The 231,086-nt window shown below is 43.0% G+C and overlaps 1 protein-coding gene, 1 long non-coding RNA gene and 1 pseudogene across 3 annotated transcripts; 2 read left to right on the top strand and 1 right to left on the bottom strand.

Moving 5' to 3' along the window:
* Positions 1 to 17,856: 17,856 nt before the first annotated feature.
* Positions 17,857 to 28,282, bottom strand: LOC118388253 (protein phosphatase 1H-like; annotated as a pseudogene).
* Positions 28,283 to 28,504: 222 nt separating this feature from the next.
* Positions 28,505 to 35,888, top strand: LOC127932130 (uncharacterized). The gene is made up of 4 exons (XR_008144168.1): positions 28,505 to 28,676; positions 30,544 to 31,355; positions 31,458 to 31,600; positions 32,170 to 35,888. It is a non-coding gene; the product is annotated as an uncharacterized LOC127932130 (long non-coding RNA).
* Positions 35,889 to 51,228: 15,340 nt separating this feature from the next.
* Positions 51,229 to 222,625, top strand: LOC127932128 (chemokine-like protein TAFA-2). 2 transcript variants are annotated; one of them, XM_052526534.1, is made up of 5 exons: positions 51,229 to 51,749; positions 154,239 to 154,351; positions 179,267 to 179,416; positions 196,730 to 196,854; positions 221,694 to 222,625. In XM_052526534.1, the coding sequence occupies exons 2-5, from the start codon at positions 154,240 to 154,242 to the stop codon at positions 221,703 to 221,705; spliced, it is 399 nt and encodes a 132-aa protein (XP_052382494.1). In that variant the 5' UTR covers positions 51,229 to 51,749; position 154,239; the 3' UTR covers positions 221,706 to 222,625. The 2 variants fall into 2 exon arrangements, with proteins under 2 accessions (XP_052382494.1, XP_052382493.1); XM_052526533.1 differs by having other exon boundaries at positions 196,730 to 196,867.
* Positions 222,626 to 231,086: the final 8,461 nt, after the last annotated feature.

Genomic DNA, 231,086 nt, shown 5'->3' with positions numbered 1-231,086 from the left:
AACTTTATACCAAAATATAAACTTTATACCAACAAGTATTGCAATTAAATAAATAGGCAAGAACTGCACTTTCAAACATTTTGGGATGGGTTGAAAGTTGCCTTGATGGGTGACTAAAACCCTTGCTCAGTAGAAAGTGGATGAAATCTTCAGCCTGACCAGTTCACCGTTTGGTAATCTGAAATGTCCCACTGACAAGTGACCAATAAAAACAAGCATATAATTCAAAGGGCTCCTCAGAGCGTATGATGGAAGAGAGTTTCATCAACTCTTTTATATTCACAATACATTTGATATTTTCTGTTTTTGTCGATGTCTTTTTAAACCTCCACTGTATTTTTAGTATGCTGACAATTGAATCACTACATTTTAGATGCAGTAGTATGATGACTACTGGATCAGTGTCACCTGGTCTAACGTCATTACATCATGTTTTAGTCCTTTATCCACAATAGATGCTATCCATCTCTCAGGAATCTGTAACCATGCGTGTTCAAGTCGCACTACTATGTCCCGAACTGAAGCAGTGGCTGCTAAACTGGAAAACAAGCAATACATGTGTAAAATAGTCTGTGTAAAATGGAAAAACTGAGGCTGTGGAAGGCTGTGTATAATTGTTTCTCAAAAATAATTTATTAACATTGATTTAAAGTGAACACAAACAAACATTCACTACAACACTTTCCTTTTACAAAGCATTATTACAATGTTCTTTCATATAAACCTGTATAATCAATTGAAATACCTCCAGAAAGAGGAGAGTTAGACACTGAGCAGATAGAAGCTGTTTCCATAGTCAAGCCATAGTGTCCTGTAGAGACCATGGAGATACTGACATGATAAAGCCATTCATAGTTTAGTAGCAGTGTTATCTTTAGCTTACACAAAACATCAGAATACATGCTTCTCTTGGTGATATGTGGTTTGCCTTCTGCTTTGTGGGTGCGGGTTGGTTTTAACATTATGTTGTGCTGTTAGTATTATGTTGGACTTTTACAGTCTTACAAATGCCTTCATCTAGCTCAGTGTTTCCCAACTCCAGTACCCCCAACAGCATACATTTGTTGCTGTAACCCCAGACAAGCACACCTGATTCAACATGTCAACTAATCATCAAGCCCTCAATGAGTTGAATCATGTGAGTTTGTCTGGGACGACAAAACATTTGTTCTGTTGGGGGTACTAGAGGACTGGAGTTGGGAAGCACTGAGATAGATGTCCCAGAATTCCTTGGAATTTAGGTTGGCGTAAAGGTCTGACATCTTAAACGTTTCTATCCTTGGTGTCCTTATCATGGCAACACCGTTTACACATACACCCATACAAAAATGTAATATGGTAACTAAATCACACATTTTATTAATATGTTCTATGTTGTGTAGACAAACATACTCCTGAAGGAGCAAACTCATATTTCCTCTCAGCTTCACAGTACTGGGCGATACTGGGCGCTAGTAACACAGCCCAGATTCTGTCTGCTTGAACATTAAGTCATTTTCCTACCACAGTAGAATCTCTGTTAACATGGATGCGTGGCCAGCAGAGGGCTCTGTTCAGCCCTGTTACATGACAGCCAATTAGATCAAAACGACTCAAAATCGCAATCAAACCGTCCAATATGCTTCCGTTGGCATTGTGGAACACTGGCAGGTATGTTTTAATTGACCTAGCATAGCATTGAGACATATCCAGCTAGATATAAAGGGATTTGTATACCTCCACTAATATATATTACATGGCCAAAAGTATGTAAACACTGCTTGTCGAACATCTCATTCCAAATTTGTGGTCATTAATATGGAGTTGGACCCCCCTTTGTCGCTACAACAGCCTCCACTCTTCTGGGAAGGCTTTCCACTAGATGTTGGAACATTGCTGCGGGGACTTGCTTCCATTCTGCCACAAAAACATTATTGAGTTCGGGCACTGATGTTGGGAGATTAGGCCTGGCTCACAGTCGTTGTTCCAATTCATCCCAAAGGTGTTCAATGGGGTTAAGGTCAAGCCAGTTAAGCTATTCCACACCGATCTCAACAAACCATTTCTGTATGGACCTTCTTTGTGCACGGGGGCATTGTCATGCTAAAACACGAAAGGGCCTTCTCCAAACTTTTGCCACAAAGTTGGAAGTACTGAATCGTCTATAATTTCATTGTATGCTGTAGAATTAAGATTTCCCTTCACTGGAACTAAGGGGCCTAGCACGAACCATGAAAAACAGCCCCAGACCATTATTCCTCCACCAAACTTCACAGTCAGTTGGCACTATATGCATTCGGGCAGGTAGTGTTCTCCTGACATCCGCCAAACCCAAATTCGTCCGTCAGACTGCCAGATGGTGAAGTGTGATTCATCACTCCAGAAAATGCATTTCCACTGCTCCAGAATCCAATGGCGGAGAGCTTTACATCACTCCGGCAGATGCTTGACATTGCGCATGGTGATCTTAGGCCTGTGTAAAATTGCCCGGCCATAGAAACCCATTTCAAGAAGCTCCTGACGACCAGTTATTGTGCTGATGCTGCTTCCAAAGGCAGTTTGGAACTCGGTAGTGAGTGTTGCAACCACTCTGCCATCCTGTTCTGTGAGCTTGTGTGATCTACCACTTCACGGCTGAGCCGTTGTTGCTCCTAGACGTTTCAACTTCACAATAACAGCACTTACCGTGCCTATCAGCACAATGGACAGAGCCCCACACACTAAAGCAAGGCAGTTTTGGTGATACTTATACATGTAGGCTACAAGATAGATAGGGTAATTGGCCTATTACAAACAGCATACAGTATGTGAATGCAATCTGTTAGCTGTCTTACCAGAATTATGCAAACTAAATGCTGATAGTAGTAGCCTAGTTATTTATTCATGCAAACAATAGCAGTTTGGCTTAGAATACTGATGCAAATGCAAACAAATGAATGTGAACAGAACAAAACAGTGATACCAGGTAGGCCTATAAAAATATCATGACACCACTGGCTATACCACCAAGATTTGGATAAAAACCAACCAGCAGATTGTTTCTTACCTTTTCAGAAGTCACAGCCTCCTTTATGCTTTGTGGAACTTCCTGAGTAATCGGTCATTCCATTTTGCCTGAAATTCTCTTGTAAGATCACACTCAACTGCAGGGTGGATTAGTTGAGCTTCCCTCAGCTGTACAGTAGCATGCTTCTTCAAAGTGGAAAATTAGTTCTCACATGTCGCTGTTGTTACGAATCCCTTTTGGCCCGACAGTCTAGGGGAGGATGGTAATGAGACCCGTAACATAACTCATACAAATTCTAATGGTGACAAAGTAAAAGTGAGAACGAAATAACTACGACAACTGAAATCTATCGTCAAACTCAAGGTTTATTAATAAACACACGGTAATGGGGAGAGCAGGAAAAGGGGCTGAGCTGGACCCAAGGAAAGAAACAAGTATTCAAAAACACCCCTAAGCTAGACTAGCCTACTTTAACAACAGCTAACTAACTAACCAAAAATACAGTGGGTGGTCCGCCCAGTTCTAACTAGTGTATTTAACAAAGTTTACCTACGGGTGGTTTATGCCCATGGGCAACTTGTCTTGTTTCCCCCTTTTCCCACCAGCAAACAAACAAACACCATAACCAAAAACAATACTCACAGGTGAGGACAAAGTGATATGGAGGTGCTCAAACAAAAGATAGCTCAATACATAAAGAGAGATCTACAGACATGGCATTTACAGAGAGATTCAGCTCTACAGCAAACAACTAACAGGGTTTTTAAACAAAGGGAAAGGAACGGTGATTGGTGATTAGAAAGTCATTGCTCTCTGGGTCAAGGGCACACGGGGCCTCCACCAGTTGGCTGTTGCGCTCGCTGAATCGTTCTGACATTTCATCATTGACAGCATCCAAAAACAGTCTTCTACACTCAGTCTCTTCTCCTCTGTCCTGCTGGCCTACTGTACGTATTTCTGGAGATTTGTACTTACATAACATCATCGTTTGCTTGGAACTGGCGGTGCGTCAGTGCCACTGGCACTGAAATGTGCCCAAAAGGCTTTGAACTCGCAGTCACACACCAGCTTTTCGAAGCACTCCAGACCAGTGTAAAGATACGCTACTTTTGCCTGGAGTTATTAGTTTGGAGGATGGAGAAGACTGAGGATTCTGTGCACCATGGTGACTGTAAACTTAAAGCTGGGGTCCTTCACCGCCGTCCGCAGCCCTGTATCTTCCAGTCATCTGTTGTACATGTCAGAGAGGAACTTCACAATGCTCACAACTTAATTTTTACCCCCCTTTCTCCCCAATTTCGTGGTATCCAATTGGCAGTTACAGTCTTGTATCATTGCTGCAACTCCTGTACGGACTTGGGGAGAGGCGAAGGTCGAGAGCCGTGTGTCCTCCGAAACACAACCCAACCAAACCGCACTGCTTCTTGACACAATGCCCACTTAACCCGGAAGCTAGCCGCACCAATGTTTCGGAGGAAGCACCGTACACCTGGTGACAGTGTCAAAGTGCACTGCACCCGGTCCGCCACAGGAGTCGCTAGTGCGTGATGGGACAATGACATCCCTGCCGGCCAAACCCTCCCCTAACGCGGACGACCATGGGCTAATTGTGCGTAGCCCCATGGGTCTCCCGGTTGGTTGCGATAGAGCCTGGACATGAACCCAGAATCTCTAGTGGCACAGCCAGCACTGCGATGCAATGCCTTAGACCACTCGGGAGGCACCTCAATGCTCACTAGGCAGGGTAGCCTAGTGGTTAGAGCGTTGGACTAGTAACCGGAAGGTTCCAAGTTCAAACCCCGAGCTGACAAGGTACAAATCTCTCGTTCTGCCCCTTGAACAGGCAGTCAACCCATTATTCCTAGGCCGTCATTGAAAATAAGAATTTGTTCTTAACTGACTTTGCCTGGTTAAATAAAGGTAAAATAAATTCAGGTTCTTCTCCTTTGGTATTGTTTGGGTACTTTGGCAAAGACCATTTCTGGTATCCATCGTGGCAATGATAGATTAGCTGGTTTTGAGCATGCTGAATCGGCTGATAACACTGACGCTTTTTACAGATAGCCTACAAGCAAACTAAACTCTGTAGTGGTAGCTTGTGAGGCAGAGTTGAGTGAAGCAGCTTCAACCATAAACTCAACCCCACCCCTAATAAAAATCTAATATTACAACCCCAAGGAGTCATACCTAACTGCCTCAGTGGCTTTCCATAGCCCCCCTACACACACCACGGCGCGCACTGTCCTTTGTGCTGGCACAGCACAGATACAGATTTTGCGCCAACCTGTCACTCAACAATTTTAACTTTTTTGCTTATGTAGGAACATAAAAAAACTGAGGGGGCCCCTCGTGGAACCAGGCCTGCCTATAGTTCCCATGGCTGCCATAGATTAGGCTGTTTCATTTTATAGAACAGTTTCTCAGTGTAAATGGTATTTCTTCCCATGGGCCTGATGGCCACACACACCGACACAGGTTACAGAGATGAATCCTGGCACCATGTGAAATTAGCATAATACTGTGTGTGGACTGGAAATGCTGCATAGTTTCATTCTCGGTCAGTGTATGGATCTTACACAATATCACAATATAAATGATGTTCTTTCTCCTCTATGTGAATAACGTTTAAGCCTATTTCCCTTACTGGAACCTTGGATGTAAGAATCCAATCACCCACTTCTAGAAATCCAAAGACAAAAACCTTCCTGTCCTTATAATGTACTTCCCTTTCAATAATCAATGTTTATTAGAGCAATGAAGGACATATTTGATACTTTTAAGAGGAATGCACTCTGTGCCATGTCCAAAAAGAGAAAACAAACAGTGGATTTGTCAGTGTGTGTGGCCAGTAGAAATCCAAATAGGGCCTCCTGAGTGGCACAGTGGTCTAAAGGCACTGCATCGTAGTGCTTGAGGCGTCACTACAGAAGGATGTGTCGCAGCCTGCCGCGATCGGGAGACGGCGCACAATTGGCCCAGCGTCGTCTGGTTTAGAGGAGGGTTTTGCCGGTCAGGATATCCTTGTCCCATCGCGCTCTAGCGACTCCTTGTGGCGGGACGGGCGCATGCACGGTGTTTCCTCCTACACATTAGTGTTGCTGATGTAACGGATGTGAAACGGCTAGCTTAGTTAGCGGTGTGCGCTAAATAGCGTTTCAATCGGTTACGTCACTTGCTCTGAGACCTTGAAGTAGTAGTTCCCCTTGCTCTGCAAGGGCCGTGGCTTTTGTGGAGCGATGGGTAACGATGCTTCGAGGGTGACTGTTGTCGTTGTGTGCAGAAGGTCCCTGGTTCGCACCCGGGTATGTGCGAGGGGACGGACGTAAAGTTGTACTGTTACATTGATGCTGTTGACCCGGATTACTGGTTGCTGCGGAAAAAGGAGGAAGGTCAAAAGGGGGGTGAGTGTAACAGATGTGAAACGGCTAGCTTAGTTAGCGGTGTGCGCTAAATAGCATTTCAATCGGTTACGTCACTTGCTCTGAGACCTTGAAGTAGTAGTTCCCCTTGCTCTGCAAGGGCCGTGGTTTTTGTGGAGCGATGGGTAACGATGCTTCGAGGGTGACTGTTGTCGTTGTGTGCACAAGGTCCCTGGTTCGCGCCCGGGTATGGGCGAGGGGACGGACGTAAAAGTTATACTGTTACACTGACTTCCGGATTAAGCGGCCAATGTGTCAAGAAGCAGTGGCAGGGTCGTGTTTCAGGGGACGCTTGCCTCTCCCGAGTCCGTACAGGAGTTACAGCGATGGGACAAGACTGTAATTACTTATTTGGATATCACGAACTTGGTGAGAATAACAGAAATCCAATTGATGAAATAGTAGGCTACAACAGATGACGTACACTCTGCTTTACCATTGAAAATGTTTAGCATTAGGCTCAGGGATAGTGAAATGCTAATGTTTAGCATTAGGCTCAGGGATAGTGAAATGCTAATGTTTAGCATTAGGCTCAGGGATAGTGAAACAGACAAGATAAAAATTGTGTTGTCTGACATGGTGACCCTGAAAGGTGTGCCATTGGCAATCCCTCATGTGGAGATGTAGAAGGCTGATATCTCATCATGGGAGACCCAGACTAAACTCAAGTGGATAATGGAATATTTAGAATGTTGTTATTGTCATTTTATTTACATGGCAATTTCCTACCTTCCACTATGGGCAATGCAAGCACCAATTACTATCTAGTAGGCTTGTGACGAGCTAGGGCATTGTGGTTGGGGTTAAATTGACTGAGGATCGCAGGTTCAATCCCAGTGATAGGCACTTGTTTTGTTGATTCTGTTACTTTAACCATTCGGAATTAATACTTAAACTTAACTATCAAGGTTAGTTTCCGTTTGACTGACAGCTAACATATGTCAAAAATAAACGGCAAAAAGAAACGCTCCCTATAAACGGCAAACGGCAAAATAAACGGCAACTCCATAATCTACAGACGGCATCACACACCATAATTAAAACGTACAGACATGCCATATCTCTGTTGCTGAAGTTATGGCGAGGTATGGTGTTTTCTTTAGAGCTTGTGTTGCGGAGACCAGACACTTCATGACTCAATGTCACTTTTACTCAACAACTCAGGCAAAGCAGCCCTAACAGGGCCGGATGGCTGACAGGTCGGCTCTGCAAGCTTTCCATTACAGCGCTCTTCAGGAAGGGGCCCTGCGCTCTTCAGGAAGGGGCACTGGCACACCGCCTACATTCCTTTCCAAATCACAGAACAGCACTTAGCCCTTCGCCATGACCGATTTTTGTTTTAAAGTTCGGGATTTGTTTTAGCTATTCAATTTAAAGTTGAACAATGTCTGTTCACAAATGACTAGGCTAGTAGGCTTTTTAGACCACCAGCAAATTACTGTTTCGTTTTCTGACACTTATTATTTGGAAATCCCTCTGTCATATTTTCTTCCAGGATCAGGCTGAAACAGTGCCCCTCGCTTGAGTTTAGGCTACATAATTCAATTCATAAGCCAAAGAAGCTTGACAAGGCCTGCAAATTGACCGCTTAAAAAAAATAGCTAGGCCTATTGAAAAACTTTCAAATGAACATCAATCGTTATACGACTTGTCAGTGCAGTATGGAAAAACTAAGGCAACAGAAAACATGTTGTTGCTTTGTCGAGGCACATTAAAAAATATATAGAATTATCTTTCATGCCGTTTTGGGATTTCTGTGTTTGGCCTGGTATGGTTCTCAATCAGAGGCAGCTGTTTATCGTTGTCCCTGATTGAGAACCATATTTAGGTAGCCTGGTTTCACTTTTGAGTTGTGGGTGAATATTTTCCGTGTTAGTGTTTGTTACCACACGGGACCGCTTCATTTGTTTCACTTGGTTATTTTGCATTTTTGTAGTGTTCAGTTTGTCTTATTAAAATGGACTCCTCATCAGAGGAAGACGACGAACGTTATATTAAGGGGAAATTTGTGACTGTTGTTTAGGTAATCAGTGGCTGTATTGGAGCGTGACTGATTTCACCTCTCCTAGGCAATCAGAAAGTAGTACCGGAATGTTTGGGGCGGCAGCGTAGCCTAGTGGTTAGAGCGTTGGACTAGTAACCGGAAGGTTGCAAGTTCAAACCCCATAGCTGACAAGGTACAAATCTGTCGTTCTGCCCCTGAACAGGCAGTTAACCCACTGTTCCTAGGCTGTCATTGAAAATAAGAATTTGTTCTTAACTGACTTGCCTGGTTAAATAAAGGTTAAAAAAAAATGTGTGCCCTTCACTTCTGCAATGCAATTGCAACTAGTATTAGTACTTTCTCAGCGGTGGTCGTGTCAGTCTCATTGCAAAACTAAGACCATCGCCGAAACAAAGATGTTTCTACCGAGTTGTTCTGCGGAGGTATTGAAGGAAGGAAAGAGAAGAAGGCCACTCTCTCACTTAAGTATCTTACCTAGTTATTTTCAGATCTCATTTTGCTCTTCTGTAGCTTTGCATGTTTTCTAAACCTGTTCGCTCCTCTCCCTGTATGCTTTACAGACGCTCCCTATACTTTGGCTGCAACCCTTTTAATTTAGTGTACCCTGCGTGCACAACATGTGGAATTCCTGGTCTTTGCAATGTTTGGAACTGCCGTTCTGTGGTCCAGAATGGTGAGTTCTCAGCCTATGCTGCCTTTCAGTCCCCTGATGTTTTCGCCCCGATGGAGACATGGTTCACCTCAGAACAGTGCTACTCCAGCTGCTCTCTCTTCAACGGACTACGTTTTCTCTCATAGTTCAAGAGCATCTGGTCGTCGCGGTTGTGGCATAGGGTTACTCATTTCTCCTAAGTGGAGATTTTCTCTTTTCTCCCTCTCTCACCTGTCCATCTCCTCATTTGAATTCCATGCTGTCACTGTCACTTGTCCACCCAAGCTTCACATTGTCATCTCACCCACCAAGTGCCCTTAGAGTTCCTCAAAGAGCTTAACACCTTGATAAACTAATTTCCCGACGATGGCTCACCACTCTTCGTACTTACGACTTCAACCTCCCGACGTCTGCCTTCAATTCCTTTCTTTCCAACTCTAGGCACACAAGGGCATTTTTTCCCCACGCTGCCTGGCAAGAGCAAACATAATGTGTGCCGTTGATGAGATTATGTCCTGAGACGAGATGATGAGAACGCTGATGCTGAGTAACCTGTACATTTGCTGCATTTGGAAATAAAGCTTTTGTAAATTGGGTATTTTACTGTGCAGGGACTCTTCCTTACATGTTTTGTCAGTGTAACATTTCAAAACAGCATATACAGTAGTATTCCCTTATCCACTAATGTAAGAAGTATTTATTACTGTTTTCAAGTTCTCATCAGGGTGTTCCTGAAAGGGTTATCTGGATAGTCAGTGCTGTGATTTTACAAAGTTCCAAATTATTTCTCTAAAAACCTATTCTAAACATTTTGGTAGTGTTTTGAATGAATCCCTCCAGTGTGTAACAGTCATGTAGCCTGTGCGTTTGACAGCTTGTGTGTGTCTGAGGGCAAAGTTTGAATTGGGACCCAGAAGTTAGATGTTTGTACCATTGGGTGTGAGTTTTTAAAATTGTGTGTGAAGATTTGAGAAAATTGTGAATTGTCTAAGCAATTGAGAATCTAAAGTAATCTCTGCATTGCCTAAACAGCTGACCAGCAAAGAACTGTATCTGTTCTGAGAAAGGTGCGCAGGCTGCCATCTGCACTCTAAACGATTGTACTAAAGCAAGCCAACCAATAAACTAAACAGCCAACAGCCGGGATTGGAATGATTAGACTTGAACATTTATGGGCTTCAGCTACCCTGCCATACCAAACTGATGCCCCTGCTATGGTCACGAGCCACCACCTACTTTTCCACCCGACGCAAAGTAACCTATTCACTTATTACCAAATGGACAATCCTAGTCCACACCAGAAACTGTAACACTTGAAGATATTTAAACATAATTAACATTTTCTGGTTACTGTTCAGATTTGACTCCTGTCTTGTTCATTCCCTCTGAATCGTGCCATCCTTTCTGCAGTATTCGGTAAATTAGTCCATTGTTTCTTAAACCTCTCCTCAGGGACCCCCAGCCGTTCCAGATATTTGATCTATTCCAGAGAGAGCACATCTGATTAAACTTGTCAACTAATCATCAAGGCCTTGAATATGTGAATCAGGTGAGCTAGTTCAGAGATACAACAAAACTGTGAAATGTCTAGGGGCCAAATCAAATCAAATCCAATTTTATTTGTCACATACATATGGTTAGCAGATGTTAATGCGAGTGTAGCGAAATGCTTGTGCTTCTAGTTCCGACAATGCAGTAATAACCAACAAGTAATCTAACTAACAATTCCCAAACTACTGTCTTATACAGTGTAAGGGGATAAAGAATATGTACATAAGGATATATGAATGAGTGATGGTACGGAGCAGCATAGGCAAGATACAGTAGATGGTATCGAGTACAGTATATACATATGAGATGAGTATGTAAACAAAGTGGCATAGGTAAAGTGGCTAGTGATACATGTATTACATAAGGATGCAGTCGATGATATAGAGTACAGTATATACGTATGCATATGAGATGAATAATGTAGGGTAAGTAACATTATATAAGGTAGCATTGTTTAAAGTGGCTAGTGATATATTTACATAATTTCCCATCAGTTCCCATTATTAAAGTGGCTGGAGTTGAGTCAGTGTCAGTGTCGGTGTGTTGGCAGCAGCCACTCAATGTTAGTGGTGGCTGTTTATCAGTCTGATGGCCTTGAGATAGAAGCTGTTTTTCAGTCTCTCGGTCCCAACTTTGATGCACCTGTACTGACCTCGCCTTCTGGATGATAGCGGGGTGAACAGACAGTGGCTCGGGTGGTTGATGACCTTGATGATCTTTATGGCCTTCCTGTAACATCGGGTGGTGTAGGTGTCCTGGAGGGCAGGTAGTTTGCCCCCGGTGATGCGTTGTGCAGACCTCACTACCCTCTGGAGAGCCTTACGGTTGTGGGCGGAGCAGTTGCCGTACCAGGCGGTGATACAGCCCGCCAGGATTGTGCATCTGTAGAAGTTTGTGAGTGCTTTTGGTGACAAGCCAAATTTCTTCAGCCTCCTGAGGTTGAAGAGGCGCTGCTGCGCCTTCGTCACGATGCTGTCTGTGTGAGTGGACCAATTCAGTTTGTCTGTGATGTGTATGCCGAGGAACTTAAAACTTGCTACCCTCTCCACTACTGTTCCATCGATGTGGATAGGGGGGTGTTCCCTCTGATGTTTCCTGAAGTCCACAATCATCTCCTTAGTTTTGTTGACGTTGAGTGTGAGGTTATTTTCCTGACACCACACTCCGAGGGCCCTCACCTCCTCCCTGTAGGCCGTCTCGTCGTTGTTGGTGATCAAGCCTACCACTGTTGTGTCGTCCGCAAACTTGATGATTGAGTTGGAGGCGTGCGTGGCTACGCAGTCGTGGGTGAACAGGGAGTACAGGAGAGGGCTCAGAACACACCCTTGTGGGGCCCCAGTGTTGAGGATCAGCGGGGTGGAGATGTTGTTGCCTACCCTCACCACCTGGGGGCGGCCCGTCAGGAAGTCCAGTACCCAGTTGCACAGGGCGGGGTCGAGACCCAGGGTCTCGAGCTTGATGACGAGCTTGGAGGGTACTATGGTGTTGAAGGCCGAGCTGTAGTCGATGAACAGCATTCTCACATAGGTATTCCTCTTGTCCAGATGGGTTAGGGCAGTGTGGTTGGTTGAGATTGCATCGTCTGTGGACCTATTTGGGCGGTAAGCAAATTGGAGTGGGTCTAGGGTGTCAGGTAGGGTTGAGGTGATATGGTCCTTGACGAGTCTCTCAAAGCACTTCATGATGACGGAAGTGAGTGCTACGGGGCGGTAGTCGTTTAGCTCAGTTACCTTAGCTTTCTTGGGAACAGGAACAATGGTGGCCCTCTTGAAGCATGTGGGAACAGCAGACTGGTATAGGGATTGATTGAATATGTCCGTAAACACACCGGCCAGCTGGTCTGCGCATGCTCTGAGGGCGTGGCTGGGGATGCCGTCTGGGCCTGCAGCCTTGCGAGGGTTAACACGTTTAAATGTCTTACTCACCTCGGCTGCAGTGAAGGAGAGTCCGCATGTTTTCGTTGCAGGCTGTGTCAGTGGCACTGTATTGTCCTCAAAGCGGGCAAAAAAGTTATTTAGTTTGCCTGGGAGCAAGACATCCTGGTCCGTGACTGGGCTGGATTTCTTCTTGTAGTCCCTGATTGACTGTAGACCAGGGGTGTCAAACTCAAATACCCAGTGGGCCAAAATGTAAAACCTGAACAAAGTCACGGGCCAACATTGAACAAATTAACCTTTTAATATGGACCCAAACAAGTTTTGCTTTAACATTGAATATGGAACAAGCATCGCTTATTACCATACAATATATAATATAATAGTGGAGACATGCAAAATCGAATTTCAAATGAAAAAACACATCAATGGCATTCATTTATTAAATAAATAAAATTTAAATAAAAATTGTATGCCTCTTTTCTATTTGCAGCCTTCTGATTTAAATACCAAAATCAACTTTTTCCACTGGCTAATAATTTTACAAAAAAATGATAATAAATCAATCAACCATTCAAGCCCATGCCTTGTAGCAAGAAAAAGTGCATAAAGAAAACGTTAATTATTGCACACTGGTCTAATCTGATGTGCCCAAGCCAGATACCTGGCATCTCTTCTTGGATGCTAGTTCATCAATGTCTGGGCTCAAGCTCTGAGCTGAAGAAATCCTCAGTATCGAGCGAAGATGTTCATCAGTCAGACGTCTCCTGTGAGTTGTTTTGGTCATCTTCATCGAGGAGAAAAGTTGCTCGCATAGATAAGTGCTGCCGAACATGGAGAGCATCTGAGCAGCTTGGGTGCGGAGCTGAGGCATTGTGTCAGGGATGAACCGTGGAAACTGTGCGGCGCCCACAGCATCATACTTTGACTTCAGCGTGTCGTTGCACTGGAGTTCAATCAGCTCCATTTGGATGTTGGTTGGTGCATTTTCCACATCAACTGCGAAGGGATTACTAAGCAGTTCAAACTTGCATTTCTGGGCATCGAAGTCGGCAAATCGCCGGCTAAACTCAGCTGCGAGAGTTTTTTCAGCAAACTGTGCGCATGGGAACACGGCGGTAGAGATCTGCGCTTTTATGGATTGGCAGCAGGGAAAATGGCAAGGGTTTCCTTGCAGCATCTGATTCTCCCACAGGCACAGTTTAGTTTTGAAGGCCCTCACTGCAGCGTACATGTCTGTGATGATGCGCCCCCGCCCCTGAAGCTGCAGGTTCAGCGCATCGAGATGGCTCGAGATGTCACAGAGAAAGGCCAGCTCACACAGGAACTTTTGCTCCCGGAGCTCTGCTGTATCCTTCCCTTTGGTTTCCAGGAATTGACATATTTCCTCACGCAGCTCGAAACATCTGTTCAGTACTTTTCCTCTGCTTAGCCATCTCACCTCTGTGTGATACGGCACGTCTACGTATTCCGAACCACACTCCTCCAGAAAAGATTTAAACTGGCGGTGATTTAGACCTTTGGCTCTTATAAAGTTAACTACCTGTGTTACTGTGGTCATAACATGTTCCATCTTTAGGGCTTTGGCACACAGTGCTTCCTGATGTATGAAGCAGTGGTAAACAGTTAGCTCACCTGCACAGTTCTCTTCCCGCATCTTCTCCCGAACCATGCCCACCAGTCCACTCTTTTTACCGCACATTGCTGGCGCACCATCTGTCGTTAATCCAACGAGTTTATCCCACGGCAGCTTTATTTCAGTTACACATTTGGAAACCTCCTCAAAGATTTCCTTTCCTGTGGTTGTGCCATGCATTGATTTGAATCCTAATAGCTCCTCCGTAACACACAGATTTGAGTCCACTCCACGGATGAAGACTGACAGCTGAGCAGTATCAGATGCGTCGCAGCTCTCATCCACAGCGAGGGAGAACGCAACAAAATCTTTTCCCTTTTCCATCAGCTGGTCATACAGATTGGTGGCAAGATCACATGTGCGATCAGCTACTGTGTTCCTGCTCAGGCTCACGTTTGAAAATGCTTGTTTTTTCTCTGGGCATACGAGGTCACAAACCTTCATCATGCACTTTTTCATGAACTCTCCCTCATTAAAGGGCTGGGCTGATTTTGCGATCTCTGCTGCCACTATATAACTAGCCTTTACAGCAGCCTCGCTTTGTGATGTGGCTTTTTTAAACATATTCTGTTGTGAAACCAAACTTCTTTTCATCTCCTCTACTTTCTGGCTCCTTTGAGTCATGTCCAGGTCCTTGTATTTGTCATGGTGTTTCGTTTCATAGTGTCGTCTAATGTTGTACTCCTTACTTACAGCCACGTTGACTCCACAAACAAGACAAACAGGTTTGTCTTTTACATATGTAAACAGATATTCTGCCTCCCACTTGTCCAGAAAGCTCCTGTTTTCTGCCTTTCTTTTCGCCATTTTTGGGAAGGGTTAGCTCGCTGACAGTTGTAGCGTCTATGTTGCTATGACTACTGTCACAGAGGAGAGAGCGTTTCTGGGTCCTGTCCTGATTGGCGCGCGAAAACAGCAGAGCATTATGGGATTCGTAGTATTAGTGGTGAATGCGCTGTATAATACCGGCGGGCCAGCTCTAGTAGTAATTTGGTATTGTCTCGCGGGCCAAATATAATTACCCCGCGGGCCAAATTTGGCCCACGGGCCAGAGTTTGACACCCATGCTGTAGACCCTGCCACATGCCTCTTGTGTCTGAGCCGTTGAATTGAGATTCTACTTTGTCTCTGTACTGACGCTTAGCTTGTTTGATAGCCTTGCGGAGGGAATAGCTGCACTGTTTGTATTCGGTCATGTTACCAGTCACCTTGCCCTGATTAAAAGCAGTGGTTCACGCTTTCAGTTTCACGCGAATGCTGCCATCAATCCACGGTTTCTGGTTAGGGAATGTTTTAATCGTTGCTATGGCAACGACATCTTCAACGCACGTTCTAATGAACTCGCACACCGAATCAGCGTATTCGTCAATATTGTTATCTGACGCAATACGGAACATATCCCAGTCCACGTGATGGAAGCAGTCTTGGAGTGTGGAGTCAGCTCGGACCAGCGTTGGACAGACCTCAGCGTGGGAGCCTCTTGTTTTAGTTTCTGTCTGTAGGCAGGGATCAACAAAATGGAGTCGTGGTCAGCTTTTCCGAAAGGAGGGCGGGGCAGGGCCTTATATGCGTCGCGGAAGTTAGAGTAACAATGATCCAAGGTTTTTCCAGTGAGGAGAGGTTTGAGAACCACTGAATTACTAGCCTACATAGAGGGTTCTAAGAAACAGGCCAGACGAGGTGCAGCCGTTGGAATCGGTCAGGTCCCCTCAATTTCCACGGTCAAAAATAATGGAAGTACACTTCCTTTCTAGGGAGTTCCTAGCTACCGTGATTCTACAACGGCATTGCTTGCTGTTTGGGGTTTTAAACTGGGTTTCTCTATAAGCACTTTGTGACATCTGCTGATGTAAAAAGGGCTATATAAATAATTTGATTTGATTTGATACACTAGTAGGGTGTGGATAAAATGGTAACCTAAACAGTTCTTATTTAACAGCATCCTTTAACAGCTATTACTGCCCTATAAAATATATTATATATGTGGCTTACTGTGTTGCAGGATTTGTATTTAGGGTAGTCATTTCATTTTCCATAGCCCATAGTTACAGTACTGCAAAATATTCCTTCTTTTTGTCATCTGGATTAAACATCTTAGTAATGATTATAATTAGCAACCCATCAAAATGAACATAAACTAGTCACCTAGTCATTTATTTAATAAGTCAAAATGGTTTTCCTCTATCTTCCCTTTCCAGATTTAGAGGCCAGAGATCTCTGTATAATTGTAATGGATTGCACATATTTCTGAAAGATTAACAGGGTTTATTCCTGGACTGAATGGACATTATCTAACTGCATTAGGCATAATTCCATAATTTACCAACTTATTAGTTCAACATACGGTTCAGAATTACTGGGAGTATGTTCAAAGGATATGGGGAAATGGGTAAGGAACATAGTGTACTTCTTATTTTGGTATTATTAAAGGATACACTATTCTCTATCTCTTTATTATAAATAAAGCAATAATGTATGATACCGTTTTTTAACCAAAGTTCTCAAAAGCTCTGGATAACGTACCTAGTGGCTACAGAGAGAAGTAAGACATTTGAGGGCATACATTTTTCTTCTAAACTTTTAACATGAGTGAAATGAAGTATTTGATATGAATGAGTTAACATATTAACATACAGGCCCTGGCTCACAATGTCCCTCGAGTGTTAGTAAGGCAGTCAAGTGAAATTGATCACATACCGACAAACAGATTCTCTACTACAAGTTGTCACTCCAGAAAATAAAGTAGAAGATTTCTCATCCAGTGCATGATTTAATTGGAGCATAAAAGTGTGGATCTTTTAAATCTGGGATAGAATACTCAAACGGATACATTAAATAGGATCACTTTGAGAGGAAAGAAAGCTTTGTTTCATTCAAATTCAAAACGACATTGCGCCTATATGCCAAAAGACCCTTTGATATTTGAGTTGGATCAAATTACATTACAACAGACTAATGTCATGAACATCTTATTCCAACTTAGTCATTTCTGACACAAAAAAATCCAATCTACTTTCTTGGTGACAACACTAGCAAAATAAGAAACAAAAAGAGATCTCTAAACAGACATCATTTAAGAAAAGCCATTGAATTCATAACCACTAAACAAACAGATTGTCTTAAAGTTCTTCAGGTTTCACATCTTGATAATCATTCACTGCTGCTTTGACATTGGACATTGAAACACTGGCACGGGACGGGTCACAGACTTTCCCCTCTTCATTCTCTGTGTCTTCCTCATCCCCATCCATGTTTCAGACGCATCTCCCGACCTTTGACATGGGGCTTATATAGATATTTTCTCACAGAGCTCCAATGCCTTCTGAGAAGTGGCGTCATTCCTACTTGAGGCTAGTCCCTCAACTGCTACCAGAGTCACGCTATCTGCGTTAAACAATATGCATGGCCATCTACCTCCACCTGTCATACTGTGCTCTACACAAGCCATAAATGTGATTATTTTACCAATTTAGCATGACATAAATCACATGTGGGGGTCATAAGCTAATAAGGATATTTTACTCAGAAGGGCGAACCAAGCACTGCTATAAGATGATGGCCAAACCAACCCTGATGAAATGATCAGCCGTTCAATTAGAGATTCAAATGTGAAACTACAGGGGCAGATGTCTGGTTAAGTAGCGATCATAAAGAGCAGGTTTCAGACATGGACATGTGTCAGTCGGTAATGTTATTGAACACCGGTTGCAGGAGTACCAAATATAAACAAATGTTTTATTTATTTTACCTTTATTTAACCAGGCAAGTCAGTTAAGAACATATTCTTATTTTCAATGACGGCCTGGGAACAGTGGGTTAACTGCCTGTTCAGGGGCAGAACGACAGATTTGTACCTTGTCAGCTCGGGGGTTTGAACTCACAACCTTCCGGTTACTAGTCCAACACTCGGCTACGCTGCCGCCCCGATATATAAATATAAACAATAAGGAGAACCCGGTGGGTGAGTGTGTTGTTGTAGAAGCCAGGGGAATGGGCCGGTCAACATGTGTTAGCGCCGGCTCTCCAACCTGAGGCTTCCCTACAAGAGAGGTGTTTTCTTTCCACCTCCCCCAGACTAGGGTAGGGGGAACGGAGTGACACTGGTCGGTCCTAGGGAACTAGTCCTCTCCTGGCGGGGTGGTGGGACAGGGCCTGTCATGTCTCTGTCTCGGGCCCCTCCGGTCCCACAGGCCCCGCCGGTCCCGCCAAGGGGATCACATAACAAGTGATGTCGTCTCCTGAACCCAGCCTCTCATTGGGTAACCGCCAGCCCCTCTCTTTCAGGACCCCTCGCGACCGCATCAACAGGTCCTGGGCAGCCAGCGTGTATCTGGATGAGAAGAGTTGGGGTCAAAACATCGAAAAGTGCAATTTATTTGAAATTAGTATTTTTTTATGTTCATGAATTGAATTTGCAATGCACCCCAAATATGTGTTATGTGAAGGTGTTTGTCAAAAAGGTATTGCCATTTCAAAAGTACCATAGTCATTTGTACAGGCTAGATACTGGCCTCTAGTGGAGATATCATTTAAATACTCCTCCTTTACTGACCAGTAGGTTTTTTTCAAGGCTACCTGATTATTAAATATTTACCAGTGGAGGCTGCTGAGAGGAGGGCTCATAATAATGTCTGGAACGAAGCCAATGGCATCAAACACCTGGAAACCATGTGTGTTTATACCATTCCACCTATTACCACGAGCCAGTCCTCCTCAATTAAGGTGCCACCAACCCCTTGTGATATCTACACCGTTTTAATTGGTAGCAACTGTAATAGTATGAATCACATCCTTCCATGACAAGGCAACCAGCCATTTTCTGCCTCAGGTCTGTCTCCCTGGCACCGCCGCCTTGGGCGTCAGGTGAGTTTACAAAATAAGAAGGGAAATGGGCATTCGGTAACGCAAGTAGTAGAGACGGCCTAGTCGTAGTTTGAGTAGTGAGTATTATTCATACAATGTTGACTGTGCTTACATAGTTATGCTACTGCTGAACTTCACGCATGGCTCTTACCTATATGACCACATGTCCTGGTATCGTTTCGCACTACCGCAATAGTTTATTAGATTATAGTTTATAAATAAGGCATTGCCATATTTACGTCAAGCCATTTATTGAAGCACTCATAGTTCTGCCTACCAAGCATGTTGTTATATGTGTCTCTTTGCTTGGTTAGTTTCTGAATGTGGCCCATCCATTCTTATGTTGACCTAGTCCAGATATGACTCAGTACTCATTTTCAGGATTTAGCTGGCCTTTATAGGCCTATAGCTGTGGCATATTCTTAATTGAATTGGCCATTCATTCAGAGCCATTCATTGGCTCTGTTCTTGCCTGGCATCCCTGTGGTCCTTCAGACATCTCTGAATCAGTGCATAGTTCAATGCCTCTCAAAAGTGAAGTACATTGCAAGGATATTAATATTTATCTTACAAATGCAATGCAGCAATGTTTTGTCCTAGCTTTGCGTGTTTCCTTTACTACTCATCTGGGGCAGCACCTGTCCGTTTTTAGGGACTCATTAGCTGACAACAGACAGGTGTGAACCACAGACAGGTATGAACCACAGACGGGTGTGAACCACAGACGGGTGTGAACCACAGACGGGTGTGAACCACAGACGGGTATGAACCGCAGACAGGTATGAACCGCAGACAGGTATGAACCGCAGACAGGTATGAACCGCAGACAGGTGTGAACCGCAGACAGGTAATAATAATAATATAATAATATATGCCATTTAGCTGATTTTATCCAAAGCGACTTACAGTCATGTGTGCATACATTCTACGTATGGGTGGTCCCGAAACCCACTACCCTGGCGTTACAAGCGCCATGCTCTACCAACTGAGCCACAGAAGGACCACAGACAGGTGTGCGGGCAAAGAGAAATGAAAACATTGGCATTCATATTATATTTTGATTTGGAGAGGGGGCAGCATCTACAAACTGGATTGAATAGTTTATTGTTCACTGCTCGGCGACGCAAACAGCGATCTTTCAATCAGAACCGTTTACCGATTATGGATGTAGCTTCGAACGTGAGACACATGCTGCTAGCAGGTACAGTCTTTGACCCGATACTTATCTCGAACGCAGTCGCTATGGAATACCCTTAGACCTCATCTTGTTAATGAATTCAATAATTAATCAAAGGTCTAATATTGTGTAGATTACAGACTAGAGATTACAGCACCTCACAGGATCAGTTGGTTCGCAGTAGGACAGGAAGCCTGAAACTGTGTCTGCTACCTCCCTGTCCGTGGTCACGTCCCACAGCCCATCTGTACCCATCACCAGCACGTCGTCAGGGCCGTGCTCGTACTCAGACATGTCGTACACTATCACCTGGAGGAGAAACGGGAGGGAAGGAGTGCAGGTCGAGTGTTAAACACGGCTGTAATAATAAGATAAATCATAGAGGCTTCCCATCTATCAATGAATTTGGATCAGATATCTTTGCTTTTCAGGATAATAAATAAAATACTGGACAATACATAGATTGATGAGCCAAAATAAAGTAAACCTAGGTCATTAGATGTCGGCCAAGATTTGGAACACACTAGGATGCTCCGAGACAAGTCTTGATCTTGCAGACGGTGGGCGATAAATGGTCCTAGACACAAACAGCATACCATCTCTCATTCACCTCTGGGCAGCAGGAGAGAAAGGGCTTGATGTTGGAGTTGTACACCTTCAGGTCATGATCCCCTAGGCCACGTGTTACCCCAATGGTGGCCATGACACGGGCCCACACACACACACACACACACACTGAATAATGTGGGTTAGTGCCTGTGGATATGCTTACATTTGAGAAAAATCCACTTATGAAGGATTAGTGACTCAGGAGCATTTATCTTTAACCACACAGCTAAAGACTGGGAGAGTTCAGTAACAACCATGAAATCCTCCCACACATACAGTGGAATGAACAACTAAAAATGATATCTTGCTATGTCCGTCCTGCAGGTGAACTGTCCTGCAGCGTAAACAAGGCAACAGTAAACATGTCGTCCCCTACGAATGATGCCGCCCCCCTTGGGCCAAATTAGATGTCACGTGTGACTAACACATTTCAGTACTTCAGTTAATTACTGTAGCTCCCGCCTTGGGCCAATCTGTGTAATTTTGTAAATGCTAGAACTTTATGGCAAGACGCATCATTCACCCAAGGTTAGTCAAAATTGGACCATTGCTGTCTGACACATCGTGTGTGACGAACATACGAACGAACAGAGACAGATTTACAGTTCCCTTCCCGATTTCATCGCGGGGGACAATTAAGCTAAGCAGCTAAGCATTATTCCTGTCAGGGAAACATGACGAGGGCGGGAGGATAACCTCAACTCTACATGTGGTTTGAAGACCCAGCTATACGTTAATGTACAGCCAATCCAATGTCCCATGACTTGGTTAGGAAAAATAATGTGGCTCTACCTACAGTAAGGTAGACCTTACAGCACCATATACCTACTGTCTCCTACCCATGGTAGACCTAACAGCACCATATACCTACTGTCTCCTACCCATGGTAGACCTTACAGCACCATATACCTACTGTCTCCTACCCATGGTAGACCTTACAGCACCATATACCTACTGTCTCCTACCCATGGTAGACCTTACAGCACCATATACCTACTGTCTCCTACCCATGGTAGACTCAGCACCATACCTACTGTCTCCTATGGTAGACCTTACAGCACCATATACCTACTGTCTCCTACCCATGGTAGACCTTACAGCACCATATACCTTGTCTCCTACCCATGGTAGACCTTACCACCATATACCTACTGTCTCCTACCCATGGTAGACCTTACAGCACCATATACCTACTGTCTCCTACCCATGGTAGACCTTACAGCACCATATACCTACTGTCTCCTACCCATGGTAGACCTTACAGCACCATATACCTACTGTCTCCTACCCATGGTAGACCTTACAGCACCATATACCTACTGTCTCCTACCCATGGTAGACCTTACAGCACCATATACCTACTGTCTCCTACCCATGGTAGACCTTACAGCACCATATACCTACTGTCTCCTACCCATGGTAGACCTTACAGCACCGTATACCTACTGTCTCCTACCCATGGTAGACCTTACAGCACCATATACCTACTGTCTCCTACCCATGGTAGACCTTACTGCACAATATACCTACTGTCTCCTACCCATGGTAGATCTTACAGCACCATATATCTAATGTAAACCTACCCATGGTAGACCTTACTGCACCATATATCTAATGTAAACCTACCCATGGTAGACCTTACAGCACCATATATCTAATGTAAACCTACCCATGATAGACCTTACTGCACCATATATCTAATGTAAACCTACCCATGGTAGACCTTACTGCACCATATATCTAATGTAAACCTACCCATGGTAGACCTTACAGCACCATATATCTAATGTAAACCTACCCATGGTAGACCTTACAGCACCATACATCTGATGTCCACCAGTACCCAGTACCCAGTACCCAGTACCCAGTGCCCAGTACCCAGTGCCCAGTACACAGTTTCACCTTTTTGCCCTCTCCATATATGAGTGGGAACTTGAGGTCGTCTTCTACGATGGTTTTGTAAGCCCTGTAACAAATAGGATTACAGGTTAGGGATTAGCGATTCTATTCTTTCAACAAGTAGATTATTTTCCTGGTCAGGTTATGTGGTCTGTAAAAACTCCTGGCTCTAATCATAAAAAATACAATGGCCTGAAAAGTAACACACATGTTCGACAACAGCTGCCATTTACCAGCCGTTCATTGTGTGGTCCCTGAAGAGCATCTTCCTGCCCAGCTCCCTGTACTGGATCCTGTGAGGGAACTCCATGGGTGTGAACTCATTCCCAAGCAGCTCCGGTCTCAGGAAGCCCTGCAGGGACACACAGAGCAGAGAAAACAGTGACAAAACTTTACATGACAAACTGTCATGTCAAATTGACTTGTCTTGTGACAAAATGGCTCATTGATTTAATATATTTTTAAGATGTGAATAGAGCAATAATCATCCGAGTTGTGGTAAATTCCAGTCAATTCAGAAAGTCAACCAAATTCCAATTCCACATTTTCCACATTGGATAACAATGAAGAGAATTGGAGTTGGAATTGGAATTTCAGTTTACTTCCTGAATTGTCTGGATTTTAAATGGAATAGACCCCAACCCTGATAAACGTATCGTCAAGGAAGTGTCATGGCAGTAAGAAAAGTGAGGGTGGAACTATATATAGCTGTGATGCACAATCAACACACAGTGCCATTCATCTCTCACCCTGAGGGTTCCACCTCTCTCCCACACAGCCAGCCACCCACCAAGCTGACAATAAATTAATAAAGATGCAGTTTGAATCAGACATTAAATAACATCACCCTCCCTTTCCCCTGCATCTTCCTTTTTGTCCAGGGCACCATTGGAAAAGAGATTCATATCCCGTGGTGATGGGACTCACATGGTTAAAGGGACATTACACTTTAAAATCAAAGTTTCTCAGATGTTTTCAGACTTCTAAAGTCTGAAAACATCTGACAATCTTGAATTCATGAGTGAATCTCCCTTTTAAATAAGTAATAAATAAATACATGTATTAACCCCGTCCTCACCAGATACTGCAGGCGCTGCCTCTCAGACTCTGGCGTGAACTCGTTGGACATGGGGGGATGACCTCACCGTTACGGATGATGATGGCTCTGTAGAGACAGAGGAAGAACCAAAGTAGAATGAATAATGATTATATTTCTGTGGGAGGGACAATGACATACTGTATGATGACAAAGACAGACACCATAATGTGACCCCAAGGACCCTCAAGACAGATAATGTGGTGTTAAGAGGGATGACACAGCATGAAGTCCAGGGATGTTACTGGATGATTATTGCCCCTAGACACTGATCTAAAGTCGGTTTAGATTAAGATTGACAAACAGTATACTGATCCTAGATCTGTGCCTATGGGCAAGTTCTACCAGGAGCTTACGGTTCATGATGAATGGTGTTGCAGTACAAAGAGTGGCCAACAGAGGTCGAAAGAACTGCTGTGTGACATTATTATGAGCATGACCAAAGGAAACCTCTTCGAATCAATGGCTATGGGCATCATGTTATCACTTCCTTTAAACTCTGTTTCAGTCATTCAACTCTGCATTGAGTGACTGAAATCAAATACATTGAGTTGAATGTGTACAACAAGCAGGCCTGTAATACATCAGTCATTAGCCATTAGGGCATTAATCAGTCCTGCTGCTATCAGTTTGATCTGTTGACATACCTGCTGTCTCCTGCATTGGCAACGTAGAGCTTCCCCATCAAATGAATGGCAGCCAAGGCACAACAACCACCAGAGATGGTATAGGACATCTTCTCTTTCTCTATCAGTTCATCCTGTAATCAACAGAACAGGAGCAGAAAACAAAAGGTCATTCATTCAATGGCTTGCAGAATGAAGTCAGTAGCACTTATTGCATTAAAGAGGTTATACTTAACTTGAGAGATAACGACTACCAAAAGATAAATAATCAGTGCATTCTGTGAAACCCATTTTGCTCACTAGCTACTGTATCCCGTCTCTAATGTGGTAAAACGCTAGCCTCAGATGCCCAGGCTTCGTGAGAGGAGATTTGGAAGAATGGTCTCGCGAGACTAGTAGAGCGCTATTTCACAAAGTAGGGTGATATGCTGTGAGCGTACACCTGTGTCTTACCATCTGTTTGAAGGCGTTTTCTATGACACCCATGATCAGACTCTCCAGACTGACAGCCTTCTCCATGTGGAAGCGGATGGAGGGATCAGAGATGGCGTCAGGTTTCTCTGGGTCCTGGGTGGCATTCGCCCCCTTCTTCATCGCCCCCTGGTAGGGGCTGCCATTCTTGGCCAGGCAGATAGGGAGCGCCGCAGAGGGGTTCTCCAGCAGGTGGGCAATGTCCTCCAGTCTGTCTCTGATAAGGCGATGGAGGAGTTTGGACGCCATGATGGCACACCCTGAGCCGGCGTGGCCGTCGAACATGCCCCAATACTGCAGAGGGATTCCTGTCCCATCCTGGAAAAAGTTGAAGTAAAATAAAGATCAAATCATATCAAACATGCATTTAGATATATCAATACAATTAGTCTGACAGTAAGAAAGGAGATAAATAGCCTGAAAAATAAAATTGGCCACATGGGTCTCTCTAACAAGTCTCTTGCAAGATTTTAACTCAATGAGAATTACAAGCTCAGTGAATGCCTAAAGGATTTCCAGTGTGGACATTTCTGTCAGAAAATGTATGGGAATAATTCTAACTTCATGACACCACATCATAGTAAATATGTTCACAATGACAGCAGTTACTGTGCCACAGAAAAACCTCCTAAAGACAGCGAATATTAAGACAGTGAATATCCCACTTGATTATATTCCCTTCCACAGGATTTCTTTATGCTGGTAAATCCCACAAACTAGATTTCCACCAAACCAGTGAATCTTACTTCTCACCATCTTCTTTTGCGCTAAGTATAGTGTAGTAGTGCATGTTCAGACGGTTAGGACATATCTAAGAGCCCAGTGCACAGAATGGACAGCAGCATGGAACTCTGTTAACCTCTTACTGGACTAGAGGAGGAGGGGCACACGAAGCAATGATGTAATTAATTAATGGGAGGGACAGAGGGTGAACAAGGAGAATAGAGGAGGGGGTTGGGAGGCCAGCAGAAGGACGGGAGCGATTGACTCGACATGACACAACCCTTTGAACAGCACTGTATCGACTGCTATAGACTCTGCTGTGTAAATACATTTGAGAGATTATGGAGCCATCTCTTAGTGAGTGGGTTTTTGGCTTTGTGTGCTAGGGGCGGTTAGCTGCTCTACGGACCCACACAAAGCTGTTTCTAAATACAGCAGCATACATCGGTCAGTCTTAAGGAGATTGTCTTTGCTTTGCCAGGAAAAAAAAACGAATCCCCAGCCACCCAATGACGTCTGGTTCTTCAAAGTTTGGACTGGAGACATTTAAACAGATATGCTTGTTTTAGAGAGAAAACTGGGTGAACATTGCTGTAGTATGTCACCAAGGGTCCAACCTTCACTATAGAGGCAGTAGTACATAGAATGCAGACATTTGACCAGGATGCGTGCATGCTTTGCCTACTCTCCTATTGTAGTGCTGTAGGCCTAGTTTATGGGCCGTCTACTAATATAATCATATTTACTAGAACTAATGCTCAACATTCTATGATTTCAGGTAGTCTCACCCCATCGTCGTCCAGCAGTGTGGAGTTGCTCTGTTTTTTGTAGCTCAGCTTCTTCACGTAGAGCAGCTCACAGGACGCTTGGTCCTCATTTAGCATGCTCTTCCCAGCATTGATGGTCAAGGGGAGGGTGGGATGGTGGTAAAGAAGGTATGGGGATATTATAAATCCATGAGAAAATATATACACGTCTCCTTGGTTCAGGAGCTAGACGGGCAAATCACCCAACCAAGGTGCATCTCAGATAAATCACTAATGAGAGCCTATCAGCGTGGCATGGTGGCATTTGTCATGGTGAGATAGTAATGTTATGATCTATGTAAAAACATAAAGTGGAACAGATAGTGCTGTAGGACTGGGATTAAGTGTTTTCATTACTGCCCTATGCTGCTTAACGATAATGACTTTGTGCAGTATGACTTCATATTCTGACCATCTCAGCAGATTGGGGCTCAGTGGGCATGTGACTGTGCTTGCAGTATGTGGGAGTAGACATTGCAGTAGTCTTAGCAGAGGTGGAGTGTTTTTTTCTCATACTTGTATACTACTACCATAGTTAATATCATACTATCCATTCACATTTATTAGATACAGTATAGCCCCTTTAAGAATATTTGGCCACAGAGGACAGTTTCCAGCTCTCTCCCTTCACCTCAGATCACTGCAATGTTTACACTTTTCAGGACACTGAAATGGAATGAAGTCATGCATTACATTACAAAGCCATTATCCTTAGGGCTTTGTGATTCAGGAGAGGGGCTGCCAAAAGGTTTCACCCCTGTTGTACCGTTAAAGCTGAGAAACGATGAATCTCTGCCACTTCGGTGCGAGGATCCAACAGGGTCAAGCCACTTTTATAGCCTTTTCAGATTCAATTAGCGGTATTTAGAACAATGGGATTTAGCCGGATCGTATTGTGAAAATGTATTGCACAAATTGGAGTATAATCCTTAAAGTGTCCCTAACTATTACAGAGGTGGCCTAGCAGATACACCATTGGGCCAGTAACTGAAAGGTCGCTAGTTCAAATCCCTGAGCCGACAAGGTGAAAACTCTGTCGATGGTTGCTATTGATAATGGCAGATCCTGGCCGTGACTCCACTCTCAGTGGGTGTCTCGGGGAGAGTTAGATTACACAAAAAACACATTTCCAATACACATTTGTACATCTGTGAAATAGGACAAATATAAGCACCCACCAAATTATTATTAATGATGGACTAGGAGTAGTGTGAAGAAAGAGAGAGTCGTTTATACAGCTGTGCCCTTATCCCAGTCATACAGAGGAGAGATATTTCTGATCACCTGAGAGGATGGGTGATATCTAACCAACAGGTTTACAAGCTGGTCCATCATGTACATTAGCCACCTGTCTAGGATCATGATGATGGTGGGCAGAGTCAAGATACTGACTTTCACCTTTTCACAATGGTCTTGCACTAAACAAGTTATAACTTTAAACGCTTAGTTAAGCCTATACATCATATCCTTCAGAAATCATTCTTAAAGCTGAAATATGTCACTTTTTGGGTGACCTGACCAAATTCACATACCGTAATTTTCGGACTATAAACCGCTACTTTATTCCCACACTTTGAACCTCTCGGTTTATACAATGACGCGGCTAATTTATGGATTTTTCCCGCTTTCACAAGATTCATGCCGCCAAAAAAACTGAGCACCATCACATAATGTGACGTAAATTGAGCGCGCTCAAACTTCCCATCATTCTGATTACGGGAGTCATTTTGTCACCCTCATCATGGCAAAGACACGGAGAAATGCATATGATGCAGCTTTCAAGTTGAAGGCGATCGATCTGGCTGTTGGAAAAGGAAATAGAGCTGCTGCATGGGAGCTTGGCCTTAATGAGTCGATTATAAGACTTTGTAAACAGTAGCGTGAGGAACTGTGCAAAAAGACAACAAACCTTTCAGAGGGAAGAAAAGCAGATGGCCCAAAGTATTTGCAGCCACTCGACATCAGTGTAAATCGTGCATTTAAGGTGGCGCTCCGTGTTCAGTGGGAGGCTTGGATGACAAGTGGGGAGAAATCCTTCACTAAAACGGGCCGCATGCGAAGAGCAACTTATGGTCAAGTCTGCCAGTGGGTCCTGACAGCGTGGAGCATTGTCAAAAAATCCACTTTCATCAACGGGTTTCGAGAGGCTGGACTGCTGCGTGTTGAAGGGGCAGCATGAGCTCAGCGGGGTATTTGCCTCCGGATGAAAGTGAGGAGAGCGACAATGAAAACGATCCAACATCGGATGAAGGAGGAGGAAGATGGTGACCAATGACTTTACTGGTAGGCTACTGTTTAATTTTTGTTTCAAGCCGTGTTTCGTTAAAGCCTATTTATTTTTGTTACAAGCCGTGTTTCGTTTAAAGGCTGTGTAAAGTTCATTTGTTTCAATGTACCGGTAGGCACCTGCGGCTTATAGACATGTGCGGCTTATTTATGTACAAAATACATATTTTTTTATAATTCAGTGGGTGCGGTTTATATTCGGGTGCGCTTAATAGTCCAGCAATTACGGTAGTAATGTTTGTTATATCTCTGCCATTCTCATTGAAAGCAAGTCTAAGAAGCGGTAAATCTGTTCTATGTGCGCTATTTCTATGCTTCCTGTTCTTAAGTTTAGTTTTTGCGTCTTTTACTTTCGGTTTTGTACACTAGGTTTCAACAGCTGAAACTCCAATATTTTTGGTTATGGAAAATATACTTGCTTGTTTTGTCAAATAAACTGAAATTATGCAAATTATTCGAATTTTAGCAATCAGGAAATGGCAGATTGATTTTTGCATAGTACACCTTTAAGCAAATGTCTTGCTATATAAAGGTGGCAAAAGGGCTATGTCAAATTTGGCAAAATAAATGCTATTTCAACAGGTAGAGGGAAATGATCCTTATTTGGTTTGATGTTCTGATATCAGTGTTCTAATATGAGGTAGAAACAGCAATGGCTGCCCAAATCATGATTATAAAAAGCCATCCAGTTTGTAATCAGTAAGCTGGCACCGTAGAGTAGTGGCCAGGGGAGCATTAGTCCTGATGACAGGGACATGAATTACAAGTCATCGGGGTCATGTCAACTTTGAGGCCAGGTCATGTTGTTCCATGTTTTACAACCAATGATGTATATAAACCCTGGATTGATGATGCTACGTATTGGACATTGAGAGGCTTTGAAGTCACCAGTCAGACATAGACACTTTTATTTAACTAGGCAAGTCAGTTAAGAACAAATTCTTATTTACAATGGCGGCCTACCCCGGCCAAACCCAGACAAACCTGGGCCAATTGTGCACCGCCCTATGTGACTCCCAATCACAGCCGGATGTGATACAGCCTGGATTTGAACCAGGGATCCTGCAATGCAGTGCCTTAGACCGCTGCGCCACTCGGGAACAGTCCTCCATAGGAATTAATGAAATTCTTCAGTATTTCATTTACATGTTTCAAAAGTATTTTTTTGTTGTAGTGGGGACAGTAACATTAGCAAACTTAAAATATCTCAAACAATTATACTTTAAGGATGTTTTAATATTTTACATTTATTAAATGTTTATGTTTAGCTCAGATAATATAAAGTATGCACTGAAGTGTCTGTAGTAGAGTAAATGTGGCCAAAAAACGACATGAATAAATGCATTTCTGTATTTTTTACAATGTTGGAGGAGTGCCGATATATTCACGGTGGCTTCAACACAGCACCCCCTCAGTCATCTAGTGCATTATATAAATCATTGTTTACAACACATCTGCAACTGGTTTGTCAATATCATACATTGGGTTAGAGAGGCCTTGGTTTTTTTGCTTGCTGGATGCCAAAGTCCAGTCCTTTGTTTTGAGCTTCAGCTTTTACAAAATGTTCACAAACATTTTACATCTCACAATTCATGGGATTTATTTTGTATGTGTCACATATGCAATATCTATTTCATTATAACTAATCTGGCAACCAAGGAATGTACTGTATGCCTACGAGTAAATAGACATTAATTTCAGTGAGTCCATTAAAGTGCAAGCCAGTCATTCCCTGGTCTTCATGATGTACGAAAACAAAACAATGAAGATCACGTTCTACTCAATTTGTGACATATTTTCCCATCAAGGCACAGTTTCAGTCATTGTAAACATGTGACTGAAATACTTTGTCTGCGTTAAACAGAAGAACATCTGTTTGCTAACTCACGTAGGAGACGTTCAAAAGAGGAAGCCTCCAGTTCTACCAACTTCCTCATCAGTTGGGTAAGTTATTTTGTTGCTGATGAAAATCGTTCATTCTTTTTTAATGATGAGATACTGTAGAGAACCATCTGCATTTTGGGCTCAAATTTGTTGTATAATTCATCCTCTTGAGAGGTTTTTGCATACATCACAAACCACAGTGATGATGATTAAAATTCATTGAATCGAATCAAATCAAATGTTATTGGTTGCGTACACATATTTGCAGATGTTAGACGCAGGTGCGGCAAAATGCTTGTGTTTCTAGCTCCAACAGTGCAGTAATACCTAACAATACAAAACAATACACACGAAACCGGAATATAAATATACATGTGTATGATGGTGTGTTTAGACAGTATTGACAGTATATGAATAGAAAAGGTGTGTACAGCAGTAGTTATATTGGATGATCCTTGACTAGAATACAGTATATACATATGAAGTGGGTAAAACAGTATATATGAACATCATTAAAGTGACCAGTGTTCAATGATTATGTACAGTATATAGGGCATGTCACGAATCCCGTTTCCTGAGTCTGTTTTTTGCCTGTGTTCTGTCCTGGAGTGTTTTTTCCGGCGTCCTGGAACGCACCCTGTCTGGTTGCCGGGCAATGTAGCCAGTTGGGAGTTCTGATTACCCGCACCTGTATCCCATCAGCTATCTGCACACCTGGTCCTGATCATCATCTCTCCTTTTCATAAGCCCGGACCTGACATCCATTCCCTGCCGGATCGTTAGCCATGAACAGTATGTTGTGCCATAGTATCAGCCTCAAGTTGGATAGAATTTGTTTTGTTGTTTTTTACGTATTGCTTGCCTTAAACTTACCTCCGTTTGTTCTGTCTTCAGTTACTCACCCGGATCATTTACCCCATTCCCGCCTGGTCGTCGGAGGATTCCGCTACCCCATTGGATCCACCTATTTACTCCCATCAACTCACCACCGCTTCCCGCTACGCCACCTGACTATATCTACCCATTCACATTCACTTGTAAATAAATACTCACCTTCTTCCTACTCTCCTTGTCCTGGTCTGCTTCTGGGTTCGATTTTGAAAGAACGTGACAGGGCAACAGTCTCTTAGGTGCAGCAGGCTTGAGTACGGGTGGTAGCCAGCTAGTAATAGTGACTTAGGTGCAGCAGGATGGAGTATGGGTGGTAGCCAGCTAGTAACAGTGACTTAGGTGCAGCAGGGTGGAGTACGGGTGGTAGCCAGCTAGTAACAGTGACTTAGGTGCAGCAGGATGGAGTACGGGTGGTAGCCAGCTAGTAACAGTGACTTAGGTGCAGCAGGATGGAGTATGGGTGGTAGCCAGCTAGTAACAGTGACTTAGGTGCAGCAGGATGGAGTACGGGTGGTAGCCAGCTAGTAACAGTGACTTAGGTGCATCAGGATGGAGTACTGTTACAGCTAGTAACAGTGACTGAAGTTAAGGGCAGGGTACTGTGCAGAAGCCAGCTAGTGGTGACTATTTAACAGTCAGATGGCCTGGAGATAGAAGCTGTTTTTCAGTCTCTCGGTCCAAGCTTTGATAAAACTGCACTCTCTACTCCTTCTAGATGGTAGTGTGGTGAACAAGTCATGGCTTGGGTGGCTGATGTCCTTGATCTTCTTGGCCTTCCTGTGACACCGGGTACTGTAGATGTCCTGGAGGGCAGGCAGTGTGCCCCGGTGATGCGTTGGGCTGACCGCACCACCCTCTGGAGAGCCCTGCGGCTGTGGACGTTGCAATTTCTGTACTAGGCGGTGATACAGCCCGACAGGATACTCTCAGTTGTGCATCTGTAGAAGTTTGTGGGAGTCTTAGGGGCCAAGCCAAATTTCTTCAGCCTCCTAAGGCTGAAGAGGCACAGTTGCGCCTTCTTCACCACACTGGGTGTGTATGGACCATTTCAGGTCGTCAGTGATGTGCATGCTGAGGAACTTAAAGCTTTTCACCAGCTCCACTGCGGCCAGGTCGATGTGGATGGGAGAATGCTCTCTCTGCTACTTCCTGAAGTTCACGATCAGCTCCTTCATTTTGTTACATTGAGAGAGAGGTTATTAACCATTGCACTGCCTCATGTTTGACTTCATCCCATGACAAAAATCACAGAGTCACATTTCATTAACAAAGTGAACTTGGTGGTCAAAATAACTCTGATTCTAACTTAATTCATAATCAGTTTTCTAAGAAAGCCATACAAGTTTATCACCAGAAGTCAAGATGATCTCTTCCTGCCTGAGGTGCCTGTGGTTTCCTGTCACAGTTTCTCAAGCATGCAGTGAGTTGTTGTAGTGTAGGAGGACCTGAATGACAATGGCCTCCAAACTTCTCAAACTATTCAAGTTCTCAGAAGAAAGTATACTAGTAAAACAGTTTATTCAAGTTCATGTATTATCTTATGAACACATGATAGTTGATCTGATATTACATTTGGAGGTGGTAAACTGTTCGCTCTATTACACTGAGAGTGCGATGAGGAGGGTGGTACAAAATATATTGAGGGGAAATATGGTAATAGAATAGTCAAAACCTTGTACTTACAAGGTTCTATAATTATATACTGAACAAAAACATACATGCAACATGAAACAATGTCAAAGATGTTACTGAGTTACAATTCATATAAGGAAATCAGTCAATTTAAATAAATAAATTAGGCCCTAATCTATGTATTTTACATGACTGGGCAGGGGCGCAGTCAGGGGTGGGCCTGGGAGGGCATAGCCGAATGTGGAGGTCCTGGGCTGGCGTGGTTACACGGTTTCTGTGGTTGTGAAGCACTGTCAAATTCTCTAATACGACGTTGGAGGCAGCTTATGGTAGAGAAATTAACATGACATTCTCTGGCAACAGCTCTGGTGGACATTCCTGCAGTCAGCATGCCAATTGCACACTCCCTCAAAACTTGAGCCATCTGTGGCATTGTGTTGTGTGACAAAACTGCACATTTTAAATTGTCCCCAGCACAAGGTGAACCTGTGTATTGATCATGATATTTAATCAGCATCTTGATGGATTATATTGGAAAAGTTTAAATGCTCACATACAGGGACATAAAGATATTCATGCACAGAATTTGAGAGAAATAAGCTTTGCGTATGGAACATTTCTGGGATTATTTATTTCAGCTAATAAAACATGAGACCAACATTTTACATGTTGCGTTTATATTTTTGTTCAGTATATATAACAATTGCACTTTCAAAAGTAGTTTATAGGTAGAAACATCTGAAAAGTAAACACACAAACGTTTAGACTTTGAGGTCTTGTTTAGGCAGTGTTCACAGCCTTTTTGTTTTAGGCAGTGTTCACAGCCTTTTTGTTTTAGGCAGTGTTCACAGACTTTTTGGGCGATTTGTAAATGGTGCTTCTGTAACGATATTCGTCATCGCAAGATGAGGAATCATTGGACCAAAGCGCAGCGTGGTAAGTGTTCATGCTTTCTTTATTAAAACTGAACACTATAACAAAATTAACAAGAGCATAACCAAAACAGTCCTGTAAGGTGCAAACACTAAACAGAAATTATCCACAAAAACCCTGTGGGAAAAGCTACCTAAGTATGGTTCCCAATCAGAGACAATGATAGACAGCTGTCCCTGATTGAGAACCATACCCGGCCAAAACAAAGAAATACAAAAACATAGAAAAAGGAACATAGAATGCCCACCCAAATCACACCCTGACCAAACCAAAATAGAGACATAAAAAGCTCAGGGCATGACAGCTTCTAATATAATTTGACTGAAGGCTTTTAAAGTGGAATGTAATGGAAGGTAGTTCCGGGTTACAGATAATTGATGCCAGGCTCATTGAGATGGATTGCTACTGTATGAGTAATTCAAAAGGCTTCTGAGCTCCAGCATGCCAACTTTGAAAAAAGCTAGAGCCGTCCTTTGAATTCCTGTATAGTAAGCCTTACTGTGACTCTGTTCCCACCTAAAAGCTTTCACAGACAGATCACAGATCTGTTGTTTGCTAATTGTTTATACTGTGAGGCAACTGCTTTGAGGAAGTGTTGTGTGTGAATGCACTCTGGGTATGCACCCAATGTGAAAATATTGACACAGTATGCAGTATAATGGCTCCAAACAATTCCAAGGCTGGAAAAGCATTGGTAGCTGTCTGGTTTGCCATAGGTGTCACAATTTAACAATATAATCAACTGTAGTGCAATGATGAACATCAGCACACTGGCCACACTGGCTGCTTAACATTTATCTCAGCCTCACTCAGTGAATTAGTGAAGGATCTGTCAACTGATGCCACGAGGAGATTACATTGACATTATCATTTAGCAAACGCTCTTATCCAGAGCCACTTACAATAAGTGCATTCAAATGAGGGGCCATGAACAATTGCATAACATGCATCAACTCCAAAGGCAGAAACCACAGTTGTGTGTGTGACATGGTTAAGTGCCATTCCATAAGGGATATAGGTAAGACAAAGATATAGTAAGTGTCAGGAGCCAGAGGAGATGGGAGGGGAGGGACTCTCTGGAGTCTAAAGTTTGCTGGAGGCCAGAATGCTTTCAGTCTGAAGAGACCGTTCTTTAGTCTGCTGTCCTGACCGTAGTGAAGACGAGGTCATTAATGTAGAGGACAGAAAAGAGTTGTGACTGGGATAGGTGACTGCATACAAATTCTGATATCAAAATGACCACATCTGAACTTACATTGTTAAGTTTGACCAGCTGGAGCGTCCAGAGTCCATCTTCACTGTGTGCTCATTGTTCCCACCCTGTACTGACTATAGTGATTTGGACTGCACTTTAAAAAACAGCATGGAGGTTATATATGGACTTATTAATGATCGTCGGTAGAGAGGGAGCAGCTAAATTATTCTCCATTCTAAAATGGCTGTGCCAAACTAAATACCCACTTTTAATGCCACTAATTTAGCTGTTGCAGTTTGATGAAATAATACATCCAATCTATGTGCAGTTCAGTCAGAAGTCAGAAGTTTACATACACCTTAGCCAAATACATTAAAACTCAGTTTTTCACAATTCCTGACATTTAATCTAAATAAAAATTCCCTGTCTTAGGTGAGTTAGGTCCACCACTTTATTTTAAGAATGTGAAATGTCAGAATAATAGTAGAGGACTGATTTATTTCAGCTTGAATTTCTTTCATCACATTCCCAGTGGGTCAGAAGTTTACATACACTCAATCAGTATTTGGTAGTATTGTCTTTAAATTGTTTAACTTGGGTCAAACGTTTCGGGTAGCATTCTACAAGCTTCCCACAATAAATTGGGTGAATTTTGGCCCATTCCTCCTGACAGAGCTGGTGTAACTGAGTCAGGTTTGTAGGCCTCCTTGCTCGCACATGCTTTTTCAGTTCTGCCCACACATTTTCTATAGGATTGAGGTCAGGGCTTTGTGATGGCCAGTCCAATACCTTGACTCTGTTGTCCTTAAGCCATTTTGCCACAACTTTGGAAGTATGCTTGGGGTCATTGTCCATTTGGAAGATCAATTTGCGACCAAGCTTTAACTTCCTGACTGATGTCATGAGATGTTGCTTCAAAATATCCACATAATTTTGCTTGCTCATGTTGCCATCTATGTTGGAAAGTGCAGCAGTCCCTCCTGCAGCAAAGCACCCCGACAACATGAAGCTGCCAACCCCGTGCTTCACAGTTGGGATGGTGTTATTCAGTGTTATTCAGCTTGTAAGCCTCCCCATTTTTCCTCCAAATATAACGATGGTCATTATGGCCAAACAGTTCTATTTTTGTTTCATCAGACCAGAGGACATTTCTCCAAAAAGTACAATCTTAGTCCCCATGTGCAGTTGCAAACCGTAGTCTGGCTTTTTTGGGGCGGGTTTGGAGCAGTGGCTTCTTCCTTGCTGAGCGGCCTTTCAGGTTATGTCGATATAGGACTTGTTTTACTGTGGACATATACTTTTGTACCTGTTTCCTCCAGCATCTTCACAAGGTCCTTTGCTGTTGTTGTGGGATTGATTTGCACTTTTTTCGCTCCACAGTATGTTCATCTCTAGGAGACAGAACACGTCTCCTTCCTGAGCGGTATGACGGCTGCATGATCCCATGGTGTTTCAACTTGCGTACTATTTGTACAGATGGACATGGTACCTTCAGGCGTTTGGAAATTTCTCCCAAGGATGAACCAGGCTTGTGGAGGTCTACAATTATTTTTCTGAGGTCTTGGTTGATTTCTTTTGACTTTCCCATGATGTCAAGCAAAGAGGCACTGAGTTTGAAGGTAGGCCTTGAATTACATCCACAGGTACACCTCCAATTGATTTGATTTGATTTGAAATGATGTCAATTAGCCTATCAGAAGCTTCTAAAGCCATGACATCATTTTCTGGAATTTTCCAAGCTGTTTAAAGGCACCGTCAACTTAGTGTATGTAAACTTCTGACCCACTGGAATTGTGATACAGTGAATTATAAGTGAAATAATCTGTTAGTAAACAATTGTTGGAAAAATGACTTGTGTCATGCACAAAGTAGATGCCCTAACCGACTTGCCAAAACTATAGTTTGTTAACAAGAAATTTGTGGAGTGGTTGAAAAACCTATTGTACTTAATTAACAAAATATTATATTTACATTTTTTTAATGACTATTACTAACAACAACAGATTAGGGCTGGGCAGTAAAACATATTTTACTATATATCGGTGTTGATGCAAGGACCAGTTTTGGATTTAACTTTACCTTCTATAATGGTATTTCAATGTTTGGTTTGTTAAATGTGATATGCCACTCTGTCGCTTGTAATAACCGTTTTTATAGTTTTCTCTGTTTGCTACTTGAGTCATCTCTCTCCCTGCAAACAGCTAGTTTGTCTTTTCTTAGTAAGTTGTGACTAAAATAAAATGTGTTGGCCGATAAATGCTAATCGCTAGTTAGCTGGCTATCAAGCTAGCTAAATGTACAAAGAGTCTGGCCAAAGGTAGCTAGCTAATACAGCCTGGTGTTAGTGCTGGTGTAGGTCTAGATCAGCATGTTGTTTGTGTAACGGTAGATTTTCAATCAGAGAGGAATAGAGCGTGTAGTCCTAAAAGCTGGAAATAAGTTACCTTTGGCTTTTTCAGCCATTCCTATGGGGGGAAATTAATGGGGATAAATGCTGAAAATAAGGTCTGAGGTTAACACAGGTTTAGGAGAGCTTATGCAGTATGTTTTGCTTGTGTGAGATAATATATCAGTTAACATTACCTTAATGAATTATAAAGGTCTATAGTGGAAGCATGAATATGTTAGCTAGCGCTAGCTAGTTTTCATGTTTTATTAGTTATATGTATGGGACACACATGGTATACGCTTCTACTTCTAAATCAAATGTATTTATATAGCCCTTCGTACATCAGCTGATATCTCAAAGTGCTGTACAGAAACCCAGCCTAAAACCCCAAACAGCAAGCAATGCAGGTGTAGAAGCACGGTGGCTAGGAAAAACTCCCTAGAAAGGCCAAAACCTATGAAGAAACCTAGAGAGGAACCAGGCTATGTGGGGTGGCCAGTCCTCTTCTGGCTGTGCCGGGTGGAGATTATAACAGAACATGGCCAAGATGTTCAAATGTTCATAAATGACCAGCATGGTCCAATAATAATAATAAGGCAGAACAGTTGAAACTTGAGCAGCAGCACGGCCAGGTGGACTGGGGACAGCAAGGAGTCATCATGTCAGGTAGTCCTGGGGCATGGTCCTAGGGCTCAGGTCCTCCGAGAGAGAAAGAAAGAGAGAAGAATTAGAGAGAGCACACTTAAATTCACTCAGGACACCGAATAGGACAGTAGAAGTACTCCAGATATAACAAACTGACCCTAGCCTCCCGACACATAAACTACTGCAGCATAAATACTGGATTCTGAGACAGGAGGGGTCAGGAGACACTGTGGACCCATCCGAGGACACCCCTGGACAGGGCCAAACAGGAAGGATATAACCCCACCCAGTTTGCCAAAGCACAGCCCCCACACCACGAGAGGGATCTTCAACCACCAACTTACCATCCTGAGACAAGGCTGAGTATAGCCCACAAAGATCTCCGCCATGGCACAACCCAAGGGGGGGCGCCAACACAGACAGGATGACCACATCAGTGAATCAACCCACTCAGGTAAACTGCATGCTTTCCAGAGTTGAAAATGGATCTGTGGGCCTACAAAATCCCTGGCCTATATCAAGGACAAATTGACACTCACCTGCATTATTTTGTGATGATACATTTCAGTCTGATTTAGATATGAAAGCCTGAGGGGGTCTGGACCTTTATGACATGGCCTGTTTCCCTACAACGCTACACTGGTGGGACAATCCCTCACTCTTTGTTCCCATTGGGGCACAATTACACATGAGAGGGGGAATAGTGTTGCCTCCTTGTATCTAAACATAGGCCTACTACTGTCTCTGTAAAGAGGTCTGGACCTGGCACAAGACAGGTTGTTCAAGTTCCAGAGCTGATGGATCTGTTCCCCTTCAATTGCTACACTACTGTAATGACTTTTGGATGAGGGTCTGCCAATTCCACCATGGTTAGGTTTTTCCAGGTCTAGGATGACGCATATATTTCAAGGTCTTCAGTCTTTGACAGAAGAACATAATTAAAAAAACGTGTTGTGTTCAGTTAATGAAAGTGGTAGTCTAATCACAGTGTCACGTCACCTTTTCTCTGTAATTACTCTAGGGTCGTGTAGTGTAAATATTTTCCCAATAGAGGGACCCAGAGTATAGGAGATGAGAAGCAGTTTGGCTCATCAGCTGATGAACAGATGAAAATGTAATGTGGTAATGGTTATTTAGCAGACACTTGTAAACAAAGTGATTTGCATTTACCACACATTTTAAACTAAGTATCTATGACCCATGCAAGAATCAAATCCACAAATATGTTGTAGCAAACATCATGCTCCAATCAACTGGGCCCTTTGAGCCAAGTGTTTATGAAGGGATACAGGCCATATTTGTATTTACTGTTAATGGCTGATGGGCATTATGTTGCTGAAGAGAATGCATTCAAATTACATTTAATGGATGTTTTTGCTTACCATAACTAATAACTGTTGTTATCTTGCTGCGATCACTGTTGGTGATCTAGATACTCCAAAATACATGCTGCCAACAATGCCAGGAAGCAACCATGGCAAATTATACCAGAAAACTTATTTTAGCCTCAAAGGACAATTTCTTGTTAATTTTCTATTTTGTCTAAAATAGAGTATTCCCAACTTACCAACTGACTGTGGTTGGCATTGAAGATGTAATCTCTGAGCTGATAAAAGGCCCTCTACTTTCCTGTCAGAGGAATGATTTACTGGGCCCAAATGTGTAACCCCAGATCTGAGCTGGATCATATTGGAAAAAGAGAGAATGACACGTGACTTAGTTTCTTTGATCTCCTGTCTCTCGCTCTCTGTGGGGGTGTGTGCTCTGGGAGAGGCAGCCAAGACTGACAGGTCTAAGTTGGGATAGAGGGGGATGGACGGAGCGAGCGAGATAGATAGATAGATGGAAAGCGGGGTAGAAGGAGAGAGAAAGAGAGAGAGGGGAGAGAGAGTATGCCAGGTGGGTGGGAGTGCAGAATAAGGACAGAGAATGAGATGAAAGGCAGTCCTGTGTAAATTATCTGTGGGTCATCTTGGCTAGATTTACAGTACATCATTGAATCATATGTTGGCTGGTTATACTGTAAATCAATCATTACATTTGGTATTGCAATGTATACCATGACATTGTTGAATACTTATTTCTGATTGGCTTGAAAGGCATTCTAGAGTGTGCATTATTTCCCTTTATAAACTGGGTGGTTCAAACCCTGCGTCCTGATTGGCTGAAAGTCGTGGTATATCAACCGTATATCATGGATATGACAAAACATTTATTTTTACTACTCTAATTACGTTGGTAACCAGTTTATAATAGCAATAAGGCACCTCAGGGGTTTGTGATAAATGGCCAGTATATCACGGCTAAGGGCTATATGCAGGCACTCCGAGTTGCATCATGCGAAAGAACAGCCCTTAGCCGTGGTATATTGGCCATATACTACAACCCTTCAGGCCGTATGCCTTAAATAAAGCACAGTATATTTACATGGTAGAATTCAATGACTATAGTCCATTCTTACATGTACTATGTTTGAGCTGCTTCTGAAAGCAAACATAGAATTGAAGACACATTAGCATTGTTGAATTCAAGTTTCATAATGTCAAGCTAAGACTGATGGTGTGAGGACGTTGGTAACATGAAAAAATGCAGTGGGCTCTGCACGTGACGCCCGCTCGATGTCCGCGTCCACCTCCCATACCACCGGTGCCACCAGGCAAGAAGCTGGAATTATGGGAGTAGGCTCTGCGGACCGCTCCTCCGTGTCATACATCCTGGACAGTGCGTCTGCCTTAACATTCTGGGAACCTGGTCTGTAGTAGGATAGAGTGAAAACAAAGCGGGTGAAAAACATGGCCCACCTCGCCTGGCTAGGGTTCAGTCTCCTAGCTGCCCAAATGTACTCCAGATTGCGGTGGTCAGTAAAATGAGGAAAGGGTGTTTAGCCCCCTTAAGCCAATGTCTCCACGCTTTCAGAGCCCTGACAACAGCCAACAGCTCCCGATCCCCCACATCATAGTTTTGGGCTGAGCCTCATTGTAAAGAAAGCGCAGGGGCGGAGCTTTAGTTGCCAGCACTGGAGCCGAGGTAAACAGAGCCTTCAGTTAACAAAAAGCCCTGTCCGCCTCAGCTGACCACTGCAAGCCGATAGGTCCCCCCTTCAGCAAGGAGGTAATGGGAGCCGCTACCTGACCGAAACCCCCGGATAAATCTCAGGTAGTAGTTGGCAAAGAATCGCTGCACCTCCTTTACAGTGGTTGGAGTCGGCCAATTATGCAAGGCTGAAATGCGGTCATTCTCCATCTCCACCCCTGAGGTGGAAAAGCGGTACCCTAGGAAGGAGATGGACTGTTGGAAGAACAGACATTTCTCAGCCTTGACATACAGTTCATGCTCCAACAGTTGACCAAGCACCTTGCACACCAGAGACACATGCTTGGTGCTTGTAGCATAGTATATTAGAATGTCATCTATATACACCACTATATATACACTACCCTTGCAGGTCCCTGAAAATCTCGCCTACAAAGGATTGGAAAACTGATGGAGCATTCATTAACCCGTACGGCATGACGAGATATTCATAGTGCCCAGATGTATTGTCTTCCACTCATCCCCTCCCTTGATACGCACCAGGTTGTAAGCGCTCCTGAGGTCCAATCTTGTGAAGAAGCGCGCCCCGTGCAATGACTCTGTCATACTGGCTATAAGAGTTAGTGGGTAACTGTATTTTATCGTAATCTGATTCAAACCTCGATAGTCAATACACGGGCGCAAACCTCCATCCTTCTTCTTCACAAAAAAGAAACTTGAGGAGACAGGTGAAATGGAAGGCCGAATGTATCCCTGTCCCAGAGATTCGGTGACATATGTTTCCATAGCCACTGTCTCCTCCTGTGACAGAGGATACACGTGACTCCTGGGAAGTGCAGCATCTACCAGGAGATTTATCGCACAATCCCCCTGTCGATGGGGTGGTAATTGAGTTGCCTTCTTTTTACAAAAGGCGAGAGCCAAATCGGCATAGTCGGGGGGAATGTGCATGGTGGATACTTGATTTGGACTTTCCACCGTAGTGGCACCTAAGGAAACACCTACACACCTCCCTGAACACTGACAGGACCATCCCTTGAGAGCCCTCTGTTGCCACGAAATAATAGGACCATGAGAAGCCAACCAGGGAAGGCCCAACACAACAGGAAACGCAGGAGAGTCGATCAGAAAGAGACTAATTCTCTCCTCATGGTTCTCCTGCGTTATCATACGGAGTGGAGCTGTGACCTCCATGATTAGCCCTGACCCTAACGGACGACTATCTAAGGCATGTACATGGAAGGGGACATCAACAGGAACAATAGGAATCCCTAAACTAAGTGCAAATGTAACATCAATAAAGTTCCCAGCTGCTCCTGAATCTACTAGTGCTTTATGCTGGGAATGCTGGGAAAATTCAGGAAAGGCTACATACAACCACATGTGTGCAACAGGGAGCTCTGGGTGAGGTGTGTGCCTACTCACCTGAGATGATCCACCAGTGCTCTGCCTGCCACCTCGATTACCTGGAAAACCTCCCCAGCACCGACCAGCAGTGTGCGCTCTGCGGCCACAGTTGGTGCAGGGAACGGTGCCCCCTCCAGTCCCCCTCATAGCAGCACCTCCCAGCTCCATAGGGGTAGGATCAGAGGCGCTGGGGGATGGAATTGACAGACCCCGATCTGGACGTCCGCGGGATGCCAACAGGTTATCCAGCCGGATGGATAGGTCCACCAGCTGGTACAGATTAAGGGTGGTGTCCCTGCAGGCTAACTCCCTACGAACATCCTCGCGTAAACTACACCTGTAGTGGTCGATCAGGGCCCGCTCATTCAATCCTGCGCCGTCGGCCAGAGTTCTAAAATCCAGAGCGAACTCTTGAGCACTCCTCATCCCTTGTCTTAAATGGAACAAAAGTTCCCCCTGCCGCTCTCCCCTCAGGAGGATGATCGAAAACCGCCCGGAAGCAGCGGGTGAAATCTTCGTAATTGTCCAACGTTTCGGCCTTCTTCTCCCCAGATGGCGTTGGCCCAGACCAGTGCTTTCCAGTCAGTCAAGAGATGAGGGCGCTTACTCTCTCACATCCTGAGAGGGCTGGCTGAACAGCTGCCAGGTAGAGCTCCAGCTGGAGTAGGAACCCCTGGCATCCGGCAGCCGTTCCATCATATGCTCCCGGGAGCGAGGGTCGAATCCCACTGGATTCTGATGAAGGAAGTGTGGATCTCTGGATCAGTTGATGTGGGAGCTGGAAAGGTGCTGATTGGTGAACCGGAAAACCCCCTCTCTCCAATCGGTCCATGGTTTGCAGCACACAATCCATGGCTGTGCTGAGACTCTGTAACATGGTCGGGTGCTGCTGAACACGCTCCTCCATTGGGAGAGGAGGGCTGGCTGTACCTGCTGACTCCATTTGTTGGTGCGTTATTCTGTGAGGACGTAGGTAACATGACAAAATGCAGAGTCAGGCGCAGGACACAGTTCTGAGTAATCATCCAAAATTTACTCCAAAATAAGTAAGATTCCAACTCGGTACAAATACTATAATCCCAAACACGAACAATGAGAACCCACATGACAAACAATAACGCACAAAACAGAGAGGGAAATCAGAGGGTTAAATAAGGAACATAATTAATGGAATAGAAACCAGGTGTGTATGATCAAGACAAAACAAAACGAAAATGAAACATAGATCGGTGGTGTCTAGAAAGCTGGTGATATCAACCGCCGAACACCGCCCGAAGAAGGAGAGGGACCAACTTCGGCTGAAGTCGTGACAGATGGTTTGGTTTGCGAAACTAGCAAGCTGTGGTGGAAAAAGTACCCAATTGTCATACTTGTGTAAAAGTAAAGATACCTTAATAGAAAATGTCTCAAGTAAAAGTGAAAGTCACCCAGTAGAATACTATTTGAGTAAAAGTCTAAAAGTATTTGGTTTTAAATATACATAAATATCAAAAGTAAATGTTACTGCTGAAATATACTTAAGTATCAAAAGTAAAAGTACAAAAGAAAAAAAAGTTTATATTTTTACTTAAGTACTATAGCGACCCGCACAGACATCTGTGTGTTAGGAGTTATACTGTTCTTATGTTGTGTTGTACTTACCAGTACCCAGTGTTCGCAGGGTCCGACATGCCAGCCAACCTGATATCTGCCAACCAGGGGAATGCCTGGAATGTTCCGATGCCAGGCGGGGGGCGGGGGGTTGTAAGGGAGGTGGAGCACTGCAAGTTTAAGACCATGCTTAGCCATTGTTCTCTCTCTTTACCTTCAAGAGATGGGTCACTGTTTTTTAATACTGTTTTACTTGGGTTATTTGGCGTGGGCTATGACCAAACAGTACCCTGTGTTGAGTTTGGTTAATAAACCGGGAATTCGTAAACGCAATCCTCTGCCTGGACATTTGTTCATTTATGACCGAGCTAGGTCATTACATTGGTGTCATAAGTAAACATTTAGATAAAACTTAGCCGGCTAGCTAGCTGACTACCGTGGCTGGCAAACATTACGTGGAGAATGGGGTTGAAAATGCATTGAGGGAATCCGTATGTGAAGGAGGAGGCAGGGGACGATCATGACCAAGGAGATGCGTGTGTATGGATGTTAGAGGATCTGGTAGAGGAGATCGCCAGGGCATCGGAGCACAGAGGCCCTTTGAGGGAGAGCGCTATAAGGATAGTGGCTGAAGTGGGCATGGGTGTTTCTGCGACTGTGCTTCAAGCGGATTCTGGGGGCGGACCGAAGGGCTTTGTGCTACAGGCGGCTGAATGAGGTAACCAGGAAGGACTCAAACCCCATTCCATGTATCAATGAGTCACTGGACCTGGTTAGGGGGTCCTCCTGGTTCTCCTCACTAGACCTCCACAGTGGCTACTGGCAGGTGCCCATCTCCCCAGAGGCCAGAGCCAAAACTGTGTTCTCCACCCACAGAGGACACTGGCAGTTCAAGGTCCTGTGCTTCGGCCTGTGCAACGCTCAAGCTACTTTTGAATTTTTTGCTGGACAGGGTGCTGGATGGCATTCCCTGAACAGGAGTGTCTGATATAATTTGATGAAATTCTGTCCCATTGCAGCTCCTTCCTGTCAGTCCTGGAGACGCTACGGCGTGCGCTGGAGAGGGTGGCTGCCGCAGGCCTGAAGCCCCACCCCGAGAAGTACCACTTCATGAGGAACGAGGTGACCTTCTTGGGCCACCAAGTGGGGGAGGAGGGTATCAGCACCATGGAGGACAAAGTGGGGGCAGTCCCACCTCCACCGACCAGTCAGCCAGGAGCTGCCAGTGCCGCCAGTCAGCCAGGATCTGCCAGAGCCGCCAGTCAGCCAGGATCTGCCAGAGCCGCCAGTCAGCCAGGAGCTGCCAGAGCCCCTCTGTCCCGAGCTGCCCCTCTGTCCCGAGCTGCCCCTCAGTCCAGTGGGTTCATTTAGAAGGGTCGCCGTGGTTAGGAGGCCACGGAAGCGGACAATGGGGCGGACTAAGACTATGGTGAAGTGGGGGCCACGTCCAGCACCAGTGCCGCCACCGCGGACAGATGCCCACCCAGACCCTCCCCAATAGGTTCAGGTTTTGCGTCCGGAGTCCGCACCTTGGGGTTGGGGGGGTACTGTCACACCCTGACCATAGTTTGCTTTGTATGTTCTATGTTTTGTTTGGTCAGGGTGTGATCTGAGTGGGCAGTCTATGTTGGATGTCTTGTTGGTCTGTTTCTGTGTTTGGGCCTGATATGGTTCTCAATCAGAGGCAGGTGTTAGTCATTGTCTCTGATTGGGAACCATATTTAGGTAGCCTGTTTGGTGTTGGGTTTTGTGGGTGATTGTTCCTGTCTTTGTGTTTGTTACACCAGATAGGGCTGTTTTCGTTTTTGCACGTTTCTTGTTTTTGTATATTGTTCATTTATCATCTTCATTAAATATGTATAAAAAATAACCACACTGCGTTTTGGTCCGCCTCTCCTTTGACACAAGAAAACCATTACACCACCGCAACTACTGTAGTTATCTAGTAAACTTGCTAGCTACACATGAACACATTTACTGTATAGCGTTCTCTGGAAAATAATGCAACTCAGTGGAAAAGTCAGTTCCAGTCCGCTAGCATGTCGTGGAACACACCTTGCACGTTGTTAATTATTCCCCATAGAATGCATACCCCCTCATTGATTATCCCTTACATACTTTCATCCAAAAACCACATCATTATAGTTATATTAACAGATAAAGAGAATTTTACTGCAGTCTGATTTGTGGACCATAAAGTTTCTTATTGATATGAAGCATTGAGAGTGGGTGTTGTGGTATTAAATGGTCAAATTAATTTCACAAACCAGGACATATTGGTTTCATATTATTTCAGCACAAGGCATTCTTATTGTTTCAATTTTTCATCCTGTCTTTGGCATTTAGCTATGTTACTTTTGATGAAAAACAGAAAGGGTGGAAAACTCTTGAAATATGATAGCGCAGAGCTCAATGGAGGGGCTTTCTCTTTTATTAGCTTATATGCAACAAATTGCAGCAATATCTTCACTAGTCTTCTATTTTCCATATTCTTGCAGTTGAGAGAATTGCCACTGGGAGCGAAGGTAGTTGAAAAGTGGAAACTACAGTACATTTACAATGCCACTTGATGCAAACCCATTAGTGAAGGCTGCAGCCAGTATTTGGATGGAGTAGATACTTGGAAAGACCTGGTACAAAGACTATTGTAGTAGCCGTAAAGCCTAATGCGTCTCTCTGCCTTTCTCCTGGGTATCTTCTATCTGTGGTCAAAATGACGGAAGACCAAAATAAGTGTCTGTGAGTCTGCGGACCTGTTGAATCAAGGGGCATTAACTGCTGCTGCTGCTGAATAATTGATGGACAGCTACATCCCAGAGGCCATTATGCCTCCTATTTTACCTCCTGCACTTTTTTTGCTGGATGTCACACCGTCTTCATCCCATCCACGGTGAAGACAGGGAGGGGTTCAGGACGAGGACTGCCTGGGGAGGAGGCAAGGAGGTTACTCCACTCACAGGGCCTGTTATTTTAAGCAGAGCCACCACAATAATTTCCCTCCATTGGGCCTGGGAGTGTTTCAGTGTTATTTTCCACCCTGCTGAATTGAGAGAAAGCAGGGACTGACATTGTAGTCTATGCGGGGTCGACACAGAAAACTCATCAGTCCCACTTTGTACTCACTGCTTTCACTATTATTCACTGCTGAGGTCCTTCACGGGAGATGTCAAATGTGCATATGATAGCATCCCCTTATAATTGAATTCCCCCTCATAGATTTAGCTACAGAAGTTGCCCGTTATGTGACCTGGCACATACTAGGTACAGTGTTAAATGGCCATGAGGCTTCATGGCAATCCCTCTATCTGTCTAATGCTGGGACCTTGGTGAAGTATGCCCATAATAAAGATGTGTGGGTATGACTCCAGGGCTGGGATTGCTTTGATTTCTCCTTGTGGAGCCTTACCTCATGGCTGAAGCCATCCAATCACATGACTTAATGAGAGCAGTGTGTCCACAGAAATGTGTCAGTGGAATAAGCTGCTGCTCCCCTTACAATGTAAATACACATTAGCACTGGAGATGAATGAGATAATCTCATTTTAGTATGCAGGTGTGTCCGTGCATGAGTGTACTTGTGCGCACTTATGTTATGTGTGTACGTGTGTGTTTACGTGTGTGTTTATGTTTGTTTGTGGTGGGGAAGTTGTTGACAGGCTTCTAGTGATCCAAAGCTCCCTGTTAAATCTACACATTCTGGTTTGTGTTTTGATAGACACATCAAAACACAAACTGTATGACGGTATAATTTAACGGCATGGATTTGTACAATTACACATTCTGTAAGGAGTGATGTGATGTCTGTAGCCATGACTTCAGTCAGTTCCTTCAATAACGACACAGAATATAATGTCATAAGTCAATTAAAATGGCCAGATGTTTTCCCCCGAACATGAATTATCAGTCATGCAGTGATTTTCATGTCCTGCCCACTGGCTCTGTTCACTGTGTGTGTGTGTGTGTGTGTGTGTGTGTGTGTGTGTGTGTGTGGGTGGGGGGTCAGTGTGTGTGCGAGTGTGCGTACGTGTGTGTGTGTGTTCTCTGAGAGGTAGATAGCTTGAGTTTATGATGATAACACTCCGAGGGTGTCCAAAAGCAATCAAAGTCAAATCCAAATGTTTGCCTCCTCTCTCCGGAGGCGATTTCAAAGCATTATCTTGATTATTCCGCCCATTCCTGTCTTTTGGGGAAGACAAAATACAACGCTTGAGAAATGGAGAGATAATAATGCAATTACTAGAGAGAAACCCTTTTAGACTGAGTGGTAATGCTTTGGGAGGTGAGAGTGAGTCTGAGAACAACAGGAGCGTACTCCCAACCTGAGTATGTCAGGGACATAATGCATATTATAACACATCAGCTGCTCTCTGAAGATTTTTTCATGCAGACAATCAAGGTCAGGGCTTCTCTGAAATTCTAACAATTAGTTATCCTTTTGCTGCTTTGTGCTACAGCCTACCCAAAGCACATCTTTCGACTATCTCCTTGTCGTCAGTTTCCTCCATGTTTCTACTCCATTCAAATCGAATCCAATTTTATTTGTCACATGCGCCGAATACAACAGGTGTAGGTAGACCTTACAGTGAAATGCTTAACCAACAATGCAGTTCTAAGAAAAGACAGAGAGAAAAAAGTAAGAGATAACAAAAACAAATCATTAAAGAGCAGCAGTAAATAACAATAGCGGGGCTAAATACAGGGGGTACCGGTACAGAGTCAATGTGTCAATGTGCGAGGGCACAAACAGGCATTCTCAGACATAGTGACTGTGTCTGAGAATGCCTGTTTGCTACCTTCCTTAGGGCTTCTTGAAGGCTATTGTCAAAATGAGTTATAAATGCATACATTAATACATTTAGTAAGGTACTTTTTTGGATGAGTTTGAACATCTAAAATGAAACATCAGATTTTTTTTTCATTGAATCTGAATTTATGTGCATTAGCGATACCATCATCCCAAATTGACAGTAGGCTAGATCTGGGTCTATTGAGAGTTCAAGTTTCAGCACCACAATGTAAGTTACTCAAGTCTGGCTTATTGTAAGGTCAATAACTCTGATAAATAGGCCTACATCATGGGCAAGAAACATATTGTTTTTAATAAAAAATATATTATAGTAGTAGCAAGCTATCAAAGTTTACCTCCGGTGGTCCTCATCTTCGCCCGCTCCTTCTCAAACTGAACTGAACATAGGCTACAGGCTAGTCCATGCGCAAGACTAAGCCTAATCAAAAATGATTTTCGGAATAAGCCTTTGACTCTCCTCATGAACTGGCACCAATGACCTACACAGCACAGACATTGGTTAGGCAGCACACAAAACCAGTTTTGATCAGCAACAGCATAGCAGACTGGGGCTCAGTGTTGGAATATCCATTGCAGTGTGTAATGCAGCCTAGTTTTATTCATGCCATCCCAACAGCTACCTTAGAAATATTTTTTTTTTGCAATGTGCTTCTCCGAGCATGCAGTTTGTAGCCTATAGCCTATGGATCATTTGATTGAGACCACAGTAAATAGCCTACAGGTACACTTGATATTGCGAGCCCTGCAGAGAATCAGAGATGAGAGGCAGCACTGGGCACACATCGATATTTAGCCTAATAAGCAAGTCATTATAAAACACTGAGAAATATAGAAATTTCATCAATTACAAATGACATTACCCTCCCCTGGACAACATTTTTAATATATAAATTTCTATATTTCTCAGTGTTTTATAATATATATATATACTAAATCCTCCCCTTGACTGAAATTGAAAAAGCATGACCCTCCCCCATTTCCTCCAGGTAGACTTACCCATTATTTCCTCCAGGTAGGCCTACCCATTATTTCCTCCAGGTAGGCCTACCCATCATTTCCTCCAGGTAGGCCTAACCATCATTTCCTCCAGGTAGGCCTAACCATTATTTCCTCCAGGTAGGCCTACCCATCATTTCCTCCAGGTAGGCCTAACCATCATTTCCTCCAGGTAGGCTTACCCATTATTTCCTCCAGGTAGGCCTACCCATTATTTCCTCCAGGTAGGCTTACCCATTATTTCCTCCAGGTAGGCCTACCCATTATATCCTCCAGGTAGGCTTACCCATTATTTCCTCCAGGTAGGCCTACCCATTATTTCCTCCAGGTAGGCCTACCCATCATTTCCTCCAGGTAGACCTAATCATCATTTCCTCCAGGTAGGCTTACCCATTATTTCCTCCAGGTAGGCCTACCCATTATTTCCTCCAGGTAGGCTTACCCATTATTTCCTCCAGGTAGGCCTACCCATTATATCCTCCAGGTAGGCTTACCCATTATTTCCTCCAGGTAGACTTACCCATTATTTCCTCCAGGTTGGCCTACCCATTATTTCCTCCAGGTAGGCTTACCCATTATTTCCTCCAGGTAGGCCTACCCATTATTTCCTCCAGGTAGGCCTACCCATTATTTCCTCCAGGTAGGCCTACCCATTATTTCCTCCAGGTAGGCTTACCCATTATATCCTCCAGGTAGGCTTACCCATTATTTCCTCCAGGTTGGCCTACCCATTATTTCCTCCAGGTAGGCCTACCCATTATTTCCTCCAGGTAGGCCTACCCATTATTTCCTCCAGGTAGGCTTACCCATTATTTCCTCCAGGTAGGCCTACCCATTATTTCGATCCAACTCTAATATGCAATTCATTACAATGTGCATGTGTGACAGGCCACCTCTTTGTACTTGCAATTTCCTTGGCACCATCCAGTATATCAAAGACAAATCAAATCTTCAATAAAGCATCGCATTTAAGAGGATAAATCTCATTTCCTATTATTAGCGCTTTATGAGCCATATTTATTGCACGAGGCCAAGGCCGGAAGTGAAAATGCCACTGAGTGGCGCCAAATCATCGTAGTCCGTATTTTCCCGGGCTCCCTGGTAATGTAGCTTGAAATAATACACTTGTCTCAGGTGCGTGTCCTCCTCTGCCTGCCGTTGCTAACGCTCCGGAGTGGACCCCTCATCTCAAATGCGTCGTCTGGACCGTGAAGAGACAGTCTACACACAACACATGAACGAAACAATACTGGATGAACTGCAATAAGAACAATCTGTTCTGTAGAAACAATGATTGACTATCAGTCGTTGCTTTCAAGCTCTCTTGCTTTTGCGGTTGGGAAGTTGTGAAAAAACGCTAAAGGACCAGGAACTTTAGAAGACTTCAGAGTTGCTATATATGCAGTCGACCGATTAAGCCGGGAGCCCGGTCGAGCTTGAAAGTCTATGCAATAGGCTACATTTTCTTTTGACATCTTTTGACTCAGGGATTTGTCGTTTTGAAAGCTTGATGTCTACACATTTTTCCTAGGTTATGTTTTGTCGTGGTGGGCACATTCACGGGCTAAAGGAAATTGTATTTCTTTAACATTACCCTGTTTTTGTTTTTGAAAATGGAGAGCAAATGAGAGGGGCATTTCCCGGGATTAATTGACAGCACAACGACAGGTAGGTTTAACGATTTTATCAATAGGCTACATAATTTCATCACGTCTAAATCACTTGGTATTTTTATACATCGAAATTATTAACGCTTATTGTGTGAGCATAACACGTCTGTGCACTGTATGGAATAGCCTACATCAATCACATTCTGTGGACTTGATATATGAATTTACAGCGATTTCGACAGACTTAAAAATGTGACTTTTTTACATACTGAACAATCTATCCGATGTTCAAATACCTTTTTGTGGTAATTATTATTTTTGTTTACGAAAACTATAATTTTACATGTGTGCTTCATTTGTGATAGGGATAGATGCATGGAAACCATTATTTTAGATGGAGATGCAAACCAATACAATCCCAATAAATAATGGTTGATGACTAAAGCGTTCACGTGTGTCTAAACATGTTATCTAGAGAGTGTTGGGTATTGGTTTCTTCTCTTTATCATGTGTGTAAAACACCGTGTTCCTTATGGGCAGCTGCATATTAGCCCACAGAATCTGCATCAAAAGTTGGCACAGGAGGTTATGAATGAGATCCATATGAACATAGGCCTAATATTCAATGATGCTGTAAATGAGTTGTGATGGGTTTCATTTCAATAATAAAATGAGAAGAAACATTGAATAATTGTATCCAGTGTATATGGCAGTTCCTGGTGCAGCTCAGATACAGGTCTGTGAGTGGATAACTTCTCTCATAATGTGAATCCCATAACTGAGGGCATTTTGAAGAAATTCTAATAATTAAAGCATGCAATGGTAGACCCCCCCTCTCACACACACACACACACGCACACGCCTACGCACACGCTCAAACGCACACACACACATAGACTGTTTTATGTACCCCTCATTGTAGGCCTATATAATATACTGTATAATATACTGTATATTGCTACATACTCAACTGTAATCACATGGATGTGTGATGTATTGCCTTTAATCTGTCTGTCCTGTTTGGGTGCAGCACCATTTTTCTGGTGCAGTTCAGGGAATATTTCACACTAATGTTTGCTTCAATGAATCAGCTTAACAAAAAATATACATGACTTGTATGACTAATAACTTAGTTTTTTAACATTAAACTCAAAACGAAGTCTTTGATCAATTCACAATCAAGTCTGTTTCTCAGAAGTTATTATCTAAACAATCTGTGTGTTGACAACTAGGAAAAGATGAGCTCCCTATGCTAAGACAATGCGCAGTGGATTTGACTATTCACATTATGGGATCTGTCTTTTAAATGTGACTTTTGCTGTTTACTCTCAATGCTCCAACAAATCAGGTGTATGATGAAGGAGACAGAGAAACAGTGGATTTGTGATTTGGGAAACAAACACTATCTGCCACTGTAGATATTTATGCTTATGCCACACACCACCACATATTCCTTCTTCTGTTCTCTCTCTCTCTCTCTCTCTCTCTCTCTCTCTCTCTCTCTCTCTCTCTCTCTCTCTCTCTCTCTCTCTCTCTCTCTCTCTCTCTCTCTCTCTCTCTCTCTCTCTCTCTCTCTCTCTCTCTCTCTCTCTCTCTCTCTCTCTCTTTCTCCCCCTCGCTCTCCAATCTCTCTCTCTTCCTCCCTCCTTCTTCAACACCCTCAGCTCTTTATCTTCGTCTGACTATATGATCCTTCCTGGTTTTCCTTTCTTTCATCTGTCCTTCATCCCCCTGATATGCATTGTGCGGTCAGCTGTTTTTCTGCAATTAGTGCTATCATCGCATTTCATCCTGCGGAACACTGATGGTAATAACCTTATGGATCTTATTGCGTGGCTGCGATACAGCTCTGCTGTGATTAATTGAAGTCCCTCCAGAGAGTCAGAGGAGGGTTAGATCTTCCCTTTCACACCCGCTGACAGGCAACCCATTACAGTGTTTTATAGATTGCCGTCAGTAGCCCCCGGAGCTGCTTGTTCTGAGGGGGGTTTATTGGGCTGTGTTATTGGTAGGTATTGCTGACAGATGGAGCAAAGGCCACATTGGGATTATTTGGGCGTCAGTGCCTGTGACAGTTAAACTGGATGTAAACGATGGTGGACAATTCATGAGAATGTATTGGGGTGGAGGGTCAGGATGGTGGGTGGAGGGTTGAGGGTTAGGTTGGAGGGTTGAGGGTTAGGTTGGTGGGTTGAGGGTTAGGATGGTGGGTTGTGGGTTAGGATGGTGGGTGGAGGGTTAGGATCGAGGGTTGAGGGTTAGGATGGTGGATGGAGGTTTAGGATGGTTTGTTGAGTTTTAGGATGGTGGGTGGAGGGTTAGGATGGTGGTTGGAGGGTTAGGATGGTGGGTGTGAGGTAAGGTGGTCTATGAAAGGCTTTGATCCAATTCGACCCCCCAATTGTCCTGTAATCATGCTCAAATTAGGACACCTATGTTTGTGCAATTTGTTTCAAATCTGCACTAGCTCGACGTGTGATGAAAGTGTTTGACAGTGGAGATGATTGCACTGCAACTCGGTGCAGTGTTGTAATTGTTAGTGCTTACGTGTAGATCAGAGTTCATCAACTAGGTTCGGCTTCGGGCCAAATTTTCTCTGAGCTAATTGTCGGCGGGCCAGAACATAATTAGCATGTAAAAATAGCACAATTAATATAAATTCAGTGACAATAACATAGTAATTTCTGATCTAATTATGCTCCTAAAATTTCTAATGTCGCTATTCAATTATGACTTTTTCTCTATTTCTCTGTGTGTTGATTGTTTGGGAAAAACAGTTCTGAGTAGCCTACTGTAGTCTACACAACTTTTTTAATGCCAACATTCGTTCAGAACAATTAGCTCGATAGCAAGAGAAAATGTTGCTCTCCAAAACGATCAAAAGAAAAGTAGATGATGAAAATCGAAGTTTCAGGGAATAAAGGACAGGGAGATATGTGTTTATCTCACCATCTTTCTCCAATGCCAATCCAGTGTGTATTATTTGCAATGACAATGTTGCTGTTTGCAAAGAATTCAATCTCAGATGGCATTATGAATCTAAGCATGATACTATCAAAGTGGCCTTCCTGCCCCAGACAGAGGCCTGGCGCAGAAAAATGTAAGCATTGACTGCAAGCAACACACGTGGAAGCAGAATCCTCCTTCGTGGCCTGACCCAAGAACAGAAGGTCACAAGTGCCTTCATAAAAGCATCCTGGGTTATAACCAATCACAACATGTTCATCACAGACGTGGATATATTTAAAAAGTGCATGGTGACAGTTTTGGAGGAATTGGCTACCGACAAGTCTATGGAAAGCATAATTGCGTCTGTCAAACAGGTGCCTCTGTCTGCGTCAATAGCCACCTTTATGCTCTGGCGGATCACCTGCAAAGGATTGTTCTAGAGGGGCTCAGTCATGTTGAGCATTTTTCCCTGGCTATTGATGAGAGTACTTACAACACCGATGTAGCACAGTTGTGTGTGTAATATGTCTGTTATTTTCATGGAAATTACTTTATACAAGAGCTACTGGCACTGATTCCCCTCGAAGGACACATTCACAAATCTGGAAGAATTGTTTACGCAGCATGGCTTGTCAATCAAAAAAGTCCACTTTGTTGTCACCGACGGGGCTCCTGCTATGGTGGGCAGATACAGGGGCCTGGAAATCGCCCCACAAATGAATGGCTTGCATTGTCTCATCCATCAGAGTGTGCTGTGTGCCTGACTAAACAGTGAGCTAAGAGATGTGATGGATAAAGTAATGTGCATAATCAACTTTGTCAGGGGGACGTCAAGCAACACGACACCATCTTTTCTGCAAGCTTGTGACAGAGTCAGAGGAGGCCACCCACGATGATCTCCTGCTTCACAACAATGTGCGCTGGCTGAGTAATGGAAAGCTCTATTTGGCTGACATATTCTGGTTAAATCTGCAGTTACAAGGAAGAGGGACAACAGTAATGGATGTGGTGGAAAAACTTGAGGCCTTTACTTCAGTTGAGTTGTCGGATTTGGACTTGTCATCTGGAAGGCTACTGCACTGCAGCACACTGAAGAAACGCCAGGCAGAGGGACCAGGCCGCAGCATTGTCACAGAGGTGATGGAAGATTTCATCAAGCAGCTGAGGGACAACTTCTCCACCAGATTTGAAGACTACAGCATGTCTGCACAAGGATATCATTGTGTTTGTACATGATCCTTTCACAGTCCGCCCAGGTGGAGAATTCTCCTCCCTTGCTAAGAAAACGATACCCTCGCTGGATGAGGCCGCAATTCAAACTGAACTGATTGAACTCCAGACATCGAGCCCAATCAGGGATGCGCTCAGGAGTGCCGAGTCCTTGTGTGCGTTTTCGGTGGCATGCTCAGAGGAATACAGCACAATAAAGTAACTAGCATTTTATGTTCTAACAAAGTTAGGATCGACTTACACCTGCGAGTCCTCCTTTTCCAACATGACTCACGACAGGAACCAGCTTTCACAAAGGTTAATCGAGGACTATCTGAACATCAAAATCACATCCCTCTCACCACACATCCACAAGATCCTGTCAGAGGGGAAATGCAACTTTTCCCATTAAGTAAGTAACTTAGTATTTAATAAATAGTTAAAGGTTACTAATTCTTATTTTTATTAGTGCTTATCCAGCAATATTTAGGTCTCATGCTGACAGTATTTTCTGTTTGTTTTGTCATTACAGGAGCAGGTTATCCCGAGACTCCCGATACAGACATTCAGACACAAACATCGCCATTTTTTCTTTAAATGATTGTTTTATGTAGGATACTACATTCTTGGCCAGTTGCAGTTGTAAGTAGGTCTAATAAAAAATAAAACACTTCTATTAGGCCATTTTCTTTTCTAGTGAAAGATGCTGTTAAGCCACATAGCCTACCTCAGCAAGTTAAGTTATTTTATACGGGCCTTGGTTCAGAAATAATAAACTCCAATTAAGCCCTCTTGTTGTTTGTAAAGTCAAATAAAAATTAAGATTAATATTGAAATGAATTATTCGACTGGTGTAGCTTTTCTCCATCTGTTGCTTAACAATTTATCTATATTTTCAGCAGCAGGCACTGTTCACCTTCTATTGATTGCTCTGTGGTTGCAGCTTTACGTTTCAGCACCACAAAATGGTCCGCTGCCTGCTTTATTAGTTGACTGCATTCTCTCTCCGATTTTAATTAAGTTAAAATGTAACATCTGCATTATTTAGGTAGGGTTACTTCCTTCTTGGTACATTGCATTTGGGACTTTTTGCATCTCAGGTCCAAAATAATATACAGTTTAACTTCTTAAGGATAGGAGGCGGTATTTTCACGTGTAAGATAATATACAGTTTAACTTCTTAAGGATAGGAGGCGGTATTTTCACGTCTAAGATAATATACAGTTTAACTTCTTAAGGATAGGAGGCGGTATTTTCACGTCTAAGATAATATACAGTTTAAGTCGGAAGTTTACATACACCTTAGCCGAATACATTGAAACTCAGTTTTTCACAATTACTAACATTTAATCCTAGTAAAAATACCCTGTCTTAGGTCAGTTAGGACCTCCACTTTATTTTAAGAATGTGAAATGTCAGAATAATAGTGGAGAGAATTATTTATTTCAGCTTTTATTTCTTTCATCACATTCCCAGTGGGTCAGAAGTTTACATACACTCAATTAGTATTTGGTAGCATTGCCTTTAAATTGTTTAACTTGGGTCAAACGTTTCAGGTAGCCTTCCACAAGCTTCCCACAATAACTTGGGTGAATTTTAACCCATTCCTCCTGACAGAGCTGGTGAAACTGAGTCAGGTTTGTAGGCCTCCTTGCTCGCACATACTTTTTCAGTTCTGCCCACAAATTTTCAATAGGATTGAGGTCAGGACTTTGTGATGGCCACTCCAATACTTTGACTTTGTTGTCCTTAAGCCATTTTTCCACAACTTTGGAAGTATGCTTGTGGTCATTGTCCATTTGGAAGAACCACTTGCGACCAAGCTTTAACTTCCTGACTGATGTCTTGAGACGTTGCTTCAATATATCCACATAATTTTCCTTCCTCATGAAGCCATCTATTTTGTGAAGTGCACCAGACCCTCCTGTAGCAAAGCACTCCCACAACATGATGCTGCCACCCCCGTGCTTCATGGTTAGGAGGGTGGTCTTTGGCTTGCAAGCCTCCCCCTTTATCCTCCAAACATAATGATGGTCATTATGGCCAAACTGTTCTATTTTTGTTTCATCAGACCACAGGACATTTCTCCAAAAAGTACGATCTTTGTCCCAATGTGCAGTTGCAACACGTAGTCTGGCTTTTTATGGAGGTTTTGGAGCAGTGGCTTCTTCCTTGATGAGCGGCCTTTCAGGTTATGTCGATATACGACTAGTTTTACTATGGATATATATAGTTTTGTACTTATTCATACCTCCAGCATCTTCACAAGGTCCTTTGCTGCTGTTCTGGGATTGATTTGCATTTTTCACACCAAAGTACGTTCATCTCTAGGAGACAGAACGCGTCTCCTTCCTGAGTGGTATGACGGCTGCGTGGTGCCATGGTGTTTATACTTGTGTACTGTTGTTTGTACAGATGAATGTGGTACCTTCAGGCATTGTGAAGGGACCAAAATTAGGTTTTGGCTGATTTATTTAGATTTTCCTATGATGTCAAGCAAAGATACACCGAGTTTGAAGGTAGGCTTTGAAATACATCCACAGGTACACCCCCAGTTGACTCAAATGATGTCAATTAGCCTATCAGAAGCTTCTAAAGCCATGACATCATCTTCTGGAATTTGCCAAGCTGCTTAAAGGCACAGGCAACTTAGTTTATGTAAACTTCTGACACACGGTTATTGTGGTACAGTGAATTATAAGTGAAATAATCTGTGTGCAAACAATTGTTGGGAAAATGACTTGTGTCGTGCACAAAGTAGACTTGCCAAAACTATAGTTTGTTAGCAAGAAATTTGTGGAGTGGTTGAAAAACAAGTTTTAATGACTCTAACCTAAGTGCATGTAACCTTCCGACTTCAACTGTATATATATATTTTTTAATCAAACAAATATTCCTAATTCAAATAATACTGCTGGCGGGCCAGATTTAGCCCACATGCCAGCAGTTGGGGAACCTTGCTTTAGAGCGTAGTGACCAAGTCTGTTCTACAATATGAAGCAGCAGTACTAACAGAAGGAAGGAAGGTGGCTCTCACAGACCCATTTCATCTGTGTCTATCCAGTGTGCGACAATAAAACATGTTCTTCTTTGTTTCTCTTTCTCGCTCTCTCATTCTCTGACCTAATATTGTCCTGGTGCTGAAAGAGACATTGTGGTGGAGCGATACACCAGCCAGGATATGTTCAGGGTTTTGTCATTTGAAAATAAAAGCTGTCACATTGGCAACAAATAGAGGAGTCTGAGCGTGGCAGGCCAACAGTGCTGGATCTGTGAACACTTGATATGCATAAGACAGCAGGTGATTTCTAGAAGAAGAGAACATTGGGGATAAGAGGCTTGTGTCTAGTTTTAAGGAGCAACCCCTAGGCAGTATTTGTGCTCTGTGCTACCTCTTGGCTGTCAGATCAATATGAAAAGGTACTGCGCTCAGTTTGCATGGATGAGACAAGCAAAATATGTATTTGACATTTTATTTTAAGTCCAGTTTGAAATTGTACTGTTAGCTTACTCAGGCATACTCGCACATACTCAGGCATACTCGCACATACTCAGGCATACTCGCACATACTCAGGCATACTCGCACATACTCAGGCATACTCGCACATACTCAGGCATACTCACTCATACTCAGGCATACTCACACATACTCAGGCATACTCAATTATACTCAGGCATACTCGCGCGTACTCAGATATACTCGCACATACTCAGACATACTCAGACATACTCAGACATACTTGGGAATACTCATTTATACTCAGCTATACTCAGGCATACTTGGGTATACTCAGTTATACTCTGGTATACTCATACATGCTCATAAATACTCAGACATACTCGCACATACTCAGACGTACTCGAACATACTAGGATATACTCAGCTATACTCGGGTACACTCAGACATACCCAGACATACTGAGACATACTTGGGTATACTCTGTTATACTCATGTATACTCAGACATACTCGCGCATACCCAGACATACTCAGACATACTCTCACATACTCAGACATACTTGGGTATACTCAGTTATACTTGATTATACTCGGACATACTCGGACATCCTTGGGAATACTCAGTCATACCCAGGTATACTCAGACACACATACTCAGACATACTCAGAAATACTTGGGTATACTTGGTAAAACTCAGACATACTCGGACATACGTGGGTATACTCAGTTATACTCGGGTATACTCAGACACACTCAGACATACTCAGGCAGCCAGAAGCAAAGATCTTGTGATTCTTCTTAAAAATGAACCAACTCACCATTTAGTAGATTAACACGTACATGTACAGTACATCAACTGTCCCAACAAACAGCATCTACCGCTTATGTCACTTTTAGGATAGAAAATGAGTACAGTACTACAATGTCCCCTTTAACCAATCACATACCCAAAGCATTGTCAAAGACGCTTTACACTGTCAATATGCCAGTTCATTACCACGACATCTCAAAGGGTAAGAGTGCCTTCAAGTGTTCCTTCAAGTGACAACAATACCATGTACACTAGTGTGATGCAACTATTCAGAAAGCCAAACACAGATCATGGGTATTTTGTTGCTGGGGAGGCTTTAGGTTTGGCATCAGATGTGTAGTACTTTAGTCTTCACAAGGCAGCTGGCCATACACCGGATTGCACCATATTTTAGCAGTTCAAAATACTTTAGTGCAGGGCCTGTTCACGGGTGTTCTTTATGGGCTAATAGGTGTGTCGTATATCACATTATACAGCATGTCCCGCCTCCCCGTGCAACCACTGAGGTGGATCCGAGAGGGTTTCAGAAGAACGTCTAAGCTCCATCATGGCTAGTGAGAGAGCGAGTGGCAGCAGCATCATCGTGCCGCTGTACACTCTGCTCTGTCATGTGAGGAGGTGGTGGAGCAGATCCCATGTTTTATAGATGACATTAAAGAAGCATGCCCAAGCTGGGCTGGCTGCAATCTACTGTAACCATGCCAAAACACCAAGACAATAAACAAACAAATTGGTTGCCTGGGAGCCAGCAGGGTCCTAGTCACTATGGGCTGATGCTGTGTACAGTACGGAGCAGTACGGTGCAGGCTGCTGCTGCTGGCTGCTCCTCAGATTGGACAGTGAAACACAACTCTATCTCATATTTATTTATGATTATTTTGTGTCACTCTACTACTGCAGTGTTTCCCATATATTAATTTGCCAGATGCAAATACAAATAAAACATATTTTTAAATGACCTTAAATGACTAAAAGCATATATTAATTATATAGAAAGATAATGGAGCTGTATATTTTTTTATGAGATCATATTTGAGAACTAACAACCACCAGAATAAAACTACACAGTGAGGGAGAATCTAAAATGCCCAATATTTCATGGCATGAGGCCCCCATTGATTTTGTTATAATGTTTGAGTCACTCAGATAGCATGATAACACATCATACCCCATGGCAAAATGTGTAGAATTGTAGGAAATTAGCTTTATAGTAAAGTATCTAGTGTTTCCAGTTTCCTATGATATATGACCTACAGTGCATCCACATGTTGTTGTGTTACAGCTTGAATTTAAAATTTATTAAAGTTATAATTTGTGTCACTGGCCTACACATAATACCCCATAAGTTCAAAGTGGAATTCATTTTTTGCTAATTGTTTACAAATGAATTAAAAATGAAAAGCTGAAATGTCTTGAGTCAATAAGTATTCAACCCCTTTGTTAAGACAAGCCTAAATAAATTCAGGAATAAAACAGTGCTTAACAAGTCACATAAAAAGTTGCATGGACTCACTCTGTGTTCAATAATAGTGTATAACATGATTTTTGAATGAGTACTTCATCTCTGTACTCACACATACAATTATCTGTAAGGTCCCTCAAAGGAGCAGTCATTGAATATCCCTTTGATCATGGTGAAGTTGTTAACTACACTTTGGCTGGTGTATCAATACACCCAGTAACTACAAATATCCAGGCATCCTTCCTAACTCAGTTGCCAGAGAGGAAGGAAACCGCATAGGTATTTCACCATGAGACCAATGGTGACTTTAAGACAGTTACAGAGTTTAATGGCTGTGATAACTGAGGATGAATCAACATCATTGTAGTTTCTCCACAATACTAACCTAATTGACAGAGTTAAAAGAAGGAAGCCTATAAAGAACACAAATATCCCAAAACATGCATCCTGTTTACAACAAGGCCCCAAAATAATATTGCAAAGAAATGTGGCAAAGCAATTCACTTTCTGTCCTGAATACAAAGTGTAATGTTTGGGGCAAATCCAATACAACACATTACTAAGTACCACTCTCCATATTTTCAAGCATAGCGGTGGCTGCATCATGTTATGGGAATGCTTGAAAAAATAAATGGAAAGCAGCTAAGCACAGGCAAAATCCTGGTACAGTCTGCTTTCCACCAGACACTGGGAGAAGAATTCACTTTTCAGCAGGACAACAACCTAAAACACAAGGCCAAATCTACACTGGCTTTGCTTACCAAGAAGTCAGTGAATATTCCTATGTGGCTGAGTTACAGTTTTGACTTAAATCTGCTTGAATATCTGTGGCAAGACCTGAAAATTGTTGTCTAGCAATGATCAACAACCAATTTGACAGAGCTTGAAGAATTTTGAAAATAATAATGGGCAAATGTTGCACAATCCAGGTGTGGAAAGCTCTTAGAGACTTACCTAGAAAGACTCAAATCAAATCAAATCAAAGTTTATTTGTCACGTGCGCTGAATACAACAAGTGTAGACCTTACAGTGAAATGCTTACTTACAGGCGCTAACCAATAGTGCAAAAAAGGTATTAGGTGAACAAAGGTAGATAAAGAAAAAGAACAACAGTAAAAAGACAGGCTGTATACAGTAGTGAGGCTGTATACAGTAGCGAGTCTGTAAACAGTAGCGAGGCTGTATATAGTAGTGAGTCTGTATACAGTAGTGAGGCTGTATACAGTAGTGAGTCTGTATACAGTAGTGAGGCTGTATACAGTAGCGAGTCTGTAAACAGTAGCGAGGCTGTATATAGTAGTGAGTCTGTATACAGTAGTGAGGCTGTATACAGTAGTGAGTCTGTATACAGTAGCGAGTCTGTATACAGTAGTGAGGCTGTATACAGTAGCGAGTCTGTATATAGTAGTGAGTCTGTATACAGTAGTGAGTCTGTATACAGTAGTGAGTCTGTATACAGTAGTGAGGCTGTATACAGTAGCGAGTCTGTATACAGTAGTGAGGCTGTATACAGTAGCGAGTCTGTATACAGTAGTGAGGCTGTATACAGTAGCGAGTCTGTATACAGTAGTGAGGCTGTATACAGTAGCGAGTCTGTATACAGTAGTGAGGCTGTATACAGTAGCGAGTCTGTATATAGTAGTGAGTCTGTATACAGTAGTGAGTCTGTATACAGTAGTGAGGCTGTATACAGTAGTGAGGCTGTATACAGTAGCGAGTCTGTAAACAGTAGCGAGGCTGTATACAGTAGCGAGTCTGTAAACAGTAGCGAGGCTGTATACAGTAGCGAGTCTGTATACAGTAGTGAGGCTGTATACAGTGAGGCTGTATACAGTAGTGAGGCTGTATACAGTAGCGAGGCTGTATACAGTAGCGAGGCTGTATACAGTAGCGAGTCTGTATACAGTAGCGAGGCTGTATACAGTAGTGAGTCTGTATACAGTAGTGAGGCTGTATACAGTAGTGAGGCTGTATACAGTAGCGAGTCTGTATACAGTAGCGAGGCTGTATACAGTAGTGAGTCTGTATACAGTAGTGAGTCTGTATACAGTAGTGAGTCTGTATACAGTAGTGAGGCTGTATACAGTAGTGAGGCTGTATACAGTAGCGAGTCTGTAAACAGTAGCGAGGCTGTATACAGTAGCGAGGCTGTATACAGTAGCGAGGCTACAAAAGTAGCGAGGTTACATACAGACACCGGTTAGTCAGGCTGATTGAGGTAGTATGTACATGAATGTATAGTTAAAGTGACTATGCATATATGATAAACAGGGAGTAGCAGCAGCGGGAAAAGAGGGGCTGGGGGAGGGGCACACAATGCAAATAGTCCGGGTAGCCATTTGATTCCCTGTTCAGGAGTCTTATGGCTTGGGGGTAAAAACTATTGAGAAGCGTTTTTGTCCTAGACTTGGCACTCCGGTACCGCTTGCCATAGGGTAGTAGAGAGAACAGTCTATGATTGGGGTGGCAGGGGTCTTTGACAATTTTTAGGGCCTTCCTCTGACACCGCCTGGTGTAGAGGTCCTGGATGGCAGGAAGTTTAGCCCCAGTGATGTACTGGGCCGTACGCACTACCCTCTGTAGTGCCTTGCAGTCAGAGGCCGAGCATTTGCCGTTTAAGACAGTGATGCAATGATGTTGCAGCTGTAGAACCTTTTGAGGATCTCAGGACCCATGCCAAATCTTTTTAGTTTCCTGAGGGGGAATAGGCTTTGTCGTGCTCTCTTCACGACTGTCTTGGTGTGTTTGGACCAGTTTGTTGTTAATGTGGACACCGAGGAACTTGAAGCTCTCAACCTGCTCCACTACAGCCCCGCGATGAGAATGGGTGCGTGTGTCACATTCTGACCTTTATTTCCTTTGTTTTGTCTTTATTTAGTATGGTCAGGGTGTGAGTTGGTAATGGGCAGCAGCAACAGCGGCCAAAGACACAGGACTCATGGACTTGAGAGGAAATTCTAGACGGAAGAGGACCCTGGGCACAGCCAGGGGAATATCGCCGCCCCAAAGCAGAGCTGGAGGCAGCAAGGCAGAGAGGCGCTGGTATGAGGAGGCAGCACGGCGGCGTGGTTGGAAGCCCGAGAGTCAGCCCCAAAAATGTATTGGGGGGAAGCACACAGGGAGTGTGGCGAAGCCAGGTAGGAGACCTGCGCCAACTTCCTGTGCTGACCGGAGAGCGAGAGGGACCGGGAAGGCACTGTGTTATGCTGTGGAGCGCACGGTGTCCCTGGTGCGGGTGCATAGCCCGGTGCGGTACATTCCCGCTCCTTGTATCGGCCGGGCTAGAGTGGGCATCGAGCCAGGTGCCAGCCTTACGCATGGTGTCCCCGGTTCGCCAGCACAACCCAGTGCGGGCTATTCCACCTCGCCGCACTGGCCTGGCTACCGGGAGCATTCAACCAGGTTAGGTTGGGTAGGCTCGGTGCTCAAGAGCTCCAGTGCACCTGCATGGTCCGGTCTACCCAGTGCCACCTCCACGCACCAGCCCTCCGGTGGCAGCCCCTCGCACCAGGCTGTCTCTCCGTTTTCTGCCTACAGGGTCTCCCGCCTGTCCAGCGCTGGGGTACACGTCCCGCACCAGAACCGCCACCATGGACAGACGCCCACCCAGACCCTCCCCTATATGTTCAGGTTTTCCGGCCGGAGTCTGCACCTTTGGGGGGGGGTACTGTCACGTTCTGACCTTTATTTCCTTTGTTTTGTCTTTATTTAATATGGTCAGGACGTGAGTTGGGGTGGGCAGTCTATGCTTGTGTTTCTATGTTTTTTCTATTTCTGTGTTTGGCCTGACATGGTTCTCAATCAGAGGCAGCTGTTTATCATTGTCCCTGATTGAGAACCATATTTAGGTAGCCTGGGTTTCACTGTTGGTTTGTGGGTGTTTGTTTCCTGTGTCAGTGTTTGTGCCACACGGGACTGTTTCGTTTATATTCACTTTGTTATTTTGTATTGTGTCATGTTCAATTTATACTATTAAAACATGGACACTTACCACACTGCGTTTTGGTCCGATCCTTGCTACGCCTCTTCAGACGAGGAAGAGGAACTCTGTCGTTACAGCGTGCTCAGTCCTCATTTTCCTGTAGTCCACAATAATTTCCTTAGTCTTGGTTACGTTGAGGGATAGGTTGTTATTCTGGCACCACCCGGCCAGATCTCTGACTTCCTCCCTATTGGCTGTCTCGTCGTTGTCGGTGATCAGACCACTGTTGGGTCGTCTGCAAACTTAATGATGGTGTTGGAGCCATGCCTGGCCATGCAGTCATGGGGTGAACAGGGTGTACAGGAGGGGACTGAGCATACACCCCTGGGGAGCTCCAGTGTTGAGGATCAGCGTGGCAGATTTGTTGCTACCTGCCCTCACCACCTGGGGGGGGGGGGCGTCAGGAAGTCCTGGATCCAGTTGCAGAGGGAGGTGTTTAGTCCCAGGATCCTTAGCTTAGTGATGAGGGCACTATGGTGTTGAACGCTGAGCTGTAGTCAATAAATAGCATTCTCACGTAAATGTTCCTTTTGTCCAGGTGGGAAAGGGCAGTGTGGAGTGGAATAGAGATTGCATCGTCTGTGGATCTGTTTGGGCGGTATGCAAATTGGAGTGAGTCTAGGGTTTCTGGGATAATGGTGTTGATGTGAGTCATGACCAACCATTCAAAGCACTTCATGGCTACAGACGTGAGTGCTATGGGTCTGTAGTCATTTAGGCAGGTTGCCTTTGTGTTCTTGGGTACAGGGACTATGATGGTCTGCTTGAAACATGTTGGCATTACAGACAATCAGGGACATGTTAAAAGTGAAGACACCTGCCAGTTGGTCAGCACATGCCCGGAGCACACGTCCTGGTAATCCGTCTGGCCCTGCAGCCTTGTGTATGTTAACCTGTTTAAAGGTCATACTCATGTCGGCTACGGAGAGCATGATCAAAGGGGATTCTTACATGTATTGACTCTGGGGGTTGAATACTTATCTAATCGAGATATATTAGTGTTTTATTTTTGATGTATTTTTTTTTATTACAAATATTAGAGTTTTTCTTCCACTTTGACATTGTATTTTTTTGTAAATTGTTGACATGAAATGCTAATTCAATCCATTTTACTCCCACTTTGTAACACAACAAAATGTGGAGAAAAGTCAAGGGGTATGAATACTTCCTGAAGGCACTGTATAATTGCTTGATTAGAATAGTTTTCCTTCCAAAAAATTGTATGTAATTGTATGTAAAATGTAATAAAGCAGCTTTTCTGTTTTTGAATGGTGTGGGAGTACAACAACAACAGAATGGTCAGCTATCTGAGCAGCTAACCCATCGCTGCAGCTGTACATAATCTATTGGTAAATAGCCCACCCATTTTCACCTACCTCATCCCCACAGTTTTTATTTATTTACTTTTCTGCTCTTTTGCACACCAATATCTCTACCTGTACATGATCATCTGATCATTTATCACTCCAGTGTTAATCTGCAAAATTGTAATTATTTGCCTACCTCCTCATGCCTTTTGCACACATTGTATATAGACTCCCCTTTTTTTCTACTGTGTTATTGACTTGTTAATTGTTTACTCCATGTGTAACTCTGTGTTGTCTGTTCACACTGCTATGCTTTATCTTGGCCAGGTCGCAGTTGCAAATGAGAACTTGTTCTCAACTAGCCTACCTGGTTAAATAAAGGTGAAATAAAATAAAAAAAATGTAAAAAATGGTATGGGCATATATACGTCATAAAAAATATGAATACGAGTAGACCGCTGATTGGCCAGCTTATCCTCATCTAGAATTCTAATTGGCCAGCTCATCTTCCTCACCCCCCCCCACAACCTCACCCCCCTCCCTGATCCCCCCCACCCCCATGCTAACTTTGCCACCGCTGCTGAAAAAAACATCCTAGAGAAAACAATGTGCTGTGTGTGTGTGTTGGTGTGTGTGTGTGTTGGTGTGTGTGTGTTGGTGTGTGTGTTTTGGTGTGTGTGTGTGAGAGTGGACCAATGTGTTTGCGATGGAGGGGCACCAGCTTGCTTTGGCACCAGCTTGCATTGTTACAGGTTTGTCAAACAGAGCGGATCTCAGCTGCGTCTGTTGTCCAGCCAGTGTACCTGATGTGGCTGCAGATTGGATTCCTGCGGGGGTCTTTCACGTAAAGTTCATATGGCATTGTTGTGAAACGCTGGGAAACAGCTTGCACAGTGCCCGGGGGGCAGGATGCCACATCGCATTCAACAGACTTTTGTTTGAACTATTTTGAACTTGAATTAGATTCCAAGTTATATCATCAAACACTCAATGTGTATACGATTGTAACATTTGTCAACCGACTGTAACTGTATTGCAACCATTTATTTAATGCTGGGCCATAATTCAAGTCAAGCGAAGCAAGAAAAACATGCATAATTATCTGTCATAACTCAATGGCTTCCACCTAGCAGCACATACGCATTTAAGAAACTAAACATTTCAGTCGTTTTACCATATCATTTAATGTCTCTTCCAGCCCATTCCCACCATATGAAGGACTACAGTACAATGAAGGAATTAGGGGAGTGTCCTCTATCCAGGGCCTGGAAGTGAACAGCACAGGAGTCTGAGCCCTGAACACCCAGTAGCTTCAGGAAAGCTCAGGAACTCACACACACTTCTATAGAGGTTCAGCACTGCTAGCTGGCAACCCTTCTCCCCATCCCTCTTCATCCCAATCCCCTCCCTCTCCACCTCGCCCTGTTTGAGAGTGTCGGTGATTGGCAGCCTTCACTCCCAATACTTTGCCATTGCAGTGAATTCCTAATAACTCCCTCTCCACGGCACCAGGCAATGCTCGATAACTCTATGCCTTTACCATCATCACTGTGAAAGGCTTGGATGGGGAATTGAAGCTTTAGAGAGATTCAGTTCTACACTGCGCTCCCTTTGGGAGGAAGAGAGCAGTCATTTTCTCTCAAATAGTTTTTTTTTAAATGCCCAAGGCTCCCTGGCAGAGATGTTTCTTCTTTCTCTTTCTGCTGCTGTTGTCAGGCTCCACCTCATGCCTGTAATCATTAGGCTGCAATTTGGGTAGAAAATTGCAATTACATGGTTTAAAAATGTGCCTGTTGTTTTCTACGCTTGTTATTTTTTTGTGGAGAAAGGCTGGGGGAAAGCAATCCAGCTCTGATTATAATTAAGGGAATACGATGCAATAAAACTGTCGATTATGTCAAAGTTCTCTCCTTTAAGGGCCTGATTCCATACGGTTGTTCACTGCAAGTTAAGCTGAACTGACTCTCCTATAAGTTGGTGTACAATATGGTCTCTCTGACCAGGGGATTGACTCATTCACACCAACCTGCAAAAAATGGAAAGGGGTGTTGATTTCATGACATACACAGACGGTTCAAGTTTCTCATCATCAGATCCCTTTACAGAAGAGCTGAGACATCAAAGAAAAGCCTATCATGAAAATAATGTACCCGTGTCATTAGATATATTGTGCCTTAATCTATATGCAGTACAAGATGGGAAAGACTTTATCTATCTGCAGTACAAGATGGGAAATACTTGATCTATCTGCAATAGAAAGATGGGAAAGACTTGATCTATCTGCAGTAGAAGATGGGCAAGACTTGATCTATATGCAGTACAAGATTGGAAAGACTTGATCTATCTGCAGTACACAATGGGAAAGACTTGATCTATCTGCAGTACAAGATGGGAAATACTTGATCTATCTGCAATAGAAAGATGGGAAAGACTTGATCTATCTGCAGTAGAAGATGGGCAAGACTTGATCTATATGCAGTACAAGATTGGAAAGACTTGATCTATCTGCAGTACACAATGGGAAAGACTTGATCTATCTGCAGTACAAGATGGGAAAGACTTGATCTATCTGCAATAGAAAGATGGGAAAGACTTGATCTATCTGCAGTACAAGATGGGAAAGACTTGATCTATCTGCAATAGAAAGATGGGAAAGACTTGATCTATCTGCAGTACACAATGGGAAAGACTTGATCTATCTGCAGTACAAGATGGGAAATACATGATCTATCTGCAGTACACAATGGGAAAGACTTGATCTATCTGCAGTACAAGATGGGAAATACATGCTCTATCTGCAGTACACAATGGGAAATACTTGATCTATCTGCAGTACAAGATGGGAAATACATGATCTATCTGCAGTACAAGATGGGAAAGACTTGATCTATCTGCAGTAGAAGATTGGAAAGACTTGATCTATCTGCAGTAGAAGATGGGAAAGACTTGATGTATCTGCAGTTCAAGATGGGAAAGACTTGATCTATCTGCAGTACACGATGGGAAAGACTTGATCTATCTGCAATATAAAGATGGGAAAGACTTGATCTATCTGCAGTAGAAGATGGGAAAGACTTTATCTATCTGCAGTACACGATGGGAAGACTTAATCTATCTGCAATATAAAGATGGGAAAGACTTTATCTATCTGATAGAAGATGGGAAACTTGATCTATATGCAGTACAAGATGAGAAAGACTTGATCTATCTGCAGTACAAGATAAGAAAGACTTGATATATCTCCAGTAGAAGATGGGGAAGACTTGATCTATCTGCAGTACACGATGGGAAAGACTTGATCTATCTGCAGTACACGATGGGAAGACTTAATCTATCTGCAATATAAAGATGGGAAAGACTTTATCTATCTGCAGTAGAAGATGGGAGAGACTTGATCTATATGCAGTACAAGATGAGAAAGTCTTGATCTATCTGCAATATAAAGATGGGAAAGACTTTATCTATCTGCAGTAGAAGATGGGAAAGACTTGATCTATCTGCAGTACACGATGGGAAAGACTTGATCTATCTGCAATATAAAGATGGGAAAGACTTGATCTATCTGCAGTAGAAGATGGGAAAGACTTGATCTATCTGCAGTACACGATGGGAAGACTTAATCTATCTGCAATATAAAGATGGGAAAGACTTTATCTATCTGCAGTAGAAGATGGGAGAGACTTGATCTATATGCAGTACAAGATGAGAAAGTCTTGATCTATCTGCAATATAAAGATGGGAAAGACTTTATCTATCTGCAGTAGAAGATGGGAGAGACTTGATCTATATGCAGTACAAGATGAGAAAGACTTGATCTATCTGCAGTACAAGATAAGAAAGACTTGATATATCTCCAGTAGAAGATGGGGAAGACTTGATCTATCTGCAGTACACGATGGGAAAGACTTGATCTATCTGCAGTACACGATGGGAAGACTTAATCTATCTGCAATATAAAGATGGGAAAGACTTTATCTATCTGCAGTAGAAGATGGGAAAGACTTGATCTATCTGCAGTAGAAGATGGGAAAGACTTGATCTATCTGCAGTACACGATGGGAAAGACTTGATCTATCTGCAATATAAAGATGGGAAAGACTTGATCTATCTGCAGTAGAAGATGGGAAAGACTTGATCTATCTGCAGTACACGATGGGAAGACTTAATCTATCTGCAATATAAAGATGGGAAAGACTTTATCTATCTGCAGTAGAAGATGGGAGAGACTTGATCTATATGCAGTACAAGATGAGAAAGTCTTGATCTATCTGCAGTACAAGATAAGAAAGACTTGATATATCTCCAGTAGAAGATGGGGAAGACTTGATCTATCTGCAGTACACGATGGGAAAGACTTGATCTATCTGCAGTACACGATGGGAAGACTTAATCTATCTGCAATATAAAAGATGGGAAAGACTTTATCTATCTGCAGTAGAAGATGGGAAAGACTTGATCTATCTGCAGTACAAGATGAGAAAGACTTGATCTATCTGCAGTAGAAGATGAGAAAGAGAAACTGAAATCAGACATCGTTTTGCTGTTGTCTCCCCTGTTGATGGAATTAGCTGAAGGGCAACATCAGTTCCTCGCTTGGATCAAATTCCAACATTATTTTTTTGTCTTATGTATACTGTATGTGGCAAAATGTACATGACTTGTACTAGATGCTGGGGACCCATCTTTCATCGTTAATTTGAAAGAACTGTCAATTTGATTTGATTCAAATACATGTCATACTTTCTGTATGTTAAGTTTTGGCAGACAAGCATTCCACTTGCCTTTAAATATGTATTTATGGAATGGGAGAGAAAAATGTTGAGATTTATACAACGTTTGGGTCTAATCATGAATGCTGATTTGTTAAATCCGCACTCCAGCCGGTGTCTATTCCACAAGTTACCCACGGCAAAATCAATGACTTTAAAATACCTATTTACTCTTTTGCATCTAAACTTGGTCTCCACTGTAAAAAGCATAAAGACATTATCTCACATTTCTTTTTAATATTTAGTTTTAAACAGCAGAGATCTGTATAAACCTTGCTGTCTGTTTCACCGACATTTGCAACTGTTTCAATATTCAAATTCGATCTCCAGCTGTCTCATAGTAATAAACTTGTCGGGAGTCAGGGCGAGGCAGACAGGCAGGCCGCTTTTCTCAGCCAGTCGAAATCATGAATCAGCATTAGAGGTCGACCGATTAATCGTAATGGCCAATTAATTAGGGCCGATTTCAAGTTTTCATAACAATCGGAAATCGGTATTTTTGGGCGCCGAATTCCGATTTGACATTTTTAATGATTATTTTTATTTTTATACCTTTATTTAACTAGGCAAGTCAGTTAAGAACACATTCTTATTTTCAACGACGGCATAGGAATGGTGGATTAACTGCCTTGTTCAGGGGCAGAACGACAGATTTTCACCTTGTCAGCTGAGGGGATCCAATCTTGCAACCGTACAGTTAACGAGTTCAACGCTCGTAACCTTCAGATTACATTGCACTCCACTGCAGATTGCATATTGGCACATATTACTTTCTTCTCCAACACTTTGTTTTTGCATTATTTAAACCAAATTTAACATGTTTCATTATTTATTTGAGGCTAAATTGATTTTATTGATGTATTATATTAAGTTAAAATAACTGTTCATTCAGTATTGTTGTAATTGTCATTATTACAAATAGATAAAATAAAAATTGACCGATTAATCGGTATCGACTTTTTTGGCCCCCCAATAATCGGTATCGGAGTTGAAAAATCATAATCGGTCGACCTCTAATCAGCATCATTTAAAAACAATCCAATGATATCACATTTTATTTGTCACATGCACGTGTTTATCAGATATTATTGCGGGTGTAGCGAAATGCTTGTGTTTCTAGCTCCAACAGTGCAGTAATATCTAACAGGTGATATCTAACAATACACACAATCTAAATTAAAGGGATGGAATTAATAATATATAAATATTTTGACTAGCAATATCAGAGCGGCATAGACTAACATACAGTAGAATAGAATAGAATACAGTATCTACATATGAGATAAGTAATGCAAAATATGTAAACATTATTAAAGTGACTAGTGTTCCATTATGAAAGTGGCCAGTGATTTCAAGTCTATGTATATAGGGCAACAGCCTCTAATGTGCTAGTGATGGCTATTTAACATTCTGATGGCCTTGTGATAGAAGCTGTTTTTCAGTCTCTCGGTCCCAGCCTTGATGCCCCTGTACTGACGTCACCTTCTAGATGATAGCGGGGTGAACAGGCAGTGGCTCGGGTGGTTGTTGTCCTTGATGATCATTTTGGCCTTCCTGTGACATTGGGTGCTGTAGGTGTCCTGGAGGGCAGGTAGCTTGACCACGCCCCGCTCTTAAGAGCCCTACGTTAGCGGGCGGTGCAGTTGCCGTACCAGGTGGTGATACAGCCCGACAGGATGCTCTCAATTGTGCATCTGTAAAAGTGTGTGAGACTTTTAGGTGCCAAGCCAAATCTTATGGATATATACAATGAAATATCAATAAAAAACAGGTGAAACAAAACAAAATGCAGCTAGTTTGCAGTCTTTCCAGTTTGAAATTATTGTGTTAGCTGTGTCGTTGGCTAGCTCCTCTGAACAACAGTGTCCAGACAAGATAACACACATTTTCTATGCCAGGTGAAATCGCGCCTCATTAGCTCATTGTTATAGATGTATCCAAATAAAAGTCACTAGAAAACGGCTTAAACAAATGCAAATGCTACTGTTGTTATTCTGGCTGTACTGTTTGACGTGACTGTAAAGTAACCATAGCTTGCTAACTAGTAAGCAAGGGATAAGAACGTTGGCAGCCAGTATGGCAATAGAACATTTAGAACAAACGACTGGGTTGCATCCATAGATACAGAACAAAAAGACTTAACAACTGGGTTGCATCTCTGGTAACCGAACCGATAGAACGAACGACCAGCCGGCTTGGGTAGCAACCCTAGATTTGTGTCGCGACGATATCTTGTGGAAGGATGAAATAGTATGAATAAATGAATCAAAATAAAGTTTTTAATGAAAATATGTAAATCATTATTTGAAAGTGTTACCAGACTTCGTCTCGAGCCTAACATCACCCATGCCGATATATCCTCCAAACACCAGCTTCTCGGGCATTATCACTTCATGTCACACCCTGACCATAGTTTGCTTTGTATGTTTCTATGTTTTGGTTGGTCAGGGTGTGATCTGAGTGGGCATTCTATGTTGGATGTCTTGTTTGTCTATTTCTATGTCTGACCTGATATGGTTCTCAATCAGAGGCAGGTGTTAGTCATTGTCTCTGATTGGGAACCATATTTAGGTAGCCTGGGTTTCACTGTGTGTTTGTGGGTGATTGTTCCTGTCTCTGTGTTTTGCACCAGATAGGGCTGTTTTTGGTTTTCCACGTTTATTGTTTTTGTTAGTTTATTCATGTCTAGTGTCTTTATTAAAGAACATGAATAACCACCACGCTGCGTTTTGGTCCGCCTCTACTTCACCTAAGGAAAACCCTTACACTTCAATTGAATATATGGTAGGTACTTGATAGGTTAACAATCAAGGAGGACAGACAAGGCCTTATGCTATAGAAATGTTTATAATAACAATGATGGAAAATATGGATTCTTTCTCCACCGCGTTTCATCTGCCGAAAGATATATATGAAAAACTTGCTAAAGGCTTGATCTCAATAATACATATGCAAATATAGAAATTGGGATTTGCATGATAAAAATACTCATAATTTTCTTTTGTTTTTGTGACTTGTTAATTACATGATAATTACTGAGCTACAGCCTAAAGGGACTTTATCCCGGTCCCGTCTGTAGCTCTTGCCATTTTCCTTTAGAACCAATTCTTTCAACTTCAGCTTTTAAATCTTGTGAGACCCTGATACGTCCTTTTTTAGGGCTTCAGAGACTTTTGACTGGTATCAATTTCCAGATCCAGGGCAGAATTATGAGCCATCCAAGGGAAAACATCTATATTTTAATCTCACTTTCTCTCTCTCTCTCTCTCTCTCTCTCTCTCTCTCTCGCTCCCTCTCTCTCGCTCCCGATCTCTCGCTCCCGATCTCTCGCTCCCTCTCTCTCGCTCCCGATCTCTCGCTCCCGATCTCTCTCTCTCTCTCTCTCTTGCTCCCGATCTCTCGCTCCTGATCTCTCGATCTCTCTCTCTCCCTCGCTCTGTCTCGCTCCCTCTCACTCATTGCCTCAGCTTTCTTTGTACAGTGTGCAGGTGACTAATTTCTCTTGGGCTTTGGACTTTGGAGTGAGAGAAGGGCGGAAGGGAGGAGAAAATGAAGTGGAAAGAGGAGAGGGAGAGCCAGTGCTCGGCTTGGCAGCTTAGAGAAGGCTGCCAACATCATAGAAGCCGGATATCTCCTCTCATCTTCCCCGTAGGTCCTTCTCTCTGTTCTCTCCCCAGCCCTGTGTGAGCCCAGCATGCGAGGCCTGCTTGTATCTTCAGTGTCACTGTGTTCACAGTATGATCAGTGTTTACTCTCAAAGAGTTCAAGGCACTGGATCTATCGTAAGGCAACCGCGAGCCTCTTCTTTCTCTGGAGAAGGACAACGCAGATGTTTTTGCTTCTATGTGGATGTCAGTATAGTGGAAAGCAGCTGTCACTCAAAAGGGCAGTGGGTTCTCCTCTCCGTCTGTTATCAACCTCCTGTCGGAGTTCAGCATGGATTGACAATACAATTTTTGTTACATTTATATCAGAAAGACTCAACTTCAACCACATCTGCATTTGCATACAAGTGCAACAGTGACAGTAATTGATTATCCATCAAGGTGTCTGTTCCCACTAGATAAAATATGGGTAGAAAAGATATCAGATGAAAGTTTTGGCTGTGATAATTCACCAAGCAGGTTCTGATACATCTTTAAAGGAAGCATATGGAAGTGAACTTGTTCACCCCAAAAAGTGAAAACGGCTAATTAAGTGGGTACCAGTACAAGTTGAGTCTCAACCTTTTTTGGGGGGTAGTTATTGAAGTGGAATAGTAAGCTGTTACCACAGTGAGCCCACCACACACCCCACAACACCTCACAGCCCCTCCAACTTCCATAATTACTAACATAATTGAGATGTTTTCTCCCTGCATGTCTTTTAACCCCCCCTTCCCCAGTCCTAATTCATTTAAACTTTTAAAGCAGGGGCTTCAATTATTCATGTCCCCCATGGTGGCCCCCTCCTCCCTGGGTAACACCCGAGCAGAGTGCGTCTGTATGAACGCTGCCAGGCCTCTCATTAATTAATGCCACAGTCGATGCCCCAACTCTCCTTCACTAAAGCACTCTCTTTCTCCTGTTTCCCTCCCTCTGTTACCATGTCCTGTCTCTCTCCCCGACAGAGGGATGAGGGGTTTCAGCAGAGGTGTAATGTCGTGATGTTGTTCTGTAGAGTGTGTTCATCCCTCAAACCTCAAGGGAACCCATGCCTCTCTGTACAATGAGGGGTGAGATTGGAAGAGAGGAATTTCAGCGATGGTAAGACTACAGGAGTGTCAGTGGATAGGTTCTTTCTTTCTTACTTTCTTACTGCCCTCCTTTTGTTCCCCAAGAGCCAGGTCCTACATTCCTCCCCCTGTCAGTCTGGTATGAAGGTGGTTACTGGACCTTGAGGAGGAGGCTAAGGGCCACACTTACTAATTATTTTCCATAGAGATTAAAAGTGAAGGAGGCTGAACGGAAGGTCAAATAAAGACTACAGGAAGGAACTTGGTGAAGTGTGTCAAAAACGTTTCTGGATCACCACAGCAACATTAACTATGTCTTCTCTTAGTAACAGTTGACTTGATTATCGACACAAATTATACTGTTTACAGTAGAGGTTTAGGGTGCATATCTGTAAAACCATTGATCACACCCAAAGAGGTATTTTCTACAAGGGTGTGGGTAACATTGTACGCGTAACGTTGGCCCACCTAATGAGACTGAGAAGAAAGAGGGGCCACTGCCTTTATTCTGAATGGGACTAAGTGTTCTGCTTTTAAAACACAGTAAAGAGACTGTCAGGGATGCTGTGCGTGTGTGCGTGTGTGTGTGTGTGTGTGTGTGTGTGTGTGTGTGTGTGTGTGTGTGTGTGTGTGTGTGTGTGTGTGTGTGTGTGTGTGTGTGTGTGTGTGTGTGTGTGTGTGTGTGTGTGTGTGTGTGTGTGTGTGTGTGTGTGTCCAATGCTTTGAAACACAAAGCCTACGGGAAGAGGGCTGACACGGATCCCTCAGTGCATGCCTGACCACTGTGTTAGAACTGTGCAAGAAAATCAATTCAGGAAATATAGAGGCAATTATTTAGTCCCCCACACATGCTGACAAAACAAGGGCCAATGGAGGCGAAAAGAAAACTCCATCATTAAACAGGGAAATAAGTCTGGGCTGGGTGGGGACTACTGCATGCATGTGGGTGATTGAACTTCTTGCTACTCTTCTTGTGAAGGTAGTCTAATTAATGAAGTGTGTGAACTGATTGTCTCATTAAAACCATCAGTGCTTTTATTATTCAGTCCTATAATAGGAGAGGAGTACCAGGCCTTATGATGCAGGAACCTTATAATGAGAGGGGATTTCGGAATGGATATTGCCATTAATAAATAATGGTACATTTGATGCTATTTTGGTGCTTGAAGCTACTTTTACTGACAACAGGTCAAGATATCATACTGTGTGTTAACTACAGTATCTCTTTCTGTGCTGATTCACATAGCAGAACACAATGACCTGCCAAAATGTAAATGACCATAGCAGTATTTATTTTTGTGGCACACGTAAACATCACAGAACGTTCAGATGGATCTTTAGCCCAGAGATGTTGGCTTCCAGCTCTCTATCTGTTTTTAAGCACTGAGTGTAAATTCTGTCTTTTAGATCTCTAATCTGCTCTCAATGGTTTAATAAAGCCATCCTACACAGGTTTTTGGTACAGAAAGCATCACACTTCATTTTTGATGATGAAATAAGATGTGCAGTGCTCACCACTGTAATCCATGCTGAAGAATGTACACCTTATGCAAAGATGTACAGTTAGTTGATCCTACCTTTATTAACAGTTTGGAAACAGTCCAATTCCAGAATCCTGGGAGATGAATTAAAGGGCCACTATTCCACCGGCTGACAGTCCCATTGTTTTCGAATGGGGAGGTCCAGCTAAGGAGAAATCTGGAGTAGAGTGGTTCATCTCACTGACAGTGTGAATGGACTTTATGGTGCTTGAGGAGGAGCTGTCTTGATCTTGATGGACAGTAGCTAAGTCAGCATTAGGAGGTGTTGGATCCATCTCTGACAGAGCCTGGCCTAAGCCTTTGGAGTGTCGGTGGTGGTGGAACTAGACTGACATGGACACGGTCATGGTGATGGTTCTAATCTGAAGGCATCTTCCCAAACGTCACTAGAGCTTCTGGAAGCTTGATGTGGGAAGGCTTGTTTGCAGTAGTAGCGTGTCCTTTTCAAAGAGCATGTTCTGTTCTGTGATGTAACCGGACGATCCTGACAGGATAGTCTGTGACACTGCAGTGGTCCAGTGTTCCAACCACTAAGGAGAATATTTCCTCCCTGAAAAGAAATATAATAAATATGGTTAATTGCTAATGAACAGTGGTATAGAGCTGGCCATGCTATTTCTGTCTCGGTTACTCTGACGAAAATACTAAAGTTTCATGTGTTTTATGTATTTTCTCTCTTAACAGAGATGTGTGTGTGTATTGGGGTGGATATCATGGTATTTTGGGGCTTTAGATTCAGTTTAAAAGCATGTTGGAAGCATCTTATGTGGTGTCAGACAGAGAGCTCAGACGCACCTATTCATCACCCTCATTAAAATAGCCTCAGCAGTCTCCTCAGAGCCACAGCCGGCCTCCTGGCTCTCTCTCTAACTCAAGTAAGCTGAAATAAAACAGCTTCAGCTCAAGCAAACACACACACTCACAACTATGTGGATACAAACACACACACTCACAACTATGTGGATACAAACACACACACTCACAACTATGTGGATACAAACACACACACTCACAACTATGTGGATACAAACACACGATACACACACACAACTATGTGGATACAAACACACACACTCACAACTATGTGGATACAAACACACACACTCACAACTATGTGGATACAAACACACGATACACACACACAACTATGTGGATACAAACACACACACTCACAACTATGTGGATACAAACACACACACTCACAACTATGTGGATACAAACACACGATACACACACACAGCGAACACTGATCCTGTACTGACTGTAGCACAGCACAAATTGACTGTTTTTTTTCACTAGCTTAAGTGCAATTTTCACAAGTATGTGGTATATTTTCACAGCTCTTAGTACAAAACTCAAAACATTGCTGTACTAAAATTACATTTGGCCAATCCAGTACTGTAATACTGTAATATATAGAAGACAACAGTCCACTTTGGCTATGTGACCCCAGTGGGAATCAAACACATAACGCTGGTGTTGCTAGTGCCATGTTCTTATGAACTGAGCCACAATACATAAATACAGTACAATATAAACAGTACCAGTCAAAGGTTTGGACACACCTACTCATTTCTTTATTTTTACTGTTTTCTACAATGTAGAATAATAGTGAAGACATCAAAACTATGAAAAAACACATGGAATCATGTAGTAATCATGTAGCCACCCTTTGCTTTGATGACAGCTTTGCACACTCTCGGCATTCTCCCAACCAGCTTCACATGGAATGCTTTTCCAGTCTTGAAGGAGTTCCCACATATGCTGAGCACTGTGGAGGTCCTCATGAGATCCAGTTTCATCACAGCACATTTACCACCCCTACCATGTCTCAACACAACTGATTGGCTCAAACACATTAAGAAGGAAGAAATTCCACAAATTAACTTTTAACAAAGCACACCTGTTCATTGAAATGCATTCCAGGTGACTACCTCATGAAGTGGCTACTTTGAAGAATCTAAAATCTATTTGAATTCGTTTAACACTTTTTTGGTTACTAAATGTTTCCATATGTGTTATTTCCTAGTTTTCATTCTACAATGGAGAAAATAGTAAAAAATAAAATAATATACTTGATTGTGTAGGTGTGTCTAAACTTTTGACTGGTACTGTATATTTTATTGTTGTAATTCTTACCCCCTTTTATCCCCAATTTCGTGATCACGATCTTGTCTCATCGCTGCAACTCTCCAACGGGCTTGGGTGTGGCAAAGGTCGAGTCATGCGTCCTCCGAAACAAGACCCTCCAAACCACTCTTCTTAATAACACCCGCTCGCTTAACCCGGAAGCCAGCCGCACCAATGGGTCAGAGGAAACACCATTCAACTGACGACTGAAGTCAGCCTGCAGGCGCTCGGCCCTCCAAAAGAGCACAATGAGCCAAGTAAAGCCCCCTTGGCCAAACCCTCCCCTATCCCAGACGATGCTGGGCCAATTGTGTTCCGCCCTATGGGACTCTCGGTCACGGCCGGTAATGACACAGCCTGGGATCACACCCCAGGCTGTAGTGACGCCACAACACTGCGATGCAGTGCCTTATACCACTGCGCCACTCGGGAGGCCTACAATACAGTACTTTAAAATACAATACACAATTACAATACTTGAGGCCATGGATGAGGCATGCAATGATTTCAATCCAGGCAGTGGATTTGCCAAAAGGTTTTTCCCCTGGTGCATGAACAATGATGGTATTTACTGTGATTTCAATGAGAGTTTATGGCCAAATGCTCAAGACAGGCTTGATGCAAACTAGTGCCTGCTAAACAGGATGTTCCTTTCATTTCTTTCATTTGATTACATTGTGAAAGATGTCTTCAAGGATCACACCTTTGATCAGACATGGGATAGAAATGATATTCGGTCAATTTTATTGGGTAGTGCAAGTGTATTGTCTAATGTGAAAACAGTGTAATGTACTGTACAATACAGTACTTCTGAAACAGGTATTTTACATTTTCTGCTATTGGATTAATTAACTGGTTGTTAAAAGTACTACATTGAGAATATATCATTATGTTGTGTTTTGGTGATTAAACCAACGTACTCATTATATTTCACAGTAAACATAATGTCTACAAGCAAAATGAATGCACAGTGAAAGGTTTTGAATGTAAGACTGGCTGCTTTAAGTGTTTACCAGTTTGGAGTTTTGTACTAAGAGTTTGAAAGATTCACCACATACAGTGTCTTCAGAAAGTATTCATACCTTTGACTTTTTCCACATTTTGTTGTGGAATTACAGCCTGAATTTAACATGGATTTCAATTAGATTCTTTGTCACTAGTTTACACACAATACCCCATAATGTCAACATGGAGTGATGTTATTTTTTGTTATGTAACGTGTGTTTAGATGACTTCAACAGATAGAACTAAATTAGACTATTCTGGAAAGAGAACACATATAGCTGCCATTTATTGAATACATAGATTAGTACACTTCAAGAAAATAATAAACCCTAATACAAAAATAACTTTGCATAAAAATAGAAACCCTAAGGTCAAGCCGAAGAATGTTGGAGATCTCTTAATAAGTCTATCTGTTGTCCGATTGTCCACTTCCGTTTCTCCACAATAACTCCAGATCTGGTACAATATCTCTACTTTTCCTAAAGAACTAGCTTAGGAAACCAACTTCAAGCAAAAATAAATAACTGCAGTCTCACATTGGCATCGGACTACCAAAACGTGGTCACTTACTAGCTCAATGAAGCCAACTGCAACAAAATTCAGTTACAAGCTGTTTTTTTCCTACATCACACATAACAATAGTTATTCTCTGATAGTTCTTTGGGGGTATTAACATAGTATTGACTCGGGTGTGAATACTTATGTAAATGAGATATTTCTCTATTTCATTCTCAATACATTTGCAAACATCTCTAAAAACATGATTTCACTTTTTTCTTTATGGGGTAGTGTGTGTAGATGGGTGAATAAAATAACATCTATTTAATCCATTTTTAATTCAGGCTGTAACACAACAAAATGTGGGGTATGGGGGTATGAATACTTTCTGAAGGCACTGTGCTTGTGAAAATAGTACCAAAGTGATAAAACCCTCCCTATGGATGACCAAAAAGTGGGAAGGGAATGGAGGAGGGGGAGCACCACTGGGATTGGTGTCCGGTTGTCCAGTCAGTGGGCCGAGAGCAGACAGGTGGCCGGAGTCTGTTGGTGATTAATCTGGTGGTCTGCGGTCACCATGGGCCGGGGTTGGTCTGTGAAGCCTTGCGTCATTGACCTCCAGGGATCTCGCAGGCTCCCAGGCCCCAGCCTGCTGTCCAACACCAGCCCTAGACATGTGACTCTCCAAACGCCTTACTGTACCATGACCTGAAAATGAGGTTGGATTGGGCATCAGAGTTTTTTCTACTGTGTGTGTGTCTGTGACTGTATGCATGTGTGTGTGTGTGTGTGTGTGTGTGTGTGTGTGTGTGTGTGTGTGTGTGTGTGTGTGTGTGTGTGTGTGTGTGTGTGTGTGTGTGTGTGTGTGTGTGTGTGTGTGTGTGTGTGTGTGTGTGTGTGTGTGTGTGTGGGTTCTGCAGCGTTTCAGTGTCTGTGGAGGGTGGCACGGAGCAGATGTGGAATTTAAATGGCCTGCTTTTGGGAAGCAGGTGGTTGAGTGTGATAGATCATTCATGTCATCGCCAGCTTGGCTTTGTTCTGTAGCTGTTATACTGAGGTGGATCCTCTGTGAATGGCGCTTTGACAGGCACTGCAGGGAGAACTCAGGGCCAGAGATGATGAAGGAGCATTTTCAGTGGTACCTTTGTGGTGGATCTCTACTATTTTCTTTCATGTTCTGTAAAAACAAACATCCACTAGGTGTGGCAGCACACAGCACACATGAGTTATCATGTGATGCAATGGGAAGAGTTGAGTTTATACAGGGGTTGGAACTTTTCCAATCATTTTGTTCTGAACACAGAACCACTATATTTTTTTGTAGTTAATAAATACAACGCGATAACTAAGCCTATAGGATCCTTAACTAGCATTGAATAAGTTAATCCATTCTTCTCTAGCTAATTAAACAGCTCTCTCCCTGTCTTCTGAATCACACATGTATCATCAGTACTTGCTTTGAAGGGGGAGGGGCAGGTAGTCTAAACACACACAGGAAAAGATGTTCAGTTTGCAAGCAAACACTGGAATAAGTTTCTGAGTGACAGATTGAGGACTTTACATTGGTGCTTTGATGCGTTTTGTTGTAGAACTAGAAAAAATGCAACGTAAAATAACGTTATTAACCGGTTCTGTTCCGGAACAGTATGGATGACTTTCGTTCCAGGTTCCCTTTCTGTTCCTTAAAAAATGTAGTTATTTTCTGGTTTTCGGTCCTGTTCCCTGAATAGGTTCCAACCTCTGATTTATAAACAGAATTACGATAAATGTTCATCCTGAAACACTAAGCCCATTTTATTTCCTTACAATGTCTATTTTTGCAATTTTATCTCTGCGCTGTAAAATGAACTGAACAGATTATAATTATGTTGCATCTGATTGTATAATGGTGTGTGCTCTCCTTGGGGCCTGTTCCATTTCTCTTCTCTTTTTTTCTCTCTCTCTATTCCTAGGGAGGAGAAGGGCGCACGTTCCAACAGCCGCACAGTAAACAGGACTAAAAATAATGACTCTGTGGCTCTGTTTGAGCTTTGCTGCTCTTTGCCTTCCCCTCAGGAATAGCTTTCTAAATACACAGCACAAATCCAGCTCTGCATGCTTTCCCTGCCACTCTCTGTTTCCAAACATCCAGAAGCTGTTTGAACTGGCCCGCCGTCATCCCAGAGTCATGGAAGTTTGTCTGAAATTATTTTTCAACCTGCGTGAGAGTGTGTGTGTGTGTGTGCATAGTGAATGTGTGGTTTGTGTGTAAAATAGAGAGACAGACATACAGACAGCATGATACAGAAAGAATAAAGGAAAAGAGAGTAGAGACAGACAGACAGACAGACAGACAGACAGACAGACAGACAGAGACAGAGAGAGAGAGACAGAGAGAGAGAGAGAGAGAGAGAGAGAGAGAGAGAGAGAGAGAGAGAGAGAGAGAGAGAGAGAGAGAGAGAGAGAGAGAGAGAGAGAGAGAGAGAGAGAGAGAGAGAGAAATACACATCACATTTAAGTGAGACAGGGAAATTGGGTTGAGTTGAACGCTACTGAGAATATAAGGGAGCTTGTTATTTGTTTATAATGACATGATTTCTGTTGGGATTGAGGGTTTTTGAACAATGTTTGGAAATATCTGTAATTCTCTTTTTGCAGCCTGCTCGCTCTGCTCACACTCCCCATGTAATTATGCATAATCAAATGTTTACTATTCTCTAACAGCTTGCCATTCCATGTAATAATACAAAATCATCCCTTGTTTGAAATGATCCCCCAACAAACACTCATTAGCTTATTTAAGAAGGTGAGATCTTCCAGCTCCAATCAGAAGTGGCGGCTGTATCAGCAGGAAATGGGGATAATTGAACCCCTACTGCTCTTAATCGCCCCCTGCCCCCTGCCCCGCAGTCCCATATTCCCCCTGCTCTCAAATCAATTGAAAGGGGATTTATTGGCAAAGCAAATTATGATGCAAAGCAAATGAAAACCAATAAACAAACTTGAAAACAATCAGAAATTAACAGTAAACATTACACTCACAAAAGTTTCAAAGGAATAAGGCCGTTTCCAAATGTTATATTATTAGTTATGTACAGTGTTTTAACAATATGCCAACAGTTGAAGTACTGTATGAATGGCTATCTCTCTCCTCTCTTTCTCTTTCCACCACTCCCCCAGCTCTCCCAGTCCTGTTCATAGAAAGGAAGCTGCTGTAGTCCTAATGTTGTCCACTGATCTGTGGTTAAGACTCAATTCATGGATCAGTGGAACTTGTCTTGAGGAGTGTGACTGTGTCCAATCCCCTTAAGACGGCAGCCTCACTCAGCCTCTCTGGACGGCCAGGGCTGGCTGGACCACTGGATTTTCAGCTGTAGACAGCCAGGGCAGGAGTATACTGCATGGATAGTCTATCAAAGTGTATGGCTGAGTGTTAAGAGATGGTCAAACCCCAAGTATAGTTGGGAGAAAAAAAGGACAAAATGGGCAGATCCATCATTGATTAACAAATGGTGAGATCGGGCTACCTGGCAGTTTGACTAATTGTTCTTTCAGTAAAAGAGACACACTTAGAGCTGTGAAACATCCAGAGCTTCTTGTTGAAAGATGAGGGCAGAAGCTCATTGACAGCTAAGTGTTCTCTGTGAACACGAAATAGAAACATCTCAGCAGGATCCTTCGATGGGGGCATTGTGGAGCTGTCTCCCTGTCAGACGTGCAGTATGCCTAGGTCAATCACTACACCTCAGACTAGATCAAACTCTCAGCTTCTACAGCTCTATGTTCTCTCAAGCAAGGCCAACTCCTTTGACAGTTTCTAACCCTCAGTACTTACTTCATAGTCATGCTACAATGTAAGAATATACTGTATTCACACCCTTGTGTAGCATTTTGTCAAAATATAAAAGCTTTTCTTTATCTCCCTTTGTATCAATTAAGATCACAGTATGATGGCAAGCTCCATTTTGTGTCTTCTTCTGCTGAAATGTTCAGTGTGTCGCTGGTAATGAGCTCCATTTTGTGTCTTGTTCTGCTGAGATGTTCAGTGTGTCGCTGGTAATGAATAGCCTTGAGGTCATTAGGAACACAAAGTAGTGAGGCTGTACATCCAGGGGAAACCGATTGAGAAGAAATTAGGATGAGTAAATGGAAAAGGGAAGGAAACAATAGGAGGATGGGAGAGATGGGCCCCTCCTGGCTGAGAAACAGATGCCTGGGCTATATAGCTGCTGTTTGGCAGAGGACGTGGTGAGACACTGCCAATTCATTAAGCAACTTCTCTGTTCGCGCAACAAGAAGGCTTCACACTATCTCTAGCAGAGCAAACACTGTCTGCTTGTCTTGTCACTTTCTGGATGTCTGTGTGATGGAGGGAGGAGGAGAGGAGGTGGGAGGTAGATTAGATGTCATCACCACCCATCACATGTCTGAACTGAAGTGAACTTTAGATTGCCGGGCGTGTTTGTGATGCATGTGCTGATTGTTTTGGAAGCAGTCCCGTTTCTCTCTGGAAGACAATACGGAGGCAGCACAGACACTGTGTCATGTCGTCCTCTGACTGCCCCCCTCCCCCCAACACATCAACAGAACCACAACACACAACACCACAACACACTACACAACAGCAGTGGAACTAGAATCCATTAAATAGAATCCTTGGAACACCATGTTAACACTGGCTAAATGGTGGTCAGGTCATGGTCAGGTGACATGGTCCTCAAGAGAAACTCGGGGCCCTACTGACCATATCACCATTGTCTCACCATTGTCTCACCATTGTCTCACCATTGTCTCACCATTGTCTCACGTCAGATGGCGTCGCTCCTCCACAACGCTTGTCTCTCAGTCGATCAATCAGTGCAGGCAATGCCATTGACCAGCAGAGGGGGTCAGCTCACAAACCCATTTTGTGCTGCTTCAGTGGACAGTCTCTATTACTGTTTATGTTCTTACCTCTAAAGGCTGTTAAGGGATGTTGACATGAAATACCTTTTAGGAAGAACATTACAGCCGGCCTTGTCCGAGGTATGCAACACAACGGAAATGTCAAAACTCCAGAGTGCTTCTAGTTTGTTTAATCTCAATGTTTACCGTTGGACCTGAGTAATGTGTGACGAGTGTGTGCGCGGCCCGAGCTGTAGAGCTGCCTGTCTGTCTGCCTCGGTGTGGTGGAGGACACATTTCAGCAGTGCCACGCAATGTGACAGGACATGGTTCAATATGACAAGACTCTCAGGTTGCCAGCTGATGTGGATAGCAGATTGCCATTAAACTGCCTCTTCTGAGGGACGACCCAGGGGAACGCGTCTGTACTTCCTGATTGACCGGTGTTGTTGAATTATGTAGTAATAGTTCTAGGTATGGCTTTTAGCTGGGGTATAAGCCACGTTAAGCCCAGTCAAGAACCACTATGAAGATGTTCCACTAGTCACGGAATGTAGCACTTTTGTAAAAAGAATTGCTTTTTCTGTAGGTGCCAGTGGTTCGTTTTCTTTAGATTCTCACTGCCTATGTTATCACATTTGTGTGGCGCGTTTTTTATGTGGTGGTCCACATTTCCAAAGGTAATGTCTTGAAATAGGTGGTGGTCCACATTTCTAAAGGTAATGTCTTGAAATTGGTGGTGGTCCACATTTCTAAAGGTAATGTCTTGAAATAGGTGGTGGTCCACATTTCTAAAGGTAATGTCTTGAAATAGGTGGTGGTCCACATTTCTAAAGGTAATGTCTTGAAATAGGTGGTGGTCCACATTTCTAAAGGTAATGTCTTGAAATAGGTGGTGGTCCACATTTCTAAAGGTAATGTCTTGAAATAGGTGGTGGTCCACATTTCTAAAGGTAATGTCTTGAAATAGGTGCTGGTGTGAAATATTCACAAATGTTCTGTTTTCATGCTCCTACATTGCCTGTGGGAATTTCCTTTTGATTCTGTTACTGAATGTTTAATCATAAAGAAATTGAATAAGTTGAAAGAAAAGCACATTAGAGAAACAGGAGAAAAACATCATATTATCATATCCTAGATTAACAGGAGATGGAAGCTGGATAAAACTAACTAACCCATGGTTCACTCACTATTCTAGCTATAGGAAGAAACATGCTATTTTTCATGTTGTTTTCCATGTTCTACTTCATTTGGTTCTAGACATTTCCTCTACCAGTGACACCTTTTAAAACATGGCCAACCAGAAGATGGGGGTTAGATTTTCAGCCAGAATAAGTAACACATAATCTCCAGTCTGCATACAGTATTTCCTCACTGGTATGTTTGTTGTTAGATTATTCCCTTGATCCATGCTAATGCTGGCTTTCCTCTTGCTTTTTTTCTGTGGAGAAATGAGAAAAGGTCAGTCTCACAATAAACCTTTCTGTGCCTTATCTTTCAACCCTGCTACCAACTAGTAATGAGAAAATAGGCTTAGGTATTTCTCTCAGCTATATGTCCCCTGGTGTAGGTGATTCTGGAACTGAGGCAGACAGACAGACAGACAGACAGACAGACAGACAGACAGACAGACAGACAGACAGACAGACAGACAGACAGACAGACAGACAGACAGACTGCTGGAGAGGAGTGGTGAAAAAAGAGAGGAGAGGCCTGGGAGACAGACAGACAGACAGACAGACAGACAGACAGACAGACAGACAGACAGACAGACAGACAGACAGACAGACAGACTACTGCTGGAGAGGAGAGGTGAAAAAAGAGAGGAGAGGCCTGGGAGACAGCAGTAAGCAGTCCACCACAGCAGTCAAACTGCCCCATGCAGTATACCGCCTTAATATTCCTTCCTTGTACCTTGTTTACAGATTATATCTGATAAATACAAATCTACATACGCTAGATGTCTACACAGAGGAGGGCTGATTGATATTTTATTAGATGTGATGGAATAACAGCAGTGGTCCTAAACTTCAGTCTTCAACGTTATTTTAAGTAATAATCTTGTGTTAGATACCTCCAGATGGTATAGAGACAAGATACAGTCAGCTGAAGAACAGTGCTGTCAACACACACTTCTATTTTCAGTCGTAGTCGCTAAAGTTCATTTACACGCCTCACTACCTTTATCAGTACTGAGCTATAATGTTTCATGATGTGTCATGTTCATCTCAAGTCAAGCTGGTAGGATAATGACAGCTCCTTGTCAGATGTTAAACACTGATAAAAGCACAGCAAATATATTCCATTTTTTCCATTTACTTTCTTTTGACTCTAATGAGGCTATCTTTATTCTCCCTTGAAATGGACCTCATCTCATCTGTCATGTTTGCCTAATTCTTCTGACAGCTTACAGTGATTATTGCTTTTGGGCTAATATATGTTTCAGCCCTCATTTTATGTTTATTTTACATGCACCAATGATTCGGCTGATATTCATTTTAACCCCCCTTTAACCCGCCTACCCAATAATCAACTATTCATAAGTGAATCATGACACATCATACTTCAAAATATTGATCTTATTGTTCAATGTACAGATATTTATTTTAATTCCTGTCATTGCCAGTGAACAGTCATTATCGCTATAGCAACAACCATAGGCCTACACCACCCAGGTTCACTAGCCTTGTTCACATCTCATCTTGTGTAATCAAATGCTACTGGCTATGATCTCCTCTCCCATCCTTTCCACTCCCCTCTTCCCTCCTCTCTCGGCTCCCCTCCACTCTCTCCTCCTCTCCTCTCTCTCCTTCCATCCCTCTCCTCCTCTGTGCTATATACAATGTGCTCCCTGCTGCTGGACTCTGTAAACAATGTCCAAACTGGATTGATTAAAGCTTCTTTCCCTACTAAAACCCATCTGTTGGGCCAATCAGCTCCCCTTCCACTGCATCACCCAATCTGTGTCTCTGAGCTGTGTTTAATCCTGGGGCATTAACAGAGCAGGCAGGGGGTGGAGTTTCACTCGCCACGAGCAGGACAGCACTTATTCGGATCTGTTTTGAAAGCAGTGGTTGGAGCCTCAGCCAGCCACACAAGCCACAGCACCAGCCACCAGCAGCCCTCACTGACTGAACTGTTGAATGAAGTATTTCATAGCCCCAGCCTCCCCATTCCCAACATATGTGCATTACTTGTTTTTGGTGGGCATTAAGCGGCAGTACTTAGTAGAGAAGAATGTTAACTCTTGGAACCACCCATCCCGGATCCGGGATTAATGTCATCAACTACGCTAAATAGCATAGCGCAACGGTCAAATAATCTTACTAGAAAATATTCATATTCATGAAATCACAAGTGAAATATAGCGAAACACAGCTTAACCTTTTGTTAATCACCCTGTCGTCTCAGATTTTGAAATTATGCTTTACAGCGAAAAAACAATACAAGCGTTTGTGTAAATTTATCGATATATTAACCTCTTAAGTCGACCCGACACGCATGCGTCCCATCTAGCCATCTGGAAATGCAAATGCGCTACGCTAAATGCTAATAGCACTTGTTAAAACTCAAACGTTTATTAAAACACACATGCAGGGTACTGAATTAAAGCTGCACTCGTTGTGAATCCAGCTAACAAGTCAGATTTTTTAAATGCTTTTCGGCGAAAGCATGAGAAGCTATTATCTGATAGCATGCAACCCCCCGAAATACCTGAAGGGGACGTAAACAAAATAATTAGCATAGCCGGCTCTACACAAAACGCAGAAATAAAATATAAAGCATTCATTACCTTTGACGATCTTCTTTGTTGGCACTCCTAGATGTCCCATAAACATCACTATTGGGTCTTTTTTTACATTACATTTACATTTAAGTCATTTAGCAGACGCTCTTATCCAGAGCGACTTACAAATTGGTGCATTCACCTTATGACATCCAGTGGAACAGCCACTTTACAATAGTGCATCTAAATCTTTTAAGGGGGGTGAGAAGGATTACTTTATCCCATCCTAGTAATTCCTTAAAGAGGTGGGGTTTCAGGTGTCTCCGGAAGGTGGTGATTGACTCCGCTGTCCTGGCATCGTGAGGGAGTTTGTTCCACCATTGGGGGGCCAGAGCAGCGAACAGTTTTGACTGGGCTGAGCGGGAACTGTACTTCCTCAGTGGTAGGGAGGCGAGCAGGCCAGAGGTGGATGAACGCAGTGCCCTTGTTTGGGTGTAGGGCCTGATCAGAGCCTGGAGGTACTGAGGTGCCGTTCCCCTCACAGCTCCGTAGGCAAGCACCATGGTCTTGTAGCGGATGCGAGCTTCAACTGGAAGCCAGTGGAGAGAGCGGAGGAGCGGGGTGACGTGAGAGAACTTGGGAAGGTTGAACACCAGACGGGCTGCGGCGTTCTGGATGAGTTGTAGGGGTTTAATGGCACAGGCAGGGAGCCCAGCCAACAGCGAGTTGCAGTAATCCAGACGGGAGATGACAAGTGCCTGGATTAGGACCTGCGCCGCTTCCTGTGTGAGGCAGGGTCGTACTCTGCGGATGTTGTAGAGCATGGACCTACAGGAACAGGCCACCGCCTTGATGTTAGTTGAGAACGACAGGGTGTTGTCCAGGATCACGCCAAGGTTCTTAGCGCTCTGGGAGGAGGACACAATGGAGTTGTCAACCGTGATGGCGAGATCATGGAACGGGCAGTCCTTCCCCGGGAGGAAGAGCAACTCCGTCTTGCCGAGGTTCAGCTTGAGGTGGTGATCCGTCATCCACACTGATATGTCTGCCAGACATGCAGAGATGCGATTCGCCACCTGGTCATCAGAAGGGGGAAAGGAGAAGATTAATTGTGTGTCGTCTGCATAGCAATGATAGGAGAGACCATGTGAGGTTATGACAGAGCCAAGTGACTTGGTGTATAGCGAGAATAGGAGAGGGCCTAGAACAGAGCCCTGGGGGACACCAGTGGTGAGAGCGCGTGGTGAGGAGACAGATTCTCACCACGCCACCTGGTAGGAGCGTCAGGTAGGACGCAATCCAAGCGTGGGCCGCGCCGGAGATGCCCAACTCGGAGAGGGTGGAGAGGAGGATCTGATGGTTCACAGTATCGAAGGCAGCCGATAGGTCTAGAAGGATGAGAGCAGAGGAGAGAGAGTTAGCTTTAGCAGTGCGGCGCGCCTCCGTGATACAGAGAAGAGCAGTCTCAGTTGAATGACTAGTCTTGAAACCTGACTGATTTGGATCAAGAAGGTCATTCTGAGAGAGATAGCGGGAGAGCTGGCCAAGGACGGCACGTTCAAGAGTTTTGGAGAGAAAAGAAAGAAGGGATACTGGTCTGTAGTTGTTGACATCGGAGGGATCGAGTGTAGGTTTTTTCAGAAGGGGTGCAACTCTCGCTCTCTTGAAGATGGAAGGGACGTAGCCAGCGGTCAGGGATGAGTTGATGAGCGAGGTGAGGTAAGGGAGAAGGTCTCCGGAAATGGTCTGGAGAAGAGAGGAGGGGATAGGGTCAAGCGGGCAGGTTGTTGGGCGGCCGGCCGTCACAAGACGCGAGATTTCATCTGGAGAGAGAGGGGAGAAAGAGGTCAGAGCACAAGGTAGGGCAGTGTGAGCAGAACCAGCGGTGTCGTTTGACTTAGCAAACGAGGATCGGATGTCGTCGACCTTCTTTTCAAAATGGTTGACGAAGTCATCTGCAGAGAGGGAGGAGGGGGGGGGAGGGGGAGGAGGATTGAGGAGGGAGGAGAAGGTGGCAAAGAGCTTCCTAGGGTTAGAGGCAGATGCTTGGAATTTAGAGTGGTAGAAAGTGGCTTTAGCAGCAGAGACAGAGGAGGAAAATGTAGAGAGGAGGGAGTGAAAGGATGCCAGGTCCGCAGGGAGGCGAGTTTTCCTCCATTTCCGCTCGGCTGCCCGGAGCCCTGTTTTGATTAAATCGGTCCATATATACCCTAAATATCGATCTATGAAGAGTGTGTGTTTTAAAACGCAACGTCATTTTTTAAAATTAAAAAAGTTGACGATAAACTTTCACATAACACTTTGAAATACTTTTGTAATCCAACTTTATGTATTAGTAAACGTTAATAATCTATCAAATTGATCACGGGGCGATGTGTATTCAATAGCTCCACGTCATGGTCGAAAATTTCTCATCCAAAACATCCTGTCGGAGACCGGAAGGAATGAGCTCTCTCTTACTCGTTTGACCAAGAAACAAAGCCCAGGCAATTGACAAGACTGGCGACATTGTGTGGAAGCTGTAGGACTTGCAATCTCAGCCCCATATAATTTGGTTTCCCATAAACAATACATGCAAGTGGCGCATTGATACTTTTTCCAGTTTTCAGTGATCAGTTTTTCTTGCACTGTTCGATGAAACACAGGCTCTGTTATAGTCACAGCCGTGATTGAACCAGTTTTAGAAATGTCAGAGTGTTTTCTATCCACACATACTAATCATATGCATATACTATATTCCTGGCATGAGTAGCAGGACGCTGAAATTGTACGCGATTTTAGGGGGTAGGATTAACAAAACATTATGTACACCTAGCGGCATGTAACTTGGTCACGGAAATCAGAAAAGCAATCAAATTAATTGTTTACCTTTTATGATCTTCGGATGTTTTCACTCACAAGACTCCCAGTTAGACAGCAAATGTTTGTTTTGTTCCAGAAAGATATTTTTTATATCCAAATATCTCCATTAGTTTGATGCGTTTAGCCCAGGAATCCACCGGAAATAGCGGTCACGACAACGCAGACAAAAATTCCAAATGATATCCATAATATCGACAGAAACATGGCAAACGTTTTTTATAATCAATCCTCAAGGTGTTTTTCAAATATCTATTCGATAATATATCAACCGGGACAGTTGGCTTTTCACTAGGACCGGGAGGAAAAATGGCTACCTCTCTGTTTTGCGCAAAAATCACACTGAGAGCCAACAACTGACCACTTACGCAATGTGGACGTTTACACTCATTCTTCAAAATAAAGACCTGAAACTACGTCTAAAAGCTGTAGACATCTTAGGGAAGCCACAGAAAAAGGAATCTGGTTGATATCCCTTCCAATGGTCAATAGGGATGGATAGGAACACAGAGCTTTCAAAATAAGAGTCACTTCCTGATTGGATTTTTCTCAGGCTTTCACCTGCAATATCAGTTCTGTTATACTCACAGACAATATTTTTACAGTTTTGGAAACTTTAGTGTTTTCTATCCCAAGCTGTCAATTATATGCATATTCTAGCATCTGGTCCTGAGAAATAGGCTGTTTACTTTGGGAACATTATTTTTCGAAAAATAAACATAGTGCCCCCTAGCTTCAAGAGGTTTTAAGTATGTTTAAAGTGGATAGGGATAGAGGATACTCCTCTCTCTCTCTCTCTCTCTCTCTCTCTCTCTCTCTCTCTCTCTCTCTCTCTCTCTCTCTCTCTCTCTCTCTCTCTCTCTCTCTCTCTCTCTCTCTCTCAAGACCGTGGAGTAATACTTTAATGAGCACTGGTCACCAGATCACAGTGCTGCTCACTCAACCGAGTTGCCCAGGCTGAGCATACGGCTGCATTGTAGAGACAACTACTCAGGATCCAAATCGCATATGACATGTGGATTCAGTTGAGGAAATGGTGCACGCTGTTAGTGGGTTTTGATGCATCTGGCTCACAGGCATGGGGTTAATTGACACACAGTAATTAGCTACACCTCTCTTGATATCTATCTCACTGCTGCACATTGACAGCACACATGTTACAATGCATATGTACAGTTGAAGTCAGAAGTTTACATACACCGTAGACAAATACATTTTAACTCAGTTTTTCACAATTCCTGACATTTAATCCTAGTAAAAAGTCCCTGTTTTAGGTCAGTTAGCATCACCACTTCATTTTAAGAATGTGAAATGTCAGAATAATAGTGGAGAGAATTATTTATTTATTTATTATTTATTTCTTTCATTACATTTACATTTAAGTCATTTAGCAGACGCTCTTATCCAGCACATTCCTAGTGGGTCAGAAGTTTACACACACTCAATTAGTATTTGATAGCATTGCCTTTTAATTTCTTAACTTGGGTCAAACGTTTTGGGTAGCCTTCCACAAGCTTCCCACAATAAGTTGGTTGAATTTTGGCCCATTCCTCCTGACAGAGCTGGTGTAACTGAGTCAGGTTTGTAGGCCTCCTTGCTCGCACACTCTTTTTCAGTTTTGCCCACAAATGTTGTATAGGTTTGAGGTCAGGGCTTTGTGATGGCCACTCCAATACCTTGACTTTGTTGTCCTTAAGCCATTTTGCCACAACTTTGGAAGTATGCTTGGGGTCATTGTCCATTTGGAAGTCCCATTTGCAAGCTTCAACTTCCTGACTGATGTCTTGAGATGTTGCTTCAATATATCCAACATATGCACTAGTCCCTCCTGCAGCAAAGCACCCCCACACAACGTGATGCTGCTACCCCCATGCTATACGGCTGGGATGATGTTCTTCGGCTTGCAAGCCTCCCCCTTTTTCCTCCAACCATAATGATGGTCATAATGGCCAAACAGTTCTATTTTTGTTTCATCAGACCAGAGGACATTTCTTCAAAAAGTATGATCTTTTTCCCCATTAGCATTTGCAAACCGTAGTCTGGCTTTTTTTTGGCGGTTCTGGAGCAGTGGCTTCTTCCTAGCTGAGCGGCCTTTCAGGTTTTTTCGATGTTGGACTCATTTTTACTGTGGATATATATACTTTTGTACCTGTTTCCTCCAGCATCTTCACAAGGTAACTTGCTGTTGTTCTGGGATTGATTTGCACTTTTTGAACCTATGCACGTTCATCTCTAGGAGACAGAACGTGTCTCCTTCCTGAGCGGTATGACGGCTGTGTGGTCCCATGGTGTTTTTACTTGCGCACTATTGTTTGTACAGATTTGGAAATTCCTCCCAAGGATCAACCAGACTTGTGGAGGTCTACAATTTATTTTCTGAGGTCTGATTTCTTTTCATTTACCCATGATGTCAAGCAAAGAGGCACTGAGTTTGAAGGTCGGCCTTGTAATACATCCACAGGTACACCTCCAATTGACTCCACTGATGTCAATTAGCCTATCAGAAGCTTCTAAAGCCATGACATAATTTTCTGGATTTTTACAAGCTGTTTAAATGCACAGTCAACTTAGTGTATGTAAACTTCTGGCCCACTGGAATTGTGATACAGTGAATTATAAGTGAAATAATCTGTGCGTAAACAATTGTTGGAAAAATGACTTGTGTCATGCACAAAGTAGATGTCTTAACTTCTTGCATCGAGCCATCCCGGATCCGGTATCGTGACTACAGCCTCAAGGTCATTACCATAACGCAACGTTAACTATTCATGAAAATCGCAAATGAAATGAAATTAATCTATTTGCTCTCAAGCTTAGCCTTTTGTTAACAACACTGTCATCTCAGATTTTCAAAATATGCTTCTCAACCATTGCACAACAAGCATTTGTGTAACAGTATTGATTGCTAGCATAGCATTTAGCGTAGCATTTAGCGTTAACATTCAGCAGGCAACATTTTCACAAAAACCAGAAAAGGATTCAAATAAAATAATTTACCTTTGAAGAACTTCAGATGTTTTCAATGAGGAGACTCTCAGTTAGATAGCAAATGTTCCGTTTTTACTAAAAATATTATTTGTGTTGACAAATCGGTTCGTTTTCTGCATCACGTTTAGCTACGAAAAAACCTGTATCCAGGATTGTGTAAATCTATCCGCAAGCTCATTAGCATAACACAACGTTAACTATTCATGAAAATCGCAAATGAAATGAAATGAATCTATTTGCTCTCAATCTTAGCCTTTTGTTAACAACACTGTCATCTCAGATTTTCAAAATATGCTTTTGAACCATAGCTAAACAAGCATTTGTGTAACAGTATTGATAGCCGAGCATAGGATTTATGCCTGGCTTTCAGCATGCAACATTTTCACAAAAACCAGAAAAGGATTCAAATAAAATAATTTACCTTTGAAGAACTTCAGATGTTTTCAATGAGGAGACTCTCAGTTAGATAGCAAATGTTCCGTTTTTACTAAAAATATTATTTGTGTTGACAAATCGGTTCGTTTTCTGCATCACGTTTAGCTACGAAAAAACCTGTATCCAGGATTGTGTAAATCTATCCGCAAGCTCATTAGCATAACACAACGTTAACTATTCATGAAAATCGCAAATGAAATGAAATTAATCTATTTTCTCTCAAGCTTAGCCTTTTGTTAACAACACTGTCATCACAGATTTTCAAAATATGCTTTTGAACCATAGCTAAACAAGCATTTGTGTAAACAGTTTTGATAGCCTAGCATAGGATTTATGCCTGTCTTTCAGCATGCAACATTTTCACAAAAAACAGAAAAGGATTCAAATAAAATCATTTACCTTTGAAGAACTTCAGATGTTTTCAATGAGGAGACTCTCAGTTAGATAGCAAATGTTCCGTTTTTACAAAAAATATTATTTGTGTTGACAAATCGGTCCGTTTTCTTCATCATTCTTCATCACGTTTGGGTTTAGGAAAAAAACGAAAATTAAGTCATTAAAACGCAAACTTTTTTCCAAATTAACTCCATAATATCGACAGAAACATGGCAAACCGATGTTTAGAATCAATGCTCAAGTGGTTTTTCACATATCTATCGACGATAAAATCCTTCGTGGCAGTTGACTTTCTTCTGAAGAAATGGAACGCGCATGGACCTACAGATTACGCAATAATTTCGACACAGGACACCGGGCGGGACACCAGGTCAATGTAGTCTCTTATGGTCAATCTTCCAATGATATGCCTACAAACATGTCACAATGCTGCAGACACCTTGGAGAAACGACACAAAGGCCAGGCTCATTCCTGGCGCATTGACAGCCATATAAGGAGACATTGGAACACAGCACCTTCAGAATCTAGGGCATTTCCTGTATGAAACTTCATCTTGGTTTCGCCTGTCGCATTAGTTCTGGGGCACTCACAGATAATATCTTTGCAGTTTTGGAAACGTCAGAGTTTTGTCTTTCCAAGGCTGTCAATTCCATGCATAGTCGAGGATCTTTTCGTGACAAAATATTGCGCTTAAAACGGGCACGTCTTTTTATCCAATAATGACATAGCGCCCCATAGGTTGAAGAGGTTAACCGACTTGCCAGAACTATAGTTTGTTAACAAGAAATTTAGGGAGTGGTTGAAAAACGACTTTTAATGACTCCAACCTAAGTGTATGTAAACTTCCGACTTCAACTGTATCTAGGACCTATAGCGCCATAAGGTTCTCAGTCTAAACTCCCCCTCTTAGTGCCTGGCTGTACTGGACACGATGTCCTCTCTCTCTCTCTCATGCAGTGCATGCTGGGAGTTTTTTGGAGTTTGAGTGTTTGGTGTGGAGGATTCTGTCCTAACTTATTTTCTTGATTCTGTCCTTGGTCTTTTCTTTGAATTTTTATTTTCTATGGTGGAGGGTTAATGCACTTTGTTTTAGCGGTATCCACAGTTTTTTTCAAAGTTTGGGTGGAAGAGGACCGAGCTTTAGTTTCCTGGGGTTTGGAAGGTGTGGTGTGCGCGATGGCTTCTCAGCCTTGTACGGAGGAAATGTTGTCGATACTGCATGGATTCAGGTGTGTTCCTGAGAATGCAGTTAAAGTAGAGGAGGTTCTGCTCGCAATCGGTGAACAGGTTGGAGCTGAATTTATTCATTCCACTTCCAAAGCTGTGGTTCTGTTCATGAAAAGAGCAAATTTGGTTGGTAGGCTAATTGCTTGTGGAATATTTGCAAGGTGTATGTTCGTGCCAATTTTGCCACTTTCTACCTCTTCGACCAGGGTGGTTGTTGCAAATTTTCCTCCGTTTATTACGGATGATCAAATCAGGAAAGAGCTGAGTCTTTTTGGTAAGTTTGCTAGCGGTTTTCGTATACTGTCAGCAGGTTTTCAGTCAGATGCCGTTAAAGCAAATGTTCATGTTTCTGAATAACAATGAGCAACAGCTAAATGTGCATTTTAATGTGAGGCATGGGGAGGGTTCTTTGCAGGGTTTGCCACCATAGATAGTCTACTGTGTTTTGAGTGTGGGGATTTGGGGCATAAGTGCTTTGCCCACATAAAGGCCGTAGACAAGGTGAGGGTATAAGCGCCCCCAGTGGGGGATATCGAGACTGAGTCTAGTCATGCTATGGATGGGGTGTATATTTTTTTATTTTTTTATTTTTTATTTCACCTTTATTTAACCAGGTAGGCTAGTTGAGAACAAGTTCTCATTTGCAACTGCGACCTGGCCAAGATAAAGCATAGCAGTGTGAACAGACAACACAGAGTTACACATGGAGTAAACAATTAACAAGTCAATAACACAGTAGAAAAAAAGGGGAGTCTATATACAATGTGTGCAAAAGGCATGAGGAGGTAGGCAAATAATTACAATATTGCATATTAACACTGGAGTGATAAATGATCATGTACAGGTAGAGAGATATTGGTGTGCAAAAGAGCAGAAAAGTAAATAAATAAAAACTGTGGGGATGAGGTAGGTGAAAATGGGTGGGCTATTTACCAACAGGTTATGTACAGCTGCAGCGATCGGTTAGCTGCTCAGATAGCTGATGTTTGAAGTTGGTGAGGGAGATAAAAGTCTCCAACTTCAGCGATTTTTGCAATTCGTTCCAGTCACAGGCAGCAGAGTACTGGAACGAAAGGCGGCCGAATGAGGTGTTGGATGAGAGCCAGTCAAGCAGAGGGGTCAAAGTACACGGTGAGAGAACTGACAAGGTTCCTGAATGAGACCAAGGGGAAAAAGTTCATCTTGAGGTGTTTTTTTCAGGGTCCGTGGGAGTGTTAAGGGACATCATTAATCAGTTCAACCTAGTGGATGTTTGGAGAACTAAACATCCTGACACAAACATAAACATCCTACATGCGTGAAGGTTTTGGGTCTAGGGTGAGTGCAGCCCGACTTGATCGTTTTTTACATGTCCAGGAATCAGATCAATAGGCTGTTGTGCGCTACCATTCTCCCTGTGGGTTTTCCAGATCATCATATAACTATGGCTCGGCTGTCTATTTCACCAGGGCCTCGGCATGCATCCTATTGGAAGTTTAATGTAAGCTCTTACGAGATGCTACTTTTCGCTCAGGTTTCCCGATTTTTTTGGGAAAGGTGGAGGCAGCAAAGAGAGGCGTATGAGTCTCTGAGTCAATGGTGGGATGTGGGGTAAGTCCAAATTCTGCTTTTCTGTCAACAGTATACAGCTCTCTCATCCTCAGAGGTTAGGAGAGTATTGGAGAAACTCGAGCGTAGTATTAGTGAGATGGAGGAGGTAGAGATGGTGGGGCAAGGAAAGGCCTCCAGGTTAATTTAGCTGAATTACGCAGGGACCTGGGAAGTTTTTTCCAGGCTAAAGCAAAGGGAGCACTTGTAAGAGCTAGGTTCTCCATGCTCCAGGAGATGGACGCTCCCAGCTCCTTCTTCTTTAGTTTGGAAATACAGAGTGGTGAAGCCAAGTGTATGCATTGTCTATGGCTGTCTGATGGGTGGGTGACTTCTGTGGTGGGAGAGATGCATTAGCAAACTGTGGAGTTTTATACTGAGTTGTATAGGGCAGAAATGTGTGATCGTACGTGTGCTCAGGTCTTGTTCACAGAGCTCCCTAAGCGCTCTCTGGCACAGAGGGATGAAATTGACATTCCTCTGGTGTCCCATGAACTGGCAGAGGCCGTAACACAGATGTCCCCCGGCCGTGCACCGAGGGTTGATTGACTCCCAGTGGAGTTTTATAAAACATTCTGGGGAATAATTGGACTGGACTTCTTTTTTCGTGTTGCGTGCATGCGTCAGAGTAGGAGAGTTGCGATGAGCTGCCGTTGGGCGTCTCTGACTCCTGCACAAAAAGGGGGACTTGTGTGAACTTAAGAACTGGAGGGCTGTGGCATTACTCTGTGCAGACTAAAATATATTTGCTAAGGTCCTCTCTTACAGACTGAAGTCCCATCTGGACTCTACATTACACAATGACAAAACATATTGTGTCCCGGGACGGTCAATCACGGACAACTTGTTAGTAATCGGGGACATGTTGGACTTTTCGAGAGGTTCTAATGTGAACTTTGGAGTGGTCTTTTTAGATCAAGAGAAGGCTTTTGATAGAGTGGACCATGAGTATCTGTTTAATATGATGTCTGTTTTGGGGTTTGGGAAAGTTTTTTTGATCTGTGTGAAGATGTATGCTGGGGAGTCATGTACGGTCAAGGTGGGAGGGGGGCTCAGTAGACCAGTCTGCATGAGACGGGGCATTAGACAAGGATGCCCTCTATCGGGGTAGTTATACACATTAGCCATTGCTCGGGCCATCACTAGCTGAGGGTGGCAATGTTGTACATGACCGTCCATGAAGGAGAACAGTGCCTGGTGGAACTGGAGAGCAGGGTGGCTCCTTTCTGACTAAAGGCGGTGCAGAGACTGCTGTACCATACTGATGTTGGCTGGAGGGAACCAGCATGTGCATTGCTGAGGAGAGCTGGCGGATTAGGGTTGGACCAGCAACTCTACCTGGATTCCTGGAGGAGGTCCAGGAGGCAATGTCTGAGCCGGTGAGGGGAGTGTTTGAGTGGCCGAAGGGCTACCAATGTTTCCACCAATGTTTCCGCCACTGCAGGTGACAGCAGAGACTGGGGACTGGCAAGGGGGTCTGGAGGACTTGTTAGATTTTAACACTCCGAGCCTGGGGGAGTTTGAAGGAGTGGGAGGTAAAGCCCTCTACAACCTCTGTGTTAAGATAAGGAACATTAGGAGCCTAACAGGAGTGAAGGCACATCAACAGCAGGGGTTATGTGGGGTGGAGAGTATGGTGGGCTTTAGATGGAGGGGGCTCTACAAACCCCAGTACAAAAGAGGTCAGGGGACCTCCAGTGGAGGGTTCTACATGGAGCCCTGGCCACTAATAACTGGTTGAACTAGGAATCGGGCAGGGGTGTCCTTTCTGTGTTATACGAGAAACTGTGATTCATGTGTTTTCTGTGTGCACCAGTTTAATGCCATTAATGTCTATGTTGGAATGTCTGTGTAAGAGGTTGGGGGCGGTTTTTACTGTTGGGATTTTTATAATGGGGTACAGGTTTTCAAATAAGGAGAAAGCTAAATGTGTCTTGTTGAATTTTCTGTTTGCTCAGACAAAGTTGGCTATTTGGCTAACAAGGAGGAACAGGGTCAAAGGTGGGGGGATAACATACCCTTCACTATTATTTAATGGGATGGTCTCTGCATGCCCAAGGGTAGGATTTGAGTTCTGTGAACTGATAAAACATGTGGAGGTGTTTCAGGAGATATGGTGTGTTGGGGGGGCTGTCTGTATAGCTGGGGAATATGTTTTGGACATATGGTTGTAGAAGTGGTGAGGTTTTTGGTTATTGTAATGTGTGGTGTTGTATCGTGTGGTAGAGGGCAAGGTGAGTATGGTACATGTATGCAGTACAGGATATATTTTGATGATTTATCTTTAAGGGGGGGTTAATGACATGAGAATGTTTCATTAAAGAAGGACAAAAAGTCAGTCTCTGTTTCTCTCTTTCTTACTCTCTCTCCCTCTATTTTTTGTTCACTCTCTCTCAATCTCATTTTCTCGCCCTCTCTCTCTTTCTGTGTTTCTTTCTCTCTCTCTCTCATTCTCTCTCTTTCTGTGTTTCTCTTTCTTTCTCTCGCTCTCTCTCTCTCTCTCTCTCTCTCTCACTCTACCTCTCTCTCACTCTACCTCTCTCTCACTCTACCTCTATCTTTCGTTCGCTCTCTGTTTCTCTCTCACTCACTATCAATCTATTCAATTTAAGGGGCTTTATTGGCATGGGAAACAAATGTTTACAATGCCAACCAAAGCAAGTGAGTGTCTCTAATATGGTCATACATTTGGCAGGAGGTTTGGAAGTGCAGCTCAGTTTCCATTGCATTTTGTGGGCAATGTGCACATAGCCTGTCTTCTCTTGAGAGCCAGGTCTGCCTTCGGCAGCCTTTCTCAATAGCAAGGCTATGCTCACTGAGTCTGTACATAGTCAAAGATTTCCTTAATTATTCGTCAGTCACGGTGGTTAGGTATTCTGCCACTGTATACTCTCTGTTTAGAGCCAAATATCTGTCTATCTCTCTATCATTTTCATTCTCAATCTTTCTCTCGTTTGATCTTTCTCGATCTCTTTCAATACAATAGACTTTATTGACATGGCAAGTTAAATTACTTACATTGTCAAAGTATACAGTTGAAGTCGGAAGTTTACATACACCTTAGCCAAATACATATAAACTCTGTTTTTCACAATTCCTAACATTTAATCCTAGTAAAAATTCCCTGCCTTAGGTCAGTTAGGATCACCGCTTATTTTAAGAATGTGAAATGTCAGAATAACAGTAGAGAGAATGATTTTTTTCAGCTTTTATTTCTTTCATCACATTCCCAGTGGGTCAGAAGTTTCCATACACTCCATTAGTATTTGGTAGCATTGCCTTTTAATAGCTTAACTTGGGTCAAACGTTTCGGGTAGCCTTCCACAATCTTCCCACAATAAGTTAGGTGAATTTGGTCCAATTCCTCCTGACAGAGCTGGTGTACCTTAGTCAGGTTTGTAGGCCTCCTTGCTCACACACGCTTTTTCAGTTCTGCCCACAAAGTTTGTATAGGATTGAGGTCAGTGCTTTGTGATGGCCACTCCAATACCTTGTTGTCCTTGTTGGCCATTTTGCCACAACTCTGGAAGTATGCTTGCGGTCATTGTCCATTTGGAAGAACCATTTGTGACCAAGTTTTAACTTCCTGACTGATGTCTTGAGATGTTGCTTCAATATATCCACATAATGTTCCTCCCTCTTGATGCCATCTATTTTGTGAAGTGAACCAGCCTCCTGCAGCAAAGCACTCCCACAACATGATGCTGCCACTCCCGTGCTTCACGGTTGGGATGGTGTTCTTTGGCTTGAAAGCCTCCCCCTTTTTCCTCCAAACATAACGATGGTCATTATGGCCAAACAGTTCTATATTTGTTTCATCAGACCAGAGGACATTTCTTCAAAAAGTACAATCTTTGTCCCCGTGTGCAGTTGCAAATCGTAGTCTGGCTTTTTTATGGCGGTTTTGGAGCAGTAGCTTCGTCCTTACTGAGCGGCCTTTCAGGTTATGTCGATATGGGACTTGTTTTATTGTGGATATAGATACTTTTGAACCTGTTTCCTCCAGCATCTTCACAAGGTCCTTTGCTGTTGTTCTGGGATTGATTTGCACTTTTCGCACCAAAGTACCTTCATCTCTAGGAGACAGAACGCGTCTCCTTCCAGAGCGGTATGTCTGCTGCGTGGTCCCATGGTGTTTATACTTGCATACTATTGTTTGTACGGATGAACGTGGTACCTTCAGGCGTTTGAAAATTGCTCCCAAGAATGAACCAGACTTGTGGAGGTCTACAATTTATTTTCTGAGGGGCTGGCTGATTTCTTTAGATTTTCCCATGATGTCAAGCAAAGAGGCACTGAGTTTGAAGGTCGGCCTTGAAATACATCCACAGGTACACCTCCAATTGACTCCAATGATGTCAATTAGCCTATCAGAAGCCATGACATAATTTTCTGGAATTTTCCAATCTGTTTAAAGGCACAGTCAACTTAGTGTATGTAAACTTCCAGTGGAATTGTGGTACAGTGAATTACAAGTGAAATAATCTGTCTGTAAACAATTGTTGGAAAAATGACTTGTAGCATGCACAATGTAGATGTTCTAACTAGTTTGTTAACAGGAAATTTGTGGAGTGGTTGAAAAATGAGTTTTAATGACTCCAACCTAAGTGTATTTAAACATACGATTTCAACTGTACATATAACAAAAATGGTCAGACCAACAGTAATAATAGTAGTAGTGGAAATGGTGGGACCAACAGTAATAATAGTAGTAGTGGAAATGGTGGGACCAACAGTAATAATAGTAGTAGTGGAAATGGTGGGACCAACAGTAATAATAGTAGTAGTGGAAATGGTGGGACCAACAGTAATAATAGTAGTAGTGGAAATGGTGGGACCAACAGTAATAATAGTAGTAGTGGAAATGGTGGGACCAACAGTAATAATAGTAGTAGTGGAAATGGTGGGACCAACAGTAATAATAGTAGTAGTGGAAATGGTGGGACCAACAGTAATAATAGTAGTAGTGGAAATGGTGGGACCAACAGTAATAATAGTAGTAGTGGAAATGGGATTATCATCAGGGCTGTGTTATGGAATGTTTTGGGTTCACTTGTTTTTAGATGGGTGTAAAATTTGATGGCTCTTTTTTCTACTCGAATAAGGAGGGAGTATTGGCTCTACCTGCGTTATTTGTAGTTTTTCTTTGCACTTGCAATACAGGCTTGCAAAACTCTGCATGCAGTATTTTGATTGGATGTTGGTCTCATTTGGTAAATTAATTCTTAGAGAGCGGACCCCATGCTATCCTGCCATATAGAGCAATTGGTTCTATAACTGATTGGAACATTTTGAACCAGATACTAATTGGAATTTCGATTTTAATGTTCCTTTTAAAGGCATAGAATGCTCTTCTTGCTTTGTCCCTCAGCTCGTTCGTTCACAGCCATGTGAAAGAGATCTGTGTTGCTGATATTTAGTCCTAGATACCTGTCGTTTTTGGTGTGTTCTAATAGTACTGTGTCCAAATAGAATTCATGTCTGTAATCCTGATTTTCCTGACCTTTTTTGGAAAATCATTATGTATATATTTTTTTAGGTTAACTGTCAGAGCCCAGGTCTGACAGAACCTGTGAAGACGATCTAGGTGCTGCTGTAACTCCTCCTTTGTGGGAGACAGCAGAACCAGGCCATCTGTATACAGCAGACACTTCATTTCAGTGTTGTATAGGGTGAGACCAGGTACTGCAGATTCTTCTAATGTTTTTGCTAATTCATTAATGTAGATGTTAAATATTGTTGGACTTATTGAGCAGCCCTGTTTCACTCCACATCCCTGAGAGAAGAAGTATGTTTGCTTGTTTCCAATTTTAACTGCACATTTGTTTTTAGTGTACATTGATTAATAACATCATGTGTTTTCCGTCCAATACCTTTCTATTAGTTTATAAAAAAGACTTTCGTGCCAAATTTAATCAAATGCTTTCTTGATGTCTACAAAACATCAAGAAAGGTGGATTACTTGTTGGTCAATTTGACTGTGGAGGGTGGAAATGTGGTCTGTTGTACGATAATAAAAAATCAAATGCTCTTCTGCTCAGGATGTTGTGTTTCCTCTAATTATTTGGGTCAAATTTGTCTTTATTTTTATAGATTGATGTGATCTATCATTGGTTCCAAATGTCGGGGAAAATACCTGCCGTGAGGATAATGTTGAAGAGTTTGAGTATAGCCAATTTGAATTTGTCGTTTGTATCTCAGTGCAAGAGGCGTCACTACAGACCCTGGTTCGATCTCAGGCTGTATCACAACCGGCCGTGATCGGGAGACCCATCGGGCGGCGCGCAATTGGCCCAGCGTCGTCCGGGTTAGGGGAGGGTTTGACCAGGTTAGGCCGTCATTGTAAATAGGAATTTGTTCTTAACTCACTTGCCTATTTAAATAAAGGTTAAAAAAATATGTGCTTAAAATACCATCAGCACCACAGGCCTTTTTTTTGTAGAGTGCATAGGTTTTCCAATAATTCTTCTTCTGTAATTGGAGTATCCACAGGATTCTGATAGTCATTGACTGCTGATTCAAGGATTTATAATTTTTCTTGTATATCTTTTTGTTCTGGGCTCTTTGTTATATTGCTGTAGAGGTTTGCAAAGTGATTTCTCCACATATCTCCATTTTGGAAAGCCAATTCCTCATGATGAGGCTTGTTTTAATTTATTCCAATTCCAATTCTCCCAGAAGTGGTTTGATTCTATAGATTCCTCAATTCCATCCAGCTGGTTTCTCCATATTGAAGGCATATATTTTTGTTGTCTGGGTCTCTGTGTTTTTGATTAGATATATTTCTCAATTAATTTCTTTAGATTTTTGGAATCATTATCACACCGTTTTCATTCTCTATTATTTTTAATTTGCTCTTAGGTTTCTTTAGATTAACCAAGGACGCTAATTTGTCAAATATAAAGTTTGTTCCAAATGGCCAAATTTATACTTTCATTGCTGCAGGAGAATGTTAATGCTAAAAAGTTGTCTAGGAGAGATTGTATTTTTTAGTTAGTAATTGCTTTTTGTAGATTACTGTACTGTTCGCACTATATCTATAGGCCTGTTTAGTACCATGTCATTTTTTGGGCCGTGATGCTTCATGTTTGGGTTCCACTCTTCTCAGATACACTGTGATTTTTCTGTGGTCTGAGAGAGGTGTTAGTGGGCTTATTCTTATTCATATTTTTTAAACTGCATTGTTGGCTTTTAAGTAAGCATTTCACTGTAAGGTTTACACCTGTTGTATTCAGCACTTCACTGTAAGGTTTACACCTGTTGTATTCAGCATTTCACTGTAAGGTTTACACCTGTTGTATTCAGCATTTCACTGTAAGGTTTACACCTGTTGTATTCAGCATGTGACTGTTGTATTCAGCATAACAATTGATTTTATTGATTTGATGTTGTGTGAGGATGGTGGAGTTCTTGTGCTAATCTTACCATGACCATCGGCCTGATTTTACATTTGATGTTGTGTGAGGATGGTAGTTCTTGTGCTAATCTTACCATGACCATCGGCCTCTCATAGTAGTCTCTCTCTCTCTCTCTCTCTCTCTAGATAGACTCAGACAGACAGACAGACAGACAGACAGATAGATAGATAGACAGACAGACAGACAGACGGACGGACGGACGGACGGACGGACGGACAGATAGATTAAGGAGTTTTATTAGCTCTTGCAAGCCAGCACTCGATTGGAAACAGACCACAGTTAGAGGAGAAGCTCTGCTACATTTATTAGTCGGTGACTGCCCCTGGAAGTAATGGTCTGAGGATGTCTCGAGTGGGGAGTCTCTTAAACATATTCCTCCTCCCGGTGTTGAGCCCTTTCCTTTGACCCATATGATGGTGTTATTCAGTTCACCACGATAACAGGAAAGGATTTCATTCAAAGAACACACTGTGTAAAGAAACAATACCAGAATATTATCCTGAGACTGAAGGCCATATTTAGCGTTTTCATGTTTTCTGTTTATGTCCAAACAGTAGTTGTTGAAACACAAATCATAGAAGGTCACACACCCTTGATGGGGAGATAAATGTTTCATTTGTAAAAAGAAGAACAAAAGCCCAGGGAAAGCCTTCAACGGATGGCTATGAAATTGATAACACAGCACATATCCACATTTACCTGACGTTAGGTGTAATGTTATTATAATATGTGCTGTGCTATCATTTCACAGTGAACGCACTGAAAGCATTTCTTTACCTCTGGGCCTTGAGCCTCTCGAAGTGTGGCACCACACCAGTTATTTGACTACAACATCAAGGTTGCTCACTTTTCAAATATTCAGTTCAGGTTTTTACTACTAAGCTTTCCTTACTGCGTAGTCTTCGAAATCATGAGGGTCTGACTTCTACTGTATTTCAACACTAACTGGTGAGACCGAGTGAGAGACCGAGTGAGAGAGACTTACCGAGAGAGAGAGAGAGAGAGAGAGAGAGAGAGAGAGAGAGAGAGAGAGAGAGAGAGAGAGAGAGAGAGAGAGAGAGAGAGAGAGAGAGAGAGAGAGAGAGAGAGAGAGAGACACACAGTTAGACCAACTCATGAGAAAACAGAAAGATAAGATGCTGTTGTTCCCACCATTTTTGTTATATGTATACTTTGACAATATAAGTAATTTAACTTGCCATGTCAATAAAGTGTATTGAAATGAGAGAGGGGGAGAGACAGAGAGGGAGAGAGAGAGACAGAGAGGCAGAGAGAGAGAGATGGTATCCTTAATGAAGTGATAAAATATACAGACCACAAATTCCAATTGGCTATACTTAAACTCTTTAAAAACATCCTGGCATTTTCCCCCAATTTTTGGAACCAAGGTCTGATTACCCCAATCCACAAAAAAACTCAATTTTGTGTGAGGGCCTGCTATACAAATGGATGGAAAGTGGTGTTGGGGGAAAACATAGGACATTATAAAATGAATATACACAAACAACAAGTGTGCATTTAAAATTGGCAAAAAACACACATTTCTTTACATGGGGCCGGGGGTGAGACAGGGATGCAGCTTAAGCCCCACCCTCTTCAACATATATATCAACAAATTGGTGCGGGCACTAGATCAGGCTGCAGCACCTTGCCTCACCCTACTAGAATCTGAAGTCAAATGTCTACTGTTTGCTGATGATCTGGTGCTTCTGTCCCCAATCAAGAAGGGCCTACAGCAGCACCTAGATCTTCTGCACAGATTCTGTCAGACCTGGGCCCTGACAGTAAATCTCATTAAGTCAAAAATAATGCTGTTCCAAAAAAAGTCCAGTTCCCAGAACCATAAATACAAATTCCATCGAGACACCATTGCCCTAGAGCACACAAAAAAACAATACATTCCTCTGCATAAACATCAGCGCCACAGGTAACTTCCACAAAGCTGTGATTGATCTAAGAGACAGGGCAAGAAGGGCCTTCTATGCCATCAAAAGGAACATAACATTTGACATAACAATTAGGATCTGGCTAAAAATACTTGAATCCATTGCCCTTTATGATTGTGAGGTCACCAACCAAGAATTCACAAAATGGGACAAACATCAAACTGAGACACCAAATTGCAGAACTTTGCAAAAATATCCTCTGTGTACAACGTAAGTCACCAAATAACGGATGCAGAGCAGAATTAGGCCGATACCCGCTAATGATCAAAATCCAGAAAGAGCTGTTAAATTCTGCATCCACCTAAATGGAAGCATTTAACAAACCTTCCATAACAAAGCCATCGCCTGCAGAGAGATGAACCAGGAGAAGAGTCCCCTAAACGCAAGCCTGGGGCTCTTTTAACAAACACAAACAGAGCCCCAGGACGGAAACACAATTAGACCAAACCAAATCATGAGAAAACAAGAAGATAATTACTTGACACTAACTGGAATTTACAAAGGAAGGAATTTACAAAAAAACAGAATACCTGACCACTGTGACTGACCCTAAATTAAGGAAATGTTTGACTATGTACAGATTCAGTGAGCCTTGATATTGAGAAAGGCAGCCGAAGGCATACCTGGCTCTCAAGAGAAGACACCGCCACCCGTTATGTGGACACCGCCTCACAAAATTTGGTGGATTGCACAGACCCACAAATATTTGAAAACAAATCCAATTTTGATAAACCCATATCTATTAGGTGAAATACCACACTGTGCCATCTAGAGTTGCAAAGAGTCGGAAACTTTCCAGTAAATTCCCGGTAATCATGTGCAGTGCACTCTTCCATCAGATGTACAGTGCATTCTTCCATCAGATGTACAGTGCATTCTTCCATCAGATGTACAGTGCATTCTTCCATCAGATGTACAGTGCATTCTTCCATCAGATGTACAGTGCACTCTTCCATCAGATGTACAGTGCATTCTTCCATCAGATGTACAGTGCATTCTTCCATCAGATGTACAGTGCACTCTTCCATCAGATGTACAGTGCATTCTTCCATCAGATGTACAGTGCATTCTTCCATCAGATGTACAGTGCACTCTTCCATCAGATGTACAGTGTCTTCCATCAGATGTACAGTGTCTTCCATCAGATGTACAGTGTCTTCCATCAGATGTACAGTGTCTTCCATCAGATGTACAGTGTCTTCCATCAGATGTACAGTGTCTTCCATCAGATGTACAGTGCACTCTTCCATCAGATGTACAGTGCACTCTTCCATCAGATGTACAGCTGATTCTCAAGATCTTGCACACTAATGAGATGCTATTGAGCCAACACTACATGCTTTCTGGTAAGTTTTGATTACAATACTGGTTGGGGTGAATATATTTTAAATGACATACTTGATTTTTTTTGTTAACTAGTAAATAGTAGCCTCCAGCAAAGTGTGTTTAAATCATTTGTAACTTGTTAACAATTTCTGCTAGTTAGTTTTTGCTACCATGTGGGTTTTTAGCTTGCTTGAGCATGTTTCCATACATGTTTCCATACATGTTTCCTCTTAAAACATTTACCTTACAAAGGAATTGTTCAATCTAACTGCTTAACTATTTATCTGTACATGGAATTGTATTTTTACTTATTTTTTTACTCATTTTTTTCTAATCTTTACAGCAAAATGCCACGGTCACTATCTGATGTGTGGAGACATTTCACTGCATCTAATGTAGAGGGAAAAGCTGTGTACATTTGCAAATACTGTGCCAAATCATATGTGAAGAATGCAACAAAGATGCAGAATCATCTGGCCAAGTGCATAAAGTTCCCTCAGCTCTCACAACAAGCAACCTCTGACAAAAGTCCCTATACTTATATTCGAGGTAAAAATTATGAATCAGTCACCTTATCGATAGTAACAGCTCATTGTCCTCCTTGAATCAGAAGTTTTTTTGACTCACTGGAGTCAGAGAAATGCTGATGAATGTCTTACTCGAGCTGTGTAAGCAACTGGTTCACATCCAATGCTCACAGGCAATGTGTATTGGAAGATATTTCTGAATGTTCTTTGCCCAGCATACACTCCTCCAACCAGACATGCTTTATCTACTCATTTGCTGGATGCAGAGTTCAACAGAGTTCACGTGAAAGAATAATCTCTGGTAGAATGTATGTGAGCAAGGAATAATTAACTACATCTCCACCCCTCAACCAGTATTCTATAAGAGCACAGACACAAGGGACAACAGACACACCGGTCTCTACACTGTAGATGAGCTGAAGGCAGTCATCAATAAGCTTGGACCACAGAAGGTATTTGCACTGGTGACAGACAATGCTGCTAACATGAAGGCTGCTTGGTCTAAAGTCAAGAAGTCCTACCCTCACATCACACCCATTGGCTGTGCTGCTCATGCATTGAATCTGTTCCTCAAGGACATCATGGCACTGAAACCAATGGACACACTACAAGAGAGCCAAGGAAATGGTTAGGTATGTGAAGGGTCATTAGCAATCTACAGCAATCTACCTCACCAATCAAAGTGAGAAGAATAAAAGCACCACATCGAAGCTGCCCAGCAACACCCGCTGGGGTGGTGTTGTCATCATGTTTGACAGTCTCCTGGAGGGGAAGGAGTCACTCCAAGAAATGGCCATATCACAGTCTGGTGATATGGACAGCCCATCAAGAGGATCCTCCTAGATTATGTATTTTGGGAGAGAGTGGTAAGCAGCCTGAAACTCCTGAAACCTATAGCAGAAGCCATTGCACAGATTGAGGGAGACAATGCCATCCTGACTGATGTTCAGACTCTGCTTTCAGATGTAAGAAAATAAATCCGTACTGCCTTGCCCACTTCACTGTTGCTCCATGCAGAGGAAACTGCTATTCTGAAATACATCAAAAAGCGTGAAGACTTCTGCCTGAAGCCCATACACGCCAAAGTGTACATGTTGGACCCCAAGTATGCTGGCAAGAGCATCCTGTCTGGTGCAGAGATCAACAGGGCATATGGTGTCATCACTACCGTGTCTCGCCCTCTTGGCCTGGATGAGGGCAAGATTCTTGGCAGTCTGGCAATGCAATATGGCAGTTGTGCCAACATATCTCATCAGCCACCTGGTGGAAGGGACTTTGTGGATCTGAGGCTCTTTCCCCTGTTGCCTCCATCATCCTCCAAATCCCACCAACATCAGCTGCCTCAGAACGCATCTTGTCCTTGTTTGGGAACACACACACCAAAGCATGCAACAGGCTGACCAATACAAGGGTTGAAAAATTGGTGGTCATCCGGGCAAATTTGAGGCTTTTTGAGCCTGACAACGAGCCATCCTCAACAAGGTTGGAAAGTGACAACGAAGATGAGGCCTCAGAGTCTGGTGTTCAAGAGTTGGTCATTGAGGAAGTCCAGGGAGAAGACATGGAAGCCTGAGAGGAAGACAACCAAAGCTTTAGTTTCTAGACTATCATTTTACAGATGTTGTTACAGTATGTTGAAAACGTTTTTGGAAGATGAGATGGATCATTGGGGATCATTCAATATTCCCTTTTTTTGTTGTTCAATGAAATCATCCCTTGTGAAGAGCCAACTCATTTAATTAAAGTTCAATTGGTAACTATTATTTATGTTGGAAGGATTTCATCATTTGTAATTATGTTTAATTATGATCAGGTAAAATGTTTGTTTCTGTCTCCATATGATATGGGAAATATATACAATGCAAAAAAACATCTACATTTAAATGGTATTAATATTAATTTGCATAATTCCGTTAATTCCCATATATTCCCGTAAATTCCCTCTGAAAGTTTCCACCTCTGAATCACACCCAAAATGTGCAACCCTAGTGCCATCACAGCAGCAATATTTGTGACCTGTTGCCACAAGAAAAGGGCAACCAGTGAAGAACAAACACCATTGTAAATACAAGTGTAATGTTTACTGTTAATTTTTTTCTCACTTTTGTTTAATCTATTTCACTTGCTTTGCCAATATAAACATATGTTTCCCATGCCAATAAAGCTCCTTAAATGTGTGAGAGAGGGGGTGTGTGAGGGAGAGACAGAGGGTGTGAGAGAGAGAGAGAGAGAGAGAGAGAGAGAGATAGATAGAGAGAGAGAGAGAGGGTGTATGTGTGAGAGAGAGAGACAGGGGGTGTGTGTGAGAGAGAGACAGAGGGAGGGGGGGTGAGAGACAAACAGAAGGGGGTGAGAGACAGACAGAGGGGTTGTGTGAGGGAGAGAGACAGAGGGTGTGTGTGAGAGACAGAGGGGTGTGTGTAAGAGGGAGAGACAGAGGGTGTGTGTGAGAGACAGAGGGGTGTGTGTGAGAGCGAGAGACAGGGGGGGTGAGAGAGAGACAGATGGGGGTGTGAGAGACAGACAGAGGGGTGTATGTGTGTGAGAGAGGGGTGTGTGAGAGAGGGGGTGTGAGAGAAGGGGGGTGAGGGAGAGAGACAGAGGTGTGTGTGAGAAAGAGAGAGACAGAGGTGTGTGTGTGAGAGAGAGACAGAGGGTGTGTGTGTGAGAGACAGAGGGTGTGTGTGTGTGAAAGAGACAGAGGGGGGGGTGAGAGAGAGACAGATGGTGTGTGTGAGAGACAGAGGGTGTGTGTGTGTGTGTGTGTGTGTGTGTGTGTGTGTGTGTGTGTGTGTGTGTGTGTGTGTGTGTGTGTGTGTGTGAGAGAGAGAGACAGAGGGGGGGTTAGGAGGGAGACAGAGGGGGGTGTGAGAGGCAGAGACAGAGAGAAGGGGTCAGAGACAGAGAGATGGGGTCAGAGACAGAGAGAGAGATGGGTTAAGAGACAGAGAGAGAGAGGTTAAGAGACAGAGAGAGAGAGATAGGGGTTAAGAGAGAGAGAGAGAGGTTAAGAGCGAGAGAGAGGTTAAGAGAGAGAGAGAGAGAGGTTAAGAGAGAGAGAGATGGGTTAAGAGATAGCGAGAGAGAGAGTTAAGAGAGAGAGAGAGAGGTTAAGAGAGAGAGAGAGGGGTTAAGAGAGTGAGAGAGAGAGGGGTTAAGAGACAGAGAGAGAGAGGGGTTAAGAGACAGCGAGAGAGGTTAAGAGAGAGAGAGGTATTAAGAGAGAGAGAGATAGAGGGGTTAAGAGACAGAGTGAGAGAGGGGTTAAGAGACAGAGAGAGGTTAAGAGAGAGAGAGAGAGAGAGAGAGAGAGAGGGGGTTAATAGAGAGAGAGAGAGGGGTTAAGAGACAGAGATAGAGGGGTTACAAGATAGAGAGAGGTTAAGAGAGAGAGAGAGGGGTTAAGAGAGAGAGAGGGGGGGTTAATAGACAGCGAGAGAGAGAGGTTAAGAGAGAGAGGGAGGGGTTAAGAGACAGCGAGAGGGGGGTAAGAGAGAGAGAGAGAGGGGTTAAGAGAGAGAGGGGGAGGGGTTAAGAGACAGAGAGAGAGAGGGGTTAAGAGAGACAGAGAGAGAGGGGTTGAGAGAGAGAGAGGGGTTAAGAGAGAGAGGGGGAGGGGGTTAAGAGACAGAGAGAGAGAGGGGTTAAGAGACAGAGAGAGAGGGGTTAAGAGAAACAGAGAGAGGGAGAGAGAGGTTAAGAGAGACAGAGAGAGAGAGGGGTTAAGAGACAGAGAGAGAGAGAGGTTAATAGAGAGAGATTAAGAGAGAGAGAGAGAGTTAAGAGACAGAGAGAGAGGTTAAGAGAGAGAGAGAGGTTAAGAGACAGAGACAGAGAGAGGTTAAGAGACAGCGAGAGAGAGAGGTTAAGAGAGAGAGAGGTTAAGAGAGAGAGAGAAAGAGAGGTTAAGAGAGAGAGAGAGAGAAGAGAGAGAGAGAGAGAGGTTAAGAGAGAGAGAGGTTGAGAGAGAAAGAGAGGTTAAGAGACAGAGAGAGAGAGAGAGGTTAAGAGACAGCGAGAGAGAGAGAGGTTAAGAGAGAGAGAGGTTAAGAGAGACAGAGAGAGAGAGGTTAAGAGACAGCGAGAGAGAGAGAGAGAGAGAGAGAGAGAGAGAGAGAGAGAGAGAGAGAGAGAGGTAAGAGACAGAGAGAGAGAGAGCGGTTAAGAGATAGAGAGAGAGAGAGAGAGGTTAAGAGATAGAGAGACAGATTGTAAGAGACAGAGAAAGAGGGGGTAAGAGACAGAGAAAGATGGTAAGAGACAGATAGGGGGTAAGAGACAGAGAAAGAGGGGGTAAGAGACAGAGAAAGATGGTAAGAGACATAGAGGGGGTAAGAGACAGAGAAAGATGGTAAGAGACAGAGAGGGGGTAAGAGACAGAGAAAGAGGGGGTAAGAGACAGAGAAAGATGGTAAGAGACAGAGAAAGATGGTAAGAGACATAGGGGGTTAGAGACAGAGAGAGAGAGGTTAAGGGAGAGAGAGAGATTAAGAGAGAGAGAGGTTAAGAAAGACAGAGGTTAAGAGAGAGAGACAGGTTAAGAGACAGAGAGAGAGGTTAAGAGACAGAGAGAGAGGTTAAGAGACAGAGAGAGATAGAGAGAGAGGTTAAGAGAGACAGAGAGAGAGAGAGGTTAAGAGAGACAGAGAGAGAGAGAGGTTAAGAGAGAGAGAGAGGTTAAGAGAGAGAGACAGAGAGGTCAAGAGACAGCGAGAGAGACAGAGAGAGAGATTAAGAGACAGAGAGAGAGAGAGAGAGAGGGGGGTAAGAAACAGAGAGAGAGAGAGGTTAAGAGAGACAGAGAGAGAGAGAGGTTAAGAGAGAGAGGTTAAGAGACAGAGAGAGCGAGAGAGATAGGTTAAGAGACAGTTCGAGAGAGAGAGGTTAAGAGAGAGAGAGAGGTTAAGAGAGAGAGGTTAAGAGAGACAGAGAGAGAGAGAGAGAGAGAGGTTAAGAGAGAGTGAGGTTAAGAGACAGAGAGAGGGAGAGGTGTTAAGAGAGAGAGAGAGGTTAAGAGAGAGAGGTTAAGAGACAGAGAGAGCGAGAGAGATAGGTTAAGAGACAGCGAGAGCGAGAGAGGTTAAGAGAGACAGAGAGAGAGAGAGATTAAGAGAGAGAGGTTAAGAGAGACAGAGAGAGAGAGAGAGAGAGAGAGAGAGAGAGGTTAAGAGAGAGTGAGGTTAAGAGACAGCGAGAGAGAGAGGTGTTAAGAGAGAGAGAGAGAGAGAGAGAGAGGTGTTGAGAGAGGGAAGGGTAAGAGGCAGAGAGAGAGAGGTTAAGAGACAGAGAGAGAGAGGTTAAGAGACAGAGAGAGAGGGGGTAAGAGAGAGAGATAGAGAAAGATTGTAAGAGACAGATAACGAGGGGGTAAGAGACAGAGAAAGATGGTAAGAGACAGAGAGGGTAAGAGACAGAGAATGGGTAAGAGACAGAGAAAGAGGTGGTAAGAGACAGAGAAAGATGGTAAGAGACAGAGAGAGAGGGGGTAAGAGAGAGAGAGAGAGAGAAAGATTTTAAGAGACAGAGAAAGAGGGGGTAAGAGATAGAGAAAGATGGTAAGAGACAGAGAGGGGGTAAGAGACAGAAAAAGATGGTAAGAGACAGAGTGTGGGTAAGAGACAGATAGGGGGTAAGAGACAGAGAGGGTAAGAGACAGAGAATGGGTAAGAGACAGAGAAATAGGGGGTAAGAGACAGAGAAAGATGGTAAGAGACAGAGAGGGGGTAAGAGACAGAGAAAGATGGTAAGAGACAGAGAGGGGGTATGAGACAGAGAGGGGGGTAAGAGACAAAGAAGGGGTAAGAGAGAGAGAGAGAGAGAGAAAGATTGTAAGAGACAGAGAAAGAGGGGGTAAGAGACAGAGAAAGATGGTAAGAGACAGAGAGGGGGTAAGAGACAGAGAGGGTAAGAGACAGAGAATGGGTAAGAGACAGAGAAAGAGGGGGTAAGAGACAGAGAGGGGGCTGGAGACAGAGAAAGATGGTAAGAGACAGAGAGGGGGTATGAGACAGAGAGGGGGTAAGAGACACAGAAGGGGTAAGAGAGAGAGCGAGAGAAAGATTGTAAGAGACAGAGAAAGAGGGGGTAAGAGACAGAGAAAGATGGTAAGAGACAGAGAGGGGGTAAGAGACAGAAAAAGATGGTAAGAGACAGAGTGTGGGTAAGAGACAGAGAGGGGGTAAGAGACAGAGAGGGTAAGAGACAGAGAATGGGTAAGAGACAGAGAAAGAGGGGGTAAGAGACAGAGAAAGAGGGGGTAAGAGACAGAGAGAGAGGGGGGGTTAGTGAGAGAGACAGCGAGGGTAAGAGACAGAGGGGGTAAGAGACAGACGGGGTAAGCGACGGAGAGAGAGAGAAGTGACAGAGAGAGGATCAGAGACAAAGAGAGGGTAAGAGAGAGAGGGGGTAAGAGAGAGAGGGTCAGAGAGAGGATCAGAGACAAAGAGGGTGTAAGAGAGAGAGAGAGGGTAAGAGAGAGAGATGGGGTAAGAGAGAGAGGGTCAGAGAGAGGATCAGAGACAAAGAGAGGGTAAGAGAGAGAGGGGGTAAGAGAGAGGGGGTAAGAGAGAGAGATGGGGTAAAAGAGAGAGGGTCAGAGAGAGTGTCAGAGAGAGAGGGTCAGAGAGAGACAGAGAGAGAGGGTAGTAGACAGAGAGGGGGTATTACACAGAGAGGGTGTATGAGATAGAGAGAGAAAAGGTGAGAGAGAGAGAAGGGGTGAGAGAGAGAGAGGGGGTGAGAGAGAGGGGTAAGAGAGAAAGAGAGAGAGATGGTGAGAGAGAGAGGGTAAGAGAGAGAGAGAGGGGGTAAGAGAGAGAGAGGGTAAGAGAGAGAGAGGGTAAGAGAGAGAGAGAGGGGGTAAGAGGGAGAGAGGGGTAAGAGAGAGATAGGGGGTTAGAGAGGGTCAGAGGGAGAGAGAGAGAGAGGGTAAGAGACAGAGAGGGGTAAGAGAGAGAGAGGGGGTAAGAGATAGAGAGGGGATAACAGACAGAGAGGGGGTAAGAGACAGAGAGGGAGAGGGTAAGAGAGAGAGAGAGAGGGTAAGAGAGAGGGGGGGTAAGAGACAGAGAGAGACAGAGAGGGTAAGATAGAGAGAGAGGGGGGGTAAGAGACAGCGAGAGAGGGTAAGAGAGAGAGAGGGGGTAAGAGAGAGAGAGGGGGTAAGATAGTGGCAGCTCATTAAGTGTTGCTCTATGTGGGGGTTCATCCTGCAGTAATCCTAGCTGACCCTATAGTCACTGAAGACCAGGATGATACATATGGGGCTCACCAATGCATTTGGAGGATATCATGGATTTCATTGTGTTGGTTAACAGATCATTTGACACTGTAATTAAAAACACCTCACTTGCTGATTGGAATGAATCAATCCCCCTGAGAGGAGAGGAGAGGGACAATAAACAGAGGAATATCTTCAGAGCTGCAAGAGAGCCAGAGGCATATGGATATCATGTAGAGAGATAGGGAGATAGAGGGAGGGAAAGCAGAAACAATTATATTGTTCACACACACAGACCATCTGGGCATCCCCTGGGCTGTTCCCTGTAGTACCTATTGCAGGTCTGATAATGTAGGGACATGTGGACATGCTCAATGAAGCAGTCATTAGTTCCAGGGGTGACATCTCAGCCCCAGGTCACATGCAAAGGACTAACTGACAATGATGTATGTGTACAGTAGGACTTCTCTCATTGTTTACGTTTCTCTCCTTCAATGGTGCTGTTTCCAATGGGCACATTGAGGCACAACTATTTACGTTTAGTGAACATAGCCTACTGTGGCATTCCAACAACTCTAGAAATCCCCCATCCTCCCCCACTCCTAAAGTGTGTTGAAATTGTAGAAGAGACTTCCAGTCATATATACTGTATATATACGGTATATGTATATATATTGTTTTATTCAATCCATCTCACTAAACTCAGGAACAATGTAGATAGGAGAGCAGCAGAAGTTCCAGTCACGCGACAGCAGCTCTTGCCTCCTCACACCTCATCTTGTCACTTTTCCTCTGTAGCGCCAGGACACAATCCCAGCAGTCTCCATGCTTGGCTGGCGAGCAAATTTCTTGTTGATCTGAGCAGCGTGTAGGGGACTTGTTGCTGGGAGTGAGAGTGTTAAATGTCCTGTATATATTGCAGTGTTCTTTTCAACGGATAAAGACTCCGTTTGTTGTGTACTATTACCATCTTAGTTTGTTGTGTACTATTACCATCTTAGTTTGTTGTGTACTATTACCATCTTAGTTTGTTGTGTACTATTACCATCTTAGTTTGTTGTGTAATATTACCATCTTAGTTTGTTGTGTAATATTACCATCTTAGTTTGTTGTGTACTATTACCATCTTAGTTTGTTGTGTAATATTACCATCTTAGTTTGTTGTGTACTATTACCATCTTAGTTTGTTGTGTACTATTACCATCTTAGTTTGTTGTGTACTATTACCATCTTAGTTTGTTGTGTACTATTACCATCTTAGTTTGTTGTGTACTATTACCATCTTAGTTTGTTGTGTAATATTACCATCTTAGTTTGTTGTGTACCCATCTTAGTTTGTTGTGTACTATTACCATCTTAGTTTGTTGTGTACTATTACCATCTTAGTTTGTTGTGTAATATTACCATCTTAGTTTGTTGTGTACTATTACCATCTTAGTTTGTTGTGTACTATTACCATCTTAGTTTGTTGTGTACTATTACCATCTTAGTTTGTTGTGTACTATTACCATCTTAGTTTGTTGTGTACTATTACCATCTTTACCATCTTGTTTGTTGTACTATTACCATCTTAGTTTGTTGTGTACTATTACCATCTTAGTTTGTTGTGTACTATTACCATCTTAGTTTGTTGTGTAATATTACCATCTTAGTTTGTTGTGTACTATTACCATCTTAGTTTGTTGTGTAATATTTGTTGTGTACCATCTTAGTTTGTTGTGTACTATTACCATCTTAGTTTGTTGTGTACTATTACCATCTTAGTTTGTTGTGTAATATTACCATCTTAGTTTGTTGTGTACTATTACCATCTTAGTTTGTTGTGTACTATTACCATCTTAGTTTGTTGTGTAATATTACCATCTTAGTTTGTTGTGTACTATTACCATCTTAGTTTGTTGTGTACTATTACCATCTTAGTTTGTTGTGTACTATTACCATCTTAGTTTGTTGTGTACTATTACCATCTTAGTTTGTTGTGTACTATTACCATCTTAGTTTGTTGTGTACTATTACCATCTTAGTTTGTTGTGTACTATTACCATCTTAGTTTGTTGTGTACTATTACCATCTTAGTTTGTTGTGTAATATTACCATCTTAGTTTGTTGTGTACTATTACCATCTTAGTTTGTTGTGTACTATTACCATCTTAGTTTGTTGTGTACTATTACCATCTTAGTTTGTTGTGTACTATTACCATCTTAGTTTGTTGTGTACTATTACCATCTTAGTTTGTTGTGTACTATTACCATCTTAGTTTGTTGTGTACCATATTACCATCTTAGTTTGTTGTGTACTATTACCATCTTAGTTTGTTGTGTACTATTACCATCTTAGTTTGTTGTGTTTGTTGTGTACTATTACCATCTTAGTTTGTTGTGTACCATCTTAGTTTGTTGTGTACCATCTTAGTTTGTTGTGTACTATTACCATCTTAGTTTGTTGTGTACTATTACCATCTTAGTTTGTTGTGTACTATTACCATCTTAGTTTGTTGTGTACTATTACCATCTTAGTTTGTTGTGTACTATTACCATCTTAGTTTGTTGTGTACTATTACCATCTTAGTTTGTTGTGTACTATTACCATCTTAGTTTGTTGTGTACTATTACCATCTTAGTTTGTTGTGTAATATTACCATCTTAGTTTGTTGTGTTTGTTGTGTACTATTACCATCTTAGTTTGTTGTGTACTATTACCATCTTAGTTTGTTGTGTACTATTACCATCTTAGTTTGTTGTGTAATATTACCATCTTAGTTTGTTGTGTACTATTACCATCTTAGTTTGTTGTGTACTATTACCATCTTAGTTTGTTGTGTAATATTACCATCTTAGTTTGTTGTGTACTATTACCATCTTAGTTTGTTGTGTACTATTACCATCTTAGTTTGTTGTGTACTATTACCATCTTAGTTTGTTGTGTACTATTACCATCTTAGTTTGTTGTGTACTATTACCATCTTAGTTTGTTGTGTAATATTACCATCTTAGTTTGTTGTGTACTATTACCATCTTAGTTTGTTGTCTTAGTTTGTTGTGTACTATTACCATCTTAGTTTGTTGTGTACTATTACCATCTTAGTTTGTTGTGTACTATTACCATCTTAGTTTGTTGTGTACTATTACCATCTTAGTTTGTTGTGTACTATTACCATCTTAGTTTGTTGTGTACTATTACCATCTTAGTTTGTTGTGTACTATTACCATCTTAGTTTGTTGTGTACTATTACCATCTTAGTTTGTTGTGTACTATTACCATCTTAGTTTGTTGTGTACTATTACCATCTTAGTTTGTTGTGTACTATTACCATCTTAGTTTGTTGTGTAATATTACCATCTTAGTTTGTTGTGTACTATTACCATCTTAGTTTGTTGTTTGTTGTGTATATTACCATCTTAGTTTGTTGTGTACTATTACCATCTTAGTTTGTTGTGTACTATTACCATCTTAGTTTGTTGTGTACTATTACCATCTTAGTTTGTTGTGTACTATTACCATCTTAGTTTGTTGTGTACTATTACCATCTTAGTTTGTTGTGTACTATTACCATCTTAGTTTGTTGTGTACTATTACCATCTTAGTTTGTTGTGTACTATTACCATCTTAGTTTGTTGTGTACTATTACCATCTTAGTTTGTTGTGTACTATTACCATCTTAGTTTGTTGTGTACTATTACCATCTTAGTTTGTTGTGTACTATTACCATCTTAGTTTGTTGTGTACTATTACCATCTTAGTTTGTTGTGTACTATTACCATCTTAGTTTGTTGTGTACTATTACCATCTTAGTTTGTTGTGTAATATTACCATCTTAGTTTGTTGTGTACTATTACTATTACCATCTTAGTTTGTTGTGTACTATTACCATCTTAGTTTGTTGTGTACTATTACCATCTTAGTTTGTTGTGTACTATTACCATCTTAGTTTGTTGTGTACTATTACCATCTTAGTTTGTTGTGTACTATTACCATCTTAGTTTGTTGTGTACTATTACCATCTTAGTTTGTTGTGTACTATTACCATCTTAGTTTGTTGTGTACTATTACCATCTTAGTTTGTTGTGTACTATTACCATCTTAGTTTGTTGTGTACTATTACCATCTTAGTTTGTTGTGTAATATTACCATCTTAGTTTGTTGTGTACTATTACCATCTTAGTTTGTTGTGTACTATTACCATCTTAGTTTGTTGTGTACTATTACCATCTTAGTTTGTTGTGTACTATTACCATCTTAGTTTGTTGTGTACTATTACCATCTTAGTTTGTTGTGTACTATTACCATCTTAGTTTGTTGTGTACTATTACCATCTTAGTTTGTTGTGTACTATTACCATCTTAGTTTGTTGTGTAATATTACCATCTTAGTTTGTTGTGTACTATTACCATCTTAGTTTGTTGTGTACTATTACCATCTTAGTTTGTTGTGTACTATTACCATCTTAGTTTGTTGTGTACTATTACCATCTTAGTTTGTTGTGTACTATTACCATCTTAGTTTGTTGTGTACTATTACCATCTTAGTTTGTTGTGTACTATTACCATCTTAGTTTGTTGTGTACTATTACCATCTTAGTTTGTTGTGTACTATTACCATCTTAGTTTGTTGTGTACTATTACCATCTTAGTTTGTTGTGTACTATTACCATCTTAGTTTGTTGTGTACTATTACCATCTTAGTTTGTTGTGTACTATTACCATCTTAGTTTGTTGTGTACTATTACCATCTTAGTTTGTTGTTGGGACAGGAGCACTTCATTCGTTTTGAAATTGTGTTTTTCCCCAGATGTATACAGGCAGTGTAGTTGTAGAATTAAAATATATTTGTATTTATTGCACCTGCTGTAAATACCACTTTATTATATATAACTTATGACCAGTAGATTTTCTGTGATTATATTCAGCAGCATTTCCTTGAGGAGTCGAGGGAGAGCCTGCCTTCTCACGTACCCGGCTATAGGCGAAATGAAGAACCAGTCAACTCTATTCCCACTTGCAATTGTGTGCACATTCACCCAAAAGCACGCCCTCATTTATGCTGGAAATGATCTGGCATAAATAGGCTGAAGCGTGTCCTCAAAACAGAAACAACAGAAGACTCCCTTCAGGAAATACACAACGGAACAGCACTGAACAAAATCTCTTGAAGGGACTTTAAAAGGGAATTAAGCAGGCCTGTCCAAAAATTCAACTGGCTTTGGGTTGAAAAGAGATTCTTTTAGCTTTCCCTCTTCTGCCTCGTTGCTTTTCCTTTTCCCAGAATGGATGGGGCGCTGCCAAGTGGCTACAGCCTGACGTACAGAGGCTCACTGCAGATCTATTGTGCAAAGAAACCAACCTCACACAGAATACAGCATCACTAGTTAGCGCATAATATGAGGAAACACACTTGCTTTCTCCCCGACGGATGTTCTCTCATCTAATTAGTGGGTTCCCAGCTCATTGCTCAGATTTTGTTGTCTTGGTAACAGATTTTTCATCTGGTGTTTTTTTTTTCTTCACAAAATCCATGCATGATGTTGTACTTCTACCAATCTTTAGGGATTTGGTTAGCTGACCTGTAGCAGGCCTTGAGAGGCTGAAGTTGGGGGTGGTTAAATGCCATGTCTGTACTCTGTGAAGCCAGAACCCATTGGGGGCCCCTTGCTGATGAGAACAAAGACTCGAAGCTGGTAATAAGTCAAATTAAACCTCCAAATTGCTCAGAGAATTAGCTTGTCCAAACATGTCAGGCAAGTCAATTAGCAGACACTCAATTATTGTTGAGCTGCTCTCACAGGGGATGGTGTTGTAAACACTTTCATTAACTACCAGCCAAATTAATATAATTTAAAATCATTAAACTAAACAACAGCAGTAGATGGTTGACTTGTTAGTCCTCTTTAAGTGTTGAATTCTAATGAATCTGAACCGGAAAATTCTTGATTTGTTCATTCTAATGGAATTTTATATAAACAATAGTCAGTTGATGTTGAACAGCAACAGTTGAGCTAAGAAGTTACGATCCATCACAGTATTACGTTTAGTTAGAGTAGGGGTTCTCAAAGTGGGTCCACGGACTACTGCTGGGGGTCCTGGACAGATTTCAATATATATATACACAGTGCATTCGGAAAGTATACAAACTTGACTTTTTCCATATTTTTATATATTACAACCTGATTCTAAAATGATTAAATTGTTGTTTTTCATCATCAATCTACACACACTAACCCATAATGACAAAGTAAAAACAGTTTTTTAGAAATGTTTGCAAATGTATTCAAAATAAAAAACAAAAATATCACATTTATGTAATTATTCAGACCCTTTACTCAATACTTTGTTGAAGCACCTTTAGCAGCGATTACAGCCTCAAGTCTTCTTGGGTATGACGCTGCAAGCTTGGCACACCTATATTTGGGGAGTTTCTGCCATTCTTCTCTGCAGATCCTCTCAAGCTTTGTCAGGTTGGATGGGGAGTGTTGCAGCACAGCTATTTTCAGGTCTTTCAGAGATGTTCAAATGGGTTCAAGTCCGTGCTCTTCGTTGGGCCACTCAAGGACATTCAGAGACTTGTCCCGAAGCCACTCCTGCATTGTCTTGGCTGTGTGCTTAGGGTCATTCATTTCTTCCCTCAACCCTGACTAGTCTTCCAGTCCCTGCTGCTGAAGAACATCCTCACAGCATGAAACTGCCACCACCATGCTTCACCGTAGGGATGGTGCCAGGTTTCCTCCAGACGTGACACTTGGCATTCAGAATCTTGTTTCTCATGGTCTGAGTCCTTCAGGTGCCATTTGGCAAACTCCAAGAGGGCTGTCATGTGCCTTTTACTGAGGAGAGGCTTCTGTCTGGCTACTCTACCATAAAGGCATGATTGGTGGAGTGCTGCAGAGATGGTTGTTCTTCTGGAAGGTTCTCACATCTCCACAAAGGAACTCTGGAGCTCTGTCAGAGTGACCATAAGGTTCTTGGTCACCACTCTGACCAAGGCCCTTCTACCCCGATTGCACAGTTTGGCCGGGCGGCCAGCTCTAGGAAGAGTCTTGGGGGTTCCAAACTTTTCCATTTAAGGGTGATGGAGGCCACTGGGTTCTTGGGGACCTTCAATGCTGCAGGAATGTTTTGGTACCCTTCCCCAGACCATTGCCTCGACACAATCCTGTCTCGAAGCTCTATGGACAATTCCCTCGACCTTATGGCTTGGTTTTTGCTCTGACATGCACTGTCAACTATGGGACCTTATATAGACAGATGTGTACCTTTCCAAATCATGTCCAATCAATTGAATAGGTGGATTCCAATCAAGTTGTAGAAACATCACAGGGATGATCATTGGAAACAGGATGCACCTGAGCTCAATTTCGAGTCTCATAGAAAAGGGTCTGAATATGTAAATAAGGTATTTCTGTTTTTTATATTTAATACATTTGCAAACATTTCTAAAACCTGTGTTCGCTTTGTCATTATGGGGTATTGTGTGTAGATTGATGGGAAATTTGATGGGACATTTTTGTTTTGAATACATTTTAGAATAAGCTAAGGTAACAAAATGTGGACAAAGTCAAGGGATCTGAATACTTTTTTGAAGTATATATATATATACTCCATCCCTACGGTGAAATATGGTGGTTGCAGCGTCATGCGTTAGGGATGTGTTTCAGCAGCAGGGATTGGGAGATCAGTCAGGATCGAGGGAAAGATGAACGGAGCAAAATACAGAGAGATCATTGATGAAAGACAGTCGGGAAGAGGGCACAACAACGCCTATTCCCCCTCAGGAGACTGGAAAGATTTGGCTTTGGTCCTCAGATCCTTAAAAAGTTCTACAGCTGCACCATCGAGAGGATCCTGACTGGTTGCATCACCGCCTGGTACGGCAACTGCTCGGCCTCCGACTGCAAGGCGCTACAGTGGGTAGTGCGTATGGCCCAGTACATCACTGGGGCCAGGCTTCCTGCCATCCAGGACCTGTATACCAAGCGGTGCCAGAGGAAGGCCCTAAAAATATGCACTTTACCCTTGCCTACTCAATTACCTCAACTAACCCCCCTGTATATAGCCTCGTTATTGTTGCTCCTTTTTTAAAAACATTTTAGATTTTTAAATGTCTTATATATACGTTTGAAGTCTACATACACTTAGGTTGGAGTCATTAAAGCTAATTTTTCAACAACTCCACAAATTTCTTGTTAACAAACTATACTTTTGGGAAGTCGGTTAGGACATCTACTTTGTGCATGACAGAAGTATTTTTTTCCAACAATTGTTTACAGACAGATTATTTCACGTATAATTTACTGTATCACAATAATAGTGTGTCAGAAGTTTACATACACGTAAGTTGACTGCGCCTTTAAACATCTTGGAAAATTCCAGAAAATGATGTCATGGCATACTTCTGATTGGCTAATTGACATCATTTGAGTCAATTTTAGGTGTACCTGTGGATGTATTTCAAGGCCTACATTCAAACTCGCTTGACATCATGGGAAAATCAAAAGAAATCAGCTAAGACTTCAGAAAGTAAATTGTACACCTCCACAAGTCTGGTTCATCCTTTCCAAATGCCTGAAGGTACCACGTTCATCTTTACAAACAATAGTACGCAAGTATAAACATCATGGGATCACGCAGCCATCATACCACTCAGGAAGTAGATGCGTTCTGTCTCCTAGAGATGAACGTACTAAGGTGCAATAAGTGAAAATCAATCCCAGAACAACAGCAAAGGACCTTGTGAAGATGCTGGAGGAAACTGGTTCAAAAGTATCTATATCCACAGTAAAACATGTCCTATATCCACATAATCAGAAAGGCCGCTCAGCAAGGAAGAAGCCACTGCTCCAAAACTGCCATAAAAAAGCTAGACTACGGTTTGCAACTGCACATGGGGACAAAGATCGTACTTTTTGGAGAAATGTCCTCTGGCCTGATGAAACAAAAATAGAACTGTTTGGCCATAATGACCATTGTTATGTTTGGAGGAAAAAGGGGGAGGCTTTCAAGCCAAATAACACCATCCCAACCGTGAAGCACGGGGGTGGCAGCATCGTGTTGTGTCGGGTGCTTTGCTGCAGAAGGGACTAGTGCACTTCACAAAACAGATGGCATCATGGGGGAGGAAAATTACGTGGATATATCGAAGCAACATCTCAAGACATCAGTCAGGAAGTTAAAGCTTGGTCGCAAATGGGTCTTCCAAATGGACAATGACCCCAAGCATACTTCCAAAGTTGTGGCAAAATGGCTTAAGGACAACAAAGTCAAGGTATTGGAGTGGCCATCACAAAGCTCTGACCTCAATTCTATGGAAAATTTGTGGGCAGAACTGAAAAAGCATGTGTGAGCAAGGAGGCCTACAAACCTGACTAAGGTACACCAGCTCTGTCAGGAGGAATGGCCCAAAATTCACCCAATTTATTGTGACAAGCTTGTGGAAGGCTACCTGAAACGTTTGACCCAAGTTAAGCAATTTAAAGGCAATGCACCAAATACTAATTAAATGTATGTAAACTTCTGACCCACTGGGAATGTGACGAAATAAATAAAATCTGAAATAAATGATTCTCTCTACTATTATTCTGACATTTCACATTATTAAAATAAAGTTGTGATCCCAATTGACCTAAGACTGAGTTTTTACTAGGATTACATGTCAGGAACTGTGAAAACTGAGTTTAAATGTATTTGGCTACGGTGTATGTAAACTTCTGACTTCAACTGTTTAAATATTTTTTCTTCTTTTGTTTATTGAGTAAATATTTTCTTAACTCATTTTCTTAACTGCATTGTTGGTTAAGTGCTTGTATGTAAGCATTTCAGGGAAAGGTCTACATCTGTAGTATTTGGCGCGTGTGAGAAATAAATTCTGATGTGATTTCTATATATTATATATACCGCATATTTTTTACATTAATTTTTTTGATCAATATTATTAACAACAGAGAGTGTAATATAATACAATGTAATATTATTCATCTTCAATGATGTCCTGTCCAACATGGGTCTTGGAGGCTCACAGGGATATTGGTATTCACGGTACTCCACCAACGATGCATTTTCCACTTGATAATTATTTTATTCCATAAAATTCCCCAGAACCACTTTTTTTGTACATAACTCAACTGTCATTTAAGCTTTAAAACCGTAAACATTTCTCTCTGCCTTATGTCAATGTGTGTAGAATTACAGGATATTAGCTTTAAAACCGTAAACACTTCTCTCTGCCTTATGTCAATGTGTGTAGAATTACAGGATATTAGCTTTAAAACCGTAAACACTTCTCTCTGCCTTATGTCAATGTGTGTAGAATTACAGGATATTAGCTTTAAAACCGTAAACACTTCTCTCTGCCTTATGTCAATGTGTGTAGAATTACAGGATATTAGCTTTAAAACCGTAAACACTTCTCTCTGCCTTATGTCAACGTGTGTAGAATTACAGGATATTAGCTTTAAAACCGTAAACACTTCTCTCTGCCTTATGTCAATGTGTGTAGAATGACAGGATATTAGCTTTAAAACCGTAAACACTTCTCTCTGCCTTATGTCAATGTGTGTAGAATTACAGGATATTAGCTTTAAAACCGTAAACACTTCTCTCTGCCTTATGTCAATGTGTGTAGAATTACAGGATATTAGCTTTAAAACCGTAAACACTTCTCTCTGCCTTATGTCAATGTGTGTAGAATTACAGGATATTAGCTTTAAAACCGTAAACACTTCTCTCTGCCTTATGTCAATGTGTGTAGAATTACAGGATATTAGCTTTAAAGCTGCAACAGAAAAAGTCTTTCTCCCCTGTGAAAGAATTTTTGGAAATTTGCTAATTGTTTTCTCTTATGCCAAGAAGCGGTTCTTTAAAATGTCCCTTCCAGGGCCCGAGACTTGGTTCGTCGGGCCATGCATGTCCAAGTCATAGATAAACTCCTTGTATGCTATTTTTTATGTCACTCAAGTTGTTTTGATTATGAAGAGGTCCCTGATGAATTTATTATCACAAAAGGAGTCCCCAGTCCCAAAAAGTTGAGACATGAGATCACCCCCATCTCTAAAACCTGTAGTTGTCTATTCTGCGTACTTTGTCGTCCTGACATGCAGTTGGATCATATCAGCACAGGGGAAGCACAAACAAATGTGGCCTTCTTTCTTTGTTTAGCTTTTGCAGCCTCCTCACCCTTGTTGTTTTTTTGTCTTTGTCATCAACCAGTGCTTTGCGCGTGACTGGCTAACACAGACTTTGTTTTCCCATGCCCAGACTAGCCTGCTCATCCTCAGTCTGTCTGTACTCTCATGCATGTTTGTGCAATTGGGCAGCCCATTTTTGTTTTTGCCATTGCTCATTCCCTTTTCCCATGCACTGTGGCCGCGGTCACCGGTCAATAATACATGAGTGCATGCAAAGTTACTTCTGTGGAAGCAAATGGAACGAGAACCTGCCTGCCTCCATTGTAAATTATTCAGCAGGAATTAACCTCAGTCACTGGAAAGTATTAGTAGACATTTAGGTGCTAGAGCATATTGTTTTGTTAGGGTCTGGGAGCCTTGGCCTCTGTCCCAATCAGGTGGTCGAAGGAGGCACTCAGCTGCTGCCAAAGAGTCACTGATGAGGTCCTTTCTGATTATTTGGGCCCTGCCCACATTGTGAGCAGCCCTTGTATTTATGAATCCGCCCGGGTTTGCACTCACAGCAACACTGAAGGGGTGCTGATCAGTATTTAAAGGTTATTATTAGAAAGTATAATTTGTTTAATCAGAACAGAAGCCTATCGTGTATCACAAACATCATTAGTGTCTATGACCTGTAGGTCTATGGTGACTCACAAAGAGCCATGCCTTAGAACCATGCCATAGAGCCATGCCTTAGAACCATGCCATAGAGCCATGCCTTAGAACCATGCCATAGAGCCATGCCTTAGAACCATGCCATAGAGCCATGCCTTAGAACCATGCCATAGAGCCATGCCTTAGAGCCATGCCATAGAGCCATGCCTTAGAACCATGCCATAGAGCCATGCCTTAGAACCATGCCATAGAGCCATGCCTTAGAGCCATGCCATAGAGCCATGCCTTAGAACCATGCCATAGAGCCATGCCTTAGAACCATGCCATAGAGCCATGCCTTAGAGCCATGCCTTTTAGAATCATGCCTTAGAATCATGCCTTAGAGCCATGCTTTAGAACCATCCCCGGTGTTGCAAGCGCCATACTCTACCAACTGAGCCACACAGGACATGTCAGTACTGACTGGACATTACAGTATGACTAGAGACATTAGCAGAATAATTGTTTTTAATACGATGGTAGCCTATGCCTACTCTGCTGACACTGACAACAGATAAATAAAAACCACATTGTCTTGAATGCAATCTAGGCCGAAAAGTGGTCCTGGCTAAAAGGGATACAACAAGTATTTTTTATTTTATTTTAGCTAACGTTAAACTTTTTCCTAACCTTAACCTAATTCTCCTAACCTGCTGCATAAATTATCCTAATCTGCTACGGAGTGTCAAATATAGCCATGACCATCATTTAAAAAAATAAATATTAGTTAAGAACAAATTGTTATTTACAATGACGGCCTACCCCGGCCAAACCCGGATGACGCTGGGCCAATTGTGCGCTGCCCTATGGGACCCCCAATCACGGCCGGATGTGATGCAGCCTGGATTCCAATCAAGTACAGCAGTGATGTCTCTTGCACTGAGAGGCAAAAAGGGGAGACGTAAATGGCATAATATGATGTCCTTATAGCCTGGAGGACAACTCCAGTGGTTATCATATATTAATGTGTTCATATAAAAACACAATGGTAATTTGTTGAGAACTTTATTCATAAGAGGAGGGAAAATGTATGAACATTACAGAATAGGACAAAGGCCTCAATGGGATAGGACAACCTGCTGTGTTGACTATTGGTTGTTCCAGCCCAACAATAGATTTCATCTTTATATGACACTAAAACCCTTAAGTTCCCTGATGGTGGGCCTCCCGGGTGGCGCAGTGGTCGACGGCACTGCATTGCAGCGCTAGCTGTGCCATCAGAGACTCTGGGTTCGCGCCCAGGCTCTGTCGCAGCCGGCCGCGACCGGGGGTCCGTGGGGCGACGCACCATTGGCCTAGCGTCGTCTGGGTTAGGGAGGGCCTGGCCGGTAGGTATATCCTTGTCTCATCGCGCACACGCGACTCCTGCGGTGGGCCCGGGCGCAGTGCACGCTAACCAAGGTCGCCAGGTGCACAGTGTTTCCTCCAACACATTGGTGCGGCTGGCTTCCGGGTTGTTAAGAAGCAGTGTGGCTTAGTTTCGGAGGACGCATGGCTTTCGACCTTCGTCTCTCCCGAGCCCGTACGGGAGAGCCCGTACGGGAGTTGTAGCGATGAGACAAGATAGTAATTACTAACAATTGGATACCACGAAATTGGGGAGAAAGGGGGGTAAAAATGTATGTAAAAATAAATAAATATATAAAGTTCCCTGATGGTATTGGTGACCTGAGGAAGTGATGTTCTAACATCAGGTGTGCTTTTCATTGATTTATGTACTGTAGGTTCACCAGCTGAACTCTATCAAGACACCATGTCGACTGGATTCCCACTGTGAAGATGAGCAATGCTGCAGCAGCATCCGTTTCTACTTCAGCCTTTTCCAGATATTAATTATATGAGATGGGTGTCATTTGCTGTGCTTTGGACTATCTGAATGATTCTGTTGTGCCATTTGAGTAGAGAGTACCTTCACCTTGTCGTCACAACAAAAGTGCCCCTTAAACCATATGAATATAGAAAATGTCATTTGGAACGTGTAAAAGATTGTTTATGATATTGTAAACATACAGTACTGTACTTTAATAATAGATTATATTGTTGTATGGCTGAAATGAAAGATTTTTGATCATCTCTGCTTTGCCTCGCCCCGTTGAATAAAATGTATTTGTTGTTTGATTGATGCATCTGGACGATGTACCAGCTTTTTTGCTGATCTTTTGAAAACATCAATTGAGGAGTCACCTGAAGCTTGAAAGTAATGGGAGATGCAGTAGAGGAACGCTGAGGCAGAGGACTCACGGTGAGGACAACTGGCTACTACTCTGAACTTTGTAGTGGTGAGCTTTCAGGCGCCCAGAGCTGCTGAGAAGTAACCCGATTGGCTGCAACATAGAGTGAAAGAGAAGTCCAGTAGCTACATGACTCAGGCTGGTTCCCACAGTAGCCCTCTCTCTACATGATCATCACCAGACTCTTCATCACCCATCTATCTCCCTGACCACCTTCCTCTGATCAAACATGTATTGGTTGACCTACTGCAGCTAACTATAGCTAGGCTACTCATGTTATGTATTGGTTGACCTACTGTAGCTAACTATAGCTAGGCTACTCATGATGATGTATTGGTTGACCTACTGTAGCTAACTATAGCTAGGCTACTCATGTTATGTATTGGTTGACCTACTGTAGCTAACTATAGCTAGGCTACTCATGATGATGTATTGGTTGACCTACTGTAGCTAACTATAGCTAGGCTACTCATGTTATGTATTGGTTGACCTACTGTAGCTAACTATAGCTAGGCTACTCATGATGATGTATTGGTTGACCTACTGTAGCTAACTATAGCTAGGCCACTCATGATGATGTATTGGTTGACCTACTGTAGCTAACTATAGCTAGGCCACTCATGATGATGTATTGGTTGACCTACTGTAGCTAACTATAGCTAGGCTACTCATGATGATGTATTGGTTGACCTACTGTAGCTAACTATAGCTAGGCTACTCATGTTATGTATTGGTTGACCTACTGTAGCTAACTATAGCTAGGCTACTCATGATGATGTATTGGTTGACCTACTGTAGCTAACTATAGCTAGGCTACTCATGATGATGTATTGGTTGACCTACTGTAGCTAACTATAGCTAGGCTACTCATGATGATGTATTGGTTGACCTAGTGTAGCTCATGATGATGTATTGGTTGACCTACTGTAGCTAACTATAGCTAGGCTACTCATGATGATGTATTGGTTGACCTACTGTAGCTAACTATAGCTAGGCTACTCATGATGATGTATTGGTTGACCTAGTGTAGCTAACTATAGCTAGGCTACTCATGATGATGTATTGGTTGACCTACTGTAGCTAACTATAGCTAGGCTACTCATGATGATGTATTGGTTGACCTACTGTAACTAACTATAGCTAGGCTACTCATGATGATGTATTGTTTTTTTTATTTCTTTCTTTTGAAAGACTTTGAGATTCTTATGATAACCGCTAAAAGTGCAAGTGTTAGTTCATGAAAGGCTTTATTTCTAAATTTTTGGGGGGTTGGGTTGGTTCACGGTGCGAGAGGGGGTGCTGTGGGATTATTTAAGATGCTCTTTATCACATGAATATAGTTTTACTCTGAAGATGCTATGTCAGTTTGAAAAGTTTTTGCAAAATCTTGAATGCTTTCAAGTTTAACCTATTTAAGACTCAATGTAGGGCTTCACTGTGGGAAAAAAGTGCTTGCTAAAGGGGAAATAACATCAAGATTCTGTCATTCCTCTAAGAGGGATGAAAGGTTACCTCATGCAACATTTAATTTGGAGGTGGTATTGGGGTCAGCAGAAAGTCCTCCCATTACTTTGTAATTGCCAGCCTGGTCGGGCACAGGAACCAGTGGGCTTCATCATGTTCCACATCATGTGACTCTAGAGTTAGAATATTATGCCAGTAAATCATTGAGGATCATTGAAGGGGTAATGTAAGAGACAGGTTCATGGTGAAAGAGGCTGGTGCTTGGCATGGCTGGTTCAGCCCCATAATCAGTCACTTTCTATGAGATCAGTTTCCTGATAATTCAGATCTGGGCATTCAGTCGTATTGGAGTTTAATCACATGAGTACGAGCATCACAGTTTATTGTGTTTATTCTAGAGTGACTTATATTGCTTTAAAGCAGCAGCATAATTTTCTGCTTCAGCAGACACATTGTTGGATGAAATGTGGAAATAAAGCTTGAAGATCCACTTAGCATGACTTTGATCTTATTACAGCTCATGCATTCAATTTATGTGTTCTCTTCACGGTTTTGAATATTCATTTAGGGGAATGGAACACACAGTCCAAAAAATGTAATTTGATGTGTGAGTCTATATCAGAAGTGACAACAGCTTTGACGAAAAGCCCCCCGCATAGAACCAACGAGCAAAGCTTATTGGGAGTTAATTCCTCTAAAATGCTAATAATTCTGCCATATACCCGCAAAATCTTTAATCCAGTCGTGGAAATAATTTCAATGTAACTGAGAGTTGGGTAGTTAGCGTGCGGTGCTAAGGAGTGGATTCTTTCTTTCAAATATTTGAAAATACCTTTTAAAAGACCGTTGAATATACATTATACAATCAGGTAAACCAGAATAATAATTTAAAAAATGATTTCAAGGTGTCTGAGAAAGAAGTCATGTTTTGGCAGTGTAGAAACGTGTTTTTACAGCAAATATACAACCTGACCATGACGTTATATAAGATGTCAGCCTGACATCAATGCAACTAATTTTGCCCACTGGGTAGTCCAGCTGCAACCTGGCATGCTGTCGGTCAGAATCACTGGGTAGTCCCACTGTAGCCTGGCATGCTGTCGGTCAGAATCACTGGGTAGTCCAATTCTAGACAGACATGCTGTCGGTCAGAACCACTGGGTAGTCCCACTGTAGCCTGGTATGCCGTCGGTCAGAACCACTGGGTAGTCCAACTCTAGACAGGCAAGCTGTCGGTCAGAATCACTGGGTAGGACCACTGTAGCCTGGCATGCTGTCGGTCATAACCACTGGGTAGTCCCACTGTAGATAGGCATGCTGTCGGTCAGAACCACTGGGTAGTCCAACTGTAGATAGGCATGCTGTCGGTCAGAACCACTGGGTAGTCCAGCTCTTTGAAGAGGTAGGATTCAGGGGGAAGCTGGTTCCACCATTGGGGTGCCAGGACAGAGATGAACTTGGACTGGGCAGAGTGGGAGCTGCAGTCTCATAAGGGTGGGAGTACTTAGGTTAGGGTGTAGGGTTTGAGCATAGCCTGAAGGTAGGGAGGGGCAGTTCCTCTTGCTGCTCTGTAGCCAGCCTTGTGGTCTTGGGTGTATTCTGTAGCAACACAATAGTTATCTGAGCCCTCACCTCTTCCCTAGGTTATCCACCCTGAGTGCACTGCCCAAAACACGCTGGGAGGAGTGTGGATGAGTCAGGAGTGTGTGTGTGGGACCATATAACCCGGAGAAGTCCGAGAGTGCAGCCAGGCATTATGGAGCGGGACCATATAAACCCGGAGAACTCTGAGAGTGCAGCCAGGCATTATGGAGCGGGACCATATAAACCCGGAGAACTCTGAGAGTGCAGCCAGGCATTATGGAGCGGGACCATATAAACCCGGAGAACTCTGAGAGTGCAGCCAGGCATTATGGAGCGGGACCATATAAACCCGGAGAACTCTGAGAGTGCAGCCAGGCATTATGGAGCGGGACCATATAAACCCGGAGAACTCTGAGAGTGCAGCCAGGCATTATGGAGCGGGACCATATAAACCCGGAGAACTCTGAGAGTGCAGCCAGGCATTATGGAGCGGGACCATGGAGAACTCTGGGAGCCAGGCATTATGGAAACCTGGAGAACTCTGAGAGTGCAGCCAGGCATTATGGAGCGGGACCATATAAACCCGGAGAACTCTGAGAGTGCAGCCAGGCATTATGGAGCGGGACCATATAAACCCGGAGAACTCTGAGAGTGCAGCCAGGCATTATGGAGCGGGACCATATAAACCCGGAGAACTCTGAGAGTGCAGCCAGGCATTATGGAGCGGGACCATATAAACCCGGAGAACTCTGAGAGTGCAGCCAGGCATTATGGAGCGGGACCATATAAACCCGGAGAACTCTGAGAGTGCAGCCAGGCATTATGGAGCGGGACCATATAAACCCGGAGAACTCTGAGAGTGCAGCCAGGCATTATGGAGCGGGACCATATAAACCCGGAGAACTCTGAGAGTGCAGCCAGGCATTATGGAGCGGGACCATATAAACCTGGAGAACTCTGAGAGTGCAGCCAGGCATTATGGAGCAGGACCATATAAACCCGGAGAACTCTGAGAGTGCAGCCAGGCATTATGGAGCGGGACCATATAAACCCGGAGAACTCTGAGAGTGCAGCCAGGCATTATGGAGCGGGACCATATAAACCCGGAGAACTCTGAGAGTGCAGCCAGGCATTATGGAGCGGGACCATATAAACCCGGAGAACTCTGAGAGTGCAGCCAGGCATTATGGAGCGGGACCATATAAACCCGGAGAACTCTGAGAGTGCAGCCAGGCATTATGGAGCGGGACCATATAAACCCGGAGAACTCTGAGAGTGCAGCCAGGCATTATGGAGCGGGACCATATAAACCCGGAGAACTCTGAGAGTGCAGCCAGGCATTATGGAGCAGGACCATATAAACCCGGAGAACTCTGAGAGTGCAGCCAGGCATTATGGAGCGGGACCATATAAACCTGGAGAACTCTGAGAGTGCAGCCAGGCATTATGGAGCGGGACCATATAAACCCGGAGAACTCTGAGAGTGCAGCCAGGCATTATGGAGCGGGACCATATAAACCCGGAGAACTCTGAGAGTGCAGCCAGGCATTATGGAGCGGGACCATATAAACCCGGAGAACTCTGAGAGTGCAGCCAGGCATTATGGAGCGGGACCATATAAACCCGGAGAACTCTGAGAGTGCAGCCAGGCATTATGGAGCGGGACCATATAAACCCGGAGAACTCTGAGAGTGCAGCCAGGCATTATGGAGCGGGACCATATAAACCCGGAGAACTCTGAGAGTGCAGCCAGGCATTATGGAGCGGGACCATATAAACCCGGAGAACTCTGAGAGTGCAGCCAGGCATTATGGAGCGGGACCATATAAACCCGGAGAACTCTGAGAGTGCAGCCAGGCATTATGGAGCGGGACCATATAAACCCGGAGAACTCTGAGAGTGCAGCCAGGCATTATGGAGCGGGACCATATAAACCCGGAGAACTCTGAGAGTGCAGCCAGGCATTATGGAGCGGGACCATATAAACCCGGAGAACTCTGAGAGTGCAGCCAGGCATTATGGAGCGGGACCATATAAACCCGGAGAACTCTGAGAGTGCAGCCAGGCATTATGGAGCGGGACCATATAAACCCGGAGAACTCTGAGAGTGCAGCCAGGCATTATGGAGCGGGACCATATAAACCCGGAGAACTCTGAGAGTGCAGCCAGGCATTATGGAGCGGGACCATATAAACCCGGAGAACTCTGAGAGTGCAGCCAGGCATTATGGAGCGGGACCATATAAACCCGGAGAACTCTGAGAGTGCAGCCAGGCATTATGGAGCGGGACCATATAAACCCGGAGAACTCTGAGAGTGCAGCCAGGCATTATGGAGCGGGACCATATAAACCCGGAGAACTCTGAGAGTGCAGCCAGGCATTATGGAGCGGGACCATATAAACCCGGAGAACTCTGAGAGTGCAGCCAGGCATTATGGAGCGGGACCATATAAACCCGGAGAACTCTGAGAGTGCAGCCAGGCATTATGGAGCGGGACCATATAAACCCGGAGAACTCTGAGAGTGCAGCCAGGCATTATGGAGCGGGACCATATAAACCCGGAGAACTCTGAGAGTGCAGCCAGGCATTATGGAGCGGGACCATATAAACCCGGAGAACTCTGAGAGTGCAGCCAGGCATTATGGAGCGGGACCATATAAACCCGGAGAACTCTGAGAGTGCAGCCAGGCATTATGGAGCGGGACCATATAAACCCGGAGAACTCTGAGAGTGCAGCCAGGCATTATGGAGCGGGACCATATAAACCCGGAGAACTCTGAGAGTGCAGCCAGGCATTATGGAGCGGGACCATATAAACCCGGAGAACTCTGAGAGTGCAGCCAGGCATTATGGAGCGGGACCATATAAACCCGGAGAACTCTGAGAGTGCAGCCAGGCATTATGGAGCGGGACCATATAAACCCGGGAGAACTCTGAGAGTGCAGCCAGGCATTATGGAGCGGGACCATATAAACCCGGAGAACTCTGAGAGTGCAGCCAGGAGCATTATGGAGAACTCTGAGAGTGCAGCCAGGCATTATGGAGCGGGACCATATAAACCCGGAGAACTCTGAGAGTGCAGCCAGGCATTATGGAGCGGGACCATATAAACCCGGAGAACTCTGAGAGTGCAGCCAGGCATTATGGAGCGGGACCATATAAACCCGGAGAACTCTGAGAGGTGCAGCCAGGCATTATGGAGCGGGACCATATAAACCCGGAGAACTCTGAGAGTGCAGCCAGGCATTATGGAGCGGGACCATATAAACCCGGAGAACTCTGAGAGTGCAGCCAGGCATTATGGAGCGGGACCATATAAACCCGGAGAACTCTGAGAGTGCAGCCAGGCATTATGGAGCGGGACCATATAAACCCGGAGAACTCTGAGAGTGCAGCCAGGCATTATGGAGCGGGACCATATAAACCCGGAGAACTCTGAGAGTGCAGCCAGGCATTATGGAGCGGACCATATAAACCCGGAGAACTCTGAGAGTGCAGCCAGGCATTATGGAGCGGGACCATATAAACCCGGAGAACTCTGAGAGTGCAGCCAGGCATTATGGAGCGGGACCATATAAACCCGGAGAACTCTGAGAGTGCAGCCAGGCATTATGGAGCGGGACCATATAAACCCGGAGAACTCTGAGAGTGCAGCCAGGCATTATGGAGCGGGACCATATAAACCCGGAGAACTCTGAGAGTGCAGCCAGGCATTATGGAGCGGGACCATATAAACCCGGAGAACTCTGAGAGTGCAGCCAGGCATTATGGAGCGGGACCATATAAACCCGGAGAACTCTGAGAGTGCAGCCAGGCATTATGGAGCGGGACCATATAAACCCGGAGAACTCTGAGAGTGCAGCCAGGCATTATGGAGGCGGGACCATATAAACCCGGAGAACTCTGAGAGTGCAGCCAGGCATTATGGAGCGGGACCATATAAACCCGGAGAACTCTGAGAGTGCAGCCAGGCATTATGGAGCGGGACCATATAAACCCGGAGAACTCTGAGAGTGCAGCCAGGCATTATGGAGCGGGACCATATAAACCCGGAGAACTCTGAGAGTGCAGCCAGGCATTATGGAGCGGGACCATATAAACCCGGAGAACTCTGAGAGTGCAGCCAGGCATTATGGAGCGGGACCATATAAACCCGGAGAACTCTGAGAGTGCAGCCAGGCATTATGGAGCGGGACCATATAAACCCGGAGAACTCTGAGAGTGCAGCCAGGCATTATGGAGCGGGACCATATAAACCCGGAGAACTCTGAGAGTGCAGCCAGGCATTATGGAGCGGGACCATATAAACCCGGAGAACTCTGAGAGTGCAGCCAGGCATTATGGAGCGGGACCATATAAACCCGGAGAACTCTGAGAGTGCAGCCAGGCATTATGGAGCGGGACCATATAAACCCGGAGAACTCTGAGAGTGCAGCCAGGCATTATGGAGCGGGACCATATAAACCCGGAGAACTCTGAGAGTGCAGCCAGGCATTATGGAGCGGGACCATATAAACCTGGAGAACTCTGAGAGTGCAGCCAGGCATTATGGAGCGGGACCATATAAACCCGGAGAACTCTGAGAGTGCAGCCAGGCATTATGGAGCGGGACCATATAAACCCGGAGAACTCTGAGAGTGCAGCCAGGCATTATGGAGCGGACCATATAAACCCGGAGAACTCTGAGAGTGCAGCCAGGCATTATGGAGCGGGACCATATAAACCCGGAGAACTCTGAGAGTGCAGCCAGGCATTATGGAGCGGGACCATATAAACCCGGAGAACTCTGAGAGTGCAGCCAGGCATTATGGAGCGGGACCATATAAACCCGGAGAACTCTGAGAGTGCAGCCAGGCATTATGGAGCGGGACCATATAAACCCGGAGAACTCTGAGAGTGCAGCCAGGCATTATGGAGCGGGACCATATAAACCCGGAGAACTCTGAGAGTGCAGCCAGGCATTATGGAGCGGGACCATATAAACCCGGAGAACTCTGAGAGTGCAGCCAGGCATTATGGAGCGGGACCATATAAACCCGGAGAACTCTGAGAGTGCAGCCAGGCATTATGGAGCGGGACCATATAAACCCGGAGAAGTCCGAGAGTGCAGCCAGGCATTATGGAGCGGGACCATATAAACCCGGAGAACTCTGAGAGTGCAGCCAGGCATTATGGAGGCATTATGGAGGACCATATAAACCCGGAGAACTCTGAGAGTGCAGCCAGGCATTATGGAGCGGGACCATATAAACCCGGAGAACTCTGAGAGTGCAGCCAGGCATTATGGAGCGGGACCATATAAACCCGGAGAACTCTGAGAGTGCAGCCAGGCATTATGGAGCGGGACCATATAAACCCGGAGAACTCTGAGAGTGCAGCCAGGCATTATGGAGCGGGACCATATAAACCCGGAGAACTCTGAGAGTGCAGCCAGGCATTATGGAGCGGGACCATATAAACCCGGAGAACTCTGAGAGTGCAGCCAGGCATTATGGAGCGGGACCATATAAACCCGGAGAACTCTGAGAGTACAGCCAGGCATTATGGAGCGGGACCATATAAACCCGGAGAACTCTGAGAGTGCAGCCAGGCATTATGGAGCGGGACCATATAAACCCGGAGAACTCTGAGAGTGCAGCCAGGCATTATGGAGCGGGACCATATAAACCCGGAGAACTCTGAGAGTGCAGCCAGGCATTATGGAGCGGGACCATATAAACCCGGAGAACTCTGAGAGTGCAGCCAGGCATTATGGAGCGGGACCATATAAACCCGGAGAACTCTGAGAGTGCAGCCAGGCATTATGGAGCGGGACCATATAAACCCGGAGAAGTCCGAGAGTGCAGCCAGGCATTATGGACTACCCGTGGCAGGCAGGGCAGCTCCAACATTATTGAGATTACCTCTGCCATATTATAAACTGGAGGGGATCTTTTCAGCCAGGTCAGCCTTCCCAAATTTAGCTCCGTTAACAGGGCCAACAGGACTTTGTCAGCCTCTTCCAGTACTGGAACTAATGTCGCCAACTCTGAGACCCCAGTGGGGAGTGAACTCTGAGATTCAGCCGCATTTCTCTACTCTGGTTTGCTGAATTCTGTTGGGGCTTCATTCAACTTCTAACCCCAATTTGGTTGTCAGCTTAAGACGAGATAAAGGTTGCCAGTCGCTCTCAGTGTGTTTGTGGTGGGTTATTGAACCAGAAAGAAGTATGCAAATCAGTGGGGTTTAGCGAGGAGAGAGGGGGTAGAGAAAGAGAGAGGGGGGAGAGAGAGAGAGGGCCGGGATAGAGAAGGGAGAGAGAGATGGGGGAGAAAGATGGGGAAAGAGGGGAGAGGGAGAAAGAGAGAGAGAGAACCAGGGGAGAGAGTGTCTGTGTCTGTAAAGGGGAGAAGATATCTTGGAGCCATTGTTAAATAGTGCAAACTAATAGCTCTTAGAATGCTGTTGCTATTTCCCTGGAAGCACAATGGCGCTAGTTCTAATTGATTGGTTCAGAAACAGAACCGTGGCAGTTCTCTACGCACCACAGACGAGCACTGGGTGGGTGCCTTGGACTCATAAGCCTCAGCCCAAATATCTTTTCTAAATCCATACTTCCAAGACCGAGGGCAACAGAGCTGAGTTAATCTTCACCCATTCCAACTGGTAGACAAATACTTTTTGTGTGTGCAGGATTGATCCAAGATTTAAACTAATCTGTTATACATCATAAGGCAGTATTTTGACTTGAGATCCGTGCACTTCAACTGGAAGTTTAACTCTCACAAAGTCTCCCATTGACATAAATTAATGATTTGTATATGAAAGTCTGAGTTTAGAATATCGCCCATAGTGTTTCTGTTTTCAAAATGATTTCTTGGGATATATACAATTGGGTGTCAACAAGCTACCCCGGGGTCATGGTTAAAGACCCAACTGAAGTCTTCCCATGATGTTCTTTACTGGTTGTAACCTTAACTTTTAGACAAGGGTGGATGCATCATTGATTATGCATCACTTCAAATCAATCTGAAATAGATTGAAAAGTATTGAAATTCCCATCTCTGTGGGTTACGCTTTTGGTTCTTAAGTCTTTGGCTCTTACCAAAGTAGGGTGATGCCATAAATAGAAACCCACTCAACTCTGCATTCCACTGCCAATCTAGCCATATGCTCCAATGTTAATTGCATTTAAGTTCCAGAATGTTTGGGTTTTGTTTCCTTGATTGCATGCCACAGACCATGCTTAAGTATTCTCGAAGAATCTGTAAATGTGTCAGTTATTCAGTGTGGCGCAAAGTCGAGGGCTGGCACTCTGTCATGCGTAGTGGTATTGAAAGTGACCATCTCCACCATTGGCAAGTACGTTACATGCCAATGATGCATTCACCTGTGTGCTACATTTTGAGCTGAGTCTGGGTTATCCATAGGGTTCAGTAGGGTGCTACAAGGACATCTACTGATTATCTACCGGTGATCTACTGGTGATATACTGCTGATATACTGGTGGTGATATACTGGTGATATACAGGTGATATACTGATGATATACTGTTTAACTACTGATTATCTACCGGTGATATACTGGTGATTTACTGATTATCTACTGGTGATATACTGGTCATGTACTGGTGATATACTGGTTAACGACTGATTATCTACTGGTGACATCCTGGTAATCTACTGGTGATATATTGGTGACATACTGGTGATATACTGTTGTCATACTGGTGATATACTGCAGATATACTGATGATATACTGGGGATCTACTGGTCAAATACTGGTGATATACTGGTTAAATACTGGTGATATACTGGTGATATACTGGGGATATACTGGTGATATGCTGGTGATATACTGGAAATATACTGGTGATATACTGGTTTTCAACTGGTGATATACTGGTTATCTACTGGTGATATACTGATGTTATACTGGTTAACTACTGCTTATCTACTGGTAATCTACTGATTATCTACCGGTGATATACTGGTTATCTACTGGGACATACTGGTAATATACTGGTAATATACTGGTTAACTACTGATTATCTACTGGTGATATACTGATGATATGCTGGTGATAATCTGGTGGTAATCTACTGATTATCTACTGGTGATATACTGGTGATGTACTGGCTACTGATTATCTACTGGTAATCTACTGGTGATCTACTGATGATATACTGGTGATCCACTGGTGATATACTGGTGATATACCGGTGATATACTGGTGATCCACTGGTGATATACTTGTGATTTACTGGTGATATACAGGTGATATACTGACAATTTACTGATGATCTACTGGTGATATACTGGTGATATACTGTTTAACTACTGATTATCTACCGGTGATATACTGGTCATATACTAGCGATATACTGGTTATCTACTGGTGATATACTGGTTATCTACTGGTGATATACTGGTGACATACTGGTAATTTACTGGTAATATACTGGTTAACCTACTGATGATCTACTGATGATCTACTGGTGATATACTGGTTATCTACTGGTGATATACTGGGGATATACTGGTGATATAGAACTGGACAGAACAGGATGATATACTGATTATCTACTGGTGATATACTGATGATTAACTGATTATCTACTTGTTATCTACTGATGATATGCTGGTAATCTACTGATTATCTACTGAGGATATACTGGTAATATACTGGTTAACTACTCATGATCTACTGGGGATATACTGGTAATATACTGGTTAACCACTGATGATCTACTGGTGATATACTGATGATATACTGGTGATATACTGGTTACATACTGGTAATATACTGGTAATATACTGGTTAACTACTGATGATCTACTGGTGAATTACTGATGATCTACTGGTGATATACTGGTGACATACTTGTAATATACTGGTAATATACTGGTTAACTACTGATGATCTACTGGTGGTATACTGGTGATATACTGGTGGTATACTGGTGATCATCTGGTGATAACCTGGGGATATACTGGTTATCGACTGTTGATATACTGGTAATCTACTGATTCTCTAATGGTGATATACTGGTGATGTACTGGTTTTCAACTGGTGATATACTGGTTATCTACTGGTGATATACTGGTAATCTACTTATTATCTACTGGTAATCTACTGGTGATCTACTGGTGATATACCGGTGATATACTGGTGATATACTGGTGATATACTGATGATTTACTGATTATCTACTGGTGATATACTGATGATATACAGGTGATAAACTGGTGATATACTGTTTAACTACTGATTATCTACCGGTGATATACTGGTCATATACTAGCGATATACTGGTGATATACTGGTGACATACGGGTAATATACTGGTAATATACTGGTTAACTACTGATGATCTGCTGGTGATATACTGGTTAACTACTGATTATCTACCGGTGATATACTGGTCATATACTAGCGATCTACTGGTGATATACTGGTGACATACGGGTAATATACTGGTAATATACTGCTTAACCTACTGATGATCTACTGGTGATATACTGGTTAACTACTGATGATCTACTGGTGATATACTGGTGACATACGGGTAATATACTGGTAATATACTGGTTAACCTACTGATGATCTACTGGTGATATACTGATGATATACAGGTGATCTACTGGTGATATACTGATGATATACAGGTGATCTACTGGTGATATACTGATGATATACAGGTGATCTACTGGTGATATGCTGCTGATATACAGGTGATCTACTGGTGATATACTGATGATATACAGGTGATCTACTGGTGATATACTGATGATATACAGGTGATCTACTGGTGATATACTGATGATATACAGGTGATCTACTGGTGATATACTGATGATATACAGGTGATATACTGGTGATATACTGATGATATACAGGTGATCTACTGGTGATATACTGCTGATATACAGGTGATCTACTGGTGATATACTGATGATATACAGGTGATATACAGGTGATCTACTGGTGATATACTGATGATATACAGGTGATCTACTGGTGATATACAGGTGATCTACTGGTGATATACTGATGATATACAGGTGATCTACTGGTGATATACTGCTGATATACAGGTGATCTACTGGTGATATACAGGTGATCTACTAGTGATATACTGATGATATACAGGTGATCTACTGATGATATACAGGTGATCTACTGGTGATATACTGATGATATACAGGTGATCTACTGGTGATATACTGGTGACATACGGGTAATATACTGGTTAACCTACTGATGATCTACTGGTGATATACTGATGATCTACTGGTTTATATACTGGTTGATATACTGGTCATATACTAGCGATATACTGGTGATATACTGGTGACATACAGGTAATATACTGGTAATATACTTGTTAACCTACTGATGATCTACTGGTGACATACAGGTAATATACTGGTAATATACTGGTTAACCTACTGATGATCTACTGGTGATATACTGGTAATCTACTGGTTGATATACTGGTAATCTATTGATTATCTACTGGTCTTTAGGTCATGAACCATGAACCTGTAAACCACCTGAGGCCTGGATTAGCATGCCCTCCTGTTTTCCTCTCTGGATTCCTGCCAGGAAACCATTCCAGTCATTGCCTCTTTACATCTCAACCCTCTGTGTACTATACTGTAGCAGATGTCTGGGTCTAAATCCAAAGCTGGTCCAGACCCAAACTGTGCTACAGCCTAGCTTAGCATGTCCAGGCAGAGAGCCCAGAAGGTAGGAGCTCAGTTTGGCTACAGTATCCCTCCTGTTCCATCCTGAACATCTCTACAGTTTGGCTACAGTATCCCTCCTGTTCCATCCTGAACCATCTCTACAGTTTGGCTACTGTTTCCCTCCTGTTCCATCCTGAACATCTCTACAGTTTGGCTACAGTATCCCTCCTGTTCCATCCTGAACATCTCTACAGTTTGGCTACAGTATCCCTCCTGTTCCATCCTGAATCATCTCTACAGTTTGGCTACAGTATCCCTCCTGTTCCATCCTGAACCATCTCTACAGTTTGGCTACTGTATCCCTCTTGTTCCATCCTGAACCATCTCTACAGTTTGGCTACTGTATCCCTCCGGTTCCATCCTGAACCATCTCTACAGTTTGGCTACAGTATCCCTTCTGTTCCATCCTGAACCATCTCTACAGTTTGGCTACTGTATCCCTCCTGTTCCATCCTGAACCAGCTCTACAGTTTGCTACAGTATCCCTCATGTTCCATCCTGAACATCTCTACAGTTTGGCTACAGTATCCCTCCTGTTCCATCCTGAACATCTCTACAGTTTGGCTACAGTATCCCTCCTGTTCCATCCTGAACATCTCTACAGTTTGGCTACAGTACATCCTGTTCCATCCTGAACATCTCTACAGTTTGGCTACAGTACATCCTGTTCCATCCTGAACCATATCTACAGTTTGGCTACAGTATCCCTCCTGTTCCTTCCTGAACATCTCTACAGTTTGGCTACAGTACATCCTGTTCCATCCTGAACATCTCTACAGTTTGGCTACAGTACATCCTGTTCCATCCTGAACCTCTCTACAGTTTGGCTACAGTACATCCTGTTCCATCCTGAACCTCTCTACAGTTTGGCTACAGTACATCCTGTTCCATCCTGAACATCTCTACAGTTTGGCTACAGTACATCCTGTTCCATCCTGAACCATATCTACAGTTTGGCTACAGTATCCCTCCTGTTCCTTCCTGAACATCTCTACAGTTTGGCTCCAGTACATCCTGTTCCATCCTGAATCATCTCTACAGTTTGGCTACAGTACATCCTCTTCCATCCTGAACCTCTCTACAGTTTGGCTACAGTACATCCTGTTCCATCCTGAACCATCTCTACAGTTTGGCTACAGTATATCCTGTTCCATCCTGAATCATCTCTACAGTTTGGCTACAGTACATCCTGTTCCATCCTGAACCTCTCTACAGTTTGGCTCCAGTACATCCTGTTCCATCCTGAATCATCTCTACAGTTTGGCTACAGTACATCCTGTTCCATCCTGAACATCTCTACAGTTTGGCTACAGTATCCCTCCTGTTCCTTCCTGAACATCTCTACAGTTTGGCTACAGTATCCCTCCTGTTCCTTCCTGAATCATCTCTACAGTTTGGCTACAGTACATCCTGTTCCATCCTGAACATCTCTACAGTTTGGCTACAGTATCCCTCCTGTTCCTTCCTGAACATCTCTACAGTTTGGCTACAGTATCCCTCCTGTTCCTTCCTGAATCATCTCTACAGTTTGGCTACAGTACATCATGTTCCATCCTGAACATCTCTACAGTTTGGCTACAGTACATCCCTTAGTGGAGGAATGAGAGGGAGTTTAGAAGCAGGAACAAAAATAAATATGTCGGGCATCTTCCCACATGTAGGGAAGAATTCCAAAGGGACTAATTAGAGAAAATAAGCCAGCTGAGCCTCTCATGTGAAACCATACCACTCTTCTAGAAATCAGGTACAGAGTGCAACCCAAGCCTGCATTGCTGACTCACTCTGTCCAATATGTTGGAGTGTTTGTTGGGAGAATTCTTCTTACCACGGTTAAAGTAGCATTTCACTGTATTATTATTTTTTGCCTTTTAACTTTCCTTCAAAACAAACTTGATAAGGTGATTTAATGTTGATCCTGTATGTAGGTTTGGTCAAATCACTGTACAGTATGCTTTTATTAAAATATATGGTATGTTAAATGTGTTGAAATTCCATGTTGTGGTTTCATTTTAAGGAATTCAGAGGTGCTATACATAATGTATTGTTTTTGGTAGGTACAACACATTGGGGGGGATTCATCTGTGAATAACTGCTGATTTCTGTGCAATATGATTCATTTCATAACCAGAAAACATTTAATGATCAACCCTTATAAATATAATTCAATCAAGCCGGTTTGGTATGCTATTTATTTTGCCCAGATGTTCTCTATCTAATTCATTAGAAAGATGCATGTTTATCTAGGTTCTGTTGCGAGAGAGTAGTCATGGCTTGGCTTGGCTCGGGGGCATGACAAGTGGCACACAGCCAGCTGCATCACACAGAAAAAAACAGCCTAAACAACAACACCGGTTTGTTTTGCCCTCCAACCACGACACATCAGCTTTGTCCACCCAGCTGCCCGATTGGTCCCAACGACTCATCTCTGTCATTAACCAGGAAATACTGCATCTTTAAGCTTTGGAGATGTACTGTGGGAAAATCTCAATTGCATACTCCTCACGTCCTCTCTCCTCGTTTCCTTCTTAAAATCCCATTGGATGAGAAAGCCTCTGAAAGTCCCTCGCCTCTGACCTTCTCCTCCAATGGGTTTTGAGAAGGAGATGTGTATTATACAGTCTGTATACAGTATGTACAGTGGGGCAAAAAAGTATTTAGTCAGCCACCAATTGTGCAAGTTCTCCAACTTAAAAAGATGAGAGAGACCTGTAATTAGGTACACTTCAACTATGACAGACAAAATTTGAAAAAAAAAATCCAGAAAATCACATTGTAGGATTTTTATGGTGGAAAATAAGTATTTGGTCACCTACAAACAAGCAAGATTTCTGGCTCTCACAGACCTGTAACTTCTTCTTTAAGAGGCTCCTCTGTCCTCCACTCGTTACCTGTATTAATGGCACCTGTTTGAACTTGTTATCAGTATAAAAGACACCTGTCCACGACCTCAAACAGTCACACTCCAAACTCCACTATGGCCAAGACCAAAGATCTGTCAAAGGACACTAGAAACAAAATTGTAGACCTGCACCAGGCTGGGAAGACTGAATCTGCAATAGGTAAGCAGCTTGGTTTGAAGAAATCAACTGTGGGAGCAATTATTAGGAAATGGAAGACATACAAGACCACTGATAATCTCCCTCGATCTGGGGCTCCACGCAAGATCTCACCCCGTGGGGTCAAAATGATCACAAGAACAGTGAGCAAAAATCCCAGAACCACACGGGGGGACCTCGTGAATGACCTACAGAGAGCTGGGACCAAAGTAACAAAGCCTACCATCAGTAACACACTACGCCGCCAGGGACTCAAATCCTGCAGTGTCAGACGTGTCCCCCTGCTTAAGCCAGTACATGTCCAGGCCCGTTTGAAGTTTGCTAGAGAGCATTTGGATGATCCAGAAGAAAATTGGGAGAATGTCATATGGTCAGATGAAACCAAAATATAACTTTTTGGTAAAAACTCAACTCGTCGTGTTTGGAGGACAAATAATGCTGAGTTGCAGCATCCAAAGAACACCATACCTACTGTGAAGCATTGGGGTGGAAACATGCTTTGGGGCTGTTTTTCTGCAAAGGGACCAGGACGACTGATCCGTGTAAAGGAAAGAATGAATGAATGGGGTGGCTGGGTCTTTCAGCATGACAATGACCCCAAACACACCGCCCGGGCAACGAAGGAGTGACTTCGTAAGAAGCATTTCAAGGTCCTGGAGTCGCCTAGCCAGTCTCCAGATCTCAACCCCATAGAAACTCGTTGGAGGGAGTTGAAAGTCCATGTTTCCCAGCAACAGCCCCAAAACATCACTGCTCTAGAGGAGATCTGCATGGAGGAATGGGCTAAAATACCAGCAACAGTGTGTGAAAACCTTGTGAAGACTTACAGAAAACGTTTGACCTCTGTCATTGCCAACAAGGGGTATATAACAAAATATTGAGATAAACTTTTGTTATTGACCAAAAACGTATTTTCCACCATAATTTGCAAATGAATTCATTAAAAATCCCACAATGTGATTTTCTGGATTTTTTTTTCTAATTTTGTCTGTCATGGTTGAAGTGTACCTATGATGAAAATTACTGGCCTCTCTCCTCTTTTTAAGTGGGAGAACTTGCACAATTGGTGGCTGACTAAATACTTTTTTGCCCCACTGTATGCAGAAAGACCATCCCTCAGCCTCCCTCAACTACCCTGGTGGTGTTATGTCCCAGACCTGTATGTGCCTGAGCCAACTCCTGCATGTGTTGCCATGCATGTGTTGCCATGCATGTGTTGCCATGCATGTGTTGCCATGCATGTGTTGCCATGCATGTGTTGCCATGCATGTGTTGCCATGCATGTGTTGCCATGCATGTGTTGCCATGCATGTGTTGCCATGCATGTGTTGCCATGCATGTGTTGCCATGCATGCCACATGCATGCCACATGCATGGAGTTGAGCCAACTCGTCTGACAATCGTTGTCATGCCATACATGTATGGTGTGACAACAATAGTCAGAGTTGGCTAAATAAAGCACATACAGGTCTAGGACCAGTAGTCACCATGTCACCTTCTGACCTTAGTTCCTTTGTTATGTCTTTGTGTTAGTATGGTCCGGGCGTGAGTTGGGGTGGGTAGTCTATGTTCCTTTTTCTATAATTTGGGATTTCTGTGTTTGGCCTGGTATGGTTCTCAATCAGAGGCAGCTGTCAATCGTTGTCCCTGATTGAGAACCATACTTAGGTAGCCTGGTTTCACTTTTGAGTGGTGGGTGATTATTTTCCGTGTCAGTGTTATTTCACATTGTCGTTTTTTGTTTTGTTCAGTGTTCATATTTCTTATTAAACAATATGGACACTTACCACGCGGCGCATTGGTCCTCCAATCCTTCCTACTACTTATCCTCGTCAGACAACCGTTACACACCAAGCGATATTTTCACCTGTTCAGCTGGTTTTCCATTCCTCTCTCAATCATTCTGATACGCCACCTGGTCCCATCATCATCTCTATCAGGAGGATACTTGTCCTGTTTTCCAAGTCCCTTCAGCCACCTGAACACGGTGGCCTGGTCTGGTCTGGTTAGGTAGATGGAGGTTGTGCCCAGACTTGGGTTCAAATAGTATTTGTTTTATTTCACATTCTTGCTGTGCTTAATTCATCTTACCTGGCGGCGCAATAGAACCAGGTGTCAAAATGGAATTGCCCCAAAATGGTTCAAAAACCCACCCATCTGGCACTCAAGGCTGGCTGAATGAAACGCTCAAAGAAAGGCAAAAAAATACTATCCGAATCCAGGTCTGGTTGTACCTGACAGAAGCCATCAGAGAAGCCTCCTCTACATAGGCTACAGTCGATAGAACCTCCCATTAGATGCCACCCAGCTCTACAACTGTTGATATCTCCCTCTCTACTCCCTTCACCAGCCACTGCCAAATAAGCAAGAGTTAAGCTCTTTGCATGAAAACAATCTTTTCACTAATTCAAGTGGATACACTGCAAAGGCGTTGAAAGGATGCCTGTGATTTGTGACTGTTTTTTCCTGTGAGCGGAGCATGCTCTGTTGGCAATAAGATGAGCCTCTGATTGCATTGTTTGTAGTCCTCTACCAGGACCTCTTACACAGCCATACTGTATTACTGGACAACAGACCCTGAACACTACATGAAGATTAGTGAGCTGGGAAATGCTAGCCAAGACAGACCACCCAAACACTATTACCTAGTAACCTCCCTCCCGGTTCTAGGGGGAGGAGGGGGAGAGGAAACAAGGGAATGAGTGAAAGACAGACGTAATATATAAAGAAGGAAACGGGGGGGAAAGGGACAGTCAGACGTCATTTATGAAGAGGGGAACGGGGCGGAAGGGAACTGTCAGACATCATTTATAAAGAGGGAAACGGGGGGGAAAGGGACAATCAGACATCATTTATAAAGAGGGAAACGGGGGGGAAAGGGACAATCAGACATAATTTATAAAGAGGGAAACGGGGGGGAAAGGGACAATCAGACATCATTTATAAAGAGGGAAACGGGGGGGAAGGAACTGTCAGACGTAATTTATGAAGAGGGAAACGGGGGGGAAGGAACTGTCAGACGTAATTTATGAAGAGGGAAACGGGGGGAAAAGGGACAATCAGACATCATTTATAAAGAGGGAAACAGGGGAATAAGGGACAGTCTGATGTAATTTATAAAGAGGGAAACGGGAATAAGTGACAGTCTGATGTCATTTATAAAGAGGGAGACGGGAGGAAAAGGGACAGTGAGGTGTCGTTTATAAAGAGGGAAACGGAGGAATAAGGGCCAGTCAGACATTCTATTTGTAGATCTTCTTTTTTATTAATTTTTTTATTTATTTCACCTTTATTTAACCAGGTAGGCTAGTTGAGAACAAGTTCTCATTTGCAACTGCGACCTGGCCAAGATAAAGCAAAGCAGTGTGAACAGACAACACAGAGTTACACATGGAGTAAACAATTAACAAGTCAATAACACAGTAGAAAAAATGGGCAGTCTATATACAATGTGTGCAAAAGGCATGAGGAGGTAGGCGAATAATACAATTTTGCAGATTAACACTGGAGTGATAAATGATCAGATGGTCATGTACAGGTAGAGATATTGGTGTGCAAAAGAGCAGAAAAGTAAATAAATAAAAACAGTATAAAAACAGTATGGGAATGAGGTAGGTGAAAATGGGTGGGCTATTTACCTATAGACTATGTACAGCTGCAGCGATCGGTTAGCTGCTCGGATAGCTGATGTTTGAAGTTGGTGAAGGAGATAAAAGTCTCCAACTTCAGCGATTTTTGCAATTCGTTCCAGTCACAGGCAGCAGAGTACTGGAACGAAAGGCGGCCAAATGAGGTGTTGGCTTTAGGGATGATCAGTGAGATACACCTGCTGGAGCGCGTGCTACGGATGGGTGTTGCCATCGTGTCCAGTGAACTGAGATAAGGCGGAGCTTTACCTAGCACGGACTTGTAGATGACCTGGAGCCAGTGGGTCTGGCGACGAATATGTAGTGAGGGCCAGCCGACTAGAGCATACAAGTCGCAGTGGTGGGTGGTATACGGTGCTTTAGTGACAAAACGGATGGCACTGTGATAGACTGCATCCAGTTTGCTGAGTAGAGTGTTGGAAGCCATTTTGTAGATGACATCGCCGAAGTCGAGGATCGGTAGGATAGTCAGTTTTACTAGGGTAAGCTTGGCAGCGTGAGTGAAGGAGGCTTTGTTGCGGAATAGAAAGCCGACTCTTGATTTGATTTTCGATTGGAGATGTTTGATGTGAGTCTGGAAGGAGAGTTTGCAGTCTAGCCAGACACCTAGGTACTTATAGATGTCCACATATTCAAGGTCGGAACCATCCAGGGTGGTGATGCTAGTCGGGCATGCGGGTGCAGGCAGCGATCGGTTGAAAAGCATGCATTTGGTTTTACTCGCGTTTAAGAGCAGTTGGAGGCCACGGAAGGGGTGCTGTATGGCATTGAAGCTCGTTTGGAGGTTAGATAGCACAGTGTCCAATGACACTTGGACTATAGAGAAGTACAATACTGGAGGTTGTGGTGGGTTTGTGTTTGCTGCAGCGTTCCTGTAGCTATGTTTTGGTGAGATAATACAACACATCATTTTAGGAGAAATTAATAGCACCTCTCTACTGTATGTTTACACGTGAATACTAACAAGTTATTTACCTAAGTCAGTTCACACTGAATCAATATGGGTGTGTTCGTCTTTGTGAAGAAAGCTATGCGAAACACAAATCCTTGCAGTCGATCAAACAGTAAACTGGAATTCACAGCGGTGAGAGGAAAGCACTGCATTTTTGTCAGGGTTGATATTTTTTTCATAATGGAAAATTAAATCTGAAATTTCTAAGTGGAAATTACAAGCTTCAGAAGCTTTTTGAAACCTCAAATACACTACAAGTTTTTCATTTCCTGCATTGCCAAAAAGTTACCCAGCAACAGGGTGATCAAGTTAAGATCCTGAATCTGTTATTCTGGTTTGTGGGAAGGAAGCCACATTGTACTGTATTAGCAGGATGGGACAGATGATGCTGATCACTAGTGCTCGTAAAGGGTCCAACGCACAAAGCCAGTTGCTTTCTCCATTGTGATTTTGTCTTGCTGTCTCTGTGCAGGGCAGAGCTGACATGGAACCTACTCTTATTCAAATCAAATTGTATTTGTTACATGCGCCCGAATACAACAGGTGTAGTTGTAGTCACCTTACAGACAAATGTGTGGAGTACAATAGAGATTGCATCATGTTATTGGAGCTGTGCTGTAGTGTTGTTGCTACGCCACTCCTGCATGACACCCCAAAAATGCCCTAATGACTGATATGTGACTGAACTAATTTTCCCCACCCTGTCTTTTCAGAATGCGGGAGAGAGACCTACGGAGCGTGTGCAGAAGGGTGCTGCTGTTGGCCGTCTGTCTGGTGTCTCTCTGGGGACAGCTGACCCTCGCTTCGTCACACAGAAGTCACATAGGTATGTCAACACAATTACAGTAGATACTGTATGCATCTCTATGGGCACGTCGAACACATCCTCATCATAATGATGGTGTGTAATTACTGTCAGCAAATTGTGTAATAACTTAATATGTGCAATAACGTAAACTGTTCAACTATTACGGGGTAAATGCAAAGCACCTACTATGTAACATGTTATAACACAATACTTAATGTAAAATATTTCCTATACAGTATGGCTTTACATGGCTTAACGTATCTCTTCCACCAGGTCCTCAAAGCACTTGACATTGTATGGCTTTAGTAGCTTCCAACTAGTCGATGTCAGGCCGACATTTTGGGCCAGAAAGCTCACCACAACACATTGCTATCAGCTATCACAGTGAAGAGGTGAGGTTGTTTACAATGGTCAGATGCAAGGATAATGTAGCCTACTGTAAAAGCAGTCATATTGATCAGTTCTTCGCTCCAACAGATCTCACTGTAAAAGCATTCATATTGATCAGTTCTTCACTCCAACAGATCTCACTGTAAAAGCAGTCATATTGATCAGTTCTTCGCTCCAACAGATCTCACTGTAAAAGCAGTCATATTGATCAGTTCTTCACTCCAACAGATCTCACTGTAAAAGCAGTCATATTGATCAGTTCTTCACTCCAACAGATCTCACTGTAAAAGCAGTCATATTGATCAGTTCTTCACTCCAACAGATCTCACTGTAAAAGCAGTCATATTGATCAGTTCTTCACTCCAACAGATCTCACTGTAAAAGCAGTCATATTGATCAGTTCTTCACTCCAACAGATCTCACTGTAAAAGCATTCATATTGTCAGTTCTTCATTGATCATATTGATCAGTTCTTCACTCCAACAGATCTCACTGTAAAAGCAGTCATATTGATCAGTTCTTCACTCCAACAGATCTCACTGTAAAAGCAGTCATATTGATCAGTTCTTCACTCCAACAGATCTCACTGTAAAAGCAGTCATATTGATCAGATCTTCACTCCAACAGATCTCACTGTAAAAGCAGTCATATTGATCAGTTCTTCGCTCCAACAGATCTCACTGTAAATAATTAATGGACACTTATTAGTTGTGCGACACTGAAATGAGGAGAGGCTGATGTAGACAGGAATGTACGGTGCTCTGGGGTCACATATTGATTTGGAGTTCGAACAAAAAGCCAATATAACAAAACAACAACAGACATTTGCAGCTTTAGGAGAACTGTTGTGAAGTTCAGAGTGATTTTAGTGATGGGGAGAGAGTCAGTGCTCCCCTGGGCGAAAAGGTAGAAACTGTGACATCACATTGAAATAATGAGGTCACAACGATACCCGACTGGAGAGACGTCTCTGCATTAGACGAAACAACAACACTGGAACAGCAACACTGTGATCGCAGATGAAATGAAACCCCAGGCTACTAGAGACAGGGAAAAGACCTGAAGTTTCAAATGTTCATGATAAACTCACTTGAGTACATTATTAGTCTTCCAAACATCTACTAGTATCCAAGCGCCTGTAGTATGGCCACAAGCCATGTTCGTTTCCATAGAGGTGGGTGCACCAATATGCGGAGTGAGTGTGATTGATTTTGAAGAGATGGCCAGACCACACAGCCACTCGACAGCCCTGGGAAGTGGACTAGTTGCCAGCCACTGGTCTCTGAGGGCAGGGCCAACACTGAGGTAATCACAAGGCAGGTCCCGCAGCTCCAGAGGTCAAGCCAAGGTCTGCCCAATAAACAAACCTCTTTAGCACCGCTGTTTATTGAGGTGGGGGCCTCGCCAGAGCAATTGAACCTTTCACCGTAACCTGACGAGAGCACAGCTGAGCACATTAATAAGACTGCAAGCCCCCAAAGCACCATCCACATTCATTAGTTATAGTCATGAGAGGGGGGGCAGAGAAACCAGTTTTTCTTTTTGCTGGTGGGATCTACAGTATACAACTTAGATCCATGATATCGCTAGATCAAAAGTGCGCCTGAATCACACACAACACATCAATCGTGTGGATATCTTTCAATAGCTTCATTTCATTCAAATAAAAAACATTACTATGAACAGATCCATTTTTTTCTCTCATTTTGAAAACAGCAATCAGGCTCTCTCTGATTTGTTAGTCAGTCAGCAGCCGAATGGCCAGATGCTGAAATGCAGTGGAAAGGAAACCGGGCGTGAAAAACACATTGGCCAAGCTGATTGTGTGATGCGGTGTGACAGCTCTGCTTTTCTGGAGATGAAATGCTCACACTCTGTTACATCTCACAGTGTAAGGGATTAAACCTTACTGCTCATAGATGCTGTAAAACTCTGAATCCCAAAATGTATTCGATTTTTTATTTTATTTTGTTGGTTTATGTTGGGTTTAAGGTTTAACAAACGTCACATGAGACTGTGCAGATATGCTTATGAGTTGAAATTGTGCAGTCATTCCCCCTCATTTGCATTCCAGTGCTATATTTGCATATTTGCTTATGGTGAATACTTTGTAAAAACTGTGTAATGCACTCTAATGGATCATTCTCACACTGGTTCTTATGCTCCATGAGATACTTGTTTTTTTATGCAAATATGCATTAGCATTTTAGTCAAAAACATGTTTTTTTCTATTTAACCAGGCAAGTCAGTTAAGAACACATTCTTATTTACAATGACAGCCTACCCCAGCCAAACCCAGACGACGCTGGGCCAATTGTGCGCCTCCCTATGTGACTCCCAATCACGGCCGGAGGTGATTCGAACCAAGGACTGTAGTGACACCTATTGAACTGAGATGCAGCAGATCATGGTGGTTTGGATACTTATGTCTTCTTTGATGGGAGATTTTCATTTTTCAATTTCTACAGGGAGCTACTACTGCCTGTCAGTCGCAGTGGCATCACCTGACACCTATCACACAGGTCTTGTGTGATCAATTAACGAGAATCTAACAACCATGTAATGTGTACCATAGATGTTTCACTGAAAAAGGTCACATCGACAGAGGGTCGATCACAGGGTGCAGAGGTCATTCTTATGACTAGCATTATGTGAACCAGCCATGACTTGGTTCTGTCTAATCTCTTGTCTGTTTAGAATAGAAACCAAATGTTTAAGTCAGCGAAGCCTCTACCGATATTTACTATTTTCTTCTGTGTTGAAACAACCCATAACCTGTTCCTGCCTTCAGCTTTTCCATTTTAATAATCAAATCACATTGACTCTGTACCGGTACCCCCTGTACAGTCGTGGCCAAAAGTTTTGAGAATGACACAAGTATTAATTCCACAAAGTTTGCTGCCTCAGTGTCTTTAGATATTTTTGTCAGATGTTACTATGGAATACTGAAGTATAATTACAAGCATTTCATAAGTGTCAAAGGCTTTTATTGACAATTACATGAAGTCGATGCAAAGAGTCAATATTTGCAGTGTTGACCCTTCTTTTTCAAGACCTCTGCAATCTGCCCTGGCATGCTGTCAATTAACTTCTGGGCCACATCCTGACTGATGGCAGCCCATTCTTGCATAATCAATGCTTGGAGTTTGTCAGAATTTGTGGGGTTTTGTTTGTCCACCCAACTCTTGAGGATTGACCACAAGTTCTCAATGGGAATAAGGTCTGGGGAGTTTACTGGCCATGGACCCAAAATAGCGATGTTTTGTTCCCCGAGCCACATTGTTATCACTTTTGCATTATGGCAAGGTGCTCCATCATGCTGGAAAAGGCATTGTTCGTCACCAAACTGTTCCTGGATGGTTGGGAGAAGTTGCTCTCGGAGGATGTGTTGTTACCATTCTTTATTCATGGCTGTGTTCTTAGGCAAAATTGTGAGTGAGTGATGTTTTTCCTGGAGAGAAGTGGCTTCTTTGCTGCCCTTCTTGACACCAGGCCATCCTCCAAATGTCTTCGCCTCACTGTGTGTGCAGATGCACTCACACCTGCCTGCTGCCGTTCCTGAGCAAGCTCTGTACTGGTGGTGCCCCGATCCCGCAGCAGAATCAACTTTAGGAGACGGTCTTAGCGCTTGCTGGACTTTCTTGGGCACATTGGAAGCTTTCTTCACAACAATTAAACCGCTCTTTCTTTGAAGTTCTTGATGATCTGATACATGGTTGATTTAGGTGCAGTCTAACTGGCAGCAATATCCTTGCCTGTGAAGCACTTTTTGTGCAAAGCTATGATGACGGCACGTCACCTTGGAGGTAACCATGGTTGACTGTCACATTCTGACCATTATTGTTGTTTTTTTCTATGTTTTGTTTGGTCAGGGTGTGATATGAGTGGGCATTCTATGTTGCATGTCTAGTCAGTCTGTTTCTATGTGTTTTGGCCTGATATGGTTCTCAATCAGTGGCAGGTGTCGTTGTCTCTGATTGGGAACCATATTTAGGTAGCCTGTTTTGTATTGTGGTTCGTGGGTTATTGTCTGTGTGTAGTTGCCTGTGTCTGCACTCGTTGTCATAGTGTTATGTTCGTTTTGTTGTTTTTGTTTAAGTGTTCTTCGTGTTTTTTCGTCATTCAATAAAATAATGGATTCACACCACGCTGCGCTTTGGTCTACTCCATACGACGATCGTGACAGAATAACCCACCAACAATGGACCAAGCAGTGTGGTAACGGCCAGCAGCAGCAGCGGCAAAGAACGCAGAACTCATTGACTTGGGAGGAGATTCTGGACGGCGAAGGACCCTGGGCACAGCCAGGGGAATATCGCCGCCCAAAGCAGAGCTGGAGGCAGCGAAAGCAAAGAGGCACCGGTATGAGGAGGCAGCACGGCAGAGTGGCTGGAAGCCCAAGAAGAAGCAGCCCCAAAAATGTATTGGGGGGGCACACAAGGAGTGTGGTGAAGCCAGGTAGGAGACCTGTGCCAACTTCCCGTGCTTACCAGAGACAGAGAGGGACCGGGCAGGTACCGTGTTATGCGGTGGAGCGCACAGTCTCCCCAGTGCGTGTGCATAGCCCGATGCGGTACATTCCAGCTCCTCGTATCGGCCGGGCTAGAGTGGGCATCGAGCCAGGTGCCATGAAGCCGGCTTTACGCATCTGGTCTCCAGTGCGTCTCCTCGGGCCGGCGTACATGGCACCAGCCTTACGCATGGTGTCCCCGGTTCGCCAGCACAGCCCAGTGCGGACTATTCCACCTCGCCGCACTGGCCTGGCTACCGGGAGCATTCAACCAGGTAAGGTTGGGCAGGCTCGGTGCTCAAGAGCTCCAGTGTGCCTGCACGGTCCGGTCTATCCAGTGCCACCTCCACGCACCAGCCCTCCGGTGGCAGCCCCCCGCAACAGGCTGTCTCTCCGTCTCATCCCTACAGGTGCTCCCGCCTGTCCAGAGCTGCCAGAGCCTTCCTCCTGCCCAGCGCTGTTAGAGTATCCCGTCTGTCCTGACCCGTCAGAACCGTCAGTCTGTCCTGAGCTGTCAGAGCCGCCAGTCTGTCCTGAGCCATCAGTCAGCCAGGAGCTACCAGAGCCGTCAGTCAGCCAGGAGCTGCCAGAGCCGTCAGCCAGCCAGGAGCTGCCAGAGCCGTCAGCCAGCCAGGAGCTGCCAGAGCTGTCAGCCAGCCAGGAGCTACCAGAGCCGTCAACCAGCCAGGAGCTGCCAGAGCCGTCAGCCAGCCAGGCGCTGCCAGACCCGTCAGCCAGTCCGGAGCTGCTCCTCAGTCCAGAACTGTCTCTCAGTCCGGAGCTGCCCCTCAGTTCGGAGCTGCCCCTCAGTCCGGAGCTGCCCCTCAGTCCAGAGGCGCTCCTCAGTCCAGGAGGGCCTTTAATTAGGGTCTAAAACCCAAGGTCAGAGGCGAGGGTCGCCACTCTAAAGAGGTCCTTGAAGAGGGAAATGACTATGGTGGAGTGGGGTCCACGTCCCGCGCCAGAGCCGCCACCGCAGCCAGATGCCCACCCAGACCCTCCCCTATAGGTTTAGGTTTTGCGGCTGGAGTCCGCACCTTAAGGGGGGTACTGTCACACTCTGACCATTATTTGAGTTGTTTGTTTCTATTTTGTTTGGTCATAGTGTGATATGAGTGGGCATTCTATGTTGCATTTCTAGTTAGTCTGTTTCTATGTGTTTTGGCCTGATATGGTTCTCAATCAGTGGCAGGTGTTTGTCGTTGTCTCTGATTGGGAACCATATTTAGGTAGCCTGTTTTGTATTGTGGTTTGTGGGTTATTGTCTATGTGTCGTTGCCTGAGTCTGCACTCATTGTCATAGCATCATGTTCGTTTTGTTGTTTTTGTTTAAGTGTTCTTCGTGTTTTTTCGTCATTCAATAAAACAATGGATTCACACCACGCTGCGCTTTGGTCTACTCCATACGACGATAGTGACATTGACAGAGGAAGAACAATGATTCCAAGCACACCCTCCTTTTAAAGCTTCCAGTCTGTTATTCGACCTCAATCGGCATGACAGAGTGATCTTCAGCCTTGTCCTCGTCAACACTCACATCTGTGTTAACAAGAGAATCACTGACATGATGTCAGCTGGTCCTTTTGTGGCAGGGCTGAAATGCAGTGGAAATGTTTTTTGGGGATTCAGTTCATTTGCATGGCAAAGAGGGACTTTAATTAAATGCAATTAATCTGATCACTCTCCATTCTGGAGTATATGCAACATGCCATCATACAAACTGAGGCAGCAGACTTTGTGAAAAGTAATACTTGTGTCATTCTCAAAACTTTTGGCCACGACTGTATATAGCCTCACTATTATTATTGTACTGATGGTCTTGAATTTTTTGTTACTTTTATTTCTTATTTGTCTTAAAACTGCGTTGTTGATTAAGGGATTGTATGTAAGCATTTCACTGTAAGGTCTACTACACCTGTTGTATTCGGCGCATGTGACAAATAAAATTTGATTTGATTTGAAATCAAACAGTCACTGTAATGTATTTCCTGCTTCCATATCCCCCCCTGAAATATATAGTATATTGTCTTCTAACAGTGAGATAATGTCATCAGACTGGTTCTGACTGGCTGACTGATGTTTGTACTCTGTACTCTGGATGCCATGTTGGTCTTTAGGGAGCCTTGCAGATTTGTAATGGTGTACATCAAGTAGCCTACAGCCAAAATAGGGCAGAGAGATAGGGCAGCATAGCTCTGGGACTAGTGCTGTCATTCTGCTGGGCAGCGGGCAGGCAGTGGTGGCAGAGCAGGTCATGGCCTCCCTAGGGACAGAGCTGAGCGTGGTGGAGAAGACAGAGCGTGTGTGTGGTCCATGTCAATGTATCAAGATGAGGAGATAAAGATGAGGAAACGGAAGTGATGGAGACGTGGGGCCTGTTTGAAATGCGCTGTTGGTGACAGACAGGGGAGGGGGTCAGGTCAGGTGGCTCTGTTTCCTAGTGGTAGACCACTGAGATTAGTCCCATGCTATAGACCTCTCTGAATGGCAGCTGGTTATATGAGCTGGGAGGATGTGAGGTATGATGCAGTGTTTATCCATGAAGGACTGAGGAAGACATTTGATATAGAAATACGATTTGTTTAAGAAGTGGACAGTAAACGCTTAGAGATTTGAATCTTTCATATGCAGACTGCAGTATGTTGTTCTTCTTCTGTGCTTTGTGAGGTGTTTAGGAACTTTGCCACATCAGGTGAATTATTTATCGTGCATAACAGAAAGACATGAGTTGATTTTCTTGAATGTTAAAAATACCTTACACTTACAAGCATTGTTGGGTTAGTATGAACAACAACAACTATCACACAAGAGTGGTTACTACTGTACTGTAGTTATCAGATTAAAAGTGGTTACTACTGTAGTTATCAGGTTAAAAGTGGTTACTATGGTAGTTAACCTCTTGCTCCTACCTGACACGCAGGCGTCCCATCTAGACATCTGGAAATGCAAATGCGCTATGCTAAATGCTAATAGTACTAGTTAAAACTCAAACGTTCATTAAAATACACATGCAGGGTATTGAATTAAAGCTACACTCGTTGTGAATCCAGGCAACAAGTCAGATTTTTAAAATGCTTTTCGGTGAAAGCATGAGAAGCTATTATCTGATAGCATGTAACACCCCAAAAGACCCGCAGGGGACGTAAACAAAATAATTAGCATAGTCGTCGCTACACAAACCGCACAAATAAAATATAAAACATTCATTAAATTTGACCATCTTCTTTGTTGGCACTCCTAGATGTCCCATAATGACTATTGGGTCTTTTTTTCCGATTAAATCGGTCCATATATAGCCTAGATATCGATATATGAAGACTGTGTGATAAACGAAAAAAAATAGCGTCTTATAACGTAACGTCTTTTTTTTATAAAAAAAGTTGACGATAAACTTTCACAAAACACTTCTAAATACTTTTGTAATGCAACTTTAGGTATTAGTACACGTTAATAAGCGATCAAATTGATCACGAGGCAATGTATATTCTTTAGCTGTCCGTCTGGAAATAATGTCCGGGTAAATCTCAACCAAAATATCCGGTCGGAGACCTGAACAAATGGCTTGTCTCTGCTTCGTTTGACCAAGAAACAAAGCCTAGGCAAATGACAAGACTGTTGACATCGTGTGGAAGCTGTAGGTATTGCAACCTCAGCCCCATTTATTGTGGTTCGCCTTTATCAATGGGTTGAAGTGGCGGATGGATATATATTTCCATTTTCAGTGATCAGATTTTCCTGCGCTTTTCGATGAAACGCACGTTCTGTTATAGTCACAGCCGTGATTTAATCAGTTTTATAAACGTCTGAGTGTTTTCTATCCACACATACTAATCATATGTATATACTATATTCCTGGCATGAGCAGCAGGGCACTGAAATGTTGCGCGATTTTTAACAGAATGTTCGAAAAAGTAGGGGGTAGGAGTAACAGGTTATCAGGTTAAGAGTCGTTACAGCTGTAGTTGTCAGGTCAAGAGTGGTTACTGCTGTAGTTATCAGATTAAGAGTCGTTACCTCTGTAGTTGTCAGGTCAAGAGTGGTTAAATTAGACATTAGTTGAGTGTCTCTAAATGATCTCAAATGACCTTTCATTGTACTAACGGACCCCCTGCTGTGGCCCAGCGTTTCACACATCTCTGCAGTGATTACTCTCTCCTGTCCTTCTCCAATTAGAGTTCCAATATAATGACATTATCCCACACCACATTGGAAGCTAGTTACCTGCCTCTAACTACCCTGCAACTCAAAAGAAACCTGGTGGCTTTTAGATTTTAATAGAAATGAGGGATCCTTGATCTTCGATTCGATGATAATGCATTTTCAGTGATGATGAATGCAATTAGCGGAGAAGTGCTAACAGCGTAGCAGTAATTGGGTCTACACTGAGAGCCTTGCCCTTACCTGGAAATTGGAACCCCTTTTAAGTTCAGTCAATTGTGTTGTTGTTAACTGGAAACGCTTGGTTGAGGCTGAGCACCGAGGATATCACCTTCCAAATTGGCCACCGTCCCATTCTTTTGCACTCTGATTTTAACACTCTCTGTTGAATTTCTAATGCCTTGAATCATTTAGAGCAATAAATATGTCAATGATGGGCATTATATACTATAAAGATTATATGGTGGTATTGTGTCAAAGTCAGGATTATGGTTCAGAACATGTTCCTCTTTGTTGTGTGTGATTAGCTCGTGATTGAGCTGAAATATTCGGCCCATGTAGGCTATATATATATATAGGCCTATGTGCTATTTACAGGGAGCATGTTTAGTACATGGGTAAAGATCATGAGTTGTGTCAGTTCAATGTATTTTTCCATTTTTCTTTTGGTGATTGAAAACATTTCTTCAAGTGCTCATTAAGATTATGATATTTCTACAGAGAGGGATAGTAGCATTTTGGAGGAAGTATTAACATTTGGCAGAAGATCATGGATATTTCTGTTATCCTTGACGTCATGATTCTAATCAAATGTGGTGATTGATGACTGGTTCTCTTCATGGTGAGCTATGATTGGCTCATACCACTTTCTAGAAGACATTTTATTTTCTAAGACCTATTCAGTTTAAAGTAGAAGCTAATGGGGATCCAAATAAATACACCATCGTGCAACATGTTTTATTTATTTTTTTATTTCACCTTTATTTAACCAGGTAGGCAAGTTGAGAACAAGTTCTCATTTACAATTGCGACCTGGTCAAGATAAAGCAAAGCAGTTCGACAGATACAACGACACAGAGTTACACATGGAGTAAAACAAACATACAGTCAATAATACAGTATAAACAAGTCTATATACAATGTGAGCAAATTAGGTGAGAAGGGAGGTAAAGGCAAAAAAGGCCATGGTGGCAAAGTAAATACAATATAGCAAGTAAAACACTGGAATGGTAGTTTTGCAATGGAAGAATGTGCAAAGTAGAAATAAAAATAATGGTGTGCAAAGGAGCAAAATAAATAAATAAATTAAATACATAGTTGTTTGGGCTAAATTATATAAATTATAGGTGGGCTATGTACAGGTGCAGTAATCTGTAAGATGCTCTGACAGTTGGTGCTTAAAGCTAGTGAGGGAGATAAGTGTTTCCAGTTTCAGAGATTTTTGTAGTTCGTTCCAGTCATTGGCAGCAGAGAACTGGAAGGAGAGGCGGCCAAAGAAAGAATTGGTTTTGGGGGTGACTAGAGAGATATACCTGCTGGAGCGTGTGCTACAGGTGGGAGATGCTATGGTGACCAGCGAGCTGAGATAAGGGGGGACTTTACCTAGCATCTCTTCCATTCCCTCTGGGTAATATGTTTTTGGGCTCTTTATTATGATTATGCTTTATTTCCCTCCCACAGCCGAGGCATAGCTTAGCATCTGACTGAATGTTTCAAATAGCTTAGCATCTGACTGAATATTTAAAATAGCTTAGCATCTGACTGAATGTTTCAAATAGCTTAGCATCTGACTGAATGTTTCAAAAAGCTTAGCATCTGACTGAATGTTTCAAAAAGCTTAGCATCTGACTGAATGTTTCAAGTAGCTTAGCATCTGACTGAATGTTTCAAATAGCTTAGCATCTGACTGAATATTTCAAATAGCTTAGCATCTGACTGAATGTTTCAAATAGCTTAGCATTTGACTGAATGTTTCAAATAGCTTAGCATCTGACTGAATGTTTCAAATAGCTTAGCATCTGACTGAATATTTAAAATAGCTTAGCATCTGACTGAATGTTTCAAATAGCTTAGCATCTGACTGAATGTTTCAAAAAGCTTAGCATCTGACTGAATGTTTCAAAAAGCTTAGCATCTGACTGAATGTTTCAAGTAGCTTAGCATCTGACTGAATGTTTCAAATAGCTTAGCATCTGACTGAATATTTCAAATAGCTTAGCATCTGACTGAATGTTTCAAATAGCTTAGCATCTGACTGAATGTTTCAAATAGCTTAGCATCTGACTGAATGTTTCAAAAAGCTTAGCATCTGACTGAATGTTTCAAGTAGCTTAGCATCTGACTGAATGTTTCAAATAGCCTACCATCAGAGTGTTTTGTCACAGTGCTATCCCAACATTGCTGACAATAAATCAGGCAAGTTTAATTTCCTCTTCTAAACACTAATTCCCATGCTGTTATTACTGTTGCAGATTGACGGCCCCTGATTGTTAATTAAAGAAATGTGCTTTAATAACTGTCCTTTGAAGTGCAGTTAGATAATATAAATCCTACCAGACATTTACCAGTGCTCATCCCCAGCCAAGCAACATTAAACGGGGTTTTCAGTGGCAGTCACAGAGCCCTGGGTCGTCTCTTCTTCCACTCCTTTCTTTTCAGCCATGCTACGATGGAAATGTAAGCTTCTAAAATTCAATCTATCAATCGCCTCTCCATCTCTCAGCTGTGCTCGATATCTCCTTTACCCCCCGGCTTGCATCTCTCTGCTGGAATGAAGTACAGCACAGCACAGTGTCCACATCGAACCCATAAAAAACACAACCAAGGCTGAGCAGCACGTTTTATGTGAATGGAGCATAAAATATAATGGGTGGGACTGCTGGATAGTTTCTGGAAATTGCTTTTTTTAAAGGTCTCTTGACATTGTTCTGCAGTGTGGCCTATTAGGGAAAAGCACATACTCACATAGATATTGTGAGTTGAGAGAAAATGGTCAGGTCATATTCACCTTGACCTGGGGGTGACTATAGCAACTCAGCAGCTGGGCACTACAGGTTGGTTGGTGAATACCCAAATCCATTGTTCTCCAAGGCAATCCACTATTTAGTATGAGAACGGATATTACTGCACATAGTATAGGTAATATTCCATATTTGGTCATAAGTGGATTTCAAAACATATACAGTGCATTTGAAAAGTATTCAGACCCCTTAAATTTTTCAAAATTGGTTAGGTTACAGCCTTATTCAAAAATGTATTAAATTGTACTTTCCCTAATCACTCTACATACAATAACCCATAATGACAAAGAAAAAAAAGATTTTTAGACTTTTTGCTAATTTATATAAAAAAACTGAAATATCACATTTACATAAGTACAATATTTACTCTGTACTTTGTTGAAGCAATTTTGTCAGCAATTACAGCCTTGAGTCTTCTTAGGTATGACGCTACAAGCTTGGCACACCTGTATTTGGGGAGTTTCTCCCATTCTTCTATGCAGATCCTCTCAAGCTCTGTCAGGTTGGAAGGGGAGCGTTGCTGTACAGCTATTTTCAGGTCTCTCCAGAGATGTTCGATTGGGTTCAAGTCTGTGCTCTGGCTGGGCCACTTAAGGACATTCAGAGACTTGTTTCGAAGCCACTCCTGCGCTGTCTTGGCTGTGTGCTTAGGGTCGCTGTCCTGTTGGAAGATTAACATTTGCCGCAGTTTGAGGTCCTGAGGGCTCTGTAACAGGTTTTCATCAAGGAACTCTTTGCGCCATTCATCTTTGCCTAAATCCTGATTAGTCTCTCTGTCCCTGAGTCTCATCCCCACAGCATGATGCTGCCCCCACCATGCTTCACCGTAGTGATGGTGCCAGGTTTCCTCCAGACGTGACACTTGGCATTCAGGCCAAAGAGTTCAATCTTGGTTTCATCAGACCAGAGAATCTTGTTTCTCATGGTCTGAGAATCTTTAGATGCCTTTTGGCAATCTGCAAGCGGGCTGTCATGTGGCTTTCATCTGGCCACTCTACCAGAAAGGCTTGATTGGTGGAGCGCTGCAGAGATGGTTGTCCTTCTGGAAGGTTCTCCCATCTCCACAAAGGAACTCTGGAACTCTGTCAGAGTGAAAATCAGTTTGGCCAGGCGGCCAGCTGTAGGAAGAGTCTTAGTGGTTCTGAATTTCTTTAAAATAAGAATGATGGAGGCCACTATGTTCCTGGTTATCTTCAATGCTGCAGAAATGTGTTGGTACCCTCCCCAGATCTGTGCCTCGACACAATCCTGTCTCAGAGCTCTACGGACAATTCCTTCGACCTCATTACTTTGTTTTTGCTTTGACGTGCACTGTCAACTGTGGGACATTATATAGACAGGTGTGTGCCTTTCCAAATCATGTTTAATCAGTTGAATTTACCACAGATGGACTCCAATCAAGTTGTAGAAACATCTCAAGGATGATCAATGGAAACAGGATGCACCAGAGCTCTATTTCGAGTCTCATTGCAAAGGGTGTGAATACTTATGTAAAAACGTTTTATTTTGCAAAAAAATCTAAAAACCTGTTCTCGCTTTTGTCATTATGGGGTTTGGTGTCTAGATTGCTGAGGACATTTTTTAAAAATCAATTTGAGAATAAGGCTGTAAAGTAACAAAATATGGAAAAAGTCAAGGGGTCTGAATACTTCCCGAAGGCACTGTATATGCAGCCTGTTCAACTGATTATATCTACAGTAGCAAAACTCAGAGAGATAAAGACACCTCTCAGTATTCAAATCATGATTCCCTTGTTGTAGCCGGCTGGAGATAGAACTGGAAATGTGTGCCACTCTCACGCGGCGAACAAGGGCCTTATCCCCCCCTTTGTTGCTCCACAGCTCTGGGTGTCTGCTGACATTCTGGGTGTCTCCTGACATTCTGGATGTCTCCTGACATTCTGCCTGTCAATCAACCCCCGAGAGTGGAGCGTTAGCACAATCGGTTTACACTTTGAGAGAGGAGACTGCAACCCATTTAGAGGTGACATGACGGCTCTCTGACAGATAACGAGTATGTGTGGCGTGTGAGATGAGAGAATATAGAAATGAACAAGATGCACATGCTGCTACACTATACACTATGAACTCTCTCCTGCTAAGGCCTCTTGGAGGGTTGTCACCACGCTGCAGACGACAAGGTTGAGAAGGAGAGCTGAGGCCATTGCTGTTGGGGATATTTTGAGAGAAAGTGTATCTGTTTTATGGTAATGAACCAGAGAGGATTAATAATGGTTAATAATACTGTATAACATGTTATATACAGATAATAAGCTTTGGTGAATGGAACTATAATGCCAATGTGTGATATAGTAGATCAGTCAAATAGCAAGTGTCTGTGCAATGCTGCAATGCAGACGAAACAAACCCTGGTAGAATGTGCATGTACTGCAGAATAGCTCTTTATGTTAACACAATAACGCACAGCAGTGTGTGTCTGGCGTTCCCAAGTTAACACAGTAGTTATTGATTCTACCAAAGAAAAGGGGCTTCAGAATCAGAAACACCTCTACTCATCAACACAGTGGATTTCGAGGCATATGATGCTCTCTGAGCCAAAGTTGAATAATGTTCTCCTCCAGTCCTGCATTTACAACAACTGTCAAGAGTCTGGCTTGTGACTGAGGGTGTCAAGATACAGTTGATGTTGTAGGGATGGTCAAGTAAGGCGTACTCATCTGTCTGAAGTCCATAGTTTATGGCTTATGTATAGTATCATATTATGTCATCTATATTTGCTCCTTGTTGCTTTAAGAGCACCTTATATTTCTCAGTAGGCCTTATGCTAACTATAGTTTAGTACTATACCTGTGCAACAAAACAAAACCATGGAAAAACTGTGGAAGCCTGTATGAAGTCAAGCAAACATTTGGTTTGGTTGACTTTTTACAGTCTTCCATAGTTTTATTTTGTTGCACAGGTGAAACTATTGAAAAGCGGCAGTAAGGCCTAGTGCGAAAGTATACTCAGACACACTTTGGCATCTGTGGAGCTTTCTCTAGCCTGTCTCTGTGATGTGGGCTTATTTCCTGGGCACAACCAAGTGTGATTGTCGAGCTCAGCAGGTTTACAGCAGGAGAGATATGAGTCAATCTCTTCAGAATACCGTAAGCCAATTAAGCATAAGTCTTCTGAAACGTACTCCCATTGCTCAGGAAGCTTGAGGGATGAATGTCTCAGGGAACCAATATTTCTATGCCTGCTTTGATTGCTATAACATGATAGAGGTGGAAAAAACTATCTCCACCTTCTCTTTTTCATATACGTCTTTCACCTAGTCCATACATCTCTCCCTCCTCGCTCTGTTCTCCCTTTGTTTCTCTTTTTGCAAATGTTTAACTGGCGTTATGAGGACCTTAGGATTGATCCCAGGTATTACATCACTGCTTAGACTTTTGACAATACAAAATGTAGCAGACAGACAGTCATATACTCAGCATTTTGTGGCTGTACTGTACAGTACCATCTCTCCTTTGTCTTAAATGCTACATGAGCAGCTTGAGCATAAAATCTAGTCATCATTTATTCATGGTGTTTCTATTGTCTACCTGTTTTGCTGGCTGCTGTGGTCTGGGTCCACGCCCGCCCGTGACTCTGTTGACAGTGTTGTGATTTAGCCTCCCCATTCTGTGGGTTGAAAAGGGAGAGCAGCACAAACAGGAAATGAGGTTAAGCACATTTTGTTTTCTTCCTTTTCTGGATAAAAGGAGTCAGTGAAGCTAAACCAGAGGCTTGGGTCCGTTCGTGCCTCAGTGGACAGAGAAGTTAGTTTCCTGTCTGTCAGGGAGATACAAACACAGACTATTGCTGTCAACAACACAGTCAGGAAACAACGTTTACATTTGTGACATTAATTCAATTTGAACATTTTAGATCAGCCTACTAACTCAGCCTCCCCGATAGTGTGACCCAGCATGGGTCCTGTCGTGCGAGTGTGTTTGAGCTCTGTTCCCGTGCAGCCCAGATGGTCAGGTTGGTTCTCTCATTAGTTCATATCCGATCATACCCGTTTCACAAGTGACTGGATGTAAATTGCTGTGGTGGTGACTAGGTAATTGGGTTCTCTCTCTCTCTCTCTCTCTCTCTCTCTCTCTCTCTCTCTCTCTCTCTCTCTCTCTCTCTCCTCTCTCTCTCTCTCTCTCTCTCTCTCTCTCTCTCTCTCTCTCTCTCTCTCTCTCTCTCTCTCTCCTTTTAATGCCCTCAGCAGTGCCTGTGAGTGAGTAATAATAACCATGAGGATGTGCTGGGAGCATGAAGCTTATCATGACTACAGTATTAGATCAAACTGTGAAAAACACAGTAGTCCTAACTGAATGGGTCTTGTTTGATCTTAAACTGTAGCTTCTACAGTGCTCTAACCCTCTTTAACCTTGTTTCAGTTAAGCCTTTGTATATATTGAAGATTTCTACAGTAAAAAGCCAGTGGATGCTTTAAAAGCCTACAGGCATTTAAAACGCCCCTCTCTCATGTTGCCGTATTATAAGCCCTATGTCTGTGTCAGTGAGCCAAAACATATCATATACAGAACTGTGCTTAAAACAACCCTCAACGATCGCTGCACATTGACCAGACTGAGGTTGTTAGTTGGAGTTCTCTCCAAGGTTGTTGCAGTGGTGAAGGCTGATGTGATGGCGGAACACTGTGTCCTCTCCTTCGCCTCCTTGTGCTAGACTGAACTGCTGAGTCTGATGCACACTGTCAGAAGGGTACAGTTAGAAGTGAGACTCTCTGTCTGAGGTGCATTTGAAGTGGATGACGGTTGAAGAACATTCCTCTAGAATGCTTTTGAACCCCTTAGTGTTGCAAAATTCCCAAGTTTTACAAAAGTCATGGTTTGAGGATACCAGAATTTCCTGCTTATTGCCTCCTGATTCTGGGAACCTTCCAATCAGGCTTTCTGGGAACCAGGGAATTTTGGGAAAGCTAGAAGAATTTTGCTACCTTAGAGCCCATTCTAGTAAGGGCCTGGGAAACAAGTCAGTTCTGGAGTTAATTTAGCCAGAGTAGGGACAGGGGGATACCTAGTGAAATGTGTCTTCCGCATTTAACCCAACGCCAACCTCTTAACCCAACCCCTCTGAATCAGAGAGGTGCGGGGGCTGCCAGAATGGACATCCACATCTTCGACGCCGGGGTACAGTGGGTTAACTGCCTTGCTCAGGGGCAGAACGACCGATTATTACCTTGTCAGCTCGGGGATTTAATCCAGCAACTTTTCGGTTACTGGCCCAACGCTTTAACCACGAAGCTACCTGCCGCCTACATACTGGACAGTCATTTATTCACCTGCTGATTGAAACTTGTTCACGGAGAGGAGGCATGGTAAATGGTTAGTACTATTCAAGATCGTTGAGACATCCCTATTTTAAACCCTAACTTCTACCCTAACCCTAAACTTAACCATAGCCCTTACCTACTAACCCTAGCACTTACCTTAACCATAAAATGTATACTTCAATTGGGTAGGGATGTCCCAAGGATCCCACATAGCATGGACCCATGGTAAATGTTGACCAAAAGCAGATGTTTGCTTGGAAGGTTTGACTGAAGATGTTCCACGATCACCATTATTTTATGATGCGTGTGTGCCATTTGTCTGCATTATTTTCACTTAGTATGACTGACAAGTTAAAAGGTACATTTATTTTATCTAGGATGTTGTATGAACTGAAATTCTAATATTCACAGCGATGCAGTTTTCATTGCTCTTGGGTTCAATGCGCAATTCTCTTTATTTTTTGCTGTGGCTTGACTTTCTCTACCTCTTTGTCAGTGTTTTGTATGCTGCACAAAACAAACGCCTGAGACACTTTCTGGAGAATACAGGGTGTATCAAGACAAGTGACTGCCACACTGCAATGCTAATTTCCCCCATGAACAGACATCATAAATAAACTCACAGGAAATGTGGCTATTCTTTTCCATTTGTTTTTGTTTATTATTTGTCATCATGTTAGCAAACAATTGATGAAAAATATGACAGCAACTCAAAAAGAATATCTTTGAGCAGGGAAATTGAAAGAGAGCACATCCCATGAAATATTCCTTTTTTGTTTGAGGCTACATGCAGACTGACTATGCACAGTTTTATTTTTAAATGGCTCATAGCCTCCATGGAAGGTCACATTTCTATTTTTCTATTTTAGACGTTTCCACCAATCATTCTCATACATTAATTGAAAACAAACATATTCCTGAGAAGAAAATAGCTTTCGACAAGTGTTAGTCTCCAAACCTTAAAATTGCCTTGTGTCTGGAATTGCTTGTCAACATAAATCCTCCAGTGTCATTTACATTTTGTTACAGCTGTTTGAATATATTACAGAACATTTTAATATTCCATTTTTTTTTTACCACAAAACTAGCCAACTAGCAAAACTATAATGTACTGTTTTTTGTCTACATTTGTACAGGATGAATTTAATTACACAAGCATTCAGCAATACAGTTTGCAGTTATTTATAAAATGTGGATAACAATATAGAACATTTGCAAACTACAGGTCCACTGGGTAGATTATTGTAAAAAAAAATTAGATCAAATATAATTGTGTGTGTGCTATACTTGTCAGCTCAATAAGAAAATATTCAGAATTTATTGCAACAGAATGTATTAATTCAAGCTGTGCCTTTAAAAGCAAAGCTCCCCATGCCATCATACTATGAGACAATCTGAAAAACACAGTCATTAGCTGCTTCCTTAACTTGTTTCTCTCTTCTGTGACTCATCAAAGCTCTAAATAACTTCTGGATGCATGTTGGCACTTATCATTCAGGGATCAATTAATATGATTGCAGAGAGGAGCACTGTGCTTAAAGTGCTATTGATTGCCCGGAGGTCCGGACCTCACGCCAGTCCTCATTAGTTTCTCCTTCCTGCTGACGTGGGTGCTGGGGGATTCTAACTGATGACAATCCTAATATACATTCTTTAAGTGAAACGTATTGATCACAGGTGTTGGGAGCCATTTGGTCCAGCTGTCTGGACTAGCACAGCAGGGCAACACTGCAAGAGAAAGAGGAGAAGCTTCTATCTGGCTGGCACATCGAGACATTATCCTGACCATACTATTAGTACTTTGCATCCTCTCCATCAAAGAGATCCTAATGAGCCTGATGGTACACTATATATATAAAAGTATGTGGACACCCCTTCAAATTATTATTATTATATATACAGTACTAGTCAAAGTTTAGACACACCTACTCATTCCAGGGTTTCTATTTATTTTTACTATTTTATATATTGTAGAATATAATAGTGACATCAAAACTATGAAATAACACAAGTGGAATAGTAGTAACCAAAAACGTGTTAAACAAATCCAAATATATTTTATATTTGAGATTCTTCTAAGTAGCCATCTTGATGACAGCTTTGCACACTATTAGCCTTCTCTCAACCAGCTTCATGAGGTAGTAACCTGGAATGCATTTCAATTAACAGGTGTGCTTAAAAGTTAATTTGTGGAATTTCTTTCCTTCTTAATACATTTGAGCCAATCAGTTGTGTTGTGACAAGGTAGGGCTGGTACAGAAGATAGCTTTATTTGGTTTTTAAAAAAGTCCATATTATGGGAAGAACAGCTCAAATAAGCAAAGAGAAACGACAGCCCATCATTACTTTATTACTTTAGAAAATCAGTCAATCCGGAAAATTTCAAGAATGTTTAAAGTTTCTTCAAGTGCAGTTGCAAAAACGATCAAGCACTATGATGAAACTGGCTCTCATGAGGACCGCCACAGGAAAGGGAGACCCAGAGTTACTTTCATTAGAGTTAACTGCACCTTAGATTGCAGCCCAAATAAATGCTTCACAGAGTTCAAGTAACAGACACATCTCAACATCAACTGTTCAGAGGAGACTGCGTGAATCAGGCTTTTGTGGTCGAATTGCTGCAAAGAAACCACTACTAATGGACACCAATAATAAGAAGAGACTTGCTTCGGCCAAGAAACATAAGCAATGGACATTAGACCGGTGGAAATCTGTCCTTTGGTCTGATGAGTCAAAATGTGCCATTTTTGGTTCCAACCGCCGTGTCTTTGTGAGAAGCAGATTAGGTGCACGGATGATCTCTGCATGTGTGGTTCCCACTGTGAAGCATCGAGGAGGAGATGTGCTGGTGTGGGGGTGCTTTGCTGATGACACTGTCAGTGATTTATTCAGAATTCAAGGCACACTTAACCAGCATGGTTACAACAGCATTCTGCAGTGATACGCCATCCAATCTGGTTTGCGCTTAGTGGGACTATCATGACACATAACACACCTCCAGGCTGTGTAAGGGCTTTTTGACCAAGAAGGAGAGTGATGGAGTGCGGCATCAGATGACTTGGCCTCCACAATCCCCCGACCTCAACCCAATTGAGATGGTTTGGGATGAGTTAGACCGCAGAGTGAAGGAAAAGCAGCCAACATATGCTCAGCATGTTCTCAGCACCTTCAAGACTGTTGGAAAAGCATTCCAGGTGTAGCTGGTTGAGAGAATGCCAAGAGTGTGCAAAGTTGTCATCAAGGCAAAGGGTGGCTACTTTTTAAATGTATATATTTTTTGTTTAACACTTTTTTGGTTTCTACATGATTCCATATGTGTTATTTCATAGTTTTGATGTCTTTACTATTATTCTACAATGTAGTAGATAAAGAAAAAGCTTGAATAGGTAGATGTGTCCAAACTTTCAACTGGTACTGTATATTTTTTGGAACCCTTATTTTACCAGGTAAGTTGACAATTTGGGGAATAGTTACAGGGGAAAGGAGGGGGGATGAATTAGCCAGTGGATTTGGCTATTTCAGCAACACCTGTTGCTGACAAAAATTGGCAGTAGAATGGCTTCACCAAAGAGCTCAGTGACATTCAACGTGGCACCGTCATAGAATGCCACCTTTCCAACAAGTCAGTTCATCAGATTTCTGCCCTGCTAGAGCTGCCCAAGTCAACTGCAAGTTCTGTTATTGTGAAGTGGAAACGTCTAGGAGCCACACTGGCTTTGCAGCGAAGTGGTAGGACACACAAGCTCACAGAATGGGACCACGGAGTGCTGAAGAGCGTTGCATGTGAAAATTGTCTGTCCTCGGTTGCAACACTCACTACCGAGTTTCGAACTGCCTCTGGAAGCAACATCAGCACAACAACTGTTCCTCAGGACCTTTATAAAATGGGTTTCCATGACCGAGCAGCCACAAACAAAATCACCATGCGCAATACCAAGTGTAGGCTGGAGTGGTGTAAAACTTGCTGCCACCAGATCGGTGTGAAAGAACTTCACTAGCCTGCACAGAGCACTGACCTCAACCCCATAGAACACCTTTGGGGTGAATTGGAACACCAACTGTGAGCCAGGCTTAATCACCCAACATCAGTGCCAAACCTTACTAATGCTCTTGTGGCTGAATGGAAGCCGCAGTAATCTAAGTGGAAAGCCTTCCCAGAAGAGTGGAGGCTGTTATAGCAGCAAATGGGGAACCAACTCCATATTAATACCCATGATTTTGGAATGAGATGTTCAACAAGCAGGTGTACACATACTTTTGATCATCTAGTGTATACAGTGCACTCGGAAAGTATTCAGACCCCTTACCCTTTTCAACATTTTGTTATGTTACAGCCTTATTCTAAAATGTATAAAGGTTTCTACAACTTGATTGGAGTCCACCTGTGGTAAATTAATTTGATTGGACATGATTTGGGAAGGCAAACACCTGTCTATATAAGGTCCCACAGTTGACAGTGCATGTCAGAGCAAAAACCAAGCCATGAGGTCGGGTCGAGGGAATTGTCCATAGAGCTCAAAGACAGGATTGTGTCGAGGCACAGATCTGGGGAAGGGTACCAAAACAATTCCCCAAGAATACAGTGGCCTCCATCATTCTTAAATTGAAGAAGTTTGGAACCACCAAGACTCTTCCTAGAGCTGGCCGCCTGGCCAAACTGAGCAATTTGGGGAGAAGGGCCTTGGTCAGGGAGGTGAACAAGAACCTGATGGTCACTCTGACATATTTCCAGAGTTCCTCTGTGGAGATGGGAGAACATTCCAGAAGGACAACCATCTCTGCAGGACTCCACCAATCAGTCCTTTATGGTAGAGTGTCAAGACAGAATCCACTCCTCTGTAAAATACACATGACAGCCCACTTGGATGTTGCCAAATTGCACCTAAAGCTCTCTCAGACCATGAGAAAAAAAGATTATTTGCCTAATGAAACCGAGATTGATCTCTTTGGCCTGAATGCCAAGTGTCATATCTGGAGGAAACCTGGCACTATCCCTACTGGGAAGCATGGTGGTGGCAGCATCATGCTGTGGGGATGTTTTTCATTGGCAGGGACTGGTCGACTAATCAAGATCAAGGGAAAGATAAACGGAGCAAAGTACAGATTCAATATTTCTGTAAATGTTTTTGTATATATTTGCAAAAATGTCTCAATACCTGGTTTTGCTTTATCATTATGGGGTATTTGTGTGTAGATTGATGAGAAAAAAACAACTGAATCCATTTTAGAATAAGGCTGTAACGTAACAAAATGTGGAAAATGTCAAGGGTTCCAACACTTCACTTCCACCTTCTCCCAATAGGCTGAGGGTATAGGATCAGCAGTCATCCAGTTTATGGCCTTTTCTTTGTTGTGTGTAGTTACCAACCAAGGCTCGCCTCACCCCTCACCTCACCCCTGTAACACACACCATAATCTCCCTCACCTTGCCCCCCTACCCCCTCCCCACCATGCACACTGCTTGGTGTGGGGTTTGACTCCTGAGTCAGTGACCTTGACCCGTAGAGGGCTGCTGAGGCCTGAGGTTTAATCAGTATTTTTCACAGGTTCCTCTCCTCACAGCTCTGGCTGCATGCTGCCAACTGCACCTTAATGAGTAAACCCTTCCAGTCTTCCAGCTATCCAGCCCAGACCTAACCCTGTACGGTAGCTCTGTTGCGCTGGCTCTCCTTCTCTCAACCACAAATAGCCTGGTGGGCGTAGGGTGGAGGCGCAGCCGATGAACCGGGTGACTTGGCAAAGCTAGCCATGCAGGGCTAGCAAACATGGCTGCTCGGTTTGGAGCAGAAAGTTCACTGCTGTGGAATGCTCAGTACATTTTAGTGAACAAGTTGATCAAATTATTATGGAGAAATCACTGGTAGCTATTATTATGACATTTCAGTTTTCTGAATCTATTGTGTGTTCTCAAATTCTCCTCTTGATCACTTATAAGATAATTTCCTTCAACTCTGACATTCGATTGTTCTGTTTATCTCCCAGTGTAACAGAGTGACTGAGTGACTGAGTGACACAGAGCTTTACTGGACCATTATTGATTACGTATCAGTCACATACATCTCCCCCTCTTCAAAAAAGTTTGAATACTCAATTTGAGCAATTTAAACTGTGACCCAGGGGTATGCCTGTGGCTTAAAGATAATCACATCACAGACGAAGAGCCTCACCTGTGTTTGCATCAGTAAGGTTGTGTTGGCTGGAAAACACTCAATCACCAATTGTTAACTGGCCTTTTGTTGGAATTTGAATGGCCCCTTATTGATTGGAAGCAAAATGTTTGTAATGTTGTAGATTAGATTTTTGGATTGCTCACTAATGACAAGATGGAGGCCCATTTTCAATCTATTTTCAATTCAGGTCCCAAATTGAAAATCTTTACAGGCGTAATTAAGGCTGATCTGAAAATAACACTGAAACTTTTAATCGTTTTCCCCCTTGACAATGATGTGTAAAAAACTAAAGACTTCCACATAGGCCCACTAAGAAGAAAGGTAATGAATATGAAATAGACACAAATAGATTTATTTTTTATTTTTTTAATCTAAAAAGACAACTGTGTACATGAAGGATATCATCAGTAAATTATTATTCTAAATATTAAAAGGCTCATTCTTTAAATGGTATAACACAGGTCATACTGTTATTGATGTAAACTCAATTGACACAACAATTCTGTGGTCTTTCAGTCCACGATTCCTTACATCAAAGGAGGCATTTAAAAACACAACATCGACAACATATTTCTGTTAACATTGCTGTGGATTGATGCTTTGCTAGTTCAAACATCTCCACAAAAAAAGTCTACATTTTATACTTGGAATTAATAATTCAGCACCAATCTATATTGGGTATTTTTATATCTCTTACTTCATGAAGCAATGACTATATTGTCCGTGTTCTCACCACTGAAGTTGTGGCCCTCTCAGCTTTTAAAGGATTTTCCCTATGCATAATTCATCAGTTGCAGGAAGGAAAAGGCCCCCAACATGGAGAACAATTTAAGCATGAAAGTACACAAGAGATGTATCTTTGCAGTGAGCTGCAGGTCAGCTATATAGAGGTCCCTGCCTGGTCGGTTCTAATACACTTCCTCCTCCCCACTCTTCTCTGGCTTTTTTAAAGGCCATTTAAGATCAAGAGGGATATTCCCAATCAATATACTCATTGCTTTAGTTGGATTGGACTCTGAAGTGTAGATACTGTAGAAAGATTTCTTATAGACTCTTTAGGGTACAAAGAAAGATGTGTCTTATTGACTCTGTAGGGTACATACAAAGAGTATGTGTTTCAATGCCTCTGTAGGGTACAGTATTTGTCTCCCTGTATCCCTCAAATTCAGATATGGACCCCAAAGCCAGTTCCACTGCTTTTTTCATGTAGTGCCCTATTCTGACCAGAGCCCTATGTGGCAGCCCTATGTGACTGTTCAAACCTGGGACACACATACAGAGTGCACTAATGAGAATAGGGTCATTTGAGATCTGTCCTTACAGACATAGCTGTAACTTACAGTGTTTGTTCTGCAGGAGCTGGAGTGTTGAACATGATTCTAACATGGAACCACCTCTGTGTTTGCAGTGCATGTCAAAGCAGGGACCTGTGAAGTGACTGCCGCCCACCGCTGCTGCAACAAGAACAAGATCGAAGAGAGATCCCAGACGGTGAAATGTTCCTGCTTCCCCGGACAGGTTGCCGGGACAACAAGAGCGGCCCCATCTTGTGTGGACGGTACAGTCGTTGTTTTTTCTCTCGTATTTTTGCCTTTTTATTGACAGGATTAACACCACAGTAAGAGGCTGTATATTGTACCAACATTGGTCTAGTTTCACTCATGTATCACCTAAAAATAGTGTTGTTTCAAATGCTTTCTTCAAATTTTCTAAATGTGTTACCCGTTTAAGAAGCTAGGAATATGTTGCACGTCACTACTTCACAGGAAAGAGATTTTAACGTTTTTTTAAAATACTTTTTAAAAATGTATGCATTTTTTGCCAAAATGCCTTCTGGAACATGTGATCTTTCATGTGCCTTAATAGCAAACGTGTATACCATCTGTAAATATGAATAAATTCTGAGCCTAGTTGGTTTAGCCACAGAAAAATACAGGAACCTTCCTGCTATCCATTATTGGCTGAGAAAATGGATAAGCTGGACATGTCGAGAGATGAGTTCGGATTGGTCTGCCATGTAACATGCTTCTGTCTATAACATGAGCTGCTCAATATGTGTGGATAATCCTTTCTACCACAGCGTTCTTTTTTAAGATATCATGAATAACCGAAGTGTTGCATTGCTGCCCTGAAGATAATTGCGCTATTGACAAAGATCAGTGGGAAAAGGTTGTGATGGACTACTTTCTGGATGACGATTGTGCCATGTTGACTCTCTCTGACTAAATCAGATGGTCAGGAAATACCGGATTTAGGTATAAAAAAAACATTTTCATTGAACTAGAAATTGTAGAGTCTTCTGATGACCGTGATAGGGGAAGAAACAACGATCAACAGTGTTGTTGTCACGGAAGAATTTGACTGAGATTTGAAATCAGTGGAATGCCCGGTGGAAGCAGAGAGATGATTGCGAAATACGGAGAGAGTCGAAAAGAGAACAGAGAAGGCTGTTGTATAAAGCACCTGTCTCTGGATTACATCTTCAAATTAAGGGCAACCATGGCATCCATGACAGAGGGAGAAATGTTCATCAATGTATACGGGTAAGAGTTTAGCTACATTTTCAGATATTATATGTTTCAAATCTTTTCCGAAAGTTGTTTTTCATTGCAAGCTAACGTTACGTGTATCGCTAGCTAACGTTACATGTATGATCTGTTTAGTACAATTATTTGTATCTCAGAAAGCCATTTGTATTGCTAGTTATAGCCTAATATTAGCTAACTAACATTGAACCTAGTTGGTTAGCTTTAGTTACCTGCAGATTCATGCATGGTGCATGGTATTATGAGTTGGGATGATGATTAATTGTTTAGCTAACTCCACTATGCAAGACTCCACTGTGCAAGTAACAATTTCACTGTACGGTTTATACCTTCTGTATCCTTTACATATGACAAATAAAGTTTGATTTTATTTGATAGAGTGGGTGTTTACCAGAGACCGTAATGTAAAGTACAACATGACCTGCACCAAATTCAGATTAGAATATACGCCAATATACTACTACTTTTTGCTGCTACTTTCACCACTTCTAGACTTGAAATCTTTGGTTGTTTACTACACTACGTATTCACTCTGTTTAGCACATGGCCTCATATGTGAAACCTTAAAGTAATGGGTGAGGCTAAGGCTAAAGAGGGTGTGAACAATTCTGAACGGGTGTAGACAAAGAAGAGCTCTCCAGTAGGTGTACCAAAAATATCATGGGTCATTTTCTAAAAAGTGGGGTTACAAGATTATTAACTTTCAATGCAGACTCACTTTCCCGTTGTTCCTCAACTGCAGTGTATGATATACAATTTTGTAGCTCGGAGTCTACTCTTATCCTATGTAGAAAGTACCATTTCAAATGTTGCTACATAAGACCGAATCCAGGTGATGGGTCACATTTAGGGTAAAATATTTTTTTCTACTGATCAATCTACCGATCAATTTACTGATCAATCTACTGATCAATCTACTGATCGATCCACCGATCAATATACCGATCAATTTAATGAACAATCTACTGATCAATCCACTAATCAATCTACCGATCAATTTACTGAACAATCTACTGATCAATCTACTGATCAATCTACTGATCAATTTACTGAACAATCTACTGATCAATTTACTGAACAATCTACTGATCAATCTACTGAACAATCTACTGATCAATCTACTGAACAATCTACTGAACAATCTACCGATCAATTTACTGAACAATCTACTGATCAATCTACTGAACAATCCAGTGATCAATCTACTGATCAATCTACTGAACAATCCACTGATCAATCTACTGATCAATCTACTGAACAATCTACCGATCAATTTACTGAACAATCTACTGATCAATCTACTGAACAATCCAGTGATCAATCTACTGATCAATCTACTGAACAACCTACCGATAAATTTACTGAACAATCTACTGATCAATCCACTGATCAATCTACTGATCAATCTACTGAACAATCTACTGAACAATCTACTGAACAATCTACTAATCAATCTACTGATCAATCCACTGATCAATGTACTGAACAATCTACTAATCAATCTACTGATCAATCTACTGAACAATCTACTGAACAATCTACTAATCAATCTACTGAACAATGTACTGATCAATCTACTAATCAATCTACTGATCAATCTACTGATCAATCTACTAATCAATTTACTGATCAATCTACTGAACAATCTACTGATCAATCTACTGAACAATCTACCGATCAATCTACTGAACAATCTAAAAATGTAATTGGTTAAGAGCTCTTTAGAGCACTTGTCTTAGAGCATTCTGTATGTGATCTGTTTTAGGATACTTCAAACTGACCCAGTCAACTTCTTACTGAGCCAGCCAACTATATGCTGTCGGCCTGCAGTCTGTCTGCTGGATTATGAGACACTAAGACCTGGGGAGCTGCTGCGCTGATTCACTGGAGTAGAGAGGGGGACAGGTCATTTAATATCATGTCCTCAGTGGCCCCTCCGACAGGTGAATCGATCCCTGTCTTGTGTTCTGTACTGTAATGGCTCTGACAGGGGCTTCCTCCCGTCTTGACACTGCTTGCTGAAGCATTAGAAATCTCAAGGGAATCCTTACCCCCTACAGGCCTCCTTAGAGGCAGCTGTAGACCTTGGAGCTCTGCACCTCTCCCACCTGCACTAGTCACTCTGTTTATTCCGCTCCTGCCACTGTGTTCATGGTCTTGACTTTGACCCACGGACTGTAATTCACTTCTGGAAACACACAGCCCAGCCAGGCAGCCAAGCAGCCAGTCAGCTCGCAGTCATGGAGGATCTCTCACTACTGTCATCTATAAGTCTTTACTAGGTAAAACCCCGTCTTATCTCAGCTCACTGGTCACCATAGCAGCACCCACCCGTAGCACACGCTCCAGCAGGTATATTTCACTGGTCACCCCCAAAGCCTATTCCTCCTTTGGACGCCTTTCCTTCCAGTTCTCTCCTGCCATTGACTGGAACGAATTGCAAAAATCACTGAAGCTGGAGACTCATCTCTCCCTCACTAACTTTAAACATCACCTGTCAGAGCAGCTCACAGATCATTGCACCTGTACATAGCACATCTGTAATATTTTTTTGCTCCTTTGCACACCAGTATCTCTACTTGCACATTCATCTTCTGCATATGGCTTTGGCCTGAGGGGAAAGTGTACCATAGTGGTAAATGTACTTAACATTATCTTTATGATAATCCAGCAATCTCAATTGCTTGGGTATTATCGTCTCATTCAATTTATTTATTTAAATTGTCGAACATACCTTTCTAGGTTCTTCCAATTAAATGAGACACCTTAAACTTTGCAATAGTAACCTGGATGAACCAACTTCTCAGGTTAATTTAAACTTTAATATCCAGATAGCCAATCCAGGTATGATTAATCATTATCATTGATTAATTCAATTTGCTTTTGCAAATTCATTCACGTCCAACTTCCACGCTACTGTCCAGTACTGATGGTTCATTAACATCTATAAATAGATTAAAATCGTCTTTGCAGCTCCCAATATATTCCAAAACCAAACTTTGGAAAATTAGGAAAAACATTTTTTCCTTCCAAAATGTTCTAATAATGTGCAAGCTATCAGAGGGGGTAGTCCCCACTCACCCGCTAATTACTGAACCTCCACTCGCAAATGGATTGATCTCTGAACTCAGCAGCAATACCAACCCTAATTATGCCATTAGTGGAAAAGCAGACAATAACGCTTTCCAAAATCCACCATCGGGCGCAGGCCTCATAAAGGTTCTCGCCAGTCTAGCCCATATGTCTTGCCACCCGAGATTGGCATCTGTCCAATACTGCAGTGCACAGCTGAAGCACGAGCAGGTAATGGGAGACATAAAGGGACAGAGGGAGAGAACCGGGAAACCAATGACAAATGCAGAAAAGGGAAAAATTCTGCTAGCTATGGAACTGCGCTTGAAAACTGAACAATTAAATGTAATTGCAAAAATGTATGACAATGAACAGGCACAAGCTCTTCAACAAAATCATCTTCTACAGGAACAAAATCATATGCTACAGGAACAACTCGATTTAGACAGAACTAAGTGCGATGATGTCCACGCCAAACTAGATAAAGAGTTATCTACAAACAGGAGCGCTCAACTTGATAACATGCATGAAATTTTCTTGAACGTTACTCAGAGTAACACGGTTCTACTCAAAACGCTGCAGACGAAAGACGATCAGTTAATGAACACAATGACAAAGTTGGATGAGAAATCAGCAGAACTCATTGAAGTCGCTGACCAAATGAATGATGAGAGAACTCAGGTGATGAAGATGGAAATATTCATTTCTAAGCAAGTGGAGGAAATCTCATCACTGAATCTCTCACTCCGTACTCAAGACCTCTATCTGCAAACCATGACAGATAAGTTTGAGACCGAAAGGAGCAAGTGTGACACTCATGTGTCCAAAATCCGTACTCTAAGCGCTCAAATGGACTCTGCAATGCAGCAGAATACCACCCTTAGGTACCATCTGGAGGAAGTCCAGAATGGTCACGCTCTACAGCGGGACTACCAATCCAAGCAACCGGAGCCCTGTACTCACAGGAGTAAAGACGATAGGTTTCAGACCTTGCATCCCTCATGTGTCCCTCAGTCTTCTCCTCTTGGCCATTCGGCACTTAGTAATATTGCGCCTCTTAGCCAACAACAACAACAAGGCTTGGCTTCTTCTCTTGGCCTTTCGGCCGCAATCTCTCCACAGGATGAAGCCAACTCTCTCCGCCCACTTGGCGTGGAATACCTTGACAAACTCATCAAGAATTTCCCCACCTTTGACCCCGTTCCAGGTCAGCCAAACGATACTGAGACATTCCTAGCTGTCATAGAGGACGTGTTGGATGGCTACCCAAACGCTACGGGTTCTGACAGGGTTTACCTGTTGAAGCGAACGTCGAATAGGTTCAAGGTTCATTCGCCTACAACAGCAACATGTGCTACATGACTACGCTAAACTTGCCACAGCTTTGAAATTAGAATTCAGTGGTTCTGCGACTCGCAAACACGATAGCTCACTGGCTAACACCTTCAAACAAGCTCGGAACAAACAACCACAAGCTTACTACCATATTCTTCGTTCAGCTTACTTTGGCCTACTCACTGAAACAGGCATGGAAGCCTGTTACAGCCTGTTACCTTTTAAACAAATGTTCCTGTCGAACATGTATCCTACCTTCATTACCTACTTGGGCCCTGCCGCCCATGTTGGCTTGCCTATCTTACAACTCAGAGAGCTTGCAAGCACAGCTTTTGAGGCATCAAAAGTTCACAACGCTAAGAGCCCTGACCACTCGGTTTTGAAGTTTGACCAGGAGCACTCACATCAGTTAGAGGGTGCATTATCAGGTATTGGAGCGTTGAGAGATGACGCACAACAACAGTTTCTACCACGAAACCATGATTCCAATAACCTCTGCGGTCGAAATAACTGTAAAGTACGTTGCCATCAACATGACTACCGCTAGAATCGACCTGCGCTAATTGATTTGGGTGCTACAATATCACTCATCTCTCAAACATTGTTTAATGATCTTAAAAGGGCTTTGAAGCCAACTAAACGTTGGTTAAAAGTGGAACGATGCGGCACTACACTTCAAGAGGTCACTCAGACTACCTCGTTTCTCACATTGAGAGTCATGCTGAAACTACACTGCAAGGACGTATCGCTCATTCACCCTGTGTATGTTACCAGCCTTTGAAACTGTAACCCTGCTACTTGGAGCAGACTTGATGGATCGGTTACTCACATTGATGTATTGGAAAACCAACCAGGGATGGTCACAGGCCACAGTGCCTTCTCCACAGATCACACTGCCGGTCCCTAACACTAGCTGCAATGCAGTCATTCACAAGGGGTATCTGTCGAAAGCACCCCTTGGGAAAAATACGTTTAAAAACCTCTTGGGGCAGAATCTGATCCAAGGAGATATTACGACATCTCGACACATTCCATCAGCCAACCTGATTGACAATTATTTTCATGATTTCGAGCCAGCTGTCTCAGTGAATAAGCAGCTTCCCTCCTCCTTGCAGTCGCGCAATACGGTAGTTGAGATGAACTCCTCTTGCCCTTCGGACACTTCCGCAAGCACTGCGGCCGTCTCAGCAAGAAAAATATTGATGCGCAGAGTATATTCTGCTTACGATGATACACCTTCCGCTTTGTTGGGGACTGTCACCCCTTACAATGACACAAATGGCATCAGTCCAGCAACTAACCCGATGACTCCCACTGCTGAAACACAGACCGATATCCTCATCTCAGTTTGCAGGTACTGAAGAGGTTGCCACACGCGGACGCGGTGGTGACTGACATGCCTCGACAGCCACTGAGCGTTTTGAAGCACATACACCTGGTGATTTGATTGAAAGGTTACAGCCATTCTCATAACAACGTGGCCGCTGACAACTCGTACATAGGGTCCGACCTTTTCGTTTGCCCCTCGGACACCAACACCACCCGCTGGTGGGGGAGTCCGGAGACACACAGGGGACGGAAATAGTAGCCCAGACCCATGATGATTCTCATCGAGGCCGTTGGGGGGGTCGAGACTACGGACAACACTGTACGAGGCCGCCAGAGCATAAATCAAATCGAGTTGTAAACTCCCCTATGAGAACAGTGAGGAGCAGACAGGCCCCTAGACGGGTATTGTCTTAGAACACATCTAAGAGAGTACTGAGGTGTACCACACTAGTCGTAAAGGAAGTCCAGTGGACTTGTCCACCTCCAAAACAAATGTCAACAATAATCATTCCTTGCCATGTGTAGGTTCAACTTCAATGCAACTAGTATAATGCTCCAATCATGTGTTCCGGTAGTATAATATTTCAGAATAAATCTGTAGGATAACTGGTCCCTTTGAGCACGAGTACAATACCAGCGACAGTCAGTCTAGCTACAATCAGTAAGAAGGTTAGAGACCTAACCAATCAAATTACCCTTGACAATAGCGACATAGGAGTCACTCAGATTGCAACACGTGGAAGGGAATCTCCAGTGCACTCTTACAATGGTTAACACATGTCACTAATAAATAGAATCCTCTGTTCAGGAGGAATATTATTAGAATCATTAACCATGATCACACCACGTACGACTGGTCCATTACTTAAAGAGTACTTCCGCTGTGAGGTTAGCTCCTCCGTCTATAACATAGCTATGAAATAGACTTCATACCTATCACCACTACAATAGTGGAAGACACAGTGACTTGTAGTAAAAACTACTACAGATTCCCTGGACACCAATTCTGACTGACCTCCAGGTTTTCTTCCTTGTTTGACATGCGCGATTGTGTCCAATTAGTATTTATGCTAGGATCCAGCCTTAGTAAAGTTGAACATTTACTTCTAGGCCTTTGACTCTACAGCACTCACCAGTTTTCTTCCCAGAAGTCCATAGGTCATCCCTGTAGACTGCCCAAAAGTAGTGCCTTACAGCTGTAGAATTATCATATAGTTATCAACTTAGGATAGTGCCTAAGCAACACACCAAGTAGGAAAACCCTAGATATGGCATTAGAGACAATGCCATGATAGTAATTTTGCCAGAACATTGTACATATATAGAATACAGTCCAATTAGATGATTTTTGTGTGAGAACTATATTTTGTATATCTTTTGTTTATGCTTTCATTCCTTTTCGGTTCAGTTCCTTTGAAGTGATAGCGCCATAAACAAAGTCCCCATACAACCATCACTTAGTGACACAACGCCGCTCATTGGGGAATGAATGTAATTATATATATTTCATGAGTGTGTCTGCCTAAGTTACTGCCCAGATCTTTCCAGTCTGGACGACGACCCCAAATCCAGACACCCACGGCCCATCCCTGTGGCGGCCTACCAAGGTAAACCACCAGAGGGGGGTGGGGGGGGGACCGCAACGGCGATCACCAACCAGGACATCCTCCGGCCCTCTCTGGGGTACTTTGCAGCTTCCAGGGAACCTACCAAGGTACATCACTAGAAGGGACCGCAACGGCGATCACCAACCGGACATCAACTGCCATCCTTGTGGTGAACTGCTCCGCTTTCAGAGAAGCCTACCAAGTTCAACCACCAGAGGGAACTGCAACGATGATCTACAAACAGGACATCATGTAACGATGATCTACAAACAGGACATCACGTGTTCATGATTTTATGTTGATTTGTATCTTGCAGGACACACAAGATCCAAACCATTAGGGGGGGTATGGGGTTGGCCACCAGGGGGGTATGGGGGAGGTTGGCATCTTTGGGTATAGCAAGCCCCATCCCCCTCTCCCTGCCTCCCCCTTGCCTCCTTCAACTAGGTTGCTGTGGTCAGAGAGACGTCGTAAATTCCTGAGGATCTCCTCATGGACACAGTATAGAGAGAGTACATTTTCATCGAGAACAAAGCAATTCCTTCCACCTCACAGAACTTGAGGTATGAACAAATTTCATGTTCCGGAGAAAGTATAAAAGGTCGGTGAAGAATCCAGCTATGAACTGGTCTGTTTGTCACAACTTGGGGAAGCTCATGGGAGACGGTGTGGCCACATTACCATAATGCTGTTTATATAATAGCCTCAGATAGGAGGTTTACATCTAATTGTTGTATAAGATGAATGAGTGAGTATGATACTATTTGTAAAATGGTGTAATATGATTTTGGACTGTAATGAAGGAAAACTCAAAAAGAGGATTGGAGTGAACTAAATCAGAGGACCGCCCCTGGGCCCAGTTAGGGTCAGACATCCTGGACCGCCCCTGAGCCCAGTTAGGGTCAGACATCCTGGACCGCCCCTGAGCCCAGTTAGGGTCAGACATCCTGGACCGCCCCTGAGCCCAGTTAGGGTCAGACATTCTGGCACAGCCCTTTTCTGCCATTCCGAATAAAACCCAACTTTGAGAAATGATCACCAGACCATGCTTTTCTCCATTAGGTAGATTAAAAGGTTGTAGACCATTACTGAATCTTTTAACCATACCACATGGTTAAACTCTTAGACTATTGTCGTGACGTTGTATTAGTTAATGTGACGACTGTTGCTCATCGAATGATTACAAGTTTCTAATTACGTGATTAACTGAATCAAGCAATTATTAACTCATTAACCTGGGGCACCATGGGAAAACTAGTTTTTATTGAGTTTCTATTTCCCAAATTAACTCAAAGAATTTCAGAATATCGATTTTACAAAAGCCGCTAATTAACCAGTTTCCTCTATCAGTCTCATAATCTGAACGTCGTATAACCCTTGAATCTGCACGGATCCGGGTCCCACTAATGAATTCGTACCACACCAATCTTAATTGAATATTTATTTACTAAAAAGCTAAAATGATGATAAAAGATACACATAGACAAAACACATTATAGGCTATTGATTAGAACTTAGTATAACGGGCCAACACACTATGGCGCGTGTTACCCACAATGGGAATTTCAAAAGAGAGAAAAAAAAATACACAAGAGAAATATACATTTGGTGAATTTGTCAGCTATGCTATTCTAACCCTAGCCTTACCTTACCTGCCGCTCTTATGGGTCAGAATATAATGATGTAATTATGTGGGGGGTGATCTCCGGGGATTCTCTGTGTGGACCGTTCTGTTGTTCGATGGCGCACTTCTCCTGCGCACCTCATTGCTCGTCCTCCCGGTGTCCATGTCCCTTTTGGCTTAGGAGTCTGTTCCCTCCCCTTTTCTCTGGAAGGGGTCTTCTGAGGACAGACAGCTCTGAAGCTCAGAGCTCACAGCATAGGAATGAAACCCTTTAGATACCACGATTCAATGGGAGATGGAAGCTAGGTGGTTCGACTTGAATTCACCCACTTAGACACAGCTACTCATCCGTAGCTTGGGTTGAAAAGGATTTCTTTGTCCTGAAACTTGCGTTGCGTTCTCGGTTGGTTGACTTTTTCAGACCCTGCTGCAGCTGGGGTCACGTAGTTCTGTATTAAATTCTATACTCACAGGTTTTATACCCTAGGGTCAGAAGTGGGCGTAACCGCCTTTAGGGAAATTCTCTGGGCATACCAAGTTAATGAGGCAAGGGTTAGGTTTTTCTCAAATCCCATTTTAGACAACTATCTTAACATTTCATCTTCCCCAAAACATTCTCTTTGATTTGGATATTTTCCATACTACGTACAATGTATAAACATCAGACATATACTAGGAAAGCCCTTCACATTACAATGTTTTCGTAATAACGTCATCTATTAACCTTTAATAACAGAACAAAAATGACATACATTTTCATAGTCCATCTATCGTCATGACCACCATTGTGGCTGACGGAAACCATTGTTCCAAAGTCCCTTTATTTCATGTTTAATGTTCTGAGGCTGGTTATCCATAGTAACGGGACAAAGGAATTTGTCTGTGGCCTGAAATTTAGGGCCGTGAGGGGCATCATCAGAACCCTAGATCTATCCTCCTCTGTTGGGGTTGAGAGATAATCTGTAGGGTTGTGGGCTCCTGTAACCTGACCAAGACAGTCATGACAGTCCCCCTCTGGTAGGTTCAACTTGGAATGATTCTGTATGTTGCAACCCACCATAAGAATGACCATCGGATGTCCTGGTTTGTGGATCATCATAGCAGTCCACCCCCCCCCCCTTTTGGTGGTTCACCCTGGTAGGATTTCCGCAAGCTGCGGACCACCACCAGAATGGACCCGGGAGGTTCGGCAGTAGCTCTGTGTTCCGGCCCGTCGTCCGGTTATCCCGGTTAGTGGACCTAGGCAGTAACTTGGCAGACGTTAATAACGCACAACACTCAGGCAATACATCATTACATTTCCTCCCCAAATGAGCGGCATTGGGCTCTACTGGTTCCTAAGTGTCAAAGGAAATGAAATGAAAAATAATGGAATAAAAACATAAAAGTATACCAAATGTGTCTACCACACCTTAATCATCTAATTTGGACTATGTTCTATATACTGTATGTCCAAGGTCTTGGCTAAATTACTCTATCATGGCATTGTCTATAATGAAATGTCTATGGTGATCCTACTTGCAGGTGGGTAGTTAAGGCACTTGGAAAAACTTGGCCCCTGAAGGCCAAAGCTTACATTGGGCACATTACTGGGCTGACCTAATGAGTTCAGGAGAGGAGGCTGGGACTGGGCCCCCTAAGGGGGTTTCAGGATCTATTGCTAACTTTCCAAACATCGGAATCGATCCCTCCCACGGAGGATCCTGGTATAAGGCCTAATTAGGTCTTCCATTGCACGTGTGCGCCTGTGTACATAGTAGGTGCACACGCCAAGGGAAATAAGACCAAGGATCATGGTCAGGATACTGTCCGGCACCGTCCAAGAGCGGGCAACAGACCAATCTTTCGGTCTGTAGTCAGTCTGGACAACTAAAAGTGCCTCATCCCGTACGCTAAGACCAACAGTCATGGGTCCCTCGTACTGGATTTGGTTTTGAATGTCTTGTGGTAACTCAAGGGAACGTTTAGCGAAAGCGTCCGGCATTTCAATCTCTGTGTCGTCGGGAAGTTGGTATAGAGCGAGGTCGTCTATGTGAATAATCGCCCCCTCAGGTACCTTAGCAAACACAGTCTGGTTGGGGAGGTTCAATTGGGTGATGGAGTCATGGCGTTCGTAAGTCATAGTGGCGGACGCGAACGGTGTGTTGACCAACCATCGGTTCCCTACCACCTCCACTTGTGTGGTGGTGGTCCCATCCCTGGCTGTTAGTTTGGCTCTACAGCGTTCTTCGCTGGTGATAGCTTTAATACCACAATGATGCTCAGTGTTATCCCAAACAAACGGTTTGCTAGGACAGAGGTAGTGGACATCTTTGGTTAGAGTACACATTAACAGGTTTGGGGTGAGATAGAAATCTGGGTTGTTTTCCTGGTAAGCTACAACTGGGGGGCGGCAATCTTTACGTGGGTGCTGTTGCGCCAAAATCCTACATTGAGAACTGTTTTCAATCAGTAGATATTCTCCAGTTCAACAACCGGCAGCGTCAGTAGAAATCCCACTTCATTACGACCAACACCAACGTGTATTGGGATGGCCGACCCCAGACTATAGGCAAAATGTGACTGTTATGGCCGTATTGGGGTTGAAGTAGCTGAGGTCAATATGTTGTGCACCATTGAGAGGGGCACTAGATATGAGGGGATTCTATTCATGGCCAAGTGGTCCATAGAAGAGCTAACTTCACAGAGAAAATCCTACAAACAGGAGAGTTTTGTTCAGGAGAGTAGCGCGTGTGTTGACCACCAGAATAGTGTCCTGGAGAGACTTTCCCACATGCTGCAATCTGAGGGGCTGTGCCTTCATCTGCTGCTGGATAAGTGGCATCTCTTCAGTAATCTCCCTAACATTCCTCTTGACTGTCGCTAGACTGACTGCGTTGACGGCAGTGGTACCTAGGGAAAATAGTGACTCTACGGCTGCCCCTATCGATAGTAGCGCCCCGACGAATCGTTTCTCTCGCCTGGGCTCTGCTAGTTCTGACTGGGTTACTGTGAACTTTTGGAGTTGGGCCAACATATGGGCAGTGTCTAGCTGGGCGTGGTTAATTGCCTGGCTGGTCCAGTCAGCCCCGGCCCAACTCAAATGCGCTGCAGGTGGAATGCGTTGGCGGGACACATTCTCTGCATGTAGGCGGACATACACCTCTGCAGTTAATTATGAGGAGTCCTGGGTCGTCGCGGAGAACGATTCCCGTAGGGGGTCCGTTCGTGATTACGTCTGTTGGGTTGGTTTTGACCTGTGGCGGACCGGACGCAGTGAGCGCCAACCAAGGTTGCCAGGTGCACGGTGTTTCCTCCGACACATTGGTGCGGCTGGCTTCCGGCTTGGGTGCGCGCTGTGTTAAGAAGCAGTGCGGCTTGGTTGGGTTGTGTATCTGAAGGACGCATGACCTTCAACCTTCGTCTCTCCCGAGCCCGTACGGGAGTTGCAGCGATGAGGCAAGATAGTAGCTACTAAAAACAATTGGATACCACGAAATTGGAGAGAAAAAGGGGTAAAATTAAAAAATAAAAGTTTTGGGGGACTTGGTTTCCAACAATTTTACACCTAGTCATGATGACTTATCCTTGTCATCCTTCTCAGATATCTTGCGATGCAGTACATCTCTTATCAGAGCTTCTAGATGATTTTGGTTAGCGTTTAGATCATTGTTGAACAATTTGTTACACTTGTTACCCTTAGGTCCTGACCGTTTGTGAGAGTTAGGCACAGGGGCATTTCGGCTAGGTTGATCTCTACGGGATCTGTTAGATTGGGGACGTTCCTCGTAGCTATTATTATGGCGGTGGTTGTCGGGGTGGTGGTTACGTGGTAGCCACCCCCTTTGATCGTCATCTTTTACCCCACATGCCCAAGTAGTTAATGAAGTTGGGAGACATGTTTGACAGGAACAGTTGTTTAAATGGTAATAGATCTTCCATTACGGTTTCAGTGAGCATACCAAATTAAGCTGAACGAAGCCGGTGATAGTAGGCTTGTGGATGTTCATTTCGAGCTTGTCTGATATTGTTAGCCAACGAGCTATCATGTTTGCGAGTCGCAGAACCAGTGTCGTTTGGCTTTCCCGGGAACGGGGTCAAAGAGGTGGAAGTTTTTGACGATTTTGTCAAGGCAATCCCTGCCAAGTGCGCAGAGAGCATCTGCACTCTCCCGCAGGGAATTATGAGAACGACAACCACCGAAACATCCACTCTATAACGAAACGAATGAATGTCACTCTGAACTAACCACTATAACCACGACAGAGGGAGAGAGACGGACAATTCTACAAAAGAAACAAACTTTTCACCAGCGATCAAGACGACACTGAGCGTAAATATATATATTCATTGCAATTGTTCCCGAATGAGTGAGCGTTCATCTGTAAAGGATTAGCATTTCAATTGTTACAATTATCACTCTGTAGTGACTTCTTAGTCGACCCCCACTTCCCCTTTTGTCTAACAAGCCGCCATGCCGGTTTAGCCCACTAGGGCACATTCTCCTATCATTTCATGTAACCACATTTACCTTGTTTGTTTGTTTGTTTATGCATTTCTGTGAATTACTTAGTTAGTAATGAAGAAATGATTTAAGACAATTGATGTATGGATGACTCATAGTGAAGACTGGGTTTGTGCAGATAACCAACAATTTATGGCGTTTGGAATGAGACTAACGTGAGGTAAAGTAAATAATTAATTAATTTGAAGACTCATTGATCAGATAAAATATGTGAAAAGTTATTTTAGGAAATTATAACTTTGTAATCTGAATATTTTTCCTTGGTGCCCCGACTTCCTAGTAATTACGGTTACATGATTAATCAGTCTAATCGCGTAATACTAATTACAGAGAATCTTTTATAAAAACTATAAGTCTTCAGTTAATGATAGTAAAGACACGACACAGTTGTAAATGAGAACTTATTCTCAACTAGCCTGCCTGGTTAAATAAAAAAAATTAAAACTGTACTATCATTCATGGAGGACCTCACTTCTGTACTGTCAGTCATGGAGGATCTCTCTCTACTCTACTGTCAGTCATGGAGGATCTCTCTCTACTCTACTGTCAGTCATGGAGGATCTCACTACTCTACCGTCAGTCATGGAGGATCTCTCTCTACTCTACTGTCAGTCATGGAGGATCTCTCTCTACTCTACTGTCAGTCATGGAGGATCGCACTACTCTACTGTCAGTCATGGAGGATCTCTCTCTACTCTACTGCCAGTCATGGAGGATCTCTCTCTACTCTACTGTCAGTCATGGAGGATCTCTACTCTACTGTCAGTCATGAAGGATCTCAATTCTCTACTGTCAGTCATGGAGGATCTCACTTCTCTACTGTCAGTCATGGAGGATCTCTCTCTACTCTATAGTCAGTCATGGAGGATCTCTCTCTACTCTATTGTCAGTTGTTGAGGATCTCTACTGTCAGTCACGGGGGGCCTCACTTCTCTACTGTCAGTCGTGGAGGATCTCTCTCTCCTGTCAGTCATGGAGGATCTCCCTCTACTCTACTGTCAATCATGGAGGATCTCACTTCTTTACTGTCAGTCATGGAGGATCTCACTACTCTGTCAGTCATGGAGTATCTCTCACTACTGTACTGTCAGTCATGGATGATCTCTCTCTACTCTACTGTCAGTCATGGAGGATCTCAGTACTCTACTGTCAGTCATGGAGTATCTCTCACTACTGTACTGTCAGTCATAGAGGATCTCACTATTGTACTGTCAGTCATGGAGGATCTCACTACTTTACTGTCAGTCATGGAGGATCTCTCTCTACTCTACTCTCAAGTCATGGATTATCTCACTACTTTACTGTCAGTCATGGAGGATCTCACTACTCTACGGTCAGTCATGGAGGATCTCACTACTCTACTGTCAGTCATGGAGGATCTCTCTCTACTCTACTGTCAGTCATGGAGGATCTCTCTACTCTACTGTCAGTCATGGAGGATCTCTACTCTACTGTCAGTCATGGAGGATCTCACTACTCTGTTAGTCATGGAGGATCTCTCTCTACTCTACTGTCAGTCATGGAGGATCTCTCTCTACTCTAATGTCAGTCATAGAGGATCTCTCTCTACTCTACTGTCAGTCATGGAGGATCTCACTACTCTACTGTCATTCATGGAGGATCTCTCTCTACTCTATTGTCAGTCATGGAGAACCTCACTCCTCTACTGTCAGTCATGGAGGATCTCTCTCTACTCTATTGTCAGTCATGGAGGATCTCTCTCTACTCTATTGTCAGTCATGGAGGATCTCTCTCTACTCTATTGTCAGTTGTGGAGGATCTCTATTGTCAGTCATGGAGGACCTCACTTCTCTACAGTCAGTCGTGGAGGATCTCTCTCTCCTGTCAGTCATGGAGGATCTCCCTCTACTCTACTGTCAGTCATGGAGGATCTCACTTCTTTACTGTCAGTCATGGAGGATCTCACTACTCTGTCAGTCATGGAGTATCTCTCACTACTATACTGTCAGTCATAGAGGATCTCACTATTGTACTGTCAGTCATGGATGATCTCTCTCTTCTCTACTGTCAGTCATGCAGGATCTCTCTCTACTCTACTGTCAGTCATGGAGGATCTCAGTACTCTACTGTCAGTCATGGAGTATCTCTCACTATTGTACTGTCAGTCATAGAGGATCTCACTATTGTACTGTCAGTCATGGAGGATCTCACTACTTTACTGTCAGTCATGGAGGATCTCTCTCTACTCTACTGTCAAGTCATGGAGGATCTCTCTCTACTCTACTGTCAGTCATGGAGGATCTCACTACTCTACTGTCAGTCATGGAGGATCTCACTACTCTACTGTCAGTCATGGAGGATCTCTCTCTACTCTACTGTCAGTCATGGAGTATCTCTCACTACTGTACTGTCAGTCATGGAGAATCTCACTACTCTACTGTCATTCATGGAGTACCTCTCACTACTGTACTATCAGTCATGGAGGATCTCACTACTCTACTGTCATTCATGGAGTACCTCTCACTATATGTACTGTCAGTCATGGGGGATCTCACTACTCTACTGTCATTCATGGAGTACCTCTCACTACTGTACTGTCAGTCATGGAGGATCTCACTACTCTACTGTCATTCATGGAGTACCTCTCACTATATGTACTGTCAGTCATGGGGGATCTCACTACTCTACTGTCAGTCATGGAGGATCTCTCACTACTGTACTATCAGTCGTGTATCAAAATACCTTCCATTCACTTTTATTGACATGTTTGTAGAAACAGACATACTTTTGTTGGTTCAGTTGTTACTGCAGTCTACTAGTGGATGTATCTTTTCACTGACTTGTAAAGGGCACACTTTAATCACTTGTGTCCCTCTCTCATTGCCTCTTGCAGCTTCCATAGTTGCCCAGAAGTGGTGGTGTCAGATGCATCCATGTATGGATGGGGAGGAGTGTAAAGTTTTGCCTGATCTGAAAGGCTGGAGCTGCAGTACGGGCAACAAAGTGAAGACGACGAAGGTGGGTGCATAATGTAAGCAAATGCATCACATGTACTGTTACACACACACACACAAACGTACACACACACACACACACACACACACACACACACACACACACACACACACACACACACACACACACACACACACACACACACACACACACACACACACACACACACACACACACACACACACACACACACACACAATTTTGTTTCTTCTAAAGTCCACCATGACGTAGAATCTTCAGTAAGTAAAGGTGTTGATTGGTCCTCTACTTAGCCAACTGTAGTCACCTACTGGTTGTGTGTCTGTACCTGTCAGGACCAATACATTCAAAGTGCATATGATCAAAAAGGCTAAATTCTGCTGAGATACTGTCAAATATGTGTATATTGAAGGAGGAGTATCTAGAGGTTGCAGTGAGAGACCCACACACGCAAACTTAGCCACTTATCACATAACACACCGTTTTATTAAGGGTGATAGGTGCAGTACTTGTCACTGCATTCTTTACAGAAAGTAGGCTGACTCTCTTTGAAGTTATGTAGGTCAATTCAATGATTTATTTTATCTATAAAGCTCTCTTACAAAAACTCCAGCCATACCTCCCACTAGTGATTCCCAACCTTTTTCGGTTACTGTACCACCAACTGAAATGTGCACTACCCAGAATACCCCTGATTTACCTTCTAATGTAATGCCTGTGGATAGGCCAAGTACACACAGGGGTCCTAGATCCAGTGCCTCACATAATTGAGGGAATGGCCTTAATTCAGGAATGGCTACCTGTGGAAATCTCTTCGGTCTCCTCAGAGTTGGGTAAATCTGCATTTAGTTTCTTTGCACCAATGTTTTTATTTCACCTTTATTTAACCAGGTAGGCTAGTTGAGAACAAGTTCTCATTTACAACTGCGACCTGGCCAAGATAAAGCAAAGCAGTGCGACACAAACAACACAGAGTTACACATGGAATAAACATGTCAATAACACAATAGAAAAAAGATAGTGTGTGCAAATGACATGAGGAGGTAAGGTAATAAATAGGCCATAGTAGCAAATTAACACTGGAGTGATAGATGTGCAGATGATGATGTGCAAGTAAATATACTGGTGTGCAAAAGAGCAGAAAAGTACTTTAAAATCAATACGGGATGAGGTAGGTAGATTGGATGGGCTATTTACAGCTGCAGCAGTCGGTTAGCTGCTCAGATATCTGATGTTAAAAGTTAGTGTGGGAAATATTAGTCTCCAGCTTCAGCGATTTTTGCAGTTCGTTCCAGACATTGGCAGCAGAGAACTGGAAGGAAAGGTGGCCAAATTAGGTGTTGGCTTTGGGGATGACCAGTGAAATATACCTGCAGGAGCGCTACGGGTGGGTGTTTATATCGTGACCAGTGAGCTGAGATAAGGCAGAGCTTTACCTAGTATAGACTTATAGATGACCTAGAGCCAGAGGGTCTGGCGACGAATATGTAGCGAGGGCCAGCCGACGAGAGCATACAGGTCGCATTGGTGGGTGGTGTATGGGGCTTTGGTGTCAAAACGGATGGCACTGTGATAGTCTGCATCCAATTTGCTGAGTAGAGTGTCGGAGGCTATTTTATAGATTACATTGCCGAAGTTGAGGATCGGTAGGATAGTCAGTTTTACGAGGGTATGTTTTGCGGCGTGAGTGAAGGAGGCTTTGTTGCAAAATAGGAAGCCAATTCTAGATGTAATTTTGGATTGGAGATGTTTAATATGAGTCTGGAAGGAGAGTTTACAGTCTAGCCAGACACCTAGTTATTTGTAGTTGTCCACATATTCTCATTCGGAACCGTCCAGAGTAGTGATGTGGTGGGTGCGGGCAGCGAACGGTTGAAAAGCATGCATTTAGTTTTACTAGCATTTAAGAGCAGTTTGAGGCCACGGAAGGAGTGTTGTATGGCATTGAAGCTCGTTTGGAGGTTTGTTAACACAGTGTCCAAAGAAGGGCCAGATGTATACAGAATGGTATCGTCTGGATCAGGGAATCACCCACAGCAAGAGTGACATCGTTGATATATACAGAGAAAAGAGTCAGACCGAGAATTGAACCCTGTGGTACCCCCATAGAAACTGCCAGAAGTTCGGACAACAGGCCCTCCAGGCCCTTGAATCACTGAACTCTGCGAAGTAGTTGGTGAACCAGGCGAGGCAGTCATTTGAGAAACCAAGGCTGTTGAGTCTGCCGATAAGAATGCGGTGATTGACAGAGTCGAAAGCCTTGGCCAGGTCGATGAAGACGGCTGCACAGTACTGTCTTTTATCGATAGTGGTTCTGGTATTGTTTACTACCTTGAGCATGGCTGAGGTGGACCCGTGACCAGCTCGGAAACCGGATTGCACAGAGGAGAAGATACTGTGGGATTCAAAATGGTCAGTGATCTGTTTATTGACTTGGGGTCACTTAGAAACGTCCTTGTTTTTTAAAGAAAAGCACATTTTTTGTCCATTAAAATAACATAAAATTGATCAGAAATACAGTGTAGACATTGTTAATGTTGTAAATGACTATTGTAAGATGGAAACGGTAGATTTTTTAAAGGAATATCTACATAGGCGTACAGAGGCCCTTATCAGCAAATATTCTCCTGTGTTCCAATGGCACGTTGTGTTAGCTAATCCACGTTTATCATTTTAAAAAGCTGATCATTAGAAAACCCTTTTGTTTATTTTGCCTGAAATGTTGTTTATTTGTCTGAAGTTGTTTTTATTGTCTGTGAACTTGAATCCTGTGTGGGGTCGTGGAGGGGAGATGCTGCACAAATAAGTTTTAGTTTTGTCTGAGTTCAATCAGTAGCACACACAATCTCAATTGATCATTGTGTGCATGTGTGTGTGTCTTTGGTTTATGTGGTGTGTAAATTATTTTATGACTGCAGGGTCAAAAATGACCCTAAGACAATCTTTGTACCCTGGTGGTGTACAGCTTTCATGGAAATGTGAACAAATGTTTCACTTTTTCAAATGTTGGGGTCACTCTAGGAAAAGTCATACAATTTCAAGTTGAAAATATATAATTTAGGGGGGATTTCGCTGCTGTTAAACATAGTGGCGGGTCATTTTTTGACCCTTGAGACAACTGAAGGGTTAATGAAACTGACAGTTGAGGACTTGTGAGGCATCTGTTTCTCAAACTGACATACCTGTCCTCTTGCTCAGTTGTGCACTGGGGCCTCCCACTCCTCTTTCTATTCTGGTTAGGGCCAGTTTGTGCTGTTCTGTGAAGGGAGTAGTACACAGTGTTGTACGAGATCTTCCGTTTCTTGGCAATTTCTCGCATGGAATAGCCTTAATTTCTAAGAACGAGAATAGACAATAGAAAGTTTTATGTTTCTGGCCATGTTGAGCCTGTAATCAAACCCACAAATGCTGATGCTCCAGATACTCAACTAGTCTAATGAAGGCCAGTTTGATTTCTTCTTTAATCAGAACAACAGTTTTCAGCTGTGCTAACATAATTGCAAAAGGGTTTTCTAATGATCAATTAGCCTTTTAAAATTATAAACTTGGATTAGCTAACACAGGAGTGATGGTTGCTGATAATGGGCCTCTGTACGCCTATGTAGATATTCCATTAGAATAGAATTAGAATTCCATTCCAGCTACAATAGTCATTTAGAACATTAGCAATGTCTACACTGTATTTCTGATCAATTTGATGTTATTTTAATGGACAAAAATGAGCTTTCTTTCAAAAACAAGGACATTTCTAAGTGACCCCAAACTTTTGAACGGTAGTGTATTTTGGTCATATTGGTCATGGCTCCCGAATGGTGGATCCCCACCCCACCACACTGGGTAGCACATAACAACACTTTAAGGGGCATTGCACTAATAATGGCGCTGACTAGGGGATCGTTCCCACTGTTTTTAGTACCAGTCTGCACGTTTAATCTAAAACAATGTAACCAACAATGGCATCTTTATGCTTTCGTTAATAAAATAATTATAAAATAATTATACAAATAATCTTTCAAAATGCCAAAGTGTATTTAGTTATTGGATCCATAACGAATTACTATGGGAATAAATATCACTGAATTAGGAGATGGCCGCCTCGCTTCGCGTTCCTAGGAAACTATGCAGTTTTTTGTTTTTTTACGTGTTATTTCTTACATTGGTACCCCAGGTAATCTTAGGTTTCATTACATACAGTCGGGAAGAACTACTGAATATAAGAGCAATGTCAACTCTTCATCAGTACAACCAGGAATATGACTTTCCCGAAGCGGATCCTGTGTTCGGCCTTCCACCCAGGACAACGGAATGGATCCCAGCCTGCGACCCAAAACAAAGATGTCGTAAAAGAGGGAAACATAGCGGTCTTCTGGTCAGGCTCCGGAGACGGGCACATCGCGCACCACTCCCTAGCATACTACTCGCCAATGTCCAGTCTCTTGACAACAAGGTCGATGAAATCCGAGCAAGGGTAGCATTCCAGAGGGACATCAGAGACTGTAATGTTCTTTGCTTCACAGCAACATGGCTCACTCGAGAGACGCTAAAGGAATCGGTGCAGCCAGCTGGTTTCTTCACGTATCGTGCCAACAGAAACAAACATCTTTTTGGTAAGAAGAGGGGCGGGGGCGTATGCCTTATGATTAACGAGACGTGGTGTGACCACAACAACATACAGGAACTCAAGTCCTTCTGTTCACCTGACTTAGAATTCCTCACAATCAAATGTCGTCATTTGTGTGCATTATCTACCAAGGGAATTATCTTCGATTATAATCACAGCCGTATATATTCCCCCCCAAGCAGACACATCGATTGCCCTGAACAAGCTTTATTTGACTCTTTGCAAACTGGAAACCACATATCCTGAGGCTGCATTCATTGTAGCTGGGGATTTTAACAAGGCTAATCTGAAAACAAGACTCCCCAAATTGTATCAGCATATCGATTCCGCAACCTGGGCTGGTAAATCCTTGGATCATTGCTATTCTAACTTCCGCGATGCATATAAAGCCCTCTCCCGCCCTCCTTTCAGAAAAGCTGACCATGACTCCATTTTGTTGCTCCCTGCCTACAAACAGAAACAAGAAGCTCCCGCGCTCAGGTTCAACGCTGGTCCGACCAATCTGATTCCACGCTCCAAGACTGCTTCGGTCACGTAGACTGGGATATGTTCCGCATTGCGTCCAACAACAACATTGACGAATACCCTGATTCGGTGAGCGAGTTCATTAGAAAGTGCATTGATGATGTCGTTCCCATAGCAACGATTAAAACTTTCCCAAACCAGAAACCGTGGATTGATGGCAGCATTCGCATGAAACTGAAAGCGCGAACCACTGCTTTTAACCAGGGAAAGGTGACCGGTGAATACAAACAGTGTAGCTATTCCCTTCGAAAGGCAATAAAACAAGCTAAGCGTCAGTATAGCGACAAAGTAGAGTCAGAATTCAACGGCTCAGACACAAGAGGTATGTGGCAGGGTCTACAGTCAATCACGGATTACAAAAAGAAAACCAGCCCCATCACGGACCAGGATGTCTTGCTCCCAGGCAGACTAAATAACTTTTTTGCCCGCTTTGAGGACAATACAGTGCCACTGACACGGCCCGCAACCAGAACCTGTAGACTCTCCTTCACTGCAGCAGACGCGAGGAAAACATTTAAACGTGTTAACACTCGCAAGGCTGCAGGCCCAGACGGCTCTCCAGAGCATGCGTCCTCAGAGCGTCCTCAGAGCATGCACAGGCCAGCTGGCTGGTGTGTTTACGGACATATTCAATCAATCCTTATCCCAGTCTGCTGTTCCCACATGCTTCAAGAGGGCCACCATTGTCCCTGTTCCCAAGAAAGCTACGGTAACTGAGCTAAACGACTACCGCCCCGCCCCGTAGCACTCACTTCCGTCATCATGAAGTGCTTTGAGAGACTAGTCAAGGACCACATCTCCTCCACCCTACCTGACACCCTAGACCCACTCCAATTTGCTTACCGCCCAAATAGGTCCACAGACGATGCAATCTCAACCACACTGCACACTGCCCTAACCCATCTGGACAAGAGGAATACCTATGTGAGAATGCTGTTCATCGACTACAGCTCAGCATTTAACACCATAGTACCCTCCAAACTCATCATCAAGCTCGAGACCCTGGGGTCTTGACCCCGCCCTGTGCAACTGCGTACTGGACTTCCTGACGAGCCACCCCCAGGTGGTGAGGGTAGGTAACAACACCTCAACCCCGCTGATCCTGAACACTGGGGCCCCACAAGGTTGCGTTCTGAGCCCTCTCCTGTACTCCCTGTTCACCCATGACTGCGTGGCCATGCACGCCTCCAACTCAATCATCAAGTTTTTAGGACGACACAACAGTGGTAGGCTTGATTACCAACAACGACGAGATGGCTTACAGGGAGGAGGTGAGGGCCCTCGGAGTGTGGTGTCAGGAAAATAACCTCACACTCAACGTCAACAAAACAAAGTAGATGATTGTGGACTTCAGGAAACAGCAGAGGGAGCACCCCCCTATCGACATCGATAGGACAGTAGTGGAGAGGGTAGTACGTTTTAAGTTCCTCGGCGTACACATCATGGACAAACTGAATTGGTCCACTCACACAGACAGCATCGTGAAGAAGGCGCAGCAGCGCCTCTTCAACCTCAGGAGGCTGAAGAAATTTGGCTTGTCACCAAAAGCACTCACAAACTTCTACAGATGCACAATTGAGAGCATCCTGTCGGGCTGTATCACCGCCTGGTACGGCAACTGCTCCGCCCTCAACCGTAAGGGTAGTGAGGTCTGCACAACGCATCACCTGGGGCAAACTTCCTGCCCTCCAAGACACCTACACCACCCCGATGTCACAGGAAGGCCATAAAGATCATCAAGGACAACAACCACCCGAGCCACTGCCTGTTCACCCCGCTATCATCCAGAAGGCAAGGTCAGTACAGGTGCATCAAAGCTGGGACCAAGAGACTGAAAAACAGCTTCTATCTCAAGGCCATCAGACTGTTATCAGCCACCACTAACATTGAGTGGCTGCTGCCAACACACTGACTCAACTCCAGCCACTTTAATAATGGGAATTAATGGAAATTTATGTAAAATATATCACTAGCCACTTTAAACAATGTTACTTAATATAATGTTTACATACCATACATTACTCATCTCATATGTATATGTATATACTGTACCCTATATCATCTACTGCATCTTTATGTAATACATGTATCATTAGCCACTTTAAACTATGCCACTTTTATATGTTTACATACCCTACATTGCTCATCTCATATGTATATACTGTACTCGATACCATCTACTGCATCTTGCCTATGCCGTTCTGTACCATCACTAATTCATATATCTTTATGTACATATTCTTTATCCCTTAATACTTCTGTGTATAAGGTAGTAGTTTTGGAATTGTAAGGTTAGATTACTCGTTGGTTATTACTGCAATTTCGCTACACTCACATTAACATCTGCTAACCATGTGTATGTGACAAATACATTTGATTTGATTTGATTTCTATCGTCAAATATATATCTAAGTTAGGTTGGCTGTACAATTATTTGTGACATTGTGGTTATAATAAAGAATGTAAACAAGATGCTGTGTTTTTATTTAAAGTAGTGCTGGACAGCTGGTGGCATTTTGAAAACAGGTTTTCAAACACTTGAAGCCTGATTAGCAACACCTCTCTGCATTTTGATACTTTGTGGATGGGGTCTCCCGCAGAGCAAAATGCGTTGCTACAGATGCAGGTTCGATACCCGTGAAGGCCAACAGCCATGAGGCAGCTTTTGGTTTTAATTTAGAATCCTCCAATCCTCTTTATGTAATTGTTGGTGGAGAGTCACATCATATTTTTCGATATACTGTAGGCCTACCATAGGCGACATGAGTCTCACTAATGTTGAGTAGTGTGATGTTAAAAGTGGTGTAGGTCTTATTTATTTAAAGAGCATATTGATGTTAGAAGCAATAGGATTTGAAGCAATAGCCTACAACTATTTTAGCACCATTTTGCGCTGCTCTGAGACAAGCATGTGGACTGGTCTTGATTAATCAATGAGATTTTTATTTTCACTGAATCTCCGTTTGGGTATTGGTTAGACTACAATTAGAAATGTTATGCTCTTAGTGTAACCTTTATTTAACTAGGCAAGTCAGATTCCTATTTACATGGACAGACTATTCCTTCCTCCCTGTCGGGGAATTGAACCCCGGTCTCCCGCGTGCCCGCACGACATGGGGATTCTTCAGCTAAATAACCAAGTACTGTAGCCTACTCTCGACCATCATGTTGGACAGTGCCATATTTTCCATTCCATCCTACCTGAAACCCAGAGGTGTTTTCATTTTTTAAATAGAAACAACATAATATTAATAAAATGTATTAAACATTTTGTCATGCCTTGGTCATTGTATTTTGTGTTTTCGTCATATATTTGGTCAGGCCAGGGTGTGACATGGGTTTATATATTGTATTTTCGTATTGGGGTTTGTAGTATTTGGGATTGCGGCTGAGTAGGGGTGTTGTATAGGCTTGGCTGCCTGAGGCGGTTCTCAATCAGAGTCAGGTGATTCTCGTTGTCTCTGATTGGGAACCGTATTTAGGTAGCCGGGGTTTCACTGTGTATTTCGTGGGTGATTGTTCCTGTCTCTGTGTAGTTTCACCAGATAGGCTGTAATTAGGTTTCTCGTTCCGTTTGTTGTTTTGTATTTGTATAGTTATTTCATGTGTCGCTTTTTTCATTAAAGTCATGAGTAACCACCACGCTGCATTTCGGTCCGACTCTCTTTCTACAAACGAAGAACGCCGTTACACATTTCTTAAAATCAGTCCCATATACTATGTTCTTACAAAAAAGGTTTTAAATTCTCTAGTACAGACACTATTGAAGGCTATCAAATGCTTCTCAGTGATACCCTCTGGTGGCCAAACTAGCACTAACTAGCATTAATGGTACCAGTGGTTGGCACTTAAATAACATGCCATAGAATTCTGCGACACCACACAAGCTGTGCTGCAGTACGCTGCAACTTTTACAGGACACATCACTGTACCACCTCAGTCACCGGCTTCATCAATAAGTGAATCGACGACGTCATCCCTACAGTGACCGTACGTACATATCCCAATCAGAAGCCATGGCGTCAATACAGGACTAAGTTTTAATCCTACTACACCAGCTCTGACGCTCGTCGGATATGGCAGAGCTTGCAAACTATTATGGACTTACAAAGGGAACCCCACCCGCGAGCTGCCCAGTGACGCGAACCTACCAGAGGAGCTACAGTTGAAGTCGGAAGTTTGCATACACTTAGGTTGGAGTCATTAAAACTTGTTTTTCAACCACTCCACAAATTTCTTGTTAACAAACGATAGTTTTGGCGAGTCGGTTAGGACATCTGCTTTGTGCATGACACAAGTAATTTTTCCAACAATTGTTTACATACAGATTATTTCACTGATAATTCACGGTATCACAATTGCAGTGGGTCAGAAGTTTACATACACTAAATTGACTGTGCCTGTAAACAGCTTGGAAAATTCCAGAAAATGATGTCCTGGCTTTAGAAGCTTCTGATAGGCCAATTGACATAGGTTGAGTCAATTGGAGTTGTACCTGTGGATGTATTAAAAGGCCTACTTTCAAACTCAGTGCCTCTTTGCTCAAGAGACTTCAGAAAAACAATTATAGACCTCTACAAGTCTGGTTCATCCAGCAATTTCCAAATGCCTGAAGGTACAACGCTCATCTGTACAAACAAAGCAAGTATAAACACCATGGGACCACGCAGCCGTCATACCGCTCAGGAAGGAGACGCATTCTGTATCCTAGATATGAATGTACTTCAATCCCAGAACAACAGCAAAGTACCTTGTGAAGATGCTGGAGGAAACAGGTACAAAAGTATCTACACTACTCAATAAAATAAAGGGAACACTTAAACAACACAATGTAACTCAGAGTCAATCACACTTCTGTGAAATCAAACTGTCCACTTAGGAACCAACACTGATTGACAATAAATTTCACATGCTGTTGTGCAAATGGAATAGACAACAGGTGGAAATTATAGGCAATTTGCAAGACACCCCCAATAAAGGAGTGGTTCTGCAGGTGGTACCACAGACCACTTCTCAGTTCCTATGCTTCCTGGCTGATGTTTTGGTCACTTTTGAATGCTGGCGGTGCTTTCATTCTAGTGGTAGCATGAGACGGAGTCTACAATCCACACAAGTGGCTCAGGTAGTGCAGCTCATCCTGGATGGAACATCAATGCGAGCTGTGGCAATACATTTTGCTGTGTCTATCAGCGTAGTGTCCAGAACATGGAGGCACTACCAGGAGACATGCCAGTACATCAGGAGACGTGGAGGAGGCCGTAGGAGGGCAACAACCCAGCAGCAGGACCACTACCTCCGCCTTTGTGCAAGGAGGAGCACTGCCAGAGCCCTGCAAAATGACCTCCAGCAGGCCACAAATGTGCATGTGTCTGCTCAAACGGTCAGAAACAGACTCCATGAAGGTTGTATGAGGGCCCGACGTCCACAGGTGGGGGTTGTGCTTACAGCCCAACACCGTGAAGGATGTTTGGCATTTGCCAGAGAACACCAAGATTGGCAAATTTGCCACTGGCGCCCTGTGCTCTTCACGGATGAAAGCAGGTTCACACTGAGCACGTGACAGACGTGACAGAGTCTGGAGACACCGTGGAGAACGTTCTGCTGCCTGCAACATCCTCCAGTATGACCGGTTTGGCGGTGGGTCAGTCATGGTGTGGGGTGGCATTTCTTTGAGGGACCGCACAGCCCTCCATGTGCTCGCCAGAGGTAGCCTGACTGCCATTAGGTACCGAGATGAGATCCTCAGACCCCTTGTGAGACCATATGCTGGTGCGGTTGGCCCTGGGTTCCTCCTAATGCAAGACAATGCTAGACCTCATATGGCTGGAGTGTGTCAGCAGTTCCTGCAAGAGGAAGGCATTGATGCTATGGACTGGCCCGCCCGTTCCCCAGACCTGAATGCAATTGAACACATCTGGGACAACATGTCTCGCTCCATCCACCAACGCACCACAGACTGTCCAGGAGTTTGCGGATGCTTTAGTCCAGGTCTGGGAGGAGATCCCTCAGGAGACCATCCGCCACCTCATCAGGAGCATGCCCAGGCATTGTAGGGAGGTGATACAGGCACGTGGAGGCCACACACACTACTGAGCCTAATTTTGACTTGTTTTAAGAACATTACATCAAAGTTGGATCAGTCTGTAGTGTGGTTTTCCACTTTAATTGTGAGTGTGACTCCAAATCCAGACCTCCATGGCTTGATAAATTTGATTTCCATTGATCATTTTTGGGTGATTTTGTTGTCAGCACATTCAACTATGTAAAGAAAAAAGTATTTAATAAGAATATTTCATTCATTCATTCAGATCTAGGATGTGTCATTTTAGTGTTCCCTTTATTTTTTTGAGCAGTGTATATCCACAGTAAAACGAGTCCTATATCGACATAACATCAAAGGCAAGGAAGGAAGAAGCCACAACCTGCTCCACAACCGCCATAAAAAGCCAGACTACGGTTTGCAACTGCACATGGGGACAAAGATCGTACTTTTTGGAGAAGTGTCCTCTGGTCTGATGAAACAAAAATACAACTGTTTGCCCATAATGACCATTGTTACGTTTGGAGAAAAAGTGGGAGGCTTGCAAGCCGAAGAACACCATTCCAACCGTGAAGCACGGTTGTGGCAGCATCATGTTGTAGGGGTGTTTTACTGCAGGAGGGACTGGTGCACTTCACAAAATAATGGCATAATAAGGAAAGAAAACTATGTGGATATATTGAAGCAACATCTCAAGACATCAGTTAGGAAGTTAAAGCTTGGTCACAAATGGTTCTTCCAAATGGACAATGACCCCAAGCATACTTCCAAAGTTGTGGAAAAATGGCTTAAGGACAACAAAGTCAAGGTATTGGAGTGGCCATCACAAAGCCCTGACCTAAATCCCATAGAGAATTTGTGGGCAGAACTGAAAAAGCATTTGCGAGCAAGGAGGCCTACAAACCTGACTCGGTTACACCAGCTTTGTGAGGAGGAATGGGCCAAAATTCACCCAACTTATTGTGGGAATCTTGTGGAAGGCTACCTGAAACGTTTGACCAAAGTTCAACAATTTTAAAAGGCAATGCTACCAAATACGAATTGAGCGTATTATTCTGACATTTCACATTCTTAAAATAAAGTGGTGATCCTAACTGATCTAAGACAGGGAATTTTAACTAGGATTAAATGTCAGGAATTGCAAAAAACTGAATTTGAATGTAATTCCGTGTATGCTAGCTTCGAGGCAAGCAACACTGAAGCTTTCATGAGAGCACCAGCTGTTCTGGACGATTGTGTGGTCACGCTCTCCGTAGCCAATATGAGCAAGACCTTTAAACAGGTCAACATTCAGAAGGCTGCAGGGCCAGAAGGAATACCAGGGCGTGTACTCATAGCATGCGAGGACCAACTAGCAAGTATCTTCACTGACATTTTCAACCTCGTCCCTTTGCTAAGAATGTCTAGGTAACCTGCCTAAACCTGCCTAAGTGCTTCGAAAGGCTGGGCCTGGCTAACATCAATACCGTCATTCCGGAAACCTTAGACCCACTCCAATTAGCATACCGCCCCAACAAATCCACAGATGACTTAATCTCAATCACACTACACACTGCCCTTTCCCATCTGGACAATAAAAAACACCTACGGTGGGGCAAAAAAGTATTTAGTCGGCCACCAATTGTGCAAGTTCTCCCACTTAAAGAGATGAGAGAGGCCTGTAATTTTCATCATAGGTACACTTCAACTATGACAGACAAAATGCGAAAAAAAAATCCAGAAAATCTCATTGCAGGATTTTTTATGAATTTATTTGCAAATTATGGTGTATTTGGTCACCTACAAACAAGCAAGTTTTCTGGCTCACAGACCTGTAACTTCTTCTTTAAGAGGCTCCTCTTTCCTCCACTCGTTACCTGTATTAATGGCACCTGTTTGAACTTGTTATCAGTATAAAAGACACCTGTCCACAACCTCAAACAGTCACATTCCAAACTCCACTATGGCCAAGACCAAAGATCTATCAAAGGACACCAGAAACAAAATTGTAGACCTGCACCAGGCTGGGAAGACTGAATCTGCAATAGGTAAGCAGCTTGGTTTGAAGAAATCAACTGTGGGAGCAATTATTAGGAAATGGAAGACATACAAGATCACTGATAATCTCCCTCGATCTCCACGCAAGATCTCACCCCGTGGGGTCAAAATGATCACAAGAACAGTGAGCAAAAATCCCAGAACCACACGGGGGGACCTAGTGAATGACCTACAGAGAGCTGGGACCAAAGTAACAAAGCCTACAATTAGTAACACACTACGCCGCCAGGGACTCAAATCCTGCAAATCCTGCCAGACGTGTCCCCCTGCTTAAGCCAGTACATGTCCAGGCCCGTCTGAAGTTTGCTAGAGAGCATTTGGATGATCCAGAAGAAAATTGGGAGAATGTCATATGGTCAGATGAAACCAAAATACAACTTTTTGGTATAAACTCAACTTGTCGTGTTTGGAGGACAAAGAATGCTGAGTTGCATCCAAAGAACACCATACCTACTGTGAAGCATGGGGGTGGAAACATCATGCTTTTGGGCTGTTTTTCTGCAATGGGACAAGGACGACTGATCCGTGTAAAGGAAAGAATGAATGTGGCCATGTATCGTGAGATTTTGAGTGAAAACCTCCTTCCATCAGCAAGGGCATTGAAGATGAAACGTGGCTGGGTCTTTCAGCATGACAATGATCCCAAACACACCACCCGGGCAACGAAGGGTTGGCTTCGTAAGAAGATTTCAAGGTCCTGTAGTGGCCTAGCCAGTCTCCAGATCTCAACCCCATAGAAAATCTTTGGAGGGAGTTGAAAGTCCGTGTTGCCCAGCAACAGCCCCAAAACATCACTGCTCTAGAGGAGATCTGCATGGAGGAATGGGCCAACATACCAGCAACAGTGTGTGAAAACCTTGTGCGGACTTACAGAAAACGTTTGACCTCTGTCATTACCAACAAAGGGTATATAACAAAGTATTGAGATAAACTTTTGTTATTGACCAAATACTTATTTTCCACCATAATTTGCAAATAAATTAATAAAAAATCCTACAATGTAATTTTCTGGATTTTTTTAATGCATTTTGCCCCACTGTATGTGAGAATGCTGTTCATTGACTACAGCTCACTGTTCTCACATAGCTCATCACTAAGCTAAGGACCCTGGGACTAAACACCTCCCTCTACAATTGGATCCTAGATTTCCTGACGGGCTGCTCCGAGGTGGTAAGGGTAGGCAACAACTCATCTGCCACGCTGAATCGTCAACACTGGTGACCCTCAGGGGTGTGTCCTTAGTCCCCTCCTTTACTCCCTGTTCACCCACAACTGCATGGCCAAACACGACTCCAACACCATCATTAAGTTTGCTGACGACACCACAGTGGTAGGCCTGATCACCAACAATGATGAGACAGCCTATAGGAAGGAGGTCAGAGACCAGACAGTGTGGTGCCAGGACAACAACCTCTCCCTCAATGTGAGCAAGACAAAGGAGCTGATCGCGGACTACAGGAAAAAGCAGGCCGAACAGGCCACCATTAACTTAGACAGGGCTGTAGTGGAGCTGTAACGATGTTCATCCTCGGAAGAAGGAGTAGACCAAAGCGCAGCGTGGTACGTGTTCATATTTCCTTCAATTAACTGAACACTAAATACAAAATAACAAGAGAATAAATGAAAACCGAAACAGTTCCCGTATGGTGCAAACACTGAAACGGAAAACAACTACCCACAACCCAAAGTGGGAAAACAGGCAGCTGTCTCTGATTGGGAACCAACCCAGGCCAAACACAGAAATACAAAACATAGAACAAAAACATAGAATGCCCACCCCAACTCACACCCTGACCAAACCAAAAAAAGAGACATAAAAAAAGGAACTAAGGTCAGAACGTGACAGGAGCTGGTCGAGAGTTTCAAGTTCCTTGGTGTCCACCAACAAACTATCATGGTCCAAACACACCAAGACAGTCGTGAAGAGGGCACAACAACACCTTTCCCCCTCAGGAGGCTGAAATTATTTGGCTTGGGTCCCCAGATCCTCAAAAAGTTCTACAGCTGCACCATCAAGAGTATCCTGACCGGTTGCATCACCGCCTGATATGATAACTGCTCGGCATCTGACCATAAGCCACTACAGAGTGTAATGCGTACGGTCCAGTACATCACTGGGGCCAAGCTTCCTGCCATCCAGGACCCCTATACCAGGCGGTGTCAGAGGAAAGACCAAAAAATTGTCAAAGACTCCTGTCACCCAAGTCATAGACTGTTTTCTCTAGGGGTGAAGTGACTATGCATAGTCACTTTACCCCTGCATACATGTACAAATGAACTTGATTAACCTGTACCCCTGCACATTGACTCGGTACTGGTACCCCCTGTATATAGCCTCGTTATTGTGTTACTTTTTTATTATTTTTTACTTTAGTTTATTTAGGGCATATTTTCTTAACTCTATTACTTGAGCTGCATTGTTGGTTAAGGGCTTGTAAGTAAGCGTTTCACGGTGTTGTATTCGGCGCATGTGACAAATAAGAATTGATTTGATGATCCTCCGCCCGAGGGAGGTGATGCCCCTTGGATAACGTTGAGACGCTGCAGAGCGAAGAGGACCTCTTCCATAGCCATTCCCATTTGAGCCAGCTGGTTGTGGTGTTGGCGAAGTAGGTTTCCCTGTTCGCTGACCATCTAGGAGAAGCCTTGATCAACTGCTGCTTCCATAATACTGAGATGGTATTCTGTAACATAGACGCTGGGAGTCAGGTGCATTTGGAGAGTTTAATAGAGCACGAACAATAAACAATACAAAAACAGGAGTAGCGCCGGGACATAGGAACAGTCTATAACGGCTGATGGGAAATAACAACAGAGTGCTATAATACGGGGAGTAATCAGGAAGGTGGTAGAGTCCAGGTGTAACTGATGAGGCGCAGGTGTGCGTAATGATGGGTAGCCAGGGTCGGTGGTTCGTAAACTGGAGACATCGAACGCAGGAGGGGAGGATCAGATGTGACAATTGCATTTTACTTTATTTTGTCAATTGTGTATATGCAGGGCTCCCTTGTAAAAGAGACATTTGTCTCAATGGTGACTCCCATTCAGATAAAGGTAAAATAAATCAATATTATATTCACCCATTTTTTTTTTTCCCATATGAAAAGTGTAATTCTGAAGTACATATGACAGTTTGACAGCAGGCTCTGGTGATAAATATGAAAAATAATCACCTTGAAATAGAAAATGCAAGTCTATGGTTCAAATGACTGTATATCCCAGCTCCTACATCGGCTGAAAATATGCCCACCTAGGAAAGCCAACATTATCCTTAAAGGCCCAGTGCAGTCAACATTCATTTTTTCTGTGTTTTATATCATATTATACAACATCTGTTGAAACTAACACTGTACAATTCTGAAAACATTTTATCTGTGTTAATGTATGATAGTTGCTGGTTGGAAATACAATCTAATCACCTTAAGCACCTTCTAATCAGCAGGTTTGCATGGGCTGGAGTTTCTGATTTCCATGGTGACATCACCATGCTGTAAATTGGTTAATAGACCAATAAAAAAGAGAGTTCCAAACATCTCTGCCAATAACAGCTAGTTTTCAGTTTTCCCCTTCCCACTCAGATCCAGACAGTCCTTGCAAAATTCTTCCTTGAGATTTTAATGGAATTATTTTATAGTAAGGCACCAATTTTTTACCCAGAAATTATTAGAAACGGCTGCATTGGGCCTTTAAACATCTCTGCCAGCCTGCCTGCCAGCCTGCCAGCCTGCCAGCCTGCCAGCCTGCCTGCCAGCCTGCCTGCCTGCCTGCCTGCCTGCCTGCCTGCCTGCCTGCCTGCCTATCGGTATACAGAGAACTCTTGCGCTTCCATCTGACCCACTTGCATTTGGCAATGGGATAAGAGAACAGGCTTGGGTCGGGGCCTGCTTTTGAAAAAATCTGAGTAGTCTTGGATGTAACTTCAAACGTCAGCAAGGAAATAAAACAGGCAAAAAACAACAAAGAAACAAACAAACAGCCTCGGAAGAAAAACTGAGCCGTGGAGGTGGATGTTCAGGGTGATTCCAGAGGTTATGTGTGTCTGTGTTTGGGGTGGGGTTGGGGGTGAGGGAGGAAGGGGGTGTGTGACACAGTGGGCCCAGAGCCATCTATCACGGCCTGGTGTTTGACTCACCAAACGCCTGTACTTGAGCTACCTTCTCCATTATTCATTGTGTGGAGGGCCTGGGCGAGGCAGACTTTTTATTTTATTTTAGCCAGGTTAATAATGTATACCCCCTCTCTCTCACACAGACAGACAGACAGACAGAAGGACGGATGGACAGACAGACAGACAGACAGACAGACAGACAGACAGACAGACAGACAGACAGACAGACAGACAGACAGACAGACAGACAGACAGACAGGCAGGCAGGCAGGCAGGCAGGCAGAGAGGCAGGCAGACAGCAGAGACAGACAGACAGACAGACAGACAGACAGACAGACAGACAGACAGACAGACAGACAGACAGACAGGCAGGCAGACAGACAGACAGACAGACAGACAGACAGACAGACAGACAGACAGGCAGGCAGAGAGACAGACAGACAGACAGACAGACAGACAGACAGACAGACAGACAGGCAGGCAGGCAGGCAGGACAGACAGACAGGCAGGCAGGCAGGCAGGCAGGCAGGCAGGCAGCGAGGCAGGCAGGCAGAGATGCAGGCAGGCAGCCTGGTGTGCAGGTGAATGCTACATTACAGTAGGGCTAGACAGAAGCTCAGTTTGTTTGATTTGGGAAGTAGGTTTTATTTCAGTTTGTTTGATTTAGTCTCCTGTACATTGTCATTAAAAAAATATTGTTGATTGACATACAAAAATTTACTCTTTGTAGCATCATATCGATGCCACATAGGCTCTTTTCTAAATGAGAAGTTTGTTTTTAAGCAGTAGGTTTTTGTTCAGTGGTCTAATAAAACTTTTTGGGGGTTCTGTAAAAATCTACATGCTCCTAAAAAGATAGATACGTACCTCGTTTTCAGAATAAGAAGTGTGTGTGGGTCGTAGTATTCATTCAATGATTTGTTTTCTATATGTGCTAATGTGTGTTTTTACGATGTTAAATTGGTAATACATTATTTTGTAATAAATAGAGTCCACCTATAAATCAAAAAACTATCAATAGACTATCAGTGGCTCACCATCTCTCCATATTGATCCAAGTCCTATTTATGGCTGATAACAAATGACGGTGTCACTTCACATCACGACAGATTCACAATAACAAATCACCTCCACAAAGCCCCCAGGGCATCTCTCGAACGACCTTAGCAGCTCTCCATTCTCCCCGTGTCAAAGAGCAGACACAGAGCCTCACACTGGCCAGGCAAGACCAGACCAGGGGTTAGAATCCTTCCGGTAATGTCACCCGTCATGCCCTCATATCTGCTTTCACATCATATCAATCAACACACATCACACATAACAAGCGTCACAGAGCAATTTCACAGGACAAGTGTTATGATGTAAGAGAGAATTAGTTGGATGTCTGTGATGAGAAGCTGGGTAAGATTGCAAAATAACATGCCTACAAAGGGCTGTATTTGTAGTTCCGTCTCCCGGGAAGCGGGCCACTTCTGGGCTGATTTCTCATTGCTAGCTGGGATGCTTGTTCTGGAAATGCGATCAGGAGGGTCCTTACGGAGGGTTTGACACAATCTCGGAGGGTTTGACACAATCCCGGAGGGTTTGACACAATCACAGAGCTTGCGGAGGCCAAATCGAGCTCCATACTGCATAGCTGTGCTTCTCCCAAATGTTTTAACAATGTGGAGGGCTCTGTATAGCTCTGCATTGACTTGATTGGTTGACGGTAGGTTGGGACGAGAGGTCCTGTATAAACACAAACTCACTTCCTTGACAACTTTCGACACAACAGCTCTGCTCTGCTCTGACTTCTGCGGAGGCCGCATCACAGTAAATGCTATGTACGGCCACTGCAGATTTCAGATTGATCATGCAGAGCCTTTAACAGCCAAGCATACACGCAGTAGCCGAGGCGCTTTCAAGGGGACACCTACCATTATATTATAGGGTAATCGATACAGGCTATACCGGTAGCCTACTGTAATTTCATATTATGAGTGAAAAACATCCTCACCCATTCAGAAACAAAGAGGAGCCTACTCTGTGCTCGCAAGACTGGCCCGAAGATACTTCTGTACTACGGAGACATCAGTCCCATGAATTGTCTAAACTAGGATATTCTGCATGCATCCAACCGAATACTGAATACACACCTGTGTCATTAACTAAGAGAAAGAGCAGGCAGGCAGGCCAGCTGGAGGGAGAGAGAGGAGGGGCAGGCAGAACCATGTGGATATATCTTGCTAATCTAATCTGCATCTTGTAATGTCTTGTCTTGCATGCCTCACATATTCACCAAAGTAGCCTAAAGTTTTCCTCCTCCTCTCTGGTTCAATTTAAATTACACAACTTTCCCCAGGCCTTTATAGACATATAGTCTGGTTAGGCTATAACATGGAAAATAATGTTTTGTGATAACAGCACTGTGATTTTAATTGTTTTCTCGTTTAGGGATTTTTCTTAACGTTAAGCATACCAACCTCGTTTAAATATTGTAATGTTTAAACTGTTCACACCCCTAGTTTGGACTAAGATAATGAAGAAGGATGCTTGGGACCCATGTTGATTTTCTGTATTGTACATCCACTGTGATGGACGTTCTTACTCATTGTAAGCCTTGGTAGGTTTCTGAGTCAAATGTGAACAAGGTGATTAGCTCACTAAAGAACTCTAAAGCCAAAGATGTGTTTGGGATGGACTCTACCTGTCTTAAAAACTACAAAGAGTCACTCATTGGCCCCATTACTAAGGTCACCAACACATCTATTGGTCTCGGTGTGTTTCCAAGGGTATGGAAGTCGGCCATAATAACGGCCATCTTTAAATCAGGCGACCCTGCTGACGTGAGTAACTACAGGCCCATTAGTATACTACCTGTGGTGTCAAAGGTTGTTGAAAAGTGTGTAGCAGAACAACTGATTGCCCACCTCAACAACAGCCCCTTCACATTACACTCCATGCAGTTTGGCTTCAGAGCGAAACACTCCACAGAAACGGCCAACTGCTTTCTTCTGGAAAATGTGAAGTCCAAGATGGACAAAGGGGGTGCTGTTGGGGCTGTGTTTCTGGACCTAAGGAAGGCTTTTGATACTGTTAACCATGAGATTCTCATCACAAAATTGTCCAAGTTCAACTTTTCCCCTGATGCCTTGAGATGGATGAAATCATACCTTGAAGGCAGAACTCAGTGTGTCAGAGTGAGCAATGAGCTGTCGCCCACTCGTAGCTATGATGTGGGCGTGCCCCAAGGGTCAATACTGGGGCCCCTCCTGTTCAGCCTGTACATTAATGATCTGCCTTCTGTATGTACTGGGTCTGAAGTTCAAATGTATGCAGATGATACAGTGATATATGTGCATGCAAAGAGCAAACAACAAGCTGCACAAGAACTCACTACTGTAATGGTCCAGGTTACAAAGTGGCTCTGTGACTCGTGTTTGCATCTCAATGTGAAAAAAACTGTTTGCATGTTCTTCACAAAGAGGGCAACAGATGCTACTGAGCCAGATGTCTATGTGTCAGGGGAGAAGCTCCAGGTGGTATCCGATTTTAAGTACCTTGGGATCATACTTGATTCCAACCTCTCTTTAAAAAGCATGTGAAAAAGGTAATTCAAATAACTAAATTCAATCTAGCTAATTTCCGATTTATACGAAATTGTTTGACTACAGAGGTAGCAAAACTGTACTTCAAATCTATGATACTCCCCCACTTAACATACTGCTTGACTAGTTGGGCCCAAGCTTGCTGTACAACATTAAAACCTATTCAGTCTGTCTACAAACAGGCTCTCAAAGTGCTTGATAGGAAGCCCAATAGCCATCATCATTGTCACATCCTTAGAAAACATGAGCTCTTGAGTTGGGAAAATCTTGTGCAATACACCGACGCATGTCTTGTATTCAAGATCCTTAATGGCCTGGCTCCCCCTCCACTCAATATTTTTGTTAAACAGAAAACCCAGACATATGGCAGCAGATCCACAAGGTCTGCCATGAGAGGTGACTGTATAGTTCCCCTAAGGAAAAGCACCTTTAGTAAATCTGCATTCTCTGTGAGAGCTTCCCATGTCTGGAATACACTGCCATCAGACACACATAACTGCACCACATATCACACTTTCACAAAATGCTTGAAGACATGGCTAAAGGTCAATCAGATTTGTGAACATGGTCCCTAGCTGTGTGTTGCCGCTTTCCATGTTGTCTGTAGCTTGTGAGGTATGGAAACACTTTGTTGCTTTTATGAATTTTGTCTTGCTGCTTTTTGTTCTATGTTGCTCTGTCTGTATGCTATGTCTTGCTTGTCCTATGTTGCTATGTTGCTATGTCTATGGTGCTATTGTCTATATTGTAATTGTTTTTAATAACCTGCCCAGGGACTGCGGTTGAAAATTAGCCGGCTGGCTAAAACCGGCACTTTTACTGAAACGTTGATTAATGTGCACTGTCCCTGTAAAAATAAAATAAAACTAAACTAAACTAAACTAGACACACATGATGTTACATGGTTGAGCCTTCAATGCTAGTGCAGATACTATGTGTGGTCCTTCTGTAGCTCAGTTGGTAGAGCATGGCGCTTGTAACGCCAGAGTAGTGGGTTCGATTCCCGGGACCACCCATACGTAGAATGTATGCACACATGATTGTAAGTCGCTTTGGATAAAAGCGTCTGCTAAATGGCATATATTATTATTATTATTATATTATTATTATATATTATTATGTCAAACCTACTGTGTCATTCAATCCCTATTGGTGACAAGCAAAGAACAACATTGAAATAACAACATCATGTTGTTTATCAGGGGTAGGCAATTGTTTGTTTGTGTTTGTTTTTTGTTTGTTTGTCCATGAAGCTTTGAATCAGGGCTTAGTTTGAGCCTGACCAGTCAAATGTGGTCTTTTATCCCAGCTTCCTGATGAGTCTCACTGACTTATGTTCCCCTTTTCCAGCACCCGTGAACAGAAAACTACAGCCTAATGTATTTTTAGATGTTAGATGTTGGTGTGTGATGTCTGTTAGAAAGTGAGACTCATCAGACTCTCAGTCTGTGCCGCTCTGACATTGCTCATCCATATATTTACATATTCTTAATACCATTCCATTACTTTGATGTGTGTGTATTAGGTATGCGTTGTGAAATTGTTAGTTATTACTTGTTAGACATTGCAACATGGTTGGAGCTAGAAACACAAGCATTTCGCTACACCCGTAATAACATCTGCTAAACATGTGCATGTGACCAATAACATTTGATTTGATTTGGATTAAGGCATATCTTGGAACAGTGTGCACTGGAGTACTGACACATCCTGTCGCCTGACCCCGAGCCCTACGCTCTGCGCTGCTTTTCAGGCCAAGACCATGGAGCCTCCGCCACTCACTAATTGAATGACACTAATATGTGCCAATACACAAATAGGAACACCTATGAATGTGTGTGATAACGAGACCCACTTATACTTCTTCACACTAAATATGTTAGCATGTTGTACTTAAAGGGGACTGTTACTATGACCTTGTTAACAGCAAAGAGAGGACAACTAACAGAACTGTTACTATGACCATGTTAACAGTAAAGAGAGGAAAACTACCCAGTTAGCATTGAGCACGCAGGAGGCCGGCGTCCCTCCAGAGTGTTCGAGACGTGAGACGGCTTTTTTGCCCATCTTCTTCATTCACCCCCGATATGCCGCTTTGTAAAGCGGCAGCCGTTCTCCTGCCATTCACTTGCCGTTTTCCTCACACAAAACATTCAGTGGTGATAAATACAAACAATTCAACCGATCTTTAATTCCAGTGTTTTTTTTATTTTATGAAAGCTAGCTAATGGCTACTATCAAGGCATCAAGACAGGTCTGAAAACTCAATGAAGCAAGGTAACAAGGATAACTTCCTGGTGAAGGCTTTTCGGCTTCTTCTGTGGTGTTTAAGATGTGCCACAACCAATATTGTACGTAGAGATCAACACTTTTCTTCAAGTGTGTGAGAAGGTTTAAAGAGGAACCGTTTGTATTGCTTCAAATACAGAATAGTATATTAAATCAATGGCAAAAATGTAGGCTATTTTTGGTCATGATCATGATATCATGAATCTACTTGAACTGTAAATGATTAGGTGTATCACTTTGAGTCATCTTCTATGATTTTAGATGCAGTTTGGCCACATGTGGTTGTATTGTGTTTTTAAATTGGCCAAAAAATCGAATCATATTAAAATCACAACAAATGTAAGGTATTTATAGAAACAACAGAAACAACTTGCAGCCTCTGGCTGTCTGTGATTAGCTGGAAGGTGACAGGCCCAATTTGAGGTTAGAGAAATTCCTTGCCATTGTCTTTCAAATTAACTCATGTCTAGATGGCTTGCCTAGGGCTTATAACTGTCCTCTGAGTGGGGGATAAACGCCAGAGATGCAAAAGTGGCCTGCCAAGGGCTTATAGCGGACCTACTGTATGAGTGGAGGCTACCCACCAGAGATGCAAATCACGTTTTGAATGGCAAACTCCCCTCGCCCACTGGCAGTAGGAAATTATAGTTTATAGAAAGCGGAAAATAGCAAGCGGGAGGAATTTTTTGCGTACTGGAAAACAGCACTGTTAGTATGACCATGTTAACAGCAAATATGGCACGTCATACTGTACTTTGTAAAGGTCCTTTGGATTAATATTCACAGGTTGTCATTTATTGGAGGTAGCTCTGCAGGGTAGTCATCAAATCTGATTTTAAACCTTAACACTAACCTTAACCACAATGCTAACTCTAATGGCTAACCCTAGCCTTAAATGAAGAACAAGAATATATTGTTTTACAATAGGCCTATAGCCAATGTTGACTTTGCAGCTGGGCCATCTAGAGGAAACCGCTTAGTTCTGCCTCTTGGGCAAGACTCATGACAATAAACGTCAACCTGCTACTTTTTGAAGGCCCTTTGGATTAATGTTCAGTGAAATAATTGGCTTAATAGGGTGTCAAAATGGATCATGTGCAGTATGTTTTGAAATGACATATGCTGTACCATACGTACTGTACCACCAAGCAGGGGCTGATGTCATAGACCTTCATAGTTCCAGAATGTACTGATGATGGCAACCATTTTGGTGAAGCAGGAATCCAAACTAGTCTAATTGGAATGCATAGCAATAGAGTTCTAATTCCTAATACTACAGTACAATGTATTTGACTCTGACATCCTAGGACAGGTGAGTGATGGCCATAGCAGCTGGGGATTCAGACTCAGCCTGGTGTATGCAGCCCATTTGACAGATAGATCTACACAGTATGACAGATATAGAATATAGATTTACACAGAAACAGGCAGTGAGGTGTGGGTCTTACTTTGAGATGGATCTTTTGGAATAAACAACGCTCTATCTATGTTGTGTAATTAATCACTAAATCTTCTTCTGGTTTTGTAGCCCCGCAGCCAGGTCAGACTGACTGAGGTTTTTACACACTGCCTGTGTCATAAATAGTTGCAAATCCTAGTTTAATCTGTGGTATCCATTAATATGAACTAACACCCTGCTATCTCCCCTGTTTACAGGTCACGCGATAGTGCTGTCTGTCCTGGACCTGAAGACTTGGTGTCATCAGTCATTTCTTCCTTGACAGAAACCACTGGGTCTTCTTGGATGTGAGAACTATGTATTGAATGATTTTGGGAAGGAACCAGAGACCAGTAAGGGAACATGGAAAACTCCTGAAATTCTACTGAACGGATGCAGAGCAGAGACTTGACCTGGAAATAACATAGAACCACCTATCCAGACTACTGATTACATCCAATTCCTAGCCGTTATTGTATCACCCACCAAATCCCTGTTTGTGTTTTTTCCTCCAACGGACTACTACAGTAGGAGATCCAACCTGCAAGGTATTTATGAATTAAAAAGACATACTGTGGATTACACAAGCGAGATAAACCTTAATTCGAAACATGTGACGTGACATTTTCAAATCTCTTTCCTCTTTTTGTCACTGAGAGCTCAGTGACTCCAAAACAATGTGTCTGTGTTCGAGATGGATTTTAGATCATACGCATTTCCATTCCTTTTTAGCTTTATGAAGCAGATGTCTCTTCTTTTTAAAGTTTTTGATTTGGAAAAAAAATATGAAGTGTTTTTGAGAACTTGAGACATCAAAGGAGATGCACAGCAGAAAAAACAGTTCTAACCTCTACGTTTCAGTGTTTTGAATTAACAGACAACATCCCACTGGGCACAGACTTCAACTCAACATCAATTCCATGTCCGTTAAACGTCATTTCATTGATTGGACGTGTAAACAATGTTGATTTAACCAGTGTGTGCCCAGTAGGATGGTTTCACCAAACCAATGAAAATGACATAAGCTGAGCTCCAACTGTTTTACTAACTGTTTTACTATCTGTTTTTAGAAGCCTGGTGACCAACATTGAGTAAAAGTGTCAGTATTATCTCAATAAACCTATTTCAAAAGGATAACACTGGGTGAAAAAGGGTTTGGTTTTGTATCATAGTTTCAAACGTCTCTGCAATACAATAGATTTTACAACATTGCCGAGGCCACCATCGCAAGATCATCAAATACTGTAAAGCCAAAATAAAAAGCCAAGAATTTCAACACTCCTATTGTGCATATAAACCCCCACAGTACAAGCACAAAATATAATAGAAAATATAAAAAACCATTCCATGCACTTGTTTGTACTATATCACAGTAGCGTAGTACTGAATGTTAACGTTACTGTGAGGCAGGATATCAACAACACTAAAAGTGGCCATTCTGACATGGTCCTGTCATGGGGGTTGATGACGCATTATGAAACAGAGGTCAGAATGGGAAACAATGAACTGCATGAAAAGGAGGCAACCTACTGCACTGACGTCATATAGCACCTCTCCCACAGGTAGCCTAGCAGTTAAGAGTGTTGGGCCAGTAACCTAAAGGTATCCCCTTTCATTGCATTCTCTGGGAAACCATCAACTTTCACAGAGGTTAACATATGCATGAACTCAGATTACATGAAAAAAGTCCTGTTTATGTCACAGTCCCAGACAACCTCTGTGGGACTTGTCTTGTGCAAGGGTAATGATGTTAGCATACAATAATTGTCCAGTATCCACACTGGAACTCATTTACAATTAGCCAGTCCTGCAAATAGTGGACTAATTGAAGTGGAAGAGCGCTGATCATTAATTCAGATTTGTATTCATTTAGAGTTGTATTAATTTAGGGTTGTGTTAATTCAGAGTTGTGTTCATTCAAAGTTGTGTTAATTCAGTGTTGTGTTGATTCAAAGTTGCGTTAATTCAGAGTTGTATACATGGCAATGTTTTTCCTCTGGTCTTCACCCCCCCCCCCCGCCTTCTGAAGAGCGTGTTTGTGCTTTTTATGAAGAAATTCACACAGCGAAGAAAAATACATTAAAAACAATAGTAGACCTTGATTGTGGTATAAGAACACCAAATAAATTAAATAAAGACATGTTTTAAAGGTAACCAAAACAAGTACTGTAAAATGGACCATTCGGGTTAGTTTCTTAAACCAACTGCTGGAGTTTTTTTGCCATTTAGTGAGTACCCTGTTTAGTGAGTAGCCCATTACCCTGCCCTCTACCAAAGCCGTTCAATGAAAGCCCTTTTGCACAAAGATGCTCTTTCCTTCTGAGCGATTTCCTGTTAGGAAGCCACCTCCGAGAAATCCCCAAAATGTTGTCAGTGCATGTCATTAAAAGCTTACAGAAAATAAACAGGAATTCAAGACGTACAGTCTCGAGCAGGGGTGGAACTGGATGGAGCACGGAGAAAGAGAGAGAGAGAGAGAGAGAGAGAGAGAGAGAGAGAGAGAGAGAGAGAGAGAGAGGGCCTAGCTGCAATAGAGAAGAGATGGCTTACTCCTGCCTTCTGACTGTTTGTGTTGCAGCCTTAATCTGTGGGGGGCCAAGGGCGAATGGCACACTCTTCCATTTCCACACCGATATATACTGCGGCCATTGTCATTTTTGATGTTCTTATCAACATGCAGCTCTATTCCCCTCCCTGTGGAAACCAAATACAGGTTAGAGGCAGGCAGGCTGCTCACAGGAAGCACAGAGATACGGAGGACACAGATGGAGATGTGTTGAATTTGTTCCTATGGCTTTCCTAACCCCAGCACACCCCGCAATGTTATGATATGTAACCTTATAATGTGGGGTTCTGCTTCTGCTGGTATGATAAGGATGATTGGGACATGTAGATACATATATATGGTTCCTGGGTATAAATTGGTGACAATATGTATGGAAATTCCTGTATGTCTGTGATGCCGCTCTGATGGTAACGTCTGATACATCAGTGACAGATTTGATGAAGCATAAAGGTACTTGTGTAACAGCTGTAAGTCTTGGTGTGGGAGTGGTTGAATGGTGCATTTAGAGATGACAGTTCACTAAATGTTTAGTGGAAAGGAATAACTCTTAGGGAATATAAACTTGGAAAATATATTGATCAGAAAATACAAACGCAACATGTTAAGTGTTGGTCCCATGTTTCATGAGATGAAATAAAAGATCCCAGAAATGTTCCATACGCACAAAAAGCGTATTTCTCACAAATGTTGTGCACAAATTTGCTAACATCCCTGTTTGTGTGCATTTTATCCTTTGTTAAAATAGTTCCTCCACCTGACAGGTGTGGCATATCAAGAATCTGATTAAACAGCATGATGATTACACGGGTGAAACTTGTGGTGGCGACAATAAATATGCAGTTTTATCACACAACACAATGCCACAGATGTCTCAAGTGTTGAGGGAGTATGTAATTGTCATGCTGACTGCAAGAATGTCCACCAGAGCTGTTGTCGGAGATTTAATGTTCATTTCTCTACCATAAGCCGCCTCCAACAACGTTTTAGAGAATTTGGCAGTACGTCCAACCGGCCTCAACTGCAGACCACGTGTAACCACACCAGCCCAGGACCTCCACTCCGACTTCTTCACCTGCGGGATCATCTGAGGGGGTGGAGGGGGGTGCTGGGGAGTATTTTTGTGTGTAACAAAGTAATCATTCTGATTAGCTGGCCATGGCTCCCCACTGCGCCCTTGCCGAGTCATGTGAAAACCATAGATTAGGGTCTAATAGATTTATTTAAATTGACTGATTTCCTTATATGAACTGTAACTCAGCAAAAATCTTTGAAATTGTTGCATGTTGCGTTTATATAACTATACTTTAGAGCAGATGCTTAATCTCTATTTGTACTCAGCCGTCTTCACGGCCAGACAATTGTCTGTTACAGGCTATCACTCATTTAACTCAAGTATTCACCTACACAAAAATTACACCTGAAATGAAATAAGTTCTTTGTGCCATTTTGCTATTCAATGTTTCAGTAACTAATTTTTATTTACATTCATGAATTTCTGTATGTGTAAGAATGCAGCTCATCTGTTGCTAAAAGTAGCTCCATCAAGTTAATTTAGTCAGTGTGAAGAGAAACTCAAAGTGTATTTTTACCTTACTGCACATCATCTTTTCCAGTAGACCTACTGGTATTTATGGAAACTAAAAAGCCCTTTATCATAATGCAACACAATACAGCATTTCCAGACTCTCTTCAGGCCGGGGCTTCAGTTAGGGCATTTAATATTTTGTCTGTCAGTTGAAACAGTACATTCACCACAGGATTCTCCGGATGATGGACACAATTAATGAAGTATACATTTTAGGCGAGACATGCTCTCAAAGACCAGACCGCGGGGGAATAGAGTGATACGAGGTGGCACGTTTAGTGATCCAGGTTGACTCTTGTTTGGTTAGAAATCATTCAATTACAGTAATGACTAATAGGTTCCTGCATGCAATACGCCAGAGACCACCAAGGATTTTATAAAGAGCTCGCAATGAAGAACAAACACTGAACGGCTCAGAGAAGGGCTACGTGATTATACAGAGTAATTCAAAAGTGCATTAATAAAACAATACAGAAACATTCCTAAATTATTTGAGATAAAGGCAATTTCCATAATTCATTAAGATTAATCAGACGGCATCCCACTGTGGCGTTCGGTAGAAGAGAAAGAGGACACATGAAATCGGTCCCAGAGAAAGGCCCTTTCAATCTACTAACAATGATTTGAATCTACCCTTGGATAGGAGAATGAACCTGTTCTGCACTATGACACCCCGGACGTATTAAAAAACAATCCTTCAGTGATTTACCTTTATGTGCTCTAATATTCTATTAACACTGGAAAGCCTTTTCACAAATGAATCCTCTGGGTTTTGCATATCAAGGCATAAAAGGCTTTCAACGAAAGCTTGAGAGCAAGAAATAATTTCAGGGTGTTTTGAAAACCACAGCTTGAATCTAAGAATGTTATTGACATTTCGAAAAGACACTCAAGAGTTCTCAAGCCGGTAACCTTGTCACAGAAAATAAAAATCTGACGAGAGGAGTGGAGTTTTTGTTTGTGCCATATTCACTGCAGTATTTGCTGAGCTTTTGCTATGAATGGATGTCCTTTGTCTGCAAGGATGTCTAAATGGTCAAATGTGTCATATGTTTAAGAGATCCTACATTTAAGAAGATAAGGTTTACTATGTTGTTAACAAACAGTGCACAGCTGGATAGTTGAGTTTAGGCTTAGGTTTAGGCTTAGGCTTACTAAATCAAATCAAATGGTATTTGTCACATACACATGGTTAGCAGATGTTAATGCGAGTGTAGCATAATACTGTGCACTTTTTTAGGCCTGTCTGAATATGATTGCAGTACTATCACTATTATAGCAGTACCTTTCTTGTATGTTCATCAGCCCAATACGCATGGAGATCTCCAAAAACATATATGATTGAATTTCAGAACAGGGACAGAGGAAGCTCTTTTGATTAAATAGGCCTATGAAGGAGAAGACCTAATTTATAAACAGAAAAACGAATAGCTAAGTAACTAGTAGCTAAGTAACTAGTAGCTAACTACCGCACTTGACTTTAAGAGACACATGAACAAGAAACACTAGCTCCAGCACACATAAACACCATCTGGTGAGTTTGTTGAGGCTGCACCTTGACAGGATGAATTAGTCTGAAAAACTGTCAGATACATGGAACAAAATTAGATTTTCTCACCTCGTAATGAAATCTGACTGAGTGTAATGAAAAACCATTGGATCTTGAAAACACTTGAGATGAACTGTAGAAGTCTGCCTGTGAAGAAAGTTCCTCCTACATGTTGATCTAATTGTTTGGCCTCTCTCTCCATTCTCAATATCTCACCATGTCTTCCCCATATCATCTAAATTGGATGTTTTCCCTAATTCACTTTAGGTGGGAATTTGATGTTATTCTGATGGTTGTTTTGTGTTCTTCTCGTCAGAATAAGCAATTTAGTTTGAAGTGAGGCAGCTCCACTTCTCTCTCTGCTATGACCTGCAGCACAATGGGATTATTGTGCTCGGGGCCAAGGCATAGCGGCTGGCATTTTAATATCAAACTATTCCTGTATGCCTGTACCTGACACTTCCTCCTCTTCATGTTCCTCACGCTTGCCTGGACTGAGGCTATTCATCGTGTGTATCACACAACATGGCCCTCAAGCAGCTACATCCAGTCAGTTATTCACACTGTATGTTCCCCCTTTCAAAGGATTTTCTCTACCTGCTCTGGACAACTCCTCTCCTTGCGTACACTAATGATGGATTCAGGAGGAAGTAGGTGACAGCTGATTATACAGGCCCTCACTCATCAATTTTGCCCTTTCCATGACACATAATGAATGTATGAATCTGTCCAACTAGGTTCGATGGAGCCTTTCCCTCCCATTGTGTTACTGTAGAGGTCCCGTATCCTTGTGTCCGAATATACTGTTGTCTGTCAGTCTGGCATTAGTGCTGGCCAGCGGGTCTGTTTCTGTTAGGAATCCTCATCATAGACTCTCTCCACTCCCACACTGCATTACCACAATGCCCAGGGGTCATAACAAAGGGCCTGCTGTAATTTAAAAAGGAAATTATATTTTGTGATAGTTACTGAGACAGATGGAAAGTGGGAGAGATCAGAGAGAGATAGGGGAGGAGGACAGAAAATAAGAAAGTAACACTCCTCTCCTTGCAACCTGTGAACAGGTTAATGGGAGTGAGACTTGAAAGAGCTAATGCCTATCAGGACGGGGCAAGAGGAAGAGAGGGAGAGGGAGAGAGAGGGAAAGAGGGTGGGAGGGGGAGAGAGAGAGAGAAGGAGGGGAAGGAAAAGAGAGAGGGAGGGGGAGAGATGGACTAAGGGAGGGGGAGAGAGGGGGAGCAAGACAGGGAGGGAAAGGGAAAGAGAGAGAGGGGAGAGAGCGAGAGGGGTAGAGAGAGAGAGGGAGAGGGAGGGAGAGAGGGGGAGGGAGAGAGAGGGAAAGAGAGAGAGAGGGAGAGGGAGGGAGAGAGGGGGAGGGAAAGAGAGAGAGGGGAGAGAGCGAGAGGGAAAGAGAGAGAGAGGGAGAGGGAGGGAGAGAGGGGGAGGGAGAGAGAGTGAGGGAGAGAGGCACGAAATGACATTCTGATGTATTTCTGTCTTTTTTCCATCCTTGGCCCCATTTTTTTGATGCGTGTGCATTTGGACAATGTAGCATGATTTGGGTTGGGTCCAATGAGGCAGTTAACGATTCTGGGGAAATTAAAGATTAATTTCCAAAGTTACCCTTTGATGAGGTCAATGGCCCATCATTTAGAAGATGGCAGAAGATTGATGACGATTAGAACAAACTGAAAATGTATCTCATCAAATGTTCTCTCACCTGTTTCAGTCATAGACGAGTTGTTTTTGTTTGTTATCATCACTGGCATGGTCAGTCAGGCTGATGTGTAGCTATTCAATTGGAGACTGAAATCACAGGGAAGCAGTGCAACTTGAAGCTATAGCTCCATGCTGGTTCTCCCTGACTGAACACTGCAGTGTGCACAGCGTCTTCCCTCCAATACAGACGACCAGGCTCTCGTTACATAAGCTTGGCAGGGATCTGAGAAGATATCTGTTCTTGCTTTTGATGTAATTTGCAGAGATAGCATGTGTCCACATTTCAAACAAAATCGACTCTGGTAGAAGATTATATCACCTCCACAGTTCATTTAAAAAATGCTGTTTTATTAGAGGGGTGAAACGAGAGATACTTTTAAGGGAAGATAAGGTCTGGAAGAAAATTGGGGCTTGTAGAATGTTAAATTTTTTTCTCTCTCGTTTGATTCTTCATCAGATACATATTTTTTAATGACATTGAACTTCTTGAACTACTTGTAAAACACTTGAGGCAGCTTGCCACCCTATCATAACCATATGGTATTACTGTACATGTAAACAAGTGGACCATGATGATGAGCACAAACAATTCATCAAAGTAAATAAGAAAAGCTCACCATGGTTTCCACAGCCATAGAGTGATTTAAGATTATTTTCCAACTGAGGTACTGGGGAACCTCCTCTAACAGATGTTCCTAACTAATTATCTATTGTAGCGCAGATCTCACATATCCCTGAATCCCATCCTGTGGGAGGCTGGTCATCTGTGTTTCATATCCTTGGCTCTGTCTCCTGTTCTCCTGTTACCTGGGGCACTCCCCTCCATCTGTACAAGGGAACCAGAAGCACTGAGTCGAGCCTACCAGCAACACACTCAGCTACCTGCAGTCTACTACATACAGTGCCTTCAGAAAGTATTCACACCCCTTGACATTTTCCACATTTTGTTGTGTTACAGCCTGCATTTAACATTTATAAAATGTAGATTTTGTTCAGATTTTTTTATTTTTTTATTTTGACAAATTAGTAATAAATTAAAAGCTGAAATGTCTTGAGTCAATAAGTATACAAGTCTAAATAAGTTCAGGAGTAAAAATGTGCTTAACAATTCACGTAATAATAGTGTTTAACATAAGTTTTGAATGACCACATCTCTGTACCCCACACATAAAAGGATCTGTAAGGTCCCCCAGTCAAGCGGTGAATTTCAAACACATATTCAACCACAAGGTTCTCTAATGCCTCACAAAGAAGGTTACCAATTGGTAGATGGTTCAAATTTTAAAAAGCAGACATTGACTATCAATTTGATCATGGTGAAGTTATTAATTATACTTTGGATGGTGTACCAATAAACCCAGGCACTACAAAGATACAGGCATCCTTCCTTACTCAATTCCCGGAGAGGAAGGAAACAGCTCAGGGATTTCACCATGAGGCCAAAATTGGCTTATAAACAGTTACAGAGTTTAATATCTGTGCAGTGGTGAAAAGTACTTAAGTAAAAGTACTACTTAAATCATTTTTTGGGGTATCTGTACTTTACTTTACTATTTATATGATGTACTTTTTACTCCATACATTTTCCCTGACACCCAAAAGTACTCATTACATTTAGAATTATTAGCAGGACAATAAAGTGGTCTAATTCACACACTTATCAAAAGAACATCCCTGGTCATCCCTACAGCCTCTTATCTGGAACGGGCCCCTGGCTATCCTTAAATAAATACAATTATAAAAACAAAAACTTTAATTCAAGTAGTATTTTACTGGGTGACTTTCACTTTTACTTTTCTATGAAGGTATCTTTATTTTCACTTTTACTCAATTGGGTACTTTTTCCACCACTTGTGGATCCCAATCACAGATCCCAATCACCATAAGTCCAAAGAAGAAATAGCCTGGAAGGAGGAGAGATGACTAGAAATGATCCGGTTGACGGTTTTATGTGTGGATTAATTGTCAGAGTAGAGGACCTTGTGCATTTCAGGTAAAATAACAACTTAACATTTATATCCCAGGACAAATTAGCTAGCAACAGCAAGCTAGCTAAAAAGAACAAATTAGCTAGCAACTGCAAGCTAGCTTGCTAAATTGCCATAACTGTTTAACGCTTTTCAACCTGTCCCCAAATTAATATAATTGGTTCAGAGTTTGTTTTGAGATTTCAACCTGCATGTCGTGATTTC

This window comes from Oncorhynchus keta, chromosome 10, assembly GCF_023373465.1.
Source record: "Oncorhynchus keta strain PuntledgeMale-10-30-2019 chromosome 10, Oket_V2, whole genome shotgun sequence".
Classification (NCBI taxonomy): Eukaryota; Metazoa; Chordata; class Actinopteri; order Salmoniformes; family Salmonidae; genus Oncorhynchus; species Oncorhynchus keta.
Note: the sequence above shows the minus strand (reverse complement) of the source record. Positions and strands in the feature narration are given on the sequence as shown.

What these genes read in the sequence shown, in the direction of transcription:
- LOC127932128 (XM_052526534.1), top strand. Translation starts at nt 154,240, where the DNA reads ATGCGGGAGAGAGACCTACGGAGCGTGTGCAGAAGGGTGCTGCTGTTG. An exon ending in GTCACACAGAAGTCACATAG is followed by an intron (nt 154,352 to 179,266) that starts GTATGTCAACAC and finishes CTGTGTTTGCAG; the next exon opens with TGCATGTCAAAGCAGGGACC. An exon ending in GGCCCCATCTTGTGTGGACG is followed by an intron (nt 179,417 to 196,729) that starts GTACAGTCGTTG and finishes TGCCTCTTGCAG; the next exon opens with CTTCCATAGTTGCCCAGAAG.